General features: G+C 34.6%; 11 protein-coding genes and 1 long non-coding RNA gene across 17 annotated transcripts; 3 read left to right on the top strand and 9 right to left on the bottom strand.

Annotated features, from left to right (window-relative positions):
• Positions 1-7,851: 7,851 nt before the first annotated feature.
• LOC101889332 (protein spinster) lies at positions 7,852-33,440 on the bottom strand. 2 transcript variants are annotated; one of them, XM_011297755.3, is made up of 8 exons: positions 32,586-33,440; positions 18,554-18,911; positions 16,650-16,976; positions 16,285-16,546; positions 12,413-12,511; positions 12,115-12,330; positions 11,897-12,038; positions 7,852-9,283 (listed from the first exon to the last, which is right to left on the bottom strand). In XM_011297755.3, exons 1-8 carry the CDS (start codon positions 32,920-32,922, stop codon positions 9,228-9,230), a joined length of 1,797 nt encoding a protein of 598 aa, XP_011296057.2. In that variant the 5' UTR covers positions 32,923-33,440; the 3' UTR covers positions 7,852-9,227. The 2 variants fall into 2 exon arrangements, with proteins under 2 accessions (XP_011296057.2, XP_058976342.1); XM_059120359.1 differs by lacking the exon at positions 16,285-16,546 and adding an exon at positions 15,776-16,037.
• Positions 33,441-35,924: 2,484 nt separating this feature from the next.
• On the bottom strand, positions 35,925-36,491 carry LOC131801574 (uncharacterized). The gene is made up of 2 exons (XR_009341863.1): positions 36,317-36,491; positions 35,925-36,257 (listed from the first exon to the last, which is right to left on the bottom strand). It is a non-coding gene; the product is annotated as an uncharacterized LOC131801574 (long non-coding RNA).
• A 1,710-nt stretch (positions 36,492-38,201) lies between these two features.
• Positions 38,202-42,431, bottom strand: LOC131801566 (all trans-polyprenyl-diphosphate synthase PDSS2-like). Its single transcript, XM_059120360.1, has 4 exons — positions 41,665-42,431; positions 39,143-39,320; positions 38,547-39,078; positions 38,202-38,494 (listed from the first exon to the last, which is right to left on the bottom strand). The coding sequence occupies exons 1-4, from the start codon at positions 41,955-41,957 to the stop codon at positions 38,214-38,216; spliced, it is 1,284 nt and encodes a 427-aa protein (XP_058976343.1). The 5' UTR covers positions 41,958-42,431; the 3' UTR covers positions 38,202-38,213.
• Positions 42,432-42,501: 70 nt separating this feature from the next.
• Positions 42,502-43,834, bottom strand: LOC101889727 (alpha N-terminal protein methyltransferase 1). The gene is made up of 2 exons (XM_005191993.4): positions 43,589-43,834; positions 42,502-43,530 (listed from the first exon to the last, which is right to left on the bottom strand). The coding sequence occupies exon 2, from the start codon at positions 43,498-43,500 to the stop codon at positions 42,739-42,741; it is 762 nt and encodes a 253-aa protein (XP_005192050.2). The 5' UTR covers positions 43,501-43,530; positions 43,589-43,834; the 3' UTR covers positions 42,502-42,738.
• Positions 43,835-50,732: 6,898 nt separating this feature from the next.
• On the bottom strand, positions 50,733-64,788 carry LOC131801735 (uncharacterized). Its single transcript, XM_059120678.1, has 4 exons — positions 63,646-64,788; positions 61,355-63,575; positions 54,977-55,367; positions 50,733-50,896 (listed from the first exon to the last, which is right to left on the bottom strand). The coding sequence occupies exons 1-4, from the start codon at positions 64,755-64,757 to the stop codon at positions 50,733-50,735; spliced, it is 3,888 nt and encodes a 1,295-aa protein (XP_058976661.1). The 5' UTR covers positions 64,758-64,788.
• A 5,662-nt stretch (positions 64,789-70,450) lies between these two features.
• Positions 70,451-179,103, top strand: LOC101892195 (uncharacterized). Of its 4 annotated transcripts, none has more exons than XR_009341860.1 (14): positions 70,451-71,217; positions 125,399-126,031; positions 149,130-149,200; positions 164,507-164,604; positions 164,669-165,621; positions 165,801-166,340; positions 166,530-166,970; positions 167,035-167,456; positions 169,385-169,532; positions 169,609-169,825; positions 169,883-170,097; positions 170,197-170,360; positions 172,072-172,513; positions 176,018-176,157. XR_009341860.1 is itself a non-coding variant. In XM_059120354.1 (14 exons), exons 3-14 carry the CDS (start codon positions 125,773-125,775, stop codon positions 176,627-176,629), a joined length of 4,140 nt encoding a protein of 1,379 aa, XP_058976337.1. In that variant the 5' UTR covers positions 70,453-70,536; positions 70,724-71,217; positions 125,399-125,772; the 3' UTR covers positions 176,630-179,103. The 4 variants fall into 4 exon arrangements, 3 of the variants coding, with proteins under 3 accessions (XP_058976337.1, XP_058976339.1, XP_058976338.1); XM_059120354.1 differs by lacking the exon at positions 172,072-172,513 and having other exon boundaries at positions 70,453-70,536; positions 70,724-71,217; positions 176,018-179,103; XM_059120355.1 differs by lacking the exon at positions 172,072-172,513 and having other exon boundaries at positions 70,490-70,513; positions 70,724-71,217; positions 176,018-179,103.
• LOC101899495 (uncharacterized) lies at positions 149,300-150,393 on the bottom strand. The gene is made up of 3 exons (XM_005188756.4): positions 150,131-150,393; positions 149,884-150,050; positions 149,300-149,824 (listed from the first exon to the last, which is right to left on the bottom strand). Exons 1-3 carry the CDS (start codon positions 150,342-150,344, stop codon positions 149,453-149,455), a joined length of 753 nt encoding a protein of 250 aa, XP_005188813.2. The 5' UTR covers positions 150,345-150,393; the 3' UTR covers positions 149,300-149,452.
• On the top strand, positions 154,323-155,202 carry LOC101899319 (uncharacterized). Its single transcript, XM_005188755.4, has 3 exons — positions 154,323-154,562; positions 154,628-154,782; positions 154,851-155,202. The coding sequence occupies exons 1-3, from the start codon at positions 154,385-154,387 to the stop codon at positions 155,091-155,093; spliced, it is 576 nt and encodes a 191-aa protein (XP_005188812.2). The 5' UTR covers positions 154,323-154,384; the 3' UTR covers positions 155,094-155,202.
• On the bottom strand, positions 157,373-158,261 carry LOC101899145 (uncharacterized). Its single transcript, XM_005188754.3, has 3 exons — positions 157,979-158,261; positions 157,754-157,908; positions 157,373-157,680 (listed from the first exon to the last, which is right to left on the bottom strand). The coding sequence occupies exons 1-3, from the start codon at positions 158,172-158,174 to the stop codon at positions 157,393-157,395; spliced, it is 639 nt and encodes a 212-aa protein (XP_005188811.2). The 5' UTR covers positions 158,175-158,261; the 3' UTR covers positions 157,373-157,392.
• Positions 179,104-187,217: 8,114 nt separating the features above from the next.
• Positions 187,218-191,742, top strand: LOC101889897 (uncharacterized). The gene is made up of 4 exons (XM_005191994.4): positions 187,218-187,635; positions 187,693-188,497; positions 188,554-189,927; positions 189,991-191,742. The coding sequence occupies exons 1-4, from the start codon at positions 187,582-187,584 to the stop codon at positions 191,508-191,510; spliced, it is 3,753 nt and encodes a 1,250-aa protein (XP_005192051.2). The 5' UTR covers positions 187,218-187,581; the 3' UTR covers positions 191,511-191,742.
• A 5,290-nt stretch (positions 191,743-197,032) lies between these two features.
• LOC101890171 (DNA repair protein complementing XP-C cells homolog) lies at positions 197,033-214,491 on the bottom strand. Of its 2 annotated transcripts, XM_005191996.4 has the most exons (6): positions 214,010-214,487; positions 213,086-213,948; positions 199,928-202,047; positions 197,857-198,324; positions 197,625-197,793; positions 197,033-197,562 (listed from the first exon to the last, which is right to left on the bottom strand). In XM_005191996.4, the coding sequence occupies exons 1-6, from the start codon at positions 214,180-214,182 to the stop codon at positions 197,285-197,287; spliced, it is 4,071 nt and encodes a 1,356-aa protein (XP_005192053.2). In that variant the 5' UTR covers positions 214,183-214,487; the 3' UTR covers positions 197,033-197,284. The 2 variants fall into 2 exon arrangements, with proteins under 2 accessions (XP_005192053.2, XP_019895334.2); XM_020039775.2 differs by lacking the exons at positions 197,033-197,562; positions 197,625-197,793; positions 197,857-198,324; positions 199,928-202,047 and having other exon boundaries at positions 209,523-213,948; positions 214,010-214,491.
• On the bottom strand, positions 203,321-205,008 carry LOC131801564 (uncharacterized). Its single transcript, XM_059120353.1, has 2 exons — positions 203,894-205,008; positions 203,321-203,816 (listed from the first exon to the last, which is right to left on the bottom strand). The coding sequence occupies exons 1-2, from the start codon at positions 204,981-204,983 to the stop codon at positions 203,491-203,493; spliced, it is 1,416 nt and encodes a 471-aa protein (XP_058976336.1). The 5' UTR covers positions 204,984-205,008; the 3' UTR covers positions 203,321-203,490.
• Positions 214,492-218,431: the final 3,940 nt, after the last annotated feature.

Genomic DNA, 218,431 nt, shown 5'->3' with positions numbered 1-218,431 from the left:
TGACAGGAAGCGGGCATAGCCTCAGGGATGTATTTCTGTAATTTAACGAAGCTGTTCTACATCGTTATTGTACCATGATGCAGTCTTTTTTGGAGTTTAAGACACATTTATATAAACAAAAATGACCCAGCGCTATGGGGCTCATTTCAAAACGAGGACCTACTTCTTTCACATGACAACAATCCGTCCAATGAGAACTCAAAATGCAAATTTCATTGGGACTGCATTCAGTGAAATACCGAAAATAAAGGGCACAAAAAAGAAGCAAGAAAAGGGTTACTATCCTTCCAGAAATTCTTTCTAAACTCTCAAGATACATTAAATCGCTTTTGCATTAGATGGGTCATAAAGCCCGGATAAGGTACAACTTGATTTCAAATATATTTTAAGTTTTAAACATATTTTCATACTAATTTCGGCAAATGTTGGTATCCATTCTTTCAAAAACTAATTACATTTTGTATGACCATCATATGATTTAAGCTATGTTCGGTGTCTTGGCCACTTTTTTATGTTAAGGGCCCATCTTGGTTTTGACCACATTCATCAATTGATTTGGCTAAAAAATGTATTTAGGCTATTATGGGGTAGAGAACGATTTTACAGATAATTGTCCACATTATGTGTACACCCAAGTCCACTTTACTAACCAATGTGTGGTCAGAAAAAGACATTTTGTATTCTATTGAATTTGTAATCCTTAAGAAAATAATGGTTGGGAACTTAGATTTGGGATTTACGTCTATATGAAATAAACTCCAAAATGTCAAACTGGGACTCATTCAGTCAGAAATTGTAGCAGAAACATGAACAAAATTAGGAATATCAGAAAGAGACAAGAAACCTTGAATTATACTATGATGAAAAATATGAACATTATGGGGTCTCCAACGCACAATTTCAATGACAAAACAAATAATTCCCATCTTACGGCAATGGGCGTAAAAGAGTAATTATCTTTGATTATTCTTAAATCATTCAGCCCTCAATTATGAGGTGGACAAAACTAAATACCACGCAGCACGGTATTCTAAACGTTGGAAATACAAATTTCAAATAAAAGCTCATTTGAATGGAAAATGTTGCTAAGCTTTTACAATACCAAAAATTGAGGTGAGTTTTCACATTATAGATTTCTATATCACATAGGTTTTTTACACTCAAATTAAAGTCTATAACTGAAAAAAAGTTTAGGCTATTTGAAATATCTAAAACCGACGGTAGGTAAAAATTTATTATAATTTTTAAAGACAAAAAGTACGGGCCAGCAACGCGGAAGGGGCCAGCTAGTAAAGAAATAAAATAAACAAGTAATGAAGCAGTAAGTTCGGCCGGTCCGAACTTTGAATACCCTCCACCATTTGGAACGAATTAGAAAATTTTCAAAAAAATAAAATCCATTAAACATTCTGTTGAAATCTTTAAAATATCTAATATCGGAAGGTGCTTGGGGGGATATACGATATTGTGGACCTATATAGACAATTACCTTTCAGGGGTCAAAGTGCTCACAAAGAACTCCTTGTGTGGATTTTCAGACAATACCATAGGAAAATATGGCTAAAATCATCAAAACACCGAATATCGGGGGTACCGTTATATGGGGGTCATACGATATCGTGCACCTATATAGATAATTCTCTTCCGAGGTATAAAGTACCCACAAAGTTCTCCTTGTGTGGATTTTCAGACAACTCCGTTGAAAAATGTGGGTAAAATCATCAAAATTCCAAATATCGGGGGTACCGTTGTATGGGGGCTATACGATATCGTGGACCTATATAGATACTTCTCTTCCGAGGTATAAATTACCCACAAGGTACTCCTTGTGTGGATTTTCAGACAATTCCGTTGAAAAATGTGGTAAAATCATCAAAATATCGAATATCAGGGGGTACCGTTATATGGGGGCTATACGATATCGTGGACCTATATAGATAATTTTCTTCCAAGGGATAAAGTACCTACAAGGAACTCCTTGTGTGGATTTTCAGACAATTCCGTTGAAAATGTGGCTAAAATCATCAAAATACCGAATATCGTGGGGTACCGTTATATGGGGGCTATACGATATCGTGGGGTCAAAGTTCTCACAAAGAACTCCTTGTGTGGATTTTTAGACAATACCATAGGAAAATATGGCTAAAATCATCAAAACACCGAATATCGGGGGTACCGTTATATGGGGGCCATACGATATCGTGGACCTATATAGATAATTCTTTTCCGAGGTATAAATTACCCACAAGGTACTCCTTGTGTGGATTTTCAGACAACTCCGTTGAAAAATGTGGGTAAAATCATCAAAATTCCGAATATCGGGGGTACCGTTTTATTGAGGCTATACGATATCGTGGACCTATATAGATAATTCTCTTCCGAGGTATAAATTACCCACAAGGTACTTCTTGTGTGGATTTTCAGACCAAAAGAGGGATCTGTGCAAAATTTTAGCTTCCTATCTTAATTCGTTTAGACTGTAGCGTGATTACAACAGACGGACATACGGACGGACATGGCTAAATCGTCTTAGAATTTTACGCTGATCAAGAATCTATATACTTTGTTGGGTCTAAAATCATTATTTCGATGAGTTACGAACGGAATGACGAACTTAATATACCGTCCATACTATGTATGGTGGAGGGTATAAAAATTGAATCCACTGAATGAAGTTAAAAGTATGGGGGCGTGGACCTGCGTGGGCTAATTTTTTCACAGTCTGTACTTCTCATTACGACTTTAAATACGAACTTTGAAAAAAATTCGCTGAGTAATGCCGCTAAAATCATAAACATGCCGAAAATAGGGAGGTACCGGTTTAATGGGGGCTATACGATGTGTTGGACCTGCATATGCAATTTTCTGTTACAGACTATAGTAACTATTACGAACTTCAAGTACGAAATTTGAAACAATTCCGCTAAATAATGTATACAAAATCATCAAAATGCCGAATATAGGGAGGTTCAGATATATGGACAAAGCGAAGATCTGTACCTGCATAGACAATTTTCTGTCATTGATATTAGCATGGTAGGTTAACCTTGAAAATTGCAAGTATTGTAATGCCAGAATTACTATCAAAACAATCGAATACCCAAACAACCTGTTGTATTGATTTTGAAGAAATAATTGAAAACAGAGAAAAATAAATGAAAGGTCAACATTTCTTTTCAAAATCATGTTCTATATATTTAGTCTTGCCTTTTATTGTACCATTGATTGTAGTACCAATTGGGAACTTCAAATATCGATTTTTAGACCCGGATTTTTTATCAACACTTTTACCTTACCAAAATAACAAAATTTGTGTTAATACCTTTTCTGGGTCAGAGATATTCTCTTCTGGGGATGTTCAAACGGCTACGCGAACTAAAGTTTTCTAAATTTAACAGTTGTTGTAAGTAGCCGGCCTTCGGTGGTCATGTGAACGCTTGTTGGATAGGTATAAGTTTTCAAACGATACCTATATTGCCTATATCGATCGGGTAAGTGATTCCGGGAAACTGATTTCCCGTTAAAAATGTCTACCTCTGGAAAAAAATTTCGAAAAAATCGAAGAGTTTTTTTTTAAACCAGAGTTGTTCCACTTGGTCACAGCATTGAGATTTTTAGCGCTAGGATCTTATAAAACCAGTGTCGATGATGACTTCAATATTTCCAAATAGTTTTACTGTTGTTATATTCATGGTCAAATATCAAATTCCAAAAAGGTACAATATCGACGTCGACTAAAAATACAATGTCGTCACGACAGATATTCTCTAAAAACAACTTCACGTCGACTGTTGTATCGTCAATGCTAATAGCATTCATTCATCGCTATTGACAAAAAACGACAACCTTAATACCGTTATTGTCTACTCGACTTTATTTTGCAACGACGACGACAACGGTAATAGGGCCAATTAAAAAATAAAAGTCAATTGGTGTCTTCATTGTAGAATTAGTTTTATTTCATAGTGGATAAAAATAAACCTGGGCATTTGTGTTTTACTTCTTTGTATTCCATCAATTCATATAATTTGATTCTTCTTTGCTTATAACAATTTTCAGGAGATTACAGTCTTTTCTGGATTTCTTAATTTATCTAATTTTCCGGAATTGAAAATATAATTTATGCACTTGTAAAACATAAAATGCCGAAACCCGAAACACACAAAATTTTCTTTAAATAATACATTTAGTGGAAACAACCTTAGTAACTAATGACTTTTATGCATTGGACCAATTGTAAAATTTTGTAAGTAAAACACACAATGGGTGGTTCTGGCTTCATGGGCATCATAGGCGATATGAGTGAGCGTACACGTTGTTTATAAAAATTGCTTTAGTTTGTTGCATCTCATATGCAATCCTTTTCTGTTTCCAAAAATAAAATAAGAAACAACTAACTATTGGATTATACAAATTCTAGTCTACACGTAGTCCATATTTAATGAATGGTGATTTTCTTTTGTTACCAAACTAATATTTACAAAATGAAGTGATTGGAAGTGACTGACTTTCCCTAATGTGCGCACAAATATGCACTCATTTCTTAAATAACAAATACATTTCTTTACTAGTATTAAATTATCACGTTTTCGTGTGTGTGTGTATGTGTGTCATTTACATATTCAAGGTAATTATCGGATAATGTGATGAATTGTATGATTTAATTGATAGATTGAGAATTCAAATTAAAAATGGTTACATGCGACAGATGAAGGAAGTTAACCTAATATTTATAATTCAATAGTAATAATCATAAAAACAACTAATACTACATTGTTTTTGATTTCCTTTCCGCACTACTAAATAAAACAAAATAGCAAGAAACTTCAGTAAATAACAATTTCAAATAATAAAAAAGAAATACTTAGAAACTAAAACTTGAGATAAATTAGTTCTTTAGAGATATCGTTTAACACGATTTTCACCGGTTTGGCGTACATTGTCGTTCTTATCTCGCAGGTTGTAGGAACATCCTGTACCTCAGTGAAATAGGATGTGGTACATTTTGCTATGCGAACGTGTTGTTATTCGCATTCACCTCATCATCTCATAATTTTGCACGAGCGATAGGGCTTTTGCACTTTGTCGTCGATAGAAACATAAACCTCTAAACGTGGCAGACTAATTAAAAAAACTTAACTTATAATGGAGAATAGTTGTTATGATTGTTTTGTATTCTATGTTCATCAGTCTGTAGCAGCATCAATTCAAACATACTTTTGCAATGACTTGTGAAAGTATGATTGAAAATGATAAACTCATAAAAATGGTTTTATTTTGGTTGTTGCAGCATTGCGCGATCGACATGAAATTTATGAAATTTCATCAATATCGACAGGGGCACGATTTGGCACAGCTTGATGGCCATCTGCAAAAGAAATGGACAAAATAGTTAATCATCATCATATATATTGGCATGATTAACATGTTTACGTTATTACAGCTACAAAAAAGAAATAAATAAATAAATGAACAGATGCAACAAAAATTGGTTAAAAAATAAAATTTTGTTAAAAAAAATTAATGGTTATTAAAAAATATTTAACGCACAGGAATTTGTATTGCAATTTTTTATTTTTTTTAAGCAGCAGTCAAATAACTTTTTCCCTATACCCGTTTCTTGGATTCTTGTTATCTATCCGTCTCTCATGCTTTCTATATTGCTACTTAATCTATTATTCTTTTAATTTTATTAAAATTGTTTAATTTTTTTTACTGATTTATATTTTCCATATTCAAGCGATCTTTATTCGTGATAGAATTTAACGATATACAGGGGAGATGAAAAAGCAACCAACTTAAGAGTGCTGTCATTTCTAAGCCACTCGTCCGACAGCTGTTAAAATTATTCCAGTGACAGCTCATTATATTATTTACAAGCGTACAAAAGCATTTGGTGAGAATTGAATTATTGATTTCAATTTCAACTACTCTCCAGTAATAAATGCTTAAACAAACTTCATTATAAAGGCACAAACTCACTATCAATCACGAGTTACAGCAGATGACTATGAAATAATATATTAGCAACTTTGAAAATAAACTCTTTTTTCGAATTGAAAGGGTTCTTTAAATTTAAATTTATTTTAAGGCCAACATGCTAATTTTCACACAAACTTCCGCAAACTAACAAAAAATTTAGTCATAATTCTTGAAGTTCTGATACTACTGATGTATCGTCTATACTCAGGGTTGTCAGATTTGTTTCTACTGCCATCGCCAAACCAAGTATCAGAATTCACCAAAACGAAATTGATTCGGATTGTGTCAAAAAGTAATTATTTTATTGAGGCAATTTTTTTCATTAGAAACTAGTAAGGCTCACTTTCATCTAAAGAATTATTTTACTTATAATTTAAATATTTGGAGACCAATTTTTTTCTGTTACGGCACGTTTACAAATAAATGGGTTAACCCTCTGGATTTGTATTAAAATCGTCTTAGAATTTTACGCTGATCAAGAATATATATACTTTGTTGGGTCTAAAATCATTATTTCGATGAGTTACAAACGGAATGACGAACTTAATATACCGTCCATACTATGTATGGTGGAGGGTATAAAAATTGAATCCACTGAATGAAGTTAAAAGTATGCGGACGTGGACCTGCTTGGGCTAATTTTTTCACAGTCTGTACTTCTCATTATGACTTTAAATACGAACTTTGAAAAAAATTCGCTGAGTAATGCCGCTAAAATCATAAACATACCGAAAATAGGGAGGTACCGGTTTAATGGGGGCTATACGATGTGTTGGACTTGCATATGCAATTTTCTGTTACAGACTATAGTAACTATTACGAACTTCAAGTACGAAATTTGAAACAATTCCGCTAAATAATGTATACAAAATCATCAAAATGCCGAATATAGGGAGGTTCAGATATATGGACAAAGCGAAGATCTGTACCTGCATAGACAATTTTCTGTCATTGATATTAGCATGGTAGGTTAACCTTGAAAATTGCAAGTATTGTAATGCCAGAATTACTATCAAAACAATCGAATACCCAAACAACCTGTTGTATTGATTTTGAAGAAATAATTGAAAACAGAGAAAAATAAATAAAAGGTCAACATTTCTTTTCAAAATCATGTTCTATATATTTAGTCTTGTCTTTTATTGTACCATTGATTGTAGTACCAATTGGGAACTTCAAATATCGATTTTTAGACCCGGATTTTTTATCAACACTTTTACCTTACCAAAATAACAAAATTTGTGTTAATACCTTTTCTGGGTCAGAGATATTCTCTTTTCTGGCGATGTTCAACCGGCTACGCGAACTAAAGTTTTCTAAATTTAACAGTTGTTGTAAGTAGCCGGCCTTCGGTGGTCATGAGAACGCTTGTTGGATAGGTATAAGTTTTCAAACGATACCTATATTGCCTATATCGATCGGGTAAGCGATTCCGGGAAACTGATTTCCCGTTAAAAATGTCTACCTCTGGAAAAAAATTTCGAAAAAATCGAAGAGTTTTTTTTTTAAACCAGAGTTATTCCACTTGGTCACAGCATTGAGATTTTTAGCGCTAGGATCTTATAAAACCAGTATCGATGATGACTTCAATATTTCCAAATAGTTTTACTGTTGTTATATTCATGGTCAAATATCAAATTCCAAAAAGGTACAATATCAACGTCGACTAAAAATACAATGTCGTCACGACAGATATTCTCTAAAAACAACTTCACGTCGACTGTTGTATCGTCAATGCTAATAGCATTCATTCATCGCTATTGACAAAAAACGACAACCTTAATACCGTTATTGTCTACTCGACTTTATTTTGCAACGACGACGACAACGGTAATAGGGCCAATTAAAAAATAAAAGTCAATTGGTGTCTTCATTGTAGAATTAGTTTTATTTCATAGTGGATAAAAATAAACCTGGGCATTTGTGTTTTACTTCTTTGTATTCCATCAATTCATATAATTTGATTCTTCTTTGCTTATAACAATTTTCAGGAGATTACAGTCTTTTCTGGATTTCTTAATTTATCTAATTTTCCGGAATTGAAAATATAATTTATGCACTTGTAAAACATGAAATGCCGAAACCCGAAACATACACAAAATTTTCTTTAAATAATACATTTAGTGGAAACAACCTTAGTAACTAATGACTTTTATGCATTGGACCAATTGTAAAATTTTATAAGTAAAACACACAATGGGTTCTGGCTTCATGGGCATCATAGGCGATATGAGTGAGCGTACACGTTGTTTATAAAAATTGCTTTAGTTTGTTGCATCTCATATGCAATCCTTTTCTGTTTCCAAAAATAAAATAAGAAACAACTAACTATTGGATTATACAAATTCTAGTCTACACGTAGTCCATATTTAATGAATGGTGATTTTCTTTTGTTACCAAACTAATATTTACAAAATGAAGTGATTGGAAGTGACCGACTTTCCCTAATGTGCGCACAAATATGCACTCATTTCTTAAATAACAAATACATTTCTTTACTAGTATTAAATTATCACGTTTTCGTGTGTGTGTGTGTATGTGTGTCATTTACATATTCAAGGTAATTATCGGATAATGTGATGAATTGTATGATTTAATTGATAGATTGAGAATTCAAATTAAAAATGGTTACATGCGACAGATGAAGGAAGTTCACCTAATATTTATAATTTAATAGTAATAATCATAAAAACAACTAATACTACATTGTTTTTGATTTCCTTTCCGCACTACTAAATAAAACAAAATAGCAAGAAACTTCAGTAAATAACAATTTCAAATAATAAAAAAGAAATACTTAGAAACTAAAACTTGAGATAAATTAGTTCTTTAGAGATATCGTTTAACACGATTTTCACCGGTTTGGCGTACATTGTCGTTCTTATCTCGCAGGTTGTAGGAACATCCTGTACCTCAGTGAAATAGGATGTGGTACATTTTGCTATGCGAACGTGTTGTTACTCGCATTCACCTCATCATCTCATAATTTTGCACGAGCGATAGGGCTTTTGCACTTTGTCGTCGATAGAAACATAAACCTCTAAACGTGGCAGACTAATTAAAAAAACTTAACTTATAATGGAGAATAGTTGTAATGATTGTTTTGTATTCTATGTTCATCAGTCTGTAGCAGCATCAATTCAAACATACTTTTGCAATGACTTGTGAAAGTATGATTGAAAATGATAAACTCATAAAAATGGTTTTATTTTGGTTGTTGCAGCATTGCGCGATCGACATGAAATTTATGAAATTTCATCAATATCGACAGGGGCACGATTTGGCACAGCTTGATGGCCATCTGCAAAAGAAATGGACAAAATAGTTAATCATCATCATATATATTGGCATGATTAACATGTTTACGTTATTACAGCTACAAAAAAGAAAGAAATAAATAAATGAACAGATGCAACAAAAATTGGTTAAAAAATAAAATTTTGTTAAAAAAATTAATGGTTATTAAAAAATATTTAACGCACAGGAATTTGTATTGCAATTTTTTATTTTTTTTTAAGCAGCAGTCAAATAACTTTTTCCCTATAACCGTTTCTTGGATTCTTGTTATCTATCCGTCTCTCATGCTTTCTATATTGCTACTTAATCTATTATTCTTTTAATTTTATTAAAATTTGTTTAATTTTTTTTACTGATTTATATTTTCCATATTCAAGCGATCTTTATTCGTGATAGAATTTAACGATATACAGGGGAGATGAAAAAACTGCAACCAACTTAAGAGTGCTGTCATTTCTAAGCCACTCGTCCGACAGCTGTTAAAATTATTCCAGTGACAGCTCATTATATTATTTACAAGCGTACAAAAGCATTTGGTGAGAATTAATTTATTGATGACAATTTCAACTACTCTCCAGTAATAAATGCTTAAACAAACTTCATTATAAAGGCACAAACTCACTATCAATCACGAGTTACAGCAGATGACTATGAAATAATATATTAGCAACTTTGAAAATAAACTCTTTTTTCGAATTGAAAGGGTTCTTTAAATTTAAATTTATTTTAAGGCCAACATGCTAATTTTCACACAAACTTCCGCAAACTAACAAAAAATGTAGTCATAATTCTTGAAGTTCTGATACTACTGATGTATCGTCTATACTCAGGGTTGTCAGATTTGTTTCTACTGCCATCGCCAAACCAAGTATCAGAATTCACCAAAACGAAACTGATTCGGATTGTGTCAAAAAGTAATTATTTTATTGAGGCAATTTTTTTCATTAGAAACTAGTAAGGCTCACTTTCATCTAAAGAATTATTTTACTTATAATTTAAATATTTGGAGACCAATTTTTTTCTGTTACGGCACGTTTACAAATAAATGGGTTAACCCTCTGGATTTGTATTAAAATTGTCGTATTCATTACTATACTTCAAATAAATCCTCTGCAAAAAGTTCTATTTTTACTATCTACAAAAATAGAACAGTGTGGCTTGTTTGTTCGGGATACCGTAGTATTTTGTTGTTGCAAATTGTTTAGGCTTTATCCCTTTATTGTTGTTTTTATAAAAACAACGTTTGTTTATTAGTGGAGAAAGATGGTAATGCTTACCAGGGGGTAAGGCAGGGAATACCTAGGTTTCGTAAAGGTAAACATTACCATCGTTCTCCACTAATAAACAAACGTTGTTTTTATAAAAACAACAATAATAAAGCCTAAACATTTTGCAACAACCATCTACAAAAATTTATAATTTCACAGTATGTTTACATATAATTGGGTTAACCCAGTGGATTTGGATTAAAATTGTTGTACCCATTGTATACCCTTCAATAAATCCTCTAATAAACATGGCTTTATTTTGTTTTCAGTTTCATATATTGATTTACTACTCGCATCCAAAATGCCAAGTTGGATCTTATTCCCCTAACTTGTTTTGGTATAATTTATAAAAGAAAACCTCGTTTCAATAAGTAGAATGTATCTGGCGTATCACGGTAATTACTAACTTTCCTCCGAAAGTCAAGGCATTTTTTAGAATTTCTTCGTTAAAATATTCATTCCACTTTGTAAATTGTAATTTTCTCTACATGTTTTCATATACAACCAATGCCAAATTTTAAAATTCTAAATTGTACATTGACTTTTAAAGTTTTCATATTGTCCGATAATATTTTGTATTTGTGAATGGCAGTGTAATTTCCTACAATTCGACAACGAAATCGCCAACTATTCTATAAACCGTCAACAAATCGCCATACCGCCAAATCAGAAATTAAGCCGCCAAACGCATTGAAAAATCGCCACGTTTGGCGAGAAATCGCCATATCTGACAGCCCTGTCTGTACCTAACGTTTTATTTTAAAATGTGTCTTTTAAAAAATCTATCTAAAAATATTCTGATAGTTATACTGAGTGACAAAGTTTTAAGGCCATATTTGCGTAAAAGCAACACGACATCTATGTTTAACTAATTTTAACAAGTCAAAAATTAGTGGCTTCGGCTGGTATTAATAATGCATTGGAACAAAAGGGGGAAATAAGTGGGTAGAGTAGTTAAATTATGGAATTAAAAAGAAAACAAAAATCAACACGAAATAACTCAACCCACCTAACATTTTGCCTAGTTTTTTTTTTTTTTTAATTATAATTGTATTATTAAATGTCCATATTTTTTGAACTGCTTGAATCATCTATTTCTTCAATGTTATTGCCGTCCGTAATGTCTGTGAGTTCAAAAACTAAAGAAGAAATGTATACTAGTAGTAGTAATAATAAATAAATAAAAAAATAATAACAATAAAAAAAATCATAACGAAATTTACCACAAATACATGTTCAATGGAAATGGAAGCACTTTTAAAGTACTTGAAAGAAAGATTTTGTTGGATAAATTTCATAATGATTTTGATATATTTAATACGGAAAATGTAGGAAGTACGAAAACTTACCACGGATGGCCTGACTAGCTTTACGTTTGTCACTGATAATGAAGGCAGCCGTAATCAAAAAGAATATACCGCCCAACACTTCAACAAAGCACGTAGAGAATAATGCATATTGTAGAGCCTCAAATTTGGTTAGATCAGTATCCTATGAAGAATAAAAAAACCAATAAGTTTGGAAATACAATATATGTATTATTCATCAAAGAATGTTCACTACTTACTTCGTTGTGATTATAGCCTGAGAAAGTAGCTGCAGAAGTAGTTGTTGTTGTTGGAACCGTTGTGGTACTAGGCGTTAATGTGGTTGTTGCGTTTGCTATCGTCGAATTCACAGCTTCTACCACTGTTAGGGATAGACTTTCAAGACCACCACTGCTAACAAACTCTGAAGCTCTGTGGACATTTGTGCGTAAATGTTTCTTAATGGCTTCTGATAGCTGGAAATCACAAGAACATAGGAAAATCAAAATTATTATTTTTCGATCATTATTAAAAACAAATCGAGAATATGCTACTTACCACACCAACTAAGTAAGGACTACCGGCATCACCTAGGGCATGTGATATCAATATTTGGAATGCTTCAGCTGTTGACCTACGCGTTGGAACAACGACATACTGCAAAAATATTTTTAAATTTGAAAATAATTAGTTTTAAGGTATGTCACTTTTTTAATGAGGAAAGTGTTGAAAACAATACAACATAAACTACTGTGCAATTACCACCAAAGTCAAATAAAAAGCTTTAGAACATTATCGAATACATGCACCAAATGACCAACAACTTTTCAATAAATAAAAATTAGTTATAATTGTATACAAAAGATGGAGCCACTCGAGCAAAAAACAACAGAGACCGTTCTCAGCCATCAAACAAAGCGTCCAGCTGAGTGAGAACGATTTGCAGCAGATGTCTCCGCCAGAACAATCTTCATTCAAGTGTAAATGTACTGTACATCGAAAATAGGCGTTGTGTCTGAATAATGTCTTGCATATTTTCAGGCCGTACGCCATTGTGTATGAATCGCCAATTGCTGTTGTTTAGTTGCTCTTGCTGTTTCTCTTTCTCCACGACGTATTAAACAAATATGAATTGATGTGCTACTTAAGTGGTGTACGAATAACATTATGTCCCATCCATGTAAGTGTGGTTTATGACTAGGTTTGTTTAATTTTACTGTTATAAAATTGAAAGCAGATGTCGAAAAACCGTTATATCGGGTGTTGGTGCTTCATGTAAAAACAAATATTAGTGATTTTAGGGTTGGTATATATAGGAAGACTATTGATGGAGTAGTGAAATCAAAGAGGTACGTGAAGAATGCCACTGCTAAATTAAAAAACAACAAGAAAGTTTCGAAATTAATTCTGTAAAACATTCGTTACAGCGTGGGCCTGATTCTTATAATGATTCGAAAGTGAACACCCATTCCATGAGTATTTTTTATATCCCCCACCATTCAATGGAGGGTATATTAGTTATGTCATTCCGATTGTAACTTTTCGAAACATTTATGATAGACCCTACAAAGTATATATATTTTGGATCAGCGTAAAATTCTAAGACGATTTAGCGATGTCCGTTTGTCTGTCTGTTGTAATCACGCTATCTTTCGAACTAATTGGGATAGAAGGCTAATTTTTTTTTGCACACATGTGTATTTTGCCAGTAGGCAGGTTAAGTTCGTAAATGGGTCATGTCGGTCCACGTTTTCGTATATCCCCCATATAACGGTACCTCCCGATATTCGGATATTAAAAGTTCGACCGAACTTAGCTGCTTTTTTAATTGTTCATTTTTAATACATATTAAAATTTTAGAAAAAATTCTAGGAATTTTTTTTAAGAGTTCACTTTCGAATCGTCATATAAAAACATGTCATAAGTGGACTCTTTTCAACACAACATAAACCTGAAACGTAATTTAAGATGGTAGGAGAATTTTTTCCACAATCATATTTAATAAACAAGAGATAAGAAATTGAAAACACAAGTACTAAAGGAAAAGCCCAGTTTACGCGGGCTTGGCTTCGCTGGGGCTTCTATTGTATAGTTCTACAATCAGACCACACCAAAATTTAAAACACATTAAACTAACAAAAAAAAAAAAAAAAAAAAACTAAGCTTATAGTTCAATGAATTTTGTTAAATCGTGAGACACCATATTTGGTTAGAGCATGGTTTTGAATGAAATTTGTGCTTTCTCAATAGGTTATGGAACCGATAGAAAATAAATCAAATATTTTTTATTAACTAACATAATTTGTTTGCAACATGATATAAAAACCACTTCATTAAATTCACTGTCATTTGATAACTGTTATCGCAAAATATAAGCGGTCACTTTTAAGATATGATAATGGCAGACTATGTTCAATAATTTTAAATGAAACACACTTTTTTAATATTCTTTGTAAATAAAAAGAAAATACCAAACAAAATCGTCACTGGGGAAGACAACAAAGTAAATAAAATGTAATGACGCTGTTGTGCAGCGTCATAACAATATTAGCACCTATTTGTGTTTGGATACAAATATAAATAGAAGCATTAAAGAGAAACAAATAGAATCACTGGCTATAACTACCGGAAATAAAAAATAAGAAAATGGCGTTTAAAGGATATTTCCCATATGTAAATCTATAAACGAAAAAAATATCGAATTACTTTGAAATTAAAAGTAAAAGTCCTATTAATATTCTTAATGTGGTTATACCCTCAACCAACTCCAATATAACACGATACCAACAACTAATACAGAATGACATGTCAAAAAAAACCTCCCTCATCATGAGGGTAAAAATGAAATTGGTAATTTATTCATGATAAATGCCTGCAAAATGTTTCATCATTTAGTTAATATCATTATGTTTTGTACAAGTGTCACTTTTGGGGATGAGTCAACCCCACCGCATTAAACACCTCATACCAGGTTTCCACCCATCTACTACTAACAATGTAACAACACTCCCCCTTTGGTACATGTATTGAGACCTGTTAAAACCTGTTTGCCATACTATCCTTGGGGAGTAATTGTGAAAAATGTTTTCTTATAAATCGTCAAACGAAAAAGGGGTGTGTGTTCTGAAGAGAATAATGCAATAAATTGGAAATATTACAAAAGAGTATGAGGAGACTATATTTTATACGAATACAAAGAGGCAAGGAAAAGTGGCGCAAAAACAAAATGCAAATATGATTTTATTTAATTTCATTATAAATGGGTTTGTCGTCTGTGACGTAGCAAAAAGAAATTTATTCCGAATTATATTCACAATAACAACGCTGGTGTTAATTGTGTTTTTGAGAGGGTGGGTGTGTGCGGTAAATTGTAAAAACTTTTGTGTGCAAGCATATATTTATTCTGTTTTTGTGTGGAAGTGGTTTGTGTACTATAAATGTGTGTGTGTTGAAAAATATAAGAGTGCAGAGCTTATTTGGAAATGTGAGCAGAATTACAAGTGGGGTAAAAAAAATATTAGTCAAAAGTCACCAACACCAGAACAAACTCAATTCAAAAACTTTCTAAGAACTCTAGAAGAAATAGTAGAGAATAATGATTCCCAATGCAATGATTTTCTTCTAGCCAACTTAATGACTTATTATTCGAAATATTTTTAAATAATTCCATTAAGTCGTTAATTCAATTCTCACAAAGCATACCTTTGGATTGGGTTTGTTGTTATTAATTAATAATAATATATATAAACCGTCAATAGTTATTTTAATTTTAAATTAAATTTCATTCGATTTCAACTACAACATCCTATGTTATAACAGTAAATATTAAACAAACAAAAAAGTATTAAAACAACATTTACATGAATTTTTACAATGTTCGCAAAAGAAAAGGTACAATGTACGAATAGAGAAATATCTTACCAGCAAAATATCAGCAACAATTGCCCAATTCATATTCAATGACAGTTGACCGAAAAATATTAAAATATATGTAGCAACAGTATTGTCGGAGACAAGTATCATGGCCCCCGTCATTAGGGGTACACTCAATATCAGTCCGAAGGCACAGATCAAGGGATCAGCAGTGGGAAAACCTTTAACCAATTTGGTGGATAAAAATGAACCTAAGGGTACGCCTATTATTCCCGCAATCATTGTTATGGCACCAAATTTGAAAGACACACTGTTTTGTGCGAACAACATTACGAGGCAAAAGGTAAAGAGAATAAAAAATTATTGTAATATAATTTTGAAATTTGTCAAAAGTTCTTAATATCTACAATAAAAAAAACTTTGTTCAGCGTTCGTACAAGTAGGTCCTTGTGAAGATGGTTCTGGGGGAGACGAGACGACGTTGTTATTATTTGTTTGGGGTCGTTGTAGTTTATCTAAAAATCAATCTAAAAAGAAATTGCGATGTAGGATCTTACCAACAGTATATCGGCCACAATGGACCAACAGAGATTCAGTGCCAACTGAGCTCCAAATATAAACAGGAAACACCACGAAGCACTTGATCGCGACAAGTACAATGCCAAATAAACCATGGGGGCAGAACTCAATAAACCAGCAGCACAAATGTATGGATCACAATTCTCGACTTGGTGTCTAAAGCGTGTTGCCAGTATAGAACCCAGGGGTACGCCAATTAGTCCCGCAATCATTGTTATCATTCCAAACTTGTACGATACGCTAATCACATAGTTATTGTGTAATGTTTGTATGAGTGTGTGTGTTTTTTGAGTTTCATTCACAAGCAAATCTTTTTTCATTCTGTTCATTTGTCAATACTTACTCATTTTGAATTAGATTTTCATTGCCAGGTTGCATTTTTAAGCCAAGATAAATGAATTTTGGTCCCCACCATGCCAACGCACCGGCTACAAAAGCTACACACGTGAAGCCAGCAGTGGACAGCATAAATGAACGATTCTTAACCAAGTACTTGACGTCTTCGGTATATGTGGTGGTTGACAGATTGTGGGAACCCTCACTTTCACCGCGTTCGGGATCTTTAATGAGCATAATTAAAACGACAGCAGCAATACCCAATATGGGTGTGACACGTAGCGCCCAGCGCCAATTTCCAGCCAAATGAGCTGTTTCAGATCCCACAATGTAACTGTATGAAAATATTAAAAGAAATTATTATTCCAATAATTACTACACACTTCTGTCGAAAATATATATATATCGATACGCATTCATCAAGTTCATGTTACCGTGTTTGTGTAAAATTATTTATTGGTGTTTGTGTCCACTTGCAGTAAAAATTGTTTAATCAACCCAAAACTGATCTAAAATAGCTAAGACTAATTTGCTCCATCTAAAAAGTTAATTATAAAAAAACTCGTCATTTGCCCCGCTATAAAATCAACAGCTTATCTCGCAACTGCAAACAGATCAAAATTAAATAGGCTGTTGTCTAGAAATTCTGGGTCAATTTTTTGATGGAGGTCTGTTTTTTTTTTTTTTCAGTTGAGCTTACAATATGTATCTATCTATAATATCGGCTTATGTTATAGTTCAGTCCTGATAAAACAGTTGGATTTGGAATTTAAATTTCAATAAATCACATTTTATGCAAGCAACCCCATTTAATTTTAAAATATATGTTGTTAAACTTAAAACTTATTAACCTGATATAAGAACGAAAATAACTCATTAAAAGTTAGTCATATTTACCCTCCAGTATTACAAAAAATCCATTTCAGACGAAGGTCATAACAAATATTAAGCATTAAATTAATCACACTGCAATTATTTTTTTATTTATCATCGGAACTTCCTCCTCTCCGTTATTGATCCAAACCGTATGCCTTACAAATAAGATAAACAATATGCCATACATAATTGTTTTTTTTTTTTTTTTTTTTTTTTGCAAAAATATTTCAGATATAAATAATAATAGCAAAACACCAAATTTTCCTGTTTATATATTTATAACTGCCTTGTTTTGCAAAATTTCTTGCATCATCTATAATAGACACATGAACCGCCGAAAGATACCATCAATCCAGACAGTATTTATTTAATGTAATCAACTAATTTCAATTAAACATTTTTTACGGGTCAAAAGGTTGAAAACCAGCTATGCCGATTTAAAAACAAAATATAAATAACGCCATAATAACTGATGAGGTAAATTCAATTGATTTACTATTTAATTGTAATTGACCTGTCCAGACAAATATTCTTAATTTGACAATACGTGCACACACACACGCATGCAATACATGAATTGCCTTAATTTGTACGTAAGGGTCAATTGTTAGATCGACAAATTGTATATTTTTATCACAACATTATTAGCATTGTGATACCGCCGGACGGGCAAGAGTCCAATTTTGTAAATTGAACGCTTTCCAAATGAAAACACGCGATATATAAAATATTCTTACATTTAAATATTGTGATCGCTGTTTGTTATTGAACTCTGCCTGGGTGGAAAACAAAGATTCTTTTATTTAAATTTCAATTGACATTTAAAATTGGTTGGTTGTCAAGAGATATAATTTCACTGTGTACTCTGTGTTGGGTGGGACGTACGTTTTAGTTTATTTATACATGAGTATTTTTCTGCCGAACTTGAACTTGATGAATTTTTGCCAAATCAACATGGCACTACATCAAAGTAAGCAGGTAAATATAGAAACAAGTATCTATGTGTATTTGTTTATAACTGACTGCATAACTCACCCAAAACCAGAACCCACTGGTATGGCAAAATAAAAAACGGCCAGCATTTTTGAACGTAGATCATGTACAAATAGATCCGATATTATAGTTGGGGCTATGGTACTGTAGGATGCTTCGCCAATACCAACCAAGGCACGGAATGTCATAAACCAGCCGGAACCTGTCATAAATGAACCGAGCAGCGTTGTTGTCGACCACAGCAAAACACCTATGGCCATAATCCAACGCCTCGAATATCGATCACCTAAATAGCCAAATATTGGTGCACACACCATATACGACAGCACAAAAACCGTTTGCAGAAGGCCCGCATCATCGTCAGGCATTTGAAAATCTTTCTGTATATCCTCCAAGACACCTAAAATAAAGAAAGAAGCAAAAATATTATATCGTACTAGTAAAACAAATACAGAAAAAACTAAATGTTTCATAAGATAATTTCCGACATTCCGATTTTTTGATTGATTGATTTCAATTTAATAAAATTGCAATAAATTTTTTGCGTATCCGAATATTATCGCGAAAATATTCTGTAGGGTGCAGACTTTGGACATTCCAACAGGACTCAGCACCATCGCACTGAGCACGCGCCACACATGAATGGTTACAAAATGAGGTTCCTCGCTTCATTTCCATCGCACAATGATCACCAAAATCTCCAGATACCAATCCATTGGACTATTGTATCTGGAGTATTTTGGATAGCAAGGTTGGCACTAAAAATACCAAAGAGTCGATCACCTCAAGCAAGCGCTTCGCCGGGAATGAGCCAAAATGCTGCAGAGCAACATTCGGGTAGCGTGTGACGGTTTCATTGGCCGTTTGAAGGCCATAATTCTTGCCAAAGGTGACCAATTCGAACAAAAAAAAAAGTAAAAATTATGGCGTTTGACTTTGTTGCAGTTTTTTATATCACCCTTTAATTAGACATATAATGCAATGCGATCTAGCAATGACAATTCGACCTGAACACAAATAATTAGGAATATCTAATTAAATAATGCAAATAAATTTCAACATTATAAATATTAAAAAAAACTGTATTGCTGATCAATGAAACCCCTTTTTTGTATTTAGGTACATATGTCTGTGCTACTTCATAACAAGGGGAAGGACTTGTATTTAGTTTTGATTTGACTTGAGGCGATGGAATTAGTTACAAAATATTTTTATGCACAGTAGTCATATTGGAAATTTTAGAATTCTAGCATAGCCGTTGTAAAAGTGGAAGATTTTAACCCTCCAAGGTGGGTTAAAAATGTTCGTAATGTTGACTTAATTCGAAATGAATTATATCAATATCTTGCTTTGAGAATTTCGAGTAAATACAATAGTAAAATGTAAAACTAACCCTACTAAGTTGTTTTTTAGTAACTGTGCTATTACTTCTAGTAGAGGAAGTTCAATATAATAAGGAAGCGCATTTTACATAGTTCTGAATGAAATTATATTAATTTTAATTGTTTCCAACAGGAATAAACGAATACTTACAATTATATGGATTTTAATTCAAAACGTACTTGGCCATTAAAATTTGAATTTTAATTGAAATGCAGCAGAGAGACATACGCACTTAGAATACGACAAATTTGCACATTTAAGCAATCAAAATACAAAAAATCCCAGCTTTTGTAACCTTCGGCGGTGACAAGTCATTGGAAGAAAATAAAGGTAAACACAGAAATGTGGATAAAAAGTATGTATGGAATTAAAGATGAAGAAACAAATGGCAAAGCGAAAAAAATAAGACACCACAAATTTGACATATTTTGTCCCAAATGATTTTGAAAGCCTCATTCGCTAGTCCACCATTACTATGTATCTGTGTTTATGCTCAGCACTGCGAGCGAAGTGGTATATATGGCGTTGAACCGAACCAGTCAAATCGGCAATAAGAAGGAAAAGCGAAAACATAATACAAAACTTTATGCATTTTTATTTGGCCAAATTAGAGGTTTCGCCAACGTCAATAGCAAGCAAATGAGAACAGCAACAAGTTAAAGTGGAAAAAAGCGTTCCTATTTTGCATTAGCGCGCAAAGAAGAAGACAGAAGGCGATGACATTCATGCAATCAACACAGCATGGGGTGGGCACGAGGGCTCAAAATGTTTAACATATGATCCATCGGGTATGACGTGCCCGCTGCTGTCCGACAAGTTGTGGGACAAACGAAAGAGGGTATAGCACGACAAGGTGAGTGAGTTTTTGCAGAGTGTTGATTCATTATTGCACGACGCAATTATTATTTATTTATTTATTTTGGTTAGTATGCTTCTGGTACCACAGAGCCCACTACCAACAACGGGGCAACTAACTGCAAACAATCAGTCAGCCAGCAAGCAAGCAATTGAATGTGAGACGTGGGTTTCTTTCGGTTTTCAATGAAAATATTTTATCGTACGATATTTTTTAACCAATCAGAGCTCGATGCGATTGCTAAAAATGACGTAACGCTCAAAACAAACGGCTGACGTCGCGTCGTTCATGTACGTAAACGAATGCGAATGTTTACGTAGCCAATATAAACACCAAATGTCAGTAGAAAGCCGAAATGGTAAAATAATTTTTAAATTGTATACAAAAAAAGTAGCAACAACAAATAAAACACTGGCACACAACCAGTTCGCATACTTGGCTGGTAATATCTGCTGTTGGCAGACTTGCGATAAACTTTGCACACTTTGCCGGCAGTTTAGTTTTTTTCTTCTCTTTTTTCTTTTGAATAAAAATTGTTTTTAAAGCGAATGAAGAGAACGCGAAAGCGAACACAATGCTAAAGCAGAACAATAATGAACATGCGATATAAAATAATAAACAAAACGTGGCTATGGCATTGGGCGAAGGCTTGGCACTCGCATGGATACGTCAAAATGAATATTTATACATATATGATGATATTGCCATCGTTGCAAAATATTCCAACACACACTCTGGCGATCGCCAAAGTAGGTGGAGAGAAACGTCAAATTGTGAGAGCTGGGAACTTTTTCTTTGAAGATTGTGGAGAATTTGTTGTACGGTTTATACTTTCAACGAAATATTTACCCACACTCGAATGAATATCTGTGAAATGTACATTTCTATTGAAAGAAAAATCGAGATATCGAGATGGATGCTGCCGATGATGCGCATTGCCATTCGAATATCTTTTTTTCTTTGCATTTTAGTACCTTGGACTTCAGACATGCGTTTCCTTCCTATCAGCTGAGCTGAAACAAAACCAGTTAACAAATCATACGATTTTGTTCCGCAGCAATGACCACCAACCAACAACCAGACATAGTGACAGACAAAAAAGCAATATAATTGCTAATCGAGAGAAAAAAAATTAAAAGTTCCTCAAAACCAGTCTTTAGTCACACTCACAAATGCGACTATAAAATATAAAAGCCGGTTAAAATATTTGCCACCATGCAGAAAATGGAGAATCAGAAAACAAAGCAAAAAGTGGACAAACAACAACAGTGAAAATAAAATCATCTGATTTTATGCGAAATGCTAACAAAAACCCCAGAGCTTGATATCTAGAACTTTCAGAAAATTATTCAGCATACATCCGCTATTAACAATATTGGTTTTTGTATAATTGCTGTTGTTGTTGATGTTTTTGCAATAATGAGAAAGTGAGGAATAAGGGCCATTGTCAAATATTAAATAAATCCCAATTAGTTTGTATGGGAATTAGTTGAATTTTTAAAGCGTCTTAAGAATATAATTTTATCTTATAAGAAACAATTCATTTTCATTTATTTTGAAGCAATTTTTGACCATGACCATGAGCCATGAGTCCTCATAAGAACAAGCATTTCCTTTATTGATTAGATTGATAAAATGTTTGAAAAGTGATCACCTTGTCGAGTTCACTTCGAAACATGGTAAAGAGAATAGTAAGATTTTTTAAGGAATAACCTATTATTTTCAACATACTGGTAATGTACAAAGTAATATGTTGACATTATATTTTAATGGGATATTGGGATTTCAAGGTTTTGTTGGGTAGTAATTTATGTCGCCCTTTCGACATTTGCACCAAGCAACCACTAGGCTTAATTTGATATATCTGACCCAGATTTAAGATATTGAGTATTTGGTACATGTATTTTCTCTAAAAGCACCACTGCAGCCCTCTTGAATGTTGATTTGACATTCGAATGGTTGCTCAAACCTTAAGTTTCTATTAAAACAAGTAAAAAAGCTGTAAGCTCACCCGGTTCGAACTTTGAATACCCTTCACCATTTGGAACGAATTTAGCAATTCTCAAAAACAATAAAATCCGTTAAACATTCTGTTGAAATCATAAAAATACCGAAAGTGGCTGTTATATTAGGGTCTATACGTCGACATGGACCTGCATAGGTAACTTTTGTCATAATGCGAAACTTAAAAAAAAACCGTGAATAATGTAGCTAAAATCATCAAAATACCGAATATCTGGATGTACCGTTATATGGGGGCTATACGAAGACGCGGACTTGCACAGACAATTTTCTGTCTTAGGCTTAGGCCATTACACACTTCAAATACCAAATTTGAAAAAATTCCGGTGAATAATGTCGATAAAACCATGAAACTACCGAATATCGGGAGTTACCGTTATATGGGGGTTATACCAAAATGTGGACCTACATGACCCATTTTCAATAATAATAATAATAAACAGGCATAATATACATTTGAGTAAAATTTTATAAATCTACTTCATTTCGTTCGGAAGATAGAGTGATTTCCACAGACGGAGATTTACGGCACGGAGAAAGGTGTAAATTCACTCAAGACATCATTAAGCACTATAATTTTATTCAGATTTAAAATATACAACATTTTGAAAAAAATATCTACAGTTTAGCAAATGAATGCGGTTGCACCGCATAACTTTAGTAGTCTGCATTAGGGTACTGAGTGAGCTGACACAAAACAGATAGAATCGGAAAATTATAGGCAAACAGACAAATTGATTGAGAGCAAACTTTACACAATTTGATTTTATGTATGTATGTATGCATGTGTGTGGAAGTGTTTCTTTGTGTTGAGTGACATTGTTTTTTGCGGTAAATTGTAATTTGCAATACTGCAAAAATTGCAACAACAACGCTACAATTGTCGTAAACTTTAAGGCGGTCATTGACATAGAAAAACTTAGAGAAATCTAAAAAAGTAGACACAAATATAGGAAGTTATATTGTATGAAAGATATATTTTTACATTTTTTTTAATTGGAGATGTCAAAATATGATTTTTGTAGAAACAATTATAAAAATATAATTTAGATAAATTTATTAAAATTGATATGAAACCTTGATTATTTTATTTGCAATTTGGTAATGCTATTAAAACAATGTATTGATAGCAATAAGCTTTTTTTGGTTAGCTCCACTAACATTTCTAGCGATAGGCGGATTATTATCAATTTATTTTATTTCTATATAGAAAAACATATATTAACACGTGTTTAAATTACCTTTCCATGGATCACTGGCCCAGCGCAATTACACATATTTTTTTCTTCTTTACAAACCATTCTTCACAGTAAAAAAGTCGCTTACTTTCTGTTTCTTCAATAAGGGCGCTACGGCAATGTAACAGCCAGCACATCCAGATTGAATTTGTATGTAAGCAAGCGGTGGTACTACTACAACCAAGTGAAAGAGCATTTATTTTTCCCAACTGAATAGAAAGTAATAGACTACTAACAACAATTTATTAAAAATAAATTTTCACACAAAAAAGCAAACGAACGGATAAACGAATGTGGGGATGGTTGAAGACAACCAAAAATAGCTTTGAAAAAATATAACTGCCTGAAATGGAAACTACAAAAAAAAGAGACAATTTACGAAATATGATTGCAGTAACTGTTGCTTGCAAGTTTAACTATTTTTTTCCATCATCATTTTTATATTCAACGAAAAAGTATTTCGGCCACATTTGAATGGATGATTTTGTTTCGACCACAAGAGTTTTGAAAATGATTGCAAACAACATTCGTTTCTCAACAATAGCTATAATTTTATGTTACAGTATATTCCAGAAACTATAAAAACAAAATTATTTATTCGGGGCAAAACACTTTAAAAGGCAAGTTTACATTATGGAAACAGCATAATGTTGTTTTTTTTTTTTTTTTTTTGTATAAACAAAAATCATTTGCATTTCAGAATTTTGAAAAAAAAAAAAACACAAACAAAATAACAAATGAATGGAAAATGTTTTGAAAATTGAAGCAAATAACAATTAGCACATACAAAATGTTGCCATAATGGAGGTCAGGACTCGATAAAAATATAAAAATATTTGTTTTAATTACGGTGAGTTTTGAAACATCTAGAAATGCAATATATTTATTTGTTACCGGAAATTAATTTTACATTGCAAAGAAACCAAAGACATAAATACCCAAAGACTTGAGACAAAATGTATTTTTAAAATTCTTTGTGGCTATAATATATAGGGGAACAGCTCATGAGAGGGACATATTAACAGCGATATTTCTATTATAGTGCAGGATAACAAATAAAATTTACAGTGAACCAAAAATGGGCTCAAAATTGTGTTCCACTAATTCCGGGTAAATTCACTTAACATAGGTAACTATGTTGCTATGATATGGTAAAAACAGAGAACGATCCAGCTGGTGACAATAGTTTGACGCTATGTTGTCCTATTTTATATTTTTATGTGTTTGAAAAACATCGGCTGGCTTCTTCATAAAAAAACAAGGGAGTAAGGTTGACTCTATTCAATTTCAACCCATATTTTAAAGAAAAAAAAATCATCTTATGTATCCCAACCTCTAAACCGCTGGTCCAAATTCTTTAGTCATTGTGGGGAAATTTGTTTAAAAAAATCATTCTGTTTCTATTTCTAAAGATTTTGCCTTGAATCATTTCTCAATTTGTTTTATCACGACATGAATAAAATTCTTTGCTCATTATGCGATTTTTTTATCTAAATCGGCAGGGAAAAAAGATAAGGTTTAGATTATGACTCATTTTTTCATTCATAGAATTTCTACCATTTCAAAAGTTCGTAATTAAGTGATTAAACATGTATTTTTAAATTTCTTTTGTGATAATTGTAATGTCCATTAGGGACTTTTTTCGCCATTCTATGCAATTTAATTGCAAAATAATATTTTTCACAAGACATTAATTTCGAAATAAGACTTAAGAGATTTCTGCAAGTATTTAAATTATTTCTATTTAAACAAAACAAAAAATATTTCTTTGGATTTAAGAATTTGAATATATTAACATTTTTCCTTCATTCATCGGTATTCCATAATTTTTTGTTTGGTATTGAAATCACATGATGTTGAGAATCATATACAATTTTTATTTCTCAACTATATAAAAAAGATGTTGAGTTTAATATTTCTTGTAATTGTCCAACATAACATAAATTCCCATTATATAAAAATTCGAAAAGTTGCCAGCTACTCTTTACAAAATGTAAATAATGTGAGCCCAGACATGATTATTATTGTATGAATAATACAACCTTATAGGAAACGAAAAGTGATATCTTCTCTTTTTCATGGACATTCTTACTGCTGTTTACATTTTATCAGAAAACATTTGTTTGGTTTTGCAGAAATAAGACATCACTGTCGCGGCACGTAAATGCAAGTTTCATATTGATAAAAATTGGGGTTGACATGACTAGTTTTAAACGGCTTGATAAAAACAAACAGATATTAAAGTTTTATTAAAACTTAAAACCCTCCAAAGAAAGGAGCTTGTAAAATGTAAAAAGTATTACATTGAAAAACGAAGCTATAATTTTAAGAATTCCGAATATCTGGTTTTACTTAATAGAGGGTGAATTGAAAAACTGCAACCAACTTCAGACAGCTGTCATTTCTAAGCCACTCGTCCGATAGCTCTTAAAATTATTTCAGATCTTTATATTGTTTACAAGCGTACAAAAGCATTTTGGTGAGAGTTTTCCAAGAAAAAAAGTTATTCATGATGGAATTCAAGCGTGATAGTGTGATTTCTTTGTATTTGGCTGGAAAACCAAAAGTGGCTATGGTTAGAGCACTCCAGCATATAAATGTGAATAAATCTTTTGTGTCTCGTACCATCGCTCGTTACCGTGATACTTGTAGCGTAGTCCGACGTCAAGGAAGTGGACGAAAGAAAACAGCAACATCAGCTTACACCGCAACAGAAGGAAAATAAACTCAAAAGAGCTAGAGTTGCTTCGCTTGACCGAAAGTGCTGAACTGCCAAATTTGGTTTTCTCCGATGATCGTGTTTACTTGCCAAAGAGGTCAGCTGAAATGTGCACCTTCGGTTGGCCACCAGAACTCAAGCGCCGGTCATGGTGGTGGTGTGAGCCGCCATAACAGCCGATAGTCGCTCTCCGCTCGTATTAATCGACCGTGGCATCAGAATAAATGCTGAATATTATCGCGAAAATGTTCCGGAGGGTGTATTAAAGCCTTGGGCACATTCCAACGGTACTCAGCACGCGTGTGACGGTTTCATTAGCCGTTTGAAGGCCATAATTCGTGCCAAAGGTGACCAATTCGAATAAATCTAAACTTATTCTAAAATTTGATGCTATTTCCTACATTTTTAGCTTTCATTCAATACAATTAAAAAAATAAAACTTATGGCGTTTGACTTTGTTGCAGTTTTTTGTCTAACCCTGTGTATATACTTTTCAAAACAGTGATACCTTTCAGTAAAGATTGCGATACAACGTTCGTGTTCATGAAATCTGGCTAGTGAGAAAGAAATAGATACATTTTTGGCAAAACTGTATGTCACCTTATGGTAGTATTTACTGTATATTTATACAGCTGCTGACGTACCACATATCTCTGGCAACAATAGCAACAATTCTGTTGACGTTTTATATCCCACTTTTCGTTCAAAGTTCATAAAAATTCACATAACAAAATTCAAGACGAAAATTCTTAAGTGCACTGAGCAAAAAATATATTTTTTTAGTATTAACTGAGATATACTTTTTTAATTATCAATTGATTTAGTGAATTAATTTTATTTATAATTTAATTTGCCCCTTTCCCTTCAATTTTAACAGAATCTGTGTGGATATTTCCATTAATATAATTTAAATACATTATTTAACAGGTATTTTGATTTCGCATATGCATATATCATTTGAAATTCCAAAATTACTGATGTGATTTTTTTAACAAAAATGCAAATTTGTTAGGAATATTTTGCGCAAATACTTCCAGTTTATAAATGCTGTTTGATTTAAACTCACAAAAAATTTATTTTGGAGCATTTACCTGGAGAAATGACGCTGCGGAATATTTGAAAATGATTAATTATCGTGAATGATAAAATATCGTATGATTTTGTCAAAAATATCGTATGATTTGAATACGTTATCATACTTCTATAAATGTATTTACATAGGATATACACACTTTTAGTACATTTGGAAATGTACCACCCTCTTGTCGGAATGTTTGAATTTCTTGTACTATTTTTTCAGTGTCTTTTCACAATCTAACAAATAACCTTGACTTTGCCCATTAAACTTAAAAAAAAGAAAGTCGTTTTTGTCAATATACATTTTATTTTCAACCTTGGCCCATATGGAAAATTTATCAAAACTATCGAAGCCACACATAGCTAGAAAGGCATAGCATACATACATATGTATTTTTGTTCATTTCTTTTTATATTTTTGCTACATATTTTTATGAATGGAATTATTGGCAAGACCACAAAGAAAAAAATTTTTTTTTTGGCAAATGTAGCCTGAGTCCACGTTTGTATTTTTGTTGGTATTGTTTTCTTTATCACATCTTTTAGAAATGTAGTGGCAGATTCCATCCTCAACTCAAACCAAAAATAGTTTCAGATTAAATAATTGTGTTGCAAAAAGTGTTCTTAATAATGTGCCAATTCCAATGCAATTGACACAACAATGAAATTGAACATTTTGGTATAATAGGGGTTACTTCCTGAGATTATTTCCTTTTATTTTATCATAGAAAATCAATATGCTAATGATTAATGGGCTGTTCCAAATAAAATTCAGAAAAAAAAAACAATACCACTCCATACTAAAGTAATCATTAAAGAATTGGATTTTTGTTTTGACTGTATCATTTCTTTCTTTATTTATTACACAAAATATATTACATATGACTGCTCCATCGAATTCTGGACGTGATTTCATTTTCATCGACAAGCTAAAAAACTTGTTTTAGATTCCTATCAAAAGGTAAATTTTCATGGAGATCTTATGAATTGCCGAGAGTTGAGAATTGTAACTAAGAAATGTCAAGGCATTCATACAAAACATCACACAAATGATGCTAGAATAATAGGCACAACATGTTACTTAGTATCAAAAAGGAATATTTCTGAAAATAATAAGGTATGTCATCATCAAATGCGACACAATGAGAGAGATGTAAAAATATTCACGAGACTTTTTTTACTTCTCACAATGCGATAAAAATGACCAACCCAAAAAAAATGCTCAAAAACAGAAAACATCACGCCACTTTTATCGTGTTTTTTGGCTTATTTTTTCCCATCCGACTTGCGGAATGCATGCCCATTCATTCACATGTTAAGATAAATGTATAATACTAATTGAATTCATTATGGCTTCAAAAATACGTCCATGAGTCAGCAATAGCATCATCCGACAAAACAAATAACATTCAAAAAGTTTTCGATACTTTTTCGTAAGCCTTATGGAGAGAGGAGAAAGCGCTTGTAAACAAAATATAGATTGGGTTTTATTGTTTACCAAAAACAACCAAGTCATATTAGAGAAACAAAAATGACGGCCTTATCTGCAAGCGTCTAACTGGGCGCCGACGTCCTATGATGACGTCTAATCATGATTTCCAGACCAGCCTGGAGATTAGAGGGTCGTAAAACATTAATCTTAGCATAATACAAATTTGGCGAGCAATCCTATGAATGAAGTAAATTGGGTAAGTATTTACTAGTCTTTAAGCTAGACATGAAAACAAACTGCAAAACATATGCGGGAAATTCTGTGTCACGAGACTTGATACTTTGCACAGACACATTTCTTTATTATAAAACAGCGACTTTTCTAAGTGTGGTGGTTAGCTGATATAGCCTGATAAGAGAATAGAAGTACAGCGGCTGCTAACAACAACGTAGTGATATAAGCGTTGGTGGCGTGATGTGTAGATGATAGATTTGACGAACAAATAAACAAATCGAGGGGAATTGTGTTACCACACATTAATTAGCGATTTGTAACACATATGATCGAGTACGAAACCAGCATATGACTGACTGACTGCGGTTTGTCCGGTGATTTTGTATTGATCGATTATTGTTAATTGGAATTTAATTAAATTTTAAGAATCTCTCATTTCACTCATTGGAATTGCATGATTTACAAACAACAAATGGGAAAAACTATAGATAAGAATGCGAAGGAATGTGTTGGCCCCAAAATCAATGACGAGTAGAAAAGATTGCAAAAAAAGCCAAACACTGCAACAACAACGCCACCTTTAATGATAAGCACAACGAACTTATGACCATTTCAAGGTTGGACTTTATATTTGCCGATTTGTTGTTAAAGCGAGTGTAGGTAGGTATGCATGTATATTTGCCAATTTGAAGGTAGCCCCCATAGCTGAAAACATAAACAAAAAAAATGAAAAATACATATGACAAAACCTAAAGAAGATGAGCAAAATCATAAATTTAATGTGGAAATTGGAAACCAAAACAATGTCACGACTACAAAGAGAAATATAATAATTTCAATGCAAGACATCCCATAACAAACAAAACTAATCTATTTCGAATATCTAAACTAAGCAATTTATAGAGACATTTGTTTAAGCCCTAATTGAAAAGATGATAATTATAAAGATTTATAGATGTTTGAATTAGAATATAATTTGAGTAATGTGGAAGATTACCTGGGATACTTATTTAACAAGGTAATTTTTAATATATAGGTCTTTGAACTAACAATATCTTTGATATCTTAAATATAAAACACCATGTTTCTCTTTCCATAGGTATTTCAAAATAAAGATATCAGATTTTTTTAGTCACAGATATGTCTAAGAAATTCGCAGATAGCAGGACTTGTACATTAATATTTTTAGAAAATGATAGCATTTTTTAAATACATTGTTGCATAGTGTAACTGAGAATCAAAGTTTTTAATTGCACTCTACTCCCACAAAAAGAACGTGACAAATTTTTAGAATTGAATATTTAATGCATCAACTGAACATCAAGAATGACTAATACTCTTAATAAATATATAGGAGCGTGTGATCGACAACGAAAACAACGGAAGTATTACATGATTCAGGAAATGTTTTCAATTGAAATTAAAGACATTTTTTAAAGACAAAAATATTATTACGCTTAAGAAAAATTACTAAAATAGTATTGACACCTCTTAGCCTAAATGAATGAACTTAGGAGACATAAGAGCAATTTTGTAATTAAGTTTAATGCGGGTCACAGGCAAGAGTGCTTGTTGTTCTCTATCGGTCTTGAAGTAAACATACGAATTTGTTGATTATCACAATTGAAATATTGAGAGACACGCGTAAGCATTTAATATTCATTATAGTATTTTAAATGAAGAGTATAAGTGGAATTAATTAAAAAATATAACCTAAATGCAGAACACCCCAATGTTGTAACATTTTATTGTAATTTATGGTATTTTGAGTAGTATTTTTCATGTTATGCTCCAAGCCCTAATTCCTTGAAATGTATTAGAAGTTTTAATAGTATGGAATTATAAGATCACAATGAAACCTACTGCAATCAACAAAAACTAAACAAATTAAAGAATCTGCAATTTTAGTAATAAAATTACATGGTTTTCGAATTTTTGTTTTAGCAGCTTTTCGTCGCAAATTCATTAACCAAACTAATTTATAGAGATGACTTCAAAAAGGTACTGGTAAAAACATTCAAGCATTGATGGTCCTCCTTAAATAGTGAGGAATTTCCAAAGAATATTTTCGAGATCGTGACACTGGCATAACCAAGGTATATTTTACTACAAAACGCAAAATGTTGAACAAAAAAATTTCACAAATTTTTTAAAACTAGATTATCAGAACAAGTTACGGCACTATCATCTTTAGAAGGTATCACTGAAGACATTTCCAAAAAAAAAAAAAAATGTTGTGGTCACCATTTCTCATTCAAGTTTCAAAAAGAGTTGCTACTTATTTTGTTTTTCAATTTTAAAAAATTATTGTTATTTTGGCATTTATTATTCACAGCTGGTCCGCCTTGGACACCACAGTTATAAAAATATAGGGGTTTTGTGTACGACACTGTAATCGGTTCTTATATAGACAATATATTTATGGGGTGATTTCCACTGTACACCTACATATTTTCCGTAAATTCCTAATAATTTTCAATAGCAAGTGTTTGAAATAAAATAATTTACTTTTATTAATGGCAATCGAGATTGCGATAATAGAATTCCATTGGCCACAATCACTGAAGCTATCAAAAAATTGGTAAATAGTGGCGCGATTCAAAATGACTTGTAAGAAATATAAAATATATACAAATTGAAAGAGTTCTATAAAATTAATAAACAGCAATTAATAGTTGAATTTTTAAAAAAAATTAGATGCATCTGTTTTGAAAATAACTACCACTATATTCAGTCTCGATATTTTGTAGAAATTATTTGTCTTATCTTCAGTATTAAAAACAAATATTCTACTTCCTCGATCGAAGCAATAAAAAAGCAAATATGTCTACAAAACATAGAATGAAATCAACTCCTCTTCTTTCTTTATTTCTCGCTAAACAACAACACACTTTAGTGGAACATTTCAAGAGATGTGAGGTGGTGTTCTATTGACAACGAAATAATGACTAATTTTAACCGTTAAAAAATAACGGATGTTCCTCCTATGAAATTGCGCAATGTAAGAGGTTATTTGGGAGGGTTTACATCATTCAAATGGTGAGTTGGAACGTTATAACATTACTAAATGGGATTTTTTTGCCAAGTTTCAATTTAAAAGCCATTCTTCTCACCTGCTATTGTAAAACGGTCCATATAATTGATTAGATTTACAAAACATAGTACACCCACTGTAAACCATTGGCTACGGGTAACACAGCGGCGGGCACCAGGAGCACAATCAATGGTGGCACTGTTTTGTCGTTGTCTTTGTCTTTCTGTGTCATCGACACTATCGCTGTCGGACGGCGGCATTAGCTGTTGAGATGAATATGTAGAGGGTAAGGCACCAGCACCGGTCTGGTCCCCATCGTCTGCACTGCTGGTGCTACGGGTCATGGCCGGATTGTCCATGGTGACTGTAGTTGTGGGTATCGGTTGATACGTTGGATACTGTGATTTGTTAGACATTCACGTGGAAGAGACCAGTTAAGCGGCTATTAAAGTTTATTTTCTTCCAGGTTTTATTTTATGTTTTTATTTGCACGCTGGTTGGCGAATTCTGTTTTTCCTTTGCAAATGTGTTGGTGCACACAACAATACAACAAAAATGCACACGAATTTGCACCACAAAACAAAAACAGCAACAAATGACGTAAAAATTCCTTAGCTTTGTCACTATTGTTCCCCGTTTGCTTTGCTAACTTTCTCTTGTTTGCAAAATGCTTAGTTAGCTCTCAAATTAAACGGTTTTCCTTATTTATTTTGTACAATGTTTTTATATTTTGTTTGCATAACATCAAAACGCAACAAATATTTTGATAATTTGTTCTTTGCCACTTGCTTGACTGCAATAATTTGAAGCAATTGTTCGCGCACTTGCGAATTTATATAAGAATTACAAAAACGAAAGACGACCGCGCCAGTTCTTTTTTGCTTAATAAATGTTATTCCGAACGATTACAACCGCACGACCACCTTCAAGCGATTTGAAACTACGAATGAACATTTTTGGAAACATTAGGGATATGTAAATCGACATTCAGTTATCGATTGCCAACCTTTGTCTGCTGTGAAAATCGGAAAGTCGACTTTTCGTTATCGAATATTAGATTGGCACCATAATTATTCAAATGTTGACATTGCAAATAAATTATGAAGAAAAACAATCAAAATTCAATTCAAAAATATTAGAAATATGTGTTTTATGTTGCTTTGTTCCAGAACCTGCAAGAACCTACCAGTTTGTTTATTATTATAGTTGTTGTTTCTAAAAGGACGTTTCGTAGAATCTATAATTAGTTGAAATGATGATTGAAAAATAATAGACGGAATCCTTGCAAAACGTATAAGCAATCAGCTGATTTTACAAAACAAAACTATTTGACCATCATTAAACAGTAAATATTGTGTAAATTTACTAAGAAAGAATTTGTAAACTCTCACTAACTCAGTAATTGACATTTACGATAACTTTTCCAATAAAATTACTCAGTAATCAGCAATTTTTGCTAAAATGTATTGAACAACAATCAGTAGAATCTAGGAAGAAGAATACAGATAGATGCATCAACGCTTGGGAGCATTGATATGTCAAAAAAAATTTAAATGTTTTTTTCAAAATAAGCAGATCTTTATATGTTTTCTTATATTACGTCATTCAAAGGCTATTATAATTCGCGTTTTTCAACAATTTTTACAAATTTAAGTAATTTTTCATTCAACATTTCCAATTCCAAAATCGGTTTGACAATTCGTTGTCCCAGAAGCTGTGTCGACGCGTGTACCTATATTCTTCTACCATGAATGCAACATTGAATGCTTAACGGCCACAAAATAGCTTTTCCAATCAGCTGATGTTAGCAATGTTAGTTTACTCGAACATTTTAAAACAGCAAAGAGCAATAGCAGTTGAATGTTTATAAATTTTCCGGAAATTGTGTGAATGGGCAAGAAGAAGCAGTTATCACTAAACAGTACCTTATTTATTTCTCTGAAGGATCTCTAAACAGCTGTTTATGTTTAGATGGGGCCGATTTGTAAAACCCTGCAAGGGATTCAGGTTTTTGATCTGGTGAACTCTGTGAACTCCAGCTCATGTCTGGCTTTCGACCTGCTAAGCCCTGAATGCCTTCTTTTTCGATCTGTTGGTCCCTTTAAAATTTGAACCTTGAAGCTTAACGGACGCCGCTTTTTAAATCCTCTTTTAAGTGTTTTAAAGAGGATTATTGGACAATATCTTGTTGTGTGAACTTAGTGACTCTAGCTTCCCAACGAAATGAAATTAACCTTTAACTATCGAGGTGGTGTAAATTTTACTCTTCCTTCCCTTTCTTGAAATTGTCTCTTCTATGGGATGAATAAAAGTTTTATTAAAATGTTAAAATGAAAAAAATTGTTATATTTTTTCTTATTGTAATTGAAAATATACAAGCTCATACTTATACAACAAATAATTATCAAAAAATATTTTTAAAAAACACCAACACGTCATAAAATATGTCACCTCACCAGTTTAAGGTTAATTAAATTTTACTCAAATGTGTGTTTGTTCTGCAGGACTTTTGGTATTGAAAATGAACTATAAATGTCCACGTTATGGAATAGCACCGAGATTATTCACCGGAATTGTTTCAAATTTCGCATTTGAAGTTCCTAATGGGTACTACAGTCTATGACAGAAAATCGATTATGTAGGTCCACGTCTTCGTATAGCCCCCATATAGCGGTACCTTCCTATATTCGTAATTTTATGATTTTAGCTACACCGGAATTGTTTCAAATTTCGTATTTCAATATTATGCTAGCCTATGCAGGTCCACGTCTCCGTATAGAACCCTATATAATGGTAACTACCTACATTCGGTATTTTTAAGATTTTAAAAGAATTTTTAACAAATTTATTTTTTTTTCTTAATATTCAAATTTTTTTCAAAAGCGTGGTAGTAGTACTCAGTAAGGTAAATGTTACTGGCAAAAGTAAAGGATCGAACCTGTAAATGGGCAATTCTTATTAAATATATTTGTCCAGTAAGATTTTGCAAACTCTCAGAATCTCCATTGTCAAAATAGCTCTCCTTACTGGTCTCACTTTCTAGACTTTTGGGTGATTGCACACACATAACGATACAAATCTAGCAAAAATAACGATACAAATCAAAATACTGAACGATTTTGTGATAACTAATGCATACACATATGTTTGAAGAAATAAAATAAGAGGAGGTAGGTTGTTATCCTTCATTAATGTATGTTATGAAGTAAGAGTAAATAGAATACATAATGAGAACTTCATACAGGTTTTTGGTAACATCTGCAATTCAATTAACATTCCGCCACTACGAATTAAATCAATCCTTCGCCTTCCGAGGTGTAGGTCAATACAGTTGCATCACAAAATTGAACAATTTGTTACCCCCCAACATACCAAATTGACTTGAGAATAATATTTTAATAAGCTTTCAAAAATAAGCTTTAAGCTTGAGAAAATCTTGAGAATGTATTGAGAAATGCTTGTTTAACAATAATAGAATAATCGAAAGGGAACCCTTATTCATAAGCTTATTCTTGTAATTGCAGAATAAGCTTACGAAAGTAATATTATATCAAGCTTATTTTTTCAATGGTATAAAATATTTATTTTTTAATTATTTTACACATTTCATTCATTGATCGCCATCCCAGCTGTCGCTGCCTCCTGTTGCATTGATACCTATATGATTTCTTTCCCCTTATTTGAGCTTCGGCATCTCCTCAACTAATTCTTCACTTCTCTTGAATTCTTGCAACTTTTTAACGCCTCTATTCTGAAATGAGATTGAAATAATATACACTACAGATTCCCAGATTTATTATTCATCATTACCTTAGAGTTTCGTCCAGAAATGGGTCTTAAATTCGCGTGATTTTGATTTTAACCAAAGAAAATATTTTTTTGTCGACAATTTTCACAAAAAAAAAATCAAAACAAATTTGTCAACAAAGGACAGATTTGAGAAAAGTTTGTGCAAAAAAGTTTTTCTTTAGCATTGTTGAGGAATTCTTACGATAAACTATTTTCATAATATTATTCTCAAGCTGTATTGTATTTTTGGTATGTTTGGCCATTTACGTATAAATTTTGCACTTATTTTGAAATAATTTGAAATTATTGTATTTTGTATTCAAAACAATACACACATATACACAAAATGTGTATATGTTTTGACAGAATAAGGGCACCAAAATTAGTTTTGTTCTACCTTCTGTAATTATAAAAGGATTTGTTCAGCGTAAACAAACTGATACAATTTATACTGACTTTAGTAAAGCTTTTGATAGGGTTAACCGCGGACTCTTAATATATAAATTAAATTATATGGGTTTCAACACAAACTTAGTCAAATGGATATCATCTTACTTACAAGATAGATCACAACTAGTTTTATTTGAAGGATATCTATCCAAAACGATGAACGTTCCATCGGATGTTCCGCAAGGAAGTTACCTTGGACCGGTTCTCTTTCTTTTATTTATCAACGATTTACCTAATTCCATAAATTACTCGAAATTGTTAATGAACGCAGATGATGTTAAATTATTCACTTCCCATAATTGTGATAAACGAGCTAGTTTACTTCAAAACGATTTAGATAGCATTTTTAAATGGTGCAGGTTAAATTGTATGGAGTTAAATTTAGCAAATATAAGCATATGTGCTTCTCCAGATCTTCTTCTCTGATATTACAATTTAATATTAATAGCCAAAATTAAATTTTAATAGCCATGTAATAACAATGGTAAATAAAGCAAATGGTGTTTTAGGTTTTGTTAAACGGTGGGCCAAAGAATTTTCTGATCCATATATAACAAAACAGTTATTTACGTCTCTTGTTAGACCTATATTGGAATATGGTTCTGTTGTATGGGATCCTCAATATGCAATATACTCAGATAAAATAGAATCCGTGCAAAAACAATTTCTGCTATTTGCCTTACGAGGTTTACATTGGAATAGTGATTTCGTTTTGCCTTCTTATGCTTGCAGGCTAAAATTAATTAGATTGCCTACACTTAAAAGCAGACGTATTATGTTGAACTCCATGTTTGTACTAAAAATATTAAATGGTAATATACCTTCAGATTTCCTAATCTCATCTATTAGAATTAATGTTCCGTTTAGATCTAGTAGATACTACCAATTATTATATACTGATTTTCACCGCACGAATTATTCAATGGGCGAACCTCTTAGTAAAATGTGTGTTGACTTTAATTCTGTGTATTGTAATGTAGATTTTTGTATGAGTTTAGAAGTTATTAAATCTAGAATAATTTTATTTTTAAACAATTAACATACATGTTTTATTATTTGACAAACTAGCTGATGAATTAGATTCTGTAGCTGGTTTTCAATTTCCTACTGAATTCCCATTATGATGCGGATCATGATGTGTACGCGATCCCTCCGTAAAGGGAGGTCGCCCCCTCGGTCGGCAGGGGTGGGAATGTGAGGGGTAGGAACGTTGGATAAAAAATACAACGTTGAATGTTTAACGGCCTTAAAATAGGTTAAAATAGGATATAAAAAAACAACTTACTTTCATTGCCGATGTACACTGCTACAACATGTCCTATGGTTCAATTGAACAGCGTCAGCAGAGGTTCCAAAGTTGTCACAATGTTCTCTCTACTCGCCTACTGAGGATGTCGCCTTAGTAGCTGTAGCTGAATTTAAATCCCTCGTACATTTCATAAAAAACACCCATGTATTTAATTAATATTTATTCACAACGTCTATTTAAACACAAAATCATATTTTTCAAAGCATTTCTAGCATCATTATTTTTAAATTTTGAAAGGCAATTCAACACAGCTTCTTGATGCTTCCGATATAATTGTTCTGTTTTAATCAGGCCGGGACCACGCAAAATGATATTGCGAACTTTCTCGTAATTAACATTTTCCACGTTTTCTTTGCCTTTTTCAATTTCATCATAGAGTGATGGGTCATTTTCCAAATGGTATAGAACTGGAGCACTAACTAAGCTGAAACAAGTCGGATCTAAGGAAATTTGTATGAAATACTATCTTAATAAATGCAATTTGTACTGTACCTTCCACATTGTTGGTTGGCATAAATGTCATGAGGTCTATTGATGATTGCCAAGCTAAATGAAAGTGTTTGCCAAATAAATAGGCTTCATTCTGAACGTCAGTGTTGTGTTTGGCTAATATCATTGCTGATTTGCATGCATTTCCCAATAGGCTGCCGCCATTTAAGACGTTTCGAAGTTCCCATTCCAATTCGGCATTACCTCTTACCTCAGCGATATTTAAAGGTTCAATACTGCAATCAGCATCAATTGGCTTTCTCACATCGTATGAGCCGTTTGAAGATTGTGCCCTCCATGGTAAAGGGTAGTTTTGTTCATCTCTAATTCCCAAAAATTCTCCATCAGCAATATTTCTTATGCCCGCCATTATTAAACCGACAATTTCCTGGTTTCTAAGTTGGGACAGTTCAAGCACTGATCCGCCCAACAATAAGTCACCAAATAATAGAGCTATTTTATTGCCCACTAGAAAATCCTTATAAGACTCTACATCTTGGCCTGCTCTTGTCGTTTTCTGAAGATTTAGTAAGTTCTAGAAGAGGAAGTAAAAACAAAATTAATCATGGCTTGATGATTAAATTAATTAAAATACTTACAAAGTGAATTATTTGTGATTTCAAAATTAATTGTGTGATTTCGGCTAAATCCCTCTGGCTGTGTAACACACCACCACTACTATCAGTGCAGATTTCCTTATGCCCAGCAGCCCCCGACAGCAACAAAATAATTAAGCCCCAGATATGAACTGCACTTTCCTCAGTTTTCAATAGGAATCTGAAATAGGTACAATAAAAAACAGTAAGGAATATGATACTCAATATTTTGCATATTTAGGGAAATATAGAGAATTTGTGAAAAATCTAATAGAACATACAAACGTAGCATGGTTTTATTTACGTTAAGATTGTGGGAAAAATATATATTAGAGATGTACGTAAATCGAAACCAATCTTGAGAATAATTGCCAAAGTCTTTATCTGATATAATGAACCGAAAATCATTGTTATAAAGCTTCGATATGTCAGTATTTCCAAAACCATTTTAATTTACGGGAACATGGGAGTGAAGATCATAGGATATACAAGGTGAGATGAAAAAACTGCACCAAAGCCAAACGCCATAATTTTTACATTTTTTTAATTTTATTGAATGAAAGCAAAAAATGTCGGAATAACATCAAATTTTAGAATACGTTTAGATTTGTTCGAATTGGTCTCTTTTGGCACGAATTATGACCTTCAAACGGCCCATGAAACCGTCACACGTTGATCTGCAGTATTTTGGCCCATTCCCGGCGAAGCGCTTGCTTGAGGTGATCGACACTTTTGTATTTTTTAGTCCAATAGTCCAACGGATTGGTATCCGGAGATTTTGGTGGCCATTGTGCGCTGGAAATAAAGCGAGGAGCCTCATTTTGAAACCATTATTGGGTGGCGCGTGCTGAGTGCGATGGTGCTGAATCCTGTTGTAATGACCAAGGTCTGCGGCCACAATGTTTGCGTGCCCAAGACTTTAATACACCCTCCAGAATATTTTCGCGATAATAATCCACATTTATTCTGATGCCACGTTATGGCTGCCCACACCATCACCATGGCCGGCGCTTGAGTTCTGGTGGCCAACCGAAGGTGCACATTTTCAGCTGACGAATATTTTCTCATCGGAGAATACCAAATTCGGCAGTTCACCACATTCGGCCAAGCGAAGCAACTCTTTAGATCTTTTGGGTCTATTTTCTTTCTGTTGCGGTATAAGTTCTTGCACTTATTGGAATTTCAATGGCTTTACCCCGACCTCATTTTTCAATATTTGCCCAATCAAATATTGTGATATGTTCAGCTCACGAGACATTTTTTGACCACTGCGACGCGGGTTTCGATCAAGCTGCTTCTTTACTTTTCAAACCATTTCTGCTGATGTTGCTGTTTTCTTCCGTCCACTTCCTTGACGTCGGACTACGCTACCAGTATCACGGTAACGAGCGATGGTACGCGACACAAAAGATTTATTCCCATTTAAATACTGGAGAGCTCTAACGATAGCCACTTGTGGTTTTCCAGCCAAATATAAAGAAACGCACTACCACGCTTGAATTCCATCACGAATAACTTTTTTTTTCTCGAAAATTCTCACCAAAATGCTTTTGTACGCTTGTAAGCAATATAATGAGCGGTCACTGGAATAATTTTAACAGCTGTCGGACGAGTGGCTTAGAAATGACAGCAGTCTGAAGTTGGTTGCAGTTTTTTCATCTCACCCTGTATGTTAGTCCAAATTTATATTCGGCGAGTTATCTGGGGGAGTGGAAAAGAAAAACTGCTCGTACTGGCAATTCCTCAGTTCTTATACAGAAAAGGCAATAATGAAAAATAATTGCCTTGGATGTGCCAGAGCAAAGTTCGAAAGAGAATGATAAAAATTGCCGCTAGTAAACTCGGCTAGTATAAATCAGCACTTAGATCATATGTTGCGTTGGTTGCAGTAAGCTCAAAAAATCATCAAAATTGAAAAATGTAAGAAGAGCCCGCGGAAATGTAATTTTCTTATATTCCTATATAAATTCCCCGTCATAAACATACAATTTCGGCGTCATTCGTTAAAAACAGAAAATTTCTTTTCTGCGTTATTTTTTATTAAATTAAAACGTATTAGTCGGATGTATACTCTTAGTCTATCATCGTATTTTAGAACTCTAATTTGCTATGGTAATTCAAGAAGAATGCTCTGATTTAGTCTGATATTGACAGTATAACTATGGGCATATTAGGATAATTCGACACAGAGTACCTCTCGAATGATAGACGGACGAACTGTATGACAAAAGCTGGACTGACACAAATACCTACATAGTGGTAGGGTAAAAGCTTTAAAAAGAGGTATATGTAGTGTACCTATATGTTAATCGGTCACAAGTTTGGACACTAACATTATGTATAAAATTTTACCATCTTATAAGAGATTCAAGATCACCTAAAATTTTGACCTAGTTTTCATACGGATGTCACATTTGATTTGATTTTGACATATATTCGTATATGAAAGTACGAAATACTAACTCCATACGAAGTGATTCATAATCATAAAGCTGGAGATACAACAAGAACACATATTTACTCACTTTATATTTTTTAATAATGGATGCTGGCTTTTATCAATTTTATTCTTAAGTATTGACAAGTCATCGTTCAGAATCCATCGTAAACTTAAGTTTGTGGTTGAATAGCCCACGGCTTGTTTTGCTTCTTTTATAGTTTGATTCCATTTACAATTTCCATGCAAGGGTTCCAACCATTGAAAAGAATGTGTACTTCGTTTTGTAGTGTTCAGTTGTGTAAGTTGTATGTGACCGGATAACGATATACGATGATAATTTTTAAGTATTAATATATTCCTCTTTAATACACTTAACATCGTACTTATAAAACAACGGCGCGATTAAGAATGACTTAGGTGGAATTAAAAACAAACTTAATACAATATAATTTTTATTTTAACTTTTTTCTGCACTAAACGCTGATCTCCTCGGATATGGAGTTGATATTGAACTAAAGAATATTAAATTGCCAGTTACTTGGACTAGAAACACAATAATTCAATACCTAAGTTGTATTCACATATTATTAATTACTATATAATTACTAATGTTTAGCCAATAATAATTCTGTAATAATTTGCATAAATTATAACAAATTATTGGGTCATAGCACAGATCTGAGGTTAAAAATTATTGATTATCCAATCAGACCTCATTTTCATAAGACAGAGTTTTCATTAAGCAAGTCTACTTGCCGCAATTCCCGGTTTGTGGGAGAGAAAGGTAATAAGAGGAAAAATTTGTAATAACAGAAAATGCTGTGATGAAAAACGAAAATTGCAATACAATCTACGCATCATGTCTATTATATTGATCAGTCTAATGACATATATTAATATTGAGTTAATCGAGTAGTTAGAATAGGTTTTTGTAAAATTTTATTTTGTAACATATTACAAAAAATAAAGACTAATTATTTATACATACTAAGTAGGTAATTGGTATAACCTTTTTGTGCGAGCGATCAAAGACTAGCTTTATAAAAGGAAAACGAAAAAACTGGGTCAGCATTTAAAATAATAGCTTAAGTAAATCTAAAGAGTGTGACTAAGAAGCGTTCAATTTTTTAGACTTCTTCTACGAAACACAAATTGGTCCTCAGCCTTGATTGATTTTTGGAGCCATTGGTCGACATGCAATCATACAAACTGGAAACAATCCCTTGGGAAAGTTCTTTTGTTTTGTAATTTTTATTATGCGATAGCCAGCTTCTCCAAGGAATTTCTCATATTCGGTCAACGGCCTCGTCACCGAAGAATCGGTTTCATCTAAAACTGTACTATTCGATGAACTTACATTCTCCTTCATAACAAAAAGACCACCATCAGCTAAACCAACTTTTACTCGTTTGAAAAATTTTAGCAAATCTTCATCCGTCAAGTGACCCAGAACCCATTGCGACCACACTACATCGTATTTCTGTGGAGTTGGAATAAACTCTTGCAGTCCCACATTATAAATTTCTCCCAATCGTTTGGGATAACCAAGCGTTGAACCCATATCTGTTACACAATAATCTCGTGCCTTTTCTGCAAAGGCAGGGTCCTGTTCAACAAGATCCACCTTTTCAAAGAGAGGCATAAGTAAGTTCTTTGTAACTCGACCAATGCCTGCTCCACAGTCCAAGGCATACTTTTTGTGCATATCTTTGATTTTTAATTCACGTAAAAAGCTGGTCGACGCCTGTATGTCGACAGCATTGATATATCCCAATCCACCAAGCATTCCATTTACAGTTGGAGGAACCTCTGACCAGTATTTTTGTGCTTTAATATAAAATTCTTGCTTTGCATCTGTGCAATTCTCTTCGCCTGCCGTTTTTGTGACATCTTGTGCGTGTGAGTCCTGTGGTTCCTCCATTGTATGCTAGATGTATCAAACCAGCATGAACTAAAGAAAATCGTAATTAATAAAACATATTTTCAATATTTATTTACAAACACGCTACCTGTCCAACAAATGGAAATCCAATTCCTCCAATTCCAACCAAGTTGTTCAGGAGTCGATTGTCTCTGCTTCAAGCGTGTCAAGCGTGGTTGGTTGTTCGTTGAAACGAAACGAATATGAAGGCCACAAAGGAATACCTGATAAAAAATAAACAGAAAGCAAAGACTCGGGGTACTCTGTTGTTTACGAATGAGTGTAATGCATAACGCCCGGGTACTCTGTTGTTTACGAATGAGACATGAGAAAATTGAACATCTTCACTAAAGAGCGCGGAACTAGCTGCTACTATCGTTTGCCGAACTCGACTATGGACTTGGGTGGAAACCGAGTACTCGACTATTCATAGTCGATTTCAAATTCCTGTTCAACTATTGTGTCCAGGGCATGGCAGAAGAATACAGGTAGATGCAACAAGGCTTGGGAGCATTGATATGTCAAAAAAAAAAAAAAAAAATTAAATGTTTTATCAAATAAGTAGATTTTTATATGTTTTCTTGGAACAACTCTTGTTTAGTAAAAACTCTTAGATTTTTTCGAAATTTTTTCCAGAGGTAGGTATTTTACCCTGATCCCGGGAAACTATTTTTTTCTTGGGGGACGGACCCGGGACCCCATATTTTTGACCCAAAAGTCCGGGATCAAGACCCCGCCTGGACCCGGATCCACTTACCCGATATAGACAATATGGGTATCGATTGAAAGCTTATGAAAATACCTATATCGGGTGGTGGATCCGGGTCTAGTCGGGGTCTCGAATACCTACCACTGAAAAAAATTTCGAAAAAATTGAAGAGTTTTTACTAAACTAGAGTTAAGCCGTTTTCTTATACGACGTCAATCGGAGGTTATTATAATTCGTGTTTTCAAACATTTTTAACAAATTTAAATAATTTTTCATTCAACATTTTCAATTCCAAAATTGGTTTGACAATTCATTGTCCCAGCAGCTGCGTCGATGCGTCTACCAATATTCTTCTACCATGGTCCAGGGGCTGGACATGTGGCCCCATTTCAGTGGCACGTTACCTGGTGCTCCCGTTGTTGTTCGTGCAATAAAGTTGGACATGTTTTTTTCCGAGTGTGCCAGACTTCTGCCAATTTTGAATTTGTATTCAATGTTAAAAAAAAAAAAAAACAGAAAAAAGGTAAAGTCATGCTATCACATGTTAACAATTTTTTCAAATTTATAAATACAACTAGCTGGCCCGGTCCGCGTTGCCGGCCGTACTTTTAGTCTTTAATGCGTATTTTTTAAAGCATAATAAATCACAGATCTGACTTATATAAGCGGCACAATTTTCATTATAAGTAATGACTCCATGACTAAATAGAAATTAATTTTTGTGTTAAATACCTTTATGATAAAGAACATATATAATATCCCAATGTGAAAATTCAGCTCAATTTTTATTGTTGTAAAAAGCTTAAAATTTTCATTCAAATGATCTATAATTTCGAATTTGTATTTCCAACGTTTAAAATCCCGTACTGCTTGGTATTAAGTTTTGTTCACCAATAAAGTCCACATTTTTCATCGTAGTGTAATTCAATGACGACTAAAGAAATGTTCGGTCTCGTGTTACTTTCTAATTTCTTATTTTTTCATGTTTCTGCCACAATTTCCGACTGAATAAGTGCCAGATTGACATTTCGGAGTTTATTTCATGTTCCCAACCAATATTCTCTTGGGGGTTACAAATTAAATACAATACCAAATTTTCTTTTGTGACCACACATTGGTTGGGAAAGTGGACTTGGGGGTATACTAATATGGGGACTATACTTAAATAAATGCATATGTGGATAATTATCTGTAAGATGGTTTTCGACCTCAGGGGTTTTTACCCAATGTAGCCTCAAGACTAAGATGGGCCCTTTTCTGAAAAGTAAATAAAAAAATAAATAAATTATGAGAAGAGGTTTTCTTCCCCCTTAGAAACAAAAATGTCAAATAAGGGCCAAAAAAATGGAAAAAGTGACCAAGACCCCGAAAATACCTTAAATCATATGATGGATATGATGGTGATACTAAAACGTGATCATTTCTTGCAAGGATGGTTTTTTTTAAATTATTAACATAAGGTAAAATTAGTACGAAAAATATGATTAAAATGTAGAATATACTTGAAATCGGGTTGTTCCGTTATCGGGGGTTATGACCCATATCATGACCTGCCAAAGCGATTAAAGGTATTGAATGTTTGGGGAAAATTTGAGTTCTCATTGGACGAATTATTTTCATATGAAAGAAACAGGTCCACTTTTTGAAGTGAACCCCATAATGCTTTTTCGGTCATTTTTGTTTGTATAAATGTGTTAGCATCTTCCAGCTGAAGCTCCTGGAGTTGAAGAATTACACACTCATTTCATTTTTAATAATAATCATTCAGAATTGAAAACAATAATAAATGTACACTTCAATATAAAAAAAAGAAAGGATTGAAAAAAGACAAATAATCTTCAACTGGTTCGCTGATTTTTTTTTACGGCAAATTTTTAAAGGTCCTTAAGAAGTTTGTCTGTAGCTTGGTACAATGATATCAAAGTAGGGCTATGATACCATATGATTTCAATTTTTTTATTTTCTTGGCTTAATATGTCATCTTTATTTGTTTATGTATGTGTTTTCTTTTCAATAACAAAACAATTGTTCAGAAAACATTCAAATTCGGATGTTTTCAAAATGTTTATTTCATCGCATGCATCGACAAAATCTAGAGTTTTTGTAGCAAAATAATCCTTTAGAGATATATAGAACCTGGTTTTGAAAAGAAGTGTTGACCTTTCATTCGGTTTTCGCGGTTTTCAATTATTTATTCAAAATAAATGCAACAAGTTGTTTTTTTTTATTGTTTTGATACTAATTCTGACATTACAAGCCAAACAGGTAGACCTCTATACTTGCATTTTTTTCAAAGTTGGCCTACCTTCTCTTCATTGTACCATGGTCTGTAGAATGTACTATTATTTTGAAATTCGATTTCATTGAAAAATTTTCGATTTTTCCCGATCTTAGAATTTTCATATCTTATTCTCTTCTGAAATGATATTATTCGTATTACCCAATAAATACATAAAATCTATAAATAACAGTTTTATCCATTGTCGCTTTATACTACCCAAAAAACTACACATCATATTAGAATTCCAAAAAAAAAAAAATAAATAAAAACAAAATGGAAAAAAAAAATTATGCAAAATAAAACATTACTATTGTACATTTTAAAAGTCAAAATGAAAATGTTCAAAATTTCACATTTTTACGCGATTTTTTTGGATTTTATGCTTTTCTGCCAAGAGGCAATTCCGAATCTGTCTGTATCGTTAAAATCAGACCGGCGGTCTTTATGTTATAAGCGTAATAACTAACATAACTTTCTTTTACATATAGAGAGACAGATTGAAAAGTAGGCGCGTTCCTCAGCCCCTAAATAAATACTTACGGTTGGATGGAAAGCCAACAGTATCTGGTGTAATAATTCTCAAACCGATATCTTCATTAATTTGGCAAATATAAGGATTTTAGATAAATCGAAACAATGGGCGTAAAAGTAGGCGTGGTCAATATTTTTTTCTTTAAAAACCTAACTCGGGGTATGACGAATGTTTGTACAAAAATTATTCAAATCGGTGCACCCGTTCTCAACTGATTCCGTTACCAACGAACAACAATTGATTTTTATATACACAAATCGAAGATATGAATCTTTTATTATGCTGTGAAATTTGACAAGCTAAATTGCAGAGATAGATATTATTATTTGAAATGTGTAGAAAGAGACGAAAAAAATAAATTCGTCTATGTGTTTAACTTATTTTAAGAATGAGGATAATTACTTATGCTCTGTTCCAGAACTTGCAAGTGTCTAATAGTTTTGCATTTTTTTTTTCGATATTATAAAGGGAAAATCGTTTATGTAGAAAAAACGCTTACATACTTACCGTTCTGGAACAGACCATCAATTAATTAAAAGAACTTGTTTAATATAATTTTGAATAATACCGACCGAAAGTGGGCATAACCTTAATACCGTATTTTAGTAGTTTTACGAAGCTACATTACCTCCATATTGTACCATAGCTGCACCATGGTAGAAGAATATTATTATTTTTTCAAAAATAAGTGGTTTTTAGGAAGTTTTCTTATACGACGCAATTCGGTTGCTATAAAATGCATTTTTCTACAATCTTTACAAATTTCAACATTTTCAATTTCAAAATCGGTTTGACAGTTCATTGTCCCAGCAGTTGTGTCGATGCGACTACCTGTATTCTTCTACCATGAGCTGCACTCATGGTAGAATAATTACACAGGTATGACAGATTAACTAAATTTAAGAAACAAAACAAAACTCCCTGAAATGCAAAAAAAAAGTGTTTCCTTTATTTGGTACTTTTCTACCAATATTTCTATTTAAGAAGAATGAGTGAAACGTAACGAATTCTCCACAATAACGATTTCCTAATATTACTAAGTTGTTTTCATTCCATTTCATTTGATATTATAAAGCGGTTTTTTACTGGCTTAAGTCATCGCATGTCAAAACAATGGAAGTAGACTCATTCGCTAAATCAAATACTACAACCTCTTTTCCAACGTACTCGACCTTGCCATTTTTCATGGTAGAGGAATACAGATAGATGTATCGAAGCTTGGGAACAGTAATAAGTAAAAAATTTTTGAACGTTTTTAAAAAATAATTAGATTTTTATATAATATGAGTTTTTAACAATTTTTCAAATTTGAAAAATTTTTCATTGAAAAATATCAATTCCAAAATTGGCTTGACAGTTCATTGTCTCAGCAGCTGTACCGATGCGACTACCTTCTTCTACCATGCCAATTTTCAAATAAAAGTTATTTTCTTATTTAAAATATTTACGTATGAAGAGTGACATGTTGTTTGTAATTTTAATTGTGCCATGGAACTTATTTTCCATTTCCATTGGGTCATTTTATCGGTAAAAGAAAATTTATAATTTTTTACATATCGTACATTTTGAAGAAGGAAATTTAAAATTTTAATTTTGAAAGTTGGGTTTTGTCTATGAAATATTATGAAGAAATTTAATATCATATGTTAGCATAAGATTACCTTGTATTATTGCGTCATGAGATTAACCATACAGAAATAGAGATTTTAAACACTTCAACTTACGGAAAATTTCTTGGTGCTGTAATTTCCTGTGTCGTCCTCGAATTACGCATGGTACAATAAGGAGGTACAACAGCTTTGTAAAACTAAACAAATACAACTCTGAAGCTATGCCCCCTTCTTGTCAGAATTATTTAAAATTATATCCAACAAATTTTTATTCATTTGATTTTTGTGTTCATTTTTAAAATGAGTCAAATTGAGCGAAAGATGAATGAAATGCCTGGATGATCTCTCAAAAATATGATCCTAAGTGTTCATTCCGTGGCAGAACTGGTTAATATCATTAATGTCAGCCCCGCAATTTAAGATTCTTCCAATATTTTGTTATTATTTTTCAAAACAATAAATAAATACACAAAATTGGCAGAAGTCGGGCACACTTAGAAAAAATTGTAATTTGCTGGTAGCTCCTTACATTTGTTTTGTATCATGGAATTAACGTTTAATTTTTGATCTCTTTTTAAGGATCAAAACCAGTTGAATGAATGTTGGCAAAATCTTCACCAACCTACTATATGGATTGTATACAATATGGACACTGACAATTTTGTGCAATGAAATTAAGGCCAATTCAATTGAAAACTCGGGAAATTCTAGGAGTGATATTGTCGATCTTCATAATTATTCTAGATTCCGCAAAGTTATACTTTGAAGCAAAATTCGATAATTTTTTAACCAAATCCTTAAATATTTATAAGGCTAATATTTACGTTGTCTGTTTTAGATTGTATTTTTCGTTCTCTTATATTTTCTAAAAGGCGAGAAAATGAGGAAGTATTTGGTCGAAAAAATTTAAATTTCTTGCCAACTGTATGCTCATATTCAAGGAAAATATATACAAAAAATTTGACAGTGAAGGGAAATTAAACATATGTTTGAAATGTGAAAAGGAAAGATAAATTCATGGTACAATTAACAAGGTAATCTCATGCTATCCTAAGATAATAGTTAAAGATCAATTTTTGCTTTTAAGTCTCTTCATTGTCAAATTTATATTTTGTAATTCTTCCTTAAATATGGATGTAGGCTGGCAAGAGTTTTTCGTTTATTTCATTTTATGCAGCAGATGTTGTGAAGATTTTGGCAACATTTTTCAGTTGGTAATTCTGCGGGTTTGATCCCTAAAGGCGGATCTAAAGTAAAACCTCATTTGAGGCCTACACAATAACTAACATCACATCGAAATGAGTTTACCTCTATGGATAAATCTTTGCATTTTTTTCCAAAAACAGATTGTCATGAATATGCAATAAAATTGAAATTTTGTGGAAATACGTTTGGACGTATGTTAAGTTTAATTCGAGCAGATGATTAAGGAGTTGTTGTCGGATATTTTAATGAATACATTGTAAGAAATAATGGAGCAAATAAATATTTGAAAAAAAAAATATTTACGAAATTTTGAACATTACATCTGCTTAGATTTATCTCTTTCTAATTTGGTCATAAGTTTGTTATGTTGAAATTATTTGAGCTTAGCCCATTTTTCAACAAAATTGTTTAAAGTTTGACATTTTGTGCTTAGGACGTTTTATCATGGTAGAAGAATGCGGGTTGTCGCATCGACACAGCTGCTGGGACAATGAACTGTCAAACCAAATTTGGAATTTAAATTTTATTTTTGAATAAAATATATTCAAATTTATAAAAAGTGTTAAAAAATGCATAACATAAAAACCCCGATAGGAGAGCATATACAAATCCATGGCTCAATAAGAAAAGTTGTTCAACTTCAAAGAAACTATGAAAATGCAACTCGGTACTGGAGTCTTATTGTGTCAAATAAACATTCAACCCTTGGTTTTATATTTTAAAAAATTTCATAAAATTCTTTTCTTAAGGGAAAAACAACGGAACATAAATGAAATGTTGGGATTATTTTACAAAATTGAGCCCAGAATAGAGGACAATATTGTATTAATCCAAAATTGTACTGTTTGTTGCCCATTAATATTAAAAAAATATGCATTTCTGCTGCAATAGAATTTATAATAATTTCAACACCAATAGGTAATGCGATTCCAATGATCCGTTGTAATGGTCGGGCTGGATTCTCACCAGTTCCTGCAAAACATGTCTCAGGGTTACTGTCATACCCTCATTAAAGGGTACAATAATCCTATTGTCCAGTCGGCTAGCGTGAAAAGCTGCTAAATCAGAAACAACATTAATCAAAGTATAAATTAAGGTGCAAGTACATAAAAAGCTAGGCATATTTTGTGACATTTCAGTAGTGTGCTTATGGGGATGTTGGGAATTCACCACGATTTATCACGGCAAATTCTATTGGGGATGTTGATTTGGGTAAATTCACCACGGTGAATTTTAATGGGGATGTTGTCTTGGGAATTGTACCACGGCAAATTCTATTGGGGATGTTGATTTGGGTAAATTCACCACGGTGAATTTTAATGGGGATGTTGTCTTGGGAATTGTACCACGGCAAATTCTATTGGGGATGTTGATTGGGGGAAATTCAGCACGGTGAAATATATTGGGGATGTTGTCTTTTGAAATGTACCACGGTGAAATATATTGGGGATGTTGTCTTTTGAAATGTACCACGGTGAATTATATTGGGGATGTTGTCGTTTGAATTGTACCACGGCAAATTATATTGGGGATGTTGTCTTTTGAATTGTACCACGTCAAATTTTATTGGGGCTGTTGGCGTTGGTGTTGCTAGTTTTAATATGAACTACTAGATGGCGCTAAGTTTAGCGCAGACACAATCCAAAACTGTGTATGGGATGGTGAAATTTCAAGTTTTAATATTCACCACTAGCAGAGACACCCTCCGAAAAAAAAAAATGTATTATGATCATATCGAGTGGGACTAAAGAGATTCACCATGTGAGAAGTGAATATAAGTAAGAGGTAAGTATCGAAGAAAATCATTTTATCTAGATGGCTCTCAGAATGCTTTTATATAGTCAACATGTTGATTACTGCAGTCAAATGTGCTTATTAATTTATTTGAAAACATATATTTCAAGAAATCGACTTCAATAAATGTGATATATTATAGAAGAGTTTCAATTGACAAATATGCTGCAATTATTGATATTTCAGGGGTTTTAAGAAAAACGATAACGAAGTCGAGTGGGTTGAACACGAAAATCAGCATGTTGGCTATGCAAAACATGATGAGATAAAAAGACAAAACTAACTTTTCGTTGTACTTGTTTTAATTTGTCTATAATTTTAGCGACTCAAAAATGTTCAGTTATTCCCATCGAAACGATATAGGCGACATCTAACGGTGAGTTCCATCCATACTATCCATAAATTATGTTGTAGCATAGACACACTCCAAAACTATTGAAATATGATCATATCGAATGGGGCTAGAGAGATCCACCATATGAGAAGTGAATATAGCAGAGACAAATTTGGTTAGTATCATAGTCAACAAGAAGATGTGTGTTCTATTATTTTGTCCAGATGGCTCTCCAGTCATTTCCCTCGAAACGATATAGGCGACATCTAACCACCAATTAATGTTGTAGCATATACACACTAAAAAAATGCTGCTGTAGCCAATCAAAGCAAATTCTTCTTGTGTGGACAGGCATTTTGATACATTATATCGATCGCTTTTTGATAGTTTTGTCGATGAAGAATTTGTTTACATTATGTAGCAATTTGAGAGAATTGAAACTGAAAGAGTTTCATGACAAACCCTGCATCAATTCGGTATTGAAGATTGAAGGGATTTGAAGAAGGAAACACCATTGTTTACATTAACTAACAATTGGATTTCTGTGAAATGGATATGAGAATTTGGGGGGAAGCGTTGTTGCAGAGTTTCATGACAAATTCTGCTTCAACGATAGATTGGAGCATGAATGAGAACATGCTTAACTATGCTCAAAATTAAAAACTCTAGTAACTCTGTAATATTGTGAAATTCGCGTTAAATATTCCTATATATAGAAGACAATTTCAAGTAAGGCTCACAGTATAAAATTAAACATTGAACGTGATATTATGGCGAACGCAGATTTAATAAACTTATTCAATTCTTTCAGTTATAAAAAAATAATAACTTTGAAAGAAATGGAGGATAACAAAGAATACAACATCCATGGCGCCTTTAGAACAAATACAAAATATGGGGAAAGAATTGTGCTGAAAATTAATGATGCTATCCTCTATTTGCCGTCAAGATTCCTCTCGCTGGCGGATGAATACATAAAAGAAATAGCTGGTGGGGGTTATTCTGTGACGAAAACTGTGTTGAAAGATGGAAGCGGAAAGAGTCTTTACAAACTAGAATTAAAACATTTGGATCAACCAGATTATTTTTATCAACCATATTTAACATAAACTGAAAAGTAAATAAATATTTTGTTTGAAACTAAAAATTGCAAGCTGTTTTCATTTTAATGTGTGCAGAGAAATATTTCAGTTTATTAGTGAAGCTTTAGAAAGGAAGATGTCTCTTCTTAATAAGGAAGACGAACGCTTAAAAACCTTTGCTCGCTGGCCTTTAAATTATCCAGATCCCAAGACAATGGCTGCAGTAGGACTTTATTATACTGGAGTAGGAGATATTACCAGATGTTATTTTTGTAAAGTAAACATTCATAGTTGGGATCAAACTGATTGTCCTGTTACTGAGCATTCAAGGTTGACATATCGTTGCCCATTACTGGAAGGGCGTGAAACAACTAATGTCCCAACTATTTCAAAAAATTGGAATTGTACACCTTCTGAAATTGGTGTAGATGTTTGTGGTCGTGGAGCGAGTAAATGTTCACCCATTTTCTTATTATTGTTCACTTTCATTACCTTTAATGCTTTAAATAAAGTTTTATGCAAATAATACAGTTGCTTGTTTTTATTTATTAACTTTATTAATTTCATCGTCTAGTATGTAGCCAAGTTCTTTCCAGTTTTGTTCAATGAATACAAATATCTTAAATATATTATTTACGGCACACTTAAATCTAGTGTCCAAATGTATAGGACAGTTTGTAAAATAATTTTGGCAAGCTCGAAGTTTCATATTATTTTCTAAATTTATAATGGTAGAATGAATATATTTCTGTAAAAAGATTTTCTTTTCTTGTCCAACAACAAAAATATATTGATAATTGTTCAATGGTGTAAGAGCTTTCTCGACATCATTATAATTTTTTTCTCCATCTGTCCAATCTAAGCCATTCACATGTGTCTTGGTGTAGGCATTTGTTCTGCATGCTTCCCCAGTAAGTTCTTTTATATTAAAAGGTGGACGAAACAAAAAATAATGTGGAACAACAGAAGCACCACACATATATGATAGTTCCTTCACGAAAATACTCTTGTGGTTTCCATGGCAATATTGAAAATCAACCAGTGCAATATCCGATCTATTGATTTCAATCATCTTCTTAGGAAAGTTGAATTTGAATGGAGGGGATATCATCGATGTTGGAGTATTTATAAAATTTTGTTCATGTCCAATAAAAACTTTAAACAAAGATGTCCACAATTGTATGTATGAAATCGTTGATCTCTTTTATAATTGTATGTAATAGCTGGTCCCAAATACCGTAAAACTTCTATCGGGGGTTGAAGATTACCGAAACTGTCGTAATAGTCGATATTATTATTGATTTTATTATATGCCACCCAATGCGTGCCAGGTCCACTGCTAACATCCAAATTTATGATACCACATTCAATTCGATGTGGTTTCTTAGGTAGATTATCACGCATATAAACACCTCTAAAGTGAGGTATATATTTTTTCCCAAAAAAACTAATATTTACATCGGTTAGAGGACCTTTGGGTAGCTGCTTAATTAGTTTTTTGGAGTTTTATTTTCATCAACATAAATTCCATAGCCCTTTTTATATGGTTTGAGATAGAGACCTTTACCCATAGCTATAGCTTCTATTGTTTTGTTATGTCTGGTTTGTTCATCCAACTCTTGTTTGGCTTTTTTTGCATTTAAAACGGCATTGGTAATTGCTGAACTACCCGATGCTAAGGCTCCCAATGCTCCTAATCCAGTTAGAATGGGAATGAGAGGAAGAAATCCACCTCTTTTGGGCACGCTTATTACTCGCGGTATAGCGACCTTTGATTTTTTTCCTCGAAACGTCTTTTGTATTTCATGTCTGGCTATTTTTATGGCTTCATCAATATCAGTTGGTTTTTTGCTTTTAAGGGAACTTGTAGCTTTTTTAAAGCGTTTTTAAAAAGTTGTTGACCCAATATTTGTTTGGGGTTTTATTACCCATGCCTAGCTTTGTCTTAGCCTTCATTATGTTAGTTACAAGATATGCGCTAATTTTTTCTCCAATGTTACTATTTTTCGATTTTACTCGCTCCCAAGCCCGTTCAGTTAGTTCACGATCAGCAATGTGACGTTGTTCAATATCTTTATTTTGTGAATAGGCAATATCGTGTGCTCTACACGCTGCATCTAATGGATTAATACCTTGATCTCCTCTTTGAATACGTTTTTCTAGCTTTGTTCCAGGTCCACAAAATTGATATCCTGGTAAATGAAGTTCAACGGGTAAAGAGTTAATCAACTTATTTACCAGTCCTCCTCCTTGAACGTGTTTCTTTCTAATAAATCGCTTCGTGTTGTAAACAATCATTTTATACTTTTTAGCGGGACGCTGAACGAAAGAAATATTGATATTTGATTATATTATAAATATGAATGTTTTCTTAAAACTCATTAGTTTAAATCATGAGATTAATGGAACAACAAGCTAAAATAATTGTTAAAAATGTGGATTTTATGCAAAGAAAGACCCCTCGACATAGTACTTTGCTGCCTGATTCTATACGAGCCTTAATAGTAGGACCATCAAATTGTGGAAAGACTAATGTGATGCTTAGTTTGATAGAAAGCCCCAATGGATTAAAATTTGAAAATGTTTACATTTACTCAAAATCGCTATATCAGACAAAATATGAGTACCTAAAGAAACTGATATCCACTATAAAGGGGATGAGATTGTATACATTTAATAACAATGACGATGTTATACAAACGGACGAAATAAAGCCAAACTCAATCATGATTTTTGATGATGTTGCATGCGATAAACAAAACAACATTAAAAATTACTTCAGTATGGGGCGACATAAGAATGTTGATTCGTTTTATTTGTGTCAAACATACACACGTATACCAAAACATTTATTGCGTGATAATGCGAATTTTATAATCGTGTTTAAACAAGATGATCTGAATTTAAGACATATATTTAATGATCACGTCGGATGTGACATTAGTTTTGAAGATTTCAAAAAAATTTGTCATGAATGCTGGAAGGAAAAGTATGGATTTCTAACGATTTCCAAGGATGACGAAATTCACTCTGGAAGATACAGAAAAGGCTTTCATATATTTATTCAACCTTAATATTATTTAAAGTATTTGCAAATGTTAATTTATATTAGTGCACCTACAGCCATGGAGGAGGAAATGCTGAAACGGCTTGTTAAGTCCAGAAATGTCTTGAAAAAGAAATTTCAAAGCATTAAAATGGGTGAAGAAGCTAAAACTACAGAATTGAAAAATACTTTCAAACCAATAACGGAGCCAATAAACAAACTACTAAAGCTTTCAACTGAAAATACTTCCAAAATGATTATGCCTAAGAAAGAGAAAATGGAAATGTACAGAGATTCTATTATTACAAGTACACCCCTTAAGAATTATAAACCAGATGTTAAGTTAGATTCCAATGCATTGGAGGGGTTAAAGCATAAAGTAGATTACACACAAAATTTCGATTCCTTTAATACATCACAAGACGACGACAAATTTTATTCCAACAATGAGGAACCTATGAATCTATCATTCTTGAAGAAAATTAAAAAACTAGATGTAGTCTATGGTCCACACAAAGATAACAATGGAGAATGGAGATTTGGGGACCAACCACTCAAAATAAGCAATGAAAAGATTATGATTGGAAATAAAAATTGGGCATTAACACCCGGTTTGTTTGAACTGTTGTTTTATCAAGACCCCAAGAACTATGATCATACAGAACTCGATATTTACAAAACAATATTATTAGACACAAATGCGCATAAAATAAACTATGAATCTAATGGACGAACAAAGTCCAACAGGGGACAAAAATATAAGAAAATAATAAAAATATAATAGAGGATACTCACAGCGGCAAAGGCTTACTGACAATAAATCCTGGTAAACCCAACTATATATACTGGGACGATCCCAACGAATTGATAGAACGATTAAAGCTGTTGTTGGCATCACAACAAGCCGGAAACAATAACCATACTAATGAAATTGTTTCTATTATCGAGGAACTGCGAGAAGGAAATATAATATATTAAATAATACTCTCAAGGAGCATACAACATATGACTGTTGACAAGTTTGGACATCATTACAATCAAAAAAATCAATCAATAGCAGTGAGAGAAAATGTTTCGAGATTATTGGGAGTCAATATTGATGAAGATAACAACCTTAACGTGCAAAATAAAAAGATTAGGAATGTTGCATCTCCAGCAGAAGGAGCGGATGCGGTCAACCAAGCATACGTACATACGCAAATCAAGCACATTCAAGAAATTTTAAAGAAAAAATTCATTCAAGAGTGCACCTTCCTAAGAGAAGAAATATCACAACTCAAACGTTCACAAAACGAAATATTTAAAGCCTTATCGCAAGCTCCATTCAACTCACCAGCTTTAATATATCATACCGAATAAAACAATGGAAAAGCGGGGTTTGGTAAATGAACTTCATCATCAAGCACGAAAAAACTTTCCTAGACGAAGGGTTATTACAAAGGGTATTGATGATCTCTGGCAAGCAGATTTAGTTGAAATGGGCAGTTACTCAAAAGCAAACAAGGGGTTCCGATTTTTGTTAACTGTCATCGATACATTTTCGAAATTCGCATGGTGTGAAGCCCTTAAAACAAAAACGGCAACGGATGTTTCTATGGCTTTTGAAAAAATCTTACAAAGAGGAAGAATTCCAAAAAATTTGCAAACCGATGATGGAAAAGAATTTTTCAACACAGATTTTAAAAAACTAATGCAGAAATATTCCATAAACCACTACTCCACATATAGTGTATTGAAGGCCTCAATTGTTGAGCGTTTTAATAGAACTTTGAAGTCGCTAATGTGGAAGGAGTTCAGTTATAATGGGAATTATCTATGGATTGACGTTTATAGAGAATTGGTTAAACAATACAATAAAACACCTCATCGAACAATAAAAATGGCCCCTATTCAAGTAAATTCATCGAATGAGAAGGCATTGTTGCAATCTGCTTATAACCACTTAAAAATTTTTAGGAGACAAAACTTTCGTGTGGGTGATCATGTACGCATTAGCAAATATAAACATCAATTTGAAAAGGGATACACGCCAAATTGGACTACGGAAATATTCAAGATAAGAACAATAAGAATAACAAACCCCGCTACTTATTTATTAGAAGACTATGAAGGAAATCCCATCCAAGGATGTTTCTACAAAGAAGAACTTTTACCCACAAAATATCCCAACACGTATTTAGTTGAGAAAATTTTAAAAACAAAAGGTAATAAAGTCTTGGTTAAGTGGCTGGGATTCTCAGACAAACATAATTCATGGATAGATAAGAATCATATCATATAATCTTAATATGTAGATATACAATATACAAGCATATATTTAAATAAATAAAAACCCATATATACGTATGCATATTTTGTGTTTCAATTATTACAACAAAGAATTTTGCAATGTCAAGAACGTTTACTGTGTCCGGTAAATCTCCAATTCTACATTCAACATATTTACCCCCAATTGAATTGGGAAATAGTAGTTATGAGTGTTGCCTAATAGATTTCCAATCATACAATTCAATACCCAATGTGGATAATGATAACAATCTCTTTCACATTGGAGACAATATTATAAAAATACCTATAGGATCCTATGAATTGCAAGATATTGCGAATTACTTGGAAACGGAATATAAAACTATCCACGAGAATAGATCCATTGAAATTAAGGCGAATAATAATACGCTAAAAGTAGAAATCATGTCTTCTCATGATCCTATTTACTTTGATAAAGAAAAATCTATAGGCAAGCTTTTTGGTTTTACCGAAAAAATCTTAGAATCTGGGAAAAAACATACTTCAAACCTTCAAGTCGACATTTTAAAGGTTAATGCCATACAAATACACTGCAATATTGTAACTGGATCATTCATGAATGGGTCGCCAACGCATATTCTACATGAATTTGCTCTTAATGTTCCTCCGGGATATAAATTGGTAGAGAGGCCAATGAATCTCATTTATTTACCAGTGAACGTCAAAGAAATCGGTCGTCTGGAGATAAAGATAGTAGATCAAGAAGGTCGCTTTATAAATTTTAGAGAGGAAGAAATCACGCTACGTATTCATATAAGACCAATGCAATCATGATTATCTACAATAAATACAATCATAAACAAATACCAAGACACATTCAACACAAAGTTGTCAAACCGACAAGACCTACAATTTCAAAGGAAAATAAAGAGTTTTTAAAACTTATTAAGCTTAAAGTCAAACCAAATGTCTGAAATACTTAACATTAATGAGCGTCCATTCTCGGATGAGAATATTGTAAAGAGAGACTACCACAGCTATGTTCCATATATTCAATCATTTAAAAATAATGATGAAATTCGGATAAGTATACAAAATCAGGATCTTTACATACTTCCATCGGAGAGTTATCTATTCATTGAAGGAAATTTGAAAAATAGCAAGGGAGAAGTATCGCAAAATGCAAGACTGAGAAATAATTGTGTGGGATACATGTTTGATGAAATTCGCTATGAACTAAATGGTGTTGAAATTGATCGTACTCGTTATCTAGGAATAACTACAGAAATTAAAAATTGGATTTCTCTAAGCGAATCCGAAAGTAAGGTTATGAGCAAAGCGGGATGGAAAGCTGATAATGATTTATCAGTAGGATACTTTAATTTTTGTGTACCCTTAAACCGTCTACTAGGGTTCGCAGAGGACTTTGATAAAGTAATTTGCAACAGCAAGCATGACTTGATTCTTTTGCGTAGTGCCAACGATAAAAATGTGTGTTATTCAACCATGGATACGGAGGAAATTAAACTCACCATAACAAATGTTGTATGGAAAGTACAACACATTCAATTATCAGACTATAGAAAAATCAGCTTCTTGAAAACTATTAAGGATGGAAAAGCGTTGCCTTTAGCATTCCGCAGCTGGGACTGCTACTTTAATCCAACTTTTGCTGGTGGAAGACAACACAGTTGGAGTGTTAAATTGTCTGTCAATCATGAAAGACCACGATATGTTGCTTTGATATTTGAAAAAGACAACAAGCTGGAACATTGCGAACTTAAAAACATCAAAGTTCACTTGAACTCTGAAACCTATCCTTACGATGATTTGAATGTAAAGTTCGAAGAAAATGGCTATGCAGTACTATATGACATGTATACAAAGTTTCAACAATCATATTACATGAGGGAGCCACAACCACTTCTTACATATGCAAGTTTTAAAGACAAGCCCATCGCCGTTATTGACATTAGCAATCAAAACGAAGCTGTTAAGAATGGACCAATCGATTTAAAAATCCAATTTGAAACCAATAAACCAATTCCACAAAACACTTCTGCGTACTGTTTAATTATACATGATCGTCTGGTCGAGTACGTTCCATTAACAGGAATTGTACGAAAAGTAGTATAATCTATTTTATACTCACCTTTGCAAGAATATTTCAATAAAACGCAATTTACATAAATTTATAAACAAAAATATTTTGTTTTATTTTATAATAAGAATAGTTAAAGACTAGTTAAAATATAATACACTTATATTTACTTAAAAATTAAACATTTTGTGTTGCGAGAAAATATTAATATGATGACATTTGTAGTGAATAAAGACAATTAAATTAATATTATTACTATGCTCTTTTATCTGTATATTGAAACTTAAATCATAATTAAATTTATATTTTAATCCAAGTCCATTGAGACAGATTCATTTGAGTTATTTACATTTGTTTCATGAAGGTTATTTAATCTATAGTGGCCCCAAGCATAGGTGTGAATACCATCCTCTAGAATAAATCGTTTATCATCTTGATGGCTTAGCGATATTTTAGTAATTTTGTCTGTATATATTGTATGCTGCCTTGACCTAAACGAAAACATGGTACCGTAAAAAACCTTTTTGTTATAAAGACATTCTCGATATTTATCTATAGTATACTTTTTTAGGACCGACTTTTTAACTCCCTTAGATTTTTTTAATTCTTCGCTATCAACTACATTGATGGCATACATTTTAGGACGAAGGCCTACAAATTCAACCATTGTTTTTCCGTCATTCTCATCTTTCATCATGCCAAGTTTTTCTTATTAATTAGAGGAAGTTTATATTTATTTTCTTTTGAAAACCCTGAGGTGTCAAATCTAGCCAATATTTCATCTAAAGATAATTCGGAATACAAATTCCGTCCGTAAAATGTTAATATGAACGAATCTGTATCCATATAATTTAGAATAAAATCCTCACCAAATTTCACTTTTAGAAAATCATACAGAAAATCATACATCACCCACTTTGATAAATCTAATATGCAGAACCCTAAGTACAATGGTCTATCATATTTTACTCTGACATTCCTAATTTGAATAGCAACCATATTTTCGGAGAATATCGAAAGGCTGTGAAAATTTGGCTTCGAGATTAATTTACTAGCAACATTCCTTCTTCTTTGGTTTGCCTCATCTACCCACATTGTCACAATTTTCACAGTTTTTCTTTTGTCGATATTCTCCATTGTCTTACCGAATGAAGAGTTATTCAATAATTTAAAAAAATCTTTTTCAAAGGCATTTTCAGCCTTTTCCCTATGTTCATTATTCTTCAGTATGTAAGGAGCTAACCAAGCGCTTTGTGTGAAAGCCAAAACTCTATGGACTTTCTTAAGAATTAGTCCATGTTTCAGAGATTGCTTAAGTAATTTGTAGTGTATGGTGTATGATGTTTTGTCAGTAAAATCTGCAATCAGTTTTTCAGTTTTTGAGCCTTCAACACACTTTTTCTCCGCCAAAAAAGGTAAATCGTTATGTTTGTCGTGAAGGTGCGGTGGATATTCAATATCAACCTCTAAAATAAAACCAGTAGGAGCGTTGTCAGGAATAGATAATATTACAGCTGGATCATTGAATTTCTCCATTTCATAACCCTCCACCCATCTAAAATCTTTTTCAGGGAGACACTCAGTCATAACTGTACCATATAAATTATTTACATCCAAATAATAGATATTTACCTCTGGTTTGGCACTATTATAATTGGGAGCATCTTCATTATTTGCTACCGAGTGTCTGTTTGAGCACTGGGTAAGCCCTCCCCGAATACCATTTTTGCAGAAATTGTACATGTCTATATCTCTGAGTAGCTCAAGTTCGACTTTAGTACATAGTAGCATTGCATCCCAAGATAGAGATGGTGCTGTGAGATATTGACAAGGGTCCAGTTCGTGAATTCGCATACATAAGCTCCTGAAATTTTCAAATACGTCTGCTAAAAGCAAGACATCAGCTTTTAAGTACAAATCCATGTAGTCTTGCATAGTTTGACATCGAAAATGTGACCAAACATTTGTTGCATGCCTATAATCGTCTGACGAGCATTCAGTATCGGTCAACTTATTATAAAATTGGTCTATAGGGGGAAGTTGTTTCTCCTTCAATTTTTCAAATGATGACATATATTCGTAGGGAAATACTCCTTTCCTAGTCATAAGTTCAAATGATTCATCATCAGGAAAATGAGATCTGACAGCAACAAAAGAATCTCGAGATAAATTCCTTGCTAATTTATCCAAACTAGTAGGCATAAATCGAAAACTATCTAAGAAACGATGCTCTAATCTATTCATTTTCTTTTTCTTCTCTTTTTTGCCCTCACTTTCCTCTTCTTGCTGGAATTCCTCATCATCTTCCTCACTCGAATCTTCTTCTTCTCCTACAACAACTGTACTTTTTAAAGAACTAGAGTCGGTTGACTCGTTATCCATATTAATGAAATAAGACATTGAAATATATTTTTCTTTGTTTTGAGGTATGACTCTTATTTCACCTCCAAATTCAACTAACTCTTTAAAGAAGAGGTGACAGTCGTACGAAGAAAAATTGTGGAAATATATTGGAATAAATTTAGGTAGATGATATTGCAGATTGCAATGGTTATGTACCGCACCTCGATATTGCCCCGTTAAGTGACAATGATCTTTCACCCTATCGTTACCTAAAATGTCGCCACATATACGACAATTGATATCCCTAAGAAAGGCTGTCTCTTCTTCGGGGGTTAGAGTATTCATAGGTTTCGTTTTGGTTAGGTAACTATCATACAAAAATTTACAATCCTGAATTAGTTCTTTCAGAAAAACATTTGCTGCGTCGGGACCACTATATATAAATAACTTATTTAAATTTTCATTAAAACTACATTTAATAAAATAACTAAAAGCACATGGAATATGCTTCTTTACCTTTTCCGTTTTTTTACTCGCCCCATTGTTCTCATCTTCCTGCACGTCTTCCAGTACACTTTCGGAGTCAGCATAAATAACGAAAGGCACCTTATCCTTTTTCTTGTGATTGACGAACTTTAGTACGGCTTCTTTTTTGTTCGGCAGGGCACAGACTACTTTTCCACACTGCTTTTTGTGAGTCATACATTTATTTTCATCGTGGAAACATTGCAGGCATCCAAAACAAAAGTAACCTTTCTCCTTATGACTTGTGAATTGAGACCGCATAAGACTGAAAAAAAAAGAACAAATACATGATTATTATGATATGGTTTTGATTGATAAGTTTTGTTTATAATTACCAAGACATATCCATAACCAAAATGTAATGGAAATTTTCTTCGTTGTGCAGCAATATTAAATTAATGTGATTGCTTTTCGTCTCCTTTGTTAAGTAATATGGACCAACGACCGACTTGTTTTCATAACCGAAAACATTTACGCTAATCTCTGGGTTGTTCATTTCAAATTTTTTTATATATTTAAGACCCAATGGGAAATTTAATTGTTCGAAATTTAGCGATATTCCAGACTGCAGAATAATGACATCTTGGTGTATGTCTACGTTATATGAAGAGGTTATACTCGGATCTCCATATGCAGTTTCCCCCAATGCAACAACCATACACCACTTAAAACAAAAGTCATCATAGTTTTTGATGTTAAGGCACGCACCCTTCTTGTTGCTTAATGATTTCGGAGTTGGAATATAATGTGAGCCACGTGTTAAGTTGGCTCTCAACACATTTATGTCAAGTTTTAAAAGTTTCTCCAGGGCCCAATTAGAGCCTCTTTCTTGGAACTCTTCTGATTTAGCTATAATTTCCACACAGTGGTTGAAAACGACCTCTTCCAAATCATCTCCCAGGGTTAATAGCGTTGTTTTTGAAATATGATTAAATATATTTTCAATAGTTAACTCTTTGGAAGTTGAAGGTCCATCTTTTTCATTGTTTGGTTTCACATACAGTCCTTGGAGTTCCATATTAAATTTTATGAGCGTTTTACCGTTTAACTCATTTTTCAAGGTTTTAATTATTAATTCTTTTGAAGCATTAAGAAAATCGATCGGGTACAAAATGTCTTTATTGTTTTGTATCTCATAGCTGAGTATATTTTTGTTAAATGCACTTTTAACAATTTTTATGTCAGAATCCAGATTTTTTCTCACGGTGGATCGATGTTCTTCGCTACGAACGTGTGATCGTATATTATTCACAATTTTATCACAATCACCACAAAACTTTTCCACCTTCACAGCTGATTTATTTTCATGCTGCTGCTTTAGTTTTTCTTGTTGTTGATCTCGATTTTGTTTCATTACATGCTCATCTCCATGATGGTTCTCTAAGTGCAATTCTAAATCGTTTACACTTTCACATAAAACATCACAAAACATACAATGCTTTTTCATATGTTTCACAAATTCATTTTTTTCCTTGTAATAAAGGCTGCATGACCAACAAATTTTTTGAGACATTATAAAAACTTTTTTAAGAATATTAAGAAACGATGCTTATTAATCTGTGACTTGTTGAGTACTGAAATTTCTTCCAATCCAATCAATACATTATTGACTACATTTTGTAAACAAATAGAAATTCTGTGATTGAAGCAGAATTTGTCATGAAACTCTGCAACAACGCTTCCCCCCAAATTCTCATATCCATTTCACAGAAATCCAATTGTTAGTTAATGTAAACAATGGTGTTTCCTTCTTCAAATCCCTTCAATCTTCAATACCGAATTGATGCAGGGTTTGTCATGAAACTCTTTCAGTTTCAATTCTCTCAAATTGCTACATAATGTAAACAAATTCTTCATCGACAAAACTATCAAAAAGCGATCGATATAATGTATCAAAATGCCTGTCCACACAAGAAGAATTTGCTTTGATTGGCTACAGCAGCATTTTTTTAGTGTGTATATGCTACAACATTAATTGGTGGTTAGATGTCGCCTATATCGTTTCGAGGGAAATGACTGGAGAGCCATCTGGACAAAATAATAGAACACACATCTTCTTGTTGACTATGATACTAACCAAATTTGTCTCTGCTATATTCACTTCTCATATGGTGGATCTCTCTAGCCCCATTCGATATGATCATATTTCAATAGTTTTGGAGTGTGTCTATGCTACAACATAATTTATGGATAGTATGGATGGAACTCACCGTTAGATGTCGCCTATATCGTTTCGATGGGAATAACTGAACATTTTTGAGTCGCTAAAATTATAGACAAATTAAAACAAGTACAACGAAAAGTTAGTTTTGTCTTTTTATCTCATCATGTTTTGCATAGCCAACATGCTGATTTTCGTGTTCAACCCACTCGACTTCGTTATCGTTTTTCTTAAAACCCCTGAAATATCAATAATTGCAGCATATTTGTCAATTGAAACTCTTCTATAATATATCACATTTATTGAAGTCGATTTCTTGAAATATATGTTTTCAAATAAATTAATAAGCACATTTGACTGCAGTAATCAACATGTTGACTATATAAAAGCATTCTGAGAGCCATCTAGATAAAATGATTTTCTTCGATACTTACCTCTTACTTATATTCACTTCTCACATGGTGAATCTCTTTAGTCCCACTCGATATGATCATAATACATTTTTTTTTTTCGGAGGGTGTCTCTGCTAGTGGTGAATATTAAAACTTGAAATTTCACCATCCCATACACAGTTTTGGATTGTGTCTGCGCTAAACTTAGCGCCATCTAGTAGTTCATATTAAAACTAGCAACACCAACGCCAACAGCCCCAATAAAATTTGACGTGGTACAATTCAAAAGACAACATCCCCAATATAATTTGCCGTGGTACAATTCAAACGACAACATCCCCAATATAATTCACCGTGGTACATTTCAAAAGACAACATCCCCAATATATTTCACCGTGGTACATTTCAAAAGACAACATCCCCAATATATTTCACCGTGCTGAATTTCCCCCAATCAACATCCCCAATAGAATTTGCCGTGGTACAATTCCCAAGACAACATCCCCATTAAAATTCACCGTGGTGAATTTACCCAAATCAACATCCCCAATAGAATTTGCCGTGGTACAATTCCCAAGACAACATCCCCATTAAAATTCACCGTGGTGAATTTACCCAAATCAACATCCCCAATAGAATTTGCCGTGATAAATCGTGGTGAATTCCCAACATCCCCATAAGCACACTACTACTCATTTCATAAAGGGATTACAGAGCCGTACTAAAATCCTGCCGTCGTTTTCCATTATAATTTGACATTAATATGCCTAGCCATGACTTCAAGCTGTTTATGTACTTGCACCCTAGATACCCGTGTTTTGAAGCTCACAGATGTTTTCGGCTACACAGTTGGGTCACACTCATGGCAAAGGATACGGGTAGATGCATCAACGCTTGAGAACATTGATACGTCAAAAATGTTTAATTGTTTCTTAAAAAATAAGTAGACTTGTATATGTTTTCCTATACAACGTCAATCGGAGGTTGTTATACTATGCATTTTCTAACAATTTTTACAAATTTAAATAATTTTTCATTTAAAAACTTCAATTTCAAAATTGGTTTGACAGTTCATTGTCCCAGCTGCTGTGTCGATGCAACTACCTATATTTTTTCTGAACAATACGGATTAAAATTATGGGATCTACCAAGGTCATAGCAATCGTAACAACCCGATTTGTGTAACCACCACTTATATATCCCACAATGGTTATTGCTATGAAAGTACTGAAGCTAAATTAAAAAGCCGTAAGGTCAATAGAAAAATGAAATTTCTCATAAATTCTCCTAAGCTGATTCTTAAAGGAATAAAATTGCAATTCTACAAGTCCAAAAGAAACCAATTTAACTTCTAAAATTGAAATTGACAATTTAGTTTACAAACAAAAATAATAAAATAATTAATTATTGTCAATCACACCTTATTTAATACACCTTGAGAGGCACCAAAAGAAAATAATGTATTTGGAGGTAGCTTTTTTCTACCTTTTAAAATTATGCCATGTACAAATGTACCATTTAAAAAAAAAGTATTTAAAAAATTTTGACATTTGGATGTTCTTAAGCGTTAAGGCTGTATGGTAGAAGAATACCATGCGTTTTATAAAACTAGTTTGGGCATCCTCTCGATTGTTTTTCTTATTTTTTTTCGACTAGTTTCACAATGTCATTTGTTTGCGCCATCTCTTTGTCATAAAATTAATTATTGAAATACAGTACATAGATGGCGCTACTAAAGTAATAGTGTGCTTAAACAATGCAGTGTAGATGTCACTTGTTTCAATCATCTGAATGTATTCTAAAACGAGTGTTACCAAATGCTTAATCATACAACTTGTATTGCATATAATTTACTTTTTCGGTAAGGTGAGTAAGAATGATTTTTGTACAAAACAGAGAAAAAGTGAAAATTAACATTTATGTCGATTTAGTCAATCAGAAGCGAACAACCGTGATTATTTTAAAACCGGCAAAACTACCTAGTAATAATCAAAAAAGTCAGGCCGAACCCTTCAGCACAAAGTAAAGTAAGAATCATGGTAAAATTATGAAGGTAAAATCATTTTAAATAATTTCACTACAAAGAAAACAGGTTACCATCTCTGATTTATGTGTATACAATGGATTTGAAAATATATGTAGATTTTGACAATGAGATGTTGTCAAATGAATAATTTTCAAGGAAAGTAAACACATGATTGCATGACTTTACCTTGGCTGGCTTCTTCGTAAATGAACAAAGGAGTTTTAGGTTGATTCAGTTCGATTTTGGCCCCAGGCTCCTTTCTTCATTTCCGATGAAGCCAACCGATGACTAAAGCCACCCGGAGAAGCGCTTTATGTATTTCCACTCTTACTGCTTTTTAACTTGTTTAATTTGGATGTTTTTTATGTTTCATAAATTTCTTAAATAATGTGAAAGTGTGTTTGAAAATAGTAAGGTTAGAATTATCTATGAAATCTGTCTGTTCCTCATAAAAAGAAAAGCTTATAGAAAATTTAGCAGAGCAATTTGTATTGTGTCTATGATGGTTGGTATTGAAAATGAGATATATCGGTCCACGTTCTGGTACAGTCTCCATATAACGGTACCTCCCGATATTCGGTATTTTGATGATTTATGCTACATTTTCTCACGGATTTGTCTGAAAATTGGTATTTGTAGGTCATAATGGGTCCCTGTACGTGTGGCAAAACATTGCATGTATAGGTCCACGTTTTGGTATAGCCCCCATATAAAGGTACCTCCCGATATTCGGTATTTTAATTATTTTTGCCACATTTTTTCACGGATTTGTCTAAAAATTTGTATTTGTTGGTCATAATAGTTTCCAGCTCCGGTGGCGAAACATTGCATGTATGGGTCCATGATTTGGTATAGTCCCCATATACCGGTACCTCCCGATATTCGGTATTTTGATGGTTTATGCCACATTTTTTCATTGATTTGTCTAAAAATTGGTATTTGTGGGTCATAATGGGTCCTAGTTCGTGTGGCGAAACATTGTTTGTATAGGTCCACGTTTTTATATAGTCCCCATATAACGGTACCTCCCAACATTCGGTATTTTGATGATTTTGACACATTTTTTCAAGAATTTCTCCGAAAATTGGTAGTTGTAGATCATAATGGGTCCTAGTTCGTGTGGCGAGTCATTGTAATTATAGGTCCATGTTTTGGTATAGCCCCCATACAACGGTGCCTCCCGATATTCGGTAATTTGATGATTTTTGCCACATTTTTTTTCACGTTGTTGTCTGAAAATTGGTATTTGTAGGTCATAATGGGTTCTAGCTTCGTTGGCGAAACCTTGCATGTGTAGGTCCATGATTTGGTATATCCCCCATATAACGGTACCCTCCGATATTCGGTATTTTGATGGTTTTTGCTACATTTCTTCTAATGTTTCCTTTACCCTAAGGTGGAGGGTATTAAAAGTTTGGCCCGGCCGAACTTAATGTTCTTTTACTTGTTTGTATTCTCAACTTTAATATCCTATGATAATTTAAAGGTGAGAGTATATACAGGGTGAGATGAAAGAACAGCAACAGCGTACAAAAGCATTTTGGTAAGAATTTTCCAGAAAAAAAGTTATTTGTAATGGAATTCAAGCGTAATAGCGTGATTTCTTTATATTTGGCTGGAAAACCACAAGTGGCTATCGTTATGCAAGCCACACACGATACAACTGGTTGCACAACTTGGAGAGTACTCAAATTGTGTGTTTCGGTCACAAACGATGCAACTTAGTGCACAAACTCTTTGCACAACTTCACTTTTCGTAGATTTTGTTTGAGTTAAGATGACACCGGAAAAAACGCATGCTCTTAGCTTTTATTTATAATTAATTTTTGAAATTCCATTTTATAAATTGAAATTCCTTTTCATATATACATTAAAATCACGCATTTGATTAGGTTTCGTATTGTTTTGATGTGCGAAACAATGGTGTTGCCTCTTCAAAAATAAAGACAAAATGAAATTGCCACATGCCCACAAACGTTACAATCGGTTGGTACAACATGCCAAATATCAGAAAATTTTGATTTTTCATACAACCGAGACACAACTTCGTACAACCGGGCCACAAACGATACAATCTTGAATACAACCTCTCCCAGTTGTACAACCAGTCGTAACGTGTGTGGCTTGCATTATGACAAACAATGCTACGTCATTTTTAAAATTTTAACAGAATTTTTAAGGATTTTATTTTTGGTGGAGGGTATGCTTTTTAACTTGTTTTTATCTCACCCTGTATGTACTTAGATAGTAAATCGTTACCAATTTTCAAGAATATCACAAATTACGGCTTTCGCTTGTCGGCTCCCATTCGTTTTTTTTTTTCAATTCTCCTTTAAAATGCAATGAGGCATAGAAAGAGAATCGATCTGGTTTGATATCAAACCTCTGCCATGGAGACTTCTTACCAATGCCACTGAAAGCTCCAATAATGTGCGATTGTTTAAGCCATGGTTAAAACGCTCACACAATGACTGGAACGAAACAAAGCTTGAGAGCGGTAGCACACACGGCAACTTATCAACTATGCAGGCGCAGAGAGAATCCGCTTGTGGAGTTCGTCTTTTAGTCGGGTTTGAGATGTTAGACTGTTAAGTTGTGTCTTTCCGAGTGACCGCTAAGTTGTCGTAAGCAGCAAGACCAATAGAAAGTAAAAAGACGAAAGAGAAGGAGCGGAAAAGAAGAAGAAGAAAAAAAGAATTAAAAAAACTCGTGCTAACGAAGGCCTGTGTTTTTTTTTTTTGGTGCAAGCCAAGCTGTTTTGCGTTTTGTTTTTCTCTTTCTCTCTCTTCTACTTCTGTATTTTGTTTTATTTGCGACGGAATCTGTGTACTCAGGTGGATATTATTAACAAAAAACAAAAACAACAATTTCTGAAGATACAACAACGATACTTCAGGTCGATCGAATCCATCGATCGTAAACAATAGAAAGACGATTAGGACCGTGTTATTGATTTTCGAGTGGCGTGGCAATAGCCAAAAAGTCGAGATAAGTCGTTTTGTCATTTACAAAGTGAATTCCGGTGAATATTTCGCACTCCTGTGTGTGCAACTTGAAATATATAAATTCAAATTGTGTCAAAAAGTGATTAATGAAAATTAAACCCAAAGAAACATAGCGCAAATTAAAAAAGTAACAACCAATTGCAATTTGTAAAAGCGAGCAAAATATAAACAAATCAAGAAATATCAACACGCGCTCACTCACGATCATTAGGAATATTACTACTGTCCAGCAAATAGCCGAAACCGAAAGCAAAAGGAGAAACAAATCTCGCAAAAGAATATTTTGCAATCATCTTGAACCACACAAAAAAGTGAATTGTAATGTAAGTACCCGACACCCTCCGATCGCGCGCTCTCAGCAATGCATTCATTTGGAATGTAATTTGTTGTTGCTGTTCAACTTTTCAAGATAGCTAGCGAGCAAGCAAGTAGCCATCCATGCATCCATTTGGCCAACAACATTCATATCAATGCAATTGTGGTGGAATTCAACGCCACCACTCCTCCCACCTCTGTCATCACACCTACGCCAACACACAAACACGCGCACACTTACACATATGCAAGCAATACATGCATGTGGTTTTAGCGCGAGTGAGCGAGCAGTGTTTGGTGCATTTTTAGAATTTCGAATTAGAAAACACCACCAACAACAACAACGAAACTTAAACAAAGTAATGTTTGTATATGCATGCTTGCGGAGCCTCTCAAATGCCTTGAAATATATGCATCCGTTTGCGTGTTTGAAATTTCAAATGGCTTTCAAGAATCGCTTCGATGTTACGACCAACGACAACCATAATGTTTATTACGTTAGCATGCAACGACGGTGGCGACGACGACTACGACGACACATTGCCGTGTACTGTCATCCGTACACACTAGAATACAGGCAGATACATTCGCTGTTCTGGTGCCTGGTTCTCCTACAATTGTCGACTGTCTTGTCGCAAGTTGTGTCATCCATTCATTTTCTGCCTGTTATCCATCGATCTTCAAGTACCGGCATATTAATATTCTAGGTGCGCAGATACAACACTGCTTTGCAAAAGTTTGAGGGTGATTATGATATTGGAGGTCATACTTTATGTCATTACTCCGGATGCAGGTTAACAAAAAGTTCACTATTTTGACAAATATACCTAAGGTTTTTACAGGTCTCGATGATTTTAAAAAAGGAGTTGAAGACTCAAATGTCATATATAGAATAATTAAATTATTTAACAAGTCAAAAATCCAGCATTTTCACTACGCTGTAATCTAAGGATTAAACACCATGGCGCAAAAAATTAAATTAAGAAAAAACAAACGAAATGTCAAATTTTTATAAAGTTTTGTTTAACAATTAGGAGTTTTCGTTTACTTTATAACTTGTTACTGACAGTGAATTGAGAGAACTATTTTTGACAGGTGTGTACTGACAGCTAACTTATTCTTACTTGAAAATTTCTCCATCATCTGTTCAATAATCAGTTCGGCCGGGCCGAACTTTAAATATCCACCACCATTTTGAACAAATTTGGCAATTTTCAAAAAATAAAATCCGTTAAAAATTCTTTTAAAATCTTAAAAATACCAAATGTAGCATTCATATTAGGATCTTAACGACGACGTGGACCTGCATAGGCAACTTTTGTCATAAGCCATTACAATATTCAAATGCGAAACTTTAAAAAAAAAAAATCGCTGAATAATTTAGCTAAAATCATCAATAGCCCCCATATAATAGTACCTCCCTACTATTATATGGGGGCTATACCAAAATGTGGACCTGTGCAGACAATTTTCTGTCATAGGCTGCTGTATCCAATACGAACTTCAAATACCAAATTTGAAACAATTCCGGTGAATAATGTCGCTAAAATGATCAAAATACCGAATATAGGGAGGTACCGTTATATGGGGGCTATACGCAGACGTAGACCAGCACAGACAATTTTCTGTCTTAGGCTGTAGTTCCCATTACGAACTTCAAATACCAAATTTTAAACAAATCCTCTGAAGAATGTCGCTAAAATCATCAAAATACAAATGATTCGATAAGGTGTCACAATTGAATTTTTGGGGCTTAGGAGAATAAGGTTCGTATTTACACTCAACAATTTGTTATTAAAAAAAAGTAAACAAACCGAGCTATTGTATATGTTTCTTAGGATGATTTAAATCACAATTGGCATCTTGGCAGTTAATCCAATGCTATGTGGTGCGATCCTCTAACTAATTTAAAGTAGACTTAACGTGGATCGTAATGTAAACAATTTTGGAATTTTATTTCGGTTTTGAAATTATGGTGCACGGCAGTGTGAGCACATCGAAAAGCATCCATTGTGATTGAAATACCTTTATACTGTCAGGTTTTTATACGTTAAATTTATAGCGGAATGAATTTTGAAAGAAAGATATGGAGGAAATGAGCGGATGGCCTTTTAATTATGCCAAAAAAAGGTTTTATGTATACTGACCTTAAGTTCTCTTCGGATAGTAAGTAAATTGTTTCTTTTTCCCACAAAAATATTTTAAATCTCTTCTGTCGGAAGATTTTCTGCTCCCGAAGAAACCAAAATCCAAATCGATTGGAAAACACTGTCGTCGGCCGCGCTAAAATCAACCAAAAGCGTGGACCTAATTTAATAACTTTGTTAGTAGCTTTTTTATATAATATGAACTCCAAAATTAGTCGAAATTAATTAATTAATGACTAAAGCTTAAAAAATACTTGAAATCGCTGTTTATATAGGGACTACATCAAAAAGTGGGCCGAAAAGGGCAATAGATATTTCTTTGATGACTTTTAACGAATATATTTATATTTGACATTATTCTTATGATATGATGTTTTGTAGGAGAATTTTCCGTTAACTTACGGTTTTGACCAAAAAATGAGTTTTAATATTAATGGTATCCAGATAAGATTTAGACTATTGATATATTTTGGGATCCATAGTAGAATCGTATGACTAATAATTTTGTAGAATATTTTGACTTGATGCGATTCCGTTTAAAGGGAATTTTCTAATGATATTTGAAAAAACAAGGAACAAACAAACCTCCTTGATCTCGCTTGTAAGTAAGCATTTTCGATGCAAATAATCATAGCATAGTAATTGTTAATCGGCCCTATTACGGTTGTCGTTGGTTGTGTGTTGGAATGATTGCTATTATCATATATCGATATAATAGTCGATGTGAAGTGAATTTTTGTAAATATGTGTCGCCGTATAAAAATGTAAAGACATTGTATTTATACCCTACACCACAAGGTGGTCATGGTATTATGTCTTTGTGCATTTGTTTGTAACAGGCAAAAGGAAACGAGATGGACCCAGAGTTCCTTTTGATGATCTGCATAGAATCACATTCAGAGTCGATTTATGCATGTCCGTCCGTCTGTCTGTCTGTCTGTCAATGTATTTTTGTAAACAAAGTACATTTCGCATTTATTGCCTATCTAGATGAAATTTTGCACAAATAATTTGTTTGGCCCAAGGACGAACCCTATTTCAATTGGAGATAATCGGTCAAAATTTAGATATAGGTCCCATATATATTTTCGTCCGATTTGCATTTTATTGTGCACCAAACGTGTAATATCAACCCGAATAGTATGGAATTTTTCACATACTACCAAATTAGGCCTGAAAATAAGTATGCCAAATTTGATCGAAGTCGGTTCAGATATAGCTATAGCTCCCATACATATTGTTCATCCGATTTGGTATTTTTGTCCTCCGCAGCCGTAATATGAACTCTGTAACAACAATATTTGGGGAAATATATCAACAGCTCAGAAATACATTTGCTAAATTTTATCGAGATCGGTTCAGATTTGGATATAGCTCCCATATATAACTTTTTCTGATTTACCTTTTATTGTGCACCAAAAGTCTAATATTTGTCCAAATGGGATGGAATTTGGCACTTACGACCGAATTGAGTCTAGAAGCTAGTATGTCAAGTTTGGTGAAGATCAGTTCAGATATAGCTATAGCTCCCATATATACTGTTCATCCGATTTGTTATATTTGTTACCCACAGCCGCAATATACACTCCGTAACAACGATATTCAGGGAAATATATAATATACAGCTCAGAAATATCTTTGCTAAATTTTATCGAGATCGGTTCCCATTTGGATATAACTCTCATATATATATCTTTATCCGATTTCAAATTAATAGTGCACCAAATGGACAATACAAGTCCGAATTTAAGAGATACAAATGTTTCGGCATATTTAGTCTTTTGAACCTAAGAGCCAATGACCGGCGCCCACTTTGCACCTTTGGCGATTTTTTTTTTGCACACACTGAAAGCAGTCCTTGTTAATTCTAAAGTAATTTATAAATCTAGAAGAATATATTAAGTACATATTAATTTAAATATATACTTACTTGGAGTCAGGCAATCCAAAAAAGTTTTGTTTACTGCCTTAACACTTAACTACTAATACCTACTCCTCTTCATCCTCAATTGAACTTAAGAGATGTAAAGCATTTGTTATATAACAGAAGAAATTATGATTCAAAATACAAACAATTTTTATCTTTCTTTTCAACAACAAAGGACAACTTTTTTTAAACAGTCAATGTCGTTTCTATGCCTTTTCGTAATTCCATTTTCGAATCGAATCGAAACGACCGCGATGTTTATTTGCACATAAACGACAACCGTAATTGGTCCAAATATTGAGGAAGACTCTATATACCGAAAATGGTCGGATTCCAAGGAATCTTAATCCTTCCATTTGGAGCACTTTGTAAACTTTCATAATCCACTGAGATTTTTCTGTAAATAGTTCTGGTGCTGCACAGTACATAAATCCGTAGGTCTTTGGGCTTCATTAGGCGGTATGGTTTCTTGCATATTTGAAAATTTTGAGTTGTTCTTGTAGCATAGGAACAACCCAAAAAGGCATAAATTTAATTACCAAGATCACTAGATTCTCATTTTTCACCCATCACATGCCCATTATTAGTATAGGAACGATAAAATCAGTTACCTAGCATCGTAAAAAATTTATTTATTTATTCATTTTTTTTTTTTTTGATTTTATAAAAGGGTTTGTTAGTTGCCTTCCACAAGACGGCTTTTGAATGGCTTTTTACACGAGTCACACCTTTACATGCTGTGTGGTATCCGACAAGCACGCACAGAATTATACACGTCGATTCGCACATGTACGTATGTATATGTACATAAATTATACATATAACTCCTACACAGTAAATATTTCTATTTAATTTTTCCCATTTTGTCTTCCATGCAAATTTATAAATAATTATTTTTTGTAATCGCAAGCCAATATATGTGTAGTAGAAGTTATTACAAACACTCGATTATTACGAACAACTACATTTCTTAGCCTTTAGGAGGGAGTTTTAAAACATATCAACTACCGGATGTTAAGAAAGCAAATTTCGCTGTCATCCGTTTCGTTTTATTCACTTCCCACTGTTTCCTTCGTTTACATACGCACACACGTGTCGCTCATTTCACAAAAGGTTTAGACACATACCAAAGTTGTCGAAATCGGATACAACGTACCGAATATTGGCTGTTTGACAGTGACGACTATTTTGGGCAATAAAAAGACAAACAGCCAAATAGTCAATCAGTCAACATCAGCGAAGTAATCGCAAAAGAATGCCTACACCTCGGTGTGTGCTTGGAATTGTTAATTTTTTTTTGGATATTATCCAGAAATTCATAGATTTCAGTGTTTGTTGATATGTTCGCATGTAGTTTGGCCAATGCGTAAGTGTATATGTGAGGGTCATTTTATAAAAAGTGAAAATACACATGTCGCAAATATTGCTTTAAAGTGACTAAGGCACATCCTGAAATAGGAAAACAAATTCGTAATTCGTGCTGATTGCAATTGGAATTTGAAGTAGCTTTTCTATTGTTCATAGAATTGTGAAGATTGATACATCCAAACAACATTTAAACAATATAAAATACTGATTATATTATTCTCGTTTAATAAAGTATTTTTTTTTTTATTATTGCGTATTTAAGTAATCCACAAAGTCATGGGGAGTCAAGTAATTACCAGTGCCATTAATAGAGAACATTCAGATATTTTCCATGTGGGATTGAATATGAACTAATTAAAAAAGCTAAAATAATATATTTAAAATAATTTAATTCTGAGCAGTAAATACAAAATGCAAGGCATTTTGAAGGGATTACGTTACGTTGAATATAAGTGGCAGTTATTTCGCCCTTAGCTTTTGGACTTGGATATAAGCTAGAAATAGGCTTATTGCACACAGATTATTGGAATTTGAAAAATATTACTCAAAAGGGTTTTTTTCTTTAATTTCATGACGTGCCTACGTTAACATAAACGCCAGCTTTAACATTTATCCCCCATGTAAATCGCGTGGATGTTAAGAGATTACAGCAGATGGGCGGAGGGACATTATTAAATTAATTATATAATTTTACTCTGACTCCACACAAAAATAAAAAAAATATAAAATGAGATTCGATAGGCGTATCTTCATCAGGGTCGACCAGTTATTATAGGATTTTAGATCCATCGCACTTGGTTAACGAAACTCTGGCACTGAGCCTCATCGGGATTTCCCTAAGGAATCTTACTACGACAGTCGATATGGGCAATATGAGAATTTAATTGATGAGTATATGCATCAAATAAATTCTCATTTTGACAATGTCGGCTGTCGTTGTAAGATTCCTTAGGGAAATCCCGATGAGACCCAGTACCAGAGTTTCGTTAACCAAGTTCGTGTTCTAAAATTTATACTACGCATATATAGGGTGAGATAAAAAAACTGCAACAAAGCCAAACTTCATAATTTTTAATTTTTTTTTTTAAATTTTATTGAATGAAAGCAAAAAATATGGAAAACAGTATACATTTTAGAATAAGTTTAGATTTGTTCGAATTGGTCACCTTTGGCACGAATTATGGCCTTCAAACGGCCAATGAAACCGTCACACGCTGCCCGATATTTTGGCCCATTCCCGGCGAAGCGCTTGCTTGAGGTGATCGACACCTCATTTCCAAAATACTCCTGACATAATAGTCCAATGGATTGGTATCCGGAGATTTTGGTGGTCATTGTGTGCTGGAAATGAAGGAAGGAACCTTATTTGTAACCGTTCTTGGGTGGCGCGTTCTGAGTGCGATGGTTCTGAGTCCTGTTGGAATGTCCAAGGTCTGCGGCCAAAATGTTATCGTGTCCAAGACTTTAATACACCCTCCAGAATATTTTCGCAATAATATTCGGCATTTATTCTGATGTCACGGTCTGTTAATACGAGCGGAGAGCGACCATCGGCTGTTATGGCGGCCCACACCATCACCATGGCAGGCGCTTGATTTCTGGTGGCCAACCGTTTGTTTGTTTACAAACTGCTGGACAACGAATGTTTTCTCATCGGAGAAAACCAAATTCGGCAGTTCACCACTTTGGGCCAAGCGAAGCAACTCCATTTTCTTCCTGTTGCGGTGTAAGTTCTTGCACTTTTTGGAATTTCAATGGCTTTACCCCGAGCTCAATTTTCAATATTTGCCGAATGGAATATTACGACCCATGTTTCTGCCACTGCGACGCGGGTTTCGAACAAGTCGCTTCTTTACTTTTCAAACTATTTCTTCTGATGTTGCTGTTTTCTTCCGTCCACTTCCTTGAAGTCGGGCTACGCTACCAGTATCTCGGTAATGAGCGATGCTACGAGACACAAAAGATTTATTCAAATTTAAATGCTGGAGTTGCTGGAGCTCTAACGATAGCCACTTGTGGTTTTCCAGCCAAAAATAAAGAAATTACACAATCACGCTTAAATTCCATCACGAATAAGTTTCTTTTTTCTGGAAAATTCTCACCAAAATGCTTTTGTACGCTTGTAAACAATATAATGAGCTGTCAAATCCGCTCCGAGTTAAGCATATACTGTTGGAGCATTTCGACTCCCAATCTAATTATTCAAACAAGAACAACTGATGAGCGCTCCTATATAAAACAGAAGCGCGGAGTGCCAACTTTGCATAAAAATGGAACTTTTCGAGCACTTGCGGGTAAAAACGAGCATATATTAGTATGCTCCAGAACTGCAAGAATGAAAATGTTTTTACAACGATTACCGATTTTCCCTTTTTGATATCGAAGAAAATTGCAAAATCGGTAGATTCTTGCAGGTGCTGGAAAAGAAAATATTTTTTGGGATTAGCAATTATTTTATTTTTTATTTGGTCAATTAATAGAGGAAAACTTATCCTGTTTTCAAAAAAAAATTAGCAATGTTTTCACTGAAATCTGGCAATTTTCCTATCTGTATGGTTAGGCGACTACTTTTGCTCTGCTTCAGAGCCTGCAAGAGTCTACTAGCTAGTATAGATATTTTTTTCGATAATCGGTTATCGTAGAATAATTGTTATATTCGTTAACTTTCCGATTAAGTTCGTAAATTGCTGAAATTAAAATCAAATTATAATCAATTATTGTCGCTAATACTTTCGTTAACTAGTTACACACAATTGATCTGTTTCACCTCTCTACGCAATCGTTAAAAAATCTCTCACTCCTGACCTACTCTTATTAAAAAGAAGTAATTAAAATATTCTCAAAAATAATTTAGTGAAACATGTTTACACTATCACGGTTATAAATCGTCATAATATATAATATAATTCGGAAATGTCATGGAATGAGTCAGTAAGGGATTGGGTTACACAGCCAACAAAAAACAAAAAAGAAGGAAAACAAAAGCTGAAATTTGTGTTTAGCAAAGAGCCTGAAGAACCAAGCCCGTGATTCAGACGAAATTGAAGATAAAGAAGAAAAGGGAAGATTTAGAGCTTTTGAAAGAACAAAACAATATATGTGTGTGTGTGTCGGTATGCACACATACAAAGTTGGCCTGTTGGAATCTGTATAGAAAACTTTCTGACACACCAAAAACCCACAACTCTTTACCGAACCAAATGAAATGAAATGCGAATCGCTTGATTAATGATTGAAACGGCAACGTTGTTGGTTGCTGGGCGATTTGTTCTTGTTCTTGTTGTTGCTGTGCTGATGCTTTTGGTTTCTGGTTACATCAGTTAAGATGTTTCGTTTGCCTCAAACATTCTACAAGTTCCAGGCATACCGAAACGGGAGAGTGAATGGTCGATCTAACGGACGGAGGAATGGTGGGTGACTGGATGAGTGATTATGCCAATGTCTCTACACCGCACCCCGTAGAATGGCTAGAATGAATGATGTCATACGCTTATACTTGCTATTTACGATCAGCACCTCTCCACAAATTTTATTGTTATTATAAATAATTTATTTATTGAAATAAACAAAAGTTTGATGGCGATGATATGAGGATGATTCGGTAAACAAGTGTTTTTGCATTGCCAAGTTGTTGGACTGAGGGTTGTTAAATGTTCGACAATATTACAGGTGATGCCAGGCATTCATTGTTGTTGAGTAGTTAACGAAGCTGTTTAGTGAAATAAAGTTCAGAAAAAAGTGAAAAATTTATTGCAATTAAAGAATCAACTAAAAAGTTGGTATTTAATTTTTTAGTCTACGTCAAGAAGGTATGCTGAATTATGCCAAAGGGGGGAAATGGACGTTTAGGTTTAATAGCAAAGAGAAGATAAGAGTACGTAATATATCTACTGCTCGTATTGCCATCTATTGTAACAAGTTGAAAGATTAGACCTTCCTGTACTAAGGAATAATACCACATTCTATGAAAGCAAGGTTATTACAAATTTTGACCCTTACTGGGAACCAACAAATGACCTCTTCATACGAGATCTAAAGAAACAGATTTGCTAGCAAAACGTGAGTCGAACTTGGATTGTTCCAGTGTTTAATTCGCCTATGTATTATAGAAATAAGTTCGAAATAAATACTATTTTCCAAACAAGGGCCCTTCCGCACCAAATATGCCTGATGAGCCGCATAACCAACTGCAAAATGCGTCGTCGTACAGCGGTGAATGTGTGATTGTGTCTTTCTCGTTGCCTTCCCTTTTCATAACAAATTTCAGATTATTAAGCTCGTCTCGAAAGAGAAATGCACAATTACAATTAAAAAGAAATAATCTTCGCTCTAATAAGGCAAAATTCAAAAACTAAAAAATAGGTTATTTTCGCTTCTGACTTAAGTCTGGTATAAATATGTCAACGAACCAAGTTTGGATTTTTAGGGGAACTTCAATAAAGGAAAACCAGTGAAGAAAGCTTAAAAATCGGGCCATGACTTTATGATAACCTTCACCCCTTTGCATATTTAGTAGAGCTTCACATAACAAATAGAAAATATAACAAATCGGATAAATAATATATATGGGAGCTATAGCTATATCTGAACCGATTTTCACCAAATTTGTCTTTCTAGGCTCAATTTTGTCGTAAGTGCCAAAATACATCCCATTTGGGCTAATATTACACGTTTGGAGCACAATAGCAGACAAATCGGAGGAAGATATATATCTCGATAAAATTTGGCTAAGATATTTCTGAGCTGTACTTGATATATTTCCCCAAATATTGTTGTTTCAGGGTGCATATTACGGCTGCGGAGGACAAAAATAACTAATCGGATGAACAATACATATGAGAGCGATAGCTATATCTGATTCTGATTTCGATCAAATTTGGCATACTTATTTTCAGGCCTAATTTGGTCGTATGCGCAAAATTCCATACTATTTGGGCTGATATTACACGCTTGGGGCACAATAAAAGGCAAATCGGACGACGATTTACAACAAAGTCAAACGCCATAATTTTTACATTTTTTTTTTAAATTTTATTGAATTAAAGCAACAAATGTGGGAAATAGCATCAAATTTTAGAATAAGTTTAGATTTGTTCGAATTGGTCGCCTTTGACACGAATGATGGCCTTCAAACCGCCAATAAAAACGTCACACTGAATTTTGCTCTGCGGTATTTTGGCCCATTCCCGAAGCGAAGCTCTTGCTTGAGGTGATCGACACTTTGGTATTTTTTAGTGCCAACCTTGCTTTCCAAAATACTCCAGACACAATAGTCCAATGGATTGGTATCCGGAGATTTTGGTGGCCATTGTGCCCTGGAAATGAAGCGAGGAACCTCATTTTGTAACCGTTCTTGGGTGTCGCGTGCTGAGTGCGATTTTGCTGAGTCCTGTTGGAATGTGCAAGGTCTCGGGCAAAATGTTTGCGTGCCCAAGGCTTAAAAACACCTTCCAGAATATTTTCGTGATAATATTCGGCATTTATTTATCGACCGTGGGATTAATACGAGCGGAGAGCGACCATCGGCTGTTATGGCGGCCCACACCATCACCATGGCCGGCACTTGAGTTCTGGTGGCCAACCGAAGCTGCATTTGTTTACAAACTGTTGTACAACGATTGTTTTCTCATCGGAGAAAACCAAATTCGGCAGTTCACCACTTTCGGCGAAGCGAAGCAACTCTTTAGCTGTTTTGAGTCTATTTTCTTTCTGTTGCGGTGTAAATTCTTGCACTTTTTGGAATTTCAATGGCTTTACCCCGAGCTCAATTTTCAATATTTGTCGAATGGAATATTGCGTTTCTGTATTCTTCCGTCCACATCCTTGACGTCATCTCACCCTGTGTATGGGTGTTTTATGTAAATTTTAACAGATTATCTCAATAGAGTTCGTCTTTGGATCAAACAAATGATTTGTGCAAAATTTCATCTCGATCGGGCAATAAATGCGATCTGTACTTTGTTTATAAAAATACGGGGTAAGACCGACGGACATGCATAAATCGACTCAGAATGTGATTCTATGCTGATCATCAAAAGGAACTATGGATCTATCTCGTTTCCTTTTGTCTGGTATAAACAAAAGCACAAAGACATAATACCCTGACCACCTTGTGGTGTAAGGTATAAATATTGGAATGTGAAAAATATGAAAAAATCGGAAATTGATCTCCCATCTTAAGGGGGTTTCTACTAAAAAATGTTATCTTAAGTTGGGGAATTACCTGACCCAAATCTAGGTTGGATATGACGATGTGCCAAGTTTGGAATACATCGGGTGGTCCCATTGCTCAATATGAGATTTTGAGATTTTCTATTGCAATTGAGGGGGGGAGAAGGAGTGGACCGTTATATTCGATTTTTATATTTGCTCAAAATATATTTCAAATATTCTCTTATACAAATATTACGATGTGTCAAATTTGAACTATATCGTTGACTCAATATCGGTTTGAAAGGTACCAGAGGAATGTATCGATCCATGCCCATCTCCAAACTTGATATGGGTTTGGAAAAAATATTACACAACAGACTGATGGACATGGCCTGATCGACACCAAATTTCCTAAAATTTCGCTAAAAAAGTACTAGAGTTTAAAACTGTTATTTCGATGAGGTACATTTTAGCCGCATTAAATTATATATGACCTCTGTAGTCATAAGGCTGAGGGTATACATTGAAATAGTTCAGTCCAAATAATCGCCACATCCCGTGATGGCTAGTTTTTTAGGGTCGTATACCGTTATTTCGAAACTGTATAGTTTGGCTGTATTATTTGATCATTTGTAACTGGGAGTTTTAAAAAAATAATTACAACCTATTAAAAACAATGTTAATTTTAAGTCATCATGGTTTATATTTATCCTCGTTAAAGCATAATTTCAGTGATTTCTCCCTTGTTGAAGAACCCTTCTGTCATTTTTGTTTAAAAAATATTAAGATTTTACATCTTGTCTCTCTCACTCTCTCTTTCTCACTCCTCCTCACTCCTTTACACATCAAAACATAGACCTGAAGTTGGCATTGGCATTACTTTTACAATTGTCAGATATTCGGCTTTGTGCCCGACTAGTTTCGAAATGACATTGTCAATTTCATATTAAAATAATTTGTGAGTTTATGTAACTCACACAGCGCTCACAAACTGCATTTAAATGTTTGGATTAGCCTAGAAAATTGTTTATGCATTTGACATTGATTTGCGTTTGCCTGGCCATTCAATTGAAATATTCAATTGTTTGAATTGGGGTTGTTGTTGTTGTTGGTGGTAGTGGTAGTGAGGGAACCACAATTGTTTGCAATTGTTAAATAACGTCAAGACACTGTGTTCGGAATAAATTATGAATGTTGAAAGTTAATGTCATAACTTTCGGGTAATCCCAAATAATTTTGAGTGATGTTTATGAAAGAAATCCCAAATTAGTTGGTTACTTTACTTTGCCACCTGACCTCACCTCACCAATTAATCATCGCAATGAATTAATTTTTGACAAAGCTGTTATAATTTTACGCCCAAGCAACAAGAATTAAACACCAAAATCGATTTTGCTGTGGACTTTCATAGCATGAATATTAACCCAAATCGATACTTTTACAGATTGGGGTCACAGCGCCAAACAAAAGACTTAAGACAGCAACCTGTGTGAATGCCTTGGCTTTCAAATTCGCCGAAGTCGGGTCGATGATAATGGCTTTCTTTCTAACAATTTTTTTGGTTTTGTTTTGTTTTTTTTTTCTTCGTTTTAAATTAGAACTAAACAAAGCGGCGGAGTTTTACAATAAGCAGCAAATTACCTTTCATGTTCTGGGCCATTGGCGAGACACTCTCGGTTTGGCGGTACTTAATAATAGAAATAATAATGACATTGTTAGAATGGCAGGCGTCATCTGTAATTCAGGGAGTCGTTTGTTTTTGTATTAGCGCAGCAAGTGTTTGGGCGGCAATAAAAGCTTATAAATTATTTTAAAGCAATATTTTGGTTGTTGTTTGTGTTTTTTTCTAATTACCAGCTTCCTTGGCTGTCGTTTTTAAGTCGACTTGAAGTGTAGAACACTCACATATGAAGTTTTTGTTGTTGATGATTAATTATGGAATTGTATTTTGAATGAATTTGTGAAAATTAATACCTGATAATTTTTGATTCATTTAACATTTGTAGTAGCAATAACAGCAACAACTTTAAAGTCTGTTTTCAAAAAACGTAATGGTGTTTCCAAAACGTAAGAGTCAAATAAAACGCCATCCTGTAGGATTCTTACACTCTTGCTATTGCAAGTGACTAACATTTTCGATGCAATTTGTATATTTTTCACCGTTTTGTGTACCTTTTTCCTTTTTCTTTGTTTTATATAAAGATTTGTAGATAGTTGGTTTGACGTCTATTATCATTGGTATTGAAAATGGGCTTTCCACGTATCTTTACCTTCAGTCATTTGAAAGTTTCACCTACAATCTTCCACGGAGACGATGTTCAATTTAACATTTTATATTCTCATTAGGTACAAGTTTCTATGTAGATCTGGTGTTTGCTAAAGGCACCATATAGCGGTACTTCGGTACTTTGGGCGGCGCGTGCTGAGTGCGATGGTGCTGAGTCCTGTTGGAATGTCCAAATTCTGCGACCAAAATGTTTGCGTGCCCATGGTTTTAATACACCCTCCAGAATATTTTCACGATAATATTCGGCATTTATTCTGATGCCATGGTCGATTAATACGAGCGGAGAGCGACCATCGGCTGCTATGGCGGCCCATGTCCGCCCCTTGATTTCTCGTGGCCAACCGAAGGTGCAAGCAAACACGATCATTTTGTTTGTTTACAAACTGCTGGACAACGAATGTTTTCTCATCGGAGAAAACCAAATCCCGCAGTTCACCACTTTCGGCCAAGCGAAGCAACTCTTTATCTCTTTTGAGTCTATTTTCTTTCTGTTGCGGTGTAAGTTCTTGCACTTGTCATAATGGGTCCAGCTCCGGAGGCGAAAAATTTTTAAAGAGAAGTATTGATAATATTTTATTGCTAAAATACTTGTACATAGGAAAACTCAGAGCCCTTCGCAATACCAATCGTAAAATATCTTTAAATACTTTGCGTATTTATTTAGAAAGAATATAACCTTCTTATCGAACTTCTATCTCTGCACTCTATCCAAACAACAATATTTAATATATTATGATAATTGGAGTTCCATTATAAAAGATTTGCCAAGATTTGCTTGTGAGTCGTCGTGTTGTTTGTTATAGACAAACCCACATAATTTCAAGGTTGATATCATATTTCGTCTTTATAAAACAGGACCAAAAAGTCCTCTCTTTGGAAGGTTTTCTAATTTTTGTTTGCTTTAGCGAAGTATGGATTTCACAACTGGCATTTCAAACAAAAGGTATATAAAGTTCCACGGAGATAAAAAACAAAAACAAAAAATATAAAATCTTAATATTTCCGCTTAATGTATTCTTCTAAAACGTCATCTTTGGCTTCTACGCGAAAAAATACTCACAAAAACACACAGCCAAGAGTATATAAACAAGGTAATTATTTATGAATCAAAAAACAAAAAAAAAAAAAAAAACACTCACAAAAATAACAACTTTGTGTGAATAGCAAAATAAATTGCAATTTGTGGTGAATAATTTATAATTAACCAAAGACCACTTGACATTCCGTCGTTTGGTTGGCCGGTCATCGGGTGTAGACACAATCGCCAGCAAAAATTAATAATCCGAAGGAATTCCATTAGAAATCCATTTTATTAGAAAATAATTGCAAGCATCAAAAACAAAAACTGAAGAACAAAACCAATAATTGACATTTGCCAACGCCAACACACAAACGCACAAAGTGGTTGGTTGGTTGGCCAACAACGATGTCATGAATCGCCACCATGATGTTGAGCTGTGGCAGGCAGGAAACGATGCAGCTGATGAAAACAATCAAACAAAAATACCCACACCGACATGCATACGGAATAGATCGGATTACGACATTTCAAGTTTGGACTTCTAAGCTGGCAGAAATATTTAAAGATTGTTTCTTTCGTTGTTGTTATTTTGTATTTGTTTATGTTAGCAATAAATGCAGTGACAAGTGAATTTCTGAATTCCTTTCGAAATACTCGAAAGACAAGAAACCAGTTTTGGGTGGATTTTCTACGATTGTGACATTATCGGAATTATTGAGAAATAGAAAGCTGTCGATGCTGAGAATTTGTTTTGAAATCTAAAATAAATTGTCATATTTATTATGGAGATTTTGTTGTAAAGATTTGAGTCATAAGCACATGGCTGAAGAACGCTTTTTCTGTATGTGAGACATTCTATGTTGAATATGCATAAATAGGTGATAGTGCATACATGAAAGGCAAAATCTCAGGAGAAACATTCAGAGCCGCTTCCTGTTGTAGAATAACTTTTTTTGTGCAGTTATACTGTTCATGTAATCAGGATTCAACTCCAGATTAACCAATACAATTGCCCACTTGGAAGGACAAGGCTAAGAAGGTGCATTGAGGCAACCAACGTTTGGGTGGGGGAAGGAATTTTGTTTGTCAGTATGAAAGTCATTCAAATCTGCCTGATAGATTTTTGATGTAGAGGTTCCCACTCCCAAATAATGGTTTTATTAAGCACTTGAGCTACACAATATCCTTATAAAACAGCTTACTTAACATCTAGTTTAACTTGAAAATATCATGGAAAGTAAGTACTTACCAAACTGGTCTCAAGTTTTCGATATAGGATCCTCGACTTATGTTTATGGACGAGGCGTGGAGTAATTTCGACATTTCAAGAAATTTCGCTACTGGCTTTTAAGACTCCTTGTCTGCAGTAGTGAAGTCACCTGTCCATTTTCCAAGCTTTGAATGTGGATAGATGACTAGCTAAAGATTTTAGTGGTGCTCTCGAATCCCCTAACGTTTTCAATGAGGAGAGATATGATGCCATATAATACTTTCTGTCGCTCTCAGGTTGGACGACAAACTTGTATCTACGGGTCAATAATGAGGTGATTGAGATCCCAGGATTCGAGAGGGACTTAACTGTGACTCGAAATTTACTAATATCGGATCCTCTTGATCGCCAATTGCAATTTCCCAATTGTGGGATCAGTGGATTTGACACGACGTAGTCCATAATGCTAATAATGATTATCTAGGCCCGCTACCACTGCTTGGTATTTGGAAATAACTTAAAGTATTCGATCAGCAGGAAATAAAGATTTTCTACAGCTGAGATGTCTCGGAAAATCCTTTTCTCCTAGCCAAGTACCAGAATGGGCAGTTCTTTGCTAGGCTTGATGAATTCACAAAATTCTCGTGGCGAAAATGAGATGTTCAGAGGTTATGAAATCGGCGGATTTCCCGACGGAGACGAGTATGAGAATATTGTGCAAATACAGGGTGAGATAAAAAAGTGCAACAAAGTCAAACGCCATCATTTTTAATTTTTTTTTAATTTTATTGAATAAAAGCCAAAAATGTCGGAAAAAGATAAAATTTTAGAGTAAGTTTGGATTTGTTCGAATTGGTCATCTTTGGCACGAATAATGCCCTTCAAATGGCCAATGAAACCCTCACACGCTGCCCGAATGATGCTCTGCGTGCCCAAGGCTATTTTCGCGATAATATTCAGCATTTATTCTGATGCCATGGTCGATTAATACGAGCGGAGAGCGACCATCGGATGTTATAGCGGCCCACACCATTACCATGGCCGTTCTGGTGGCCAACCCAAGGTGAACATTTTCAGCTGACCTCTTTGGCTAGTAAACACGATCATTTTGTTTGTTTACAAACTGCTGGACAACGAATGTTTTCTCATCGGAGAAAACAAATTCGGCAGTTCACCACTTTCGGTCAAGCGAAGCAACTCTTTAGCTCTTTTGAGTCTATTTTCTTTCTGTTGCGGTGTAAGTTCTTGCCCTTTTTGGAATTTCAATGGTTTTACCCCGAGCTCATTTTTCAATATTTGGCGAATGGAATATTGCGATATGTTCAGCTCACGAGCCATTTTTCGGTCACTGCGAAGCGGGTTTTGATCAAGTCGCTTCTTTACTTTTCGAACCATTTCTGCTGTTTTTTCCGTGCACTTCCTTGACGTCGGGCTACTCTATCAGTATCACGGTAACGAGCGAAGGTACGAGACACAAAATAATTATTCACATTTAAATGCTGGAGTGCTCTAACGATAGTCACTTGTGGTTTTGCAGCCAAATATAAAGAAATCACACTATCACGCATGAATTCCATCACGAATAACTTTTTTGTTTTTGGAAAATTCTCACAAAATGCTTTTTTACGCCTGTAAATAATGTAATGAGCTATCACTGAAATAATTTTAACAGCTGTCGGACAAGTGGATTCGAAATGATAGCAGTCTGAAGTTGGTTGCAGTTTTTTCATCTCACCTTGTATATACTTTGTGGGGTCCAAAATGTATATTTCGAGGTGTTAGAAACGGAATGACAAACTTAATATACCCTCCATAGTATGGTAGATATTATAAAAATATTGATCTCTTCTTTCTTCTTTTGCATGCTACAAATAATTGCGTTAGTTTGTCTTATACATCATGGAACGACTCATATCTCCATTTGAATAGAAGTACGTTTGGAATGCTGTATTAATATTACATTGGTATGAGATGTTTATGGCCGCAACAACAACAACTACAGCATACTTTTTTCAATAATAACAGAGTCAAGATGTGCCTCAAGGCTTTTTGTCAGATTTGTTTTTCATGTTCGTTCGTTTATTCGTTTGCTTGGAGCCTAGCGGAGACGGCCAATATGCACAGCTACAGTTGAATACCCCCCAAAGTACCTGTCCTCGAAAGTTGTCGTTTGTTTTTTTTTTTTTTGAGTTGATACTGGAGATATATAGATGTGTGGTATACATTTAAGAATGAAACTTACAAAAACAGCAACAACAACAACGACAGTTTTGACACATCATTTGATGTTTCTATTGTTATTGTGTGGCTATTGACTTTTCGGGGAGTTTGTACTTTTGTAATCGTCGAGCGTTATTAGCGGCAATCGTAGGGTGTAAAATGTCGAAAACAAAAATTGAATGACAGTGAGCATTAATTGTAAGTGTTTTATTACAGTGTTGAGAAAAAAAATATTCGTAGATTGAAAACGGAAAGGAGAATCCATGCCATATAAAATAATTTATGTTTCTCCGAGTGAAATATATTTCATGGGGTGTGTATCTAACTTATGGCATGTTTACATTAGAGCATTTTGCCGTGGAATGGAATTGACAATTTAAATCCACTAGGTATACTAAATACCTACAACATTAAAATATTTAATGCTCAATCTATTTTAACAAAAAGTTTGGCATCAATGTTTCAAACACTGATATGTTAAATTATTTATGTACACACACACACATATATTTCACGGATGCACTTCAAATGTAGACATTTCAAGGTCGTTTGAAAACGAAAAAGAAGAACTAAATACGTGTATAAAATAATATGGAATAATTGATCAATTACCAATTCGAAAACGTTTTTGTAATAAAACTTTTGTTTTCCACTGTAGATGACTCTTAACGATGTCTGTTCCGTGACAAAAATGTAGAAAAAAGAAACAGACATTGAGGATTTTGCTTTTTGCTGTCTCAAGTCTTTTATACCCACGAATTGTATCCGAACGAGGTTAGGGGAGCGGGTGAGCTGAAGATTTGTTTTGATTGCCAATAAATTCTGTGGAATCAAAAGACACAGAAATAAAAACAAAGAAACTTGGCTATAACGAAATAGAAAAACAAACTTGTGAATGATATTGAATCTTTTCACACCACACAGAATACAAACTCAACACAGAGTCATATTCGAATTCAAATGTTGTTGGTGTTGAAATAACCACATATGTATGTATGTATGTATGTATTTGGACATCTTAAAATCTCTTGTGCTTTGTTTGATGCTTAACTTCTTGGCAAGTGTGAGTGTGTGTTTTTTGTTTTTGTTACCTGGCAAATCAATAAATCAAAGCATTTTTTATTATCGTGAAGCTGGAGACCAGCTGCATTTTTGAAATATTTTTAAACGCCAAGACCAGTCCAATGCACACACAAACACACATTAATAAACACGTCTATGACTAATAACAAGAATTGCAAATTTTTTAACCGATGTTCAAGGTTAAGCCATTAGCAAAAAGTTGGCGTTATGTCTACCCCTTTGGAGCCACTAAGGAAAGATTATTAGTTCTAACCTAAGTTACACATTAGAACTTCTTAAAATTTTATCCGAAATAAAATTAAAGAACAATTTTTTGGGGACTTAATGAGTGCATAGTATCGAAGGGATATAGATAGAAATATTCTCTCTCGTAAAATCATAAATTCAAAGTTAACTTAGCTTGCCGGGGGACTATTATAATAATAACACTATGCAATTGCGGGGAACATTCATAATTATTGCGGGGAACATTCAGCCGTTTATTAAAGTGGACGTAAAAAGAAGACACTTGTATCGGCGAACAGTGGGGTGAGATCCCCCAAAAACGGAGATTAATTAAAGGAAGCATTCTATCGCTCCGAAGTTTTGCGCAGACGTTTATATTACCCCTAATATGTTTGGTATTAAAATAGGTCCACGTTTCGGTAAGGCCCCCACATAACGTTACTTCCTGATATTCGGCATTTTGAATGTTTGGACCACAATTTTAAACCATATCATGTGTAACTTGACATTTCGAGTTCTGAGTAGGTATAATATCTCCACGCTAAAACTTTTCAAGATTGCTCCAGTATTTGGTATAGGCCCCATATGACTGTACCTCCTAATTTTCAGAATTTTAAAGGTTTCGGCCACACTTTCAAACCCAATCATGAGTAACTTCACATTTTGTGTTATGAATTGATAAAATCTCTCCATGCTAAATTTTGTGAAGATAAATCCACTATTATTTGTTGACCATATATAACGGCACTTCCAAAGTTTAAGTATTTTGAGAATCTCTCCCTGCAACATTTTGTGAAAGAAAATCTACTATTATTATTACTATAGCCCCTATATAATGGTATCCTAATTTTAGGTATTTTGAGGTTGTCAGATAGAGTTTTTTACAAACATATGATTTGGTATTTTGTTTTTCAGTGAATTAAAACTACAAAAATTGTCAAATGGGGTAAGATCCCCAAAATTAGAGGTAAATTCAAAGGAAGAATTTCGTTGCTCCCATTCATATGTGTTTTTTTTTTCATATTTAATCATACAAAATTTGAGTCAAGCAAAAAATAAATAAATAAATAAAATAATAACAATAATTTATTCTTTGAAAACCCTTTCTTAAATCTGAAGACAAATATACTATATATAAAATATGAGAGTTAACAAATAAAAAAGCAAAGCTTTTGTCATTCCGAATATAGAGAAGGACCGTTTTATCGGGGCTATACGAAGACCTGAATATGCATAGACAATTTTCTGTCACAGACTGTAGCACCCATTCCGAACTCTAATTATGAAATGAAACAACTACGGTGAATAATGTCTTTAAAGTCAGCAAAATACCGATTAATTGGAGGTACCATAGCTATACGAAGACGTGGGCCTCCATACACAATTTTTTGTCATAGGCTGTAGTACCCATTACCAATTCTAAATACGAAATTTGAAATAACTCCGGTGTATAATGTCCCTATTAAAGAGCTTTTAGTAAAGATTTTGAGACAATTCCATTGAAAATTTTAGATAAAATCATCAAAATACCGAATATGGGTAGGTATCCATATATGGGGGATATGCGATATCGTGGACCAATATGTAGAAAATACTCTTCCAGGGTGTAAAGTACTCAAAACGAACTCCTTTTGTAGATTTTCAGACAATTTCATTGAAAAAATTGGCTACAATCATCAAAAAAAAAAAAAAAAAAAAAAAAAAAAAAATTGAATATTGGTCCCATTATATGGGGGCTATACGATATCGTGACCGATATAGCCCATCTTCGAACTTGGCCTGCCTGCAGACAAAAGGTTGATATGTGCAAAATTTTAGCTTCCTATCTTTATTCGTATCGACTCTAGCGTGATTACAATAGACCGACAGACAGACGGACGGACGGACAGGGCTAAATCGTCTTAGAACTTTACGCTGATCAAGAATATATACACTTTGTTATGTCTAAAGTTATTATTTCGATGAGTTACAAACGAAATGAGAAACTTAATATATTCTCCATACTATGTATGGCGGAGGGTTTAAAAAACCTAAAACCTTTGTTATTCTTGTGCCAAATAGTATTGCGCCAGAAACATATCTCCATTCCAAACAATCAATATTAAAAATAAATTCACTTTTTTATTTAAATTATAATATTTCTATTCAAATAACCATTGGATGCATTGTCCAAGTTAAAAATATTAAATTTTGCATTTTAACTCCATGCGTATTTGGGTAACATTCATTAAAATATATGTTTTCAATTTTTGAGGCGAATAACAATTTCGAGTGCGTTGATAAATATTCTAAAGCTTTTTTCAATATTAGTTTGTTTTATGATTTTCGAACTAAATTCAATAACAACAGACATAATAATCAAGTGGTATTGCAAGTTATTAATTGAATGCAGTATTCCCAAAACGAATGTAAATGCCCAGCTTGACGAAATTTGATAAAGAAAACAAAAAACTTAAGAAACGAACTTGAAAAAACGTCTTCTAGTCAATGACGCACACATCCATGCAGATGAAGTCGATGTCGCACACACATGCAGATGCATAGCTAATGACCCGTAATAAAACATACTAAATATTATTATTCTGGCAGTCATTTACATAAAATTGATTTGTGTTTTATTTTTGGTCAATGCAATGCCTATTTTTAGAGATTCGATTTGAATTGGAGCCAGCTTTTTGTGCGTTGGCATTTGATATGAAATGTTTCAAAAACAAATCGAATTGAAAGAAAAAAAAAAAAAAAACAGAATGAAAAACTTGAAAAGAGAAGATCACAAAATCGACATTTAAATATTAACAAATTAAATAATTTAATTCGAAACTCATTTTAGCAACGGTTATGCTAATGGAAGATGTTAATTTTAACTTTTTTAAAGTATGTCATTATAATATTTTGTGTTGAAGTATTAAAGACAGGCTTTGTTTACGATTTGATATTTATCTTAGCAATTTAAATTGTGTTATGAGGTTTACTTAAAAGGTACATATTTTGCTGTGACAGTAAGCTAGATTTCCTCACCGGGTTGTTTTGGTCAGAGGTTTTCCAACAAAATAAATTTAATTTACTTATTAATTTTCAACTCCTTTGGGAGTTTATGGGAGATATACAGTGTGAGATAAAAAAAAACTGCGACACAGTCAAACGCCATAATTTTTACATTTTTTTTTAAATTTCATTGAATGAAAGCAAAAAAGGTCGGAAATTGCATCAAATTTTAGAATAAGTTTAGATTTGTTCGAATTGGTCACCTTTGGCACGAAATATGGCCTACAGGCGGCCAATGAAACCGTTACACGTTGCCGAATGTTGATCTGCGATATTTTGGCCCATTCCCGGTAAAGGGCTTGGTTGCGATGACCAACTTTGCTTTCCAAAATACTCCAGACATAATATTCCAACGAATTGGTATCCGGAGATTATGGTGGCCATTGTGCGCTGGAAATGAAGCGAGAAACATGATTTTATAACCACTCTTGGGTTGTGCGTGCTGAGTGCGATGGTACTGAATCCTGTTGGAATGTCCAAGGTCTGCGGCCAAAATGTTTGCGTGCCCAAAGCTTTCATGTACCCTCCAGAATATTTTCGTGATAATATTCGGCATTTATTCTGATGCCACGGTCGATTAATGCGAGCGGAGAGCGGCCATTGGCTGTTATGGCGACCCACACCATCACCATGGCCCGCGAATGAGTTCTGTTGTCCAACCGAAGGTGCACATTTTCAGCTGACCTCTTTGGCAAGTAAATGCGATAATTTAGTTTGTTTACAAACTGCTGGACAACGAATGTTTTCCCATCGGAGAAAACCAAATTCGGCAGTTCACCACTTTCGGCCAAGCGAAGCAACTCTTTATCTCTTTTGAGTCTATTTTCTTTCTGTTGCGGTGTAAGTTCTTGTACTTTTTGGAATTTCCATGGCTTTGCCCCGAGCTCATTTTTCAATATTTGACGAATAGAATATTCCGATATGTTCAGCTCACGAGCCATTTTTAAGCCACTGCGACGCGGATCGATCAAGTCGCTTCTTTATTTTCGAACCATTTCTGCTGATGTTGCTGTTTTCTTCCGTCCACTTTCTTGACGTCGGGCTACGCTACCAGTATCACGGTGACGAGCGATGGTAGGAGACGCAAAAGATTTATTCACATTTAAATGCTGGTGTGCTCTAACGAAAACCACTTGTGGTTTTCCAGTCAAATATAAAGAAATCACAATATCCGCTTGAATTCCATCACGAAAAACTTTTTTTCTGGAAAATTCTCACCAAGATGCTTTTGTACGCTTGTAAACAATATAATGAGCTGTCACTGATATAATTTTAACAGCTGTCGGACGAGTGGCTTAGAAATGACAGCAGTCTAAAGTTGGTTGCAGTTTTTTCATCTCACCCTGCACAATGACAAAAACTTCAATACAGAATGATCATGCTTTTAAAAAGACAATTTCCTAATTTAAATATATATATATATATATATATATATATATATATATATATATATATATATATATATATATATATATATATATATTTAAATTAAATTAAATTAGGAAATTGTCTTTTTAAAAGCATGATCATTCGAAATGAAATTAATGAAAATACAGATTAAACTTTTTTCATCCTCTCTAAATCTCTATCATCTCGAAATATTCACTTCTTTACATGTTTGAAAAACTCAATATCGCCACTCATCAGCCGTGGATATAAAAATTTATTAACTTAAAAAAAATGATTTGTCTTGTTAACGCCCAAATTCAATAAACATTTTTTTACAGCCAACAAATAAACAATTAATTAACACGTGAGTAAGCAAACAGCGAAATATTTAATGGGTGGCAACATGAATTCAGGAAGATAAAAAATAAGATAAAAGAAGATAAAAATAGGCAATCTAAAATTGATATTTGGAAAAAAACATGATTAGCAATATCATTGTGCTGGGCCAGATTGGTGTTGGCAATAACACAAACACATACACACTAGTCTTACCTAAAATCATTACTTCGTGGTACCTTCTTTCATCACATTCTTATAATTTAATTTTTCACTGTACCTCTCTCAGGCACTTGTTTTCTTGGGAACTGATGGACCCATATTAATTATCGATAACACCTTTTCATCTCGAAAAAAAAAAAAAAAAACATTTGATTCATAATTAGTTTCGGATAAATAGATGTTGAGGTCTATCAACAAAAAATCCATTAATTTCTTTTGGCCATAACAATTTGTAAATATAAGCCATACAACGGCACATTTAGACTGCGCGGCATAACCAACTGCCTACATACGTATGTATGTATGTATGTATGTATGTATGTATGAATATATGCACGAGTATCACAGGGAATTAATATGCCATGCTTGAATAAATAAAAAATCGATCTAAGGTCATTCAAATCGTTTTAGACGTTAAATAAAAATTTAGAAACGCTTGACAGCATCTGCTGGAGGCTTATCAAATAGTTTTTTTTTTTTTCAAGTTTATTTACATACCAAACCGATACAGATATATACCCATACGAAAATCAATACAAACATTGGCTATTTTCACACATGTCTATACCTAGGCGTTTTTTATAAAAAAACACACACACGCACGTTTACCAATACCATCTAAAATTATCAATGAGTATTTTTGCTGTATTTTTTCCATAACTTGATTGAAGTCATTTGAGAGTTTGGTTTGATATGCCTTGTTGTAGTTGCTGTTGTTTTCTCTCTCTTCTGATAACTTGACTGCCTTCCTTCAAGATTCAATCAGATTCACAAAACCGTAACCATAATCATGCTGGTCACTGTTCGTACACATGTGGCTGTAAAATGGCCAAGACACTGATGTGTCTGTAAATGTTGTAGCAGCAAAAGGCCGACAGATAGACGGGCAGACATACGCATGAATGATGGCAAACTATTTTGAAATTATATATTTACTGATTAATTTAAATATATGTACATATATTTATGTATAGATTTCGGTCTGTATGTCGGTTAGTTTGAATCGACTACCATGCCGACTAGGGCTGAAGCTCAATGATTTACTGACAGGTAAATCTGATTGTTTGTATGTGTGTGTGTTTGTGCGAGTTTTAATGTGAGCGAATAAAATCATGAATACAATGGAATTGATTCGAAAATAATAACAACGATTTTGTAATACTTAATTAGGTTTTATCCTATTACTGTGAACAGTCAAAGGGAGCGAAGTTACAAGGGAATGAAAGAAGAGCTAAATTTAAATGAGCTTTATATTTTCGGCTTACAACTTGTTCGACGGAGGCTAGCCACAAATATGTTTGATGAATAATTTTTTTAACAAACACCTCTATAAATGCATCTGATCCGCCTTAACGTATATAAACTCTTAATCTGCATAGAATATGTAGTCTGCTTCTCTGTTAATAACATTAGTTGAAATTTAACATTTGGTGTTCTGTATTTTGGTATTTGGTACCTTGTCGGATTAAAGAATTCTTGATGATTCATATACATTATCCTTAAACTATATAAAACTATATATTCTTTTTAGAAAAATCTAAATACAATTTCCCGATTTGGTATAAAGCTCATATAGAGTTATTAAGTATTTTAAAGAATTCAGACTCTATTTCTAAACAAAATGACTGTAATTTACTAATGTACAGGGTGAATGTCAAACGCCATAATTTTTACATTTTTTTTTTTAATTTTTTTGAATGAAAGCAAAAAAGTTCGGAAATAACATCATATTTTAGAATATGTTTAGATTTGATCGAATTGGCCACCGTTGACACGAATTATGGCCTTCAAACGGCCAATGAAACCGTCACACGCTGCCCGAATGTTGAACTGCGGTATTTTGGCCCATTCCCGGCGAAGCGCTTGCTTGGGGCGATCGACACTTTGGTATTTTTAAGTGCCAACCTTGTTTTCCAAAATATTCCATTGTGCGCTTTAAATGAAGCGAGGAACCTCATTTTGTAACCATTCTTGATTGGCTCGTGTTGAGTGCGATGGTGCTGATCGTCTTGGAATATCCAAGGTCTGCGGCCAAAATATTTGCGTGCACAAGCCTTTAATACACCCTCCAGAATATTTTCGCGATAATATTCGTCATTTATTGCCACGGTCGATTAATACGAGCGTAGAGTGAACATCGGCTGTTATGGCGGCCCACACCATCACCATGGCCGGACAACGAATGTTTTCTCATCGGAGAAAACTAAATTCGGCAGTTCACCACTTTCGGCTAAGCGAATCAACTCTCTAGCTCATTTGGGTTTATATTCTTTCTGTTCCAGTATAAGTTCTTGCACTTATTGGAATTTCAATGGCTTTGCCCCGAGCTCATTTTTCAATATTTGCCGAATGGAATATTGCAATATGTTCAGCTCACGAGCCATTTTTCGACCACTGCGACGCGGGTTTCGATCAAGTTGCTTCTTTACTTTTCGAACCATTTTTGCTGATGTTGCTGTTTTCTTCCGTCCACTTCCTTGGTGTCGGGCTACGCTACCAGTATCACGGTAAAGAGCGATGGTACGAGACACAAAAGATTTATTCACATTTAAATGCTGGAGTGCTCTAACGATAGCCACTTGTGGTTTTCCAGCCAAATATAAAGAAAACACACTATCACGCTTGAATTCCATTACGAATAACTTTTTTTCTGGAAAATTCTTACCAAAATGCTTTTGTACGCTTGTAAGCAATGTAATCAGCTGTCACTGGAATAATTTTGGCAGCTGTCGAACGAGTGGCTTAGAAATGACAGCAGTCTGAAGTTGGCTGCAGTTTTTTCATTTCAACCTGTATTTTGACCAGTGACCCGTTATAGGGGGAAAGGCGAATAATTGTTATGATAGTCATTTTTAATCAAAAAGTTACACTTTTATAAGGGAAGTTCGAGAAGGTGTGGGACAATAAATTCTATATTCACATCAGATATACCCAGTTTGAAAAGAATCATTGACTTGTTTCCCAAGTTGTAAGAGACACATGTATTGCACCGATACTTGTCATTTTCACACTAGATCTTGCGTTAGTAAAAATATAGCTATGTGTGGAATTTAAAGAGAATCGGCTGCTTATTTTGCACTCTATGAGAGTTATTACTATTCATAATTTTGACCCTTTGTGGTGGAGGTGCCAGAAGTAGTGGTCTTTTATATCGGTTCATTATTAGATATTGTGTTAGTGGAAATACTAACATGTGCGTAATTTGAAGATCATCTAACTGATATTTCACATTTTATAACAGTTAAAATTGTTCCAAATTTCTACCCTTTGTGGGGGCAGTACCATAGGGAGTGAGCCGATACATCGCATCTTCACACCAGATCTTGTTTTAGAAAAAATATTCAGATTTGTGAAATTTTGAAGAGAATTGGGTGGTCATTTCGTTTTTCATAAGATATATAAGTATTCAAAATATTGACCTGTTGTGAAGGAAGTACCAGAAGAAGTGGTCCGACCTATTCCATCTACATACCAGACCTTGGGTTGTTAGAAATATTAAGATATGCGAAATTTCAAGACAATTCGATTCTTATTTCACATTTTATAAAATTTTGTTCTTTTGTGAGGGTGGTACTGGAAGAAGTCGGTCTATATTATTTCTTTTGCGCACCTGACCTAGCAAAGATGCAAATATTATAATTTGCAAAGTTAGAGCAAAATTCGACCTTTTGTGGGGGATGTACCCATCTCCGAACTCGATTTAAGTCTGATAACAATATTACGATGTACCAAGTTGGGACCAAATCGGATACTCCCTTCGATAGTTAACGGCTGGCTGGTGCAGCCAAAGAGACAGACAGACGGACATCGCTAGGTCGCCTCCAAAAGTCCTGAAACAGATTTGGTCCAAAGAGACCTGAGGTCTAAAACCGATATTTCGGCCATATCATGGCCATATCAAATAATACATACCCTTTCTAGCCATATGGCTGAGGGTATAAAAATTGCCTTTTTGGCATGAGCTTGTTGCTTTGGTTAAATTTTTAAACCAAATTATTGCATCAGAAGTGACATTTGTGATAAATGATTTTTACATAAAATTAAAATTTTGTCCGAAGATCAACCAAAATTCTTCTGTCCAGCCCTAAACTCTAGCCGGATGCGAAATTCCAAGTCGATTAGTCTATAATTGAAAAGAACTACAAAATCAAGATTTTTTCGGTTTTTGGTCCATTCCTGAATATTTTGTGATCATCTCCACAAACAATAGGCTTCTGTTCAGATCTTAACCCCACCTTCATGCTAAATTTCGTGAGAATCGGGCCATAATTTTGCCCTGTGGTGTGATACAATTTAATATGGACAGAGGGACATATATGGCTAGATTGACTCAGCTTGCCGAAATAGGAAGATCCATTTATTCCAATATTTCCACGTGCTACATCATTTTTGTCCCAATCAAATGTGTGATACCTCCAACCTTACAGTTGTAGGGTATAATATTTGAAAAATAATAAAACTTTAAAAGTGTGAAAATATTCACATTATTTCAATATTTTTAACTTTTTTGGGGGGAATTTTTAGATAAAATTTTTAAATTGCCGAAAATCAGAAAGTGGTTGATGAAGAAGTAGCTAAATTTCATTAGCAATTGTCCCAGTCATAATACATAAGCGTAATATATAAATAGCATAGCAGAAATTTGTATGAGACCCTCTTAGCCTGCAGACCATTCATTTCATAAGTATTATTTTTATAATCTAATAAAAGTTCTTTCTTTTGGCTCTTTTGGGATATGTAACAATCGATAGCAGTGCTCACAAAATGAATTCAATTGCAAAATTATAACCTACTTTGGTAACGTATTTATAGATGATAGCAAAATCCACCTCTGTCCCCTAAATAATATTATTTATACTTCTTTAAGTTTCATATTGTGCCAAGTTGATTCAACTTTTATTCATTTTTTTGTAACCCCTGCTAAAACATCCCCTTATTTAACAATTTAAATGTCATTGCAAAATGGTTCACATTTTCACATAACCAATCAATCAATAAATCCGTCCACATCGAAGTGCCTTCATTCAAAATAGTAATATGCTATCAATTATTAATCGTTGCCAAAACAAAAAATAAAGCAATTGGCAATAAACAATTTTGGCATATTAACAAAATGTTTAAACGTTTCAACACAAAGTCAATAGACGCATTAACATAATCAGCGGACACGCACCCATTCATACGGCGGCCTTTTAAAGAAATTCGTTGAATAAATTCGCGCACGATTTTTGAAGTAACAGCCACTGCCGCCGACGCGAATCACAGCCGTATCGAATGTGGACTCTGAAAAGTGGTAATTTAACGAAATCGAATCGAATCGAATCGACTGAAAATCTATGCCAAGTAAAGGCAATAACTTTCACTGGAAAACCAAACCAAAAAACTTGGATAGGTTTGTGTTGTTGTTGTTGTTGTTTTCTTCTCTTTCTTGGCTGCTTCTTCACTTAGTTACATATTAACGGACAGGTACGATGAGATGATGGTATTAGGCCCAAAGTATTGTTAGCTCTTTGGGGCGGGCATATAAATGTGATCGATACAAATATTGTTTTGTATCTTTTTTTTTTTGTTACCCTCTTCTCGATTTAATAAATTACTAATTATAGGTCGAAGATGGTTGGGTTGGTTGGTTGTTTGTTTGGTATGGAACGTTGCATTGTGGTAACTGTATTCTTATTTGGTAGACTCGTATGGGAGAGCAATGCTAATGAAAACAACAACCTGTCCCACACTCCGAACACTACGAGTAGTTTTGTGGAATTTGAGCTTTGTTTGTCTTCTTTGAGTTTAACTATTGTTGTTGTTTTTACCGAGGCCATTGTTCATAAATAATTAAACAAACAATCTAACCAATGATGACTACAACGACCATCGTCGTTTATGAAAGTCACCGTGTCTTGGTATTTAGTTTGTTTTCATTTTTATTTTGAAAAATACTTTTCATCCTTTTGTTGTCTTCGATTTGAAATCTTGGAAAGTGGAAGTGTGAAAATCTATAAAAGTTAGTACACACACACACATTAATTTTCAATATTTATTAAACACACACACACGCTTACAATTAAAACTCCATAAGCGTCGAAGAGGTCTTGGCGTTACCAAATCTGTCCGTTTGCACAATAGTGTGTCGGGCTCACGAATATTTGCTGCTGGTATTATCACAAAAATGGTCAAAAGTGTTGGCTTGGCTTGCCTTCTATTGTTCAGCTACCAGGCGGTATCACGTTTTATTGCTGCAATTGCCGCACCGCAACCAAATAGGAATTCGTAAATAATTTTATTGTTTATTTATTACGAAAGCGTAAAATTTTAGCAAAAGCCGACAAATATTTGTTGAAAATAAATTTTGATTAGTTGTTTTTTTGATTTTCGAGGTTCGAAATTCGCCATTTTTTGTGTGGCCAAAATACAAGGTTATATCTAATGGGATAATGCATGAAATAAATATTCAGTAGCGACTTATAAATATTTCATAGACAAAGAAGCGAAATGTGGATATATTTGGGAGAATCAAATCTCTTTGATTTTTTATACCGTGGAGGGTCTCTTCATAAAATGGATGGAATATTAAATTTGTCACTCGGCTTGCAACTCCTCAGAGACTCCATAAAGAACTCATTAAAAAACAATATTGATCATTGTTAGATAGTTATAGCCCCCATTAAATGGAACTTCCAAATTTCAGCGATTTTCAGTGCGGCCGATTTGATCTTGAGTCAAGTTTTCACATGGAGGAGTGTATTCCGCCCTGCCGAACTTAACGTAGTTTTTAATTTTTACCACCTTTATCCTTCCTATAGAGGGTATATTGAGTTTGACATTCCGCTGATCGGCATAAAATTCTATATCGTTTAGGTAATGTTCGTCCATTTATAGAAGTCACTTTAGCTTCTGAACGGAATAAAAAATGTTGATAAAATTTTACTCAAATAAACTTTAGATCTGTAGACCTTTTGGCAATGGAAACGGATGATATACAGCCTATATAACTGAAAAATGTTGTATGAAGTTTGAAATGGCTTGAAATGGCTACCACCTCTTCTGGTAGAATATTGTCTTTAAAGGTCAAGGTTTTTATATCCCTCATATAACGATACCTCCATACTTATGATATTTTGATGTTATTATCCACAATTTTCAACGGATTTTTTATATCCTCAGCCATATAGCTACAGAGGGTCTGTCTGTCTGGCTGCTGTGCACGATAACTCTCGAAGGAGTACCTGATTTGGCCCAAACTTGGTACATAGTAATATTATTATCAAACTTAGATCGAGATCAGAGATGGGTAATATCCATCTACGTCTTCTGGTTCCTTCCCGACAAAACGTCAAAATTTTCATAGAAACTAATTTACCTAATAGAACAAGAAAGGATCATTCGATTTTGTTCAACCTTTGCAAATTCTAATATTCGTATCAGTGCCAAGTATGAAAATGGAATATATCGGCCCACTCCATCAAATACCTCCCCCACAAAGCGCCAACATTTTGAGTAATTATAACTTTCATAAAAGTCTCGTGTAAAAATGGAATATATCGGGCCAATCCTTTTGGTACCTCGCTCACAAATGGTCAACATTTTGAATAACCAAAACCATCATAAAATCCGAAATAAGCGTCCGGTTGTCTTCAAATTTCATACGCACATCTCAATAATTTTATCAGCACAAGGTCTGTCTTCTGGTACCTCCCACACATAGGGTTCAAGATTGTGAAAAACAAAACGGCCAAAGAAAGCGAAATAAGCATCCACCTCTCTTTAAATTTCACAAATTCAAACAATTTTTCAAACTCAACATCTATTGTGAAGATGATATATATCTGCGAACCACTTCTGGTACCTCACCCACAAAGAGCCTTAATTTTTAATACTTAATATTGAATATTTTTCTCAACAAGAAAGCTGAGATAAATATGGAATTTATGATTTCGCACAGAATTATGTATAAATGTTCGGTCCATTCTTCGGAACCTACTCCATAGAGGGTCAACAATTTGAATAATCACAACAGAAGTCAAAAAATGGCTCACGACCCATTTTTCAGCTACTGCGACGCGGGTTTCGACCAAGCCGCTTCTTTACTTTTCGAACCATTTCTGCTGATGTTGCTGTTATCTTCCGTCCACTTCCTTAACATCGGGCTATGCTACCAGTATCACGGTAACGAGCGATGTTACGAGACATAAAAGGTTTATTCACATTTAAATGCTGGAGTGCTCTAACAATAGCCACTTGTGGTTTTTCAGTCAAATATGAAGAAATCATACTATCACGCTTGAATTCCATCATGAATAACTTTTTTTCTGGAAAATTCTCACCTTTCACTATCCTAAACTAAGGCAAAACTTTGTTTTAGCCTTATTTTTTCACTTAAAGGCCGTTCAGAAAATATTGTTTTTGTCTGAATTAAACGACTCAAGTTTCAAAACTTTTGCATTGAAAACCAATGAAAGCTCTCCACTTGTTAGACATGTCTGTAATCGATAAGCATACATTTGATTTACATTGGACCCAGTTAATTCAAATTAGTCTTTTGTTATTCTTTTGCAAATTGAAATTGCCAGCCAGTAAACTTGTTCGGTACCTCTTTATAGCTGTCTCAAATTGTTGCTATAGAAAAAATATTCATAAACTAAATGTATTATTTTATACCATTCCTACATATCAATTTGAGAAATATATTTTTTGTAAGCCATTGGTGGCGTTCTTGGAACTCAAAACAGGTTTGACGACACGAACAAGTCAGAATTTAAATCGTGGCAAATTCTTGAAACAAAATACTTTTTGGTTCGCAATAAATAGTTTCATGAGCTTGTTCTTATGCAAGTGGATTTCTTTTTGGTGTGTGCGAAAAAGAGCATATTTTTATGTACGAGGGTGGGTTGTTAAGTTGAGGGAAAGTAATTGTAATTTTAATCATATAAACAGTTAACAATCGTTGCTTAAATAATTTGTTCTTTTTTTCTTTGCAGGTAAGTTGATTAATTACAACTACGTCGACTTCGAAATCGTGAGTACATCTTATTTACGCAGATATTACAGATACTGTAAAGATTGGACAAAATCCATATTGTCTTTTAATGTCTCGATTAAGCAATACATGACCGATGACATGCAAAGAATGCATTGGAAATACTTCAGAAATCGTGAAAAAGGGTGAAAAGCCACCAACCGAAGGTGCACATTTTCCGCTAACCTCTTTGGCAAGTAAACACGATCATTTTGTTTGTTTACAACCTCGGCAGTTTACCACTTTCGGCAAAGCGAAGCAACTCTTTAGCTCTTTTGAGTCTATTTTCTTTCTGCTGCGGTGTAAGTTCTTGCACTTTTTGGAATTTCAATGGCTTTGCTCCGAGTTCATTTTTTGCCGAATGGAATATTGCCATATGGTCAGCTTACCAGCCATTTTCCGCTTCTTTACTTTTCGAACCATTTCTTCTGATGTTGCTGTTTTCTTCTGCCCACTTCCTTGATGGTTTTCTTCTGCCCGCGGTAACGAGCGATGGTACGAGACACAAAGTATTTATTCACATTCAAATGCTGGAGTGCTCAAACGATAGCCACTTGTAGTTTTCCAGACAAATATAAAGAAGTCACACAATCACGCTTGAATTCCGTAAAGAAGAACTTTTTTTCTGGAATTCAATGTTTAAAAATTAAACCAACCCTTTTGTCCAATGTTGGCATACTCTTTCCAACATTTCGGCTGATAGCTCACGAATAATTGATACACTGTTGTTTTCCAATGCGTCAATTGACGCGGACTCGCCTGTATAGTTATGAGCTTTAACTTAGGCCCCACAAAAAATACTTTAAGGCATTAAATGGCACGATCTGTGCAGCCATTGACCGGTCCCGAACGTGAAATAAAATGTTAGCCGAACTCGCCTCTTAATAAGTCCATTGTCACATGGATACATGTTCTTGCATTTTGGAAGAAAAAAGTTTGATATCATTTCGCAGAATGGCTCGCCAATCATAGTTACATTACGATTCGCAGCATTTTTGAAGACATATGGTCCGGGGATATCACTAGCCCATAAATCACACCAAACTGTAAATTTCATTGATTTACAAGCGTTGTTCGTTTGTAAGGCGAATCATGATTAATTTATACCCAACCTGAAGGTGTTTGACAGTGAAGTGCGTGAGCTTCTAATAATAGCAAATGACAGCTAAATATAGATAATAGTTAAAAATTCACCCTTTACTTTAGAGCACCAGAATTGAATTCGGCGAGGTTCTGATTGCTACTCGAGTTGGTATCTTTCGACAACTCAAAAGCAACTGGCATTCGATTTCGAGTAAATATTTTTACTTAAACCCATAGGAAATGCTTACGTTTTGTTTCGAGTCATCTATTGAGTAGAAGGCAGAAACACACAGTTACTGGAACCTTAACTGAATTTCTTTCGATTGCCTTATTATTGTCCCTTGGCTTGCATATATATATATATATATAGAAAGTCTTAAAGTCGGACGGGGCCGACTTTATGATACCCTACACCACTTTGCTAACTTTGTAGAGCTGCGCATAACAATTAAAAGTTTTTATGGAAGAATTAAATCATACACCCTATGATTATAATTATAAAGTTCAAAGGACTAAATATGCCTAAGAATTTGTATCTTTTAAATTCGGGCTTGTATTGCCCATTTGGTGCACAATTAATTTGAAATCGGATAAAAATATATATGGGAGCAATATCCAAATTGGAACCGATCTCGATAAAATTTGGCGAAGATATTTCTGAGCTGTATTTGATATATTTCCCGGCTGTGGGTAACAAATACAACAAATCGGATGAACAGTATATATGGGAGCTATAGCTATATCTGAACCGATCTTCACCAAATTTGATATACTAGCTTCTAGACTCAATTCGGTCGTAAGTGCCAAATTTCATCCAATTTGGGAAAATATTGGACGTTTGATGCACAATCAAAAGTAAATCGGACGAAGTTATATATGGGAGATATATCCAAATCTGAACCGATCTCGATAAAATTTAGCAAATGTATTTCTGAGCTGTATTTGATATATTTCCCCAAATATTGTTGTTACATTGAAATTGGTGAAAATCGGTCCAAATTTAGATATAGCTCCCATATATACCTTCATCCGATTTTAGGTTTCTTCTGCACCAAATGGCTTATATCAGTCCAAATGGTGTGAATTTTTAAGTCCCTCACAGTCGTAATATGCACTCCACGAAACTGATATTTTGCACCTGATATCGGATACAGCCTAGCAACTCATGATTTTATCAAGATCGGTTCCGATTTGGATATAGCTCCCATATATATCTTCATCCGATTTTAGGTTTCTTGTGCACCAAATGGCTAATATCAGTCCAAATGGTGTGAATTTTGGCACTTCAGACCGAATTTAGTATAGAAATAAGTACTTTAAATTTGGTGCACGATACAAGAATAATATTTGGTACCAGATATCAGATGCAGCCAAGAAATAGCTGTTTTCAATTTTATGAAGATCGGCTCAGATTTGGATATAGCCTCCATATATATAATTATTCGATTTCAGGTTTATTTTGCACCAAATAGCTAATATTATCCCAAATCGAGATAATTTTCAAAATTCAACCGAGTTTAGCAATTTGCTCCCATATATATGTTTCATCCAATTTGGTCTTTAAATCTCCAACTTTCGGAATATGCACTCTACCATAATGATATTTTGTACCAGATATGTCATAGAGCTCAGAAATTGCAATGCAAACCTTTCTTTTACGAGAGTTCTACTAAACATGCATAGTGGTGTAGGGTATCATATAGTCGGTCCCGCCCGACTTTTGAGCCTTCCTTACTGGTTTATATTGCATTCCAGAAACAAATATAGGATTTTAGTTTGAAACAACTGCAAATAACCAATTTGGAGTATTAGACCTCATATTTCCATTCGAGTTAACAACTTGTTATGGCAAATGCCTGCAAAACGTGAACTCTTTGCAGTGGTAATTGCACCTTTGTTGGGTGTTCGAGCAGTCTATGGCTCTTTGGCATTTTGCTTTGTTTTTGTTTTTTGTTTTTTGTTATGTTTTGCTTTGCTTTGCTGGACAATGATTTCTTTTACGTTATTCATTTTGTTTTGGCCTAACTACATGTAATGACCACAGAGGTGTTTGAAGTCTGACACCCCTTTACAGCTTATGCACTCCACCCATAATGATAACATGTAAATATGTATGTATTTATATAACAAAAAGGCAGGGAAACGTCAAATGTCGGTCGTCGCTTCAGAAATTATTCAAACACCTCAGCCTATGATGAAAAAAATTAAAATGAAGAAAAGTGCAAAATAAGTAATAAAACAAAATATTACATCATTGTCGTTGTTGTTGCGATGACCAAAATATTGCCACTACAAAAATAGTTGTCGATTTTACTGATTTTTATGAATGAAATTTTGACTGAGTATTTTTGTTTGTGAATAATTTGCACAATAGTTTAGACGCTAATTTGATACCCGAATGATAAATATCTTAATTGATAAAAATAGTTTGTTCGAGCTCAAACAGGTCGAAAATCTCAAAAAAAGAAAAAAAAAACATTTAAATCTTAATTGATTTTAATATCTTGTCACATCTACTCCTAATTTCCCCTGCCCATGGTACGGTTTTAAACTTTCTAATCAATTGTTTTTTTTTTACTTAAAAACTTGATAACACGATTATCAAAAGAAAGTTTTCTTTTCAAGTTTACACAGAAGAAAAACTATACTGTTTAGATGTCCAAGAGTTTATTTTAATTCAGTTGTTACATCAAAGAGATGAAGTCATAAGAAAGGCATAATTATAACTGTTATACATATACAAGCACCCAACAAAAGCATCGGAAGCTACATAAACCAAATAAACCATTACAAGATAATGTATACAAACTACACCCTGTATTACCAATAGGTTGAAAATAATAGAATATCCCTTAAAAAAGTACCACCCAAAAGAACTTTTTTAATCATTACCAAATAATAGAGTGTGTGCGTCTTACTAGAAATGCAAAGGTTTAGCACTGGCAGAACCGGACTGCTTTGTACTCCATTTGCATATCCTTTCTAGTTGTACATGTTTGGTATTTATATGTAACTAACATATAATTCTTCATGGAGGACCTAAATTCTTGCTGATTACGGTCAAATCCATTAAATATATCTATTAAAACAAATAAAAAAGCAGTAAATTCGGCAAGGCCACCAAATGGAATTTGGGAAGTTTCCAAAAAAAACCGTTAAGAATTCTGTTAAAATCTTAAGAAAGTTGAATATTGGGAGTTACGGTTTTTTTTTTTGGAGTTGACACAAAAAACGTGGATGTGCATAGGCAATTTTTGTCATAGCCATTATAGCATTCAAATACGAAACTTGAAACAATTCCGGCGAATAATGTCGCAAAAACATAAAATTACCGAATATAGGGAGATACCGTTATATGGGGGCTATACGAAGACGTGGACCTGCATAGACAATTTTCTGTCCAACTTTGAAAAAATTGCTAGTATAGAGGTCTACCTGTTTGGCTTGTAATGTCAGAATTAGTATCAAAACAATAAAAAATCAAACAACTTGTTGCATTTATTTTGAATAAATAATTGAAAAACGCGATAACTGAATGAAAGGTCAACACTTTTCAAAATCATGTACTAAAGGATCTAAAGGATTATTCCACTACAAAAACTCTAGATTTTGTCGATGCATACGTTGAAATAAACATTTTGAAAACACCAGAATTTGAATATTTTCTGAACTATTTTTTTGTTATTGAAAAGAAAACACATACATAAACAAATAAAGATGACATATTAAACCAAGAAAATAAAAAACTTAAAATCATATGGTATCATAGCCCTACCTTGATATCATTGTACCATGGTAGTACCCATGGTACAATGAATTCAAGGTAGGGCAGAACTACCATATGATTTAAATTTTTTTTATTTTTCTGGCTTAATATGTCAACTTCATTTGCTTATGTGTGTGTTTTCTTTTCAATAATAAAAAATTGTTCAGAAAATATTCAAATTCGGGTGTTTTCAAAATGCTTATTGCAACGAATGCATCGACAAAATCTACAGTTTTTGTCACGAAATAAACCATAAGAGATATATAGAACATGATATTGAAAAGAAATTTTGACCATTCATTCAGTTTTCGCGGTTTTAAATTATTTATTCAAAATTAATGCAACAAGTTGTTTGCTTTTTTATTGTTTTGATAGCAATTCTGACATTACAAGCCAAACAGGTAGACCTCTATACTGGAACTTTTTTCAAAGTTGACCTACCTTCTCTTCATTGTACCATGGTAGTACCCATTAGGGACTTCTAATATAACATATGATACAATTTCCATAAAAATAGTAGCTAAAATCATCAAAATACCGAATATACAATTTTCTGTCATAGGCTGTGGTACCCTCTATGAATTTACAATACGAAATTCGATACAATTCCGGTGAATAATGTCCCTAAAATCATAAAAATACCAAATGTAGGTAGGTACACTTATATATGGGGTTATACGTAAACGTGAATCTATATGACTCATTTCCAATACCATAAGTCCTGAGTAAAATTTTATCAACCTACTTCTATTTGTTCGGAAGCTAGAGTGATTTCCACAGACGGACGGACAGACAGACGTACATCGCTAAATTGACTTAGAATTGATCAAGAATATCTATACTTTGTGTATATTTTGAGGTGTTACAAACGGAATGACAAACTCAATATACCCTCCATACTATGGTGTAGGGTATAAAAATGCTGTCGAGGGAAGGGATATTATTTGCTACGGTAAAATGTGTTTCATCAATAAAACGGCTTTAGTCACCAGGTCTTAAGGGCAAAATTCATTTCAGGACATTTGGTGCCACGATAACTCTCAAAGGGATTATCCGATTTGGACCAAACTTGGTGCATCGTAATATTATTAACAAACTTAGACCGAGTTCAGAGATATATGGTTTATTATGACATTTATAGTGTATAGTAGAATATTCCTTCTTTTGAGACTTTACGCCCAAAACATAAATTTTATGTTACTTTGAGGCACCAACTTCAAAAAAAAGTCCAAGGAAAAATTAATCAAAGAAATTAAAGAACATTTAAAATTTGTTTGGAACATTGATTCAAATATTTTTGTGATAAATATCATGATACAGATTTATTTTCTTGGTCTCGTCATCCTTCTAAAATGATGCCTTGGTGAATATTTTTGCACAAACTCACACAAACTATGTCTCCAACTCTAATATATATGAATTCCTGGTGTGTATCCAGGGAGTTTTTTATTTAAGATAAGGACTAAATAGACCAGCTTGTTGACTCGCTTGCATTTATCTATAATATTGCAGAATACGCAATATACCTAAAATGCACGTATTACGAGGAATTTCAATCCGAAAATTTCCAAAAATGTGGAAGAGAAGGGAATTTGCCCCCTCTATTCTGGTTAATTTGCGATGTAAATTTTCAAAACGCCGATGCACATGTTTTCTTTTTGTATCTCTAATTTCATAATCCGCTGAATTTTCCCTGCAGTTATTTGTTGTGTTGTACAGTGTTATTATCAAACTTGGATTAAGATGAGATAGAACAGGCCACTACCTTCCAATACCCTATCCACAAAGCGTGGGGACGCACACAAATTACGAAATAAGCATCAGATTCTCTTCAAATTTCACACATCCGAATATTTCTACTCATCGGTCCACTCCTTGTGTCTGTCATAGCTTGCGAAACAAGGCACCGATTTTTTTCAAGCTTCGTATATTTAAATATTTCTGTCAACCAGAGTATCTGATACCTCTCCCACAAAAAGTTACAATTTTGATTTACAATTATTTGCATAAAATTGAAAATATTTAATCTCTTTATGCCAAACTGAGCACCAAAATGAAGACTTCGGTTCAACATTTAATTATTTTGAGTACATTTTAGCTCGATTTTTAAAAACTCCACGTTATCTCATGCCTCAGGATTTATATGTTTCAAAATGCTAGCTTCCAAAATGCATTTTTATGTATCGTTTAGTGTACTTTTTCCCAAACACAGCCCTATCGAGTACCTAAGCACCAAAAGCAATCAACTTGAATTTTTTAAGATCCCAGTTTTAGCTTAGTTTTGCCATTTTATCTGATCAATTTCGTATAAATATATATCCCCAATATATTTTAATTGCTCTGACTAGGGGTATTCCTGCAATTAAAAAAAAACCTTTTTCAACAACATTTTCTATATCAAATCAATTTGCAAAATCACTACCAGAAATGCAACATTTTAAAACCTCCTCAAAAAACTACGTTTACATGGAGAACTTACCATTATTATTATTCTGGCTCCAAGTAGGGGTAGCATTTAATACGCAAATGGCCAGAACAACTTTCGCGCTTAGTTACGACGAAAATTGAAAAATACCCAACCTAGACCAGGTAATAAAACAGACATTCCATGGCATGTAAACTGACCTATCACCAATTAAATTAGCAACAGCTTGTTTTTTCGTTTTTGTGGTCAAGAGATTAATTGTGCTGAGTGGTTTTTTTGTGGCTTAGAACGTTTACTTTCTTTTTCAGCTGCAATTCGATATTCATTTGAAATGAGCGATGGGAACTACTGCACCTGCTTCCCTGGCCCCATGGATCGCACAGAGTTGTGGCAACACATTGAATATTAAAACCAAGAGAGGAAGAAAAAGAGAAGGCAAGAGAGAGATACTGAAACCTCCATACCCACTGTCAAACAAACTAATACCTTCCACTGCTATGGTCGGAATCATACTTCGAACGGTTTTTGTTTTGAAAAACATAACCATTTCGACTTGACTCGCGCGCACACTTTTTGAAAAGAATGCCGTTCGACTGGTTTTGGCATTTTTATTTGTTGGTATTTTGGTGTGAGTGTGTGCGTGTGTCTGTTTTGTTTTGAAAAAAAAAAAAAAAAAAAACATTTTCCACCTTAAAGTTGTCCGAAAGCATCTAAGCTCATTCATGTTGGAGTATTGTCTCTATAATGTTGGACGGTTCGGTTCGGTGTGGTGTTGTTGGATTTATTACGGTTTATTGTTTTGAGCTCTTTGTTTTTCTTTCGCTGATTTTATAAGACTTGCAAAAGACAAAGCCACTGGCGGGCAGTAAGTAAGTAACACAATGTTGATTCACAGTGCCTCAACGGCCATTTGGAGGTGACAAGGACAATTAAAATGCTTTAGCAAAGGATTCGTAATTATGACGGACTTACAATTTATTTTTAAATGATTAGATTTTGTAAGCCGGAAACTTTGATGTATGAGGCAAGAAGATAAAAGCTGTATGACAAAATAAATGCTTACTACCACAAATAAAAATATCGGCTTAATAAAGTGCGAAGTTATTCCACCGCCAACAGGATTCCTACCAACGACAAAATGTAGTTCCTCATATTGGGGAATTACAAGACCCGGAGAAAAGTCTCAACAATCAACATAATAAGCTATTACTTTAACAACGATAAGTTCGACATCAAAAGTTATTTTTTGGCCTCTATGGCTGAACGAATGGGTGCATTTGTACATGTGTTTGAAATATGCTAAATGAATCTAGACGGATCCATAATTCATTTTGATGATCTGCATAGAATATTATTCTGAGTCAAATATGTATGCATGTATGTACTTTTGATGGAAAGTACAGATCGCATTTACTATCCAATTGAGAGAGACTCAATTTGTATACCCACAGCCATATTTCTTCATATTTCATTTGATACGGCAAACATTTTTCACATAGAGAAAACGGTTGTAGACACTATGTCTCTTTGGACCAAATCCTTTTTTGGACATTTGGAGTCGATCCAGCCATGTTCATATGTTCACCCGCATGGCTTTCTGTTTCAATATAACACTTGACAAGATTATGAGATTTAGTCCAATCTTGCCACATTGCAATATTTTTACCAAACTAAGATCGAGTTCGGAGATGGGCATTATCGGTCCACTCCTTCTTGGACCTCCCCCACACAATTGTGCATTGGATGAGGCTAGATATGATGATGACTTTCTTACGGCAGATCGAGTACGCAAAAACGAAGGCGGCCAAAATAACAGCTAAGCAGATGGGAAAATAGGGGGAGATGTTGTAAACAGAGTGGTTCCGAGGTCTGGGCACAAATGCTGGAGTTGCGGAATCGAGTAGACGTGACGACAGCATTGCCTATTAACTTGCGAAAATGTCATCCAAAAAATAATCCTGAGCTAGAGAAGTTGGGAGATAGTAAGAATCTTTGTAGAGGGAGAAGGAGAAAGACCTTGACGCAACTATATACGATGCAATTGTGGAACCTGGATGCAGGCAAAAACTGATGAATGGAGTTAGTTACTCCAAACAAGGGGGCCACCACCAAGTAATGTAAAAGCGGTGTCGTGGTAGCGTATTTCCCGGGGTGAAATGAGGTGGGTTTTTAGCCGGTAGCATTGCAGTCCGGCATGAGACGTGACAAGATAATAAGAATCATATGTCCACCAAATCAAAATCTGGTGAAGATGGGGAATATACACTAGGACCACACCACTAGTACCTATCCCACAACTGGTCAATGTCTTGAATAAGTATAATCCATATACTACAAACTTCATATACCTCTGTATTTTTTCTATCAACCATAGGAATTATCGATCGGCTATTATTGATACCTTCTCCAAAAGAGGTTCAAATTTTGAATAACTATAACTTTTATAAAATGTAGAATAAAGTTTCTTTGACTTTGTACAACACAATATTTACAACTACATTAGATCTATCTTTTGATACCTCTCAAAAAGGGTCTAAATTATAAATAATTATATCTCTCACAGTAGCCATAGATTTTATGTAAATATAGAATTATTTTGTTCACTCCATCTGCCACATTATTCAACAAAGTCAAAATTTCCAAAATAAAAATATACCGACTCCTTCCATTCCTTCTGTCGGCAAAATTGACTAATGCTTTTTAAAATGTTTTGAATTCAAACTAGCAAACATTTTTGTGGTCGTATGACACAGATACATACACCTTACATTACTTGTAAGCTAAATAATAATGACAAGCTAGCGCCTGAAGAATCTCCGTGCCAGCAAACAAGATCGCCAGTTCAATTAAGGGGTTAGGAAGTTGTTTTGCAATTAGTTACTGGTGTTCAAAATCGATTTTGATGGGAATCGCTGTGGCAACTCGCTCTAATTTACAACACCCAATAAGAATTTGTAGAAAATTGTTACAATTATTGGCCTTTTAAATACATCCAATAATCATATTTTCCTACAGTTACACCATTTCCATTCATACAGAGCTAAGCAATGACTTCAAAAATCTAAGTAAAGTTTGGGGCCAATTTTTCTGGACTTAAATTTGTTCTGCAAATGCAATCCGGTTTCCAAACTTCGATTAAATCGAACTAATGCCAATCGTATTCAATCATGCCATTTTCGACTACAATGGGAGGGAGGTGATAGCCATTTAACAAAAAACATAGCTTGGATACGAAATTCTGCCTTCAGTTTGCCACTGATTGCTCTTACATTGTGGCAAAAGGCAAACGGAAAACACGTGCAGATTTCAGGTGTTTTGTGGCCATAATTGGTCCAATACTTTGTCGAGAAAAGGAAACAAAGAAGCTGTTTTTTTTAAAGATAGCTGGAGCTGTGGAATGGTACTGGGTCTTTTTTATTACCTTTGTTTTTTTTCTTTTGATTTTTTGTTTTGGTCACCAGTTTGGTGTATATGCATGTGTGCGTGTGTCTATTTTGACTATGAAAAAGTACCACTAGCCAATTTTAATTGCTGGTTTGTTGTGGACCTTGCCTAAAATGAAGTTAATTAACTTGACGATGGATATGAGAAAACAAAACGACAAAGTTGTCGGGCCCATTAAACATAAAAGTCAACCACTATAAATTACTTAGCGTCGGCGAATTAAAGCAATTTCTTGGCCCCATTGCAGAGAAGGTCAGCTAAAATCATAATAACAATTCATAATGCGATAACAGCGAAATTATGGTATATGATTTGAACCTTGTTTTGCCGTTATGAATTAGTGAAATATTAATATGTGGAAACGAAAAGAAGACATAAGTAATGTTACAAAATCTCCATTAGAAGTTCGTAGATGAACATTTGACATTGCAGTCTACAACTTTATGGGAAAAAATCTCATTCCCCAACATGTAAAAAGTTGTTATCTTACATCTGAAAACTATTAAATTAGCCTTGTTGTAGATCTGACAGATGTGAGGGACTCAAGTATCCAATCAGATGAAATATGTAAGTAAATAATAGATTAATTAGGTACATTCTGGAGCCAGAAAACAGGTAACAAGTTCTTTCCCAACTACTTCCAAGAGTCATAAAAGAAGTACAAAACAAGTCAAAAAGCAGGTATGTTCGGCCGGGTTGAACTTTTAATATCCTCCAGCATTTAGAAGGAATTTGAAAAAAATTGTCAAAAAATACCGCTTAACCTTCATATGGGAGTTACACGAAGACGTGGACCTGCATAAGTAATTTTGGGAGGTGCCGTTATATGGGGGCTACACGAAAACGCGGACCAACTTGAACCATTACACATAACTTGCTACTGGTAAAATACACGTGCGTGCAAAATTAGCCTTCTATCTCAATTCTTTAGAAAGATAGAGTAAGTATTTCGGGGAGTTGCAAACGGATTGAAAGACTTAAGGCTATAAAAGCAGTGGTTCTATTTTTAGAATACAAGTGTTCAATTTGTGTTTAACTTCACTACACTTCATGTTTATACCCTCCACCATACGTAGTAAGGATAGTACATTAAGTAATCACGCTATCTTCCGAAATAATTGAGACAAAGCGCTGAAATTTTGGTGTTTTTTGTTTCGATTTATGCATTTCAGTCCGTCTGTCCGTGTATTTTTCTGAACAAATTCATATCGCATTTATTATCCGATTGAGATAAAATTTCCCAAACCATATTTGTTTGGGCCAAGGACGAACCCTATTGAAATTGGTGAAAATCGGTTCAAATTTTGTGGCACGTTACGCATGCACTCCGCAGCAATGACACCGGACATCAGATACATCTCAAAAATACCTCGCCAAATTCTATCGAGATCGGATCAAATTTTGATATAGCACTCATATATATTTATTCGATATCAGTTTTATAGTGCATCAAATGTCTAATACAACCCAAATAGACTGAATTTTGGTAACTTCAATTAAATTCATCCTAGAAACAAATAATTCAAATTTTGTTGAAAATCGATTGAGATATAGTTTAGCTCCCATATATATGTTTAATTCGATTTGGTATTTAAACCACCAACATGCGTAATGGGCACTCCACAAAAATGATATTTGCTTCCAGATATCAGATACAGCCTAGAAATTCCTGATTCAAATTTTATCAAGATCGGTTCAGATTTGGATATAGCTCCCATATATATCTTTATCTGATTTAAGTTTTTTGGCCACCAAATGGCTAATACCAGCCCAAATGGACTGCATTTTGCACTCCACAACTGCGTAAGATGCATTCCACAACAATGATTTAATGAAAATCGATTCAGTGTTGGATTTTGTTCCCAAATTGAGACTTCTCTAAAGCCATGATACGCATTCAAATGCAGTTCATAGTTGGTATGATCTACTTCACACAAATTCACATAAACAACGGGAGCTCTACTAAATACTCATAGTGGTGTAGGGCATCATATAGTCTACCTCGCCCGACCTTTGACCTTTCCTTACTGGTTTACTTGTTTGTTTTGTCATTTGTTTTTCTGGCCGATGTCGAGCTGGCCATCTTCGGATTGATAGTAGGGCACACCATTCTCTCAGGCACTGTTATGAACATTATTGTTGTTTAACGATGTGTGCGAGTATGTGCGTCGGCCAACTCTTCATATTTTCTTGTGTTCAATAATAGCTCATTATTTTTAAGCTTGCTAGTAATGCAAAGCATATGTATTGGTCATTATTGTTGGTTTACTAGTTATGCCGAGGGTATGTATTAAGTTATTATTTAGTAATGCCGAAAGTAGCAAATCTGACTACCAAATTTTTGCTGGGTACCTGAACCGATTTTTAATAAATTTTATAAACTTGTTGCTGGGCTGAATGTTGGTATGTGCCAAAATCTATTTTTGAAATCGAGCGAATTTCAATTGGGTTCCTTGGACCAACAATGAACTGGGCAAAGGTTTGGTTCCAACGGACACTAAATGCACCTCTATTTTGCTTTCGAATATAAAGAGACAGACGGACGGATGGGCGAACAGAAATGTATAAATTTACTCAGAATGAAATTCTATAGCGAGGTACCAAAAGGACTAATTGGTCTAGAACGTTACCTTTTGAATGCTACAAACAGATGCACAAAGACATACTCCCTGGAGGTGAGATGAAGTATATAAAAGTTGTAAAATGGTCTGAAGGATATAGGAGAAATGTTGGAAAATATAAGGACAGTATCGGTACATAGCCAGAAAAGCACACATGTCCACGCCACCTGTGAGGTAGTGTATTTGGCGCTTTTTTTCTTCTTAATGTGGTTTTCCCTCCATCAGTTATGTTATTGGAATAACTTAATGGGTGGAGTGAAATTCTTTCAATATTTATGTTTGAAATTATTTTGTTAACATAATTACATAAATTATTGCTAACGTCATCTATGATGTTGACGATGATGAAGACACACAGCAACGATAAATGACGTTGACAAATTTTGGAAGGGAATAACTGAAATTTGAAATAGCTATGTCTTCACACGAAGATTAAAAGAGATCTCTCAGCAAGAAAAAAAAAAAAATCGAAAAAAAAACATTATTTGTGGGGTTTCAAGAGATTCACATTGTATTACGGCACTATTCACAGGAAGACAAATAGACAAACCAAAATACAAACACACATAGCTGGTCAATAAACCCGTTCCGTTTCTTTCTCTCCTTCTTTCATTCATTTGGATATCATCTTTTATGAATTTTTATTGAATAATGAATTATGACAATGGATGTTGCGATGTTGCTGACATTCGTGTGTTTTGTTTTGCTTTTTTTTTGTTTCCTTTCAAACAAATTTGTTAAAGCTCAAGTATCTGTCATTGTTGTCGTCGCCTAAGACCAATGCATTTTGCCGAAGCATGATGACTGTGACATGTCTACCAACGAAGATAGACAGATATGTACATACGTACAATATGCATAGTTTTCAAATTTCAAAAAAAAATATCCAACAACCACTTGAACCTTTGTAAATCAGTTGGGATTGAGAGGTGTTGTCGTTTATTTTTGTGGTCTTTTTCACAAATAATATATTCGTGTACAAAATACTTTGTACATACTTTTGAGTGCGGTTGAGGCGCTGGGAAAAACTAGCAATAAACAATCAATATTCAAAAATTACATATTTCCCAGCCGCCATAAAATACCACATGTGAACAATTCGGTGATCTTGTGCGCTGACGCATACGATAATGTGTCAGATAATAAAGGTTATGACCCACACGCACAGATATCGATGCGCTCAGTAGATGCACAAGATCACTTGAATGAAATGTAAAGCAGCCCTGCAATGTTCTCCATTCAATATTAGAATAGATAAGAACAATTGTGTGGCTGCGACTAGGTTAAGTTAGATTAGTTTCAGTAGTACGTAAGGAACAAATATTTTAAATAAAAATAGAATTGAATCAACAGCCAAACCGTTCGGTTGGTTTTCTCTTCTCATTCATTGGTCCTTCGAATAATAAAGAATCGACGACCTAAAATTAAATTGGTTTGAGTTATCCCCCACCAGTGGTAAGAAACTCAAAATAACCAAAAAAGAAGTAGCTATTTTTCAAAAAAGAGGAGAACAGCTACAAAACAATAGTCTGCTGAGACATTTTAAAAAAATAGTCGAAGGGATTAAAGTATTTGAAAAAGCCATAGTGCAAAAATAAAAAAGCCATAGAGGCAGAATTAAAAAAAAAATAAAAACATATTACAAAACAGACCCGAAGGGCAAAAATTACAAAACACGCCATAGGGACAAAACCAAAAAAAAAAAAAAACTAATTAAAAAAAGAGATAAGAGGACAACAAAGTCTCAAATAAAAGAAAAACATACAATTTTGAAAAGAGGACATCAAAGTCCCAACTGGAAAAAAGCAAAAAATAGAAAAAAGCCAAGAAGGCAATATAAAAAAGTTTTTAAAAGAGGACAAATAGTCCCATCTAAAACATTTAAATAAAAAATGAATAAAAAATGGAAGAAAATATCACCACTTTGGCAGACTATTTCCAGCTATTAACGTCGACGTCAGCCTTTGAAAAGGTGAAACACGTCGCGGCATGGAAGGTACTGGTAGAAAACACATATTACCAGTTACGACGGTACTTGAGGGTACACCACAAATACTTTCCAACCCATATGAAGACATTGTCCTGTGATGTGGATATGTGTATGTTATCAGCAATGAAGCTTTTAGCAACCCGGAGTCGCAATTACACAGGCTTGGACATCGATGAAGAAATCGAAGATTCGATGAAACCTCCATCACGATGGATACTCTCGCTGAAATATGACCATTTAACTTGGGAAGAGCAAGTGGAAGAAAACAGACAACTCAACTATGTCGAAACAAAGGAAGATTACGACAGAGAATTGGAAGATGGTTTGCACGAACAAATGCAAGCCTATGAAAATAATTTACAATCTCTGCTGGGACAAGCAATCGAATTGCGTTCTCAACTAATAATCGAAGTGGAAAAAAGTGAAACGATATTGAGAAATGCGAAGACCCACGAAAAATATCTGCTCGCCAAATCTGAAGAAAACCTGCGGGCCAAAGATGAACAATTCGAAGAAAAACATCGAGTTCAGAATGATCAAGTGCGACATCTAAAAACGAAGTTAAAGAAAGTCAATGAAAAATTGGCTAGCTCGGAAAGAGCGCGACGAGTCTTGGAAGCTGAGAAAGATGACCTGTCCAAGCAACTAGCAAGTGTAAGAAAGGGACATAATGCTGTTAATCTAAAACAGATTCGATGTTTAGAAGGAAATATTGTGAAGTGTTTCCCGCCGGCAAGTCCTCATTTTGAGGAACGGAAAGAAAAAGAAGAAAATTCCACCCTGAACAATGAAGAACTCGAAAAATATAATTATATTGGAGTAAAGGAAAAAGGAATAAAGGAGTTACGCACAGAAGGTCCCATCAGTTCCAACGAGTATGGAAATGAATTTATCGAAGAAGTGGGAAAAAACAAACAAAGTTCTCTGTTTCCAGTTCCTGAAGGCCTTAGCGGAATCAATAGCAAATCATCAATGGCCGTGAAAACAGAAGACGACAAAGCACAGCGTACCATGGAGCCAATGGTAATCCTTTCCGATAAGAATGATGGCGGTCTGCATCGATGGACTATTAATGCGGTATGGAGAATGAAGCCGGCAGATAAAGGTGGTGGCAATTGCAAGAAGGACTGGACAAAGAAATGGAGTCGTTTCCTGGAAGCAGTCACTTAATTGAATATTTATATTGTTTGAGCATATATAGTTAGTTTACTTTTCATATTTTTATATTTAAATATTTTATAGTATACATTTATTCAACTTTATAAAAATACAGTCCACTATTAACATACACATTTAAGCCGCCCGGGAGAATGTACAAAATACTTTGTACATACTTTTGAGTGCGGTTGAGGCGCTGGGAAAAACTAGCAATAAACAATCAATATTCAAAAATTACATATTTCCCAGCCGCCATAAAATACCACATGTGAACAATTCGGTGATCTTGTGCGCTGACGCATACGATAATGTGTCAGATAATAAAGGTTATGACCCACACGCACAGATATCGATGCGCTCAGTAGATGCACAAGATCACTTGAATGAAATGTAAAGCAGCCCTGCAATGTTCTCCATTCAATATTAGAATAGATAAGAACAATTGTGTGGCTGCGACTAGGTTAAGTTAGATTAGTTTCAGTAGTACGTAAGAAACATATTCCTAAAATAAAGACAGAATTGAATCAACAGCCAAACCGTTCGGTTGGTTTTCTCTTCTCATTCATTGGTCCTTCGAAAAATAAAGAATCGACGACCTTAAATAAAATTGGTTTGAGTTATCCCCCACCAGTGGTAAGAAACTCAGAAAAGCCAAAAAAGAAGTAGTTGTTCTTCAAAAAGGAGAAGAACTTCTACCAAAAAAAAATATAAAATACGCCATAGGGGCAAAACCAAACAAAAAAGACCCACGGGGCAAATTAAAAAAAAAAAAAAAAAAAAAAAAATAGATAAGAGGACAACAAAGTCCCAAAAAAAAAAAAAAACAAAACAAAAAAGACCCACGGGGCAAATTTAAAAAAAAAAATAACTAACTAAGGAGGACAATAAAGTCTCAAAAAGAAAAAAAAAAAACATGCAATTTTGAAAAGAGGACATCAAAAGTCCCAATTAAAAAATAAGTAAATTAAAAAAAAAAAATAATAATAATAAATGAAAGAAAAGCAGTAAAAAAAAAAAAAAAACGAAGAAGCAAAATATACAAAAAATATATATAAAGCAAAAAATGGAAAAGGAGTTCCAAAATCAAAAGTTCCAAGAAGAGGAGCGAGAAAATACAACAGCGTCAGGAGATATTGAGCTCGAAAATCCTGGGGCATTGAATAGATCCGAGTTCGACATGGAAAAAATGGTACGAGAGTTTCGGGCGTTCCAGAATGCGATTATCCAGCAGCACCAGAAGCAAATGAAGTCGTTTATGGAAGAAATTGAGCAGATGTTCCTATCGCAGCAATACAGCAACAATCAAAAAGGGGACAAGGAACAAAAGGAAAGCCTAGTCGTCGAAGCTGGGAAAGATGACCTGTCCACACAACTAGCAAGTGCAAGAGAGGGACATAATGCTGTTCAACGAAAACAGATTCCAGTCTTGGAAAGTAATTCTGGGAATTTTTTCCCGCCGGCAAGTCCTCATTTTGAGGAACGGAAAAAAGAAGAAGAAAATTCTGCCCTGACCAATGAAGAAACCGAAAAACAAAATGATATTGGAGAAAAGGAAAAAGGAATAAAGGCGCTAAGCACAGAATGTCGCATCATTTCCAACGAATATGGGAAGGAATTAATCGAAGAAACGGGAAAAGACAAACAAAATTATCTGGTTCCGGTTCCTGAAGAGTATTCCAACGAATATGAAAAAGAATATAACGAAGAAATGGGTAAAGCCGAGCAAAGTTCTCTGGTTCCGGTTCTTGAACGGTATTGCCTTAGAGAAACCAATAGCAAATCATCGATGGCCGTAAAAACAGAACACGACAAAGCAGAGCGTACCATGGAGCCAATGGTAATCCTTTCCGACGTGAATGATGGCGGTCTGCATCGATGGACTATGAATGCGGTATGGAAAATGAAGCCGACAGATAAAGGTGGTGGTATCGGCAAGAGAGGCTGGATTAAACGTTGGAGTCGTTTCCTGGAAGCGGTTACCTGATATTATTTCAACATATATAGATAGTTACGCATAAATTTTCTTTTCAAATCTTTCATATCTTTATATTTAAATATTCCATATTATCCATTTGTTAACTTTATAAAAAATACAGTCCACTATAAACATGCACATTTAAGCCGCCCGGGAGAATGTACAAAATACTTTGTACATACTTTTGAGTGCGGTTGAGGCGCTGGGAAAAACTAGCAATAAACAATCAATATTCAAAAATTACATATTTCCCAGCCGCCATAAAATACCACATGTGAACAATTCGGTGATCTTGTGCGCTGACGCATACGATAATGTGTCAGATAATAAAGGTTATGACCCACACGCACAGATATCGATGCGCTCAGTAGATGCACAAGATCACTTGAATGAAATGTAAAGCAGCCCTGCAATGTTCTCCATTCAATATTAGAATAGATAAGAACAATTGTGTGGCTGCGACTAGGTTAAGTTAGATTAGTTTCAGTAGTACGTAAGGAACAAATATTTTAAATAAAAATAGAATTGAATCAACAGCCTAACCGTTCGGTTGGTTTTCTCTTCTCACTCATTCGTTTTTACAATTAATTATTTACATAGATAGCTGAAAGTGGAGTATGTGGATCGGAGAGTCCACTCCGATTTCCTTTAAGTCACTGAATTCGAGAAAATATCGGACAAGCAAGCATTGACTTGTACCACTAAAATTCTAGTTTGAATATTTGAAAAAAAAAACAACTTTAAACAAAAATTTGCTAGAGGGTGATTTTTTAGTTATTATCTTTATGAAAAGGGCCAATGCATCCAGAAAAAAACTCAATTTGGAGCGGTTTCTGGGCTGTTGGCATCATCGGACCGTACTTCTTGAGAGATGCAGCAAATTGTAACGTAACTTTGAATGGTGAGCGCTACCGCTACCATGCGATGATATCCAAAATACAATATCCAACGTTGGACTAAGCGAATGGACTATTTGAAGCACAGCTATTATGTCTTTGTGCATTTGTTTGTAACATAGAGAAAGATGCGAGGCAGCCTCATAGTTCCTCTTGTCTCATAGTTCCTTGTGTCCAAGGTCTGCGGCCAAAATGTTTGCGTGCCCAAGGCTTTGATACACCCTCCAGAACATTTTCGCGATAATATTCGGCATATATTCTGATGCCACGGTCGATTAATACGAGCGGAGAGCGACCATCGGATGTTATGTTACGAGCCATTTTTCGGCCACTGCGACGCTGATTTCGATCAAGTCGCTTCTTTATTTTTCGAACCATTTCTGCTGATGTTGCAGTTTTCTTTCGTCCACTTCCACGGATGTACGAGACACAAAAGATTTATTCACATTTAAATGCTGGAGTGCTCTAACGATAACCACTTGTGGTTTTCCAGCCAAATATAAAGAAATCCCTTGAGTTCCGTCACAAATAACTTTTTTTCTGGAAAACTCTCACCAAAATGCTTTTGTACACTTGTAAACAATATAATGAGCTGTCACTGGAATTTTGTATTTTTGAATGTTTTTTGTATTTTGAATGGTTCTGCCACAATTTTCAACCAAATTAGCTGTACCTAGACAATTGGGATTCTCGGTGAGTCAGTTTTGTCCTTGTAAAAAAATGTTCGATTAAGGTCCACTAATAGGTATAGACCCAATGTAACAATGCCTCCAGATTTTTGGTAGTTTTAAGGTTTTTACCAAATTGCCAACTCTTTGGGTTATTTTTTTTATTTTAATTAAAACGGATTGATATTTTAATTGTACATGTTCTACCCTTTTCATTATTTAATTTTACATTGATAAGCATAGTGGTGGTGGGTATAGAAAGTTCGGCCCGGTCGAACTTAAAGCACCTATTATTTTTTTTAACATAAATATTTTGCTAAAAATTTTTGAATTCAAAATTTTATTGGTCAAATGGGATAACGATTTTCTGTAGAAATCTTTCAATTTAACGTTAAATATCAAAAAAAAAAAAAAAAAAAAAGATACAGAAAGACTATTTAACAGTCTTCAATATCTCCCTTTAAACACTTTTCTTTTCATTCCACTAAATTTTGTTTAACATTTCTCTCCATTTCAGGTCAAATACCAAAGTGTCCACATTGCAAAAACCCGCTAACCTATTTTTTTTAACAAAAAATGCTACGAGTGTAAATTATTTTTAATTAAAATAAAAAAATCATATTTCAGACATGTGATTGAATCATTATAAAAATTTTTCAAAATTATAGCAAAACAAAAAGCCAGAACAACAAAGCTATCATTTAAAAATTGTATTTAAGTGTTACAACGGAAAAAATAAATTGTAAAATTGCACAAATCAATTTTGAGAAAATAATAATAAGAGCAAAACAAAACAAAAAGAAAGAAAATATTTTCTTAAATCAAATAAATTGACATAGAAATCCGATTGGTGCACCGACAACCCAGATTGGGCAATATTAAACAAATAACATGGCCGTAAATAACGATCAGCAGCCACAGTTGTGGCCACGCCATTTAAAACGCCTGCAACACAACCCGCGGCAGCGTAAACCACGAAAATCACCACCACAAAGTTGGCTAACGATTTTGGCCATTTGCAGCGTGTACCTCTGCTGTCTAATGCACATTACCTCCGCACATGTGGCGCTAACTTATCCACCTGCACGAAAATACGATTTAGATTTCTTGGATAATTCACGTACCAAAGGACCATGCGGAATGCCTAAAGGTAGGTAGCGAAATGTTGTGGCATTTGCAAAAAGTAAATAAAATATGCCACCGTCAAAATATCATAATAGAAATTGAGTTAACAATTTAATGGATAACACCAGTAAATATTTATTTCCCATTGTGGGAACTAACATGTTTAATACCAAAAATATTTTCCAAGGAAAGTCATAATCATTCGTCTTATATTGAACTAGCTGAACCTGGCACGCTCCGTTACTCATTTCGCTTTAATATGCATCTACAATTTTGTATACACATAGTTTGTTGTACAGGACATTGCATATGAACCTACATACTTCCCCGTAACAATCGGTGTCTCAATTAAATTGTTGTGTACTTTTTTTATTGCTAGAATTTTAAACCAACTTCCGTCATACATTCCAAACTTCATTGAAATGTGACATACATAGCGTGTTTGGTGCATCAAATACATGAAATCGACCGAAAACATATATGGTACCTATATTCTAATCTGAACCAATTTTAATATGATTTGGCGAATTTATTTTTGTAACAAATTCCGTTACTCATTCCAAATTGTATATGAGCTACATCTAACTCTGAACCGATTTCAATATAAATTGGCAAATTATTTTTTTTTATGAAATGCCACCACAGATTTCAAATTTCATTGAAATTGGAGATACATACCGTGTTTGTCAAATACATAAAATCGGACGAAAAAATATATGGGAGCTATATCTAAATTTAAAATAATTTCAATATATTTGGTAATTTTTTTTTTTGTACCAAATTCCGTTACACATTCCAAATTTTTTGACAGTATCTATAACCGATCAAAAGATATGTGCATACAACATCTAAAATTTTTGGGTGTACCTCCGAATGATATATCTCCAGTCCCAGGAATTTCAAAAATGTATATAGCCTATGTTACATTCAGGGGATATACCCTCAGCCATATGGCTAGAGAGGGTATATATAATTTGAAACGGCCAAAATGTGCCTCATCGAAATAACGGTTTTAGACCCTAGGTCCCTTTGGACCAATTCCATTTCAGAACATTTGCAATCGATTTAGCGATGTCCGTCCGTCAGTCGGTCTAGCTGGTGCATACGATAACTCTCGAAGACAGTATCCGATTTGATCCAAACTTGGTACATCGTAATAATATTATCAAACTTTAATCGAGTTCGGAAATATGCATGATCGGTCCACTCCTTCTGGTACCTACCCCACAAAAGGTCGAAATTTCAAGATAATATTTTACTGCACAGAAAGAGAAGGGATAATCCGATTTTTCTCCAACTTTGCAAATCCTAATATTTGCATCAGTGCTAGGTCAGGTGCGAAAATCAAGTACAAAGAGTCAACAGTTTGAATAATTATAACTCTTATAAAATGTGATGTTAGATTCAAATTACACACATCACAATATTTTTATTAAACCAAGGTTTGGTGTAAAAATGGAATATATCGGACCACTCCTTCAGGTACCTCCCCCACAAAGGGTCAACATTTTTAATAACTACAAAACTTATAAAACACGAAATTAAAATCCGAAACGATCATAAAATCCGAAAAAAGCATCCGGTTCTGTTCATATTTCACACATTCCATTATTTCTACTAACACTAGATCTGATGTGAAAGTGGGATATAACGGCCCACTACCCTTACATCATCCAAACGGTTTTACATTTTGTTTTATACCCCACCCTCCAAAATATGGAGGGTATATTAACTTCAGTTTGTAACTCCTCGAAATACTCACACCAGACCCAACAAAGTATATATATATATATATATATATATATATATATATATATATATATATATATATATATATATATATATATATATATATATATATATATATATATATATATATATATATATATATATATATCTATATATATATATATATATATATATATATTTTGCACACATGTTTAATTTTCTAGTAGGCAGGTTAAGTCCGTAGATGGGCCATGTAGGTCCAAGTTTTCATATAGCCCCCATATATTTGGTATTTTAATGATTTTAGCGACATTATTTACCGGAAAATTTTCCAAATTCGTTCCAAATGGTGGAGGGTATTCAAAGTTCGGCCCGGCCGAATTTAAGCAGCAAGTACATAAGAAGCTTGAAGTCGTGGCTAGGCATATTTTGTGAAATTTCATAAAGGGAGTACAGAGCCTCACTAAAATCCTGCCGTCGTTATCCATTATAACTTGACATTAATATGCCTAGCCTTGACTTCAAGTTTTTTATGTACTTGTACCCTTACTGCTTTTTTACTTGTTCTTGTCTAAATGAAAATCTTTTTATTTTGTCTTTTGCAAAGCTTTGTGTGAGTAAGTCGTCAATTTTGAAGATCAATAAAATATATTGAATTGCAAAACCATAATTAAATTATTTTAATAAACAAAGTGGAAACCTAACAATTTTCAACCCGCTGAAAATGTAGACTTATGGACTTAAAAGTAAAATAAAAATAGGCATTACTAATCAGGTTAACAACACATTATTTTAATCAAGACCAGACGCACGAAATATGTAGTTATTTTTTGGGATCCTTTTACTTTTTTGCCGGTACCAACATGATTATTCTCCATTGAATATTGGCAAGATGGTGACAGTCCATAGTCGATACATAAATTTTTAAATTTCTCATTATTGCTTCTTTAAGAATATGCTATAAAAACTCTAATAGTTTTTCTTTTCTCTAAACACATTGATTGCAATGCCTATTTATTGCCCAAAAAATACTCTGATCTTTGCATTATTATATAATACCTAAAAAATTATATATATGAAATATTAAGTAATCCAAAATTAATTCACTTTTGCTCCCAGCTCCCTTCAATAAATCCAATTTTTAATATAAAAATTATGTTTTTTTTTAACATCAATGAACAGCATCACAACAGACAAATTTTCCTTCTCCTTTTCATGGTTTGTTTTGTATATTTGCATTTATGAGAAAATCGTGGGAAATTTAGCGGGTATTTCTTTTTGTTTTTTTTTTTTCCTTCGATACGATCAGCAGACAGACGAAATGTATAACAGTAACCCACAACCAGCAGCTACAAAATAAATGCTCAACGAAAAATATAAAGCATTTAAACGTTCCCAGAGACAAGAGTGCCTTGTTACCGTTAACAAAGTTGGAATTAAACCAAATGGCTTGGCTTGTTTAGTTTGCTGTTCAGTGTTGCAGTCAGTCTGCAAAAGCAAAAAAACAAAACAACAAAAATAAACTGGGTCAGATGACCTTCAACTCACAAACCAAATTTCATAATGAAAAAAATTCGATAGATTTACATTTCAGAGCCAACTACAAAATAGACGAAACATGATATGCTGATCCAAATATTACACAAGCGAATTATGCCGGGAATTAGTTCTAATTAAAATTCAGGGAATTAGTTCTAATTAAAATTCAAAAATGGAGTAAAGTTTTATTTGACGGTTTTAAGTCAATGTTTTCAATGAATTTCTTTTCGATGCATTTTCTCTTCTATGCCATGTCAAAAATAATATGATAGATAATTTAACACAATTGTATTATGGTCATTAATTTTTGAATGCTTCGATTGTGTTTTTTTAGATACCAATTCTTTATGCTTTCTCTGCAATTCATAATATTCTAAACTACCGTTTTTCTTTGTTATATTGACAAAGTTCTAAGGCCACTGCATTTTTATAACCTCAGCCTCAGTAAATCGTGCCTTATAGAAATAACGGCTTTGGACCCTAGACCCAAAGGTGTCAGAGTGTCCGTATGGCTAGCTGGTTCGCACGATAACTCTCGAAGATAACTCTCAATTTGGTCCAAACAATATCGGTCCACTCTTTGTGGTACCTCCCCCACAAAATGTCAACATTTTCACAGAAAATAATTTACTTTATAGAACAAGAACGGATCTCCATATTCTGAACAAACTTTGTAAATCCAAATATTTTCGAAAATGGACAATATCGGTTCACTCCATCAAGTACCTCCCCCACAAAGCGTCAACATTTTGAATAATCATAGATCTTATTCTCTTTAAACTTAGTATATCTCAAAGATTGTCTTAAGTCGAGATCTTATGTGAATATCGGCCCTCTGGTATTGAAAATGGGTCAAATATCGTTAGTTTAAGGTTGTTTTGAGCGTTAAAATCATAGTTTTGAACCGGAATGTCCGTAAATTGGCAGTTGTGTTTGCAGTATGTGAGGAACATCCGTATAGGACTATTTTTTGTTGTAGATACCAAATATTTGTACCTATCTATATTCGATATTTTCCTTGGTATTTAAAGTTGGTTATACAGGCCAACCTTTTTACTATAGTCTTCATATACCGATTTTTGGTATTTCTAAGATTTTAGCTGCATTTTCAACGAAACTATCTCGAAATTTGTATTTGGAGTTTGCAATTTGTTCCACCACCTGTGGTAAAATCTGCCTATGCAGGTCCACCTTAGAATTGGTATTTGGAGTTCGGTGCCCCTCTGTCTGCCTTTCTTTCTAACTGGCTAGTGCGCTCGAAATTCACGAAGGGGGTATACGATTTCTTCCGAACTGGGTACGTCGTAATATTTTCACTAAACTTAGATCTGGTTTGAAGATGAGCAAAACAAGTCAATATCGGTTCAGATTTGGATATAGCTCCCACATAAATCTTTATCCAATATCAGGTTTATTGTGCACCAAGTGGCTAATATCAGCCCTACCGAACTGAAACTTAGCAATTCCGACTGAATTTATCCCAGAAACAAGTACCTCAAATTTTACGAAAATCGGTTCAGATATAGCTATAGCTCCCATATATATGTTTCATCCGATTCGGAGTTTTGAGTCCCTCACATGCGTAATATGCATTCCACAACAATGATTTTTGGTAACAGATATCAAATACAGCTCTGTAATAAGTATCTGAAATGTTGTGAAGATAGTTTCAGATTTGGATATTGCTCTCATATATATCTCTATCCGATACCAGGTTTATTGTGCACCAAATGACTAATATCGGCCCAAATTAAATTCCGACAGAATTAATCCTAGAAACAAGTACTTATTTTTTTAAAATCGCTTCGCTTATAGATATATCTCTGTAATATGCGTAAAATGCACTCTACACCAATGATATTTGATGACGGTTGAGATTTTTCTATAGCTTCGATATCAATAGATTTGTTCATACTCAACCTAATTTTTCCATTTGGTGAAACTCGGTCCGGTATATCTATTGATATAATAAATATTTTTTAATATAAATCTTATCGAAGTCATACAGCAATATTATGTGGTACTAGAGGCACAAAAGCCTCCGTCAAAATTGTTGAACATCGATTCAGAGTTGGATATAGTTCCCAAATTTTGATTACTCTAAAGCCATGAGACTCATGCATATAAGGTTCATAGTTAGTATTATCTACTTCACATAAATTCCCAATACAAACTTTTTTGTTACGGGAGGTCTGCTAAACACACAGAGTGGTGTAGGGTATCATATGGTCGACCCCGCCCGACTTTTGACCTTTTATTACTGGTTTGGTTATTATTTTTGCCATACTTGAACGATTACTTCATTACATCATTATAATTTATAGAGTTATTATACGGAATACTAAATATATTTTTTTTAAAAATTTCTTTACTACCAAACTGCGAAATAAAGTTGGCAAAAAGAGAAAAAAATGCCATGTTGTAAGACCAGTAGTCTTATTATTGTATCAAAAATAATAAACAAAATTTCCTTTACCAGCAAAGAGAAAAAAATATAATTCACCTTTATTGTCATAATTGATTATGTGTTTTGTTAGCATAAACAAAACAACAACAGCAATCTCCATTTTTTCGATTTAATCGCAACCCATCAAAATATTGGCCAAAATTATTACAATAATAATAATAATTGACGTTTGTTGTAACCAAGTGAAATTTGCAAACTAAATTGGGTAAATTTTTAGTTTATTTGCTAATTATTTTAACGCGCTCAGAGAACCAACGCTGAGAGCGCTGTTGTTGACTGACCATTGTAAGTTAGTAGATTTTGGCTACGATTTCTATTACAAGCATATTTTTTGTGGCCGAAAGTAAGTAAGTGGTGGTGGTACTGGCAAATCAGCTTCTATGGCAGACATTCCACACACAATTATGAAGGCACAACTGATATTGTATAATTTTCTCGTAGTTGGTATTTTTTTGTTTATATTTATAATTTACGTTAAGCATAGGCAAACTTTAGCTATGGCACGCCACAACAAAAAACAAACAAGCAGCAAACAAACAAACAAACAAAAAAGTTGTGCAACGCAAGAAAACATTAATTGAAAAAATAAAAACAAAACAAACTTAGCATAAATACCCCCGAAATGTGACACCTGCCTGACGTCGTTATGTATATTCAGTCCATTAGTTACTCATGTATGTATGTATGTACATTACAACACATGCCAAAACGCAGGTTCAAACAGTTGTGTAAATAAATGTGTAGATATAATATTCGACACTATCAATGCAATTTGTTAAAATCAATGTTTAAAATGGTGCTAAAATTCGGCACGTCCCAAAAGCAGATGTTTGTGTATTATTACGTGCAATTATTTTAATGTTTATTTATTTATGTAATATGCGCCAATGTAAAGGCATTAAACGACTTTTAAGTGGCAGCTGGTCAAGCGTGATCAAATATTCCGGAATTTCTATGTCATAGCCAGTGTGTAATTACAACAATTCCTTGTGGGAGTTTGTGTACTTCATAACGATGGATATACGAGACAGCCTTTTATGTTTGTCATTTAGCTTATAATAACATGTTTACATTCACATTTTTATATCCTCCACCATTGTATGAAGGGTATATTAAGTTTGTCATTCCGTTTGTAACACGTCAAAAAATACATTTTAGACCGCACAAAGTATAAATATTCTTGATCAGCATAAAATTCTATGTCGATTTAGCGATGTCCGTCCGTCTGTCCGTCTGTGGAAATCACTGTAGCTTCTGAACGAAATGAAGTAAGTTAATAAAATTTTACTCAAATGCATATTATGTCTACAGGAATGCAGGTCCACGTTTTGGTGATTTAAGTGATATTAATTTGGACTTGAAGTTCGTTTTGGATACTAAAGCATATGACAGAAAATTGTCTGTGCAGGTCCACGTCTTCGTATAGCCTTCATATAATGGTGGTATATTCGGTATTTTGATGATTTTAGCTACATTATTCACCGATTTTTTTTCAAGTTTCGCATTTGAATATTCTAATGGCTTATGACAAAACTTGGCTATGCAGGTCCCGCCGTTGTATAGGCCCCAATACAACGGCTACATTCGGTATTTTTAAGATTTTAATAGAAAGAAACTTATTTTATTTTTTTAAAATTGCCAATTTTGACTCCGTCTTGTCCCATCTTTACACTTCTATGTCTTTGGGTTCTATATAGACATAGAAGACATACAAGTATTAAAACAGGACAGTACCGAGTCAAAATATGGCAACCAGGTATAAATATCTCCGTTGTTACGATGTCATGATAACATAATTACCAATGTTAAGTTGCTTTAACATCAAATGCAATTATCAATTAATTGACAAACGTCAATGGAATACATTTTTGAGTGAAAATTTTTGATTTGCAAAAAAATGTTGGTCGTAAAAATGCTCTGTAAACCAAAAATTTGGACTCAAAATTGTATTCCATTGACGTTTTCGATTAATTGAAAATTGCATTTGCTGTGAAAACAACTTAACATTGGTGATTATGTTGTTATGAAATCGTAACAACAGAGGTATTTACACCTATCCTGCGCACACACTGACTAGGTCGACTCCAAATATCCTGTGACGGATTTCGTCCAAAGAGACCTGAACCGTTATGTGGACGAGACATATTTCGGACCTATCAAATGATATATACCCTCTGTAGACACCAACATTGCTAGAAATATCCATTGAGACCATTTCGAGGGTCTCAGAAGGCATTTCGAATTACCACTTTGGCAACCCTTAACTTCGTCGGTGTCTGTAGCAATAAGGCGGGGGTTTAAATATTCAGTATTTTTAGTACTTCTCAACACCGACACTTACGTTTTTCTAATTATCAAGTTTTCGAAATTTTATTATTCATGCTTATAATCCACAAGGGTACAAATAAAACAATTAAGAAATGTAACATGCAAAAAAGCAGTAAGTTCGGCCGGGCCGAACTTTGAATACCCTCCACCATTTGGGACGAATTGCGAAATTTTCAAACAAATAAAATCTATAAAAACTCTGTTAAAATCTTAAAAAAATGTATATCGAGAGGGGCCGATATATGGGGATATACGGTATGGTGGACCTATATAGATAATTCCTTGTGAAGAATTTCAGACAATTCCATTGAAAATGTGGCAAAAATCGTCAAAATACTGAATTTCGGCAGGTACCGTTATATGGGGACTATACCAAAACGTGGACGTATATAGATAATTCTCTTCCAGGGGATAAAGTAAACACAAGCAACTCCTTGTGTGGAATTTCAGACAATTTCATTGAAAATTGTGTCTAAAATCATCAAAATACCGAATATTGGTGGTACCGTTATATGGGGGCAACACGATATCGTGGATCGATATAGCCCATCTTCAAACTTGACCTACCTGTAGACAAAAGACTGATCTGTGCAAAATTTTAGCTTCCTATCCTTACTATGTATGGTGGAGGGTATAAAAATGTCAGGCGAGACCGAGATCCAAAATTAACCCAAAGTGGACAAACGCAGCATGACTTGCAATATTTACTTAAAATTTGGGAAAAAATATATAGAAGGGATCTTAATTGGAAAAGCTTTCTAAAAAATTCTCAGAGGTATTTATAGACTGTATCTGATATCTTGTACTGAATACATGTAACATTTCTAAGGGAGCTATAGATACATCTGTAGTGGAATTCTCTAATTCATTTTTGAGGTACCGACAAAAATCGGTAGCTTTGAAACACGAATTTTTTGATATAAAAAAAGTTAAAGTTGACAACATTGGTATCTTTTTTTAGGTCCTATCGACTACTTTGATTTTGTCGTTAACTTACCGACGTTAATTACCGAAATTATAAGCATTTTTATTATAAAACTATGCATAGAAGTCACATCCAAATGTGAACCGAAAATAGTGGGATCATTCTTGGAACTTGTGAAATGTTACCCACATAAATCGGACTTAAATGCGACCTTACCTTTACCTATGATTACAAAACCACATACATAAATCTACCTATATATCTATATTATTCCTCTTTCTATGTTGCATATAAGTGTACAAAGACGTATAAGCCTTGCCACAGTGCTGCGTAGATTATTATATGCGTTCGCTTAGTCATTGCTTTTCAAATGTTCAAGCTGTGAAATTTCAAGAACCCAGCCTTATTGTACACCTGAATACAAATAATGACAAAATTGGAAAATTCTAGCTTTATTGATACAGTCGCTTATTATAAGCTGAACTCTAATACTCCTCCTAATCTATTTAGATTGCTATGATAGTTATAAACGCTGCACAGTACAAGTTTCAAAGGGCTAGAAGTTATTAACTGTGCCAACATACAACTGCATATACTCGTAGGTCTTACAATATATAACTGCATATGATTCCATAGTTGTTGTTAAAAAAAAACAAGTTTTGTTTGTTTTGTTTTTTCTCTTTAACTGATTTCCTTGATTTGAAAAGTCATCTTCTAATTTGTTGTTTTGCATTTAGTTTTTCGTTACGGTGAAGTAATTAAAACTTGTCTATCTTCCTATTTCCGAGTAGATACTCGCCAGCATCGATACGTGACAGAGTACCTCGGCCAACCCTGTTTGATGATAAAAGCCAAAACGAAAACAAAAACGACTTTAATTTCAACTTTGAGCAATGCACAAGTTTGCCCATTTAACCCACTTCTCCAAAGGGGAGCAAAAAAAAAAAAACTGAAAATAATTATTTTTACCAATCTGGGGTATTTTTGTTGTTTGTGAACACATTAGTTCCTCAAGCGGAATTAGGGATGACAATTCAATAAAAAAAATTTTATATGCATGATGGCATTTTATAATGAATGGGAGGCTTTTGAGTAGACTTCGGATTCCGTATATTCCTACTTTTTAATACTTGAAATAACCAAATTACGTCGGATCTAAATTTGTTTAATTGAAAAGCAGAAAAATGTATGTTTCGTTTATAGATATTTTATACCCTGGTATTGAGAGTGAGACATATCGGTCCACGCTTTGGTATAGTACCCTTATAACGGTACCTCCCGATATTCGGTATTTTGATGATTTTTTCCATATTTTTTCATGGATTTGTTTAAATATTGGTATTTGTTAGTCATAATGGATTATAGCTTCGGTGGCGGATCTTTGCATGTATAGGTCCACGCTTTGGTAGAGCCCCCATATAACGGTACATTCCGATATTCGGTATTTTAATGATTTTTGCCACATTTTTTCATGAATTTGTCTAAAAATTGGTATTTGTAGGTCATAATGGGTCCTAGTTCGCGCGCCGAAACATTGTATGTATAGGTCCACGCTGTGGTATAGCCTCCATATAAAGGTATCTTCCGATATTCGGTTTTTGATGGTTTTTGTCACATTTTATCACGGATTTGTCTAAATAAATTTGTCTAGCTCCTTTGGCGGTACCTCCCGATATTCGGTATTTTGATGATTTTTGCCAAATTTGCCCACGAATATGTCTAAAAATTGGTATTTGTGGGTCATAAATGGTGTTTCCATTACCCTAAAGTGGAGGGTATTTAAAGTTCGGGCCGGCCGAACTTAATGTTTTTTTACTTGTTTTTTTTTTTTTTCAATATTTGTATATTATTCATATATCATATGTATGCCGAATATATGCAAAGCATGCAAATTTATACAAATCACTCCAGCTTCCGAACGAAATGAAGTAGGTTGATAAAATTTTACTCACATATGTGTTTGTTCTGCAGGACTTTTGGTATTAAAAATGAACTATACAGGTCCACATTTTAATATAGCCCCAATATAAATGTTCCGACAGATTTTTTCTGTTTTAGTCACAATTTTAACCCGAATTTGATGTAATTTGGCAGCATATGTGCCCATTATGTAAGAAAAATCCTTACAAAGAACTGTCAATATAGGTTTAAGTTTTGATATAGTCCCTATTTAACTGTAATTCTAAATATTTTGATGATTTGCGTCACACTTTTCACCGAAAATGTTTCAAATTTGCAATTTGAAGTTCCCAACAGGTCTACGTCTTCGCATAGCCCTCATATAACGGCACCTCCTTATATTCGCTATTTTTATGATTTTACGAACATTGTTTCAAATTTCGTATTGTAAGTTCGTAGTGCTACAGACTATGTAAGAAAATTGCAGGTATAGCCCTCATAATTTGTAGCTCCTATATTCGGTATTTTGATAATTTTAGCGACGTTATTTATGGGAATTGTATCATATTTCATATTTGAAGTTCCTAATGGGTACTACCATCTGTGACAGAAAATTGCCTATGCAGGTCCACGTTTCAATATATCCCCTATCTTCGTATAGCTCCCTATATTCGGTATTTTGAGGATTAAAGCGACATTATTCACTGCAACTGTTTCAAATTTCATATTTGAAGTTCCTAAGGGGAACTACCGTCTGTGACAGAAAGTTACCTGTAGGTCCACATTTTCGTAGGCTCCAATAAAACAGTAACTCCATATATTCGATATTTTTATGACTTGAGTGGTATTTTTCAACGGTCAATTTTTTTAATTTGCAAATTTCTTCCAAATGGTAAATAGTTTTGAAATTCGGCCCGCCCGTACTGCATTTTATTTGTGTTTTTGCAATCTCAAATCTTATATTTGATTGGCAAAACGTCTAAATACCAAGTTTGGTTTCAATCGGCTTAAAAATCCTACATATGTAATATAATTGGACTAATTTGAAATCCTCTAAATAAATGACTGACCTGCGATATGCAGACACAAAGTCATAAGATGAGGAAGCCATGTTAAGACGGGGCTACAAACTCCTTGTCGATTTGGGTTGATTCGATTCAGAGGTTCACGCTACCCTTTGGATCATGGTTCGGTTTTTGAAATGGGTTTTCAGTCGGCTCGAACTGTGGTTTTCGTTTCGATTCGGTTCGATTCAGTGTTATGTGTAAATACACACATATGCATGGTTTAATATAATGCCAACTTAGATGAAATCTTTGCTGGACAACTCTATTGATTTTTTATAGTGGATACATCACTTATTTATTATAACACTTGGTATTTGATATTGGCATGAACACAACGGTGGTGGACGGTACTTGTCCAACCGACAACGTCAAACCGAAGGCGTGTCATAGCCATAAATATCTGGACATTGCAAGAAACGTTGATGTTGTTGTTGTTGCTTTTGTTGCAAAATGTACTCCCAATGGTAATGGTGAGCTATGTGGTCGAACCACATCAATTGGCTGCAACATGCAGCATGGTATCGAACGTGCGCGCAACATGTTGCACTTTTGTGAAATTTCATTTACAATGCAATGTGCCTGCCATGTTTTTGGCGCTGTGTGTTTCGTCGGCGTTACCTCGCTCCGACGAACGAGCGATCGCTTTACGCATTCTGCATCAATATTAGGTAAAAACTACAGTAGTTGCACAAAAACAAAAAGTAAAACATTTCAGTGGAAATAACTTCTCGAATGGGCATTACTGTAAATATTTCTTCATTAAGATGTATGTGTTGTTTTTGTTTGTGGACATTGTGCCGGGGGAGGTGGGGAGGATAAAGGAGATGCCTACCTTTTTCTCGTTTAGTTTTCAATAAAGCTGTGCCGCTGACTGACGATACCGTATGTGAAGCAAGTGAAAACTTTCACTTGTACCCATCCATAGCTCCATGCCTATGGCGTGGCATAGCCGCCACCTAATGAGAAAACTTGTCTTCGATGTTACAGCATCCCATGTTGAGTTGTCGCTCTCCGCAATGATAAATATCCTGTCTTCTTGCCTACACGTTCGCATCCATAACTGCTTGCTTATTGCGTTTGTTGTTGTTGCTGTTGCTATTGTAATGCGTCAAGAAAATACAGTGGCGGCAGTCGTCGTCAGTGGTCATAAAAAGTGTGAATTTTATGTAATAGGCTTTTAAAGTATTACACATGTTCGTTGACGTGTTTCAATTTTAGGACAGCGAGGCAGGCGACTCTTCCGCTATGTGGATTTGGGGAAGACATTTGTTTGTCGCAAAATGGTATTATCGGTGCTAAGTGAAATTGTAGTAATTTCGCCCAACCTGCCAATTTTTTAATTTGTACACTATTTCTGCAATCAAATCTAGTTCCAAATTCAAATGTTACAGTACGTTTACATATAAATCTTTTTCCGGTAAACCTGGTACCTAAGCTATAGCAATAATTATAAATATGGAAAACATAGGGTAAGTGTACCATTTTTCAATCTTTTAACATTCTGAGTGAAATCTTTCAATTGCAGACAAATAAAGTTGTTCAGATTCCAAGTTTTGTTTACTTTTCGAAATAATAAACAAAAATTGAATTTGTTTTTATTAAATTGGCAAAATTTGCAATTTTACTAAGATTTAGTTTTTACCATTTTCCAATGATCGGCATGTCTATTTGCCAGTAGTCGGCATATTTCAGTAAAAAAATATTATTTGTATATTTTTTTATTTCAAATAGTATAAAACAATGCTGTATTATTAATTCACAGTTTAATCCAGAATTTTAAATTAATTTCGATTTTAAATAGTGTTTTATATAATTATCATTATAAACCAAATATAGGTAGAAAATCAAGAATAGCATGGTTACATTCAGTAACGTATGGATTTTCAATTAAAAAAATGAGATTAAATAAAAAAGTACCTTTCTTGTATTTGGAATTTGTGAATTGATCTTTTTCTTTAGAAAGGCAACATTTTTTTTCAAAAATACCACCGCTATCTACAACACCAAATAGCTGATTTAAAAAAATCTACTTAATTTAGAAAATTAAACAAATAAAATCAACTGCCGACTCAAAACTATTTTTTTATTTGAGTAGTTTTTGAAAATTGAAATTGGTCAAAAATGATATTTTTCTAGTAATCGGCACCACCTGTCGACTACTGGCAAATCTCTTTTTTTTTCTGTTCCTAATGTCGACATTAAATAATATAAGAGAAAAATGCTTGATTTGTATGTTTTTAAGTTATAAAATGATCATTAGACTGGCCGGACTATTATAAAATATATCTGATTCCAAAAGTATTAAATTTAATTTACTTAAATCGATTATTAAGTTGACACCACCACTATTTTTTTCTTTACAAACAAGCACTATCGCACGCGTTGGGAGACACTCACTGACGAAAACCGTTATTCTCTCGTAATAAATGATCGGAGCTCATTGTTTTTTACAGAAAGAGAGCAGAGAAGAATGTTGACGTTTTTTTTTTTTTTTTGCAATTATTTCATTATTTGGTCAATTCTATTCTTAGTTAGTTAAGTTTAAATTTCAAAACTGCCGACTACTGGAATATGCCGAATTTTTTTTCGAGGTTTTTTAGATGTTAACCATAACTGCAGCTGAGAAATGTGCGCTTAAATGCGATTTATAAAATGGTAACTAAAGAAAATATGTGGGTCAAAAAAATGTGGGTCAATTTTCCAAAAGGTACTTAATATTGAATCGATTGTATTGATCAAACGGATTATGACATTTGGAGAGAGGGTCGCTAATGGGGTGTTGGATAGATGTGAATTTTGGAAGGAGATGGTTTTCGAAATGTGTACTTAATTGTAAGAACTATACTAAATGGAACTTAATTTGGTACAATACGGATTTGGGTGAACGGATGGAGTTGAAATTGATATAAAATAACTGCAACAAAGTCAAACGTCATAATTTTTACATTCTTTTTAGTTTTACTGAGTGAAAATAACAAATGTCGGAAATAGCATCAAATTTTAGAATTAGTTTAGATTTGTTTGAATTGGTCACCTTTGGCACGAATTATGGCCTTCAAACGCAAATGAAACCGTCACACGCTGCCCGAATGTTGCTCTGCGGTATTTTGGCCGAAGCGAAGCGCTTACTTGAGGTGATCGACACTTTGGTATTTTTTTAGTGCTAACCTTGCTTTCCAAAATAATCCAGACACAAAAGTCCAACGGATTGGTATCCAGAGATTTTTGTGGCCATTGTGCGCTGGAAATGAAGCGAGGAACCTCATTTTGTAACCATACTTGGGTGGCGCGTGCTGAGTGCGATGGTGCTGAGTCCTCTTGGAATGTTAAAGGTCTGCGGCCAAAATGTTTGCGTGCCGAAGGCTTTAATACACCCTCCAGAATCTTTTCATGATAATATTCGGCATTTATTCTGATGTCACGGTCGATTAATACGAGCGGAGAGCGACGATCGGCTGTTATGGCGGCCCAAACCATCACAATGGCTGGCGCTTGTATTCTGGTGGCCAACCGAAGGTGCACAATTTCAGCTGACCTCTATGGCAAGTAAACAGGATCATTTTGTTTGTTTACAAACTGCTGGACAACGAATGTTTTCTCATCGGAGGAAACCAAATTCGGAAGTTCACCACTCTCGGTCAAGCGAAGAAACTCTTTAGCTCTTTTGAATCCATTTTCTTTCTGTTGCGGTGTAAGTTCTTGCACTTTTTTGGAATTTTAATGGCTTTGTCCCGAGCTCATTTTTCAATATTTGCCGAATGTAATATTGCGATATGTTCAGCTCACGAGCCATTTTTCGGCCATTTTTTCTGGAATGCTCTAACAATAGCCACTTGTGGTTTTCTAGCCAAATATAAAGAAATCACACTATCACGCTTGAATTCCATCACGAATAACTTTTTTTCTGGAAAATTCTCGCCAAAATGCTTTTGTACGCTTGTAAACAATATAATGATCCGTCACTGGAATAATTTCAACAGCTGTCGGACGAGTGGCTCAGATATGACAGCAGTCTGAAATTGGTTGCAGTTTTTTCTTCTCACTCTGTACATGTTCTTCTTAAGTGTACTATTAGATGTCATGTCCGTCTGTGGAAATCACTCTAGCTTCCGAAAGAAAAAGTAGGTTGAATAAAATTCTGATGTATTCGATGTCCGTAGAATTTTTAGTCTTTAAAATGATATATAAGCGAACCGCCAGATTTTAGATGTTTAGGTCATATTTTTAAATCGAATCCGCTCTAAATTGGCTGTTTGTGTCCCCAGTATGTAGGAAACACCCATCTAATGAATAATATGAGATACTACCTTCAAAGCCGCATATTTATGTATGACACAATACAGGACGTACAAAAGTTGCAAATCACCTCTGAAGCAGCTTAAGGATCTATACTGGGACCGGGCCTTTGGATACAGACAGTACGATATAGTTCTAAAAATAGATATGCCAGATAATGCTTTCCTCGTACGACACAAAGCAAGGACTAATTAAAAATACCCAGCGGAAATTGCTATGAGGAAGTCCCCTTCCTTACAAGACGGCATATTAGGGTGCTTTCGTCACATATGTGGCTCTATACAGAAATATGTAACTCCAAGTGCCAAAATTAAAACCATCTAGTTAAAAAAATGTTGCTATAATCATCAAAAACCGATTATCTCGATGAACCGTTATATGTTATAGGTAATCAATCTGAACTCAAAACACCAAATTTGAAACAATTGCGGTGGATAATGTAGAGACATCTTTTTGGAGTTTTCAGCATTTTCGGAAACCAATACTAGGTATTTTATAAGTTGCAAAAACATTTTTCAAACCAGCTAACTGTGTGCTGTCAACTAGGAGATGTTAAATTTCATTTACCTATGTGTAAGCACATTTTGTACATAAGTACGTCAGTATGTACTTAACATAATCACAATTATGACAACTTAACATTTATTAGCAATTTCACTGCCGTTCAACTCTCACTACCTTCGCATCCAAGGGAAGTAGAGTCGACCACCTGCAGATCGGTTGGAAGTTTAAAAACCGCTAAGCCTGGTTAAAAAATAAAAAAAAAAAACTCCTCTGAAGATTCACCGCCATAAGAATGAACCTGATAACCGCGTGTTTGATGGCAATCGATTAAACGGCTGATGGTGGCGGTTGGCAAGAGTGCAGCAAGCCCGCTTGTGGTCTGTGGCATCAACCTAAAGACACAGAAAGCGAAAGGAGTGTCACTTTCCATTGACTTGAGTAGTTTGTGCAACTTAAACACACACACGCGCCTACAAATTGACACTATAATAGTCGATCATACGATATATCTGCCGTCCGTCCGAACACCGAAGAAAATACATAAAATTTTAAACATTAAAAGAAGAAGAGAAGAAAAGAAAAGATCGTCAAGAGACAAGTCGTAATATATAATTTACCTGTTGCATCAATACCGCAAACGACATCATTATTACTTGGTCATGAGGTTATCTGATGGAAAATCTGTTGGAAAAAAACATAACCAGCAAAACTAACCCACAGAGGAAAAACACCAGGGTCTGCAAACGTATTGGGGGGAGCAATAAAAAAATGCTGCACAACTGCATTCCATTGTTGCATACAGTCATACGCGACGTGCAAACACTCACATAACTAAATACACACACACATAAATGCTGATGGTGGGTTGTGGCAGCAAATTTGACAGATTTTTAAAGTCCCACATGATGAAACGTTTTAGTAGTTTAAAGTGACTATTGAAGATTGTGTATTTTAATATTTAGGCATTTCTATAACCTTTTGGGACTTAATTCTGTTAAAAATGTTCGATTGAACTTCTATGATAACAGAATATGACATTTTATTACAAAATAACACTGCGGAAAAATTCAGATGAGCCAAAATTAACTCCATTCTGGGAGGGGAGTATGAATATAGAGGGTTTAATAGAAGTACCATATGGAGCCATTTGTTAATGTTACCTCAAATTGTTTTAATCGATCTTCGAAGTCTCCGCCGATTTTCAGCATAATTTTTAATGTTTTTTTTTTTTACTATAACTCTTCTTTTCAACGGATCGAAGGAACAAATACGATCTTTTATATAGGTCACAAATGTAAGTTGGAACATGGGTGCGCATAATCAATAAACCGCCTTATTGTGTATGTGTATATCATTCGCATCTCGGTTCCAATGCTATAAATTCCAAATTAAAACCAGTAAGGAAACGTCAAATGTTGGGCGGGCCGACTATATGATACCTTGCACCCCTATGCATATATAGTAGAGCTAACTAATTTATTTAAAGTAGATCATACCATCTATCAACCTTTGGCTTTAGAGCAGTTATAATTTGGTATCAGAGGAAAGGCACATCGAATTCTGAATTAATTTTCACTAAATTTGACGGAGATATTTAAAACGTTTATACCAAAAATCATTGCTATAGAATTATTGTATCACTTCGAGAAGGATTATATTAAAATTATATTATTAACGAGCTCTATAAGATATCTGATACCGAATATCATTGTTGTCGAATGCATATTACGAATGTGAGGGTCTTATAATCCCAAATCAGATGAAACATATATACATATATACAGGGTGAAAAAACTGCAAACAACTTCAGACTGCTGTCATTCCTAAGCCATTCGTACAAAAGCATTTTGGTGAGAATTTTCCAGAAAAAAAGTTATCGTGATGGAATTCAAGCGTGATAGTGTGATTTATTTATATTTGTGGCACGTGCAGTGTGTGCCATTTCACCGTCCTGTTGGAACCACATGTTTTCCAATCCCAACTCAACAAGTTGCGGCAAAAAAGTGATCATTGCTTTGTAGAGCTCACCATTCACAGTAACCGTCCGGTCCGCGACGTCTTCGAAGAAAAAAGGTCCGACACTTCTCCAGCGAAAGCAGCACACAATACAGTGATTTTGAGTGGGTGTAATGACTATTCGTGGGTTACACGCGGATTTTCAGTTCCCCAGTGGTGATGGGCCTCATCACTCATGATTATTTTTTATGAAGAAACATCTTTTCTTGGTGGCGATTAAGGATGGCTTGAGCGTATGTTAGACGCGATTGGCGGTCAGCAGCTAACAGCTGATGCACCATCTGGACTTTGTACGAAACATCTTCAAATCTTGTACCAAAATTCGCTGTAAAGTCTGTCGACTGTTACCCATTTGCGTGGCACGTCGACTAGTCGATGTCGACGGCGCTTCCATGACATCCCTGGCTACATCAGCAATATTCTCTGCAGAAAAGTAATCCTCCTATCATTTTCTGATAAAAGGGGTTATTTTTGCGCCACCTTTATATTTGATACAATAAGACTCTAGTGAATAGTTGAATTTTTGTAATGTCCTTCGAAGTAAGCTACCATTCTGGTTGTGTCAAAGAGCTGGAGAAAACATTCAATATCAAGAAGAAAGTTTTAAATTCTAAAATGTCTAATGCTAGCACCGAAATCATACCGCAGGAATGGTAAAAGCTGTTTCAGAAGGCACAGCTAAACATAAGAGAACAGCGTGATTACTTTGATGTATATGACCAGATGGAACTAAGGCAAACAAAGCTAGACTTTTCAGCTAGCATCAAATGTGTAATATTTTTTTATATCTATTCTGTATATAACCAACTCTGTATGCTTCTTATTCGCTTTGTTTTTTTTTTTTTATATCAAAAGCTCTATTATTATCGATAGTAATAGTATAAGTACACAAAGACACGCTTACGTACAAATTTACATCTACATGGGTACATCAATTTCTATATGTTTACAACTTGAAATTATACATTTTATCTAAATTGCTCTTGAAATAGCTCTACGTTAGAAAAATTAAAAAATACATTTTCCTTTAGATACATGTACACTGAAAAAAAAAAAACTTAAAACAATACGAAACATACAAATAAATACACACGTAAAATATTCAAAATACATTAAAATATTTCATGTCATTATTTTTGCTACCATTTTTAAGTTCCAATTTATGTCCCTGGGTCTAATTAAATGTAGCTTTTAATACGCAAACGATCAAGACAGTGATGTCGTTTATTTGGTATACCAACGTTATATCAAAACAGTTAAGTTCTATCCAGTTTTTTGTTGTTTTTAAACCCTCAAACTTATGATACTAGAGGGTATATATCATTTAATAGATCAACGTCGAAATAGCGGCTTTATACTCTAGGCCATTTTGGACAAAATCAGTTTTAAGGATTCAAGCTACCCATGTCTGTCTTTGGTGCTCTGGTCAAACTTGGAATTGATGATATTCGGCCCAGAATGGAATTGAAAAATAGTTCAGCTTAAAATAAGGTAGAGGAGCTATATATGTTCTATTCGTATTAACATAAATTCTAAATATGAACATGTATTTGTTATAGGTGGCTGCGCTAAACATGCAAAGTTTTTCCATAACTGCATTTTATTTTGATTTGAATGAATCTTGTGACTTTTGTTCATTCTTACACAGGCTTTATTAATGTTCCTAACATAGTAATTTATATAACTATTGTTTTCTTCTTGGGACTTACCAACCCATTTTTTCAATTAAACAAATTTAATACGTGGTGAAGGCCTAAAATGCGGAAAATTCGGAAAAGCCTTAAAAACGAAATCATTTTCCCAATCAGGAACAGTCTGTCATTAGACATTCATTTTTTCCCAAAGTGTATATCGTGTCTATCTATCAAACAGTTTGCATGTAAACACTTCAGTTTTTGGTATTTAGATCACAGGTGCAACCGAATAAATAACACCATTATCACAATACAACAAAAGACAACCAACACATGCATAGCGGCGGGTATTTCGTGTGGTAATAACACTTTTATATGAGGGATAGGTTCACAAGTTAAAGATCAGTTCTTGATTAAAAACAAATCTCGAATGTGAAAATAATTTAAGGGCATCCAGTGATCTGGAGAGTTGAAGTGACAACAAATTATCCAAAATGTACAATAATTAGCCAAAAAACGTGAAGGAAATAATATGTTCAGACCAAGTGACTAACCAGTATAAACTTGGGAGCTATATGAGCTAAATTACTTATCTATGGGAAATTTTTTGTTTTTCTTCGTCATACTTTCCGGTAGTTTAAAACTATCGCACTGAATTTTGGATGCTGTAACTCTGTTAAAGGCTTAACGATATTTTCTGCATGACCATGATCAACCTCCAGCCGATTTCTTGGTAATTCTGAAAAGACACGTTGTTCATTTTATTACAGATTGGACATGCACCGAACCAAATATCGGACGTCCGACACGTCTGTTTAAAGTCTGAAGTTGAGTTCCACGCGTCTACTGACGAATGTCAGAATTCTGCTAATTTGTCTGAGGGATTTTTACCTTGTTGTTAAGTTTTTTGTCTTCTGCTGGTTTGGTAACATTTGTCGAAAACAAGTAAAGATGCATTTTTACTTGTTTTCGACAAATGTTCGGCCGGACCGAACTTTTAATATCCTCCACTTTTAATGTCCTGCACCAAGGATCTTGAAACATTTTAAAATAATCCGTCAAATCCGTGAATAATATTGCTAAGACATCAAAATACCGAATAAAGGGAGGTACCGTTATATGTGGGCTGTGCGAAGACGTGGACCTGGACAATTTTCCGTCTCGGGTTGAAGTATTCATCATTTATCGGGAGGTACCGTTATATGGGGAAACATGACCTGCCTGCACACAGAAGACTGATGGTTTTGGATCCATGGTATGGTTTTGGATCCAAAATGAGAAAAATAGCTTGTCCTATGGACTTCACCAAAGCCATTGATACGTTATGGCAATATGACATCGTATACAGAATACATAGATTCAAAGGACAAACTTGTCGCATAGTTGAAAGTTTTCTTAAGGATCGAATCCCTCATGGCAGTATGATAACAAGCTGCCAGAGAAACGACTGGTTAAAACGAGTGCTGAGACCAGTATTGTACAACTCGTTCGTCAGCGACATCCCTGGACCACATGGAAGAGGATTAGGGCTCTTGTACGTCGATGACATTTTATTGAGGTTACGAGGAGACTTGGCCTCAAAGTGTGAATGTGTATGTCTGTGGTTGTACAAAGTCAATAAAAATCTACAGCAAAAAGTTCAGAGCTACATTCCTTCCACCAGCGTTGTTTACGAATTCTTTGGAATTGCAGATACAATTACCAGGTTATAATAATGCCCGACAAATTCGACTTCTACAGCCTTACGACAAACAGATTTTTTTTTATAAAAAAAAGGATATGAGAAGGGAGGATATTGACATCATGTTTAGATATGAGACCAACAATCGTCGTCTTCATAATGAAGAATGCTCTTTACTTCCTGGAAAGGAGTCAAGCCGGAGAAAAAAAGTGAACCAATTCCTGAAGTACCAAGAGGAACGCCCTAACATACTCAGAAGAAAGCACCTGTCACACAGAGATATTTTGAGCTACAAAAGTTACCTGGTACCAAATATCACTCTTTTGGAGTCCATATTACGCATGTAAGGGACTTAAAGCCCTAAATCGGATGACACATATATATGGGAGCTATAGATATATCTGAACCGGAGGAGATGGTTTTTTACTACTTTATTTCTATTTCTTTAAGTATAGAATTATAATCCGACGATGGAATATGAATAAACGACAATTTCCACATCTAAAATTGCAAAAATACATGTAGCAAAGAACTACCCTCGTACACCATTACGCTTATGCCACATCGTAAATGCGGAAAAGATTGCAATTTAATATTCTTAGTTTTTGATTATTCCCGTTGAAAGATTTCAATTTTTCACTCATGTACATACACACATTTTCACACGCACACACACACATGTACCGGGAAAATCAAACAGGTTGCTTGTGTAAAACATAACCATGTTGTCTGCTGTCTTTCTAACAATGCTAAGCTTGATTAGTTCGTAAATCATGAAACTGATATCCATGATGATCTTGTTTTCTTCTTTGGGATTTCGGTTAATGAACACACCTGAGAACTTTCCAAGTGAAATTATTTTTTCACGAGCTTACTTTAATGTGGTATGAAGAAATATAGGAAAGAACTCAAAGAGAAGAGTTAAAATCAGAGCTTTTGGAGCATAGTTAAGCCGAATAGATAGATAGGCAAAAAATATATGTTGCATAAAGGAAAAACTAAATATTTTGAAATATTACAAATCCCTATTTTCTTACAGGTTCCATAAGAACGTCACTCTTGGCTGGCACCAAATTCAATGTCACATGGCACTTGGCATATCCTCACCGGGTAAGTTCATGCAATTGATTGACTGATCAATAGAAGCTAGATTTTGCATATTTTAACAACTCTTAATTGATTACAACTAATTTATTATGTACAAGTTTAAAATATAGAATAGTAGGGCTATATTTTTTATTCCAAGTTTTCATTTAAAAAAATTTTAATATTTTAATTTTCGAAAAAAAATAAAACATATGAAAAGCCGAGCTCTACTGAACAATGCCCAAATATAATATATTAATATTACATATTTTTCAATTACAACAACTTGCAAAGATAAGCGACGAGAATGACCCAGCAACTAGCTATGCTAAATTCTATTGTTGGTCCAGCACTGGGCTGGGGCTTTTCCGTTGGTGGCACAGAGGTACTATTGTTATTTCCACCACCGCCATCACCACCGCCATCACCACCATCGGCTCTTACGCCATTACAAGCACCCAATTCACTTGGATCACACATCTCACATTTGTCGGAAGCCAAACAAGCCCTCTGTTCTTCCAATGTTGAGGTACAACCACGTACTACACGACTACCATCCTTGGTAGCAAAACAATACATGTTCGCGGTGCGACTTATGGGACAGCGAGTGGGTTGCAAAGCATCTACATTGTTGGAACATTTAGAGTCCTGGACAAAATATTCCAAATATTATTGTTGTTCTTTATGGATCTTCATCTCCTACTTACCGAACTCGAATCACATTGAACGCATTCGAATACATAGGCTGCCCATTTGTTGCAAAGATTTTCATTACACTTGTGGCACTCGGGTAGGTCATCAGCATCATCCGAATCACATTTGGTGCGTAAATGTTTTGCTAGATTTCCCAAGCAACCTTGAGCTTGAATTGTTGCTGCAAATTCCAAAAAAAAAAAAAGAACGAATAAAAATATTTCCCAACTCTTCTCATATGGTCTCTCCTTTACAACTTACATCCATCATAGACTGTGGCACAAATATCCACACCATTCGAACAGGTTTCCACACTTTGATATGTAGAGCGCAGGCAATTGATACCCTCGCATTGGTAACAGGAACGTTGTGCCGCAATCGAGTAAATTTGTAGAGTGGCAAACAGGAACAAAACCAGGAGTTTGTTTCCCCCACAAAAACGGCCGGTGGTTTGATGACCCAAAGCTAACTGCATTTTATGGCTTCCGAGAATGCATTGAAGGCAATACTCGCCACAGTATTGATAATATACACCGTGGTTACATACACTCAATTGAATTTTCAAATCGATAGAATTAGAGATAGAGATTTCAAGTGGCCCCTTTTGAGAGTTGTTGCAATTGGCAATCTATCTGTGTTTACATTAACCATATTGCCCGTGGCATTTGTCATCAGAACGAATATCAACCATGAAGATAACAACTCGAGAGTCAATTCTAACAAATCGTCATAGAGTGCTGTTGATTAATTCGCATTACATTCGCAGAAGGAAACTTTCCATAATTTCTAAAATTCCCGGCAATGGTTACACGATTAAATGGCATGCATGGAGTGACTACTGAATACTTGAATAATTGTTTCAACCTTGCCCAATTTTTTTAGATAATCCAAATTGTATACTATTATTGTTCTCTGTATCGGCACTATTAGTTATTTCCAACAACAATTGTGAAACTCTACTGATCCCCGAAAGCTACGTCTGTTTTCACGTCCTTAAAATCTATTTGTATAGAGCTAGTAGTTTGTAAAATTTTACTTCTTTTATCATAAACACACTATGTATGCCATACCGATCATCAACATATCGACGAGCTGGGTCCGTCTGTTCAAAAGAAACACAAACATTTTGGAGATAATAAGTATAAAATTAACGATGTTTGGAAATGACACTTCTGAGTTTTACATTGATGCTGATCTCGTTAACGTATAGATCCGAATATTTGAAATAAGGGAAAATATATACAGGAATCTAAGTTTTCAAATATTGTTAGCACGAAATTTCGCACAATCTCGTGGCTCCTGCCAAAAACAGTTCCAAATCATTTTGCATAAAATTCTTGAAATAATGACAAGAATAAAATTAAGCCAAAACATAAAAAACACATATGCAAAAGTTTTTCAGATCTGAGGAAACATTTTACGAAAAATTAACAAAAACAAGTGAAAAAGAAGCTAAGTTCGGCCGGGTCGAACTTTTAATACCCTCCACCATTTGGAAGGAACTTGAAAATTTTCCAAAAATTTTCGAAAACTACCACTTAAATGAAAAACGTTACATGGGGACTATGCGAAGACGTGAACCTGCTTCAGAATTTCATGAATTTCAAAATTCAAGCCAAGACTAGACTTCAATATTGAAGTTTGATAAGAATTAATCAAATTTCGTAGGATTTTAAAATGTTAGTACGAATTTCGAAATCTCAACATAGGTCCCATCAATAGTTTATAAATTTCAACACCTTAGCTCTAAAAGTACAGAATTTTAGTACTATTAACACCGATTTAGTTCTTTAATTTAGTTAATTTTTCAAAAATGCAATATTATCTTATATCCTAAGTCAGTTGTGGCCTACATGTAAAATTTCAAGATTCCAGATTCAAAAGTGCATTTAATACTTTTTAAGATTTAGTCTGGACCAAGTTTTGATACACCCTGTCCTTTTCGCACGCTTTATGCACACAGTGATACCCATGCCAGATGTAAGCATTCAAACTTTACTTCTTCCACTTGGCACTTTTGGTATATTTTTAGGATAAATGAATTCAAAATTCAAAAAAATTTAAATATTTTTACCTTCGTTGAACGAAAAGCTGAATTTGAAAATTTCCTTCCACGTTATGGCACACATATACAAGTTGGGGCAAATATAATCCTCCTATAAGAAAATATTATTTTATATATTTGCCCCTAACGTCTTCCATGTCTGTAGCTATAAGACTGAAGGTAAAGTTATGATGGAGTCACCATATAAGGGTATATTGTCAAGACAATCCATACATGGAAAATTTCTAAATTTATGTTTAAATATCCTCTCAAATGAATAAACATTGCTCTGAATTATTAACTTTCTTTTAATTCTCAAAATTTGTTTTGAGTCTTAAATAACAGTTTTTTTTTTGTTTGTCATATGAATGATACCAGTCCAAATTATCCATTTCAACATTTCGAAACATTTTTTTACCACCATTTCAATATAAAAAATTCCAATATTACTAGTTTAAATTATAATTGATTTTAATTATTAACTCTCCTCTCTAATAATTGCTCTCCGCTCCACCCAGTGGTTAAGTATTTAGTTTTCAGTTGTTGTGACCAACAATTTTTAATTTCTGAAATCACTTAGTTTTGAAAGTGTTTTATTGGTACTTTTAATGTAATCATTTATGCATTTTATTTGTTTTATTTTATGGTTAATTAATTAAAAGCGATGACGCTGGTTGTTGTGGGTATTGGATTACAAGTTTCTTCTTTAAACAATTATTAAACATTGTTTTTAATAATAGTTGTGTCCCAGAACATGCAATATAGTACGATATTGTACTATTTTTTACATATTTTACTTAAGTACACGAACATGTAAGAGAAGAAAATAACAAATTCAAATATGAAATTCTCAATTTTTTTACTATGTAAATTTTAATGGGTAAAAAATAGTAGTGAGGTTGACAGCTTCCGATTGGCCGATATGTTGATTTGGAGAAATTGCCATGAAATTTTGACTAGTTTTACGTTCCCGTACTTTATGGACAAAGTAGTTCTCTCCAATCGAAATGACTTGTTTTATCATTAGAATGAATTGGATCACAAAAATCTTTTTAAGTTTTGCACCTGCACATGCGTAATTTTTTGATCCCCAAAAATATATTTTGAAGGGAGTATCCGATTTGATCCTCCCACACAAAATGTCAAAATTTTCAAAGAAAATAATTTATTGCACAGAAAGAAAAGGATACTCCGATTTTGCTCCAACTTTACGAATCCTAATATTTGCGTCAGTGCTAGGTCAGGTGCGAAAATGAACAATATCGGTCCACTTCATCAAATACCTCCCCCACAAAGGGTCAAAATTTTGAATAATTTTAACTCTTATAAAATGTGATATAAGAGCCCGATTATCTTCAAATTTCACATATCCCAATATTTTTATTAACCCAAGGTCTGGTGTTGAGAGGGAATACATCGGTCCACTCCATCAAATACCTCACCCACAAAGGGTACAAATTTTGAATAATTACAAGTCTTATAAAATGTGATGTAAGATCCCGCTTGTCTTTAAATTTCACACATACCAATAATATTATTAACCCGAGCTCTGGTGTTAAGATGAAATATATCGGCCCACTCTTTCTGGTACCTCGCCCACAAAAGGTCGAAATTTGGAATATCGATTAAGCTCATAAATCGCAAAATTAACTTCCGATTGAATTTAGACTTGGCACATCTAAATATTTCTAGTAACACAGGATCTGTTATAAAAACGGTAGAGATCGGACCATTCCTTCTGGTACCTCTCCCACAAAGGGTCAAGGTTTTAAATAACCAAAACATTTATAAAATCCGAAATAATCATCAGGATCTCTTTATATTTCACACATCCCATTAATTCCATTAACAAAAGATCTGTTCTGAAGATGGTATATATCGATCCACTCCTTCTGGTACCTCCCCACAAAGGTTCAAAATTTTGAATATCTTAATGCATCGTTCAATATTTTTCAATATTTGGCAATTTATTGATGTGTGTTATTGAAATAAAAAAAAAAAAAAAACACTAAAATGGCCTTGATTTTATACGCATTATAGCCTACTTAATGTACTACCAAAAAAATACAGTTCAACACTTTGTATCCATTAATGTGAATGAGTAATCAGAAAGCTGTCAAATGTCTTCCTACAACCATGCGGAAGCTTAATGATACAGTCCAGTGTGTATGTATGTATTTTTGTGTGTTCCCGCACACAAACCTCTAAAATATTGACCTCGTATGTGTTTATTTTTGTTTTGTTAGTTACCACTGATTATTTTGATTTTGAGCCCAGATAAAAAATAGTACTCCAGTGCTATGGAGAGTCTGTTGAAAGATAACACCATCAAGTGCTTTCGAATGCATCGTCAATATGATTAAGTTTTGGCAAAACAAATGACGTGAAATTATAAAAGACGGTGCACCGTCAGACCAGGCAAGGATACGGGTGTTGTCTAAAATTCTGTTCAGTTCAGTCACGAGCCAAAAATGCATTTGAAATTTGTTTTGTTATCAGTATTAGTTTTGGGTCTGTTGGACTCCATAACGGCCAATACGCCAAGGACTTGCTATTCATGCAAGGGCATCAACTGCATGCGCACCTCGGTGGCACCAACCAAACAATGTTCGGATCCCTTGGATTTTTGTGTCACCGTCTTTGAGAAATGTAAGCCAAAACTAAATTTTCACAAAAGTTCTTTAAATAAAGGTTTCCCCTTAACCGTTCTATAGTCAATGTTGTGCAAAAGGGGTGTTCGTATGAAGTACCAGAACATCTGCGTCGTCGCTGTGATGCCAACACTGCCGAATGCCATAAATGTAATACGGATCGTTGTAACAATTTAGGTCAAGCTGAATTCAAATGCATTCAATGCGATTCCAGCCAGGTGACAATTTTTTAAGAAACCAAAAACCTAATGCCAAATTCATATTGACATTTTAATTTCTTCATCAGGACTCTAAATGTTCTTCAGCTCCAACTGATTTAGTGGCAACTCGCTGCGGATCACCAACTGCACCCAATTCCTATTGCTATGTCCAGTACGATGGCAATACGGTCAAGCGTGGTTGTTCCACAACTGTGGCTGATCAGCAATCCTGCTATGCCAATGCCAACTGTATGTTGTGCCTGGCTGGCGATATTAATGCCTGCAATGCTGCCGACTTTACACCTGGATCCAGGGCTTTCCGTTTGTAAATTTTTGGAGGGTTTGATTATCATTAAAAATGTTTAAATTCAAAAACAAATGTAAAATAATTGAAATCAATATTGTTTTGAATTAATTTAATGAACTTGAATAATGCCATTTCTCGAGTTATTTGATTTTTCTGGATGAAATCTTCATCGGAAAATTTGTAATATCATTCGTATTTTGTCATACTTTTTAATGGTAAAACTAGTAAAAAAGATAATTGCCAAATTCACACTGAGGGAAATGCTTTGCCCGGCACAATTGCAAAAGGTAGAACAAAGCTACCTCCCAAATTCCATATTTTTTCTTTTGGTGCCCCTATTCTGTCAAAACATAAACACAGTTGGTATATGTGCGTGTATTGTTTTGAATACAATAATTTGGAATTATTTCAAATTCAGTTGCAAAAAATGCTTATTTTCGAGTTTAACAAATTCTAAAATTTTGGGATAAAACTGTATTGTCTGACTATCTTAGATTCAATTTTGTGGAATAAAGCCAACATTCCATTCATGTTTTGTGGTATTTCCCCAAAAAAATGTAAAATAAACAAAACCAATCTTCGCTTATTTAAAAGTCTATTTGGCATTATAAAGCTTCGTTAAAAAGCTGAATTTCCCCAAGTTTATTTTTTTGAAGTTAAGCAACCATTCTGAATGAGCAAAGGCTATAACCTTAAATAATCGAATCTTCCGACATTAGTCACTCTGGTTTTGTACTCAGGATAAAAACACCCAAATTGAGTTTTCTTAAATATCTCAACCATACTATAAGAATTCTTTCAACACCTAGGCTTTTACTACAAGTTCTAAAGCCTTTGCTCTCAAGGCATCTAATTATACCCTTGCCGATACTAGTATCTATGAACTGATTCAAGAAGGCCAAAGCAGTTCTTGTCATCAAGACGTCTATTCTATCACCTTACGCCCTATCTGTTCTACGGATTCAACGTCGTCTGTTCTACTGATCCTTTTTATCTAATGAAGCGAAATGTCAAACCAGACAGGGAAGGCTGAGGCGATGATCAATTTAATAACCTACCGGAAGATTCAGAGAATAATTTCTTGGGAAAGACCACCATCTTTAAGATGCCAATATATCCAAAATAAAAACTAAGTAAAAACATTAAGTTCGGCCATTGTATTTCACTTTAAACTACTATGTATACAGTGTTCCGCCACTGCAGCTAGAACCCATTAAGAACCACAAATATCAATTTTTAGACAAATCGCTGAAAAACGGGATGACAAATTGTAATTGATATACCCTACTTTCCATGGTGGAGGCTATAACTAGACTAAGTCTATACCACGGATACAGTCAAACCTCTTCAAAAATACTAACCTCAAATATTTAAGCCTGGTCTGAATCTATATTTAGATCTAGCTAAAACCTCCTAAAACTATCGTGGAGTATGGCCTACATTTAACTTTGGGCACTTGCTAACGAAGTATCGACGGATCTAGCAAAAGAACCAAAAATAATGCTAGCAGGGCATCATCGACATATATCAGGAGTTGACCGCCAGAGGGCTATGACCCCATGTAACAAGAAAACATGTTATATAACATCCTCAAATACCTGCCAACAGGTTTGCTTATTAAGCCAAACGACTGGAATTTATATAAAATGTCATTATGCCCGACATAATCAAAACATAACCTGGCGATATCTAGATCCGCACATTCTGTCGAAGACTTTTCCAACTATGCTCTTCATGTCGTTGAGAAATGGGTTGGATCGCAGGATTTTCATTTCCTCGTCAAATTAAAGGATTTGTATAACTTTACAAACTGCGACAACCGAGAAATAGGCATATAATTATCGGGATCCGACCGGGATTGTTTCAAATTTCGTATTTTAAGTTCATAATGGGTGCTACAGCCTGTAACTGAAAATCCGGATAGCCCCCATATAACGCTATCTCCTCATATTCGGTATTATGATGATTTTAGCGTCATAATACACCGGAATTGTTCACAATTTCATATTTGAATATGGTAATGGGCTATGACGAAATTTGCATTAACAGGTCGACGTCTTCGTATGGGCCCAATATAACTGTAACTTCCTATTTCGGTAATTTTATGATTTTGGTAGCATTTTTCAACGGATTTTTTTTTTTTTTTGAAAATTGGCAAACTTTTTCTAAATGGTGATGGGTATTCAACGTTCAGCCCGGTCGAGCTTACTCCTTTTTTGCTTGTTAAATCTAGTTTTGAAAATGAATAAACCTTTTAACAATGTTCATTTCTATTACTATTACACACCCTCTCAATCAAAATCGTATTCAACTTGTATAATTTACAATTTTGCAAATAAACTACATAGAACAAATATAACAATAATAAACAAACTATTTGCAAAAATTTGATTAACCCCACTGGACGTGGATGGTATCATTCCTCCATTGCAGGCTCTGTCCGGGGTGGAAAGACACATTTCACATTGGTTGTCTTGTTGACATTTCAGTTGGTCCTCGAGGCGTGCCAAACAACCGCTTTCGCTGCGACCATTGGCAAGAGAACGATAATAACAATAGGTGTTGTCTCCTTCTGGCACTGGGCAGTGGTATTCCAGGCATTCTTTGTTCTAAAAAAAAAGAAAACAAAGAATTGTTTCTTTTTAGAGGAGGAGATATTCTGAAATGTGGGTCCTATCTCACGTTCTTTGCACTGCAATGTATACACGTGGCTGCTCCCCGATTATTGCAGAGATTTCCAAAGCACATGTGGCATTCTTTACTGATCGGCCCATCGGTACATCTCTTAAGATGTTCCTCGGGAATGGATGTGAAACAACCTCTCTCAATTACGCTCACTGCCAAATTATATTCCTTTTCTTATTTAAATTTCAAAAAAAAAAAAATATTTAATAAAATCATTCTTACATCCACTGAAGATGGTAACACATTCATCCCATTTGTTGGCACAGACGGTTGTCTCATTGACCTTCGATGGTCTTTGACAGTTAATACCCTTGCAGGTATAGCATTCAAGTCCAGCAGCTATGTTCGAGAAGCCTATTATTATCGCAAAAACACTTAGTAGCCATGTCAAAGGAGTTGTCACACGAATGCACTGCATTTTTCGATTTGAGTGTTGATGTAAGTTTGAAATATCCGACTCTAACAACTTATCTCGCTCGACACTGAAATAGAATGTCAATGAAAATTAAATTATTGCCGGAGATGCAAGTGCATCTATTCGAATGCAAACGTCGGCATGAGTCGCCTTTTGGAGTATACTACGTCTTGCGATGCATTAGATTTTCTTGCAACAGTTTTTACCGCCTTTGTTGGCTGTCTGTGAAACTCTGATCATTTTAGATCGTAAGTCAGCTGGTGAAGTTGATAGTTATTCTGGATGGAATTCCTTGTATTTAAGCTTGGCATTGTTTTTTGTTTTTTGTATGTCCGTTATTGAACGACGTTAATAGATATTTCAATTCAACTTAGAAGGAGCAAATTACCATTTTCCATATAACTTATACACATTACCATATGTTTTGTTTTTTTTTTTTTTTTTTGTCTTTTGGTTCAAATGTGATTTTATTGTATTTTCTAAAAAATAAAAGTACTTAAAATACTTTTTACCACAATTTTAATTTTATTCCACAATAAAAAAAAACAACACTTTTGATTAAATTATATTGTTTGGACGAAAATAGGACTCGATATTATCGAAAAGGTACATATGTACTTTACTCATGTATTTCACAACTGAAATACTGTCCATGTATCACATGACGTGTATAACTTTTATGTATGGGAAATTTGACACTGCATATGTAAAGCCCTTATCGTCTGATAGCAACTTTAAAAAAGGATCAACACTTGATACCGATAACTCTAATGAAATCTGAAATATGTCGCCGATATTCATCGAACTTATCAATACAGGGTGAGATAAAAAACTGCAACAAAGTTAAACGCCATAATATTTATTTTTTTTAATTTTATTGAATGAAAGCAAAAAAGTCGGAAATAGCATCAAATTTAAGAAAGAGTTTAGATTTGTTCGAATTATGGCCTTCAAACGGCCAATGAAACCGTCACACGCTGCCCGAATGTTGCTCTGCTGTATTTTGGCCCATTCCCGGCGAAACGCATCCCTGAGTTGATCGACACTTTGGTATTTTTTAGTGTCAACCTTGCTTTCCAAAATACTCCAGACACAATAGTCCAACGGATTGGTATCCGGAGATTTTAGTGGCCATTGTGCGCTGGAAATAAAGAGTGGAACTCATTTTGTAACCATTATTGGGTAGCTCTAAGTCCTGTTGGAATGTCCAAGGTCTGTGGCAAAAGGGTTTGCGTGCCCAAGGCTTTAATACACCCTTCAGAATATTTTCGCTTAATATTCGGCATTTATTCTGATGCCACGGTCGATTAATACGAGCAGAGAGCGACCATCGGCTGTTATGGTGGCCCACACCAATACCATGGCCGGCACTTGAGTCCTGGCGGCCTACCGAAGGTGCACATTTTCAGCTAACCTCTTTGGTCAGATTGCTTGTTTATAAACTGCTGGACAACGATTTTTTTCTTATCGGAGAAAATCAAATTCGGCAGTTCACAACTCTTTTGATTCTATTTCCTTTCTGTTTCAGTGGCTTTATCCCGAGCTCATTTTTCAATATGTTTTCTTCCGTCCACTTCCTTGACGTCGGGCTACGCCACCAGTATCACAGTAACGAGCGATGGCACGAGACACAAACGATTTATTCACATTTAAATGATGAAGTTCTCTAACGATAGCCACTTGTGGTTTTCCAGCTAAATATAAAGAAATTCACGCCAGAATTCCATCACCAATAACTTTTTTCTGGAAAATTCTCACCAAAATGCTTTTGTACGCTTATAAACAATATAATGAGCTGTCACTGGAATAATTTTAACAGCTGTCGAACGAGTGCCTTAAAAATTACAATAGTCTGAAGTTGGTTGCAGTTTTTCATTTCATATATCGGTTCACTTTCTCTTGTATCTCCTGACACATATCTTTGCATATCGCAATATTTGTATTCAACTGAGATTAGCTGCGACAATATAGGTTACTACTTCCGCCCTATTAACTATAACTCTCAATTGGGCCAATGATGACCAAAATTAAGTAAACTACGAAGGCATAGAACTGTCGGCAAACCCTACTGAGGCATTTGGACCTTTTTATTTTTTGCGTGGGAAACAAACTTAAAAGTTGAATATGAGACATAGGTACGTTAAAAACATCCTTCTTTCTTTGCTTTAAATCTACGTATATTTTTGTTTGGGTATTCAGATAACTTCATATCCTGACAGAATTTCAAATATATAAGCATAGCCCTTTTCACTTGTATGACCGGGTAATTTTAAATATAGTATTGTCTCTTCTAACGTTAGCCAATCTCCATCCCTAGTTCATTTAGAGTGTTTCATTGGATATTTTCCCCACTTAGTTCCGAATTTGTAAAGCGCCGCGAAATAACATCTCCAAATGGTAGCGCCTACGAACAAATTAATAAAATTACAATGTGAGACTGAGGCTGATAATAGAAGATTTTTTGCTGACGATAATAGACACAATGGAAGATTTATATGAAAAACGATGATGTGACACATCCTCCAACAACAATTTGTTGTTTATCGAGTTGGAAAAAATCAACAAAAATTATGGAAATTGAATACAATGGGATAGAACAACTACAACATTCTAACGAATCACAAACTGTAACTACACCTAAAGAAAAAATTCCAGAAGTTGAATTTGTTAAACGGCAGTGATTAAATTTAAAGTCTAACTACTAAAAGTACAATTAGGTATTGGTAACTACTTATGGAATAGTATTCTTAACCTTTTTTTAAGATGCATATGCAGATGCAGCAAGAGCAGTGGAATCAGCCTTTCTACTAAATTGAAAGAATGAGTTCTGATTGGCTCTTTCAGTTAGCTGTCTATAACAAAACGTAATTAACTTATTTTTTATACCCTACACATTGAAAAGGAGGGTACATTAACTTTGTCGTTCCGTTTGTAACATCCCTAAATATTCGTCATAGACCCCATATTGTATATATATTCTTAGTCAGCACAAAATTCTAAGTCGCTTTTACTATGTCCGTCTATCTTTGGAAATCAAGGTACAGCCCACATTGTTTGACGTAGAGCTTCAAAACTTGGCAGAACAATCTGTATTATGTCTAGGTTGGTTGGTATTGGAAATAAGATATATCAGTCAACATTTTAGTATGGCCGCCATATATCGGTACCTCTCGATATTCAGTATTTTAATCATTTTCGCCACATTTTTTCACGGATTTGTCTAAAATTGGTATTTTTAGGACAGGTTCTCCGGTGGTTCGATATTGTATGTATAGGTCCACGTTTTTGTATAGTTCCCATATAACGGTGCTCCCGATATTCGGTATTTTTCCACGGACTTATCTAAAAATTGGTATTTGTAGTTCGTAATAGGTTCTAGCCAGCAGGTTTTCCTATAGCGCACATATAATGATATCCACCGATATTCGTTATTTTGATAATCCTAGTCACATTTACCCACGAAATTGTTTCAAATTTGATATTTAAGAAGATTTAGTAGATGACAATCTTTGAAGTATAAAATTGTCTATAGAGGTTCTCGTTTTGGTAAGGCCTTTAAATTTCGTACATCTCAGTATTTTCACTCCTTCTGGTACCTGATAAAACGCGATATAAGCATCAAATTCCTTTCAAATAATAAATTAAAATACTACGATGTGTCAAGTTTGAAATGAACTACTACATCCGGTACTTCCCGCTAATGGGTCATAGAACGCAAAATAAACATCCGATTCTCTTCAAATTTCACACACACGTGATCTGGTGTGAAGATGGGATATATTTACGCGACGTTATTCACCGAAAATGTTTCAAATTTGGTATTTGAAGTTCGTAATGGATACAACAGCCTATGACAGAAAATTGTCTGTGCGGGTCCCCGTCTTCGTATAGCCCCTATATTACGGTACCTCCCGATATTCGGTATTTTGATTATTTTAGCGACATTATTTACCGGAATTGTTTCAAATTTGACATTTGAAGTTCGTAATGGATACTACAGCCTATAACAGAAAATAGCCCCCATATAACGGTACCCTCGATATTCGGTATTTTGATGATTTGAGCGACATTATTCCCCGATTTTTTTAAGTTTCGCATTTGTATATTCTAATGGCTTATGAGAAAACTTACATATGCAGGTCCACGTCGTCGTATTGACCCTAATATACGGCTACATTCGGTATTTTTAAGATTTTAACAGAATTTTAACGGATTTTATTTTTTTGAAAATTGTCAAATTCGTTCCAAAAGGTGGAGGGTATTCAAAGATCGGCCCGGCCGAACTTACAGCTTTTTTACTTGTTCAATTTTATTTTTTTTCATAAAATTCAAACTCATTTGGGTTGCCGCAAACAGCACAACTCCTAAGGAATTTAAATAAACCAGTAAAGAAAGTCCTAAAGTCGGGCGGGACCGACTTTATCTTACCCTACACCACTTTCCTAATTTAGTAGAGCTCCACATAACAATTAAAAGTTTTTCTGGGAGAATTCAATCATAAACGCTATGATTATAATTATAATTTAAAGTTCAAAGGACTAAATATGCCGAAGCATTTGTATCTTTTAATTTTGGACTTGTATTGCACATTTGATATATATGGGAGCTATATCCAAATTTGAAGCGATCTTGATAAAATTCGGCAATTTTTTTTTGAGCTGTATTTCATATATTTCCCTAAATATTGTTGGCACGGAGTGCATATTACGGCTGCGGTTAACAAATATAACAAATCGGATGAACAATATATATAGGAGCTATATCTGAACCGATCTTCACCAAATTTGACATACTAGCTTCTAGACTCAATTCGGTCGTAAGTACCAAGTTTCATCCCATCGATAAAATTTAGCAAAGGTATTTCTGAGCTGTATTTGATATAGTTTTTTCCAAATATTGTTGTTACAGAGTGCATATTACGGCTGCGGAGGACTAAAATAACAAATGGGATGAACAATATATATTGGAGCTATAGCTACATCTGAACCGATTTCGATCAAATTTGGCATACTTATTTTCGGGCCTAATTTGGTTCTATGTGCAAAATTTGGTTGTATGTGCATGTCTAAATTTTGACCGATTATCTCCAATTTCAAAATTTCATTCGGATCGGGTAATAAATGCGAACTGTACTTTGTTCACAGAAATACATGGACAGACGGACGGACGGACATGCATAAATCGACTCAGCATGTGATTCTATTCAGATCATCAAAAGAAACTATGGGTCTATCTCGTTTCGTTTTGTCTGTTACAAACAAATGCACAAAGACATAATACCCTGACCACCTTGTGATGTAGGGTATAAAAATTAACAAAATTATGGTTATGAAAAACACTGGCATATCAAAGGTTTTCGGAAATGAACGAGAACTATCAAAACTTTTATATAAACTCAAATTAACACGAATACATTCGAATACGAACGATTCGGGCTCTAAGTCGAAACGTATTATTTGCATCAAACTAAGGTCAGTTGCGAAAATCAAAAATATCGTTCTCTGCCTTTACTAAAAAAAATTGTCATAAATGATTTTTCAATGATTTCCCTGCTATATGAATCTTGGACTGCAGATGCGCACGCCACTTCTAAATACGCAGAGCTATTTAGTGTATCGACCCGCCTGACTTTCGTCGTTTCCCCATTTCTTTTTCGCATACCTTGTTTCCATTGAAAATTAACTTTGAAAACATTTTTAAATTTTTGTAGCATGGCAAAACATTGCAGTTAATTTTGCATCGTATTTGCAACACCCTTTATCCCAAGATTGCTTCGCTAATTTCATGCTGCTGATTATGACACAGACTCATTGTTTTCACATTCATTATTTTGGTTACGGCTTTCCTCTTCCGCCATCCGAAGTTCTAGCGTCGGAGTGTATGTGGCCGTTGCAAAACTGTTGTTGGTGGTTTTAAAACCTTACCACATGTCGCCCTCTCTTCTGCAAAAAGCAAGAATCAGCACCAAGATGATGGCAGATTAGGTGGTGTCTTGGTGCAGGGCAGTAAACACTGAGTGCAAGCTCATTACCGATTATCTGCCTGCCTGAAAATGGGGTTTTTGGCATTCTAGACGTTACATTTTGCCGTAAATGGAGGTCGACGACAACATAACATTATTTTCATAGACTTGAAGATTTTTAGTCGCTCGTTGAAGTTCATTAAAACTTAAGCTGGCATGCTAACAAAATTAAAAATTTTCAAACTTAAGTAGTATAATTAGATATGAGCATGTCAGGGGAATGTTTACATGGTATCGCCTGTTACAATGCGTTTGAAAGAGCCATCAGTGAGAAGAGTTTTAGTAACGAGTACTCCCTTTTTATTACTTGCAGGGTGGCTATCGCCTACAACTATTGGATAACTTTGAGAGGCCAATGATTGAGCTGACTCCGCAAGGTGATAGTAGTGGTTTTCTAAAACACGATTCCACGTAAGTACCCCTCCGACAATGGCCAATAGAGAAGATTTCCTTTATTATTACAATTTTGTTTTAGTGCCCAAAGCCATGAAGTGTCACTGCCCGCTGATATGGAGTGTCGCAACTGTTCCATACGTCTGCTACGACAAGCTGTGGAATGGTCAACGGACTATCTCTTCTGGTCCTGTGCCGATATTGATATTCTTACTCGTAAAGATTTTAGGGAAACTTGCTCAGGTAATGGCAAATATTTCCCCTCTCGCTGCAAATGCGAAAAGGGTTTCTATGGACCCCAGTGCCAATACAAGGACGAGTGTACCAGCAATGCCGATTGTGGCATCCAAGGGAAATGTATTGACATTCAGGGAACAACTTTGCCACGAAAGCAATGTTTCTGTAATTTCGGTTGGTTCGGACCCGGCTGTAACAAGAGATCGCCCTACAAAACCACGGAAATGGACCTGTCTGCCTACTCGATGAAACAACTGTCGCCTGACTATCAGATGTACTGGCGTCTGATGGAAGAGCAAAAAGAAATTGAAATTGTACTGAAAGTGAACAGTACAACATGGGTTGGTGTTGGCTGGAGACCACGATCTTCGACAAAGGAATGTAAGAATTTCCCCCTGATTAGAGATATTGGGGATTTGACCACAACCATTGAAAGTTCCGGTTCCGGTTCAGCTTCTGCAGAACCTGAACCAAAATCTGAACCCGAACCATCATCAGAGCCCGAACCCAAGTCGGAACCCGAACCATCCTCTGAGCCGGAACCAAAATCAGAACCAGAGCCCGCCTCCGAACCTGAACCCAAGTCAGAACCCGAGCCTTCTTCGGAGCCCGAACCCAAATCAGAGCCAGAACCATCTTCGGAACCTGAACCAAAGTCAGAACCAGAATCCCAATCTGACCCAGAGCCTACTTCAGAACCCGAGCCTCAATCTGAACCGGAACCTTCGTCCGCTACGAAATCTAAACGTGAAACTCATTTTGAAGATGTTGCAAGACGCCGTAGACGCGATGTACCAGGTAAGTGCAATCAGTTTTGTTTTCTTTTTCCCGTATCAATTTTCCTCAATACAATACAGTGCTTAGAATACATTACATTGCACAGTATTGCACCGCTGCACCTTTGCTTACAATTTGCACATACTCTGAAAACGCTTTCTCTCTCTCCCTCTTAATAATTCTGAACAAATATTGAACAGATACGCAATATGAGCCACAGTCACATCCCGAACCCACATCTGAACCTGAACCAAAATCCGAACCGGAACCCACCTCGGAACCTGAACCAAAATCGGAACCGGAACCAGAACCATCCTCTGAACCGGAACCAAAATCGGAACCGGAGCCAACTTCAGAACCAGAACCTCAATCGGAACCCGAGCCATCATCCGAACCAGAACCAAAATCAGAGCCGGAACCATCATCGGAGCCTGAACCCAAATCTGAGCCGGAACCATCGTCGGAGCCTGAACCCAAATCTGAGCCGGAACCATCATCTGAACCCGAGCCCAAATCAGAGCCCGAACCTTCATCTGAGCCAGAGCCAAAGTCAGAACCGGAACCCTCATCTGAACCAGAGCCAAAGTCAGAACCAGAACCAACATCTGAACCCGAGCCCAGATCAAATGGCAGACCAAAACCGAAGCCATTCTCCAAACCCGAACAGGAACCCTCTGCTGAGCCCGAACCCAAGTCTGCACCTATTAAACAAAATGTTGCACCACAAAAGAAAAACCCAGGTATATTTTTATCCATCGAACACTAACACACACATAACACATTGCTTCGCTCGTGAAAACTCCTACAAATTCTCGGAGTTGTCACACATCCACGAACTAACCCCCAACCAAACGCTGTGACACCCTCGCAAAATACCAATATTTTCACTTGGTATTAAAAGATTGTTGTTATTCTTCTTCCTTTTCCAGATGCCAAGTACAAACTGAATCCCTACACACCTCGTCACGATTTCAATCCCATGGACTGCACCGATGTGATCATCGGCACTGCCCGAGGCATGGCCAGTCGTGTGGGCGACTACTACAGCAGAGACAGATCGACTCCAAAACTTGATGAAGTGTTTGGCGGCAAACAGGATCTGACTCTGGCCACAGGCTACGAAAAGGATGGTGTCACAACGATTATATTCCGCAAGAAACTTACAGCCAGTGAGCCCACAGATCACTCCTTGACCGATACTTTGACCCATGTCATTTGGGCCAAGGGTCAGGAATTGAACAACTATGTTCACATACCAGCCTCTGGCATGGAAACCGATATGGCCGCCATGAAAGAGTTCTATTATCCGGATGAATTGAAATACCATGGCCACAACATGCAGCGGGGTGTTGCCCTAATCAATTTCTTCGGTAAGTTTCGCTGAAACTATTTAAATTGCCCGAAGCTGTAATTAACGAAAAAATTTTATTTTAGAAAAAGAAAAACCTAAAACAGTCGACGGTGTGCCCGATGAATCGGCCAATGTTTTGGACAACGATTGCTTTGGCCACTGGAAATATCCTGCAAGTTGTTCACCTCAGAACCACACGTGCGAATACTATGTTTCGTGGGAGACGATTGGTCGGGGTGACGAAATGCGTTGGCACATTGAAACTTCAAACACCCAGACCTGGACTGGTATTGGATTCAGTAACGATGAGAAGATGTCTCAAACGGATTCCATAATTGGTTGGGTTGATCGTAATGGACGCCCCTTCCTCATGGACACCTGGATCAATGGTTATTCTTCTCCCAAGCTGGACGATCGTCAGGATCTGTATAATGCCGAGGGTCGCATAGAGAAGGGTGTTACCATTTTGGAATTTACCCGCAAAAGAATTAGCAATGATGCTCAGGTAAGGGGGTTGGGGGGATGAAGCTACCAATTATTGGAAAATTTAACATTCTCAGTATATCTTAGCATAATTAATGAGAGTAGTGACTGATTTACGCACGCCCAGACAAAACGACTATGACTACAATCGTGGAATTTGGCATAAGGATCGCTTTTGGTGCAATGGAGTACAATTTTGAAAATTCGAGCCAGAAGGATACAAAAAATAGCCTTTTGTTCAAAGCCATATGCCAATGTTATTGAGCAATCGGTTAAAGCTAGAAATCCTGATTTTTGTATGTGGGTTTGCCAATTTTAAAATATTGAGGAATTTGGTGCGAGGGTATAGTTGGGATTGTGAAGATTGGGACATGAAATGAACGAAAAACAATAAAAAGTACTAAATATCTTTGAGTTGGTATTGAGTGATAGCAATTTGAAATTTCGTACCTAGGTTTGTCTGTGATGAATATAATTGTGTGGAAAAAGTTCTTAAATGTACTAAATATGCATATGAGGAGACCGACTATACCTGGAATGTTAGAATTTGATATGAATGTCACAAACCACACAGGCAAAATTTTACCAAGGATTTTACTTCCTTAAAAGCTGAACTACAGACAATTTGGGCCCAAAATATGGCTAAAACATTTAGAATATCTTTGATAGGTCAATGCTGTTATATGGGGGTTCACAGAATGTGCACCCATCTTCGAACTTAACCTATCAATGGATTTGTTCGAAAGATATTTAGATTACAACAGACAGACGGGCACCGTCAGATCAGAAGCCATTTTTATACCGTCAGCCTTATGACTACATAGGGTATATATCATTTGTCGAAACAACGGTTTTAGACTAGGTCTCTTTGGACCAAATACGTTTCAGGTCATTTGAAGTCGATCTAAGGTTGTTCGTCTGTCCAGACTCTCGAAGGGAGTATCCGATTTGATTCAAACTTGGTACATCGTAATATTATTGTCAAATTTGAATCTAGTTCGGAGATGGGTAATATCGGAGCACTCCTTCTGATACCTCCCCCACAAAAAGTCAACATTTGCACAGAATTTGCAAATCCCAACATTTGTATCAGTGCTATGCCAGGTGCGAAAATGGACAACATCGTTCCACTTCATAAAATACCTCCTCCAAAATGGGTCAAAGTTATAAATTATTGCAGCTCTCATAAAACTCGAAATTAGCATCCGATTCTCTTCTAATTTCAAATATCGGTTCACTCCTTCTGGTACTATCCCACAATTGAGTCAACATTTTCAATAACCGTGAAGGTCATAAAAGAAATGAGCATCCGATCATTTTCAAACTCTGCACATCACAATATTTCTATCGTCACAAGATCAGGTGTGAAGTTGTAATATATCAGACCACTCCATCTGGTACCCCCGCCCACAGCGGGTCCAAATTTTGAATTATTATATCTCTCATAAAAGAGAAATAAACATCAGTTTCTCTTCAAATTTCACACAACACAAAGTCTGGCGTGAAGATGACAGATATCGGCCTACCCTTCTGGTATCTCCCCCGCAAAGGGTCAAAATTTAACCTGCGAAACAAGTCAGCGATTCTCTTCAAACTTTGTATATCTAAATAATTCTATCAACCAGAGATCTGATGTAAACATAGAATATATCGAGCCACTCCTTAACGTACCTCCCCCACAAAAGATTGATTTATAATTGTTCCCACAAAATTGGTAATAGATGTCTCACTTTTTGTGAATTATGCAAATCCCAATATTTTAATCAGAAACCTCAATCATATTTCAAAATTTTTCAAAAATGATCACTTATCTCATAAAAACTTCAAATCGGGCACGGTCAGTCAGTTTGTAAAATTTAAATAAATGATACACTATTTCAATACGTTCCGATTAATCAAAATAAAATGTCAATACAGAGTTGAAAAAATCGTGTTTCCTTTAATTTCCAGGATTTGTCCTTTACCGATGATCATTGTCTCTATTTGTTCTTCCCCGTTTTGGGTGGTGCTTTCAATGCTGTGAACAAAAAAATAAGGAAACATGAAAATATTCCAGTTGTTTCACCGACTCGTGTTTGCATCAAATCTTGCGGAAAAGGTAAATAAATATCAGTGACATTAGTAAATGTCAAGTTATTTAAAATTAATTGTCTTATTTTTGTTATTTGAAACAGAATTATTAGATGCCGGTAGTGCCCCAACTACACCAGAGCCCAATCGTTTAGTTTATGCTGTGGGCGTTAAATTAATGAACCTGGCTGAATCCTTTGAAGCACCAGCCCCTGGTTCGGTAGAATTCAAAAATTTGGCTGCCACCATTTCAGATTCATTCAATGGTGTTCTGAACAACATACCCGGTTACTATAAAACCGATATTTTAGGTTTTGAAAAGTAAGTAGGACTCTTTCGAAAGAGATTTCATTTTTTAAAACCCATTTGGGTTTTCAGAGATGGCGCTACTTCCATGATTGCCAAGTTACAGGCCATGTTCGATAAGGATGACTATGAGAAGGGTTATGCTGTCACAACCAATAATATTCCCCTGGAAGAGTCCATGAAGAATGGCGAAGTAATCGAAATGGCCTTAAGAGAAACGATTGCCTCCGGCAAAGTTGGCTCATTAACAGTTGATCCACAATTTTTGGATTTCAAAGCTCTGGAATGTAAGTTATTTTTTCATTGATTTATAATTGTAAAAATTCTTATAAAGTGTGTGTGTTTTGAAAATGTTGGAGTTTAACCATTATGTGATCGCTTTTCAGACAAATCTATATCCGATTCCGATGACGTGAAATTATCATTCTTCGAGTTGTCTGAAGTTCGTCTGTATATTGTATTGGGTCTTATTGCTGCTTTAGTTTTTATAGCACTGATTCAGGCCTCTTGCACCATATACAAGACATCTCGAAAGAATAAATCGAATAAGGTAAGTGGTGGCTAGGCGTGTCATAGGCCATTTGTATATACCAACATAAATTGAAAATTATTATTTAATAATTAGCGTAATGAGTTTGGAGATTATAAACATATTTGAAAGTTATGTTATATTATGTTTACATTAGAGCTTCTTTCCGTGATAACCTCCTTTATGAGGGTTTACCATGGTAGAAGAATACAGGTTGCTTTGCTTATGAACACTGATATGTCAAAAATGTTAATGTTTTTTTTTTAATGCGTAGATTTTTATATGTTTTCCTATACGACGCCATTCAGAGGTTGTTATAAAATGCTGTTTTTATTATATTTTTATATTTTATATTATATTATAAATTTTAATAAAATTTCATTCAAAAATTTTAATTCCAAAATCGGCTACCTGAATTCTTCTACCATGATTTGAAAGTATGTTTACATTAGAGCTTCTTTCCGGGTTATACTTCTTTATGAGGGTTTTATGATAGAAGAATGCAGGTAGATGCGTCATAGCTTGGGAACATTGATATGTCAAAAGTTTTCTTTTACGATGCCATTCGGAGGTTCTAATGATATGCATTTTTCAATATTGCATTTTAACGAATTTACATAATTCAAATTAAAAATTTTCAATTTCAAAATTGGTTTGACAGTTCATTGTCCCAGCAGCTGTGTCTATGCTCGATTCTTCTACCATGGGGTTTACTAAATCCGATAAACTATAAACTTACAGTACGTTTATATATATGAGGATTAACCCACTGGATTTGGATTTAAATTGTCATATCCATTACTTTTACTTCAAATAAATCCTCTCAAAGTAGGTTAACCCTACGACAAGTTCTAACGTAAACATGGCATTACTGTTAATTCATGCCATTAATGCCATGTTCAAAATTGCGTCCGAACCACGATGTTCGAAGTTAAAATTACGTACACAAGTTAATTTTTTGATTTTTATGAAAATTTTAATGAAAATGCGTTAAGTACGCATCTGAATTTATTTAATTAAGTACTATAATAGCGCGTTTGTACCAAAAATCATTATCCGGGTTAACCATCATAAGTGTCCAATCACGAGTTTATAGTGATTGGCCAATTATCAGGTTTATCCCGGATAAAAAAAATTGTATATAAACGTAGTTAAAGATTCAAATCCCTATCCTGGTTAACCTTGATAATTGGCAAACTGACTATTGAAAACAAACGCCAAATCTATTGTGATTGACCATTATAAAAGAATACAGGTAGATGCATCGACACTTGGGAACATTAATATGTCAAAAAATTGAAATGTTCGTTCAAATATAAGTTTCTTATACGATGTAATTTGGAGATTGTTATATTTCTCGTGTTTCAACAATTTTTACAAATTAAAATAATTTTTTATTTAACATTTTCAATTCCAATATTGGCTTGACAGTTCCTAGTCTGTATCGATGCGTCTACCTATATTATTTTACCATGTGATTGACCAAGTACCACAGAGAGAAATTTTACGTTAATGCGCCCAGCCCGCCGAATCGCTTATTTATTGTTTTTACCAAGTTAAAACAGTTTTTCAAATATGTTTTTTAATCTCCTATGTAGCATCATCACATACAATACAATTTCATAATGTAATTATAAATACATACATATTATATTATACTATTATTATTTGTACAAACCATTAGTAAATACATTGATAATGACAAAAACATATTCAAATGCTGTTTTCAAAGCTCATTTATGTAATACCCGATGAATGGCGGATATATCAACAGAGGCAACATCAACGCTACTACCAGCCTTCTAGTGATCTATAGATTCCAACAATTCCCTCCAACCACCCATTCAGACATCAATCATATTCTCTCTCTAGATATCACCATAGCCTCCTCCTACCACAACAAGTCCTGCAATCAACATTTGTGAGATCAATCAAATCCAATCAATCAAACAAACAGTGAACCAAACATCACTAACAGCCAATCGCAATCTTGACTATTTACCATTGATTTGTATTTCTTGCCAAATACAATGAGTCCTTTCTCGATCCTCCAGCACACATGTGTATGTTAACTTTCGTAGTAAATGTTCGACATGTCAGTGCATTGGTGTGTATATCAGTGTGTGTGTGTGATAGATACAACTTCTTACTACTACTACTGCTATTCAATATCGGTAATTAAAACAAACTCAAACCTATCAACCTTGTTATCCCTGTATTATGTTTTCCATGTGACTACTATCGTTTTAATGCACACCATTTCAATTCTTGTTCTAATCTTATGTATCCTCTCTAAAATACGAACACCGACACTTTTTACATACTAACAACCTAAATTATGATTGAAAGCTAGACACTGGATTTTTATTGTCATTTGCTTGGGGTTTTGAAATTACGCGTTTTGCCAAGATACTTTATTAATTTAATGTATAATTAATGAAATCTGACGGTCTTGTTCCGTATAAACAATCTATAATATTCCAAAAGTACACATTCGTTCGGTGTCTTCATTCAATCTGTACTTTAGGTTATTAATATTATTTGTTTAATGTATCCACTTCTATCCTTTTATGTATCCTCTGTACCATTCATTGGCCCTACTCATCTCGATCTGTCCTTATACCTAAATATTTTAGTTTTCTTTAATTTCCGAAGCAGTCAGCATTTGTTTTATGCTATTTTGTTTTGTATTTTTATCTTGACTAAATATTGAACTCTAAATGTTTCTAACCAAACGCATTTAGAATTTTTACTAACAAATAATAGTGTTTCTCAATAAACTTGAATAATTCTTCTTTTAAACTTAATTTATAATTTTGATAATACAATCTCCATCTCGAAACACGAAGGATATAAATATATTAAATTTATATTACAAATACGTAAACGTAAACCTTTAAATTTTCGTTAGAATTTGCATAGAGAACTATAGGTATCGATATTGGAATCAAAAATATGAATAAGGGCAAAATATACTGCAGTCCGGTTGAATGTTGTTATTGAGCTTGTAAAGGCGGAAATATAAAAAACGCTTTTTTGACTGGTTTAAGTCATCGGCAGGCTTCTTCGAAAAAGAACAAAAAAGCATAGGGTCAAAATTGAACTAAGTCAACCTAACACACCTTTGTTCCTCTACGAAGAAGCCAGACAATGGCTTAAGGTAGGAATACATACGACGCTTTTTTTACTGACTTAAGTCAGCGGCTGGCTTCTTCGTAGAGGAACAAAGCAAAGATATAGAAGTATAAAGATAGGACAAGACAGAGTCAAAATATGGCAACCCTGTGAAAATACCTCTGTTGTTATGATATCATAAAAACATATTTACCAATGTTAACTGACTTAAACCGCTAAGACAATATGCAATATTTTGGGAAGGCCTATGGAATTGAATTTTGAAGCAACATTTTTGGATTTTTCAAGTTCTTATTTGTCATTCGTTTCTGTAATTGTGGTTTTTATATTAACATGCCTCTGACATGAGCTGTCACTCTATGTATTGTAGACACAAACCATTTGCTCAAAATACATTTTGCCTAGTCTTTACCATTTTAGGTCTTTGAACAAAGTAGTTTTAGGTTGACTTAGTTCGATTTTGGCCCTATGCTCTAAGCAACCAAAAATGCGTTTTAAATTTTAAGCACCTTAAGAATCAAGAGCTACCATTGTTGAAGTACATTATATGGAGTACAAAAATTCAATTTAGTTGAAAATTGTAACTGAAAACTTCCAAAAACGGAAAAACAGAAGATAGCTTTATGTGAAGCTCATACCAAAAGGTGGACTTATAGTGCACATTCTCAGCAGGAAGGGTAAAGATGAGAATACATAAAACGCTTTTTTGACTGGCCTAAGTCAACGGCTGGCTTCTTCGAAAAAACAAAGGAGCGTAATGCCAAAATCGAACTAAGTCAACTTAAAACTCCTTTTTTCGTCTACGAAGAAGCCAGTCAAAAAAGCGTTTTATATATTCTCATCTTTATAAATTACTTTATTACTTGAATTGCAGCCAAATTGATTAGAAAATTCCATACTGAAACATAAAATTGAAAATCGGCCTATCTAGTTCATTGTCAATAACATAATTGTGATTTGAAATTCAAAGAATGACAAAACATCAGTTGTGCAAAAACTGATAAGTTTATTCTCAAATTGTCATATTTTGACCGACCTTATGTAGGCTATTGTTGCATGTAACCTATTCCAAAATTGGACTTTAAATTTTTAGAGATTTGAATAATTTCTCATTTAAAAATTTCAATTTAAAAATTGGGTTGACAGTTCATTGTCCCACCAGCTTTGCGATGCGACTACCTGTATTATTCTACCATAGTTATGAAGTTTGTTTTGGTTGCAGCGAATTCAAATGAAATTGACAGATGGTTTGGTAATCAGCTGAGCTGGAAGGGGACCTTATACTTTGATCATGAACAACACTGTTGATTAAATTATATTTTTCGAGGAAAATAAGGCTCGCTGTGATCGAAAAAGTTCCTATGTACTATACTAATGTATTTCCCAATTGAAATGTCGTCCATGTATCACACGATGTGTACAACTTCTACATATGGAAAATTTGACACTACATATGTGAATGAATGATCAGTTCGAAAAGTAAACAAACAGGAACAACAGTATGCAATTTTGACATTTCACTGTTAAAAGTACCTACCATTTGCGCTATCAATCTTCCAACCTTGCCTTTGTCATTAAACCACACATTTTACCTCTCCATTTTTTCTTTGATCCACTCTTGCTATTATGTTCTTTTTCAATTTGTTACGATTTACTGTCGTTGTAAAATTATAGGCAGTAAGGAAACCGAACAACCCAGTATGTATGTGGTAGCAAAATACAACCCTGATTCAAGATAATTTGTCTTGTGTAAACGCCAGGTTATACAATTACACTTGTTAAACATAAACTGGGCTCCCTCGATTTTTACAACAGAACTATTCTGGTTTCCGTCGGCTATAAAGTTGTGCTAAACAATGCCAAACTCGCTTATAGAAATCTTAGTTTCTAGAACGGCCAAAAACAGTAAACATTTGTAATCATACGAAGTGTGCATCGCAAAACTAAACTTGTAAACTTGCAAAAATATCTATTTCTTGTAAGTACAGGAAATTTTAGATCAAAGATAATAAAATGTTGCGTAAATAACTCAAATCAAACGATTCAGCCTTGAAACTGTAAATAACATATGAAATTTGTTGAAACATATAGCCCAGGATAACACCTAACCTAACACAAGACGGGTCACGTCCATTCAACCTGGGCTGTTGTGTTTCGAGCTTACTTTTGTATCAACTTGCTTTCATCATTTCCATCTACTAATCTCTTCTAATCACTATCTTCACTTTAAATTCACCATCATATCACAAGCACTTTCATTTCGTTCGTTGGATGTGACAAAATAGCATAAACTCAATAAATGACTGAAGCCTGTGATGATATTCTAATCATGTAAATGCAAAAAACAAACAGTGTTGATATCCGATGTACAAATATATCTGCCCTAATCGAACATTGCCTATGAATGATCTAAGAAATTGCTATTGTTGTTTTTTTTTAATTAAGAAAATAAATTGTATGAAAATGCTGACTGGTTGAGGATTTTTGAAAAACGTTAACACATTCTAGAATGATATTTACTCATTTATACGATTTGCTTGCAGGAAAATCTCATCCAGAATTCAGCATGGAAAGAATACTCGTCGAACACTAACTACGCCTTCGATCCTTATGGCGAAACTGAAGAAAAGAACGGTACTTCGCACAAAGACAAATCTTCACGTAATCGTCCCTCTAGCAGTCAGCAGACAACACTACAAATGTCCCATTCGCCAACCAACAAATCGCAAATGTACAACGGCAACGCTGGCAGCAACGGCAATAATACCCAAGAGTACCGCAGTAATGGTCGTTCGCATCGCAGTGATCGCGAAAGGAATGGCCACGCCCACAGCAATGACCATCAAACTCCATCGGCTTCATATACACGTGGTGGTGGCAGTTCGTACACCGACCGGGCTTATTCGCTGCCACGACAACAACATATGCAGCAACAAGCAAACATGCAACCCTCAGGGTATTACACGCAGGATCGACGTGATCGCAGTGCCCATAGAAATGGTGCTCACTATCGTGATCGATCACGCGAGGATCCACGTTTGGTGTCAAATGGTGGTGCCGATACGCCAGACTTCTATTTCATGCCATCGCAGCGTAAGTATTCGGGTGAAGTAGTACGTGTCTATGTCGATTATAATAAGGATCCAAAGCACTAAATATTTTTGTTGTAACAGAAGTGGTGCGTTAGGGTAATTAAACATTGTTAAACAATCAAAAAATGAAAAATTAGTCACTTATTATTTTTTTATTCAACAACGAAGCCATGGTAGAAGAATACAGGTAATCGCATCGACACATCTGCTGGGACAATAAACTGTCAAAACAATTTTGGAATGGAAAATTTTAAATGAAAAATAATTTAAATTCGTTAAAATTGTTAAAAAATGTATATCATAACATCCTCCGATTGTCGTCGTATAAGACGACATTTAAAATTTTTGACATATCAATGTTCCCAAGCGTTGATGCATCTAGCTGTATTATTTTACCATGAACGAAGCCCTGTCTAATAGCACGTTGCATACAAAATCTGTTCACGGGTTAACCGGGGTAATTGACGAATCGCAATAAATGTAACGCATATCATATTTTGTGTGATTTGTCAATTATCAGGGTAAAAAGTACGTTTACATACAAAATTTCTATCCGGATTAATTCCGATAAATGATCAATCACAATAAATTTAAGGTATGTAAAATATAGCCAGATTTATTGTAATTGTTTAATTATCAACGTACTTTAAATCCACCCGGGTTAACCTTGATAATTGACCAATCACAATAAAAGTACCATACTTTCTCCATCGTCAAATTTATTGTGATCGGACAATTATCAGGTTTATACAAACCTCAGGGTACATACAAACCTTTACCCTTGTTAACCGTGATTATCGATCAAAAATAATAAATTTAATATAAGTTTTCCATTGACAAATTTATTTAAATCAATCACGTTCTAATGCTTAAAGCAGATCAAGATTTGTTTGTAAACCCACTTTTTGATAGGCGATTTAAACATAAAATAAACACCCCTTATTCATGACACATTCATAATCAATTCCAAATAATTTATAACAATTTCAATAATTATAAGTAATCAAAAACAAAATACTGACAAATTTCCTTAAACACACAATATTAATAATAGTTGAAATCTATAACCTCTTAACTCTAAAATAAATCTGTCAATTACATCGAGAATGCGTTAAATGAAATTCGCTGGTTGTAAGATTTGACACATGCGTAGTGGAATCGACATTTTAAATCCACTGGATTTATTATATGTAAGCGTGCTACATTTTTATCCAAATGTGGTTTTTGTCTTCACATCTTAAAGAATTTTTTAATGATTTAGTGAGCAATGGTAATGTTTCAAAATAAAAAAACATCGTCGACTGCAGTGTCCATGTGCCTTCAAAAATGATTTCATCTTCAAAAAATAACTAATTTTGCAGTCTTCATTCATACCCATGGTAGAATTAAAAAGGTAAAGCCATGCAATCATATGTTTACAATTTTTTTTAATTATTAATTTGACAAAATTTCATTGCCAAAATGCATATTTCTAAATCCATTGTACATACACACATCAGAGATGGGAACCTGTTTTTTATACAGTGAAATTTGTCAAGGTAAATTACAGAAAATGCAGAGATGGGAATGCTATTTGAAATGAATTTACCTTCTTAATTTTGCCATGATCATACCGTTCAGAAATGTCAGTTGGGCGCAAGTTTTTTTCACATATTGATAAGCAAAACAAGTACCAAGATGACAACCGAATCAATGTTGTAGAATATGTTTACATTACCTAATATTCATCATGATAATCGAAAAATCAAGATTAAAAACTTCCATTCCATTGCCTATAAGTACGTTTAGGCTTATTAAATTGAGTGGAATTTAACTGTCAATTTCCTTGAATATACGTCACAAAAAAAAATCCACTGTATTTACGAATACGATTTACAAGATGTATGCGCCATGGTAAAAGAATACAGGTAGTCGCATCGACACATATGCTGGGACAATGAACTGTCAAACCGCTTTTGAAATGGAAAATGTTGAATAAAAATTTATTAAAATTTGTAAAAATTGTTGAAAAATGTATATTATAACAAACTTTGATATGCGTCGTATAAAAAAATAAAATCTACTTGTTTTTGATAAAACAATTTAAAATTTTTGACATATCAATGTTCCCAAGCGTTGATGCAAAGACATAACCTCGGTCGTAGCGAAAGTCAAATGTTAATGTCAAAATTTATCTGCTATTTGGTTACATTTCGTACTGAGATTTAAATTACAATAATGTTTTTTTTTTTTTTTTTGTCGGCTCGTCTCTCATAAATGAAGTGCCTATTTTTTCCATGGCTTTGGCCGTGCAGTAAATTCTTTCGTTATGTGAATCTTTTTTCTACTAATGTCGCGTTTCGTCGCATCAACACAGCTGCTGGGACAATGAACTGTCAAATCAATTTTGAAAAATTAATTCGAATTCGTTGAAAATGTTGAAAAATGCATATCAGTACAAAATCCGATTGGCATCGTATAAGAAAACATATAAAAATCTACTTATTTTTGAAAAAAAAAACGTTTTAAAACGTTTGACATATGTTCCAAACCCGTACTCTACTACCATGACAAATAGCAAAATGTAAACAAACATTAACATATATAGCCCGTTCCAGAACTGCAAAAATGCAAAATTTTTGACCCTTTATAATGTAAATTATAGCAAAACTAGTAGATTCTTGCAGGTTCTGGAACAGTATAGTCTCATTTTGAACAGGTGGCCTTTAAAGTACGTTTACATACAATCTTTATTCCGGTTAACCTTGATAGTTGGCCCATCACCATAAATTATGGGAAACAATAAAACTACTTAAATTGGTAAACGTACTTTAATCTAGTATGCAATGAAATTGACAGTTAAAAAGTACTGGCTTACCATTGTAGAAGAATTCAGGTAGATGCATCAACGCTTGGGCACATTGATATGTCAAAAAATTTTAAATGTCTTTTCAAATATAAGTAGATTTTAAAATGTTTTCTTTTGGGACGTCATTCGGAGGTTATTTAAATACGCTTTTTTAACAAATCTTACAAATTTAAATAATTTTTCATTCAACATTTTCAATTCCAAAATTGGTTTGACAGTTCATTGTCCCAGCAGCTGTGTCGATGCGTCTACCTATATTCTTCTACCATGCTGGTTTACGTACAAATATATGACGTTTATAGTTTGTATTAAAACTGATTTATGTTAACGTCAGCATGAGTATTTTTAGAAATACAATGTAAACCTGACCTTTTGACGCAAATGTCATATTTAAACGAATTTTCAGAATGTTGAAAGGAATGAAACGCATTCAAAATTGTGAAAGGTAATTTCTTATTGTCGCTAAACTGATTTTCACAAAAATTCTTACAACAAATGCATATGTTAGATAAGTCAATTTATAATTTGCTCTATTGTTATATTAGAAATATGACAATTAAATACATCACCTCAAATCAAATTTAGTCATTGTTAATGTTTAAACGAAGACATAAGGCAATACATTATCATAATTATAAATAAAAAACGAAACATTTCAGAGATTAAAATAACTGCGAAATTGTTATAGTATGCGATATACTGTCATGTAAATATTTGTTTGTAATTTAGCCTAAATGAGAAAGATACAAAACCAATTCATATTCGTTATTGTATACCCAAAAACACACAGAATTAATGGTTCAAAAAAGGACATGGAGAATGGCTTTGTTTACAAACGACATTTTCTTTCAGTGTAGTCCATAAAATGCTTACGCGTTGTATTTGCGAATAAGTTTTATATAAATCCATGGCATAGTCACAGATTGTGTATGTTTATTTTTTTTAATGTAATTTGTACGTATGTATATTTATCCTTAATTATATGCATAAATATAAATAAAACACCCACATATAAATATATGTATAGCAAATAATTAATTATTAGTTTTTTTTTTTTTGTTTCAATATTTAAATTTTTTCTCTTAATTAGTTTGTTTAATACTATGTAAAAATTAATATCATTATTTTTTAAATGTTTATTAAATTTATTAAATGAATAAGTAAATAAAATGTACAAAAACATGCAAAACGACTTGATTTTTATTGATTTATTTGATTAATGGTATGATAAGATTCATAAAAAAAGTACTTGAATTGAAGCCTACCCTACCTTAAGATGGCAAAAAATAACCAAAAACAAGTAAAAAACATAAAGTTCGGCCGGGCCAAACTTTTAATACCCTCCACCTTAGGGTAAGAAATGTGGCAAAAACCATTAAAATGCCGAATATCAGGAAGTACCGTTATATGGGGGCTATACCAAATAGTGGACCTACACATACAATGTCACGCCACACGAACTAGGACCCATTATGACCCACAAATACCAATTTTTAGACAAATCAGTGAAAAAATGTGGCAAAACCAATCAAAACACTGAATATCGGGAGGTACCGTTATATGGGGGCTATACCAAATCGTGGACTCATGCATGCAATGTTTCGCCACCGGAGCTGGAACCCATTATGACCAACAAATACCAATTTTTAGACAAATCCATGAAAAAATGTGGCAAAAATAATCAAGATACCGAATATCATGAGGTACCTTTATATGGGGGCTATACCAGAACGTGGACCGATATATCTCATTTTCAATACCAATGATCCTAAACACAATACAAATTGCTCTGCTAAATTTGGGGCTCTACGTCAAACAATGTGGGCTGTATCGTGATTTCAACAGACTGACAGACGGACATCGTTAAATCGACTTAGAATTTTATGCATATATAATATGAATATATATACTTTATGGGATCTACGACGAATATTTAAGGATGTTACATTTTTTACAATTACGGTAAATAATGTCGCAATCATGAAAATACGGAGTATCGGGAGGTGCCGTCATATGGGGGCTATACGAAGACGTGAACCTGCATAGACAATTTTTTGCAATTAGTTGTAGTACCCATTACGAACTTTAAATACGAAATTCGAAATAATTCCGGTATATAATGTCGCTAAAATCATCAAAATACCGAATATCGGGAGGTACCGTTATATGGGGGCTATACCAAAAAGAGTGGACACATACAATGTCTCGCCACACTAACTAGGACCCATTATGACCCACAAATACCAATTTTTAGACAAATCAGTGAAAAATGTGGCAAAAATAATCAAGTTACCAAATATCGGGAGGTACCTTAATGTGGGGGCTATACCAAAACGTGGACCTATACGTGCAATGTTTTGCCACACGCACCAATTTTCAGGCAAATCCGTAACAAATTTGGCATAAATCATCAAAATACCGAATTTCTGGAGGTGCCGTTATATGGGGATTTTCGAAGACGTGGACTTGCATACAAACGTGTACCGACATGGCCAATTTACGAATTTAACCTGCCTACTGGTAAACTATGCATGTGTGCAAAATTTTAGCCTTCTATCTCAATTCGTTCGAAAGATAGCGTGATTACCACAGACAGACGGACATCGCTAGATCAAATTTTACGCTGATCCAGAATTTATATACTTTGTAGAGTCTATTATCAATATTTCGAGGAGTTACAAACGAATGACAAAGTTAATATACCCTCCATAGAATAGTGGAGGGTGTAATAATGCATCTTCCATTGTATTATCAAGAGCAAATAAAAGTGTAAGTTTTTTGTCATTGTTCGAACGCAAAATGCAAGGAATGCCTTTGAGGAAACCTTCACGACTTTAGAGTGTACCCACAGTAGAAGAATACAGGTAGATACATCAAGGCTTGGAAACATTGATATGTCAAAAAATTGTAAATTTCTTTTCAAATATATATAGATTTTTATATGTTTTCTTATACGACGTCATTCGGATGATATTATAATACACGTTTTTCAACAATTTTTACATATTTAAATAATATTTATTTAACATTTTTAATTCCAAATTTGGTTTGACAGTTCATTGTCCCAGCAGCTGTGTCGATGCCTCTACCTAAATTCTTCTACCATGAGTTCATAAAAAATTCGATCGTGAAAAGATCTATTTGTTTTTGGTAAATCTTGTTGAATAAAAGTTAACCCAAATTACCCACTCACAACCGTATAAAATGTCGTATCTAAACGCGCTACTAGTTTGATATTTACCATTGTATTGTCATTAATCGTTCTCATGGTAGAAGAATATAGGTAGACGCGTCGACACAGCTGCTTGGACAATGAACTGTCAAACCAATTTTGCAATTGAAAATTTTGAATGAAAAATTATTTAAATTTGTAAAAATTGTTGAAAACGCGAATTATAATAGCCTCGGAATGACGTAGTATATAAAAATGTACTTATATTTGAAAAAACCATTTAAATTTTTTTGACATATCAATGCTCCCAAGCTTTGATGCACCTGTATTCACCTGTATTCATCTGCCATGATCGTTCTCGTTCACTCATTCGTATTTATTATTACTGTTTTACTTTGTTGTAAACATGCATTTGTGTTGCTTTCATATATGATCCAATTAAGATTTCCAACATCATTTTCCTTCGTTATTAATTAATATGGATCTTCTCAAACTGTTTTTTTTTCGATATTTCCCAACGCCTCACTTTCCCGCCCATGCCGACCACCCCATAACGTAGGGAGCATGGTAGAAAAATACAGGTAGATGCATCAACGCTTGGGAACATTGATATGTCAAAAAATTTTAAATGTTTATTCAAATATAAGTAGAATTATATATGTTTTCTTATACGACGTCGTTCGGAGGTTATAGTAATTCGGTATTTTGAGCATTTTTTACAAATGTAAATAATTTTTCATTCAACATTTTCAATTGCAAAATTGGTTTGACAGTTCATTGTCCCAGCAGCTGTGTCGATTCGTCTACCTATATTCTTCTACCATGGTAAGGAGCACGTACACACCATAGTCCGGATTATATGGGGTTAGTAGACTTGGGAAACCGGCTACATTAGACCATCAGCCGGTTTAAAAATTAAAAAGAATTGAAGTAACTAAACTAAACTATAGTAAAACTAAACAATACAAATACTAAATCACAGACACTAAGTCTGGCAATTATTCTATAAACTAAGAACGTAGGATAGAGTTTTTTATGACATGCAAGGGTTCACACAAAGAAATCGTGTTATATAATTTATTATAATCAGCACATAAACTTCGGAGAGGATTATTTATTTCAAAGTTCGATTTTGCTAATGTTAGTGTAAGTGGTATATAATAACATGTATTACTCGAGGGGACATTGAATTTAATTTCACCAGTTTAAAACTCAGAATCAATTTGACCACGCAAAAGTTTGATGATAAAAATACGTCTAAGCATTAATCTCCTTTTCTCTAGTGTAGGAAGATCGATAAGTTTAAGCCGTTTCTCATAAGGTGGGAGAAGTTCATTAGAATTCCATCCTAAACCTCTCAGAACAAACAAAAGAAATTGAACCTGTACAGACTCTATCTTTTTTGAATATATTTTATAGAAAGGACTCCAAAGTACACAGCCATATTCTAAAGTAGGTCGAACAAGGCTGATAAATAAGCGTAACATAAGGATCGTCGAATTCCTTTGACCAACGTTTTATAAATCCTAGTAAAGACTTTGCTTTATTAACACAAGACTCTATATGGAAATTAAAACGTAATTTATTGTCTAAAATGACACCAAGATCAAGAAACTAGTCAACATTATCCAATTTGTAAGAACCTATGAAATAGTTATAGTTCATATGCTGAGATCTATACAAGGATAATTTTTTACATTTTTTTTTAAATTTAATGACATTCCATTGACACTACTCCAATTTTATAAAATAAAATAAATGTTTGACCCACCCTAATATTCACTAGCCTTTTTGGCAGAAGTTGATAACAACGAATTTTATAAGAAATATCAACAGTTTTAAGTATTTTCTCCAGTCAATCAGGTTTATTGCTCACACTAGATATAACCAGCCTTTTTCGTTCCATTTCACTTATCTCAAAATACCTTAATATTCGAAAACTTCTAAATGAACATTAAGGTGCAAGTACATAAGAAGCTTGAAGTCATGACTTGGCATATTAATGTCAAATTATAATGGAAAACGACGGCAGGATTTCTCTCTTATCCCTTTGAAATGTCACAAAATATGCCTTCAAGCTTCTTATGTACTTTCACCCTTACTTACATGCATGGCAGAAGAATACAGGTAGATCCATCAACGCTTGGGAGCATTGATATGTCAAAAAAATTTAAATGTTTTTTTTTTTTAATATGAGTAGATTTTCATATACTTTCATATACTACGTCATGCGGAGGCTATTATAATTCGCGTTTTTCAACAATTTTTACAAATTTAAATAAATTTTCATTCAACATTTTCAATTCCAAAATTGGTTTGACAGTTCATTGTCCAAGCAGCTGTGTCGACGCGTCTACCTATATTCTTCTACCATGCTAACATGGGAGAATCAAGAAGGTAAAGTCATGCAAACATATGTTTGCAATTTTTTTTTTTTCGAAAGTATTCGTTTGACAGCGTCTCATTGTAAAAATGTATATTTATGAATTCATTGTACATACAAAAATCAGAAATAGGAACCTGTGAAATAGGAACAGTGAAAGTTGACAAGGCGAATTACAGAAAATGCAGAAATGGGTATCCTATTTGAAATGACATTACCTTCTTACTTTTACCATGATTACTTCGTAAGATTCATAGAAGTAGAGTATTTATGATATCCATTTACACGCACTTTAATTGCGTATACGTCAAATGAAATCCACTGGACTGTGTATACGCAATGTAATTGACTGTTGATATTATAAACAATCCGTAACATCCCATTCATTTTTCACGATTTTCTATTAAGTAAATTTATGCGTGTTCCAGAGAATGAAAATCCGAAACCAAGAGCCGGATCTACTAAATAAAGTTTTTCCAAATTTCATATAATTTAAGTAGCTGGTATGGTAAAACAAAGAATTTCAAATAAGACTATCTATCTCTGCATTTTCTGTAATTTACCTTGTCAAATTTCACTGAATAAAAAACAGGTTCCCATCCCTGATTTCTGTGTATACAATTCATTTATAAACATAACTTCTGACAATGAAATGAAATGTTGTCAAATGAATAATCTTGAAAAAATGTAAATATGTGATAGCAGAATTACCTTCTTAATTCTAGCATGGTAGCTGGCATGGCAAAATAATAATTGTAATTGTACTATGGTAGCTGGTCTTACTCATTCCTCTGGGTATGTCCAGAATATATGAATATATAAAATACGAACCGTTTTAACCATGGTATAATTATTACAGGTAACATCAAGTCCCAGCTGATTTGACTCTATAGTAATACTAGTGTCAAACTCGATATGACGTTTTGTTATTTAATTCCATTTCTTGATATACAAAAGGTACACCTTTTTTGATATAAAATTTCGCTGCAGGGCAATGTGAAAATATTTTTGCCCAATAATAAAAAAAGCGCCGTTGTACTTAACAAAACGCCAAAGGCGATGGTTCGGAAACTTTTTTGCGGTTAAGGAACAGCGACACCATGTTAGATAATATATTCGTATATTTCAGAATACTTAATGTATGTATGCTGTTTGGTTTCCACTTGAAGGCGGAGTTTGCCTTTTCCACGATTATCTAGCGATTGCTTAAAGTGTTGACAGATTAGGACCAAAAGCTAACAACTATACATTCAGAGGAATGATGGGAAAGCATTAAAATTTAAATATTTAAGAACTATTCTTCTGCATTTTCAATTTAATTATCCAAATTCCAAAAATGTATATTTTTGAAATTAAAACCTAAATCAAAAACAAATTTGTATGTGGTTGTTGTACAACAACTCTTGCCGTTACCTGTATTATTCTACCATGCGTTTTAACTAAAAATATGTGTTAAATATATGACATGGCAGAAAAATACAGGTAGATGCATCAACGCTTGGGAGCATTGACATGTCAAAATAATTTAAATGTTTTTTCACATATAAGTAGATTTTTAAATGTTTTCTTATAAGACGTCATTCGGAGGTTATTATAATTCACGTTTTTCACCAATTTTTACAAATTTAAATAATTTTCATTCAACATTTTCAATTCTAAAGTTGGTTTGACAGTTCATTGTCTCAGCAGCCGTGTCGATGCGTCTACCTATATTCTTCTACCATGATATATGAGTACAGGGGTACGCCCATTGTAGAAGAATACAGGTAGTCGCTTCGACACAGCTGCTGGGACAATGAACTGTCAAACCGATTTTAGAATTGAAAATGTTAATTAAAATTTGTAAAAATTATTGAGAAATGCATATTGTAACAACCTCCGATTTGCATCGTATAAGAAAATATAAAAAATCTACTTATTTTTAATAAAACAATTTTAAAATTGTGAGATATTTTGACAATGTAGATTTTTAGATGTTTTCTTCTACGACATAAAGGATTTTAATTCCAAAATTCGTATGACAGATTATTGGCCCAACAGTTGCGTCGATGCGATTTCCAGCAGTCTTCTACCATGCTACAAACAAGACTAGCTGCAACTTTGCAACTCTGGGTACTTACAAAACAGCTGCTTTGATGAGGGAAAATGGAATTTTTAGACCCCTTTATATAGATTTTTGATCTTCTAGAACCCTTTTGCTATCGGTGTTTATGGTTTGATCCTCTTCTTTATCACACATTTGCACTTTGTTTCTTTTTTCTTGTAGTTTTTTTATTCTTGATATTTCTTGTGAGACTTGCGGTGTGTTGTGTTTTTACTTTCAATCAAATTGTTTTTGTGTTACTCGTGTGGGAAAGAATGAAAGAAAATGTAAAATAAATTTGTTTTTAATTTTTTGTTCCGCGCCGAAAAAAGTGACATCGCACCGCCGTCGATTGGTTTGCACCTGATGAGCCGTCGCCGTCGAAAAAATTGTTCCGCTTTGTTCTCTGGACACGGCCTTTGCAAAAATATATATTTCGCTAACAAATAAATAACTAAATTTCAAAATGTTTTAAACTTTCTACTGTTTCGGGATTTGTCTTTGAATGCATTAATCATCGTTTGCTTCAATGTCCAATAACGTATTTGCCCATACAAGGGAAGCAGTACGTTGCAAAGTGAAGGTAAAATTGCACAATGGAATGTGAATGGCTCAAGGATGTTGACTTTTTCTTTTGCAGAAATGTGAGCCGAATCGACCTCCGGAATGGCGTAAATTTAGCGTTGACCCCCAAATTACTTCATTGGAGGTGCTGTATTCTCTGTTGGCCAAAGCATTTGACATCAAATCCGATTTCTCCATCAAATACAAGGCCTACGATCCAGCCGGTAATGAAATTTACTTGGCTGTCTTGTCCGACTGGGATTTGGATGCGGCCTTTCTGAGAATACACAACATTTCCATACAGACATCTACGGAACCATGCCTTATGCTACAAATCGATATAAAACCGTTTACGGAAGTGAAAGACTGGGATCCGGACACTACGATAAACACTTCATCAATGTCGGTTGGTTCGGGTTCTGTCTGCAGCAGTACTGGGGCAACACCCACCAGCTCATCGGCTCGTGAATTAATATCACCACTGCAGCAATCAATTGGGGCTTCTCAAAAATATGTTCAGCAAATGCAAACAAAGTTGCCTGGCCTCATCATGAATCAAATGGAGAAAACATTTTCAATGGTCCAGAAAGCGTTTAATCTCAACGAAGAAACCATGGCTGCGTTGCCGCCGAGACCATCTTTGGCCGACAATGAATTTCGCATGTATTTAGATGCCCTGGGACAAATTCAACGGACGGACGAACTGCGAAAGGTTATATTTCTGGGTGGCATCGATCCCAGCCTTCGGCGGGTAGTTTGGAAGCACATTTTAAATGTCTATCCTGCCGGTATGAATGGCCACCAACGAATGGACTATATGCGCCGCAAATCGGAACAGTACTATCAGCTGAGGGACGTTTGGAAAACGGCCATAAAACAGGGTAAGAGAAACCAATCCAATAAGCGTGTAAACATACACTAACAAACTCTGTTGCAGGTTGCGTCGTTGGTGAGTTGGCATATGTCACCAGCATGGTTAAAAAGGATGTTTTGCGCACGGATAGACTTCATCCATTTTATGCCGGCAATGATGACAATCAGAATATAGCATCACTTTTTAACATACTCACAACATATGCTTTGAATCATCCGTCTGTCAGCTACTGTCAAGGCATGTCTGATATAGCTTCGCCGCTATTGGTTACAATGAATGACGAAGCACAAACTTACATATGTTTTTGTGCAATAATGGAGAGGGTGAGGGGCAATTTTATGCTTGATGGCATAGCAATGACGCAGAAATTTGCCCACCTTACTGAAGCTTTAAGTTATTACGATTCGGACTTCTGGGAGTACCTAAAATCGCAACAAGCAGACGATTTGCTTTTCTGCTATCGCTGGTTGTTGTTGGAAATGAAAAGAGAATTTCCTTTCGAAGATGCGCTACGTATGTTAGAGGTTCAGTGGAGTTCTTTAAAGTACGAAACCAGCGTAGATAAGGAACTAAAGTTATTTGAAAAGGAGTTTGTACCCATAACAGAAACTGCAGTTCCATCTTCGCCATCCAGTGTTGGCGGTGGAGTGCCTCCTATAAGCCCATCCTACTTTATGACCAAACCGCGGGAAAATGCTTATACAAAGGTCTGTGATTTAAGAAGACAAAGTTCATCCGCATCGTTACATTCGCTAAGCACATCTCTCACGTCTTGTCTTAACCATGGAACTGGAGTGATGGTATCAAAACTCGATGACACAAGACGACTGAATCAAAGCCTTGACGATAATATAGCCCGGCATGTGGCCACTAAACGTACTAGACGGAGAATGCCATCAAATCGTCAGTCGTTAGATGAGACAAAAATTTTGCAGCTATTAGAAGGAAGACAAGAAAATCCCGACGCTTCTGATGCAAGCATAACAACGTCAGCAGCAGAAAAGCACCTTGACACTGATCAATCGGAGGATGATGATGTGTTCTCGGACCACAGTTGTCATTTTACATTTCACGACACAAACCCCTTCAAAGACGACACTTCTGCGAAAGTTGAAAACGCATCCACACCAACAAATAAATCTTCGGGGATTCATAAAGTATTTCTTAGCAGCAGCTCTTCGTCGTCTATAGTCGGTGATGTTGCAAACAGTGGTTCAAGTAATGCAACTCAATCGAATGAAGTGGCGAATAATGAAGCGGGCGAAAAGAAGAACCTGCCGATACCCAAAGGAATTGCAAAGCTGCAGAACAAAAAAATAATCTCCAATTACAATACTGTGAGCAATATAATTGTTAAACAGTTGGCGAATGCGAGCAACACAAGTGGAGGGCATTTTAAAGATTTAAAAGAAAAAATTGCAGCAAGTAGTCGAAAAGGTAAGTAAAAAAAACGGTTTATATCTTTTACCACATTTAAAAATATATATTTTCACTTTATAGGTTTGTCTCTTGATGAATGCAACGAGAAATCCCAACAAAGGCTAGTAAAAAATTTCAATGAATTTCTGAATTTCGCAGCTATGAACAAAAGTCGTGTAGGCAATGCTGACAAGACGAACACAACATTCTTGCCAAACGATGATAATGTTGCACAAAAACAATGCAAAACACCTTCTCCTCAAAAACTTTCTCCAACACCTCATCCCCTTGTACAACTTACCAAAGGAGGTTTTACCTCATCTCTTGAAGAGTCCGACTCATCGTCAATACCTGACACTACGAATAACACCTGGAGCTGTTCAACAGCTGCCACAGCAATACAACAAGCAAATAATCTAAGTAGCAATAGTTTACACCTAGAGCTCAATTCACTTTCTTCCCAAACACACACACCGGATCGTACCCCGACCCTAGAGGGGAGTATACAACATAAACGTCAGAATGATATGGCACCTAAGCAACATACAATTAAACATGACGATGCGAATGTCGCACCAGAGGAAGGCCAAGATTTAGACTATTATCCGGCGATAATTCGAGAATTGCATATGGAAGCAGATAATTTAGATAGGCAGGTATTTGGTGATAACTCAGTTACCAAAGAATCAACTAGTTCTGAAATTGAATACGAAAAACTAGGAAAAGACTCATTGGATATGATTGAAGATCTAGATGCTGACCAGAATGGGGCGTCGTTAATTTTAAATGGTGAAGTGTATACAAATGTAAATACGAATGGAATAAATTCAAATGCAGATTCGGTTGTCCTAAATCCATTCCTTGAGGAAACTACAGACAACGGCTCTTCGACTAAACGAGAGAGATCCATTAAGAACAGCAACAGTTGCGAACCATTTTACAGCCATCCATCAAGCAGCTCGAGCTCTTTGCCTGAAGTTCTGATACCAGTTTCCACAACTATACCCGAGACAGGAGATGTTGACGAGATGGCTACAAATGCAGCGGATGAAGTTGCCTTTTCGAAAACATCGCCTATGCAGCAGCATCTCAGCAGCGGCAATTCAACAAATTCCACACCGGCAACAAAGTTGCCACCGCCTTCGGAATTTGGGGGTGGTAATCCATTCCTAATGTTTCTTTGTCTAACTCTTTTGTTGCAGCATCGCAACGTTATTATGAAAGCTCATATGGATTATAACGAAATAGCAATGCACTTTGACAAAATGGTGAGGAAGCATGATGTTACTCGAGTTCTGAATCAAGCGAGGCGCATGTATATCGATTACCTAAAGAGCTATGCGGCTCATAACCAAGAAAGGCAGCAGCAGCAAAATCGCACTAAAGAACAACAAAATCTACACGAACAGCAATCCTCAAAAATCACGAATACGGCAGCACAGCATTTAAACGATCTCAATAGAAATGCAACGACACATGCAACAATACAATCACCACCACAGAAACATCATAGCCAAACACAAAGAAAGTTCCAACAAAATTCCAGCAATCAAGCTCCAACATCGTCTTTGGCGTCATCATCATTTTATACCAACTCATAAAGAAAGCGCAAAAAAGAAATGCAAAATGCATTTGATGTTAATTTATATTTACGAAAGCATATGGAAACACCAAAGATTGTTAACAGTGACTGGATAATAGTTGTTATTCTACTTGGTTACAACCCGTCGTTTTTCACACAAATAAGACTATGTTTATAACAAAGAAGAATTTATTACGTACTTAATAGAAATAAAGTCCTTAGGTATCGTTTTTTTTTTCTAAATACTTTTGTATTCATTTTCTTTTGTTTGTTATTTTTATTTTCTTTGACAAGTGGATTCCTTTATTCATTCCATTACATATATTGTTAAGGAACATAGTAATTTAATTGCACGAACAAACATTAATCTCTACTGTGTTAAGAAAATAGCATAGACATGAGAGAGAATAAATTTCAACATTTATTAATTTACTTTATATATCTATATTTCTGTATGCATATATATCGGATAATTATGAACGTATATATATGTGTGTACTACCACAGAATGGATTATTAAAATTTATTAAGAATGATATATTCAAATAAATATATATATATATATTGTAAAATATTTCAAATTCGCTTTTAAATCTATAAATAAATTTATTTAACAATAATAAGAACGTTTAGTTTTTGAATAAGAACGTTTAGTTTTTGTCTGAGAAAATGAAAAATAGGAAGAAACATTTACAATGTTTGCTCTGTTCCAGAACCTGCAAGAAGTAATCGACTTAAACATCCATGCGCATGAACGAAATGAAAAGTTTTTGTATGAAAATATTGGTTTCAGATCCACGAAGATTACTCTAACGAAGAATGCATTGATAATATTCAAAATTTCAATCAGAAATGAATATTTAAATCGAAAATTAGAATTGAGCTGTGATATTTCGGAAGATGTTTTAAGTATCCAATTACGTATTCCAATATCTTGAAAGATCCGCTCATTTAAGTCAAAAGGGCTTCCGATATACGGAACCTTTACCGACTCTAGTCTTTAGTCTGAATTTGTTTATTTATTTCCAATTTGTACAGTAACCCCATAGGGCCATGAACGGTTCCAAAAACTTCTCTACATGACATAAATAATTATAATATCCTTAATCCTAAAAGTCTTATTTAAAATTAAACATTAAAACAAATTAACAAAAAAAGATGAGAAAAATGAACAATTGATTGAAACACAAACAATTGATTGAAACAAACAAATGACCTCAAGATGAAAACCATGAAAATTTGTAAGCAATATTGAAATGAGCATATAATTTACGCTTATAACATTTTAAGGAAGAATTAAATGTCTTAAGATTAGGTGTGTCAGATTGTTGAAAATGCAAACAATTCATACATAGAAGGGACAGAGGAGTCAAGCGTGGTATAACGTTTTGTGGTTTCCTTACAAAACTAGAAAACTTAAAAAGAAATATCCAAAAGAGTAGAAGGTATCTGCAATTTAAAATGTTTGTAGAAGGACACAATTGACTTTAAATTCACAAAACAATCAAACGAACAACCACGAAACTCCTTCACAGAAGGAGATAGTGATCACGACGTTGTTCACATAAAACATATCGCATTACCCTATGAAACAATAGTTTTAACTTACGAAAAACAAAACCACAACTACCTCCAAAAATCTCAATACAATATAACAAGTTAAAAAGTAAATCTCGGTTTAGCCGACAGATGTATACCCTCAGTCAATGTTCGATTATTAAAATATATTTTGACTTGTATTATGATTATTCAAATTGTTATGCTTTTATGCAGTAGTTTCTGAAGTAGTAGGTCAATATTGTTCATTTTGTATTCATGTTCATAATATATTTCATCTTAACACCAGATCTTGGGTTGATAAAAATATATTGGATGTGCGAAATTTGAAGGCAATTGACCTCTTACATCAAATTTTATAAAAGTTGTAATCAAAATTTTGATCTTTTGTGAGGGACGTACTTGATAGCACCTGACGTAGCACTGACGCAAATATTAGGATTTGCAAAGTTGGAGCAAAATCGGATAATCCCATCTCTTTCTGTGCAGAAAATATATTTTTTGAAAATGTCGACGTTTTGTGGGCGAGGTACCGTTATATTCCACCTTAGCACCAGACCTTGGGTTGATAAAACATTTGGGATGTGTGAATTTTGATAACAATCGGACTCTTACATCAAATTTTATAAATCATTAACTTAGCTTACTATGTAGCTTACTGATGAAATTGGCGTGATTAAGCTTATAAAATGCCTTTTTCAAATCAAGTGATAATAAAACACAACAATCACTAGCACTGACAGAATTTCTTATATTATCAGTCAATCCAACCAGACGAGATGTTGTGCTCAGCGAACGAAAATAAACGAAATGAATAACTTACTGCTCTGACAAAGTCACAAACTTTAAAATTATTTTCAATTGTTTTGTATTTCAAATAAAACAATTTCACAAACATTTCAATGCCAGAAGTACACAAATAGTACGATTGCCTTAATGTACTTCGGCTGTGATTTGTCGAGGTGCATCGTTTGCGAACGAATCGCCGGGAAACGTTTTCTGTGCGAAATGTTGACTGCTACATTTAAAGTCGTCATTCTAAATATTGTTTTTTCACTGTTTCAGTTTTGTTTCGTTTCTTACTTCATGAAAATACGGAACAAAACGATTGCAAACGTTTGGTAAAGTTGGTTTTTGTACGCTGGTTGTGCTACGATTACTTCTAAATCCATGTTGACTCGGATGGTGAATGCTCACTTATATATTCTAACATTTGATCTTTCAATACATATTCAACAATTTTAGCAGCAAATGGTATTATTGATCTGGGACTGTACTCATCAGAATTACCACCTTTTGGAATAGCCACTATTTTAGCAGCTTTTCAGAGCTCAGGAAACACAGACACTGTTAACATGGTAATCGCAACATGCAGCAAAAGGACCAACGCCAGACTTAACCATAGTGTCACCCGGTCTGATAAATGACGTGACTTGGCAACCCGTCATTTCTCTTGGCTCAGACCATCTCCCGATAATCGTCTCCATAAGCAGGTCGCCCGATTTCATAACCTCTGAACGCCGCACTTTCCTTAACCATGGGAAAGCTCACTGGCCAGAGTTCAGAGAATTCACCAACCGCCGCTTCAGAGAACTGCCCAACCCTTCTGATGTTCGGGTAGCAGAAAGGATTTTCCGAAACATCATCAGAGCTGCAGCCGCTCGCTATATACCTGCTGGTCGAAAACCCGAGATAAGACCAAACTTCCCAGCAGAGGCAACGGGATTAGCAAATGAGCGTGATGATCTCCGTCGTACCAACCCTACTGATCCTAGAATCAGTGATTTGACAGTGGAAGTCAACCGGTTGATACAGGAGCATAAGAGGAAAAAGTGGCTAGACCATCTGAAGTGCTGTAACATTGGAACCGATATGAGTAAGCTGTGGGTAACGGTTAAATCACTCTCGAACCCTGGAGAAAAGGATGATAGGACCTCAGTCACTTTTAACGACGTAACGGTGACTGATCCGAAGAGGTGCGCGGAATATTTTAACCGACAATTTGTCGAGCACCCCGAGAGCGATAGGGCGAAGCGAAGAGTACTACGTCGTATCAGATCTCTTCCCGCCGAGGAGGAACCACCACAGTTTACGATGGGTGATGTTGTAAAAGTCATCCGTAACGCTAAGTCATCCAAAGCGTTGGGCCCGGACGGAATCTCAATGGTAATGTTGAAGCAGCTGGATACGCCGGGAGTCGAGTACTTAACGAAAGTCCTCAATTTGTCGCTAGCCACCCACATAGTGCCCGAAGCCTGGAAAATGGGCCGGGTGGTCCCGCTACTGAAGCCAGGCAAGGATGCCAGTAAGGGCGAATCGTACAGGCCGATTTCGCTTTTGTCGCCAGTAGCAAAGACTCTTGAGGCTTTACTCCTCCCCAGCATTAGAGGAAGCTATACAGTTGCCAACCACCAGCATGGATTCCGTCCACAACATAGTACCACAACAGCATTACACGCCATTTCCACACATATTAGTAGAGGACTGAACCAGAACAGGCCGTGTGACAGAACAGTGTTGGTAGCCCTTGACCTATCAAAGGCATTTGATACGGTCAATCATGCCACACTGTTTGAGGACGTACAGAGAACTACCCTCCGGCCAAGTTTGAATCTAATACCGACCACGAACTACCCCAAGATTCTTGGGGTAACGTTCGACAGCATGTTCAAGTCGTCCGCGCAAGCCACAGCTATCTGCGACAAGATGAAAAGTAGGAACAAGGTCCTCAAGGCGCTAGCCGGCAGCTCTTGGGGTGCGGACAAAGAAACCTTGTTGACCTCTTATAACGCGATAGGTCGGTCTGTGGTCAACTATGCGGCTCCAGTGTGGTCTGCGAATACTAGTGCTACGCAGTGGAAGAATATCCAGACCTGCCAGAACGCTGCCCTGAGAACTGCGACAGGGTGCCTCCTCATGACACCAGTGGACCATCTACATGAGGAGGCGAAAGTCCTTCCCTTACGTCAGCATAATCATATGCTTTCGTTGCAGTACCTGCTTGGGTGTTACCGTGAGAGTCATCCCAACCATCATATGGTGGATAACTCTCCCCCACCCAGGCGTGTCAGGAAGGACATACATGATCTAGAGAGGGAGGTCCAGCGCTACAAGAGAGCGCCTCTAGATCAAGAAGCCTATCAGGCAGGTCTGAGTGGCATTCACACCGATGCAGTCGCGGATGCTATTAGCAGTTATAAAGTGAATGCCGTCCTCGGAGTCCACCCCCCATCCATTGCAGCCGAAGAACGTCAGCTGCCTAGACAAACCAGGGTAGTTTTGGCGCAATTACGTTCAGGATGGTGTAGTCGCCTCAATTCGTATTGGGCACGAATTGATGAAGATGTGCGTGACGCCTGCCCGGCGTGCGATACAGGCCCGCACAATACGCTACACCTTTTTAATTGCTCAGCCAAACCTATCCAACTCACTCCAGAGGATCTCTGGCTACAGCCCGTTAAAGTAGACGAATTTCTAAACCTGGAGCTGGAACCAGATTAGCAGAACAGAAACACACACATGTACTACTGCTACAACAACAACAACGAAAGGAAAAACAAGTTTAAGAAATGTAAGTTTAAATCCATCATAACCTACTGCCTTAATTTGGCGCATGAACCAAAATTCATCTTTATTGGAAAATGAATTGCGAATCTTTAAAGTAAAATTGATTTGTAGAATATAGGCTAAGATATCTCGTGTCAAATATTCATATCGGTTTTACGAAATTTCAATGTCAAATCTCCTGAAATGCATATGAGAGATGGGTCTGACTTCATTTCAATTAAATTCGGCTAGGACATTTACTTAGCAAAATACATGGACAGACATGAATATACAAATGTATAATTTTAAATGTTATATGCAAATGTTATAAAGATAAATAGGGAAACTAGTTGAACTGTATGGGCTCGGCGCACCTCTTAAGTTTTTCGCTTAAAGCTCGATGGACACCTGTTGGCGAAATCTTTTTATTTTTTTAGTAATACACAATTTTTTTTTAAACAGATTTATTTTCTTTTAAAGCTTGGACAAAAAAGTATAAAAAAGGAGTGTACAGTAATGTGCAATGGAAAGAAAAACACAAACAATACGCATAACAAAATATATTATCTTGGGTGTGGGAAACAAAATAGACAATAAGGAGATGATTAAAAATAAATGGGGCAGGAATTCCAGCTGCCTAAAACGCAGTTATTTGCAAATTACCAATACAATTTGAGTGATATATAATTATTAAAAATCGTATTTTAATTTAAGACGTTCGCGAATCAGAAGACCTCGTATAAGTTTCTTCCAATTGCCGTAAACACGTGCCTCGTATTTCTCTTGTTCCTTGCGTTCCTGTTCCTCTTGTTCTTGATACCAGGCGGCAGTAACTTGATCTTGGAACTCTTCGCATACAACAAATCCATCATAGGTGGGATGACAGGCACCTTGATGGAAATCGAAGCCCACAACGGCGTTGGCACAATCAATTCCAAGTTTTTTGCAGACACGATTAAGACCAGGCACTAGCATAAGCCAGAAATTAAGCATTAAAAAGAATTACTTGTATTAAATAGGCGATACTTACGTCGTATATGAACACATTTCTTGGGCAGCATAGTGGGTTTAAATAATTCCACATTGCCATAGGCGTTACGTGGAACTATGCCATTCTCCGCTGTAGGTGGATCATATTCTTCAGTTTGCCAGTAACCAAATATTTCCAGTGGCTGGTCTTTGATAACAGTTTGTGTAATCTAAATATATATAGAGGTAAAAATGATATTTTCTGAAAGCAGTCCCAGCATATACGGACTTACCCTGTCCCACTTTGGTCTAGCCTTGACAATTTTGTATGGCTTTTCTCCCAGTTTAACAACTCGTGCCTGTTTTAGCCAAATGTCTCGAGAATGTAAGGTGTGAACACAATCCCTCGAATATACCGCCTCGCCGCGAATGAAGCCGAGTGTTGGTGCTGTCGGCGGATATATTGCTTCAAATTTCAGTAAATGTCGTTCCAATGCATAGAAGGGATGATTTTTATAATCGGAAATAGAAGTTGGCAATGGCTTCTCCTCGTGTATGCGACGCAGTTCTTGATCTTCCTTGATATCTCGTTTTGTACGATGACCATGGTATTTATGCAAAGCCGTATCTAGCCATGCCTTCTCAACTCTGGATTTGCGCACAACATTTGTCCACTGGGGGTTATAACGTGCAGTTACATCCTTTATACTTAGATCATTTTGGAAGGCAAACACGTAAGCCATATTCGAAGAGGCAGATTTCTAATCGAAGGAAAAATATTACAAAAGAAAGACGTTACTTCCAAAATGTATTACGATGAACATTTCCATTGTGATAAATTATGAATTATTTAACAAAGGCTCTTAGTCCAAACAGATATTGTGAGGAATTTAAATGCATATAAATAGGAGATTGTAAGTGAGCAACATATTTTTGAACATTCCACCAAAAACAACCCTAAATATCTAATATCTATATATTAAGTCATAATGTAGGTTAGGTTAAGGGACGGTGACCTGCTGGTCTTTTGAGTTCATCCTAAATGAAGAAAGTGGAAAGAAAGAAAGATTGGTGGAAAATGTGAAGAAGTTATTGAGATATAAGGGTAATCACGGCTAGAAATTTTGCCGTGTCGTCTTGAGCCACTTAAGTCTTCTGGCTAATTAAACAATTACTGTAGGTTAGTGTTAGAGAACGAAGACAAATCATGTGGCAGTTGTTCCCCCACCAATCTGTGTCTCACGTTAATGAGTGCTGGACAGTGGCAGAACAAATGTTCAATCGTCGTTCCTCTACAGTAATCAATATCATTGCTGTTCCATTTCGAGGTCTTTGCCCTCAACTCGCAGTGACTGTGATGACGCCCACCACAAATTTTAAATCAGACTTCGAAAGAACAGTAGCGATTTTGTTCTCTTCTCAGAGAGTATAGACCAGATTCTTTTGGAGATGCTACATCCCCTTTCATACAGCCATTCTTTTAAATTCTCTCAGAGTAATGTGTATGAATTACCTGGAAGACGTGGCACAGGGGGGGTAATAGCTAATTCGGTCCCCAGCCTAGCCAATTCGTCTGCAGTTTCGTTGCCTGGAATATTGTAATGAGCAGAAACCCAACAGAGCTTGATGGACAACCAAGTTTTTTTCCAAGGATCGCCTGCCTTCCAAAACAGTCCTAGAATTAATGGTAAAGGCGTTTCAGTGCCGCTTGGCTATCGACATATTAGACACCGGACCGTTAGGACTATTAGGTCTATGAACTAATTACTTTTTTGACCGCAAAGATTTCCGCATGGAACACGCTACACTCGTTTCTACGCTTGTAGGATTCACGAACATTAATAGTGTCACAGACGACAACAGCTCCCGTTCCGCATTGCATCTTTGAACCGTCAGTATAAACAGCTATGCCGCGGAAAGGTGGATTGCTATGGGCCGAGGCGTCCTGTCAGGTGGGTCAAAGCTTAACCGTGGTGATGTATAATCACTTGTGTTGGCCTCCACTCCTATATTCCATGCACGCCCTCGAAGAGCAGAATGTATATAGCACTGGCTTGTGAAAACCGTATTTATTTAGTTATTTCAAATTTGCTATCTCGATTTATAGACGAACATGTTATACTAATTTCGTTCATGTAACGAACGCATAACAGCAAAGAAAAATGGGAAATGCTTTTGGTCCCTGCTTTTCCATTTATTTTTTTGTTCTCCACCAATAAATCCACATTGTTTTTAAGAAGACAACAATAATTGAATTAAGTCTCCAAGGTCGATATTATGTCTTTACTATTACCAATAGACATCTTTATTATCTCTAACTGGTAATTTACACCCATATATCAGCAGAACCTTTAAAACACTTACCCTTATTAAATCGATGCAGTGTATTTTGCCCTTAAATAAATCCAAGCATACCCATTGCTCTTCTACGTCACACCAAACCTCCACCCACATATCGCCAGCTGTAGGTTTTCTTTGTTTATCGGGACTATTGTCCTCATCGGTGGAGAGCACACGACGATCTCTTTTCGCAATTGTTGGAGCTAGTTTTGGTTTCTTAATTGGCGATGGTTCAAAGTCTTCATCGGAATCGTGATTGCCATGAGTTTTGGGTGCAACTTTTTTCTTTCTTGTACTTTTTGTTTTGCCTGGATCGTGTGATTGATTATTATCATCGTGAGCTCCATCCAGTTGAGGTATTTGCAAAGAAACATTGTTTGTTTCGGCAGTTTCTGATTCATTGGGTTTTTGGCTGGAACGTAACACACGCTGGTTTGTCGCTTTCTTATCTATATTTGAGAGAAAATTTGTCGATATTTTAACCTTTTCGCTAGGACTTTTCCCGCGGGTTTGTTGTTTTTTCACATTGGTATTTTGCTGTATGATTCGTGGGAATTTTTCTTTGTACTGTTTGGTCTGTAAGAAATCAGTGGATATGTGAATTTGTGGAGATTTCGAACGAGATCGGGTAACACGAGTTCGAGTTGAGGTTGTGGGTGGATCCTCGGTTGTTGTGGCAGTCACTATTTCTTTGCCCTTAACCACAATTGTTGGAACTAAAGGTTTTCCTGATTCTATAACGAGTTTCTTCTTCGGTGGTTTATTAGGGTCGTCGGCGGCCTTATTTCGCTTTAATCGAGCCAAATTGGTCTTTTTTGGTTTGGGTGAATTTTCCTTTTGGGAATTTTCTAATTCATCAGTTTTGGAAGTATTATCTTCATGCTTGATGGCGATTTCTGATTTTTCCTTAGTTGGTCTTTCTTTTGAAACATCTGTTTTTTTGTTGGCAGTGTTTTCGGTTCTTGATGGCTTTCTGGTTCTAGGTTTTCTTTCGGATTGCACATCCGGAGGTTTCTCAGTATCGGACATGGGAGTAGGTTTAGATATTTTATCTGAGGACAATGGTTTCGGCAGTGATTTAGAACTTTTGGCTTTTGATGCATCACCAGTTTTGGATATACTGGTCATATTTCCGGTATGCGTATCCGCTGATATATTTAGTTGACCATTAATGTCCTTCTTTTCGACTTTGGTTGTATCTTTTGAAACTCCTAGTTTGTTTAATTTTGGTTTATCATTTGACTTTTTCAAATTCGATGATGTTTTAATACTGGACGTGGCTTTTTCTTCCTGCGAGGTCATAGGTTTTAGCTGAATTTTTGTATCGTTCGTTTTTTCTTTGATTGTATCTTCTTTAGTCTTTGAACGACTTGGCTTTTCGTTTGAGTCATGGCGTTTATTAGCTTTCTTGGCTGGTTCCTCTTTCACGGATTTTACTTTAGAGGAATTACTTGGTTTTTCCAAGTGTTTAGAAGCTTTTGTGCTCTCCACACTCTCTCCTTTTTTGATAGGAGCACCTTTGCTTTCGTCCTTATCATCCTCCTTTTTCAGTTTTAAAGATAACAAGTCGGATTGCTGGGGTTTCAATGACAAAGGTTGCATATTGTTGATCAAACGACATTGCAGACCCATTCCGCGCAATAAAATTATAAATATGAATATATAATCTTGCTTGCAACATGCCTGCTTTTTTTCAATCTGTTTGAGCAGCTGACGATGGGCCATTGCCTTCTTTTTTGCAGACTTTTTATCTGGATATAAATTTTGCGAATTTAGGGTTATTGTACTTTTAAACCAAGTCACTAATGACTGATAGTATTTAATCTCCGTACCACGCTCAGAAGGATATGCATTTTTACTGGGCAACAATTTGAGCGACTTTTGCATAAGGATTGTGTCATTTAGAAGTCGATTGTAACGATACGTACGACCGAAATGACACAACAGACTGGCTTTGTGCATGAGTAACTGACGTTCTTTCATATCTCGATTGAATTTTCTCTTCAAGGCCATCTCTAAATCCTGTTGTGTACGTGTCTTTTTGTCGCGTTGTCTGCCTGGCAACTCAATGTGGATCTCAAGATTACCGGAGTGTGAAATATCACTAGACGCTGTGGTTGAGGTATCAGCGTATTCGGAAGACTCTGAAAAATATTTATGTCTCGTAAATTTGTAGGCAGTTTTAAGATTTCTTAATCTAAGAAATTTTATTATAAAAGTGAATACTATGCAAAGCTTTTAATACTTACGCAAGCAACTTTTCATTCTTGTGGGGAAATAAATTGTGTTAAAATGATTTATATATTATTTCCCTTCGGCAAACTGAATGTTTAGATCAATCTATAAATTTTATTTTAGATCAATCTATAAATTTTTCGTCGAGAGACACCCGAGGAAAACAAAGATATGTGATTTTTTTATTTTGTTTGGTGTTACTGTTATTTTTAATAAGGGAGAAGAGTATAATTTATAGATTTTATGAAAGAAACTCACTGGTTGACCTCAAAATAATTTTTCAACAAATTTACAGCTTGTTGTGAATAATTTCTTTATATTTGACGATTTCTCCAACTGGATAATAAAAGCCCTAACAGGGTACAAAAGGTCAAAGAATTTGTAATATTGTTCCTGATCGATCAAGTGGCCAGTCTGGTTTAAGGACGAACACTCAAGCATAAAAGGGAACTCGGTGGTTTTCTAAAAGAACAGCGTAATTCGACGTATGTCAATTTTAATTTTGTACTTTGTGAGAGCTATCTACAGCAAAATTGTAGGAAAAAGCTGATGTTACAATATTTACGAAGTATTTAAGGTGACAATATATGCAATTTTATTTTAACAAGTAAAATAGTTTCAGTCGTTTTTGCCGACAGATGTATACCCCAGCCTTGAGTAATGAATTTTCAAACTGTTGACCCTTTATGAGGGAGGTTCCGAAGCAGTTGGCCAATATTGACCAATTCGTATCTGACCTAAAATTGATTACAACATGCCAGACTTGAACTATATCGACTACTACCTATACTTTATATGAAATAGGGTAAATGTACCAGTAGTCGGCACTTTTAGAATTTTCGCTTTTTCAATCTTTCAATATTCTGAGTAAAATCTTTCAATTGCAGAAAACTAAAGTTGTTTGGATTCCAAATTTTGTTTAGTTTTGGAAATAATAAACAAAAATTTAATTTGTTTTTAGTAAATTGGTAAAATTTGCAATTTTACTAAAACAGTGGTTTTTTGCCAGTAGTCGGCACCATTTTCCAATGCTCGGCATGTCTATTTGCCAGTAGTCGGCATATTGTATTTCAATAAAGAAAATATTATTTTTATATTATTTTTTATTTCAAATAGTACAAAACAATTATATATTACTAATTCACAGTTTAATCTAGAATTTGAAATAGTATGGTTACCTTTAGTAAATGGATTTTTAATTAAAATAAAAATGAGATAAAAGAAAAAAAGAATAAATTTAATATTTGGAGTTTATTTTGTCTTTTAACCTAGTTACTGTTTTTAATTCATTTTGGTTTAACTTAAACTTAAACATTAGGAATAAAATAAGTTAATTCACAGGTGCATTGGTATCAGTCTTCCACATCACTGTCAAGTTCTTCGTTGAAAGAACTACGCTTTTCCCTTTTCTTTCCTCTTTTATTTTTTCTTATTTTTTCTAATTTCTCCAATTTTCGTTTCTGGCGTTCCAGTTTTCGCTCTTGTACTGCGTTTGCCTTGGCAATTTTTTCATTTTCTACTGCTTGAATATGCTCCCTCCATGCAAGTGCAGAAATTGCACTTGGAGGCTTGATTCTCGAGTTGGGTTTTACTGCTGATGTCAATCTAGGGAATTGAATATGGCTTTTAAACGATTTTGACACAGACCCTTCTTCGTTTTGTAAAAACTTGGAAGAACCTAGTTAGAAAAAGAAAAAGTGTATACTGGCATTATACCTGGGCACTACAGAATATATGCACGTTTGTATAGATTACCTGGTTTGGATAAGTTAACGGGACTTAAAACATTTCTAATAAGTGCGCTAGTTACTGATGATTTAGGTGAATCTTTCGTTGGTTTTAACGACAATTCTACATTTCTGGATGTAGTGGGAGACGAACAAAAAGTCAATATCGGTGCATTATTTTCATTTAATGGAGATGAAGAGCGTAGCCGGGTTTCTTTTTCCAAAATCCAGTCTTTATTGACTATACATGAACTGGGCTGCACGGTTACGTTGGCTAATAATTCAATATCTTGTTCGCCTTCAGAGTTTTTCAGAGACTCAATCTCTTCAACAACTATGTTAGCGTCAATTCCCCGAGAATTAAGCCTTGAACTTATTAGGTTTATTACTTGAATTGCTTTGTCGAAGTCCATTAAATGTAAACCATTATTTGCATCGCTCCTATTTGTCATTCTTTCCAAATTGTTTCTTACACACTTTGTATAATCGACGTTCTCAGGGTTAAACGGATAAAGTCCACATTTCCGGAACCCATTCTTAATGGTGTCTTCCAAATCTATTGCTGACAGCACGGAATGCAACAGAGGACAAAAAGTGCATTTTGAAAGGACTTTGTTAATATTTTCCGTTTTATTTTGCCATTCCCTCAATGTATTTTTCCACTCAGATTTCAACGGCTTAAAAACACTGACGTCCGCTGGTTGCATTATATGTGTTGTATTGGGAGGAAGTGCGTACAATATAATTTTATTATTCTCACAGAATTCACTAAGTTCCATAGTCATATGAGACTTATGACCGTCGACAAATAGCAAAACTGGCCTAGGGACTTGATTTTCTTCTAACCATTTATGGACACAATTAGCAATGTATTCAAAGAACACGTCACTGATCATCCATCCGGTTTCCGATTTTCCGAGGAACCAGGTCTCCGGGAGACTGTTCACTACATCCTTGGGAACTCTTTTAAATGGAAAAACAACCATTGGATTAACAGTTTTACCATTAGCGGAAAAGACTAATAGTACTGTCACTGTTTCTTTTTCGTTTCCTTTTTGTATTGAATACACATTTCTGTAACCCTTTGGCGCTAAAACTTTTCCAGTTTTCGGGCACATAGAAAAACTGGTTTCATCCCCATTAAAAATCCTGGATGCATCCTCCAAGATATCTGTAGCATTCTGCTCTTCTAAAAACGTTTTTAAATCGGAAAACCATTTTCTTATAGTCTCCTCCGTTACTATGGCTCTCCCCTTTGTAATTCCCTCGGACTCCCGAATGCTTAAATCAGGATGTCGTCTTAAAAATGCGTTAAACCATTTTCTGCCAGGTCGACTGTCTTTAAAAGGAGTAACTCTTTTATCCTCATTTAAAATTTTTTGTACGGTGTTTAACAATTCGTCAATTTTTATCGGAAATCCACATTTGGCCAAATCTAGACACCACTTTTTTAAATGCTCTTCTTCGGCAGTTGTTAATATTGTAGGAGGTCCCATCTTTCTTGGGCCTTCAGGAGCTCTACCAGACAGTTTGTCCTGCAAAGTTGCCCTGGGAACACCATACTTTTTACTGGCACCCAAAATTGATATATCGCCTCTTCTTATGGCATTTAGTGCGTCGTTCAGGGCGTTTTCCGTATATTTGTGAAATGATCTTTTTCCTTTTGGAGGCATCTTTGAAAAAAAATGTTGGCTATCTGAAACGTCAAATAGCTTCTTTAAAAAACCTACTTAACTTAGAAAAGTTGGTCAAAAAACACAAATAAAAGCGACTGCCGACTTAAGGACCATAGTTATGTCGAATACTGTGTAAATCCACTCAAAAATATTTTTTTTATTTGAGTAGTTTTTGGATTATTTTTTAATACTTCTCTCAAATTTTGGTGAAATTTGTCAAAAATGATATTTTTCTAGTAATTGGCAACCCCTGCCGACTATTGGCAAATCTCTTTTTTTCCTGTCCCTAATGTCGGCATTAAAAAATATAACAGAAAAATGATTAATTTGTATTTTTTAAAGTTATAAAATGATCTTTAGACTGTTATTTACTATTATAAAATATTTCTGATTTCAAAAGTATTAATTTTAATATACTTACATAGATTATTAAGTTGACGCCACCACTAATTTTTTCTTTACAAACAGCACTATCGCACGTGTTGGAAGACACTCACTGACAAAAACCGTTATTCTCTCGTAATAAATGATCGATGCTCATTGTTTTTTTTTTACAGAAAGAGAGCAGAGATCAGTGTTGATGTTTTTTGCAATTATTTCATTATTTGGTCACTTCTATTCTTAGTTATTTAAGTTTATATTTCAAAACTGCCGACTACTGGGACATGCCGAACTTAGGCGCACTTACCCTATGTACAAATTTTTGGAAAATGTGTAAATATGCGTGAGGTGCCAGATATAGCCAACCGATGTATTAGATTTTTATACCTCATCTAATACACACAAAAATATTGGTATGTGCAAAATTTGAAGGAAATCGAACATTTATATTCAATTTTATGAGAAATCATAAATTCCAACTAATTACATGTTTATATCAGATTTCTTTCTGGTTAAAAGAATTTTAGATAAGTTGTAAAGAATCGCCGAATTGTTTCGCAAGTTATGACAGATATAAGTATTGGAAATTGTGACCCTTTTGGCTGAGATACCAGAAGGTTTTCACAGATATATATCATCATCTTGATTGAAGAGAGTTCGATGCGTATTACGGTTTCTTCGAGCGTTTTGTTTGTCAACGTTTGAACCCTATGTGGAGGAGGTACCAGAAGAAATAGTCCGATCTCTGCCATCTTTACAACAGATATTTTGTTGATGACAATATTGAGAGTTGCCAAGTCTGAATGAAATCGGATGTTAATTTCTTGTTCACGAATATTCAAAAAACCCTTTGTGGGGGAGGTACATGATGGAGTGGACCTGCGTCCTTCAACCTAACCTAATAGTCAACAGAACTGGTGAGCTTGATGATTCGGTGACTATATATTGATATCTGTAGAACTCAATCTGCCACAGCTTTCTTGATTTCAGCAAACCCGTATAGTATGTCTATGAAACACTCAAATACTTCAAACCAAATATCTTTAAAAAGTGTTAGAGAATCCCACTACTGGTGACCTCTCTGCATACATTTCTCTATGCAATTATATCACTTTTTGTGTAATAATCTTTTTCAATTGATAACTTAAAATTGAGTACATGAGCCATATGTAAAGCACATTCCTGTTGATAGCGCCTTTAGAATTATACACAAAAATGTTATTTCGCGGAATTAAATATGGCATGTCTACGATTAAGTCCAACTTTGCACATTTTCATATTTTTTATCAGACTTAGATCAAGTACAATGATTTATCATACAGCTCGGTTCCTTTTGGAACCTTCTCCGCAAACCATTAAAGCTTTATAAATCCTTAAAAAACGTTATCAAATTATTGATACCAACTTGTTTTATTTTCTAATGATCTGTTTTTTTATGACGATTTCAATACAATATAGAATTAAGGTAAAACAGATTGGTAAAACTACAGAAATACATCCCTAAGATTATGCCTGCTTCCTGGATAATATTTGATATTCTTCCTCATTTTTGAAATGGATTAAAAATCACGAAAGAGGGATGGTATGCCCGAAATTCGCTTCCAAAGTATTATACGATATAATCCGTCCCATCCCATGGGTGTTTTTCACACTTTTATTTATATTTAATATGTTTAATGATAGTTTGGCTGAAGGTCAATAAAACAATTTTATTTAGTTATTTCTTTATTATTTTTCTTTTTATGTTACAAAGTACACTAATTTCTATAAATATGTGCACAGTGGTCCGTAACGGTTTCATTGTTCATTCTTTTTTCCGGTAGTACATTCATAATATGTATCATTTCTAATGTGAACCGTCTTTTATAGTTGTTTTCTTGTTCCATTATATCTATATCCTTAAAGTTCGGTCTATGTCCTGTTAATGTGCTGCTAAAGCTGTCTTCCGTTCTAAAGGCTTGTCGAATTTTTGATCCGATTTATGTCGGGAAAGTCTAGTTTTTAATTTCGTGAAATATTTTAGGGTGTACGACCTTGGACATTCCAACAGGACCCAGCACCATCGCCCTCAGCACGCGCCTCCCAAGAATGGTTACAAAATGAGGTTCCTCGCTTCATTCCCAGCGCACAATGGCCACCGAAATCTTCGGATACCAATCCGTTGGACTATTGTGTCTGGAGTGTTTTGGAGAGCAAGGTTGGCACTAAAAAATACCAAAGTGTGGATCACCTCAAGCAAGCGCTTCGCCGGGAATGGACCAAAATACCTCTGAGCAACATTTGGGCAGCATGTGACGGTTTCATTGGCCGTTTAAAGACCATAATTCGTGCCAAAGGTGACCAATTCGAACAACTCTAAACTTATTCTAAAATTTGATGATATTTCCGACATTTGTTGCTTTCATTCAATACAATTAAAAAAAAATAAAAATTATGGCGTTCGACTTTGTTGCAGTTTTTTTTTTATCTCACCCTGTATTTTTAGAAGTGTAGTACATAAGCACAGATGAAGAAGGTTTAGTTCGAATTTGGCGATAAATTAGAGTAGACGTTTTCACTTAAACAAAGCTAATGAAATATTTGTGTGTTGTGTAGTTTCTCTTATCAATTTGTACTCAATTGTGTACTTTGTAACAGATTCCTGAAGATGATTGTCGATGACAATCGAAATATTGGATAATAAAGAGAAAAAAAGAAAATAACTAAATAAAATTATTTTATTGACCTTCAGCCGAACCACCATCAAACATATTAAAATCTACAAGGTCAACAATAAATAACAACAGCATTTATATTTAATTTGAAAAGTACCCATAAAACTGTATTTTTCTTTCGAGTTCACTCTCATATCCTCATACAGAAACAGATCCTTAGTTATGTTGTGTATATTTTTCTACAACATCCTGCAGAAAAAGAAAATGTTGTCGAACAAAATTAAACGGTAATCACTTTCATATCATGTAGCTTTTGTTGTGTTCTATTTTTGATATCTGAACAAGCTTTTCCTTCACAATTTTGGCAGGAAATCTATACTAACAGCAGATTTTAACTTTCATTGGAATATGGGATACTGAAATCATTTTAGCATCACATCTGCCTAAATAAACTGTGTTGCATTGTTTTAATATTTTTTGAAATAAACACAGGAAGACATTCCAAAAGTCATGCATTTAAGGGTTTTGAGAGTCGAGTTTTTCTAAGTCTAGTGCTATTTATTATCAGCTAGTCAGCTAACTACTTAATGGAACAATAAGCTAAAGTTAACGTAATAAAAACACAATATTATGTTTGCATATCATTTATAACATTTATTTGTGTGAATTCAGCAAATGTCAAGTGCTTTAAATCAAACGTATTTTTCTCATTTTCAGCATTCATTCATTTTCTAATACTTGCAATCAAACATAGATTATTTTTTAAAACACACACACACACTCATAATTATAATAATAACATTATGATTGACATTGATGATGTTAATAGTGGTGACTTGTTCTTGTTGTAACATTTCGATATTTGTGTTTTTCTTTGTTTGACTAATATTGTTTTAATAATTTTGATTTGATTTTAATATTTGGTATTGGTAATTTTTGTATTGTATTTTTATTTTTTTTTTAACAAATGTTGTATGTATGAATGTTTTGGTTTTTTTCTATTGTTCTTAATTACTGAACTAAGTTTTTTTTCAAATTGTCTTGAGAACTAACGTGTGTATTTCTATGCATACTTCATAGATTTTATTCTAAATCAAAGATGTCATCACTAGTATTGGGTTTTAACAAAATTTATTGTAGTTACTTTTCGTAATATATATATATATATATATATTTCGTGTTTTATTTATTTTTTATATAATTTTTTAACATATGAATACATTTTTAAAGTAAATTCGTTTTTAATCAGTTCTAAATATTTAAATTAACTACATTGACTAATTTTGCTTTTATCTCTTCATTTGACTAGCATATCCTTTCCAGCATCTTCCATTTAGTTTATATTTGTAATAACATCTGATGTCACAAAAGATATAAGTTGGGGGTATTTGTATGAAATTTAATGGTTTGATTTTCACGATACAATCAAAGATCTTCATGATTAATTGATTCTACCTTTTTGCTATATGACTTATATCACTTTCGAAAAAATGTCCAAACTATCAGATATTACTACAATTCATAACTTGGGGTGCTAAGAATCATAGTTATTTTATTATCAATCTTTTGTTTTATTATCAAATTTAATTTAGAATTTCGTGTAAATAAAATTGTCGTTATTCCTAACTATGCTTAGTGACTGCTACAACAACAAACGCGGTACACTAGAGAAAACCCTTAAATGCATTTCAACTTAAACAATGAGATTAATAAACCAAAAGTATATAGTAAAGTAGAAAAACACAAATTATATGTTTAATATTGATCTTTGTAGTCGGAAAAAAATTAATAAAAAATTATAACACATTTCATATTAACTTTATTTGGTCGCATGATATTAGAGCTTTTGCACGAAGCTGGATAAATTTATTATTTCAATGGGTAACGTTGCAATTAAGGATTTAAAATTGCTTTGTAAATGGAGGAATATATTTAAATTTATGAGATCTTTATGTCAAAACTATAATACTACTCATTTGTGGCAAATGTTCGGAAGCCGGAGTCATTTCCAAAGAAGGACCGATTTAATCGTTATTCATAATTGGATTAGAACTTGGTGATGAATACAAATACCTTTTCGATATTTCACGTTCAGATAATTAATGAAAAACGGTCAGGATCATTTAAACCATCCAAAGAATGGTTTAAATGGCTAGAAGTAATTGTTTTTAACAATTCCCGTAGGTAAGTGACATGTGTTTTGTATACGAAACATGTATGATGTGTCTAAACCTCGCCATAAAAAAACAAGTAAGGAAAGCTCAAAAGTCGGGCGGGGCCGACTAAACGATACCCTACACCACTATGCATATTAAGTAGAGCTCTCGTAAAAGAAAGGTTTATATTGCAATTTCTGAGCTCCATGAGATATCTGGTACAAAGTATCATTATGGTAGAGTGCATATTCCGAAAGTTGGAGATTTAAAGACCAAATCGGATGAAACATATATATGGGAGCAAATTGCTAAACTCGGTTGAATTTCGAAAATTCACTCCATTTGGGCTAATATTAGCTATTTGGTGCAAAATAAACCTGAAATCGAATAATGATATATATGGAGGCTATATCCAAATCTGAGCCGATCTTCATAAAATTGAAATAAGGTATTTCTTGGCTGCATCTGATATCTGGTACCAAATATTATTCTTGTATCGTGCATTTTACGAATTTGAGGGACTTAAACACCAAATCGTATGAAACATATATATGGAAGCTATAGCTATTTCTGAACCGATTTTTATCAAATTTGAAGAAAATGCTTGTAGGCTGAATTCGGTAGGAAATGCCGAAATTCACTCCATTTGGACTGATATTAGCCATTTGGACCACAATAAACCTGATATCGGTCGTAGATATATATTTGGACAGATTTTCACCGATTTCAATAGAGTTCGTCTTTGAGCCATACAAATGTTATTTGGAAAATTTCATCTAAATCGAATAATAAATGCGACCTGCATTTTGTATACAAAAATACATGGACAGTCGGATTGACGGACGGACATGCATAAATCGACTCAAAATGTGGTTCTATGCTGATCACCAAAAGGAACTTCATGTTACAAACAAATGCACAAAGACATAATACCCTTACCACTATATAGTGTAGGGTATAAATATGCTATGTTCGGTTGTTTCCCGAAGGAAGTTACCGATTTGTTTTAAGCTTGGAACACATATTTTTAAAATGTTCACAAAAAATATAGTATAGATCCACCTGCTAACAAAACAATCAAATATCTCTTAGGCAACAAAGGAAGCATCTGATTTGAATACAATTTTGCATTTAGATTTATTTGAGACTTAAGCATTAGTCCTCCCCGCACAATGCATAACAATTTTGAATAATTACATTTCTTCAAACAAACAAAATTTAAACTTTTCAATACTTTCGCTCACATTATATATTGTGTGAAAATAGAACTTCTTCCACTTCTTCTGATACCTGCCCACACACTGATTGTGTGTATTATGCTTATTTGTCCTCCTGTTCGTAGATCCCACATAAAATCAAAATGTTATCAACCTTCCTAATACTTTGCGCATCTCAATATGTCTGTTCATATTTTGCTTTGTGAGAAAATTAAATCCCACATAAAATTAAAAAGTTATCAACCTTCCTAATACTTTGCACATCTCAATATGCTTGGTGAGAAAATGAGCTATAGCGATCCATTCCTTTAATACTACAAATGGTCAAAACTTAAAAAAAAAAACATTTTAGTTGGTAAATGCTGAGGGCATATATCTGTCGGCAATCCAAACGCAACTGTCCAACTTATCTCCATATTTATAACATGTGTTGAATGAAAGTAAAAAAAGTCCGACAATAATTTCTAATTACAACAAAAAAAAATGAAATGAAAATAAATATAAAAAAATTACTAAAGATAAAATATCACAACCGCAATTTTTAATAATAAATAAAAAATATATACTTCGTTTTTGGTAGCAATGCCAAAAAAGAAACCATTCATTACAAAACTATTTTTTACTACAAATATAAATGATTTCTCTTAAGATATCTTGATTCAAATTCACACGTTTAATAACCTTCATTTGTCATTTCTTGCATTGTTACCAAAAACATAGGTATGATGACGTATGGAATAGCAACTTGCATTTTGCTTATGATGGTTTCTTTTCTTTTCAATTTTCATGGTGTGTGTTCCTTTAGATATGGAGCTTAAAATTGTCTTTGGTTTTGCAATAGCATTTAATATCTTTGCAGTCTCATTTTTTTTTTAAATATCGAAACTGTGGAAGCGCGCGCAATTGAGACCTTATAATAGAAATATCCTTTTGTTTATTTTGTTGTATACTTTCCTTAGTATTTTGTCTTAGGGACAAGACTAAAAAATCATGATAACAAATTACACACACACTCTCCAGCACATACATAATGCATGTAAATTAACTACAATCAAAACAATGATGATAACATTACGTCTATAGCCAACCAACCATCACCAACCAATATACAAGGTGTCACTACTTGCGTTTCCTACCTGCAACTTCCTCAAAATCTGAATCGTCAGTATCACCAGCCGCCACAACAGTTGATGCTGGCCGGGTCTTGGTATGACGTTTGACACGAGTTGATTTCGTTTTGCTCAGCTTCAGAGGTTCTTTGCTATGACGATCTCTGCCGCCTTTTGTCTTGACATCTTCCTCCTCTTCGTCATCATCGTCCTCTTCGTCCTCACCATCATTGTGAGATCGATGTTGTTTTTCGCCCAATGCAAGTAGTGAATAAACATCCATGCTATCGATTTGTGAGCCCAACGATTTTTTGGAAGGTGTGCCAGCCTTTTTAGCTGCCGCCTCCTCTGCAGCATGCTTTGCCAATGACTCTTTAACCCTTTCCAGGCTATTGGCATTTTGGAGTAAATCACTAAAATCAAAAGCTTTTGTGTCTTCCGTTTTGTGAAAATTGCCTGAATCGTTGTTTTCGTCACCATCTGATTCTGAATCTGATAAATTACCCAAACCAGCATTACAATCAAAATTTGGTACAGGTGACACAGACGTTTTGGACTCGTTCGCCTGGTTGACATTAAAGAAACTGGATTCTATGTCAATTTGATTTGGATCGACCAAATAATTGTCGATGCTGCCATCGCTACTGGAGCCATCATCTTCGTTATCGTTGCGTTGTTTTCGACTACTTTCATTGGGCGTTTTGGCGTTTTTTGAGTTCGTGCGTGAAGTCGACGCCGAAGGTGAGTTTTTTCCTTCACTGCTTGGCGGAGAGCATGTCTTTGGCAGTGGCCTATATTTGTTGTAAAGTTTGGCACGTAAGGAAAGACCAGGCCGTTTCTTTGACGTTCCTTGTTTTGCTGCACTGCGTGCTTTGGGCTCCCGCTCACCCCTTATTCAAAGAAAATCAAAAATAATAATTTGAAAAAAAAAAACTAAATTGAATAGATTACCTTTTTCTTCCTCCACCTCCACTTGATGCGCTAATAGCAGCTATTGGCGAGGACTCTTCAAAATCACTATCATCGTCATCTGACGACTCGCCACCGCGGGTTTCTTTACTTGGCTTCCATTCATCCTCGCTGGCGGAAAATCCTTCCGACATAGATTCTTCTTCGTCAGACATCTTGGTTTTCTCTGCACCAGGTTAGGTCTGCTTTGTTGTTTTTCTAAGCTAATTTTTCATTCCTCTTTCAGCATTTGCGTCTCCTTTTGCAAGGATTATTGATTTTGTGTTTGAAAAAAGTAGAATTGAATCAAACTGTTATGCTAGTTTATTCTAGACTTAGATAATTGGTTTTATTGTAATTCCATAAGATTCTATTTTCGATATTTCTTTGATTAGACACAAAATATATATTGTTTTACAAAATTCAGAGGATTTCAAAAGTTCTGAAATTCCTGCTGCCAAACTCTTTGCGAAAATAAAATGTTAGGGATTCGAAAGTCGACTTTCGACATTTGTCTTTTTTGCTGGTTCCGTCTACTCCTCACTTTCTTGATTTTCTACATTAATCGACCGTATCGATAACTGTGTGAAACTGTTAAATATTTAAAAATATTAGTTGTGTTCCAGAACCTGCAAATTAGTACTAATTAGCACTAATTCTGCTACAACGCGTTCCCGTACTCCAAAAACTAGCAAAACTTGCAGCTCTCTCGAGAAAAAAATGGCGCTGAGTGGTGCACATTTCTGCTTGTTTTAGCTACATGAATTTGGCCGAGCAGAAATGTGCATATTGTAAATTTGACATTTAATTGGCAGGGCTAACAAGGTTGAAAAATGTATTGATACATTTCAATAAAGATTTGTCGTGCAAAAAACAAAAAGAGAAAATATGGAGCAACTGATGTATTCACTTTTGAATGATTCCAGCAGTGAAGAGGACTGGCTAAATGAGGAATCAGATTATTAATTATTATTATAAATTATTAATTTTAACTTATCGTCTTCAATACTCATTTTTTAAATGTTGGCGCTTTTTTCAATAAGGTTTCACCAGTCCGATTTGGACTATTTACTCTTGGAATTTTGAATTTTGACATTTTATCGCATTTCTGCTAATTTTCCGTTCCCTTATTTTTTGAGCACACCTAATTGAGAATGACATTTCGAACTGTTCTCTCTTCTGCTAGTTTTACTACTAAAAAAGTACTGGAACACAACTATTCATGGCAGAAGAATACAAGTAGATGCATCAACGCTTGGGAGCATTGATATGTCAAACAAATTTAAATGTTTTTTCAAATATAAGTAGATTTTTATATGTTTTCTTATACTACGTCATTTGGAGGCTATTATAATTCGCGTTTTTCAACAATTTTTACAAATTTAAAAAATTTTTCATTCAACATTTGTTGCAGGCCGTTCACATGCGGCGCAAAAAGGCAACAAATATATGGGGCCGTGTTTTTTGGCAAAACCTGTCCACAACCACCGCAGAAATTATCCCAATTCTGTTGGTAGTGCATCCCATAATTGGTCCTCAAATGGATCTGCTCAGTTTTCCTGGGATTTTAGTGAGGATGATGAGGATGCTTCGAGATTTCAATTTGCTTGTAATTTCTGCGGGGTGTGTAGTCTGGGTGGCGATGGGATCAAAATGCCGGAAATGGTTTGTTAGGGTTCGCTACGTACGAAATTAGGCTCGAACAGGGTTGAGTAAAAGAGTATTATAAAGGTAGTGAATGACAGGGTGACTCAGGCTAAGAAGTGACTAGGCAGCCCTATGATTGCTGAGTAGGTGGGAACCTACTATAAATATGATCAAAATTTGTTTAGACACAATTTGAATGAATGATTATGAAAAAAAAAAAAAAAAACGGCACGTTGAAATAAAAATTTAAGAAATATCAGAAGAATAGAAAAACAAAAGATTTCGAGAGAAATATTAAAATGTTTTTGCTGATGTCTCGCTGCCGTATAAGGTTAAAGGAAATTGGCGTTGTTTGGGCGAGTTGGTAACGTATGTGAAAAGGGTTGGGCGAATAGTTAGACAGCCGTTGATTTTTAAATGAGAGACTCAGGGGTGAGGTGAAATGAGAATTCACAATAGAATAAAAAATGGCTATTGACAGTTGAAAAGAAAAAGGAATGAAAATTGAAAATGGCTCAGGAAAATGGTGTTTCGTGGAAAATGAGCGTCTGGCGGGATTCACTGAGAAGAGGGGTATAAAAGGCTGCGAGCATAAGAAAAGCCAAAGAAGAATAAGACGTTACCGGTGAAACTTAGCAAGAGAGCAGTGCAGAAGTGGAAAAATTTAATTTGTGTGTTGCGATTTTTTTTATTGTGAATATTCCGGTGGTGTATCAAGCTTTTTTGGAAGCACCGAAAATTGTCCGGTTTTGGTCAGCACAACGGCGGGAAATTGCCTTTTCTTTTTGGTAACGCAAGGTAGTGGCAAGTTGTCCACAGGAAAAAAAAGCCAAAAAAAGTTACATTGAGGGTGTGGAGATTTGAATTGTAAACTGGCCAGCTGCAACTTTGAGCTTTTTGCTGTGCCTGTTATTGATCCCGCCCAGAACGCCGGCATTGTAAAAGGACCAGTCAACAAGTCCAGCTTCATTTGAGGGTTTGTCTGGCGTTCAAAATCTGTTTCCTCCGGAAAGAAGCGTAAACTGGAAGAAGAGATAAGAAGAATTAATCAATAACGTTATACATCACTGCTCAGGTAAAAGGTGTCTTACCGTTGTGTTGTCCTTGATATATTTATATATATGTGACGTCCATAAAATTTGCTGTCTCCTTTTTTGGAACTAAAAGAAAAGAAAAAAAGAGTTAATAATCATAAATTTCGAGAAAAAAAAATATAATATTCAGTATAAAGATTTAGTAATAAGATAGGTTATAGTTCTTAGGATTTAAGTAATAATCAGTTTGTAAGGGAAAAATACCGCGTTTATTTTCAAAGGCTAGGAGGTGTTACAGTAAAATTATCTTGAGTCCTTGTGATTCGATCTGATAGTTTAGGCCGTGGAATTTTAGCGGCAATTAGGCCGGTTAAGAGAGCTCTTTTAGGTGGCTAGTAATTTCGTATAGACGCGTGAATATTGCGCGGGAAAAGCAAGGCAAAGGATAATATATTGGTTTCTACCGAGTAATTAAAGCCATAGATTTAAGAAAGCCCGGTATTATTCTTAATTTGTTTTTTTTTATACCATACAGTTTGTCAATTTTAGTGTAAGAAAAAAAAATAGTAGAGAAAAAAATTAAGAAAATATTTAAAGCTAACTTATTTTTTTTAATAAAATTAAAAATGATTCTTTTGTAAACAGTAGATACTAATATGTGTTGCTAAATTTGTATAACTTGGGGGGAAGGTGGTATGAAGTAAGTGTGTGATTCGAAGCGTGTGGTTCAAGGGGATTCAGAGAAACGCAAGAAATGGAAATACTGGATCCAGGTAGGGTGGGCGAGTGTGGGATCGATCCACCGAGATCCCTGTATGATGACTCCTATTTTGTATATCGTAGAGTAGAGCAATTGTAGTAAAGTCCCCTTTCAATGTTAGTGTGTTGGATTCGATTGGCGGGTTGAGATCCCTAGCCCTGGGAGTCTCTGTGACAGTCGGATGGCCTAATCGTATGCCGAGCATATGCACACATAACAGAGATGGCGCCCAAGATTCTAAAATAAAGCTTTATTGTACCTGATACCACTGTAAAAAATGGCGACTCAAACATGGCCGTGTTAAACTGTGATATTAGGTTAGTAACTCTGTGCAGTAACATCGACGCACACAGCCATAGAATGCTAGTAGATTTTAAATAGACAAAAGAAAATGTTTTTGACAAATAATATTCTGTGATATTAGTATGCATCCGAACTTTAGAGAGATGGGTTACGAAGTGCGATATTACTATATCAAATATATTATGGGAACGTTTTCTCCACTGTTCTAAGTAGGGTGTAATCAATAGCTTGTAATTCCGAGCTGGAATAAAACAATTTGTATTGAGAATCCTACTGTTAAAATTTGTTTTTGTGAAATAACCCAAATAAATTATAGACGGGAATAAGTACTTCGAGTAGCAGCAATAGCGATTTTGATCTGAGAGATGCAAAAATCCAAGTATTGCATATAAAAACCCTGAGCTTTCATTTATAAAATGTAATAGATATGTCATGGGTCCGAAGTTAACGAAGCACTATAATTTATGAGAAGAATAAGAATGTCTAAAGGAAAAGTCATACACCTCATAAAGGGCACTAAAATTATTATTAAAAAAAAAAAAAAAAAAAAAAAAAAAAAATAATAATAATAATAATGAATAAATAAAAAAAAAAAACCACACACACACTGCTTCTGAAAATTACACTTCCCCCGTAGATCTATGTTGTAATTGTCAAATTTGAAAATTTGTATGTGTAATT

The sequence above is a fragment of the Musca domestica genome, unplaced genomic scaffold, assembly GCF_030504385.1.
Source record: "Musca domestica strain aabys unplaced genomic scaffold, Musca_domestica.polishedcontigs.V.1.1 17, whole genome shotgun sequence".
NCBI lineage: Eukaryota > Metazoa > Arthropoda > Insecta > Diptera > Muscidae > Musca > Musca domestica.
The sequence above is the reverse complement of the archived record's forward strand: the minus strand, read 5'-3'. Positions and strand labels throughout refer to the sequence as shown.

What these genes read in the sequence shown, in the direction of transcription:
- LOC101890171 (XM_005191996.4), bottom strand. Translation starts at nt 214,182, where the DNA reads ATGTCTGACGAAGAAGAATCTATGTCGGAAGGATTTTCCGCCAGCGAG. An exon ending in ACTGCATCGATTTAATAAGG is followed by an intron (nt 198,325 to 199,927) that starts GTAAGTGTTTTA and finishes TCCTTCGATTAG; the next exon opens with AAATCTGCCTCTTCGAATAT. An exon ending in GAAATGTGTTCATATACGAC is followed by an intron (nt 197,563 to 197,624) that starts GTAAGTATCGCC and finishes GGCTTATGCTAG; the next exon opens with TGCCTGGTCTTAATCGTGTC.
- LOC101892195 (XM_059120354.1), top strand. Translation starts at nt 125,773, where the DNA reads ATGGCCGTAAATAACGATCAGCAGCCACAGTTGTGGCCACGCCATTTA. An exon ending in GATATTTTAGGTTTTGAAAA is followed by an intron (nt 169,826 to 169,882) that starts GTAAGTAGGACT and finishes TTGGGTTTTCAG; the next exon opens with AGATGGCGCTACTTCCATGA. An exon ending in GAAAGAATAAATCGAATAAG is followed by an intron (nt 170,361 to 176,017) that starts GTAAGTGGTGGC and finishes ATTTGCTTGCAG; the next exon opens with GAAAATCTCATCCAGAATTC.
- LOC131801564 (XM_059120353.1), bottom strand. Translation starts at nt 204,983, where the DNA reads ATGTGCCCGAAAACTGGAAAAGTTTTAGCGCCAAAGGGTTACAGAAAT. An exon ending in CGTTAACTTATCCAAACCAG is followed by an intron (nt 203,817 to 203,893) that starts GTAATCTATACA and finishes TTTTCTAACTAG; the next exon opens with GTTCTTCCAAGTTTTTACAA.
- LOC101889727 (XM_005191993.4), bottom strand. Translation starts at nt 43,500, where the DNA reads ATGGAGGAACCACAGGACTCACACGCACAAGATGTCACAAAAACGGCA.
- LOC101899495 (XM_005188756.4), bottom strand. Translation starts at nt 150,344, where the DNA reads ATGCAGTTAGCTTTGGGTCATCAAACCACCGGCCGTTTTTGTGGGGGA. An exon ending in TGCCACAGTCTATGATGGAT is followed by an intron (nt 150,051 to 150,130) that starts GTAAGTTGTAAA and finishes TGGAATTTGCAG; the next exon opens with CAACAATTCAAGCTCAAGGT. An exon ending in TTCAATGTGATTCGAGTTCG is followed by an intron (nt 149,825 to 149,883) that starts GTAAGTAGGAGA and finishes TATTTTGTCCAG; the next exon opens with GACTCTAAATGTTCCAACAA.
- LOC101899319 (XM_005188755.4), top strand. Translation starts at nt 154,385, where the DNA reads ATGCATTTGAAATTTGTTTTGTTATCAGTATTAGTTTTGGGTCTGTTG. An exon ending in TGTCACCGTCTTTGAGAAAT is followed by an intron (nt 154,563 to 154,627) that starts GTAAGCCAAAAC and finishes ACCGTTCTATAG; the next exon opens with TCAATGTTGTGCAAAAGGGG. An exon ending in TTCAATGCGATTCCAGCCAG is followed by an intron (nt 154,783 to 154,850) that starts GTGACAATTTTT and finishes TTTCTTCATCAG; the next exon opens with GACTCTAAATGTTCTTCAGC.
- LOC131801735 (XM_059120678.1), bottom strand. Translation starts at nt 64,757, where the DNA reads ATGAAAAAGCATTGTATGTTTTGTGATGTTTTATGTGAAAGTGTAAAC. An exon ending in TATTAGATTTATCAAAGTGG is followed by an intron (nt 55,368 to 61,354) that starts GTGATGTATGAT and finishes TCTTTCGTTCAG; the next exon opens with CGTCCCGCTAAAAAGTATAA. An exon ending in TAAGACAAAGCTAGGCATGG is followed by an intron (nt 50,897 to 54,976) that starts GTAATAAAACCC and finishes TTTCTGATTTAG; the next exon opens with CAGCTTTTCACGCTAGCCGA.
- LOC101889332 (XM_011297755.3), bottom strand. Translation starts at nt 32,922, where the DNA reads ATGTCTAACAAATCACAGTATCCAACGTATCAACCGATACCCACAACT. An exon ending in GGACCGTTTTACAATAGCAG is followed by an intron (nt 18,912 to 32,585) that starts GTGAGAAGAATG and finishes TCTTTATTTTAG; the next exon opens with GTGTCTTGGAGGATATACAG. An exon ending in CCAGTGGGTTCTGGTTTTGG is followed by an intron (nt 16,977 to 18,553) that starts GTGAGTTATGCA and finishes ATTTTCATACAG; the next exon opens with TTACATTGTGGGATCTGAAA.
- LOC101889897 (XM_005191994.4), top strand. Translation starts at nt 187,582, where the DNA reads ATGTCCAATAACGTATTTGCCCATACAAGGGAAGCAGTACGTTGCAAA. An exon ending in CAGTACGTTGCAAAGTGAAG is followed by an intron (nt 187,636 to 187,692) that starts GTAAAATTGCAC and finishes TTTCTTTTGCAG; the next exon opens with AAATGTGAGCCGAATCGACC. An exon ending in GAAAACGGCCATAAAACAGG is followed by an intron (nt 188,498 to 188,553) that starts GTAAGAGAAACC and finishes ACTCTGTTGCAG; the next exon opens with GTTGCGTCGTTGGTGAGTTG.
- LOC101899145 (XM_005188754.3), bottom strand. Translation starts at nt 158,174, where the DNA reads ATGCAGTGCATTCGTGTGACAACTCCTTTGACATGGCTACTAAGTGTT. An exon ending in TGTTACCATCTTCAGTGGAT is followed by an intron (nt 157,909 to 157,978) that starts GTAAGAATGATT and finishes ATAATTTGGCAG; the next exon opens with TGAGCGTAATTGAGAGAGGT. An exon ending in TACATTGCAGTGCAAAGAAC is followed by an intron (nt 157,681 to 157,753) that starts GTGAGATAGGAC and finishes CTTTTTTTTTAG; the next exon opens with AACAAAGAATGCCTGGAATA.
- LOC131801566 (XM_059120360.1), bottom strand. Translation starts at nt 41,957, where the DNA reads ATGTTAAGTGTATTAAAGAGGAATATATTAATACTTAAAAATTATCAT. An exon ending in CCATTATTAAAAAATATAAA is followed by an intron (nt 39,321 to 41,664) that starts GTGAGTAAATAT and finishes TACCTATTTCAG; the next exon opens with ATTCCTATTGAAAACTGAGG. An exon ending in GCCAACCAACAATGTGGAAG is followed by an intron (nt 38,495 to 38,546) that starts GTACAGTACAAA and finishes AAATTTCCTTAG; the next exon opens with ATCCGACTTGTTTCAGCTTA.